This window comes from Durio zibethinus, chromosome 14, assembly GCF_047325235.1.
Source record: "Durio zibethinus cultivar Kanyao isolate XHJ-2024 chromosome 14, ASM4732523v1, whole genome shotgun sequence".
NCBI lineage: Eukaryota > Viridiplantae > Streptophyta > Magnoliopsida > Malvales > Malvaceae > Durio > Durio zibethinus.
Window position 1 is genome coordinate 443,360 of NC_143175.1, and position 259,147 is coordinate 702,506.

At 33.7% G+C, this 259,147-nt stretch overlaps 44 protein-coding genes, 2 non-coding genes and 7 pseudogenes across 85 annotated transcripts; 26 read left to right on the plus strand and 27 right to left on the minus strand.

Moving 5' to 3' along the window:
- Nucleotides 1–10,863: 10,863 nt before the first annotated feature.
- Nucleotides 10,864–13,198, minus strand: LOC111294009 (uncharacterized). 2 transcript variants are annotated; one of them, XM_022887128.2, is made up of 4 exons: nt 12,583–13,198; nt 12,286–12,447; nt 11,511–11,626; nt 10,864–11,294 (listed from the first exon to the last, which is right to left on the minus strand). In XM_022887128.2, exons 2-4 carry the CDS (start codon nt 12,391–12,393, stop codon nt 11,015–11,017), a joined length of 504 nt encoding a protein of 167 aa, XP_022742863.2. In that variant the 5' UTR covers nt 12,394–12,447; nt 12,583–13,198; the 3' UTR covers nt 10,864–11,014. The 2 variants fall into 2 exon arrangements, with proteins under 2 accessions (XP_022742863.2, XP_022742864.2); XM_022887129.2 differs by having other exon boundaries at nt 12,286–12,393; nt 12,583–12,723.
- A 471-nt stretch (nt 13,199–13,669) lies between these two features.
- On the plus strand, nt 13,670–17,893 carry LOC111294008 (pyrophosphate-energized vacuolar membrane proton pump-like). 2 transcript variants are annotated; one of them, XM_089743033.1, is made up of 8 exons: nt 13,670–13,950; nt 14,091–15,122; nt 15,441–15,820; nt 15,907–15,993; nt 16,183–16,513; nt 16,637–17,047; nt 17,368–17,427; nt 17,546–17,893. In XM_089743033.1, exons 2-8 carry the CDS (start codon nt 14,538–14,540, stop codon nt 17,750–17,752), a joined length of 2,061 nt encoding a protein of 686 aa, XP_089599159.1. In that variant the 5' UTR covers nt 13,670–13,950; nt 14,091–14,537; the 3' UTR covers nt 17,753–17,893. The 2 variants fall into 2 exon arrangements, with proteins under 2 accessions (XP_089599159.1, XP_022742862.1); XM_022887127.2 differs by having other exon boundaries at nt 14,548–15,122.
- A 1,183-nt stretch (nt 17,894–19,076) lies between these two features.
- Nucleotides 19,077–22,450, plus strand: LOC111295002 (calreticulin-like). Its single transcript, XM_022888326.2, has 14 exons — nt 19,077–19,214; nt 19,933–20,040; nt 20,138–20,330; nt 20,423–20,681; nt 20,776–20,832; nt 20,940–20,987; nt 21,075–21,161; nt 21,243–21,300; nt 21,394–21,461; nt 21,552–21,647; nt 21,723–21,770; nt 21,857–21,886; nt 21,971–22,084; nt 22,171–22,450. Exons 1-14 carry the CDS (start codon nt 19,115–19,117, stop codon nt 22,180–22,182), a joined length of 1,278 nt encoding a protein of 425 aa, XP_022744061.2. The 5' UTR covers nt 19,077–19,114; the 3' UTR covers nt 22,183–22,450.
- Nucleotides 22,451–23,867: 1,417 nt separating this feature from the next.
- Nucleotides 23,868–25,963, plus strand: LOC111295415 (small COPII coat GTPase SAR1A-like). Its single transcript, XM_022888890.2, has 3 exons — nt 23,868–24,139; nt 24,504–24,635; nt 25,373–25,963. The coding sequence occupies exons 1-3, from the start codon at nt 24,011–24,013 to the stop codon at nt 25,691–25,693; spliced, it is 582 nt and encodes a 193-aa protein (XP_022744625.1). The 5' UTR covers nt 23,868–24,010; the 3' UTR covers nt 25,694–25,963.
- LOC149514915 (small nucleolar RNA snoR83) lies at nt 24,969–25,088 on the plus strand. Its single transcript, XR_016327893.1, has one exon. It is a non-coding gene; the product is annotated as a small nucleolar RNA snoR83 (small nucleolar RNA).
- A 651-nt stretch (nt 25,964–26,614) lies between the features above and the next one.
- On the plus strand, nt 26,615–26,687 carry TRNAA-AGC (transfer RNA alanine (anticodon AGC)). Its single transcript has one exon. It is a non-coding gene; the product is annotated as a tRNA-Ala (tRNA).
- Nucleotides 26,688–28,082: 1,395 nt separating this feature from the next.
- Nucleotides 28,083–29,379, minus strand: LOC149514916 (heavy metal-associated isoprenylated plant protein 22-like). Its single transcript, XM_089743034.1, has 3 exons — nt 28,675–29,379; nt 28,501–28,576; nt 28,083–28,399 (listed from the first exon to the last, which is right to left on the minus strand). The coding sequence occupies exons 1-3, from the start codon at nt 28,840–28,842 to the stop codon at nt 28,170–28,172; spliced, it is 474 nt and encodes a 157-aa protein (XP_089599160.1). The 5' UTR covers nt 28,843–29,379; the 3' UTR covers nt 28,083–28,169.
- Nucleotides 29,380–29,513: 134 nt separating this feature from the next.
- Nucleotides 29,514–32,399, minus strand: LOC111295277 (C2H2 and C2HC zinc fingers superfamily protein). Of its 2 annotated transcripts, none has more exons than XM_022888711.2 (10): nt 32,077–32,394; nt 31,900–31,980; nt 31,782–31,809; nt 31,578–31,660; nt 31,456–31,488; nt 30,833–30,911; nt 30,663–30,715; nt 30,178–30,238; nt 30,004–30,086; nt 29,514–29,786 (listed from the first exon to the last, which is right to left on the minus strand). In XM_022888711.2, the coding sequence occupies exons 1-10, from the start codon at nt 32,092–32,094 to the stop codon at nt 29,697–29,699; spliced, it is 609 nt and encodes a 202-aa protein (XP_022744446.1). In that variant the 5' UTR covers nt 32,095–32,394; the 3' UTR covers nt 29,514–29,696. The 2 variants fall into 2 exon arrangements, with proteins under 2 accessions (XP_022744446.1, XP_022744447.1); XM_022888712.2 differs by having other exon boundaries at nt 29,622–29,846; nt 32,077–32,399.
- Nucleotides 32,400–34,362: 1,963 nt separating this feature from the next.
- LOC111295078 (uncharacterized) lies at nt 34,363–36,011 on the minus strand. The gene has a single exon (XM_022888438.2). The coding sequence runs from the start codon at nt 35,880–35,882 to the stop codon at nt 34,722–34,724; it is 1,161 nt and encodes a 386-aa protein (XP_022744173.1). The 5' UTR covers nt 35,883–36,011; the 3' UTR covers nt 34,363–34,721.
- Nucleotides 36,012–37,363: 1,352 nt separating this feature from the next.
- LOC111293759 (uncharacterized) lies at nt 37,364–42,793 on the minus strand. 2 transcript variants are annotated; one of them, XM_089743036.1, is made up of 6 exons: nt 41,950–42,793; nt 41,403–41,544; nt 41,224–41,276; nt 39,423–41,114; nt 38,529–38,676; nt 37,364–38,165 (listed from the first exon to the last, which is right to left on the minus strand). In XM_089743036.1, exons 2-6 carry the CDS (start codon nt 41,503–41,505, stop codon nt 37,501–37,503), a joined length of 2,661 nt encoding a protein of 886 aa, XP_089599162.1. In that variant the 5' UTR covers nt 41,506–41,544; nt 41,950–42,793; the 3' UTR covers nt 37,364–37,500. The 2 variants fall into 2 exon arrangements, with proteins under 2 accessions (XP_089599162.1, XP_089599161.1); XM_089743035.1 differs by having other exon boundaries at nt 41,224–41,279; nt 41,950–42,792.
- An 852-nt stretch (nt 42,794–43,645) lies between these two features.
- On the minus strand, nt 43,646–48,409 carry RECQI1 (RECQ helicase l1). The gene is made up of 10 exons (XM_022887725.2): nt 47,961–48,409; nt 47,373–47,734; nt 46,982–47,242; nt 46,494–46,657; nt 46,297–46,393; nt 46,166–46,209; nt 45,081–45,195; nt 44,646–44,999; nt 43,962–44,186; nt 43,646–43,883 (listed from the first exon to the last, which is right to left on the minus strand). The coding sequence occupies exons 1-10, from the start codon at nt 48,073–48,075 to the stop codon at nt 43,776–43,778; spliced, it is 1,845 nt and encodes a 614-aa protein (XP_022743460.2). The 5' UTR covers nt 48,076–48,409; the 3' UTR covers nt 43,646–43,775.
- A 981-nt stretch (nt 48,410–49,390) lies between these two features.
- Nucleotides 49,391–53,991, plus strand: LOC111295417 (calmodulin-binding protein 60 B-like). Of its 6 annotated transcripts, none has more exons than XM_089743038.1 (9): nt 49,391–50,137; nt 50,214–50,420; nt 50,522–50,603; nt 50,900–50,952; nt 51,372–51,865; nt 51,968–52,128; nt 52,218–52,424; nt 52,559–52,730; nt 53,076–53,991. In XM_089743038.1, exons 2-9 carry the CDS (start codon nt 50,326–50,328, stop codon nt 53,564–53,566), a joined length of 1,755 nt encoding a protein of 584 aa, XP_089599164.1. In that variant the 5' UTR covers nt 49,391–50,137; nt 50,214–50,325; the 3' UTR covers nt 53,567–53,991. The 6 variants fall into 6 exon arrangements, with proteins under 6 accessions (XP_089599164.1, XP_022744630.2, XP_089599165.1 ...); XM_089743037.1 differs by having other exon boundaries at nt 49,395–50,137; nt 52,215–52,424; XM_022888895.2 differs by having other exon boundaries at nt 49,391–50,420.
- Nucleotides 53,992–55,630: 1,639 nt separating this feature from the next.
- On the plus strand, nt 55,631–57,176 carry LOC111293624 (uncharacterized). Of its 3 annotated transcripts, XM_022886443.2 has the most exons (6): nt 55,634–55,788; nt 55,873–56,024; nt 56,138–56,225; nt 56,316–56,386; nt 56,544–56,600; nt 56,694–57,176. In XM_022886443.2, exons 2-6 carry the CDS (start codon nt 55,914–55,916, stop codon nt 56,742–56,744), a joined length of 378 nt encoding a protein of 125 aa, XP_022742178.1. In that variant the 5' UTR covers nt 55,634–55,788; nt 55,873–55,913; the 3' UTR covers nt 56,745–57,176. The 3 variants fall into 3 exon arrangements, with proteins under 3 accessions (XP_089599168.1, XP_022742182.1, XP_022742178.1); XM_089743042.1 differs by having other exon boundaries at nt 55,631–56,024; XM_022886447.2 differs by having other exon boundaries at nt 55,631–56,024; nt 56,565–56,600.
- A 1,720-nt stretch (nt 57,177–58,896) lies between these two features.
- LOC111293623 (importin subunit alpha-2-like) lies at nt 58,897–62,995 on the plus strand. The gene is made up of 11 exons (XM_022886442.2): nt 58,897–59,292; nt 59,670–59,766; nt 59,839–59,930; nt 60,019–60,150; nt 60,287–60,472; nt 60,830–60,993; nt 61,092–61,170; nt 61,412–61,540; nt 61,668–61,795; nt 61,893–62,267; nt 62,429–62,995. Exons 1-10 carry the CDS (start codon nt 59,083–59,085, stop codon nt 62,263–62,265), a joined length of 1,590 nt encoding a protein of 529 aa, XP_022742177.1. The 5' UTR covers nt 58,897–59,082; the 3' UTR covers nt 62,266–62,267; nt 62,429–62,995.
- A 1,254-nt stretch (nt 62,996–64,249) lies between these two features.
- LOC111295394 (syntaxin-43-like) lies at nt 64,250–67,931 on the minus strand. 2 transcript variants are annotated; one of them, XM_022888862.2, is made up of 8 exons: nt 67,332–67,931; nt 66,479–66,755; nt 65,862–65,951; nt 65,603–65,680; nt 65,258–65,335; nt 65,060–65,125; nt 64,903–64,983; nt 64,250–64,817 (listed from the first exon to the last, which is right to left on the minus strand). In XM_022888862.2, exons 1-8 carry the CDS (start codon nt 67,541–67,543, stop codon nt 64,710–64,712), a joined length of 990 nt encoding a protein of 329 aa, XP_022744597.1. In that variant the 5' UTR covers nt 67,544–67,931; the 3' UTR covers nt 64,250–64,709. The 2 variants fall into 2 exon arrangements, with proteins under 2 accessions (XP_022744597.1, XP_089599167.1); XM_089743041.1 differs by having other exon boundaries at nt 66,479–66,787; nt 67,332–67,470.
- A 623-nt stretch (nt 67,932–68,554) lies between these two features.
- On the plus strand, nt 68,555–71,497 carry LOC111293669 (protein DEHYDRATION-INDUCED 19 homolog 3-like). Its single transcript, XM_022886522.2, has 5 exons — nt 68,555–68,886; nt 69,066–69,208; nt 69,796–69,873; nt 70,244–70,500; nt 71,129–71,497. Exons 1-5 carry the CDS (start codon nt 68,811–68,813, stop codon nt 71,235–71,237), a joined length of 663 nt encoding a protein of 220 aa, XP_022742257.2. The 5' UTR covers nt 68,555–68,810; the 3' UTR covers nt 71,238–71,497.
- A 669-nt stretch (nt 71,498–72,166) lies between these two features.
- Nucleotides 72,167–75,906, minus strand: LOC111293668 (uncharacterized). Of its 2 annotated transcripts, none has more exons than XM_022886521.2 (4): nt 75,828–75,906; nt 73,873–75,258; nt 72,804–73,770; nt 72,167–72,548 (listed from the first exon to the last, which is right to left on the minus strand). In XM_022886521.2, the coding sequence occupies exons 2-4, from the start codon at nt 75,256–75,258 to the stop codon at nt 72,295–72,297; spliced, it is 2,607 nt and encodes an 868-aa protein (XP_022742256.2). In that variant the 5' UTR covers nt 75,828–75,906; the 3' UTR covers nt 72,167–72,294. The 2 variants fall into 2 exon arrangements, with proteins under 2 accessions (XP_022742256.2, XP_022742255.2); XM_022886520.2 differs by having other exon boundaries at nt 73,873–75,305.
- Nucleotides 75,907–82,252: 6,346 nt separating this feature from the next.
- Nucleotides 82,253–88,692, plus strand: LOC111293882 (kinesin-like protein KIN-14G). Its single transcript, XM_089743043.1, has 19 exons — nt 82,253–82,702; nt 83,130–83,296; nt 83,386–83,529; nt 83,601–83,846; nt 83,959–84,030; nt 84,272–84,340; nt 84,571–84,648; nt 84,742–84,903; nt 84,989–85,070; nt 85,156–85,251; nt 85,343–85,519; nt 85,613–85,719; nt 85,810–85,988; nt 86,082–86,243; nt 86,342–86,595; nt 86,697–86,860; nt 87,002–87,175; nt 87,548–88,041; nt 88,213–88,692. Exons 1-19 carry the CDS (start codon nt 82,585–82,587, stop codon nt 88,316–88,318), a joined length of 3,051 nt encoding a protein of 1,016 aa, XP_089599169.1. The 5' UTR covers nt 82,253–82,584; the 3' UTR covers nt 88,319–88,692.
- A 1,275-nt stretch (nt 88,693–89,967) lies between these two features.
- On the plus strand, nt 89,968–93,554 carry LOC111294039 (putative protein phosphatase 2C 5). 3 transcript variants are annotated; one of them, XM_022887186.2, is made up of 8 exons: nt 89,968–90,166; nt 91,005–91,250; nt 91,601–91,772; nt 91,864–92,084; nt 92,224–92,331; nt 92,420–92,545; nt 92,631–92,863; nt 93,086–93,554. In XM_022887186.2, the coding sequence occupies exons 2-8, from the start codon at nt 91,041–91,043 to the stop codon at nt 93,303–93,305; spliced, it is 1,290 nt and encodes a 429-aa protein (XP_022742921.1). In that variant the 5' UTR covers nt 89,968–90,166; nt 91,005–91,040; the 3' UTR covers nt 93,306–93,554. The 3 variants fall into 3 exon arrangements, with proteins under 3 accessions (XP_022742921.1, XP_022742920.1, XP_022742919.1); XM_022887185.2 differs by having other exon boundaries at nt 89,973–90,166; nt 90,932–91,250; XM_022887184.2 differs by having other exon boundaries at nt 89,976–90,191.
- A 394-nt stretch (nt 93,555–93,948) lies between these two features.
- MTSSB (mitochondrially targeted single-stranded DNA binding protein) lies at nt 93,949–96,268 on the minus strand. Its single transcript, XM_022887188.2, has 6 exons — nt 96,102–96,268; nt 95,641–95,831; nt 95,138–95,346; nt 94,938–95,038; nt 94,581–94,640; nt 93,949–94,315 (listed from the first exon to the last, which is right to left on the minus strand). Exons 1-6 carry the CDS (start codon nt 96,172–96,174, stop codon nt 94,299–94,301), a joined length of 651 nt encoding a protein of 216 aa, XP_022742923.1. The 5' UTR covers nt 96,175–96,268; the 3' UTR covers nt 93,949–94,298.
- Nucleotides 96,269–97,393: 1,125 nt separating this feature from the next.
- On the minus strand, nt 97,394–103,794 carry LOC111295407 (eukaryotic translation initiation factor 3 subunit A-like; annotated as a pseudogene). The gene is made up of 14 exons (XR_016327309.1): nt 103,687–103,794; nt 103,206–103,287; nt 102,482–102,963; nt 101,796–102,015; nt 101,319–101,682; nt 101,208–101,237; nt 100,350–100,577; nt 100,079–100,240; nt 99,716–99,937; nt 99,394–99,600; nt 99,112–99,318; nt 98,717–98,797; nt 98,375–98,573; nt 97,394–98,008 (listed from the first exon to the last, which is right to left on the minus strand). The product of XR_016327309.1 is annotated as a eukaryotic translation initiation factor 3 subunit A-like (transcript).
- Nucleotides 103,795–104,391: 597 nt separating this feature from the next.
- Nucleotides 104,392–113,080, minus strand: LOC111295406 (topless-related protein 3-like). Of its 4 annotated transcripts, none has more exons than XM_089743045.1 (25): nt 112,738–113,080; nt 111,654–111,833; nt 111,421–111,534; nt 110,954–111,112; nt 110,673–110,847; nt 110,425–110,554; nt 109,904–110,013; nt 109,626–109,758; nt 109,435–109,544; nt 109,204–109,273; nt 109,057–109,130; nt 108,885–108,980; nt 108,712–108,807; nt 108,113–108,240; nt 107,692–107,926; nt 107,435–107,602; nt 107,259–107,345; nt 106,785–106,937; nt 106,597–106,707; nt 106,314–106,493; nt 106,115–106,243; nt 105,911–106,006; nt 105,303–105,485; nt 105,036–105,211; nt 104,392–104,862 (listed from the first exon to the last, which is right to left on the minus strand). In XM_089743045.1, the coding sequence occupies exons 1-25, from the start codon at nt 112,815–112,817 to the stop codon at nt 104,658–104,660; spliced, it is 3,378 nt and encodes a 1,125-aa protein (XP_089599171.1). In that variant the 5' UTR covers nt 112,818–113,080; the 3' UTR covers nt 104,392–104,657. The 4 variants fall into 4 exon arrangements, with proteins under 4 accessions (XP_089599171.1, XP_089599170.1, XP_022744612.2 ...); XM_089743044.1 differs by having other exon boundaries at nt 109,204–109,285; XM_022888877.2 differs by having other exon boundaries at nt 109,904–110,019.
- Nucleotides 113,081–116,839: 3,759 nt separating this feature from the next.
- MDO1 (telomere-capping, CST complex subunit) lies at nt 116,840–119,870 on the plus strand. 2 transcript variants are annotated; one of them, XM_022887636.2, is made up of 4 exons: nt 116,840–116,927; nt 117,155–117,285; nt 119,301–119,454; nt 119,556–119,870. In XM_022887636.2, the coding sequence occupies exons 2-4, from the start codon at nt 117,182–117,184 to the stop codon at nt 119,673–119,675; spliced, it is 378 nt and encodes a 125-aa protein (XP_022743371.2). In that variant the 5' UTR covers nt 116,840–116,927; nt 117,155–117,181; the 3' UTR covers nt 119,676–119,870. The 2 variants fall into 2 exon arrangements, with proteins under 2 accessions (XP_022743371.2, XP_022743370.2); XM_022887635.2 differs by having other exon boundaries at nt 116,927–117,053.
- A 1,365-nt stretch (nt 119,871–121,235) lies between these two features.
- LOC111294405 (GPI-anchored protein LLG1-like) lies at nt 121,236–122,332 on the plus strand. The gene is made up of 3 exons (XM_022887698.2): nt 121,236–121,450; nt 121,564–121,620; nt 121,839–122,332. Exons 1-3 carry the CDS (start codon nt 121,366–121,368, stop codon nt 122,132–122,134), a joined length of 438 nt encoding a protein of 145 aa, XP_022743433.2. The 5' UTR covers nt 121,236–121,365; the 3' UTR covers nt 122,135–122,332.
- A 2,499-nt stretch (nt 122,333–124,831) lies between these two features.
- On the plus strand, nt 124,832–127,354 carry LOC111294316 (putative pectinesterase/pectinesterase inhibitor 22). The gene is made up of 2 exons (XM_022887586.2): nt 124,832–125,902; nt 126,228–127,354. Exons 1-2 carry the CDS (start codon nt 124,963–124,965, stop codon nt 126,896–126,898), a joined length of 1,611 nt encoding a protein of 536 aa, XP_022743321.2. The 5' UTR covers nt 124,832–124,962; the 3' UTR covers nt 126,899–127,354.
- Nucleotides 127,355–128,231: 877 nt separating this feature from the next.
- On the plus strand, nt 128,232–130,231 carry LOC111294493 (pectinesterase-like; annotated as a pseudogene). Its single transcript, XR_016327207.1, has 2 exons — nt 128,232–129,216; nt 129,314–130,231. The product of XR_016327207.1 is annotated as a pectinesterase-like (transcript).
- A 1,563-nt stretch (nt 130,232–131,794) lies between these two features.
- Nucleotides 131,795–132,599, minus strand: LOC111293764 (uncharacterized). Its single transcript, XM_022886692.2, has one exon. The coding sequence runs from the start codon at nt 132,597–132,599 to the stop codon at nt 131,814–131,816; it is 786 nt and encodes a 261-aa protein (XP_022742427.2). The 3' UTR covers nt 131,795–131,813.
- Nucleotides 132,600–133,855: 1,256 nt separating this feature from the next.
- LOC111293765 (pectinesterase-like) lies at nt 133,856–136,257 on the plus strand. The gene is made up of 2 exons (XM_022886693.2): nt 133,856–135,199; nt 135,307–136,257. The coding sequence occupies exons 1-2, from the start codon at nt 134,089–134,091 to the stop codon at nt 136,050–136,052; spliced, it is 1,857 nt and encodes a 618-aa protein (XP_022742428.2). The 5' UTR covers nt 133,856–134,088; the 3' UTR covers nt 136,053–136,257.
- Nucleotides 136,258–138,108: 1,851 nt separating this feature from the next.
- LOC111293938 (large ribosomal subunit protein eL18y) lies at nt 138,109–139,866 on the minus strand. The gene is made up of 5 exons (XM_022887013.2): nt 139,792–139,866; nt 139,608–139,697; nt 139,394–139,522; nt 139,103–139,285; nt 138,109–138,479 (listed from the first exon to the last, which is right to left on the minus strand). The coding sequence occupies exons 1-5, from the start codon at nt 139,792–139,794 to the stop codon at nt 138,321–138,323; spliced, it is 564 nt and encodes a 187-aa protein (XP_022742748.1). The 5' UTR covers nt 139,795–139,866; the 3' UTR covers nt 138,109–138,320.
- A 598-nt stretch (nt 139,867–140,464) lies between these two features.
- On the minus strand, nt 140,465–143,799 carry LOC111293937 (uncharacterized). Of its 4 annotated transcripts, none has more exons than XM_089743047.1 (8): nt 143,629–143,799; nt 142,560–143,387; nt 142,384–142,451; nt 142,178–142,275; nt 141,716–141,852; nt 141,566–141,633; nt 141,169–141,232; nt 140,465–140,777 (listed from the first exon to the last, which is right to left on the minus strand). In XM_089743047.1, exons 2-8 carry the CDS (start codon nt 142,692–142,694, stop codon nt 140,760–140,762), a joined length of 588 nt encoding a protein of 195 aa, XP_089599173.1. In that variant the 5' UTR covers nt 142,695–143,387; nt 143,629–143,799; the 3' UTR covers nt 140,465–140,759. The 4 variants fall into 4 exon arrangements, with proteins under 4 accessions (XP_089599173.1, XP_022742746.1, XP_022742744.1 ...); XM_022887011.2 differs by having other exon boundaries at nt 142,560–142,641; nt 143,629–143,793; XM_022887009.2 differs by having other exon boundaries at nt 140,465–140,828; nt 142,560–142,641; nt 143,629–143,793.
- A 1,790-nt stretch (nt 143,800–145,589) lies between these two features.
- On the plus strand, nt 145,590–148,105 carry LOC111293768 (bidirectional sugar transporter SWEET16-like). Its single transcript, XM_089743050.1, has 6 exons — nt 145,590–145,747; nt 145,855–145,891; nt 146,288–146,498; nt 146,638–146,799; nt 147,145–147,264; nt 147,360–148,105. The coding sequence occupies exons 1-6, from the start codon at nt 145,714–145,716 to the stop codon at nt 147,690–147,692; spliced, it is 897 nt and encodes a 298-aa protein (XP_089599176.1). The 5' UTR covers nt 145,590–145,713; the 3' UTR covers nt 147,693–148,105.
- Nucleotides 148,106–149,550: 1,445 nt separating this feature from the next.
- Nucleotides 149,551–151,510, plus strand: LOC149514917 (bidirectional sugar transporter SWEET17-like; annotated as a pseudogene).
- A 441-nt stretch (nt 151,511–151,951) lies between these two features.
- Nucleotides 151,952–152,818, plus strand: LOC111293680 (uncharacterized protein At5g01610-like). The gene has a single exon (XM_022886543.2). It carries the CDS (start codon nt 152,108–152,110, stop codon nt 152,633–152,635), a length of 528 nt encoding a protein of 175 aa, XP_022742278.2. The 5' UTR covers nt 151,952–152,107; the 3' UTR covers nt 152,636–152,818.
- Nucleotides 152,819–155,109: 2,291 nt separating this feature from the next.
- LOC111293679 (serine/threonine-protein phosphatase PP1) lies at nt 155,110–158,423 on the plus strand. Of its 3 annotated transcripts, none has more exons than XM_022886540.2 (5): nt 155,110–155,405; nt 155,731–155,932; nt 156,513–157,072; nt 157,557–157,754; nt 158,038–158,423. In XM_022886540.2, exons 2-5 carry the CDS (start codon nt 155,737–155,739, stop codon nt 158,059–158,061), a joined length of 978 nt encoding a protein of 325 aa, XP_022742275.2. In that variant the 5' UTR covers nt 155,110–155,405; nt 155,731–155,736; the 3' UTR covers nt 158,062–158,423. The 3 variants fall into 3 exon arrangements, with proteins under 3 accessions (XP_022742275.2, XP_089599175.1, XP_022742277.1); XM_089743049.1 differs by having other exon boundaries at nt 155,114–155,405; nt 155,590–155,932; XM_022886542.2 differs by lacking the exons at nt 155,110–155,405; nt 158,038–158,423 and having other exon boundaries at nt 155,417–155,932; nt 157,544–157,715.
- Nucleotides 158,424–159,572: 1,149 nt separating this feature from the next.
- Nucleotides 159,573–162,302, minus strand: LOC111293682 (folate-binding protein 1-like; annotated as a pseudogene). The gene is made up of 4 exons (XR_016327310.1): nt 161,705–162,302; nt 160,762–161,117; nt 160,077–160,411; nt 159,573–159,730 (listed from the first exon to the last, which is right to left on the minus strand). The product of XR_016327310.1 is annotated as a folate-binding protein 1-like (transcript).
- Nucleotides 162,303–162,483: 181 nt separating this feature from the next.
- On the minus strand, nt 162,484–164,495 carry LOC111293989 (dormancy-associated protein homolog 3-like). 4 transcript variants are annotated; one of them, XM_089743052.1, is made up of 3 exons: nt 164,291–164,495; nt 163,881–164,023; nt 162,484–162,881 (listed from the first exon to the last, which is right to left on the minus strand). In XM_089743052.1, the coding sequence occupies exons 1-3, from the start codon at nt 164,403–164,405 to the stop codon at nt 162,771–162,773; spliced, it is 369 nt and encodes a 122-aa protein (XP_089599178.1). In that variant the 5' UTR covers nt 164,406–164,495; the 3' UTR covers nt 162,484–162,770. The 4 variants fall into 4 exon arrangements, with proteins under 4 accessions (XP_089599178.1, XP_022742824.1, XP_022742825.1 ...); XM_022887089.2 differs by having other exon boundaries at nt 162,484–162,874; nt 163,865–164,023; XM_022887090.2 differs by having other exon boundaries at nt 162,484–162,878; nt 163,865–164,023.
- Nucleotides 164,496–166,174: 1,679 nt separating this feature from the next.
- On the minus strand, nt 166,175–168,112 carry LOC111293988 (Ribosomal L18p/L5e family protein). 3 transcript variants are annotated; one of them, XM_022887087.2, is made up of 2 exons: nt 168,014–168,112; nt 166,175–166,796 (listed from the first exon to the last, which is right to left on the minus strand). In XM_022887087.2, the coding sequence occupies exon 2, from the start codon at nt 166,792–166,794 to the stop codon at nt 166,450–166,452; it is 345 nt and encodes a 114-aa protein (XP_022742822.1). In that variant the 5' UTR covers nt 166,795–166,796; nt 168,014–168,112; the 3' UTR covers nt 166,175–166,449. The 3 variants fall into 3 exon arrangements, with proteins under 3 accessions (XP_022742822.1, XP_089599174.1, XP_022742821.1); XM_089743048.1 differs by lacking the exon at nt 168,014–168,112 and adding an exon at nt 167,848–167,994; XM_022887086.2 differs by lacking the exon at nt 168,014–168,112 and adding an exon at nt 166,917–166,937.
- A 5,102-nt stretch (nt 168,113–173,214) lies between these two features.
- LOC111294073 (large ribosomal subunit protein eL22y) lies at nt 173,215–175,136 on the minus strand. Its single transcript, XM_022887239.2, has 3 exons — nt 175,004–175,136; nt 174,229–174,470; nt 173,215–173,608 (listed from the first exon to the last, which is right to left on the minus strand). The coding sequence occupies exons 2-3, from the start codon at nt 174,456–174,458 to the stop codon at nt 173,464–173,466; spliced, it is 375 nt and encodes a 124-aa protein (XP_022742974.2). The 5' UTR covers nt 174,459–174,470; nt 175,004–175,136; the 3' UTR covers nt 173,215–173,463.
- A 1,272-nt stretch (nt 175,137–176,408) lies between these two features.
- On the minus strand, nt 176,409–178,336 carry LOC111295488 (uncharacterized). The gene is made up of 3 exons (XM_022888991.2): nt 178,180–178,336; nt 177,967–178,057; nt 176,409–176,767 (listed from the first exon to the last, which is right to left on the minus strand). The coding sequence occupies exons 1-3, from the start codon at nt 178,247–178,249 to the stop codon at nt 176,632–176,634; spliced, it is 297 nt and encodes a 98-aa protein (XP_022744726.1). The 5' UTR covers nt 178,250–178,336; the 3' UTR covers nt 176,409–176,631.
- A 355-nt stretch (nt 178,337–178,691) lies between these two features.
- LOC111295487 (serine/arginine-rich splicing factor SR30-like) lies at nt 178,692–183,321 on the plus strand. Of its 3 annotated transcripts, none has more exons than XR_016327311.1 (15): nt 178,692–178,776; nt 178,876–178,964; nt 179,081–179,146; nt 179,234–179,308; nt 179,413–179,518; nt 179,602–179,648; nt 179,950–180,007; nt 180,360–180,409; nt 180,545–180,601; nt 180,681–180,796; nt 180,884–180,982; nt 182,007–182,212; nt 182,775–182,808; nt 182,936–183,025; nt 183,110–183,321. XR_016327311.1 is itself a non-coding variant. In XM_022888990.2 (14 exons), exons 2-14 carry the CDS (start codon nt 178,881–178,883, stop codon nt 183,122–183,124), a joined length of 897 nt encoding a protein of 298 aa, XP_022744725.1. In that variant the 5' UTR covers nt 178,692–178,776; nt 178,876–178,880; the 3' UTR covers nt 183,125–183,321. The 3 variants fall into 3 exon arrangements, 1 of the variants encoding a protein (XP_022744725.1); XR_002690827.2 differs by having other exon boundaries at nt 182,121–182,212; XM_022888990.2 differs by lacking the exon at nt 182,007–182,212.
- Nucleotides 183,322–184,101: 780 nt separating this feature from the next.
- LOC111295486 (E3 ubiquitin-protein ligase RFI2-like) lies at nt 184,102–188,358 on the minus strand. 3 transcript variants are annotated; one of them, XM_022888989.2, is made up of 7 exons: nt 187,801–188,358; nt 187,005–187,174; nt 186,448–186,506; nt 185,681–185,706; nt 185,193–185,577; nt 184,598–184,820; nt 184,102–184,471 (listed from the first exon to the last, which is right to left on the minus strand). In XM_022888989.2, exons 1-7 carry the CDS (start codon nt 187,988–187,990, stop codon nt 184,346–184,348), a joined length of 1,179 nt encoding a protein of 392 aa, XP_022744724.2. In that variant the 5' UTR covers nt 187,991–188,358; the 3' UTR covers nt 184,102–184,345. The 3 variants fall into 3 exon arrangements, with proteins under 3 accessions (XP_022744724.2, XP_022744723.2, XP_022744722.2); XM_022888988.2 differs by having other exon boundaries at nt 184,570–184,820; XM_022888987.2 differs by having other exon boundaries at nt 184,102–184,820.
- Nucleotides 188,359–195,362: 7,004 nt separating this feature from the next.
- LOC111294232 (translationally-controlled tumor protein homolog) lies at nt 195,363–196,741 on the plus strand. The gene is made up of 5 exons (XM_022887470.2): nt 195,363–195,486; nt 195,721–195,793; nt 195,910–196,051; nt 196,137–196,294; nt 196,389–196,741. Exons 1-5 carry the CDS (start codon nt 195,459–195,461, stop codon nt 196,504–196,506), a joined length of 519 nt encoding a protein of 172 aa, XP_022743205.1. The 5' UTR covers nt 195,363–195,458; the 3' UTR covers nt 196,507–196,741.
- A 412-nt stretch (nt 196,742–197,153) lies between these two features.
- On the minus strand, nt 197,154–200,313 carry LOC111294230 (26S proteasome regulatory subunit 6A homolog). Its single transcript, XM_022887468.2, has 10 exons — nt 200,045–200,313; nt 199,568–199,684; nt 199,232–199,339; nt 198,922–199,113; nt 198,633–198,824; nt 198,291–198,409; nt 198,093–198,180; nt 197,889–198,008; nt 197,670–197,810; nt 197,154–197,462 (listed from the first exon to the last, which is right to left on the minus strand). Exons 1-10 carry the CDS (start codon nt 200,159–200,161, stop codon nt 197,385–197,387), a joined length of 1,272 nt encoding a protein of 423 aa, XP_022743203.2. The 5' UTR covers nt 200,162–200,313; the 3' UTR covers nt 197,154–197,384.
- Nucleotides 200,314–200,793: 480 nt separating this feature from the next.
- LOC111294231 (REF/SRPP-like protein At3g05500) lies at nt 200,794–202,564 on the minus strand. Its single transcript, XM_022887469.2, has 3 exons — nt 202,274–202,564; nt 201,960–202,184; nt 200,794–201,456 (listed from the first exon to the last, which is right to left on the minus strand). The coding sequence occupies exons 1-3, from the start codon at nt 202,307–202,309 to the stop codon at nt 200,989–200,991; spliced, it is 729 nt and encodes a 242-aa protein (XP_022743204.2). The 5' UTR covers nt 202,310–202,564; the 3' UTR covers nt 200,794–200,988.
- Nucleotides 202,565–203,569: 1,005 nt separating this feature from the next.
- On the minus strand, nt 203,570–205,859 carry LOC111294233 (protein RALF-like 33). Its single transcript, XM_022887471.2, has 2 exons — nt 205,113–205,859; nt 203,570–203,744 (listed from the first exon to the last, which is right to left on the minus strand). Exons 1-2 carry the CDS (start codon nt 205,451–205,453, stop codon nt 203,681–203,683), a joined length of 405 nt encoding a protein of 134 aa, XP_022743206.2. The 5' UTR covers nt 205,454–205,859; the 3' UTR covers nt 203,570–203,680.
- A 3,086-nt stretch (nt 205,860–208,945) lies between these two features.
- Nucleotides 208,946–210,527, plus strand: LOC111294235 (small ribosomal subunit protein eS21-like). 2 transcript variants are annotated; one of them, XM_022887476.2, is made up of 4 exons: nt 208,946–209,054; nt 209,380–209,475; nt 209,564–209,696; nt 210,259–210,527. In XM_022887476.2, exons 2-4 carry the CDS (start codon nt 209,426–209,428, stop codon nt 210,322–210,324), a joined length of 249 nt encoding a protein of 82 aa, XP_022743211.1. In that variant the 5' UTR covers nt 208,946–209,054; nt 209,380–209,425; the 3' UTR covers nt 210,325–210,527. The 2 variants fall into 2 exon arrangements, with proteins under 2 accessions (XP_022743211.1, XP_022743212.1); XM_022887477.2 differs by having other exon boundaries at nt 209,011–209,054; nt 209,365–209,475.
- A 5,662-nt stretch (nt 210,528–216,189) lies between these two features.
- Nucleotides 216,190–218,543, minus strand: LOC111294994 (heavy metal-associated isoprenylated plant protein 35-like). 2 transcript variants are annotated; one of them, XM_022888319.2, is made up of 5 exons: nt 218,242–218,543; nt 217,941–218,035; nt 217,753–217,828; nt 217,479–217,534; nt 216,190–217,321 (listed from the first exon to the last, which is right to left on the minus strand). In XM_022888319.2, the coding sequence occupies exons 4-5, from the start codon at nt 217,516–217,518 to the stop codon at nt 216,450–216,452; spliced, it is 912 nt and encodes a 303-aa protein (XP_022744054.1). In that variant the 5' UTR covers nt 217,519–217,534; nt 217,753–217,828; nt 217,941–218,035; nt 218,242–218,543; the 3' UTR covers nt 216,190–216,449. The 2 variants fall into 2 exon arrangements, with proteins under 2 accessions (XP_022744054.1, XP_022744053.1); XM_022888318.2 differs by lacking the exons at nt 217,479–217,534; nt 218,242–218,543 and having other exon boundaries at nt 217,941–218,235.
- Nucleotides 218,544–219,194: 651 nt separating this feature from the next.
- LOC111293776 (respiratory burst oxidase homolog protein B-like) lies at nt 219,195–220,117 on the minus strand (annotated as a pseudogene).
- A 1,104-nt stretch (nt 220,118–221,221) lies between these two features.
- DEG14 (Trypsin family protein with PDZ domain-containing protein) lies at nt 221,222–225,111 on the plus strand. The gene is made up of 11 exons (XM_022886456.2): nt 221,222–221,408; nt 221,491–221,593; nt 221,728–221,823; nt 221,935–222,138; nt 222,266–222,393; nt 222,616–222,827; nt 223,106–223,187; nt 223,668–223,810; nt 224,199–224,319; nt 224,495–224,587; nt 224,746–225,111. The coding sequence occupies exons 1-11, from the start codon at nt 221,394–221,396 to the stop codon at nt 224,860–224,862; spliced, it is 1,314 nt and encodes a 437-aa protein (XP_022742191.2). The 5' UTR covers nt 221,222–221,393; the 3' UTR covers nt 224,863–225,111.
- Nucleotides 225,112–225,887: 776 nt separating this feature from the next.
- On the minus strand, nt 225,888–232,966 carry LOC111293630 (acyl-CoA-binding domain-containing protein 4-like). Its single transcript, XM_022886454.2, has 18 exons — nt 232,649–232,966; nt 232,274–232,344; nt 231,650–231,713; nt 231,473–231,544; nt 230,998–231,192; nt 230,818–230,895; nt 230,435–230,545; nt 230,173–230,239; nt 230,002–230,063; nt 229,419–229,558; nt 228,712–228,838; nt 228,514–228,628; nt 228,202–228,290; nt 227,601–227,684; nt 227,336–227,524; nt 226,913–227,068; nt 226,729–226,788; nt 225,888–226,334 (listed from the first exon to the last, which is right to left on the minus strand). Exons 1-18 carry the CDS (start codon nt 232,811–232,813, stop codon nt 226,149–226,151), a joined length of 2,031 nt encoding a protein of 676 aa, XP_022742189.2. The 5' UTR covers nt 232,814–232,966; the 3' UTR covers nt 225,888–226,148.
- A 482-nt stretch (nt 232,967–233,448) lies between these two features.
- On the minus strand, nt 233,449–239,620 carry LOC111295649 (uncharacterized; annotated as a pseudogene). The gene is made up of 2 exons (XR_016327312.1): nt 237,096–239,620; nt 233,449–236,416 (listed from the first exon to the last, which is right to left on the minus strand). The product of XR_016327312.1 is annotated as an uncharacterized LOC111295649 (transcript).
- Nucleotides 239,621–242,912: 3,292 nt separating this feature from the next.
- Nucleotides 242,913–243,842, plus strand: LOC111295623 (nuclear transcription factor Y subunit B-4 pseudogene; annotated as a pseudogene).
- A 6,715-nt stretch (nt 243,843–250,557) lies between these two features.
- Nucleotides 250,558–252,064, plus strand: LOC111293782 (putative FBD-associated F-box protein At5g53640). The gene has a single exon (XM_089742856.1). It carries the CDS (start codon nt 251,023–251,025, stop codon nt 251,845–251,847), a length of 825 nt encoding a protein of 274 aa, XP_089598982.1. The 5' UTR covers nt 250,558–251,022; the 3' UTR covers nt 251,848–252,064.
- Nucleotides 252,065–259,147: the final 7,083 nt, after the last annotated feature.

Sequence of the window (259,147 nt, forward strand, 5' to 3'; positions counted from 1 at the left end):
GACAGTAATAATATTTCATACGAATTCCTTATAATGCCTGCTTTCCTTTTTAATTTCTCTCTTCATTATTTTTTATTTTTTCTTTCTTTCCTTCCTCTCTCTCTCTCTCTCTCTCTCTCTCTCTCTCTATATATATATATATATACATATATATATATATGGTTCTGTTTAATAGGTTATATCCAATTTGCATCTTCTTCACTCTTTTATTTTTACTCCCTTGTCCCACAGGACCAAGATGATCAAAAGAAAAAAAAAATTTAAAGAACAATATTACTTAATTTCTTGTAGACATCATGAAACAAATTAAAAGCATGGCCAAGCTAGGGCACTCCCTTGCCCCATGATCAGAACTTCTAAAGAAGATGTTCTTTTGATCCAAGTGAGTATCATAATATTACTTGAAAATTTTGCTCTAAGCCCCTCTCACCTTTATCATTTAAGTTGGAGTTCATGTGTAATACATTTTTATTAATATTTTAACATGTCATATTTGATATATTTGTAATTACTATTTCTATCTTTAAAAATCTAATTAATTAATTACTCTAATTACTCATTTTTAATATATCTTAAGATAAATTTAAAATTCGTTTTCATTTTCAATCCTTTATTTTTATTTGATAAGTGACTTATATCTTAATATAAAGATTAATTAAGTACATACTAAAAATTATATATTGAATTAAATCTACTTGAAGAAAAAAAATAACAATTAATAGTGACTTGTATTTATCTTGAACAAAGTATCAAATTGATATCTTATCATTCTAGGTCAAGATGGTCCTACTACTACTCCCACAAGCTTGAGTTTTGAGTGGAAGTTCAAATGTGGTACATCTTTATTAATCTTTGTAACATATGTTGGTTAACATATTTATAATTATTATTTATATCTTTAAAAACTAAATAACTTAGATGATTTTTTGTAAGTGAATGATTATAATAGTTATATTTTATATTATCGTTTTAAAAGCTAAGGAAATAAAGTCTAACCTATCGTAAGTATTAAAATTTTAAAACTTCACTTCATAATAATTTTCTGTGTTACTAAAATATAAGAGAAATAAAAATAACTACTAATTTAGTGATCTTGTTTTCTCTATCAATGTTTGTGTTTTGAGTTGTTCTTATATCTTTAAGATTTCATAACTTAGACAATTATGCACATGTTTATAGACGTTCGTTAACTAAATCTTTATTTTAAATATTATTTGTTAAAAGATGATGCACGTATCTATATGATTTTTTTCTTGAAATATCCAATTTTAAGCGTAGCAAAAAAAAAAAATTATTATATCTATCTTATTTTCTCTATCTCTAATTTTTGGAGAGATTTCCTATAAATTGACAACAGCACGAATCATGCATGTACATGAATAATTATAATAGTTATATTAAATAAATTTTAAAAAAACTATATAAAAAAACTAATAATTATGCATGACAATAACGGAAGGACTACATGGGCAACAATGGGGGACTTCACAAATGGAGAAGCTTGATGACATTGGTATATAAAATTTTATTAACCTGGAAAATCTATAACTATATATAATTTCTATCCCTTTCTTCAATTTATGTGCACACATCTTTAATGTTTTAAAAAATTTGGGGGGGTGCAAATTTGTGAAAAAAATTTCAGAAGCTTCTCTTCTCTTTTCGTTCTTTCTTCTCCTTTCTCTTTTCATCCTTTCTTTTTCCTTCCTTCTTTTCTGTTCTTTTTTTCTTCTCTCTTAGTGAATCTAGGTTTTGCCCAATTGCCGATCGCCACCTCTCTTTTTTTTCTCATTCTCCCTTTTTCTTTCTCTTCTTTTCTCTCTTCTTTTTTCATCAGCCAAATCTTTGCCCGAATTTGTAAGGTTCCTCACAATTTGTAAGGACTGTGTGTTTTTTTTTTTTTTTTGTGAGTCTTGTGTTAGGTTTTTTATAGTATATTGTTTATTCTTTGAACCATTTGTTCTTTACAATTTTATGACAAATGTAAGAAAATGTTTTCTGAGTTTGAATGTGTTTGATTTATTTATCTTATTATTTTTTATCTTTTTGTTTAATGTGGATGGAAGTGTGTTTTGAGTATAAATTTAGTTTGAGTTTGTGCTGTTAGTTATTTCTGTTCTCATGCATGGATTTCTTTGCATATGCTATCAACTGATATAATCCATTAATTTTCAGGTAAAAAAGTAAGCAAAATCAAAATTGAACTAGGTTTTTCACAATGAAATTCTTTGTATATAGGAAATTGTCATTTCCTCTTTTTTCTTTCTTTGCATGTTTATAATTAATTTTTTTTGTTGTACGTTTGATAGAAGATGCAATCTTGAAGTTATTGACAGGTGCAAAGCTAAGCATACAGCTTATCGGAGCCATGGTATGTTTTTCGATAACTAGGTAAAAAAGTAATGATTTTGTTAAATACTATATATGCTAATGCCCTATTACGTGGATCTTGAAAAGACGGTTATCTTTAAGCATAGTTATATGAAGTTTTCTGGAGTTTGTTGTAACAAAAATCAGTAAGGAAATGAATTTTTGCTAAATAAAAAAAGCTTTCAGATGTTTTAAGTATATACAGATGAATTACATAGTTGTTCTATGCTTCTATTTTTAAAAAAATTTTTGCTTTGTTCATCCAGATGCTTTTGAATTTGATGCACCAAACCTTGGAAAATACAAATGCAATTCACAATTGGGCTTTGAAAAGTTCAACCAAATAGTGTCATCTTTGTTGTGGAAGAAAGAGTTTGAACTCACTGGAGCTGGCTCTACAAAGGTTGGAATATTAGTGTCATTATTTAACGATTGATTTGTGCCTATTAGCCAAATTATAATTTGAGATTAATAAGGTAAATAGTGCATTTATACATGCATAGAAGTGAAGCAAAATTGTGGGTTAGAGAGCTATGGCTAGGAAAAAGAGTGCAATTATGTATGTGTACTTCAATTTTGGTAGATGGATGCAAAAAATCAGTCAAGCCATTCTACTTAACTTATAGCGCATTGCCTTTGAATTGAAATGCCAAGGTGATTGTACTTTTAACCTTTTTTTTGTTTTTATTCTCTTTGTTTTTCTTTGGTAAAAAGGGTGATGTGGGCAGTGGAGTTGTTTCTCAGTTTTAGAATTTGCAACTGAAATAATAGGTCATTGATTTAACATATCATACCTATTACATCACTCAATATTCTACATGCTTTTAGATTCTCATAGCAAGTGCAAACAATTGATATAAACAAAATCAATTGGATTGTTTTTCTAAATGAGTTTAAATCTAAAACTTTTCATTAACTTGACACTTTTTCTGAAGGTAGAAGAAATTTTATTATTGCAATTCAATTACAAATTTCCTTCAATTTTCAGTTGGTTATTACTAAATAATAACTAGGTAGATTAAACATTCAATAGGGGTTTAATATTAGACAATGGCATCAATCTAAGAATATTGAATAGATCAGTTGCCAATCGATTAATTTTTTTAATTTTGCATCTCTTCCTGCTTCACCTATTATCTCATTATGTTTAGACATATTGTCTATGTTATTATATTTGTTGTTTTTGTTTAATTATCTAGGTGGAGGATTCTTTTCATAACCTTATTAGAAAAAAATATTGCTACTTTGGTTAGTATGAATGGTTTGTTTCTTACTATATTGAGGTATGCGTGCACTTCATGCCTTTTCCTTAGAATTGAGATGGAATTGTTATTTAATGTCATTTTTATTATTCTCTTTTGATATTTGTTTTGCATTCTCTTTTCAGTTGGATTTTTGCTAGAAAATGGTTGAATATCTTACAAGGACCTCAACTGGGTATGCTATGTTCTTTTGTATCTACATCGGCATGGGTGGTTGTTATATTTCCAGTTGTGGTGCTTATCATATGGGGATGCTAGCTAATCATAATATTAGGTCGAGATATTATTGGTTTGGTTGCAAAAATGGTTGGCGCTGCTCTTTTATTGGCATTATATTCAATCATGCTATGGTGGCAGACTCAATGGCAAAATGCAAGTATGCTTTTTAATGACTTGCATTTTTTTTTTTTTACCCTTCAACTTGAAAGGGTGATGATACTTATTTCCTTTTAGAAAAACAAATATTTTTTCCAAGTTATTTTATTTCCAATTGATTGAAATTTGTTTGAAGCCTTGTGGAGGTTCTTTTATTTGACTTTAGAGTGGACTATGTAATTAATCACATTAATCTAAGTGTCCATTGTCTTTGCAAAAGGAAAAAAAGGAAGTGTCCATTTGTTAAAAAAATAAATAAGAAAAGAGGAATAATAAAAAAGAATTTTGGTTTTAAAGCATGAAAAACATTTTCTTAAAGGCAATTATGCCTTTAAGATATAACAAAACCTTAAACTCTCCAATAGAAGTAGTGAAAATGGTTATACTGAAAAATTTATTTATAATAAATGAACATACATAAACTTCTATTTAGATGGTTATGACATTCTATTAATCATGAATTTTATAAATAATAATTTATTTATATTAAAATAGTTATGGCTATTTGTCATATGATAATTGTTTCTATTCAAACATAATTATTTAAAATATGAATAAAGTTAATACAAAAATTAATTTTATTTATCAATAATTAATTCTTTCTATCCAATGGAGGATGCACTACATTCTAAACTACTAACAATCCCCACTAGTTTGAAATGTTGGTGTTTAATTTTTATCTTTCACATAACTAAATTTATGAATATATGAAGGTATCTCTCGATTTAAACCTTCAATTAGCATATATATATTAGAATTCTAACAAAATTGATGGTATCTATAGATCAAACCTCAGCTCCTAGTATTAGAATTGAAGATATAACATATATAATATTTTTTTATTTTTTTATGAAAGCTTTATAACCTCTTTTAGCACTATTATAGTCATGCTTATCCTATTCATAAACATTTACAAGAGAGACCCTAATTCTTCTTATTGAAGTGGCACAATTTCTATGTTTATATAGGTAGAGTTTCTATTATGTCTCCATTGCTTTAGATATTTAAAACTCCATTAAGAGTATAAAAATTCATCCTCCCCATGCAATGGATCACATTAGTTTTTATAATTTGAATGAATTTTACTAGTGTTTAATAGATACATAACAATAACTTATTTTTACCCATTAAACTTTGTAATTAGAGGTTCCCATTATTAGTGTCTAATAGCAAGGGTTTAGATCTATTCTACTTGTAGTACTACTAACCAAATATTGTGGAATTCAATTTTCTTTTATGGTAATTACCCCTACTTAAGATTGAAGCTTTAAAATAATCACTTCTTGCTAATATGTCTAAATTTTTTATTTTATATATCATTTATATACTTCAGACATTATTGCCTCATTCTTATCATTTTAAGAAGTAGTTAGTTTTGGCTATTACCATAACTCCATACTCATAAATTTCAACTATTCTATTTTCATACTTTTTTACATCTTTAATATAATAATACTTCTAGTACAATTGGATAAATTCAATGAATAAACCAAATCATTTTAGTCATTTTAAGATTTTTAAGAACTTTTTATGATTTTACTTTGATAAGTGTCTAAACTTATTAGCTTATATAATTTGCTCATAGAATTATACTTAAATCTTACAACACTATGGTGAAATTTTTTATTTCTTTTGATTCTTATCACCCACATCATGTGTAAGTATACATTCTTTTATTAAAGAATATCTCATTCAAATGCCAAGATATCATATATACTTAATCAAGTTTTTGGTGATTTTTATTTTTAAGTAAGAGGCCTCAAAATCCACCTTTAATGAAAGATAACTAGCTGATATCTTAATATTTCAATAAAAGCTCCAAACTTTTATATTTTAACTCAATATAAGAGTTTACATCAATAAGCTAATTTGAAATATAATATTGTTTCCATAGTCTCTTTTTAAGATTTTTATGTCAATTCATAAATATTTATATGAATCTATTTCATCATGGACACTATTAATAATTTTTTTATTACCATGAACAAAATCATTTCCATCACCTAAATGAATCAAATAGCATTCTTTTTGCTATTATAAAAGTTTTCAAATTCACAAGATATTTGAATCACTCATGGTTTTCAAAGTAAATATAGTTTGAAATTTTTACTATATAAAACCTTAGATGATAAATTATTTGTACAACCATAAATTAGACCATATACATAACAAAAAATTATCATAATTTGATCAAGATTGTGGCATCGATTTTGGCGTATGGCTATTCTAAACCAACTATAATAATTTATATCATACCTACAAATCATGTATATTTCGCTATTTAAATTATCTCATTTACAGTGATAATTTTAAATGAAAACCAACTATCTCAAATGATATCATGAGTTTTCAATGCATATAGTAATTACCCAATAACCAATTCCAAGTTCATGACTATTGAAACTCTTAAACTTGATTTCAAAAGTTTATGAGAACTTTATTTCCCCACCATTGTGTAGCTTATATATCTCTGTTATTTATCACTTTTAATTAGTCGTAATATTTTTGGATATATAATAAAGTCAAATTTTACTTATAGAACCTATAAGCCTATATACAATAAGAGTCCATAGTACATTTAACTTCAATTTTAAATACTTTCAAAATCATTTTGTGATCAATATGTTCATATCTAGATCACCATATTAACGCAAGTCATGAAACATGAATCCAAAGAATCATTTTCATAAAATAGTATAAACAATAATTATAATATGAGTTCTACTTATATTTCATGCAAAAACTCATGATGAATTTGCATTAATTAAATCATTAATAGGCTAACTTCAAGGCTTAGGGCTTTTACAAATCAATATTATTATCTAAGCCCATATGTTAATTTGGTGTATAACCAACCACATCCTTGCCATTGTCATGAAACTATTGAAAACTTCAAATTTTTGTTCACTTTTCATTTTAACAACCTATAAAAAGTCATTTTTCATGGTAGAAGAAGCAAAAATATCTTCATTATCTTTAACCAATAATATATTAATTTGATAATGGCATTCTATCTCTACAGTCTATATCTTTTTTAACATATAAGAAAGAAAATTCCAACCCATTCCTTGCCATTGTCATGAAACTATTGAAAACTTCAAAATTTTGTTCACTTTTCATTTTAACAACCTATAAAAAGTCATTTTTCATGGTAGAAGAAGAAAAAATATCTTCATTATCTTTAACCAATAATATATTAATTTGATAATGGCATTCTATCTCCACAGTCCATATCTTTTTTAACATATAAGAAAGAAAATTCCAACCCATTCATTTTCATAATATATGGCAAATTGTACTAATGTTCTCAATGCCATCACAAAATGAAATTGTATTGGTGCCTTTCTAACATTGAATTTGTGTGTTCTTTTCTAATTTATAACTACGACTAATTTAGACATTAATGAGCATCATTTAAAATGCTAGTAACCGACAAATGCTTCAATATTTTTTTTTAATGACATGCCTTTTCTTTTAATCAATCATCTAATTAGCCCAAATTGTTGGCCAAATTTAAGTTAGTGATACTAACATAAAATTTACAAAATATAGGAGTGCCATAGATATACATACTTAGTGTATTTTATATTACCACCAACCATAATTTTTCATGAAATTATATATGTATTGCATATAATAAACTTGCATTAACTTATTATATTATAAATTCAAACAATTTATAAATGCCATCATTAACGGAAATAATATTTCAAAACCCAGATCTTTATAAACCTCATAGTTATAATAGTTTGATATTTTCTTTTTAAACAAGCATCTCTTTAATCTCCTACCTTTTGTAAGCCAATTTTTTCAATCATAGTAATACAACAGGAACATTTATATTCCAAAATTTTGAGTTTATTTGTCTTACTTGTTTTGGCCATTAAACACATATTGAATTATACTTTAAAATTTTTCTTTGTAATTGTTCACAATAAAATTTTACTTTGTAAAATTACTTTTAATATAACACACCCAGTAATCAAAATACATATCGCATTGTCGATGTTTTTGATAATAACAATTATTTGGTTTATTATCCACCAATTAATCCATGAAACACTATATCTTAATAATAATTATTCACATACATCATTTTAATTTTAATTGGTTTTCATGAAAGTTGAACACTAGTCAAAATTTGAACCAATAATAAATTTAAAAATTATATATATCAACATTTGATTTATTAACGACCAACAATGATAGAGCTATATAAATAGTTTGACTCAATTTATTATCTTAATTTTAGTGCCATGATTTAAAAATAAAACTAATCTTGTAGCCAAATCTTATTTTCTACATATATTCTCTACTTACATTTAATTTTTTATAGTAAATTCCTTTACCCATTTCCAATTATTTTTCATAGAAACCATGGGACAATTTACCTGTTCTATATATAACAAAAATATGACAATTCAATAATAGGCCACACCATTAGAACCCAATTTAATTATTGATAACAAGTGATAATTATTTTGGTTGTAGAATTTATATCTTTTTCTTTTATGTTTTCAGGCTATTTTTCATCTGTCTTTATAAGCATCGATTTTCCAAATAAATATAATACAATTTATTAAACTCAATTGTGAAGTCAATTTCAGCATATGCATAAACTTATGCAATATAATCAATATTTTGCATATTGTGTTTTGACTTTATACACTAATGAAATAAATTATTAGCGTATTTATCCCATTCAATCGATCTTTTTATCAGTAATTAGGCAAAAAATAAAACACATACCTCTAATGAGGATATTTATGAAAATTAACATTTTAGTCCATAAAACATTAATCTTTTGACACTTTGAGTCTCCTCTAATATTGATATCTAAATTATGCCAATTTCTTTTCCTTGTATCTTCTTTGTGCGAAATATAAATTTTTTATAATTGCTTTTAAATTATTAAAAAAAATAAATAAGAGAAGAGGAATAATAAAAAAGAAATTTGGTTTTGAAGCGTAAAGAATATTTTTCTAAAAGTAATTATGCTTTTAGGATACAATAAAATCTCAAACTCTTTAATCAGAAGTAATGAAAATGGTTATATTGAAAGATTGATTTATAATGAATGAACAGATATAAACTTCTATTCAGATGGTTATGACTTTCTGTATAATCATGAATTTTATAAATAATAATCTATTTATATTCAAATAATTATGATAATTTATCATATGATAATTATTTCTATTCAAACATAATTATTTAAAATATGAATAAAATTAAAATTAATATAAAAATTAATTTTATTTATCAATAATTAAATCTTTGTATCAAATGTAAGATGCATCACATTTTAAACTACCAACATCATATGTCTAGATTTTTAAGAACATATAAAGGTTCATGAACTAACAAGTAGAATGAATTCATTAGGAACAAAATTAGTGTTGGAAAAAGGTGTTGGCTTCAATGAAGAAGTATATTTAAGAATGTTAGTTTTCCAAAGGAATAGTTCGTAGATTAAAGGTTATACAATTTGCCTGGGATATGAACTTTCAATTTTGATTTGTCATAGAGAAAGCTGTTATCTTATCTTGTGTTAAGTGTTTTTGAGATTTAAATCGTTAAACCTACATTGACTGGTATGGTAATTAATTTAGAGGATAAAATTTGAGCAATTGTGAATTGTATTGTCTTTGAGCATATCTGATTAAAAGTACCATGTTGGATGAAGAGTTCATGTTGAAAAGAAAATGGTACCAAAAAAATAATATAAAGATATAATTTTTAGATTATAAATATTATGTTTAAACAATATCGACTTCATTATTACGCAGCACGCAACATAGCGCGGGCATCAAACTAGTTATCTATTAAATTACTCTTTTTTGCATTATTAACTAATGTAAATATCTTGTTGAACAGGCATATGGTGAAATGTGCTCCCGATGCTATAGAACACAATGTCTGAAAGCTTCTGAGCGCCGACCCTCGATTGCCTAGACTATGCAAGAAAATATCAAACGGTCTAGAATTTTACCAACCTATTGAAACCATGGATGGACCAGGTGAGCGTCCGGAGGAAGAAGTGATAAACCGTGCTATGGAAGCTTCTTCATCTCAAGACCCTTCTAATCCTGTTGAACCTCACAGTGAATACGTGGTTTAGCTCATATCCAGACCCTACTGAAGTGTGCTTGACTTACAATTTGGGAGAGGCGGAAGCTCATGCTTTGGCTCCATTTATTCTACCAAAAAGTTACATTTTATTTTCGAATGAATGTATAGTTTTTTTTTTTTTTTCTTTTTTCAATGATTATAAATGTAATTAAAACAGCATGGTAGCTGTTAATAATACCGGGAAAACTTCATTATGCCAGCCTACTACCATTTAAGGATCCAGACAATTAATTATTTGAACATTAATTAATTGTGTTAGTCAATCATCCATTAAAATATTCATCACCTTAAAAAATCTGACAGTAATAATATTTCATACAGCTTCTTTATAATAACTGCTTTTCTTTTTAATTTCTCTCTTCCCTTATTTTTTATTTCTTCTCTCTCTCTCTCTCTCTCTCTCTCTCTCTCTCTCTCTCTTCACCCTTTTATTTTTACTCCAAGATCCCACAGGACCAAGATGTTTGAAAGAAAAATGAAATTAATGAACAATAGTACTTAATTTCTTTTAGACATCATGAAACAAATTAAAGCATGGCTAAGCCAGCAGGGCACTCCCCTTGCCCCATGATCAGAACTTCCAAAGAAGATGTTCTAATTTTAAAGAAATTTGTCCAAGCCATCAACATCTCAATTTTTGTGTCAATGGTAAGGTTACTTACTTTCAATCAAATTCACAAGTTCAGCTGCCATTTTCTAACAAATATGTAAATTAAGTAGGGGATTAGTATCAAAGGCAGTTTAATTTATCATGTACGAGTGAACATGAGAATGTTACACCCAGATATAATTAATATCCATGATTATAAATAAAAAATATTGATCGAAATGCTTAAAGATTGTTGTTCTATTTATACAACTGAAATTAAAACATTTTATTCACTGGCACTTCCCTCAGCATTCATGTCTCTGAAACTTCGTTTCTTTGGTTTGGAGTTTGAATTCACCTTTTCCTTGTCTTCCCCTTTTCTTTTCTCCTCCTCCACTTCCCTTTCAGGCTCACGTTCATCATTTGAATAAGGAAACAATGGAAGCTCCCTGCCACTTAATTTACAGAACACTCTTTCCACTGTTTCACTTATTTCCTTCCCCAGCCCACCACTGTCCAGAATCAACTCCCAAACTGATTTTGAGGCCCTCTCAAGAACTGGGATTCTGCCCAATCATAACAACACAAATTAGTTCCACTCTACATTTACAGCCAGGAGCAAATAGCATTTTGTCCATGATGACCATTGAAAGTTTTTATAAATTCTGAGAACCTAGGCTGGGAGGGTAAAAACATGAAAGAAGTACACGAAACCATCTAAGCATCATTGAACTTTAGCTGTTAAAAAAAATTAAACAACGAAGAACAGCAACAACACTCACTCAAGTTCCTGCCTAAGTGCATCAAACAATTCTCTTTTCGTCTGTTTCTCCGCACCAGCGGTGTTTAGGACCTTACTCTGCTCTGCCATTTTGATTGTCGTATTCTTCAGCTCCTCCTATAACGAAGAAAAAGTACAGATATCATACTGAACTGGAGGGAGCATGATGACTCATTACTCTTCAAATTCAATGAATGTAAGTTTATAAACTAAGTTTAACAATACTAATTAATTATATCAGCGAAACACAAACAACACATATCAGCAACTTCAAAGGATCCATGAAATTCAAATAAGAAGCCTCAGAATTTTAAGTTGATTGATAATCTTCAGCCAAGTTAGAACAATAAATATAATAAACAAGTCACCAGCACTTCAGTACAATTATTCCAGAATCCAAATTCATTTCCTTCATCACGTATAACTTATATCCAGGACTCAATTTATCCATAGATTACTGTTTGGAAAATCAGTGGAGATCTATTCACTAATTTTTCGCAGTGGAGAGGATTCTCTGCCAAAAGATTTCAGTAAGACAAATGTAATCGCATTGAAGGAAAGAACAAAAAATCATATTTAACCTACCAAACAAGCTCAAAGAGCATCACTGAATTTGCAAAATCTTAACGATAAAACACAAATTTAAGTAACATTATTCCAGAAAGTCATTCAAAGAACTATTTTTACATCAAAACAAAAATACCCAGATAAAATATTCAACATATTGCATACTTATCTATTAAGATAGAGACCAAAGAGATAAGAAAGAGACTTACATTGGCTTTAAGCTGATTGATAATCTTCAACCTGAGAGCATCAATGGTTCCATCATTCATCAATGACTCCAACACATCTTCTGGGGTTATTACTGATGATGATCCCATCTTTAATTTGCACCCAAAAAAATATTAACAGATTTAATTCCTCCAATTCTATGCCTGATTAAAAAAAAAAAAGAAAAAAAATCAAATCTTTTAAACTCTTCAAGCTTCGCTATAGCAAAAAGTTGGGTACTTTGAAGAGAAAAGCAAACAGAAGATGAAGGTTAGAAACGGTTTGAGAAATTAGCGTACCTTGTCGTCTCTTTGTCGTCAATCCACAAAATAAACGATGATTTATTTGTTTTTCATCCTAGGTATAAAACAGGTAATATAAAAGACTTTAGTCGGATTCCATCTCAGCAGAAACGGCGCCGTTTGATATATGATAGCCAGCAAACCCACTACTGTAAGCCCATCACCGCTACAAGGTTTAATACCAGCCTGTGTTCCGAATTCTCTCGCCCAAATCCAGCCTTTTAGATTTAAAAGCCATCAATCTCAAAAGACATAGTGCTTTCCAGAGCCATGACAGCTTCTTCAAAATCAAGCCTTTTTGGACTCTCAACCCTCAGCCTCATGGGATTTATTGTGATAGCGTTCTGGCCTCTGTTCCTTGGATGCTTGCTGACTCGCATGAGTCACGTCGGCTCAGTGAAGGTCTGGTTCTTGGTTTATGTCAAGTGGACAAGTCACAACAGACTTTGAATCAATCAAAACCCATTAATCCAACTCTCCTTAAGTGCCTGTCTTAATCCAAGTTTTTGTTCTGGTGTACACATCAAAGTCGAGAAAAAAAAGTGATCATGTTATGCTGTTGATTAAAAGTGCATATAATAAAACATTAAAACTTGTCATTCAAATAGCCATTAAAGAAAATGCTATTGATCCAAAATGTTTTAAGGAGTCCAAAATGAAAAATCTCCAAAGTTAATTTTTGAATATTGAATTAAAAATTTGATTAATTAATTGATTCATTATAGCATATGATCCAGTACATATTAATATTTTGATCTTATCTCCCCACATTGTAAATGCTGGTTTTTATCCAACTTTGTCTATAGCCTGACAAAAACTTCACAACATGAACTTAGTGTGAAGGGAGCACATTGGATAAAGACTCTGACAAAAACTCAAAACTGCTAATCAAAACGACTGGTAAACACAATCCACGGTTTAGAAGAATCTAATAAGTCTTCCATCTGTCGTTCAAAACAACCAGTTTGCATATTTCAATAGCCATGCTGGGCCTCTAAGATCACTTTTGGGTTGCGTGCTCTCGAGAACTGCAGCTTTTTGAATCTGTAATTAAAAAATCAGTTACTAGTTTTTGAGATATTTTGCTAGGACAAGCCAAGAAACAAAGTGAGGTTGTTACTGAATTTGTGGAAATGAGTGCCTTGAGTGAGGCGCATACCCAGCTTCTGATACCTGTAGCTGCCTTGGTAGGCATTGGTTTTGCTTTGCTTCAGTGGTTTTTAGTCTCCAAGGTGAAGGTCTCATCACGTGATTCAAGCAATGGATATAAAGAAAAGTTGATTGAAGCTGATGAAGAAGAGGAGGGTATTGACAATCTTGAGGTTTCTATCAAGTGTGCTGAGATTCAACATGCAATTTCCGTTGGTGAGCTCTTTTTCTCTATTTCTCTCACTTTTATGTTTGTGCTTCAGCTTTTTGGGTTTTTTTCTTTTCTTTTCATGGTTGGTGGGTATGTTTTTAGTTTCTTTTCTTCAACTTATTATTCTTTCTGTTGAATTTTGTAGTCCAAAAATATACATGATCGAATATTATTTCAAGTAGAGGTTGATGATCGTGATTCATTCTGTCAGCCAAAAGGGAGGAAAAATATACGTTGTTTTCATAATAGTGGCTAAGCTAGTTTGTTTTTAGTTTCTATCTTATTGTCGTTTATCATGGTTCTTGATTCTCCTTCAGAGTAACTTGTGAAGAATGGAGATGTTTTATTTTAAATATTGCGCGCAGATATATTTGTTTAACTGAGAAATCCACCTATGTAGATCTGTCTTTTATGAGATCCTTGTGCCTATCTAAGTTAAGTGATCCTACTACAACTTGCATCATGATTATTATAAAAATTTTATGCATCATTATTTACAGTGCTGTTAACATAAATTTTGATGCATATTGTCAGTTATTTTCTACTAACAATTTCAAAGTTCTGTAATTGAATTTTTTTACCAATCTGTATCATGTTCCCAGGTGCAACCTCTTTCCTTTTTACCGAGTACAAGTACCTCGGTGTCTTCATGTGTGTATTTGGTGTCATCATCTTCCTCTTCCTTGGTTCAGTTAGGGGCTTCAGCACCAAAAGTGAACCATGCGCATACAACCAGGGAAATATTTGCAAACCAGCGCTAGCAAATGCCTTCTTTAGCACAATTGCTTTCTTGCTGGGGGCTCTTACTTCTGTCCTCTCAGGTTTTCTAGGGATGAAGATTGCAACTTATGCCAATGCTAGAACAACTCTAGAAGCAAGGAAAGGTGTTGGAAAGGCGTTTATAACAGCTTTTCGCTCAGGCGCTGTCATGGGTTTCCTTCTTGCTGCCAATGGCCTTTTGGTGCTCTATGTATCGATTAATTTGTTTAAACTTTACTATGGTGATGATTGGGGGGGACTTTATGAATCTATTACCGGTTATGGTCTTGGTGGTTCTTCTATGGCCCTATTTGGAAGAGTTGGGGGAGGAATATATACTAAAGCTGCCGATGTTGGTGCTGATCTTGTAGGTAAAGTTGAGCGAAATATCCCTGAAGATGATCCAAGAAATCCAGCGGTAAGTTCCCACAGTTCCTTTTCCACTTTGCTGGACCTATTTGACTAAGTTCTGTTTTGTTATTTAGCTTCTTAGATATCTTCATTTATACCAGAAGTGCTGAAGCTGAGCTTTGTACTATTGTTTTAGTCCAAGAATTTGTTGAAATTTGACTGGATACCAAAGACAAATGCTTCCACACTCCCTCTACGCATCACTTTCTCCCCACTTTAAGTTTCTTTATAAGTACAGTGGTAGATACTTCTCAAGTTCCAATGCCACTTATGTTCTAAACGAATAACATTTTTGCTCGCACCTATCTTTGTGGCACTTGTACAGGTTATTGCCGATAATGTGGGAGATAATGTAGGAGATATTGCTGGGATGGGTTCTGATCTATTTGGATCTTATGCTGAATCATCATGTGCAGCTCTTTTTGTTGCATCCATATCATCCTTTGGTATCAGTCATGACTTTACAGCAATGTCTTATCCCTTGATCATTAGCTCAATGGGAATTGTGGTTTGCTTGATAACTACACTCTTTGCAACTGATCTGTTTGAGATTAAGAATGTAAGTGAAATTGAACCATCCTTGAAACGGCAACTCCTTATCTCTACTGTGCTGATGACTGCTGGGATTGCCATGGTCAGCTTCTTTGCATTGCCATCAGAATTCACTCTATTCAATTTTGGAACTGAAAAGGAAGTGAAGAATTGGTATGCAACCTGTAAACTGTTTTCTCTTCATTTGAAGGTTTCTCTCCTTTTCTTTGTTTAAGTCTTATTGATTATGTATAGTGCAGGCACCTTTTCTTCTGTGTTGCTATTGGCTTGTGGGCTGGACTTGTTATTGGATATACTACAGAATATTATACTAGCAATGCTTACAGGTGAGGATCTTTGTGAGTGTAGAAGAGTTCTTACCTCATTTGGGTTGTAATTATTGGACTAGAATCAACATAAATTATTTGGGGCTGACCTTTAAGATGCTATTCATCAAAGCCTTTGGATATACCTTCCTGCATTGCATTTTTCATTCTCTATCTCTGATGCTCACCACCCTCGTCAAATACTTGTAGTCCGGTGCAGGATGTGGCAGATTCTTGCAGGACAGGTGCTGCAACAAACGTGATTTTTGGGTTGGCTCTGGGATACAAATCCGTCATCATTCCTATATTTGCCATTGCCATTGCTATTTATGTGAGCTTTAGTCTGGCTGCTATGTATGGAATTGCTGTGGCCGCTTTGGGAATGCTAAGTACCATAGCCACCGGTCTTGCAATTGATGCTTATGGTCCAATAAGTGACAACGCTGGTGGTATTGCAGAAATGGCTGGAATGAGTCATAAGATTCGTGAAAGAACAGATGCTTTAGATGCCGCAGGAAACACCACTGCTGCCATTGGCAAGGTGAGGTTTTGGTTGATTCGATGATCTTTTTCTTCAAATTCATTGTTGGTTCCTTAGTTTTCTCCTATCTTTTTCTTCAAAAACTGAAAAGAATTTTTGGCATGTTCTTCCTTATCGTTTCAGGGTTTTGCAATTGGATCAGCAGCCCTTGTTTCTCTTGCTTTATTTGGTGCCTATGTTAGCAGAGCAGGCATCAAGTCAGTCGATGTATTGACACCAAAGGTTTTTATTGGGCTGATAGTTGGAGCCATGCTGCCCTATTGGTTTTCAGCCATGACAATGAAGAGCGTTGGAACTGCAGCTCTCAAAATGGTTGAAGAGGTTCGTTGGCAATTTAATTCAATTTCAGGACTAATGGAAGGCAGAACAAAACCAGACTATGCAAATTGTGTCAAGATTTCAACTGATGCCTCACTCAGGGAGATGATCCCACCTGGTGCACTTGTTATGCTTACCCCACTTATCGTTGGAACCTTATTTGGAGTTGAAACTCTTGCTGGTGTTCTAGCCGGCTCACTTGTTTCTGGTGTCCAGGTATGAGTTACCATTCACTTGTCTTTCCATAACTTTATCATCATTTTTTTAGGTTTTCAATTGCCGATCTTCATTTTTTTTTTTTTTTTGCTATCATCATCTCTCATTTGCACTTTCAACTTCGATAAATTCACAGTATTTGTCAGGACTTTATTGATTTCTAATGCAAAGCATTGTTCTGCCTGGTAAAAATCGTGTTGCAAACTTGTGTCTAAACGTGTCAGGGTCATCAAGATTGTTTTATATGCATCATCCTTTCCCCTTAGTTGATCTAACTTATTTATTTACTCAAAATATTGTCATTACTTTTCTTCCTTTAGGTTGCCATCTCAGCTTCCAACACAGGAGGAGCATGGGATAATGCCAAGAAATACATTGAGGTACAAGTTTTTTTGCTCTTGTAATCTTCGATGTTCTAGTTGGAGGAGCTGTTGTTGCAATGATCGTTTTTTAGTTTTAAATTTAGACATTTTTAGTTGAATATTGTGAGTTGTGCAGGCCGGTGCCAGCGAACATGCCAAGTCTCTGGGTCCTAAGGGTTCAGCTTGTCACAAGGCAGCAGTGATTGGTGACACAATTGGAGATCCACTCAAGGACACTTCTGGTCCATCACTCAACATCCTCATCAAGCTCATGGCAGTGGAGTCATTGGTGTTTGCTCCTTTCTTCGCAGCTCATGGAGGCTTGCTTTTCAAATTGCTCTAAATTTCAAACCCTTTTACGTTGTCTGAGTTCCAACTCCTGTACATAATGTTCAGCAGTAGAGCTGTGAGATAAAATGCTTCTGTAACTAGAACTAGTACCAATATTATGTAAAGGAAAATCAAGCTTGGCTTTGCTACTGTTACGCAATTTTAGTATCAATACATAAGTTATATTTTTTTTGTATTAAAAATTTCTACCGCTTTGTTTCGTTCACATTTAATACTTATATTTTCCTTATAATAATAATAATAATGAGTAATGGCATAAATATTCGAAGAAAATTTAAATTTGAATGGATGTTTTTAAAAGATAATATTGATATATCAATAAGAGATTGATTTAATTGATAAAATCATTTATCACTTGTCACGGGTCGAGACTTAAGCTTCGACTCGTGTGACTCTAAGATCCGGATATGTATTCATTCGACATCTTAGATCAACTTACCTATCACGGTTCACACTTTTGTGAAATATTATTCGCTCTGACCCTTCTGATCTCACGGTTTTATCCTACAAAAGACGCCTCATAAGGAGAAGACAATGTGAACTTTTATATATCGCAGTGACTCTCTTTTTATGTCTGATGTGAGATTCATGATTCCTCTTTAGGTCTGTGACATTTTTTCCTACTAATCTCATGACGTCCTCGTCATAGAAATTAATCACTATGCCTATCTCGAGACACTTGACGTGGATTAAACGATTTTAGATTGGTTCTAATATCACTTGTCACGAGTCGAGATTTAAATTTCGATCCACGTGATTTCAAGATTCGAACATGCACTCATCCAACGTTCTAAATCAATCTATCAATTCATAATATCAATAAAAAATTAATTTAATTGATAAAATTATTTTTTAATATAAATGATTTTGAATTAAAAACTAGTTAATAACCTGATCATTTTGAATTCACGATGTATATTTAATATTTTTTAAACTATAAGATATAATATATCTTATGTCACCGAGCAACTGAATTTTTCTTCAAAAAAAAAAAAAGTTAAAATCCAACACCTAATCAGTAATTAATAATCCGTTGCCTACTGGCCATTGCTTACGCGCCACGTATAGCACAGTTTAACTATAGTGAAACGGCGTAACCCATGAAACTCCGAGAACAACAGAACAAAATTCTCCTACGTGTCACGTGAAATTCCTTGCCTATCATTTTTTGCCACGTCAATCTAATGACACTTTTGTATGACTTGTCATCAAATGATTGGCTCCAACCTTTAATTTCAGTCGACGTCATATTTAACTGACCGTAAGAACCGGTGACATCGACGACTATAAAAGCGCAAGCTCCGTCACACTCTCCCATTCCGCAGCTTTTCTTTTCTCTTCGCTGAGTTCAGCCATGGCGATTAACAAACGAAACCCTAATTTCCTCCCTCTAATTTTTCTCTCTTTCTTTGTCATCGCCTCTGCTAAAGTATTCTTCGAAGAACGCTTCGAAGGTAAACTCTTTCTTACTCATTTCCTTCCGCTTTCTGTTACTAAACCTATGCGTTGTATCTGAACCTTTAGATCGGCTTGTTTTTGACGTTTTAATCTGTTTTTTAGAGGTTTAAGCTTTCAATTAGTTTTAAATTTGAACGGATCGGTGATTTTTATGTGTTAATTTGGCGATGTGGTTTTTTAATTCGTTCCTTTAGTCAAATGCTTAAATTCGAGTAGATCTGCTGAAATCTGATTTCATATTAGGGTTCTAGATTTTTTAAAAAAAAGCAATTAATATTAGAAATTTAGTTCAATTCAAGAAGAAATGGCAGTGAATTAGTGTCTTGTGTTTCAATTGATATGTAACTGTAGATGATTTATATTATTATTCTGCGTTTATTAATATTATTTATTGTTAGGCGAATTTTTTTTTTCCGTAAGAACCTAAGTTAAGGGAATGAAAATATTAGCTTTTAGCAAAAATAATTAAAAGTTATTGTCCTTTTAAGTAGAATAAATATCAGAGTTTAGCAGAAAGTGTACGTACTATTGGTCGTACGATGCTTGGTTACATTCCTAATATGCTGCATTCCTTTTAACAAATGAAAGAGAACTTACGAAAAATAATCTGCTTCTGCTTTTATTGTACTTTTTTTACTTTTACCGTTTTTAAACAACGCAATTTCACCTTTTTTTTTTTGCTGATTTTGCTTGTCTATTGTTCTGAAACTGAAGATGGATGGGAAAGTCGGTGGGTAACATCTGACTGGAAGAAAGATGAGAACATGGCTGGGGAATGGAATTATACTTCTGGAAAATGGAACGGAGATCCTAATGACAAAGGTAACCTTCTGGAATTACTCTTAGATTGGTATTGATGAAGGTAGCTTTTTACTTTTCTGTTTCAAGTTAGTTACTAATGGCTTTACATTTTGCACAGGTATTCAAACTAGTGAAGACTACAGATTCTTTGCTATTTCGGCTGAGTTCCCAGAAGTTAACAACAAGGACAAGACTCTAGTCTTCCAATTTTCTGTCAAACATGAGCAGAAGCTTGATTGTGGTGGTGGCTACATGAAGCTGCTCAGTGGTGACATTGACCAGAAGAAATTTGGTGGTGAAACCCCATACAGGTTTTTCTTCCCCTGTGGTCTAACCTATTCGTATCGCTAAAGATATCATTCTTGTAGATTTACCGTTTTTTTGTTGCATTTGTTGGTTGCAGCATTATGTTTGGGCCTGATATCTGTGGCTACAGCACCAAGAAAGTTCATGCTATTCTTACCTACAATGGGAAAAACCACTTAATCAAAAAGGAAGTTCCCTGTGAGACTGACCAACTCACTCATGTTTATACATTCATTCTTCATCCGGATGCTACATACAGCATCCTTATTGATAATGTTGAGAAACAAACTGGTAGCTTGTACACTGATTGGGATCTTCTCCCACCAAAGAAAATCAAGGACCCAGAGGCTAAGAAGGTAATCAGTCATGCCTATGTCAATTGATTCTTTTTGGTTTATTTTTTGTCATATAAATTTTGGTTACAACCTAAGTACTTTATATGATGGGCAGCCTGAAGATTGGGATGAAAAGGAATACATCCCTGATCCTGAAGATAAGAAGCCAGAGGTAATAGCCTTCTCAGTTTTCCCCTTCCTCCATTCTCTTATGCTACATTATATATGCTGCCTAAAAATGCATAGGCATGCTAACCTCTAGTGTTTTGATTACTATAGGGTTATGATGACATTTCAAAAGAGATCCCTGATCCTGATGCTAAGAAGGTAGTCATTTAATTCCTTTTGCAATGCTTTTATTATGAAATAGTACGCCTTGTCCTAAAGGTTAATGATTAAAATCATTTACACCAGCCTGAAGATTGGGATGATGAAGAAGATGGTGAATGGACACCCTCAACAATTCCCAACCCTGAGTACAAGGGCCCATGGAAGCCAAAGGTTTGTGAAATCCGTTTCTAATTGCAGCATTTAATATGATTTTGAATTAATAATGTGTAACAATTCTTCCTCTATCTGCAGAAAATCAAGAACCCCAACTACAAGGGCAAGTGGAAGGCACCAAGGATTGACAACCCAGGTTTGTTTCTATTTCTTTTGTGTTCTTTTTTCTTTTTATTATCAATAACAAAATTTTAGGTTATTTATTACTGTGTTTTACCATGGCCCATAGATTTCAAGGATGATCCTGATCTCTATGTTTTCCCCAACTTGAAGTATGTTGGTATTGAATTGTGGCAGGTATTATTTTGCCTTTTTTCTCTACTTCTATGCTATTGTCACTCCATGTCATTTTAGAATTATATCAATATAAATGTTTGATTTTGTCAGGTGAAATCTGGAACAATGTTTGATAATATCTTAGTTGCTGATGATATAGAGTATGCAAAGAAACTGGCTGAAGAAACATGGGGCAAGCACAAGGATGTATGTGCATCTCTGGATTTTGAGCTGTTCTTTTTTTTTTTTTTCATATTTGGCTGATGTTATTGGTTTTTGCAGGCTGAGAAGGCAGCATTTGAGGAGGCAGAGAAAAAGAAAGAGGAGGAGGTATATTTTTTCACTAGAAGTATCTTATTTCTTTCTTATTTTCACTTGTTGCATCTCCATTCTAACTAATGAAACATGACCTTCAGGAATCAAAGGATGACCCAGTTGATTCTGACGTAAGCCTACAAAATGCTTTCTTAATAATACGATTGCTGCTTTTGCTGTCGTTCTGGTTTTCATTGTGTTAACTAAATGTCCAGGACGAAGATGATGACAGTGATGATGCTGAAGGAAACAAATCTGATTCTGATACCAAATCAGACGCAAGCGAAGACAGTGCTGAGATAAAGGAAGAGACGGAGGAAGATGTACATGTAAGTAGTTATATTTTTCCTGTCCGACTTTGGTTCAATTTTTATTAGTTGTATGTTTATTGATCAATGATTGTCCTTGCTTGTAGGATGAGCTGTAAGGCGAAGTGCACTGCAATATTTGCTGACAATTTGGTTTGGAGATAAAAGCACCATAAAAGTGCTCTTAAAAAGTTTTCCATTTTTTTTTAATTTGTAGCTGTAGGATTAGGAAAAAAGAATTTGAGGCTGTATTTGCTTGCAAAGGAATTGCGACTGATTGCCTTGTTAATCTGATTTTAACTGCCTTTAAAACAAAGAGGAGGATGTTTTTTTTTTTTTTTTGTTATGGTCAGATTTATGAAATAGTTTGAACAATTCAAGTGCTAATGGTGTGTATTGCATGTTTTGATGGTTCAGTCTTTCCCTCTTTAAGTTCATTCATTTCTAGAAATATGCAAAAACATTACCATTTTACAATGCTTAACAATCTAATATCTACTTTTAAAAATGATTGAATTATTGTCACAAATTAACTTAACATCATTGGAAAAAGAAGAGTAGGCAGAAGCTATATATAAAAACTAAAAAAAAAAAAACTGACCTCCAATTTGTTTAATACTCTCGGATAACTGCCCAATGCAGAGATATATAAACATAAAATTACTTTTCATGAGCTCTCTTGACAATCACATACCACCAAATGCAGAGTTATCGTTCAAATATAAATCAGTTTTCATGAGCTCTCTTGACAAGCTCACAACAAAGTTGGTAGTTAATTATATGGGTTGATTGATATACAGCCAAATACATTTCCAAAAGTAAATAAAAAAAAATGTGGTCATATATTGCAAGTTCGAAATCACATACACAAGTTGTAATGTCATTCAGCCAACTACATTCATGCATCTTATACTAGTATAATTTGGTAAGAATTTTCTTATCCTATTATCAGGTAACCAGGAATTTAAAATCTAAACCAGCTTCTTTCATAATCAAAATTTCACGTGGTCTCAAAATATCAATATATTAATTTAGAATGTATACACAATAAATTAGTTTCATATTTTACTTAGCTGTAAGCTCATTAACTAGTTCAAAAGTCAGATTTTTATTACATGTTTAACGATTGATGACCACTTAACTTCTTTATCCTTCATTGGCCAAAAAAAATAATAATAAAATTAATTGAACATAACTTCTGTTAATAAATTTATTTTAAGACCTAAATAAAATAATAACATTAGGAATAATTATTTATTTTTATATTTAAAAAATTCACACATTTAATATCATCTCTTTGATGTCATTAACCTTTAAATCAATTAATATATCATTAAATTTAATATTTAAGTATTACGAGTTTAAGAGGGTTTATATATACGATATTTATTCGATTAGATAAATAATAGACTATGTGATTTAAATCGTAGATTAAAACTTTAAACAAAAAACACTATCTCTGTGGCCAAAAAAAACATTACCTAACTTTTGTTTGTTCACCCGCTAGTTTTATTTAAACAACAGAATTGCTTTTATATTAAAAACAATTATGAAACAATGGCACATAGTTGGTTACAAAAAAAAAAAATCCATCAGGCGATAACACGTCCGTTTAAAGCAGGCCCAAAAATCACATCCTCTCACCAAAAGAGCAGATCCAAAATCAACAGATCCGATCGATTTCACAACGGAAACGGCCTTGTTTGACCCATTATGTCCAACCTACCACCCCCCAATTCAAACCACTTGATTGGTCCGAGCAACTCACCCATCAAAACTCGCCAACCCACTCCCCTCCTCTTATATACCCATTAATACGCCACTCTTTCACCTTGTCACTCCTTTCTACATGTTTTTTTCCTCTGACCGATTTTTAATAAAAAGATTCAATTTTTTTTGGGGAATTTTTGTTTTAGGGTTAATTATTTTTAGTGAAGGGATTAAATCATGTTTTTCCTAGATTGGTTCTATGGGATCCTTGCTTCCCTTGGTTTATGGCAAAAAGAGGCCAAGATCTTGTTTTTAGGACTTGATAACGCCGGCAAAACGACTCTGCTTCATATGCTTAAAGATGAGGTATTTTCATAATTCAACATTAATTATTACTATCATTATTATCTAAAGTTATTGTGATATGGTTGCTAAATGAATGTTGGTGAAATCCAATAACTTTACAATTTTAGGAATTAGATTTCTGTTAATACTGTTGGTTTTTCTAATAAAGCTCTAATTTTTCTGATTTGACAATGGTCTTTTATGCTAATAAACTTTTAATTAAAGGTAATATTGTATTATTAATGGGATTTGGTAGAGATTAGTTGCTTAACTGGAATGGTTTTTTAATTGTTATTGAAAAGGGGTGGGGGAGTTGATTGCTTTCTTCAATAATAAGGTGATTGAAAGTTGGTTTTTAATGGATGTTGGTAATGGGATTTGGCAGAGATTAGTTCAGCATCAGCCAACACAGCATCCCACATCAGAGGAATTGAGTATTGGGAAAATCAAGTTTAAGGCCTTTGATTTGGGAGGCCATCAGATTGCTCGAAGAGTTTGGAAAGATTACTATGCCAAGGTACATTTCTAATATTCTGTCTTCAGACTCTAACTATGCACTTCTCTTGTGATTTTTAATTGCATTTTGATTTTTCTAATGTGTTTATTCATGATGTGGAGAAGAGATTTCATTAGTTATAAATGCTAGCTCTTTATGAATTGAACATAAGGTGAGAAATTCTAAAGTGCATTAGCTATATTTCAAATATGGTCAATATGGTAAAGTTTGTTGTGCGAATAGGGATCTGAAAATTTGGTTGTAATATGCATCTGGCAGATTACTTTTCTTCTTTCATATTCCTTATGATTGCAAGAGTGTCTTGTTATTGTATTATTTTAATGTGACCCTATAATCCCAGATAATGATTCTTGTGATTATCTGATTCATGAGGCGCAAAGAATAAGGATGGGAGCTCGCCAATAGCACCTTTAATTTTGAAAAGGTGTTTTAATAGTTCCTCACCACACACGATATATCTGCAATCTCTTTTACTGAAGTAACAATATCAAGATTACGTTGCTGGTAGAAATAAATTCTATTTTTCTTTTGTTAAAAAAAAAAAAAGGATTTGTCTCTTTTTGCACTCTGATTCTTCTTTCCTTAGCTTGTTTTGTGTCTGGTAAAAGGATTCCTGCAAGTTTTCGAAGGCTCTGTTATTACTGGTGTCATGTTATGAAGGAGGCAATATTACTGGAACGTTCTATCTTCTCTTTTTCTGCAGAGCATAAATAAACTAATATGAAATTTGTTTGTAGGTGGATGCGGTTGTTTATCTGGTGGATGCTTATGACAAGGAGAGGTTTGCTGAGTCAAAAAAGGAGTTGGATGCTCTTCTCTCTGATGAAGCCTTGACTAACGTTCCATTCCTCATCTTGGGCAACAAGATTGATATACCATATGCTGCCTCAGAAGATGAGTTGCGATATCACCTTGGCCTGACCAATTTCACCACAGGCAAGGGTAAGGTCAACTTGGGAGACTCAAATGTTCGTCCCCTTGAAGTATTTATGTGTAGCATTGTCCGTAAAATGGGTTATGGAGATGGTTTCAAGTGGCTTTCTCAGTACATTAAGTAGGTAGCTAGAGGAAATTTAGATATGCATTTTTTTTAGTGTTATTATTATACAGAATTGAGTTGGATGGAACACTTTCAGAAATCATTGTTGCAGATGTTTCAAACCACCCGATACCCACCCTTCCTCTCTTCTCTTATCCCTTTCTTTTTTTTTCCTTCCATTTTTGTTTGAATTGGTAAACAAGCTCCCTTCTTCGAGACAATGAGACATACAAGTAATTGATGATTTGAGCCCTGAATGTTTATTTAGAGGGTGATACTTTTGCTTTAATCATGCCCTCGTTGTCCATTGTTGCCTTTATCATACTAATAATATATTCATTATTTCATTCTTGTAATTTAACTATACTCATTTAACAGACGTGATGTGACTCACACCCTTTCAGTTCTATTATCTCTATAGTTTATATTTTGGACTGGAGTATCTCTAGTCTATATTTAGGACATGATCCTTTTCAGATGTGATTTAAAACGACATAATATGATTTTTTTTTTTTTTTTTTTGGTCTTTCACACGGTCTAAGAATTATGAAATATAAGATTTAATATTTTTTTGTTGTTCTGCTAGATTTGAGATTGAAACAAACATGTTTCTAATAGCATACATTGCTATTCAAGATCAATCCAACCTGACATTTTCTGACAGAAATCTTAGCTCATTTGTAATTTTATGCTCATGAAATCATAGCAATTACCATCAAATTATGCATGGTTGAACCAATTAATGTCCACAAAAGTGAATTTTGAAGTGCAACTGCTGTAAGGTCGTGCCCTGAAGCCATGAGACCTCAAAGCCACCCAGCCTAATCTACCTGTTAGCCAGTGGAATTATGATTTAGCATATGTGATAGTTAAATATATTGTCAATAATTTTACTAAACTTTATGAACAGTAAAGCTTTTCATAAACACCCCTTACAAATGGGGATGTAGCTCAGATGGTAGAGCGCTCGCTTAGCATGCGAGAGGTACGGGGATCGATACCCCGCATCTCCAATTGTTGCTATCCAATGACAGAGAAATGAAAAGTTACTTTTGTCAGACTTTCTGAGTTTGTGCAAGTGTTCACCACTCAACATACAAGAGATACCATATTTGGATTGAATATCTGACACAACTTGCAAACTAACTCTGTCAACCGCTAAATTCCAAACATTGCAAACGCCAATACGGAGTTGGCTCCTTGTTTACTCTCCATTTAGTTCATTTTTGTCCCTGCGTTTTCTCCTAAGCAGAATTTGCAGGCTGCCAACCAACTTCTTATTCAAATCCAGGTGGTCTAATCTTTTGGTTGTCTTTTTTTCCTTTTAAGTTACCAATCCCTCTAGTATCAAATAAAACCATCCTCTTTATCCAGTTATTTGGTGACAGTTAGCACAATGGGCGTTAGCTACATCAAAGCTCAATTGTTTCACCTGCTTCAACTTAATTTTGGTTGCCATATTCTGCTGCTACGCAAACTCAGGTTTTTGTTTTCCTGCTAATCACCCTGATCATTTCCCTTGTTCCTTCACAATTATTTAATACTCAGCTCTTTTGAACATGATGAAACAGGGAATGCACAAAATTTTCCCACACAATCCCTTGCAAAAGCTTTCTTTTGTTTCAACAACAAATGTGTAAGATTAATATCGAGCGTACCAGTATTCATTGCAATTTTCTTTTGAAAATCCTTTTCATTGGTAGCATTTTTTATGGATATATACGTACAAATTTATACCGGTTGCAATGAGGCTTATATATTGAGAGTGTTAACCTGAACATACCTCGTGAAGCTACTGACATCTTCTGCACTGAACCTTGCTTAGCTGAGACACAATTGGTGCTTAAATGTGTTGACAACATTTTATCAGACATCACATTTTATAGCAAGGCCACTGTTCGTAACATGAGAGATGTGCTCCGAGCTGGATGCAGCTGCACAAGCAGAAGAGGTATGGGAATCTTTTTCTTTTATTCAAATTTCGATTTCATAGCATTGGTCTGCATAACATTCTTTCTTCATTTGTCAAAGCTTTTTTGATCTCTACTAATCTTTCAACCTTAAGTATCACAAAATTGTAATTAGCAGGAGCTACCCTTTTGTCAGGGAATTTCGATGTGGAGGATTATTTCCAGGGTGAAATAAGCGAGGCACCTAGATTGCACAACTTTATCATTAGCTTATCTATATTAACATTGGTTATTGGGTTTTATATTATGATCTTATCTTTAGTTGCTCTATAGCGATAGAAAAAAAACATTATTCTTCTGATCATAGTGCTCGAATTTATATAAACATTAAATTAGATTCATGATTTTGGCAAAGCATGGCTACTTCAATATCTTCAACCAAAATGAAACATGACTTAACTGTTACCCCAAGGCTGAAAGTTGGCAGACATCGGTAAATTACAGAAACACCAGCAAAAGGATCCGATGATTAATAATAATAATTGTTTTTCTTTTTCTTTGCTTACAGCTTAAGAAAGAGCATTATTACATTACTTTTTCAAACTTTTGGAAACCAAATCGAGGAATAATGCACCTGAACCCTTTTGGAAGTCTGGGACTAAAGTAGTCCTCCCTACGAGATGATGCTGATATTGATGGCCATGCCTCTGCTCTTCTCCCTGTCCTATGAATAGCCTTCACCACAGCTTTGCGATTAACATACCCTAACACTGTGATCTTACTTGATATCATGTCTATTTCCACGCATTTTGCACCTATATAACACCAAAGCATTAGTCTTTCTCTAATCCTTTGAAGCAAATATATAATATGTGCTTTCAATCTTCTGGGAGATAAATGCTAGGTAGATATATACCATCGATCTTGAGCAAGGATTTGCGGACAGCTTTCTCACAAGCTTTGCAGTGTAAACGTACCTTGAATTCAAGAACCTGTGACATCAAAATCTGATTAATACTGAAGTGAATTAATTAACTAGTTAGACAATAAAAAAATGAAATATGGGAAATTTAACGGGAAATGGAAAGACCTCCATGGTGTTTATTATCGTCTGACAGAATGAGAGGCTTGGGATGTTTATATACAGGTGATGGCAGGTTGGGTGGTTACTGGTAAAGTACTTGTTTTTAGATAAAAAGGAAGGGCATGCAGTGTCCATGTCAGGCGTGTGAAATGATTGCTCATTTCCTTTCATCATAGCTGATTATTGTACAAGTAGCATGCGCTTGTGGACTGTGGTTAGCACTTGCTTCTACCAAAAATAAGTGATCATTTGATTATAACATCAACTCTGATATACATCATTGGTATCACTTCTTTCATCTACTGTTTTTTGTAGTTTTAAATAATGTTGAAATGATTAAATGACAACTTCTTGAAATGCAGGTGAAAAAAGATAAACAAACGGTAGCTCCTTTTGAGAAGATAAACAATTGAAGTTCTGATTCATAGTTAAGTCAGATGTACTCTCTGAAATAACACAATTGAACAGACCTTATTGTTTGAGGGGTATTACGGAACCTGACTAAAGTATTTTATCATAGTTTCATGTTGGCTGATAGTTTTTTTTTTTTTCCACTTGTCTCACCCATCTCTCTACCAACATGTAAAGGAAGATTTTGCCGGAGTAACTACCTGATGCACACATATTCCATAGGCCTTTACTCAAAGGTCTCATTAGGCATGGGCTATTGGCCGATCATCAAAATTAATTAAGGGAAAGAAAAGGAATGTTTATATACAGCAAATGCCATTATAAACAAGAATTCAACAATAAATGAAAGATATGTAAATGAAATATCAACAGCATCTAGCAAATATGAACGATAAATAGATTTTTTTTTTTTTATGTAAGACAATCCAACGACATTTTATAGTAATAAATATATATTAATAGATGAACTGTAAATAATGAACCATTCAAATTAACATTGGATACAGAACATTGGAAAACCTTACAAGTCAATCTCCTAAGGCTTGAATACCTAAAGTCATGGAGTTGTCTATCATTGAAAAAAAAAAAAAACAGTAATACTACATAAACAAACATGATCATTTTTTAGATGAACGGAAACCGCCAAATCCCATCATAGCTGCCACATCAGGATCAATTTCAGTTTCCTCTTCTGCTGCCTTCTCTTTCTGAACCCATAGAATAATCAACAATCAACTTTTAATTTGAGAAGTATATAGAAGTTCTTACTATAAGGAAACAATAATAAGGAAGTTAAAAATAGGCTCTAGGAAACAGCTTGGAGCTGAAAAAAAGTGCTTACTACATAACATAACATCTCAACACAAAAAGCAATAAACTAATGGCCAAACAACAACTGAGTAATTATCAAATCCAACTATTCACCTTTTTCTCTTTCTTTCTTTCTCGTCGTTGCCGCTTTCGCTCTTCCTCTTCTTCTTGTTGTTTGATGATCCGCTCATCAAGATCTACAAAAAATAAGAAAGAGTTGAGACATCAATCATTTTGAGCTCGGCTATAATCAAATTACAACTACTTAGGCACTGAGACAAGACTCACCTTGCTCTGAGAAGCTGCCAGGAGCTTTTCGCTTTTTTAGTTGTTCAAATCGCTCCTGAACCTGCAACCAGCAAGGAAGGAAATTAATAGGAAGCACACTATGTCCAAGGCGACAGCTCCTTTTGGCCTCTATAATTCATATGCCACAGATTCTAGTTTTTACTATCTTCAAGTAAATATAACCAGTTTCTTGCATGGTAAATTCGTCCTTTTGTTTCAGAAAAGGACATACAGCCTTTTCATCTATTTATACATTTAATAGAAGCTCCAATCCACCCAGCATTTTGCTACTAATATTCGTAAACTCTTACTCCAATCACTCTAAAGGACGTACATGTTTATTAGATTGCATTACCAAATAACTTCTACTATTAAAATCTCAAAATAAATACTACACAGCTTGTGTTAGCTAATGAGGTTCTAAATTCTACAACTTAAACCAGTTAAGCATTTAAAAACACATAAAAAACTTTCCAACTGAGTACCTGTTTAAGGGTTGCCCGTTCTACTCGCATGGACATACCTAAAGCTCTTTGGTCTGAAAAACAGAGCAAAAGGGGGGCCATTATATTAATGAAAAACTAATATGTATGTCTATATATGTCAACACACATCCATAAGATGATAAAACAAGAATATCTAGAATACCACATACGTTTCTTCCCATTGATGTGATCCAAGTAGTTTGCAGAATCTTTTACTACACACTCGCAAACAGAGCAATAGTATCCAGCCTGCCAAGAATCAACTTAATCAACACATGCCTTATCACCATAATAAATAAAAAGTTTGTTACAGAGATCAATAAAAGTGAGAAAACATGGTACTTTTGCCATTAGGCCACTTCTATTTCATGTCCTTTGTTCAAAAAATAATAAATCAAACATTCATTCATGTGGAACTAACACCCTACTAAACAATCAAACGTTCATTCATATAGCAATGCAAACATACTACTGTTTCTTCAGTACCCTCCTAAAGCCTTATTCCATAACTTGGTAAAAGAGTAACAAGTGCAACAGGTTGAAATCAACTTAAGTCTATCGAAAATTGGGTTGATATGGGTTTGCTCCTAAAGTACATGAAGTATTGACAGCTGTACAACCTTAAACTTTGATTCAACAAATTCACAATGCTTCGTAGATCAAAAGCTGTGTATAGGATACCCTATGAGCTAAACGAATCGATGAACATCAACCAGCTAAGCTGTTCTTCGAGAAATGCAATTTGCAATGAACAATGAACATCAGAACAACAAAGAAAATGATAAGAAATTACCTGTTGACTTAAAGGTGCAACTGGAGTAACAACCTGCAAAATATAGATATCAAAACAAGATGGTGTAACATAAACAAGAATTACAAATTATAATTATGTTTAATCCAAGCAATTATACCAACCTGAGTTTTACCCAAACGAGACTCAAGATCAACTTCATAATCCCTATGTTTCAGAGGCTTCCTTTGCACTGGAGGACCTTTTGCTGTACATATATTCAATTTCCACTATGCAAATTCAATTTCTTAAATCCAAAAAAAAAAAAAAAAAAAAAGAAAGCTATCGATTAAGAAGCTAATCAAATAAAAAAAAAAAAAATAGCCCACCTTTGGATTTACTTCGCCCTTCTGCTTCCTGAATCAAAATCAATTTTTTTTCAAAAAATTAGCAGAAATTGATCAAGTATTAAAAAAAAAGAAGAGATTTTGATTAAAAAAAAAAAACCTGTTTCTCACGTTCTCGAGCGCGTTCTAAATATTCCTCTCGATCGAATTTCTTTCTGAAGGTATTATCAACACCAAGAGCCTGCAACAAACATAGTCAAATAAATTCCATAGCTAAAAATATGAAAATTGAAGTAGAAGAAAAAGAATATGTTTTCAAAAGAAAATTTGTTCTTACATTATTGCTGGTAGCCATTGATTTGATTATACAGAAAAATGAAGAATAAATTGGCTTAGATTAATTCGAAATTGCTGGGGAGAGGACTGAAAGTCATCAAATCAAAACCCTAAATCGTTAAAGCGGGATTTAAGTCTAATTGGAGTCCAGAAAGCAGAAAGGGTTGTATCCTTGTAGTGTCTTTCTCCTTAAAACGGTGCCGTTTTCCTTCAAGTTAATATTCTCATCTGTAGCTTCTATTTGATCCATTCAAGCTTTCTTTTGAATTAAAGGAGTCTATAAGGCTTTTTACTATAGCCATGATCAAACTCTTGTTTGCGTTTTGAGCCTATGAGGTTCGGCCAATTTAAACACACCCTAGCTGAGTCTCAATGGGCCTTTTGATAATAGTTTATTCTGGATGATGAGTTGTAACTACTTATTTCAGGCCCAGGCTAGCTGTTTTGGATTAGATTAGTGATGTTCCATTATGGAAAACACTGCATTAGGAACCGGCAATTTGTGTGCTGTGAATCTTAGAACCAGGATTCAAGGAGCATTAGATAAGAGACAGAAGACCGACTCATCCGGAATTTGATAAGCTTGAGTGAAGGTTGTCAGGAGTAATCAAGTTCTAGAGAAAATGAGTTTAGTACGTGAAAAAATCTGGAACTTTTGGCCCACGTCCGTGGCCAGTGGCTCCTAGGCCACCCAATGATGGTAATTCATGTGATCTATTATTATTCTTTGTAGAAACAGACAAATGGCTGGTCCACCATAACCACTTGGTTTTGGGTTAAGCTGTCAAGGGAATTTTCTTTTTTCCATTTTAACTTAAAACATCATCTATTTGGTATCCAAATGCTTAGTTCTTAAGGTATTTGTTAGAAACAAGGAAATGAATTTGCAATTGGTAACTTCAGAGTTGGATATGAGGCCATAGAATTCATGCGAGACGCAAGAAAAAGGCATTTTGGAATCTTGTACAAACCCATAACTTGTGTCATCAAAATTGATTCTTGGGATAACTCAGAAACAGTAAAAAAAGCCCGTCCACAATAATGTAGCTGAGGCAGGCCTAGGTGGACCTTGTTGATGTGATTTTGCCACTATTTTTTCCCAGGGTAAATTTGAGATGCCCCACAGATCGCTGGAGTTGGGACCTGATATGAAATCTACTTATCCGATAACTCTTGGCTCTTCTCATCTGATATTTCCTTACCTAATAATTATGATTTCTTTCCTTCTGTTTCAACAATAGCTTGGGGTTGTGGTCTAAAATTACCGGTTAACAACAAGCTTATCTACAAACAATTATATGAATAATCATACAACAAGCTTATCTACAAACAATTATATGAATAATCATAAGGGACATAATGTTGGATATTAGGAAAGGCAGAGCAAGCTTGTTCATGTGATTTGTTGGAGTTTTCAGTTTCCTTTTCCTAGAAGGAAATGGATTGACATGATGATCACAAGAAAGAAGGAAAAACCCAGATCGAAGAAGCCAAAAAAAGATTAATCAATTGTTTAGAATTGGAAACACTATCAAAATCAAGTCAATGTCGCATAATCTCTAAACTCCTTTAGGCCCATAGCTCATTATCACATTTTATGGTGATCATTTCCATATCTAATAATTTCTTCAAGTAGATCTAACTGCTATGCTTCAATACTGCACATAATAATAATAAAAGCAGTTTTATCTATAAACCCAAAAATTCCCCAAGTTTTCTTGAGGCAAAACAAGTAAACATAGGAGCAATGTTGATGTCAATTCATATCTTTCCAAAATCCCAAGAAACCCATTCCTCATGCAATATAATATAAGCATCATGTGCATGTGCATCACACAGTTGAACCAAGAAGAAACAAACAAAACTTCAAGAGTTTTCTTTTCGATTGTGGGTCAGGTCATATGGGGGGCATCCTCATGTGCTGGTGCTAATGTGTGTTAACCATTGAGCATCTGCCACCAAATTGTAAACAGGGAAGTTGAGACTTGAGAGCCCTGAACTGAACCATGTGTGTGATATTATTGCATCAATAATCTAAAAGGAACAATGTTTCATAATGATGAAACATGGATCATTGCTTAGGTACCCCAAAGAACAAAGATGTAAACATTGATTGCAATAAAACCCTATCACCTTTATAGTCCCACCTTTAAATCATACAAATACATAAAAAATGGCAGGTACTGTTCTAATTATTGATTTTTCATCATTGGCAGAATGTAACCATTCTTTTAATAAGTTCATTATATTTTAGAATCAGTTTAGATTAATGAACAAATCGGAAAACTTGTAGTAAATTTTATTCTCAAATTTTATATCTTGTCAACACATGAATGTCCTTATAGATAAACCTTTATCAGAGGAAGTACAACAAGAGATATAAATGGAAAATAGATATTAGATAGTGTTACATCATCACTGCAAAATACAGGGAAGCATATTGTTTTACATGTTATACAAGGCAACTAGATCTAAATTAATTAAACCTCATAATTTCTAGAGGGACAACTTCTTCTCTTTTAAAACGAAAGAGAAGATCTAACTGATGTAAAATACATTTATGATCATAAAAATTCTTAACGAAAAGCTAAGAAGGTAAAAAAAAATTCTATACAATTTGTTTCAATATTCCCCGAATTGACTGGTTTACCTGGAGGAAACTGGATTCAAAGCTCTAGCTAAGCCATTCATGGCACCATAACCTTTTGAACTAAATCCCAAGCACCCAAGCAAGCCTTGTCTGTAAGGCAAAAAAGTCTTCTTCCTCATTTCTTCAGTTTGTGCTCTATTTGCTGTGTAATGCAACTCATGTGGTGATGGTGGAACCCTCCTCTTCCCTATTCCATTCACAGGCTTATTCTTACTGCTTCTTTGATTCTCTGATCCCCCACTTGATACATTGCCTAGCTTCTTTTTAGACTCCTGAACCACAGCACTGCTTTTGCTCCCAGGTTTCTTTTCTTTTGTTGGAGAGAATGAAATAGTTGACCAAAACTTATTGTTGCTTCTTCCTTCACTTTTGCTCCTTAGAAAATCTTTCAGGAAAACCCATCGCTTTGAGTTTCTTCCAGCTGAAGAAGACCTGGAAGAAGAAGCTGACATCGAAGCACTTGTTTCATTATACATCTCCTCATCGCTCTTGCTGTCAGCTTTCTGGCCTAAATCTTTTTCTAAGCACATGCTTTGGTCATCAATATTGAGACCAAAAGTAGCATTTCTTAAAGGGGACATGGATCTTGTTCTTCTCCGTAAAGACTTATCCCTTAACCTCAGATCTCTGCCTCTTGCTTTGTTATCAACATATTCATTTTCTTCATCTTCATGTTCAAGATCAAGCAAAGGAGCCAAAACCTGAGGCCTTACCAAGTGGGTGGATAGCTTCATAGGTCTGATCTGTCCATTTAAGAAAAGTTCATCAGCTGAGCTCATGGATCCTGTTTGACCTGACCCTGAAGACCCAAATCTTCCAGAGAACTCAAACTCAAAACCAAGAGGCACTGAGTTATCAGGAGAAGATGGTTGGGTTGATGACACCATTGAAGCTACTGAGGTCATTGCAAAGTGCATAGGGCTAGCTGGTGCACTATAAAAGAACCCACCATTGATGGATACTGGTCCAAGTCCAGGTGCCCGGCCAGGGCTTGAAGGAGCGCTAACATAAGGTGTGGAGCAGCAGCTGTCATAGTCTTCAACGAAAACTTGAGGCTCATGTGGATCTTGGGTTTGGCCATTTGGAGTAATTTCTAGTTCTGTTTCTAAGTTTGAGATTTGGTTTGATTCATTGTTGTGTTGAGTTTGGAACTCCATTTTTTTGTGCGTGTGTGACAAAGTTGAGTAGTGATTGGTGAGAGAAGCGAGGAAGATTGTGAAAGTGTTTTATTGTGCATGTAAATAACAAGATAAAAATGAGAAAAGTGGATGTGTTTCAGATTTGTTCATCAATGTGCTTTATAGTTGTCAAATACCCACAATGTCAATGTGGGCTTGTGAATTAAAATAATCTTTTTTCCTAAAATAATTTATATTAATTTCCCGAGTTACATAAGTGATAGTAAACCCTTTTAAATGATTAATTGAATTACAAGTCTAGATCCCATCTAATCTAATCATTCACTTTGAGTGAAACTTGTAATGAATGATGCCTGTCAACTTGATTAGTAAGTTTGCCAAAGAAATTCTTGCCATTGTCACTTTCCTTAAGATAACATTTCTTTCATTTTCAATATGTTGTTTTCATGTCCCACCATAACATGAAAAAGACTGAGATTTAGTTAATATTGGGTCATTTCCATTCTACACTCTTCAATATGCAACAGCCTATCAATCTTAGGTTGTAGACCACTAATATGAAGATTTTTTATAGCATATCTAACAAGAGGTTTTGAGCTCAAACTTGCTATTTATCAAAGATTTATCAAAAAGTAATTTGAAGTGACATCGAATCCCTAACTTCCTATTTAAACTTTAATTTCACCACAATCTCAAAAGTCAATGGCTGCCAAGTGCCAACTCAATTAGTAATGCCCTGCTTATAAGGGTGAATGGAAGCTGAATGTCTCAACTTGTAGCATAAAAAAAAACTTTATGCTACATTAAAAGAATTAAAAAGGGTAAGCGTTGAGAGAAGAGTAGGGATCCATGTGGGGAAATGGGAAAGGAGCCAACAGATGAAAAAACAAATTTGAAAGTACAAAAATATAAGAAAACTTGCCTGTTATGTCACCTTACCATTCTTCCCCTCAAGCCTCATCTGGTGTCACATGTTCTATAAATCATTAATTAATCAGAAGGGTTAAGATTCCCACATGCTAATTTGTAAACATCTCAGAAAACTCAGTCTCTTTTCAGTTGCTACCTCTACCCAAGAAAGAAGAACATTGAATTTTGTAGCCAAGCCAGCCTTTGGAGAAAATAAGGCAGCCAATCAAGGCTTAACATCTGCTTCTCTTTGATGATTATTATACAATGAGGAACAATTTTTTTGCATACCTAAAGTCTACAGACTTTTATTAAATTGTTTTGGATTCAGTTATACCATACTTTTAAGTTTTTGATTTGATAGCTTCTGGAGAAACTAAAAATACAAAATTAAGTTATTAGAAAACCAATTTGTACATGAGAATTTCAGGGTTTGCAGAGAGAGAGAGAAAAAAAGAAAAAAAAGATGGCTTTAATAGATAATCTATTAGTAGAATATTGAAGTCGATCAATTCGTGATCTAATCTAAGAATCAAAAACTGGTTTAAAAGGTTGGTCTTGATCAAGGATGCTAAGTTCACAATTTTGAATTATATATAGTAAGTATGCATCTTCCTTTAGAACAAAGAGGATAATAGAAGATCCATCTGGTTAATAATTTACCTAGCTAGACACACTGATTTAAATGGGGAAAACCAAAAAGCAAAAGGGCTATCTTAAGAGATCCTTAAAGCAATAAATCAAAAACTAATTCATCAACTAAAGAAGTTAATATACTTTTCTCAATCTCTACACCCTCTTCAAATGCTTCCAGGTTAAAATCAAGCCATCTCCCATATTTTCTGCTCATGTCCTTTTCTATAAGGTCATCCACCATTATATCCCCCATGCTTTTCCAATCCAAAATCTCTTTGTACAACTCTTCTGCCAACCACCCCCTTTTTTGGACCAATTTTCCCCACTTAACCCATCCTGTGCAGCTTCCAACAAAAACTTGCCCACACTTCAACTCCAGGCTTTCACTCACACAATCAAGCAAAAGTTTTTGTTCAAGCTTGTTGTAATCTTCTCCATTTCTCTCTGCTCCATTCCGATGCTCAAGCTGATTGAAAGCATTCAGGATCATAACATTTTCAGTTTGACCCAATGCATATTCTACGAACTTTAGGTCAGAGTCTTTTAGCACCATTTCCACATAATCAAGTTCCCAACTGGTTAACTCTTTAAAATCTCTTGAACTTAATGTCCTAGTTAGAAGCTTTTTGCCCATTTCTCCCACAGATTTTGAAGATGCTGAATTAGATAACTCCATACCAAATTCAGTAAGAGACTCACTTCCAGGGGTCCAACTTAACACTTCTTGATCTTGAGCCAACAAGAATTGCTTGGTGCCTGCAAGTGTAGAGTGCATGTGTCGGTCAATGGAATGATAAAAAAAATTCCATTATCTCATTAAACCAGCTTATAGAGTAGTCAATGCAGTAACATGGTTACTGAGTTTACCCATTATGAAGATCTATGCAAATTTTCAGAATCAGGCAAAATCCATAGACTAATATAAATGATTCCAAAATCATGCACTTTACCACAAGTAACAACTGCTTTGCCTCTCAGACAAATAATTAGTTCCTGAATTTAATTGACAATTACACTCATATCATTTCTAACTAAATTTAACACATAAGAAAATGGGTTCAAGTGAAAGCAATGTGGAATTCCAAAGAAGAAAATAAGAATAAGAAGAGCACAGCTTACCATTGGTACCATCTCTGCTATCTGAGCAGCTTCCACTCGTGACAGCAGGTTCAAGAGTTGAAAGTGGGCTAGGATATCGACAATCTAATTCTATGCCAGTCTCGCTGCAGCTGCTACTAGCATTTTGCTCTTCAATTACTTCTGAAAGCTGGCATCATTCAATAAATTTAAAGTCATATATTATCTTTATTAAGATTGAAAAATAAAAATACAATTTCTTTATTGAAATTAGACATGTAATAGACAATTAAGGGAAAAAAATTTAACTTAGATATATCTAATTAACCTTCCAGATCACTCTTGCTTGTGAACAACTTGTTTGTATAAATGATGAAATTAAGAGTACCAATAGGTGAATATCTATACTTTCAAATAGAATCAAAAGGTGTGGGTCCCAGGACATTCGATAATGGAAAAAGGCAGTACAATATATTGCAAGTTATTTGGGCAAACGATCAGGTTTTCACAATTCAACAAATCAAAAAGACTCCAACTTGGTAGAAACTGAAACCATAGAAAATAAAAGGGGAACGTTCTCCATCAGCTACCAACTTCTCTTTGTGATCCCTATTCATAGCTATGTTGGCTCTGTTTTTAACTCATAAAACTGAAGTTTTTATTTATAGTGACTATTCAGTGCAATTATTAAGTTTTTTAGGTTGAGGGAAAGAGCCATCTGAAATCCAAGCACTAGATTCTATACTTAGGAAATTTGCAGTGTGCTATTTGATTATATACGCCAAGAAATAAGCAAAGACCCGCTATTAGAAGTAAATGGTAACTACGAGAAAGTAAAACAAACATGCCACTTCCTTCTCCAATCAAGCCCCAGATTGTCGATTGAAGAGCTGTTAAAATCACTGAACTATATGAGATATCTTTAACCAGACCCACCTGAATCCTTGTGTGATGTCCCGCAGATGTTGTAGTCACTGTACCAGATGAGAGCACTGAATATTGCAAACTAGATGTTGGACTAGACGAAGTCCTCTCTATAATGATATTGCAATTGGATGACTCAACTCTACATGTCAATTCCTGAAGCTTTTTTTGCAAAAGAACGCTTAGAGCATCCCCATCAATTATATTAAGTCCAGGAGAAGAAAATGCTGAGCTTTTCAAAAATAGCAGATCAGTGTCACCAGAAGGATCACTATCAAAGCTGTGAGTCTTTTCCACAACTCGACTTGTGGAAGGTACATCAGGCATGGATCTTGTAATGGGGGATGTAAATGTAAATGAAACAACGTCCATGCTTGTTTTCATTTTCTCTGCTTCCTGATTCAAGTGCCCATCAGTTGTAACATTACATTTTATGGACCTTTCACTGCCATTTATGGATGAATTATCAGAAGCAGTTTCTCCAGATAGAAGATCCTCATTTACAGGCGGTTTCTTTCTAGGCAAATTCTTTCTTCTAGACATGGGAAGCCCCTTTGCAGGATCAGTTGCCACTGAGCCTGTCTTCCTGGACCAAGGTTCAGAGTTTACAGTCACCTTATTTATAGTCCTATTCATCCCAATTGTACCATTTATGGACCTAGCCTTTCTACCTTGCTGGTCCAGGGTCAAAGTCTTCGATGTTGAATAATCTCTATTAGATATGCAGTTCTGTTTCTGATTATTCTGCCTCAGGACATTGTTAATCCTGTTTGTAGAAGTTCCTTTCTCCACAGTCTTTTGCATATCTGACTGGCTCCTAGAAAACTGTTTTCTTTTAGCATCATTCCTTTCCTTCTGATTTGCAGCACTCTCATTACCACTCAAAAATGACCCCTCTTTCTTCTGGACATTAATCCTAGCTTGTTCTGAGAGCGAGATTGATTTCCCCTTAGTCCTCAAACTGTTAGAACTACCTTTTTCTGAATCCCTAGATATCCTGAATGTCAGTGCATAATCTGATTTATTGTGACTCTTGTCCTTATGCTGCCCTTTCAAAGGCTTTGCCACAATTTCACTAGGTTCATCAGGTCTTTGAGGCCTGGATACTTTATGTGCAGCTTCAATTTTCTCTTTCAAATCCCGGATTTTCAAAGGAACTGAAGAGGACCCAAATGATGGCACTTTATGTTTGGAAGTTGTCTGAGGACTAGCCTCAATAATCTTTGAAGCTGCCTCCATTATATAAGCTGCATTTTTGGTCGGGATGAACCCAGGACTCCTGATAGGAGACAAAAGCTTTTGCTGAGTGATTGGAATTGGCTTTGCTGATTTTGGAGGCAATATTTCAGTCTGAAATCTCTCAATTGGTCGGTTCCGCACCTTATGAAACCTTGGTTCAATGGGATTTGAAGACAACCTATCAAGGTTGTTAGAGATGTTGGCATAGTCTGTGAGTTGATAGTCATTCCACAAATTAGGAGTATTTCTTTCATAATGAGATACTCTAAGAGAGCAAGACCCTGAATATGCGGTAGAAGAGGGCTCAGAGACATTCAGTGTTGGCAATGAGTCCAGACCCATAAGCCTAGCAACAACTCCAGGCGCTCTAGATCCATGTCCTTCATCACTAGTCACTGAGGAAGCAGAACTAAAATCAGCACTTTGTCTATTACTTGAAGCGGCATTGTCCTCATCCCCCTCCGTCTGGTAATGCAAAAAAAAAAAAAAACAATATAGTCAGAAGCTAATATTTTACCAGAAAAAACAGTCGAGCAAAAGAAGACTAAAGGAAGAAAGGGGGGAAATTTCCCACTGTATGAGGCAGTAACTTCAGTAGATTTTCCACAGGTTTTCCTCTCTTTGATTCTTCTACATTCAAAATGGAAACGAGTTGTGCATGAATTACTAACATATTCACGAAAAAGAAAAAAGAGACTTAACATAACAAAAGTAACAAAAGCATATCCATACAGATGAAGAACAGAAATGTACCTGATAATTCAGAATTGTTTGAGAACAATTTCTTCCGAGATTTACCATTCCAATCAAACAATTGAAAAAATCCTCCCTTTGAACGTTTCCTTTCCACCTCCATTATCTCATCGATAAATCAATATTACTCAAAGATTTAAACCTAAAAAGAAAAAGTTGAATTATCAAACAAGGCCTAGAACTAGAAGTCAATCTATAACAAGCATTATCACACCTTATCTCAACAATGTAAAAAAGGTTTCACTCCATGGACATAAATAATAGCCAACAAGAAGGAAAGAAACTTTGATTTCAAAAATCATACGTGGTTATGCTTTCATTGCTCATTCAGCTAACAGACAAAGAGAGACAATGCATCATTTTCAAGCAAGCAATTGAGAGAAGAGAGTTTTCTGGCATCAAGTACATGAACATGTGAATCAGATCTCCATAATCCAATATGTAAGAAAAACACCAATTAATGGAGATGCAACAATCCTCCAAAAGGGAAAACAAAGATGTAAATGAGCAAAAAGACAACTTCATTATATGAATATAAAAAACCCACCTTGAATTCTTCAAAAGTAGCAAAACCCCATGATCCAGGCACTAAGCTCCTTGTCACAATGGGGTTACATAAAAACAGGTAAATATAACTGGGTATTCTTTAAATTGAACAAAAAAGTTCAATCTTTCAAATAAACCCAATCAGTCTCCCCTTACACTCACTACAACTAAACTCCAAGCACCATTTTTCTTTCTTCCAAGTATTGCATGGCTCTCTTTTCTTTTTACTGCAACTAGAATAATACTAATGAACATAACAATAAAAAAATGGAATTTGGTTTTAAGAAAGAAGGACCAAAAAAGGACACAAAAAAAGATCCATCTCAGGAAAATATTTTAGTGACATTAGCAGAGATACTGATAGAGAGAGAGATTCGGTAGATACCAGCTAAGAAACACAAGCTCAAATTAAAAAAACAAAAAGAAGTAAAAAAAACCAACTGGAAGAGTAAGAAATGTCTGGTCTGAGCTTGAGCATTAAATCTTGGAGAAGTGACATAACACTACAAAACCCAACTCTGCCGTTGAAAATTCAAGGACCCAAGGCTCTCCCTCATGAAACAAATCAATTAAAAAAATCCTATTTCTGCCTTGGTCTTGGAATTTTCTTCTAGCTCTGTTACCAATGGCATGCCACATGGGGCAGTTTACCATGGGCTTGGGACCTTCACCACTGCTTGGGCTCCACTTGCTCCACCAAATCCACTTCTTTATCTCCCCCATAAACACTTTAAAATTGAATTCAATTCAATTCTAAGTTTCACTTTTTCAAATTATTTGAATGCATAGCCAATCCATGCCATCAAGTTTTATCTTTTTGGGTCAATTGGGTTATTATTTATTGATGACATAATTTCAAAACTGAAGGAATTAAATGAAGGGAATAGGTATATTCAGATTTTTAAAAATATTTATTATAATCAAATTAAACATCTGCACTGTTATAAGATAATTAAAATATTATTTTAAAAAATATTTTGATAAGGAACCAATGCATTAATTATTAAATTTTTAGCCTAAACATTACCTTAATTAATATCACTAAACACCTAATTTAATTAATAAATTGAAGCATGCTATTGTAATGGAAGTCGGTTGGCAGTTGCTTTTTGTTTGTCCTAATAAAGATTCCTGCCATAACTTTTTTTTTTTTTTATCCTTTTGTCTGGTTTCTCCGACATGCAAAGCCAAGTCACCAGTAAAATCCACCCTTAATTTTAGTAATTACACAAACTGATAAACCAAAAAGATGTTTTCAAAAGGTTTGGAATATAGAGAAGTTTTTACAACTTTAAGCAAAGGCCTAATAGTGTTAACTGTTGAGCACATGAACATAATTGGTTAGTTCACATGTCAATGTCAATTATAGCAAAATCTTTCTCTTAATTGGAGGAAAATATTAAATTTAGTCCCAACAATAGCATGGTTGTTGCATGTGCTATTTGTCAAATTATTCCTCAAAAAAATCTTTATTAGTCATATGACTATATGTTGAGATCTTAGATCTTATATTAGGTTTATCTTTTTTGTCAATGTGATTAGCAAATTTATAATTATTACCATGTCTTACATCCATTATGTATTAAAGAATTGACTCAAGTAACAAGAAAGTTTGTTATTTTTTATTTTTTCGGATTTGAATTCGTTGATAGATTATAAAAAAAATAATTTCTCATAAATTTGTTAGATTTGTAAACTTGTTTAAAATGATAATTTCTCATGAATTCATTAAATTCGTAAACTTGTTTGGAATGACCATGTCACATCAAACTCTGATTCAGTATAAAGCTTAGTTGCAACATAGGCAAACATTCTTGCCTATGCTCATTAGGAAGTCTTGAGACAATTATCACATGGATTTGAACCATATTTACAGGCTTTTCTGTCAAAAGACTCTCCAAAGTGTTCAAGTAAGATTTGTCTCCTGCATTCATCCTGGAAAAAGATGACTTTCAGCATAAGAAAAAAGTTGTTACATCAAGATAAAAGAAAAAGAAAATATCACTGACAAACCTTAAGTTCACAGTATTGTTGCATTTTCTTTGCTTGAGCCATGGCTGTTTTAAAGCTTTGGCTCTTGCAACCTTGCCCATTTCGTAGCATGCATACAACCCGACTGAAATCCTTCTTCTGGTATAAAGCAATGCAGACTGCAGTGCAATTATCTCTTCCAGCCCTTCCAGATTCTTGATAATAACTTTCAATTGATTTGGACATTGTGTTATGGACAACAAAACGCTGAAAAGAGTTTAAAAGAAGAAGAATCAATAAGCTCTATAAAAGTAATGGAACAAAAAGAAATATTTTGATATCATCCACTATAAATCAGTACAGTTATTGTGATTACAATGATGGATATATACAAATGTCCAAATAACTGGCAGAATTAATAATTAAACAAAAATTTGCACCCACCATATCAACTATCAGTGGTAGCGAAAATATTATTTACATTTAATGTTAAAGTGTTATTTTTACTTTAAAAAAACACTAAACTGATTGATGAAAGTAGGAACCTTTGTGATTGTACCAAACATGAGTAATTTTTCCATATGAAATCAATCACCGAAAAAAACTTTTTCTATGATGCAGTGTCTATTGGGGTCCTATCACACAACTGGAAATGTGCACTGCCTAGTTTTGAAAATTAATTTATGGACATGATAGAGATAAACTGTAGATCTTATCTGGACTTACGACATCTGGTTTATCGATTCCCATCCCAAAAGCAATAGTTGCACATACAATCTGGACCTCTCCATCATACCATTTCTTCTGAACAGTTACTCTTTGTCGAGCTGCCAAACCAGCATGGTAATATACTGTTCTAATCTTACATTTCTCATTCAGAAACTTTGAAACCTCAGCACATTCATTTTTTGAAAGGCAGTAGACAATTCCACATTGATTCTTAAAACGATTTTGCAGAATCTGACCAAGTTGCTTTAATGAATCCTTAGCCTTCCCAATCACTTCATACTTCAAGTTGGGTCTATCAAAGCTTGTTTTAAGGACTAGAGCATGGGGAATTCTCAAAGCCTTTAGAATATCCTGCAAAGCACCAATTGAGACAAAAAAGACATCGTTTATTCAACAATGAAAAAAAAAAAGTCCAAAGTTAAGACTTATTACCTTGCGAACTGAGTTGGTGGCTGTGGCAGTCAAAGCCATCACTGGAACATTTGGAAAATGCTGCTTAAGACATCCTAGTCCTCTGTAGTCTGGACGAAAATCATGTCCCCACTGGCTGAAAAGAATTTAAGAGCAAGAGTATTCTCATTGATGTCCATTGCTCAATCAAATAATATTTATCTCTCTGGGATATGTTGGCCTAGGATATATTGCTTACTATGGTTAATTTAATGCTACTCTTAGCAACCTCCATAGGGTGTAGGCTGGTTATTCTCAAAAAAAAAAAAAAATCCTGATTTGTGATTCATGCATTCAAAAAAAGAAACCAAATAAAAGAAACAATAAGGTTTCTTTACTTATTGATAGGAAACACCGGTAAACTTGTGTGGCTTATTCACCTCAATGCCTACATAATTCGTTTGTGATGTGTTCTTTGACACAAATACAGAGTTAGGCTTATACAAACAATCAACGGTAAAAAACACAGCTCCTACACAATTCCTTCAACTTAGCTAGGACCATGTTCAATGCCATGAAGGCCTTGGTGTCAAGTTAAAAGAAAAATTATACAAATGCAGTCAAATAGAAGCACTAGGTAATCAGCTTGGAGAATAGAATTATAATTGGCAATACAAAAAAACACCTATACCTTTTTATTTCTCTAACTATGGTAATTAGCAATATATAATTTTCTTTTGTGTTTGGTTCCAATGAGATATTCACTCTTGCAGTTCACAGGCTCTGCCTTTCCTATGACCACAAGTGAACCCATTTGTGTATCAAATCTCCTAGATCTTCCATCAATGTTAGTTATTTGGACCATGCACAGGGACCATGATTGATGCATGTAGAAATCACACTTTAACAATCCGTGAGTTTGAGTTAAGTTTTGAAATAGTTTTACAAGACAAAATATAAGACCTAGAACAGGAGTTAACAAGTTTATTTACCAGTTGCATATCAAACGTGAAGGGATAAGGCTGCTTAAATACCAAATATTCTAAGAATATAAAAATCATATATACCCATCAAAACCATCAATAATGACTCAAATTTCCACAAAATAAATAAAGAAAAGGGCATACCTAACACAATGTGCTTCATCAACAACAAAACCTGCCAATTGTCCCTACATGAGAGCAGAAATTACATTAGCAGCAGAAATTTTCAAAGCTTAACTTGCTTCAAATATATTCAGTGAGAAGGTAAAGCTCACCTTTCTATTCAAACATTTTAATACCTCAAGAAATGATGGGTTTCCAGCAGCCCTTTCTGGGGTCACATATAAAAGTTTGCATGAAGGATTATCTTTTCTACAAGCATGAAAAGAAAATAGATATATCAAGATTTTTTACTGTGATCACTGTATCTAAAAGTCCAAAAAATTATCTTTTCCTGCCAAAATTAACTTGCCTCAGTTCATGCATGACAGCTGCTGCTTGGGAAGCAGTTTGTTGAGAATTCAAAAATGTAGATGGTATTCCAAACTTAAGGTTCAGTGTAATTATTTGATCCTGAATTAAAGATAGTAAAGGAGAGATGACCACTGTAACACCAGGTTTCAAAGTCGCTGGAAGCTGAGCAAAGTATAAGATACATACATCACGATTTTGTAAATAAAATTAAAGAACAAAACAAGTAAACTAGCCAAAACAAATAAGTAAGTAATAAAAATAAAAAGAATGAACCAGGTCTGCCATATCCAAGTATCCAAAAAAAATCCCAACATTATCTCAGTTTGCATCCTTCCATGCTTAGTTTGCACTTGTAAGATTTAAGAGTCAAAATAAGTTCAATGTTCAATTTCAACTGTAAAATTCAGATCTTTTGTATATTCAGTTATGGATTTTTGGCAAATTAGCAGAACCTAGTGGACAAATATCATTAGTAAAGAGTATAACCTGATAACAAAGACTTTTACCACCCCCGGTGGGCATGAGAATGAAGCAATCTAGCTTTACCATAGACGCTTTACAGGCCTGATGCTGCAATGGTCGAAATGATCTGTTACCAAAGATAACAACATTTGCTAATTCAACATCATCCAAAGCCTGTAATTCTTCATAACTTAGAGTCCCATGTTTATCCATTGACATGCTGGAGAACTGCTTTTGACCAGAAATTGATGAAACTGAACCTTGAGTCACACTACTCTTAGAACCCTTCAAAATCAAACCAACTAATTCAGTATCTTTAATTGTCATAACTCTAAATACGCAATGAATGATTGTTCTGCTACAAAGCTATAAGGGTACTTCTAATACTAAAAATTTCGTAGTGAAAATCTCTTACCAAGCGACTTCTTTGATCCTGTTGAGATGTGAGGGTCGAAAAATCACCATTTTTCTTCAAAACTGATAAGCCCAAGTCGTCATCATCACTGGAAGAATCCAACTCCATCAAATTTGTTTGCTTTTCTCGTTCAGGAGAATCATCTGTGATGTTGATGTAGTTTCTCACATTGGTATTACTATTACTTTTACTACTGCGAAGGGTATTTTTGTCAAACAAATTGTTCAAAGCTCCACAAGCTTCTGATTCCACAGCCTGTAAATCATCATCCCAATCCTCACGGTCTTCCATTGTTTCAGCCAACGCCGCCAGAAAATCATCGCCACAATGCTCCACAGTAATAAAATCTTGGCCATCATCACCTTCACAAATTCAATCAATTTTAAACCTTGTACTATACATTTACTTTTTCATCTTTCAATTTGATCCATAATTTTATTTAGCAATTTATTTACGATAATATTACATAAATTTTGGCAATTTTTCCACCGAACATAAAAATCCGAAAAAAGTAAAAATTTTCGAAAAATAGATTAAAAATCAACCCAAAAAGAAAAGGCAAAAATGAAAAGAAATGGTAAGAATTACCGTAGAGAGAGATCAAACGATCTAAGCTCTTCTTTGCTGATTGCTCGTCGAAGCCGAACTCGAGAGCTAAGCTCAGCAGCCGAGCTTTCTCCAGCTCGAAGTCGTGGCCGTCCATTGCTGGTTTGAGGACCGATGAATTTTGGGAGATTTTGGCCTTTTTTTTTTTTTTTAAATCGAAGAAGGTGACTCTCAAGTCTCCCGCGCTTTGGGATTACAAATTGACAATTGGTGTGCCTGAAAACGATGTCGTTTTTCTCTTATACATAGATTTTGTAACGAGAAGCAATAAAGGATTTTGGACTAAAGAATGTTGCCAAACGGCCCAAAAGAACATAAGAAATTTGCTCTTTATCATATTGGGCTTGGATTACATTTTTTTCTTTGCTTATAATTCCATATGTATATATATATATATAGATAGATCATAATTCATAAATCATCCATGTATTTTTGTTTTGATTTTACGATAAAATTTAAAACATTTAAACATTAGACTTCAATTTTATTTTTTTAAACCGCACAACTACATCAAGTGTGAGTTGATAGCATAGACTCTATTTTGGCTTAGGCAATAATTTTATAAAATTGAAATTCATGAAATATGCCAAAACGATTACACTTGTAAAGTCGTATAATTTGGAACACGTTCCAGGAATTTTCATGACCATGAATTTTCAGTGTTCATGGGCATGAATTTTCTCCGAAAATTCCTTAATGGCAGACACGAGATTGTAAATACCAGGAGCTTTCATGGGCATGCATTTTCTCTGAAAATTCCTCTATGGCGGAAATTAGTGAGACTATAAATACCAGGAGTTTTCATTACCATGAATTTTCCCCGAAAATTCCTCCATGGCAGAAATGAGACTGTAAATACCATGAACTTGCAAAGAAAGTGAAAATCAACAAATGCAACACAATTTCAACAGCCATTATTATTTTCTTTTTCCGAAAGAAAGAGAATTCATCTAACTTATACATGCTTAAACTTTATTTGATTATTGAAATAGAAGAAAAAAAAAGGTTAAATTTAGAGCAAACAACATCATATATATAAACATACATATACATATATATTATACAATTTTTCAGAAAACTATGGAGTTTGCATCTGGTTAAGATTAACAACGAAAAATAAAAAAGGGGTGTTATTGAAAATATTGAAGAGTATTTAACTCAGAAGGAAAAGAAAAGAGCAGCCCTACATGTTGGCCGACAGTGAAAGTGACATCGCAACGAAATGGGAGTATTTAATTTTAGCCTATGAGTTTTGAGATTGACGGAATTTTGTTAAGGATAAAAAAGCAAGACATGGCATATACCTTTACATGCTGTTATTCTTTGGACTCTATCAATTATTAGCTGTATTTTGATTGATAATATACTTTTGCTTAAGAAATCACGATAAGGGCTGATGGGATTTTATCAATTAAAATATTTTGATTTTTCCTCAAGGTCAAGTGTGATTAATTAGTAAACGTCTAGGATGGCAAATATATATGCAAAAAGCAAGAACAAGAATCCAAGTCTTGAGAGTCATTGATTTAATTAAAAAACAAAAAACAAAAGGGAGTTTAACTAAGGAAATAATCTTTGACAATATTCCTTTAAAAATAAAAAAAAACTACAATCTTTGTCAGATCGCAAACCCAACGCGGTATTTGTAGAAAAAAAGTTATGTCTTACGTAAATTTCGAGCAGCTTTCTTGATCGATACACTTCTCCCCTTGCACGCGTTAATCCACCGTATTTTTTTCTTGTAATTTTCCCGTCCGAAGAACTACTAAAAGAAAAAAAAAACACATGTGATTAACCCGTTCCGTTTTGCTGGATTACTCTTTTTATTGTACTTTTTTGCCATTTTTTATGTACTTTTCAATGATCATCACGCGTTTGTTCCTGTTCCAGTTCGTTATACCTTTGAAAACCCAATGATTTTATTAGCAGTTTTTCAAGTTTAGTTGTCTGTTTAATGAAGTCCAGTGATTGTGTACAATTTAAGTAGTTGTTGGTACTTTTGAAAGTATCTTCACAGAATTAGCATAATTTAATAATGTTTTTTTAGTTGTTCTTTTCTTTTTGGGTTTTCTTGCTGCTTTAAAGTTCATATTACAATATTTTCTTGACTTTAGTGGCATTACGTGCTTTGAAACACTGATGGTTTAGTGAGTTTCCAGGTATCTTCCATGACTGATTTTATTTTACAAGTCAATGAAAGCAATGCTATTTGCTGACTGCCGAGTATTTATAAAGATGACAGCTGGAGAAGGTTTTGGTTACTGGGGTTTGATGCTGAAAGTGTTTTTGCTTTTCTTTTGAATTTGTTGTTCTCTGAAGAAGTCATTGTCAAGTTCCTTCGACTTTCATGATGTTTCCCAGTAAGAGGCCTGCTCCTGATGGAGGTGATGAGAGGCTGGAAGTTATGGTTCCAGAGCCAAAAAGAAGAGCCACCCTGAAGAAGTGAGTTGGTCTTCTTGGGATGGGATGAGTTTGTTTCTTTTCTGTTCTAAGCTCAGTTTGCATGTTTCCGAAATGGGTTTTCTTCTCTTATTCTTGTGCAGTGCTGTTAGGAACATAATGGGATTGGGAGGGCTTTCCCTGAACAGAATCGTTTTCAACCTGGAACCAACGCTTCGATCATGGGTAAGTAATTTAATCGTCTTTGAGGAGCTATCTACTATATGTATCATTTGGGTCTGCATTTGCAACAAATCTTCTGAGCTCAACTTAGGATGTTTACCTATCATTATGTAAGTCAACATGTAAATAGGATTTTTCATCTTCAAAAACACAGTATGTAAATTTCAATTTTGTGGGTTTTAGCCGATTCAAACAGTTGAACATTAGTTGTTGACTTGAGCTTTTTTAATTCTTAATACACAATTTTTTTACTTATACATCTCTGTTTCTTAATTCTTCTACATATCATTTGTGATTAGGTAAGGGAGGAAGTGGAAAGAGCAATTCTATCCTCCATTCACCCGTCTTCGAGGTAAGCTATGGGGCCTTTTTTCTTGGAAAATATGGTCAAAGATTTTGTTCCTCTGTGATGAAAATGATATGGATTTTGTATTGAGGGTCCATTGAAGCCTATTGTGTTAGATCTTGACTGATATGACAGGATGAACTGTTAAGTTTCATCAGCATCTCCAAGATTAACTTCAGATTGCTTTGCTTGTATTTTGCTGCAAAGGATGCAATACTAGAATTATTTCAACTAGCTATCTTCTAAGATATCTGGGTTCTAAAGCTCCACCTGAAATATAATTTGATATATTAATACATCATTCGTGTCTATATAGATTTTTATGTTATGCTATAAGCTATACAGTCTCCTTGTAAGTTTTTCTGAAATCTTTTTTTTTTCTCGATTAACAGTCAAACATTGGTCTTTTGTTTACTGTTTTTTAGGTCCTCGCTTAATCGGATTGAGGCATCTAGAGAAAGAAACTTGCAGTTGCGTTTTGTCAATAAACTGCCCTCAACCATATTTACAGGTAGCAAGGTTGAAGCTGAGGATGGCGATACCATTAGGATTATCCTAGTTGATGCAACTAGCCAGACAATGGTCTCATCTGGTTCACTGTCTTCTAGTAAGGTTGAGATTGTAGTCCTTAATGGTGATTTTGGTGCTGACGAGAGAGAAGAGTGGACAGAAACTGAATTCAATGCCAGTGTTTTTCGTGAAAGAGAAGGTAAAAGGCCACTGGTGACTGGAGATCTCAATGTTACGTTGGTCGATGGTATGGGTACCTTTGATAATGTGATTTTCACCGACAATTCTAGCTGGATAAGAAGTCGAAAGTTTAGATTAGGAGCTAGAATTGTGCAAAGAATTTCTGGTGAAGTGACAATCAGGGAGGCTAGAAGTGAAGCATTCGTGGTGAAGGAACACCGTGGACAGTGTAAGTTCAAATGCTTTTTCAACTTCAGTTCTGTATTCTCTTTGTAATTGAATTTATGAATAATCGTGAGCATTGACATGGAGATGGAATATATTCATGCAGTGTGCAAGAAACACTACCCTCCCCTCCTGCATGATGAAGTATGGCGTCTGGAAAGGATAGCAAAAGATGGTGCCTTCCATACACGGCTGACCTCTAATAAAATTCTTACTGTAAAGGACTTCCTGCGGTTGCATGTTACTAATCCATCTGCACTACGGGACGTAAGTGAATAATTGTTCATGTCAATCAGAACACTTGAGCATATATGTTATTGCTGAACCTATCTGAATTGTGACATTAATTACAGCAGATTGTCGGTGGCGGGATCTCAAATAGGGTATGGGATTCAATCATAGGTCATGCTTTGTCTTGTCCTGTAAATGATGATAAGTGGTATACCTACGATGGAGCTGCACAAAGGGTTGGACTCCTATTAAATTCCATTTACGACGTTGTGGCAGCAACATTTGATGGCCAAAATTACCAGCTTGTGGAATTTTTTACCTTTTCTCAGAAGGTTTGTGTGTCATATCCATGAAACTCATATAGATACACAAATGTCGAGACCGTAAATCATAATCATTTACTGTATTTCGCATCAGATATGTTCCATATGACTTGAGATTTAATGATTCTCTGATCAATTTGCAGCTTCTGGTGGAAGATGCAAAGAGACAAGCTTACAAGAATGTTCAGGACCTGGTCTTGGCTGATAGTCCAGCAATTATGGGCCCCACATTGCCCTTGACAGATCCGCTGCCTGAGCCACTTAGCATCCCACATCTACTTCTGCAGCAACCTGATTTCTCCGTTGCAAACCAAGGTACAAGATCCATTAGTCATTTTAAATTCATTCTTTATAAATTGAAGTACAAAATCAACTTTGTACCTATCTTTATATGCCTATGGAATCGTTACCTTAAGGAATCTCTTTCAAAATTTACTCAAGATTGTAGAGACTGCCAAAAAGATGATGAATCATATATCGGCAGCCTAGCTATCATCACTGTAGGCATCCTTTCTTAAGATACACTCTGGATGTCACATACAGACATAGTTGTCATTTCAATGTACAAGTTGCTGGCTATATCGTAAACTCTTCTTGCTCTTAACCAGATTGTTTTTACTGCTACATTTCTGATTTCATCGATTCATTGTATGTATGCAGATCAACCGGGTACATCACTGGGTTTCAACCAACCCTCAACATCCTATGCCTGTGAAGTGGTAGATACCAATCAATTACAGGTTTCTCTACCACTGGATGGACATGCAATTCAAGCTTTTAATCCAATGCTAAGAAACGATTTCGGAATGGGAGAAATATTCCCTTACAATGGAGATAACAATTTGTCACTTTTCCCAGATAGCCTTTTTGCTACAGAGGATAATTCTCAGGCTCAAATGCCAATTTGGACTTCAGCTACTCCAGCATGGGGACAAGGCGGTGGATTAATTTTGACGCCAGGCTGCGAATCATCTGTAGGCATCCTGTCTTCTTCCCCAAACTTTGATGTACATTGCCGAAGCATGGGAGAGGCCAGAGATGTGTGGCCCAAAGCTGGGTGGTCGAAACTACGAGCTGTTATCCAGTGGAGGTCAATTAGGCGCGGAGCTGCAAGAAGGCGGCTCTGGCTGTCAGAAGGCATATGTACATAAATGACTAGATTACTTACAGACCAGAAGGCAAGCTTCTCCGGATGTGTTAGGTTATTGTTTTCTGCACTTGTAAATAACTGTAAGTTGATAGCTATGTAGCATCTACCATAATGTCATGCAATCAGGAGCCAAGAATGTCCTAGATGTTAGATTTCTAGATCTTATGTATTGTTTATCTTTTGCAAAGGCTTTGTGTATGTAGTTTGTAAGCAATCTCAGAATAGGAAGCAAGTATTCTCTAGCGTTTATTAATTAGCTGAAGCTAATCTCTTCCTCTGCTAGCTTACATCCTTGTAAGTAGTAACAATAAATGCAACAAAGATGTATTTGTAAATAGTGTTTGTAAGTTAAAATCATTAATGTAATAACCAAATTCTGAGATTTTCAGTAGAATCTGTTTATCTAATACTATAATAGCCATGGAATCATTGTTGCTGCAACTTGTTGTAGACTGCTATCTGTTTTGACATTCTCTTCAGTTTTCTGACGCAGACTGTAACATCCATAGGTGTTTCTGTAGTATAATTTTTTTATTCATGGACTCAGATCAGCAGCAGGGTTACACCAAGGATTCAAATAACGGTCGGATAGCGGTGTCGCGGCCGCTATTTTGCGGTCGCGCTACTATCCGCCACTGCTATTGAAAAAAAAACGGGGGAGAATTTGAATTTCATCTGTAACGGATGAATCGCGACAGTGAATTACGGTATAACGATAAATAGTAGCAATAGCGGTCCGTTATTATCCGCTATTACCGCTATTACCGTTATTCTTATTTTCATTCAAAAATTTAAAAAAAAAATTCATTTGATTTTTTTAAAAAATTTAAAATAAAAACAAGAAGAAAAAAAATAAACATCAATTTACAAATTCAAAAAAAAAAAAAAAACTCACAAAACTTAAACTTTCAAAAAAATCAATTCTCTCAAGTTCAACTTCAATCAAAATCAAGTATATGCAATTTAAAGTAAACAATTAATTCAACACTTAAATTATCTTTTTTTTTTAATTTTCAAATTTGTCATGATTTTGTGTGTTTGAGATTAGATTGGGTTATGTTACATTGATAGAAGGAGGCAAGAGTTGCTGGGACTTAAAATAAGAGATAAGAGATGAGAGTGAAACTTGAGGTTTACAAAAGCAAACAGATAGCACACACCAAATAAAAAGAGAACTGAGAGATGGGGATGAAGATGAAGGTTTGGAGAAAAAAAATTATTGAATGTAAGGTGAAGGGATAAGAAGTTGTGTGAGTCTGTGCAATTTAGTCAAGACACAAGAAAGTAGTAGACTTGAGGTTATTATTGTTGAAAATCGATCATAACATGGAGACTGTCAAGTTTGATTTACTATAAGTTCATAAAAAGCAATTCTTTTGACTCATAAATAATAATGCTCTTACTTAATTTATGAATATCTAATCACTTATTATTTGATTTATGCATAATATAATTCTGTAATAATTTGATGAGTACGATAATTAAATAATTAAATATATTATTCGTTATGATTATTTATTTTTCATATATTTATTTATCTCTTTTTATTTTTTAATTATCATATAAATAATTTTTTAAATATGAATATTTTATTATAAATATTTTTTTTAAAATAAATAAAATATATGATATGATATAAATTACTTTAAAAATTATAAAATAAGAGGTTTTATAATTAATAATTAAAATTATTATATTTTATAATAAATTAAATAAAATTTAAAAAAATTCACAATCATAATAATTAAAATGATCGTAAAAATTTTTATTATATCTATAATCATAATAAATATGATACGACAAAAAATGTGACCGTTACTGCCATTTAAATCCTTGGGTTACACACTTTGTGCCCCATCTGTTAATATTGGCCGCTTGTTGCTACCCTTTTACTGCGGGAAACCGTATACGTAACTTGAAGACCAACGAAAACGTGTCAATGGAATGTAGATTGGCAGGAGAGAAAAAAAAAATCAAAAAGAAGAGGGAAGCCAATGGCAATGCTCGTAATTTCAAATGAACTCCAGCGGCATTTAAAAAACCCGCCAAGAAAATATCTAGCTTGGAGGACTATCAAGCCGAAATCTCTCGCAGTTTCCTTCTTCATATCCCCTCACGTTTCACGAAGTTCGCTTAAGATATTTTCTCTCTCCCCAAAATCCCTCCTCCAAAAACAAAAAATCAACAGCGACAACAAAAGCTAGTATTTAAGATTTTTTTAAAGTACATTTGATTTTTGTTTTTCTGTTGTTCCTGTTTCTAATGTCTCAGAAAGATATGGATTTTTTCTAGTTTTTTTTTTTTCAGAGCGAGAGAGGAGAGAGAGAGGGAGCGTTTTGACAGCTGAGATGGATCGGGAAGGAGGATCCGACTGCGGATCTTGTTATTACTCCGTTCTTGGGATTCACGAGGACGTCTCATTCTCTGATATCCGCACTGCCTATCGTAAGCTCGCTCTGGTAATAAAAAGTCTTCACTTTCATTTTTTTGCTTTTCCATTGGTTTCTAATTTAAGATAAAACGGTCTTTTTAGGAAATCGAACTTAACTTTTTTATGTTTAAATTTTGAAAGAAATGGCATCCTGACAGATACTTCAGAAATCAGGGCGTTGCGGGCGAAGTCAAACGCCGGTTTCAGCAAATCCAAGGAGCTTATTCCGGTAGCATTATCAAATCCCTTCCCTCTTATCTTTTCTCCGTTGAATTCTAGTAGTTTAGTATTCATTTAATTGGCCGTAAACTTTTCACAGTTCTCTCCGACGAGTCCAAGAGATCAATGTGTGACGCCGGTCTCTACGATGCCTTGGAAGAAGAAGACGAAGTGCGTAAAAATATCATTTTTTAAAAATTTTTGCCAAGGTTAAAGTTTTTGCCTTAGAAGGCAAACAAACGGTGTCGGTTTAATCTTTCTTTATTAATTTCGTATTTAAAACGTTTTTACTGTTTTATTTCGATTTTATTTAAAACGGTGTCGGTAGGATTTCTGTGATTTTATGCAGGAGATGATCTCGATGATGAACAATGTGAAAGACGAGGTTTGCCCTTGATTTTCTCTTTTTTAGAAGTTTATATATGTAATTATGATTTAAACTATTGTCCATTGATAATTTGGTGGGGTTTTTTCCTAGGGGTTAGTTTTGACGATTTGCAGAGGATGTTTTCCGATATGGTCGGCGTAGATGGCACCCATTCAACGGAGACGAAGAGGGTACCTGACACTGCATCTAAAGGCAATGCGGCGAAATGGAACGGCTCCCGCTGTTGACGCGTGGTTGTCTTAATACCATCATTAGTAACTTGAATTTTTTTTTAGGTTAATTTTCTTCATTAGTGAAGGGTTTTTTTTTTTTTTTTTGGTTTTTTTAAAGAAAATTTGCTGTGACCACTGACATTTGGCATTGGGATGTTCTGTTATGCGCACAATTTGGCCGTCTCGTGAAACGGAATTGGCATTAAGAGTGCACGTTGAAGGACCATTTGAGGCTTGGTTCTTATGCACCAATTTGGTTATGCAACTAGAAATCAAAACATATTTTCGTGAAAATAGATTTGGTGATTTATAAATTTATGTGATTTTCATATTTTTTTAATTATATGATATAATTTTGGTATTATATTATTGTTTTAAATGGCCAAATTTAAAAATGAAAATAAAATAAAAACTCTAAGCATCGCCGTAGCCTTCAATTTTATGATTATGGTGGGAGTGAAAAGAGATGAAATTGTGGGCCTTGTGATGGTGAAAAATGCTCATACGCCGAGTAAAAGATAAAAGGGCTTTAATAGGAGATGGTCCAGTGGACCATGCTTATGCTGTAATTTTAACTCCTACCGATGAGGTCCCAAAAATTATGTTTTATTTTTTACTAAATACGATGTAATGTATGGTAAAAAAACTCTCCTTGGGTTAAAATTTTGAAATAACTGGTAAAGGATGCTTCACAAAGATAAATTGTGTTTAAATTTATTCACTATGTTTGGGCCTACAAAAAACTTCTATAGGCCTCCCTTGGGCCTCAATTTTTTTTTAATTTTTGTTTTATTTTTTTGTAAAAAGTTGAATTATTATTTAACGTAATATTGAGTAAATTGTTAATTTGGTTAATTCGATTATAAAAATTGAATAATTGACTTAATTAATTTAATTTATTATAAAAATTAAATTGATTAATATATATAAAGAAAATTGAAAAATCAAACAGTGACTGAATTCGGTCAAATCAATTTTAATTTTAATTTTTGACATTAAGTATATTTATATCATATTATTAGATATATCTATATTATATATTTTTTAATTATTTATTTTAAATTAAATTAGATATTTTAATTTATTCGATTTAAGTATTTTAAAATTAAAAACTGATCATTTTAACCATTTAAACTAAAATAATAACAAAAATATTCATATAATTTAAATTATCCAACCTAATTTCCTTTAAAAATTCATTTTTTTTATTTTTTTATCAAATTATGCTCAACCCTAATCCAGCAATCTACAAGTCAAATCATACTCATGACTTATGAGAAAAAAGGTTAAGTGGACTAAAAGACAATCCATTTGTTAAGCAAGAACAATTTTCCTCACCAAAATAATGACTTTTTCTTTTTTGCATATTATTTCTTGCTAATAATTAGTTTGCATTTTTTTTAAAAAGTTATAGGCTCGTAAAGTTCATTATTCATAGGCTTCATTTCCTTTTCTTTTTTTGGCTATTACTACTATTTTTTATCAAAAACATACATATATAATTTTTAACATTGGAAAATTCATTCACACTAAATTTGTTTAAAAAAATAAATAACTTTTAAATCTTCAATTCTTTAACAAAAAATTATTATTTTATTTATATTCAAATTCATTTTTTTGATAAAAAAAAAGTTTAGATTGAGAAAAAAATTTAAATCTAAAGCTAAAACAAATCTTAAATCTCATAAATGATTTATATTAAATTAACAAATTATTCATAAAAAATGAATTCATATTTTTAAAAATATAATTGACAAATAAACAAAATCTATTCTTAAAGTATATTTCCTTTTTTATATATATATTTTGATTTAACAAGTATCCATATCATGTGCTGGCTTGCCCTCTAAACAAAGAAATTAATATGTCATCGTCCAACCACATTTAAATATAAAACGACTACGTTTATCCTCCATCAAAATAACCAAAAAGTTCCTTTAAATAGAATTAATTTCTCTCCCTATTAAAAAAAAAGAAAAAAAATAATGGCAGTAGCGTAATTTGAATCCGATCCACGACCATTTACAGAAATTGATTTCCCAACAATCCTATATACACCCCCCTCACTTTCTCTCCCTCTCAAGTCTTATCAAATCAATCAAAATATCTTCAAAAAGGCCCTTTTTTTTTTTTTATATATATTTTCCATCTAGGGTTTTCGGTCGAAGGAAACAAAAAAGGAAAACAAAAGAGAAATTGTTCTCTAGGGTTCTTGTTCGATCATTTTATTTCTGTCTGAAGAGTTTTATTTTTGGAAATTAGAGAAGATGTCGTTGAGGCCAAGCGCAAGGACAGAGGTTCGGAGGAACAGGTACAAGGTGGCGGTGGACGCGGAGGAAGGGAGGCGAAGGAGGGAGGATAACATGGTGGAGATTAGGAAGAATCGCCGTGAAGAGAGTTTGCAGAAGAAGCGACGTGAAGGACTCCAAGCTCAGCCAATGTCTGCGTCTCTTCACTCCTCTGCTATTGAAAAAAAGGTCGATTTTCATTTTTTTTATATTTTCTCGTTTATTTTTTCAGTGTTTATAAGTGGGTAAAGTTGTTAAAGCTTTTAAATTGTTAAATCAGCTTGTGGATTTGTGTTTCTACTCCCGGTTAGGTGTTGGCAAGAAATTGAGCCAGAATTAATTAAAATAGAATTGTGAAAATGGGGTTCCTCTATTTAGTTTATTTCAAAGCAAAGCTGTCGTGAATAATTGGCATGCTTGTTTCATAATTTTTGTTTTTGCCACAGTTTATGTTGTGATAGCTTTTGTCAATTATTTGCATTATATGCTGATTGGCTGTGTGTGCCTGTGTCTATGACTTGATTGATAATCGGATTGTTCTGTTCATGTTCAATCTTTGACTGCAGTTGGAAAACTTGCCAGCCATGGTTGCTGGTGTCTGGACTGATGATAGTAATTTGCAGCTTGAGGCAACTACTCAGTTTAGGAAATTGCTTTCAGTTGGTGAGAAATTTTGTTTAATAGAGATATAACATTTAAATTATGTACCTCAATATCACTTGTTACTTATCCCAGAACGTAGCCCGCCTATTGAGGAAGTGATACAAGCTGGAGTTGTTCCTCGCTTTGTTGAGTTTCTTATGAGGGAAGATTTTCCACAGCTTCAGGTTGGATTTCCTATCAGCTTCATCATTATCTTATCAATTCATATTTCTAGGTATTTTTAAGTTTCTTACTAATTTAATATTTTTGTAGTTTGAGGCAGCTTGGGCCCTCACAAATATTGCTTCCGGGACATCTGAGAACACGAAGGTGGTAATTGATCATGGGGCTGTTCCAATATTTGTGAAGTTACTTGGATCCCCAAGTGATGATGTTCGTGAACAGGTATGCATATGAAAGGAATTTAGAGTAATTTTGATTATTGAAAGAATCAGGAAGTGAGATAAATTGAATTTTACTTAGCAAAAGCTAGTATGAAATGTTTATAATCTTATTTTCTCTTTTCATTTTGAACATTCAGGCTGTCTGGGCATTGGGAAATGTTGCTGGTGATTCTCCTAGATGTCGTGATCTTGTCCTTGGTAATGGTGCTTTGCTTCCTTTGTTGGCACAGTTGAATGAGCATGCTAAACTTTCTATGCTGAGAAATGCTACATGGACACTCTCAAATTTTTGTAGGGGCAAGCCCCAACCTCCCTTTGATCAGGTTTGACCCTGTTTCCCTTCTTTTGCTGGGGAACAGTTGTTGGTTTAACATGAATCAGCAAGTTTATTCATGTTCAACGTTATTGATTTACAATGCAAAATTCCCTTTGTCCCTCTTTGAGATCTGAGGCAGTGGATTGTTCATTGGATTATGAAATTATACATTGCAATACTTTCTAACATTAAACCAATGAGTGAGATATTGCACATTGCTAAAATTAAACCAGAAAGTGAGATATATTGCTAGGAGGGTTATGAATATTGAGTATTATTATCTAGCTATGAATATTGTATGGCAATTCACTGGTGGGGTTGAATTAATTATTATCTTACTAATTATCCTTTATTTATCATTCAGGTTAAGCCTGCACTTCCTGCTTTGGCACGTCTTATTCATTCAAATGATGAAGAAGTCTTGACTGATGCATGTTGGGCGCTCTCATATCTTTCTGATGGTACAAATGACAAAATCCAAGCAGTTATTGAAGCGGGTGTATGTGGGCGTTTGGTAGAACTTTTGATGTGAGTTATTAGACTATTTGTTGTTCATTGAATCTCAAAGTCTTTCCTTCTCTGATTTATTTGCCTGACCTAAATCTTAAATTCTGTGGCTTTTGCAGGCACCTATCTCCTTCAGTGCTAATTCCTGCTCTTCGCACTGTTGGAAATATTGTAACTGGGGATGATGTGCAAACCCAGGTATTAGCCACTTAGTCATTTTTATTTTAATGATCATTCTAAAATATAGATGTTTTGCCGTATATCTTCTTTGATTGTGTGAATAACTAGTTTTCTCACTCAAACCACATTGATGGGCCCCTTCTTACATTGTAAAATGGATGCAAGGTTTGTGGGTTTAGTTGTTGAAGATTATCTTTTTGCTTACATATAGTATGAACCATTTTGTCTTTTCTCATTATGGGAACTTGTTGCCATGCAGTGTATTATTAATCATCAAGTATTGCTATGCCTTTTGAACCTGTTGACAAATAATTTTAAAAAAAGCATCAAGAAGGAAGCTTGTTGGACAATCTCAAATATCACAGCCGGAAATAAGGAACAAATACAGGTAACAGTTGGATCTGTATCATTTTTTCTTGTTGCCTTGATATTCCCTTGGTTTTATCAATTTTGGGTCCAAGGCTTCTGCATTCCTTTTATACGATGAAACGATGTGTAATTGTACGAGTTTGCAGGCTGTGATTGAAGCTAATATTATTGCTCCGCTTGTTCATCTACTTCAAAATGCTGAATTTGATATTAAGAAAGAAGCTGCGTGGGCCATCTCAAATGCTACATCTGGTGGGACTCATGAGCAGATCAAGTATGAAAATTGTTTCCTCTCGTAGTTGTTTGGAATCACGTCTTGGTAGATTATTAATGATAAACTAGTTCTCATATGGGCATATCGCATTTTTCAGATTCCTTGTAAGTCAAGGTTGTATAAAGCCATTGTGTGATCTTCTTAACTGCCCAGATCCTAGGATAGTTACAGTTTGTTTAGAAGGGCTTGAGAACATTTTGAAGGTAGGAGAAGCTGATAAGAACCTGGGCAATACTGGAGGTGTGAATCTCTATGCACAAATGATTGAAGATGCAGAGGGTCTGGAGAAGATTGAGAATTTACAGTCTCATGATAACACTGAGATTTATGAAAAGGCTGTGAAAGTTCTCGAGACATATTGGCTGGAAGAGGAGGATGAGACAATGCCATCAGGTGATGCCTCGCAAACAGGGTTTGATTTTGGAGGGGGCAAGCTTCCTGTTCCTTCAGGGGGATTCAATTTCAGCTAGAGGTATGTGTTGCTGTTGTTTGCATACATTTGTTTGTTAGTGTTTTACTCGAGTGGGAGCATTTTATGTTTCTAAGGTAGGATAGATGTCTGATTATGCATATCGGACTATTGTTTGTATCTGCTTTTGCGTTTTAAAAAGCTGTTTGCATTTAATATTTCAGGAACTTTCTGGTTCTGTATTGAAGTCCTTATGGAGATGATGGAAGTAACGATAGTTGGGTTCCAGGTCAGGCGTCTTGTCTTCATGTTTGGGTCCTGTCCACGGTCGGGTGTGTGGTGTCGAGGGTGCAATGTCAAGGATACTGGGCTTGCTAGGGTTACCAATACAGTCAGGTTCATATTATGCAGAAAGGGGAAATGGACGGAATATGTTGTTGGTGATCTGCTACAATAAATTGAGGAATCAGAGTCTTTATTTTCAGTGCACGTAAAACAAGTATTTGGTCTGTCTCAATTTGTAGTTGTCATGGTCCTGGTGATGTCTTTGCAATAGCTTTTCATGCCTTGTAGCCGAGTGATTTTGGTATTCCCAAAACAGTTACCTTCTAGTTATGAGTAACATGGGAATATTCTTTTGCTTCTATGTAATCAAAGTGTTGTTAAGTCATTCACCAAAATTTGCCCATTCAGGTAGTCTTATATTTTTTTGTAGGGTATACAATTCCTCATTTGGAGCTGTCAAAAACTACATTTAAGAGGAAATAGAGTTTTTATTTGATGGTTTGATATTTTTATCCCCTCTTTGTTTTCCATTTGATCTTTGAGCATTGGATCTGTCCTGCCTGGTCCCTCCCGTCTCCTTTTTAGTTGTTTAAGAATTTTTTTAGTAACATCACTGAACGTCATTTTTTGGTCATGTGCAATTAGACAATTGCGTCTGTTTCTCGGGGCAAAGACAGAAGATAAAAGCAGAAATGAGAGAATCAGAGAAAAGATGGCGCCTATGTTACGGGCTGAAAGTCAAAACAGTTGTCAAGCTCGCACAGTTTCAAAATCTAGATATAGTTGATATCTTAAATCAGTTTAATTATTACTGTTTATATTTTGAAGAGGTATATTTTTTTGATTTCACGATTTTATTTCACAAAACGAATTTCATAAGTTAAAAGTGATGTGAACTTGTATATTTTAAAATTAATTTTAGTATACTAGTACATATCTGATATGAAATTTATGATTTTTTTATTAAGATCGTAACATTCTCTTTCACTTTAATTAAGGTTCACCACTCCAATTAAGGTTTACCGTCACATTCTCTTTCACTCCAATTAAGGTTCACCGTTATCATGATTTATCCAGATTCAATGTTCTAAATCAATCTAATTATCATAGCTAACACTTTTGTAAGATATTTACTGTTTTGATCTTTTTTTGAGTTTATGATTTTGTTTCATATAAAACGTTTCACAAGTAGAAAGTGATATCAATTTTTATATCCCAAAATAATTTTAATACATAATCAATACGAGATTTATGGTTCTTTCCTAGAACCGTGTCACCTAGACTTACCTGTCCAGTTTGTTGCCCCTAGCTCAGCATTTTGATATGAAAACATGATCGAGATATTATTCCAACCACAAATCAACAGCAACCATCTATTTCAACAAAATACCCTCCCGCATATCCCCATCTATTTCAACAAGAAACTCTCTTTTTCTCTCTTATTGACATGGTTTAGTTGTAAGTAAAAGGTTTGGCATTAAATTTATATCCACAGGATCCAACCGCCCTTAGGGAACATCCTTACAACCATCCAAAATTTCCATAATTTATATCACTCTATGTTTCATGCATCCATAACTTTCCAAAGAAGAATGAAAACATCTTTTAGTATTTCTCTTTTTTGGAAATTAACAACCAGGGTAACAGACTTCCTTGGCTGATAAATAGTTACTTTCAGCCTTTTCCTCTCAATTCTCCTGCAAGCCTTATCATGACAAATTCAAGAAGAAATTTCCAAAGAATGTCAAGAGTCTCATCCGTTATAAGTTTACACCAAAGTGGATTTATTTCATTTTCTTTTCCAAATCAAAAGAATTGGTACAAGTAACATAGGCAAAAGCCTAATCTCCTCGTATGGGAACCAACTAGAAAACTCCCAAGGAGTTTTAAAGAATCAATACAGTTCTACATTATATAAGCTCTATACAAATATTGGGGAGTTCTTTCGCTACTCAAATACTCGAAACCCAGCTCAAACAACCGCCTTTCCCTCCCTTCCCCATCTTTTTCTCCAAAACATTAAAACGACAAGAAAAGAACAGTAGAAGAGAAAGAAAACAAGTAAACGTGATCATATAAACTGGCATGAGTATGTGGGGAAATTCAAAATTCCCACATTCTTGTGCTGGCCAAGGAAATTATTGACTCTCGACATGTCAAATAATGGGCTCACCCGAAGCGTCAAAATGGCAATCATCCAAGAAAAACCACGCTTGCAGATCAAAAGAGTATCTCCTTGAGGGTTAGGAGGACCAACATGACAAAGCACATAATAACAAGCACGGTAGCACACATCACCATGCCTCCTTGTTTCTGTGTTCTCTCCGCCTGCAAAAGTCCAATCCATACAAGAATGAAAGAGAGTCCCAGAAAACATGTAAATGAAGATCAATAATGGACAATGACAAAAGACCTTCTCTAGCTGTTTGAGACCTTCTTCAACTGTGGTTGCAACATTCTGAATGTTGTAGTCTATCCGATCAACAATGGTACCCTGTTTGGAGAGAGAACTGCATTTAATGACTCTGGAAAAGTTTGTAACTTATTATCAATGCTAGATGGATTCCTACCTGATCAATCACAAGAACTGACAGATCTTTCATAATCTGAGCAAGCTCATTTACTGACTCCACAACCTACAAAAAGCATTTTAATATAAGCATTTATAAATATATATATATATATATATTTTGCCACATAAATAATTAGTTTGGGATAGCTCTGAAAGCAGCATCAGATAAGAAAAAGATTAAGAGTACTGCACTTGCCTGTTGAATCTCCCTTTCCCTCTCCACTGTGAATGCCTCACTTTGTTTCAGCTTTGCCATCTGATGCTCATTAAATACCTAAATAACATAATTGTGAAACATTAGTATCTGACACCAAACTGGAATCAGAAAAAGACACAAATCCATCAAACCGTAATACCATTCCACAAAGGAAAGACAAGGAAGTTGAATTAGGCACATTTTGGTGCTTGATTTACACACGATTGAGCTTCAAGATTCAAACATGCTATTTGGAGTTCAGCACCCTAAAACTCATGTTTACAAAAATGTGTTCGGATTGATCATATATAATAAAAGGAAGAGGGTTCAAAGAAACCAGTATACCATATCATCCAAGTCATCATCTTCTGCTTTATATCTATTTCCATTTAGATTCATCTCTAGATCAACTCCATCCTGACCCTACAATTGAAGCCATTAATTTAGTTATACCAAAAACATGCACAAAATGCATTGTAAGAGTGCAAAACACATAAACGAACAGAAAAAGTTTGAAATTGAAATTGTATGACCATTTAGCATGTGAACTGCAACCAAATATGATACAATGTTGCATTGTCAAGAAGGAAGTTTCTTTCTATACCTCTTTTTGCTGCCTGAGACGCTTCAAATAAGTTGATTGTTTCCTCCGGAGCTCTACTGATAGGTTCTGAAGGTCAGTGGCAAGTGACCGCTGCCAAAAAGGAGAAAAACATGACAAGAAAGAAATGTAAACAAAAGAACATTTCAGAATAGCACATCATTTGAGGGAATAACAACTTAAAAAATCTGTCAGAGGGCATGGAATAAAGCACCAGATGTCAGACATTTTATCTTCCCTTCTGCAATGACACAGGTGTATGGGCTAGCAAAACCAATGATGACCTTTTATCTCATCATCACCAAGGAAGACAAAAAAAAGGAAGATGCATGCCAAGAATATATGAATTCTATGAAGAAAAGCCTTTTAGTCTCAACAACAAAAGTTTGAGAGAGAGAGGGAGCATTTGACACTGTTTCAAGTTTGTCTCATCCACTCTGAATCACATCATCTTAATAGTTGGAAAATAAAAGCTGCTACTTCTAAAATTAGGCCAATATACAAATCACTAAGCAACATGACAGAATCAACATACTAAATGAATAAGTGACTGGAAACCATCTTGCCTAAATGATTTACATTTCCTGACCTCAATATAAAGCTGAACAACTAAGCCTTACCTGAACATTTTTCCTGATGTTTGAATCCTCAGAAGGTCCAGTTGCAGAGAGTTTCTGTAATCTCCTTTCTGATTTTTTCAACAGATTAGTTATATCAAGGGTAAGAGCCTCAATATTGCGTTGATCTTCTTTACCATCACCAAATGAAGGCATTAAAGCCTTTGCATGAGCCTTGGCTAACTCGGCCATTTTTGTCCGTGCACGTTGCACATTTGCTGCTATTTCTTCAGACACATCTACCCAAGCCGGCGGTAGACCCACTGTAATTGCACCCTTACTGCAACAGGCAGACAATCCCTTATTTTCCTACTACAGAATTTTATGACCATTCAAACAAAGTTATAGATGAACTCACAACTAGTTGAAAGAGAAAATGAACTTCTGAAGAAAACCCTATTGTAATTTATATCTACATTCCCCCATTGCAAAGCATTGATCTTTCATTGTACTGCATAAACCTCCTCATAATCTCTGTAGCTCTTTCCAAATCATTTAAAACATCTCACAACTAAATCATTCTTACAAGAATTATTCACCCATCACCAAACAAATTCAACCACATTTATTTGTAAGCATCTCTTCGATGCCAATTCCTCGAAAAATAGTCACTCTTTATAAAATTTAACACCTTTGCTTAGCCTAAACTCTGTAATTCAATTTTATAAAAACAAAATTAAAAAAGGAGACACATTCAGCTCAATTAAATTAACTAATTTACATTTAAAGAAATTCATGCATAATTTAAAAAAAAAAAAAAAGCTTTGAACTCGATCTTGAATTCTTGATCTTTTTTTAACAAATTAACAGGAACAATTAATATGATCAATAATAGTAGTTGGAAACGTAATATTACCTTGAATTTCCAGGATCCTCGGTACTTAGAGGAGTATAAGAACGATTTGGATGGAGCAACGAAGTACTAACCATCTCAATCACCGGTCCTCCGACGGAGCTCATCGCCACCGACGACGATGACGCCGACGCCAACGAACTCGCCGGAACTCTAACACTCTTCAACGCATCCCTATATTTCCTGAATATCAGCGTTCGGTTCCTCGTCGCCATAGCTCTAAACCGAAAATTATAAAAATTTAAATTTAAATTTAAATCTAAATCTAAATTTGATTCAGATTCAGAATTTAGAGATCTAAAAATTGAGGTTTTCTCATAGCGGAGCTAGAAAAAGCAAACATGAGGGATGGCCACGTGACCGGAGGCCGCTGGTTGGCCGCTAACGGGGCAGTTGAACAGAAACGAACGGCCGAGTCACGTGCCGGCGAAAACCCGGGGAAATGATACGGTGAGCGTGGAGAAATTTTTTTGAATTTTATTAGGCTCTCTGTTTCCAATTAGAACTGTGATTAGTGTTGTAATCACTTTTTTAATCTTCAATTATGTCGGATTCAGTTAGTAGGGACGGGTCCTATGCTGATCTACAGTGAGACCCTCACCCAGATCCGGTCCATATTATGACGGGTCAAATTGTTTCTTTTTATTAATTTTATAATAATTAGTAGTACAATTTAGAAGAAAAAATCCAAAAATAAACAAAAGTATTCTGAATTATGTAAAATTATTATTTATATTAAATGTTTATACAAATAAGATGCAATTTTGGAATAAAAAATTATAAAAATTGATATTTAATTTTAAATTTATTATTAAATATTATTTTTTTAAAATATTTATATGAATTAAATAAATTAAATTCTCGATATAATTTTTTATACACTAGCTAAATTCGTCAAAACAATTGCTTTGTGGGTGAATAATAAAATTTTTAATTATCCAACAAAATGTTGAATTTTTTATACAAAATAAATGTGTAAAATTTGGATGTAAAAATACTTTAAATTTATTCACTCATGCGATTATTACCTGAATTTAATGAAAAAAAAAATGAGAAATTGGCAATGAGATTAATGCGAAAAAAAATATATTGGAAAACTTTTAAGATGGATAGGCTATATTATTAAAATTTAAAAATGAAAATTAAAAAAGGTTATCGATGTCACATGGAATGAAAAAGGCTTTTATTTATTTATTTATTTATTATTATTATTATTCGCGACAGATGGCACGCAAAAAAAAAACAAAAACAGAAGGATAGAGGTTGAGAATAATATAAAAGGCCACGACTTGATACATAAAAACTTCCTTTCGCCGACTAAATTCATCTCCAAGGAGGAACAAGAACAACCAGCTCTTCTTTCGCTCACTGTCTCATCAAGCCCCAAAGATCTGACTAGCCTCATCTTCTTTAATTTCTTGGATTTTTATTAATTTTTTTGTTTGGGTTGAAAATTAATTAAAGAAAGAGGGTGATTTAGAAATGGATGCTGATTCATGGAGTGCTCGTCTTTCTTCATCTTCTCAGAGATATCAATCAGCTCTTCAATCACGAACTGGTAATCTTTAAATCCCATCTTTTCTTTTTTACGTTGTTTGGGGTTAAATATTTGCTGCTTTTGTGCTTGGTGGTGGAAAATGAAGGGAAAGGAAGTAACTTGACTTATGATTAAAGATCAGATTTTTTTTGAAGACTTTTTTGCTCTTTTTAAAAAAAAAAAATTGATTGAAAATGCAGATACGTTTATGGCGTTTGAAGAGATAGATGGAGAAGATAATATAAGAGAGGAATTTCCATGCCCTTTTTGTTCAGAGTATTTCGATATTGTTGGCTTGTGCTGTCACATTGATGATGAGCATCCTGTGGAGGCTAAAAATGGGGTATTGTTCTATTTTTTTTTTCATTTATTTTCTATGCCCATTTTATTTTTATGTGTTATAAGCAAGTTGGCTATATTGGATTGTTTTTTTTTTAAATGATTGTTCTCTTTGTAATTGAAAATTGGTCGAAGTAGCATAGTTCACTTAACTTATTTAAGCTTTGAATTCTGATCACTGATCAGTCCATTGAAAGGAATTGAAAAGGGGTTTGTTTGTTATGGACCCAAGTTTCAAACTTTAAGCTTTTACCCCAAAAGTTTCTATTTGGCTGTTATTTTACTTAAATGGGTCTTGTGATAGTTAGAATATTGATGTTTTTGGATTAACTAGTTTTGGACCATGAGCTCTATGTCTGCTAACTGAAAAAATTAGCACTAGTGTTGATTTTGCTTAGAAGTTTGGTATTGATACTGGTCTGACCTGAAAAATTGTAGGTTGATCTGTTGTATGTAAGTTTGGAGAAAAGGAGTTTAATAGTTTCTGTTTATTGATTGTTCTGTCACATGGTGTTTGAGAACCTTTTATTCTAATGAGGAAAGGTGTTTATTGAATCTAAACTTTGTTTGCGATGGTGTTTCTATTTGCAGGTATGTCCGGTCTGTTCAGTGAGGGTGGGAGTTGATATGGTTGCACATATAACCCTACAACATGGAAATATATTCAAGATATCCTTCTCTATGAGTTATATTTATGAGGAATTGTCTTTGGAATTCCAGTTTAAACTATATAGATAATTTCTTTCATTTCACATGTCATGTACCTCGAAAATCGTCAATGGAGTTTGCTACATTTGTAGAATTTGATTGTTGGTTCTCTTTCTTACCTGCAAACTTTATCATCTTTGTTCCTTCTCTTGACTGCTGGGCCATTTTAAAAACATTTAAGACAGTATGCAAGATGACTCCCATGTCCCCCACTCCCTCTTCAGTGGAGTAATAGTAGAATTGCTAGCTTTGTTTTCGGGCTTCCTTGTATGACAGTTACATGATTCTAAGGACCTGACTTATTATTTTCATTTCCTTAACAAGTTGTTACATGCAGCGCAAAAGGAAATCACATAAGGGTGCATCTCATTCCATACTTTCTCTTCTGAAGAAAGAGCTGCGAGAAGGAAACCTACAGTCTCTCTTTGGGGGTTCTTCTTATATAGTGTCTTCATCCAATTCAGCACCTGATCCGTTGTTGTCTTCATTTATTTTGCCCATTGTTGATGACTTTGTTAGTGTTCAGCCTCCCTTATCTAGCGAAACAGGCACAACTAAGAGAAGCTCAAACGTGAATAAGTCAGAAAGGTAAGTTTTAGCATATTTAATTGTTCCTTTTGTCCGTTGGTTGCTTGGGGCTGGTGTTTTGAATGCACATGGTCTTTATCTTGTTATTCACTCAGCAATTCTAGATAAACTATGGATCTTGTCATAGCCTTCTTGTTTGGTATGGATTATTTCAGCCCTTGGTGAAAAGGGCGGGCAGATGTGGTTATGTTTGTCTCTTTTGTTACTCAATGAGATGCCATCTTTCAAGCCATTCTTTATGAATATGGGACCAATTCAACATATATTTATTTGAGAAAGGGGATGAGACTTGGTCTTGGTCATTAGGTGGGGAAACAGAAAACCGACAGTAAATAAGTGACCTGGTGCCCACTTGAAGGGGGATTAGACACTTTATGAGGTGTCTTAGTTTTTGTTTATTTATTTAGACAGTTTCTCACCGGGCATCAGTACCGCAAACCTTATTCAAAACAGATCGATGACTAGTATGGAATTTTTCTTCTGGCAATGAACTTCTTCATGGGATTTCATATTTGGTCCTAGATATTCTTTCTATTTCTACAGTTTTGCTACAGTATCTTTGAAATATATAATGTGATCTTTAGGATTCTATCAGCTTTCTCATTCTAATATTTGGTTTTCATGACAGAAATGTCGAGTCATCACCTCTTGCAGTCAAGGATCAGGAAGAGAAGGCAAAAAGATGCGAGTTTGTTCAACGGCTGTTGTTGTCCACAGTTCTTGATGATATTTTATGAAGAGCATCTTGCCTTCATATTGATTGCTGCGTGGCAAGAGCCCTGAATGTATGTTTTGTTACGCTGTTTGTAGTGAATATGTTGATGCATTAAGCAAAATGCTGAATAAGGTATAGTAAATGAGTGTAATTTATGCTGCATTTGAACTTCTAGTTGTTAGGCCTGATCAGATTTCCACTTCACCCTATAATTTCAGGCCATTATAATATTAAAAAGAAGAAAAATAGTAATTTTAAATCCAAGAATGGTGTTGTTTTCAAGCGGCTGAACTCGTACACTCCTTTTCTTTCGAAGTGCACGGATTTTTTGGCCAACAACATTAGAAAGACAATGAACTCCTATATATGAGTGGCAAAACTCTGATGGTAAATCAAAAACAAAGCTGCTATTTGCACATAATCATCTCAATAAATCAAAGGCATGAGTTTCATGGAGAGAAGGACAACATGCCAAAAGCATGATATGGTGCATTTTTGTTAAGAGTTAAGCTCCCTTCGTATTGCCTAAAAAGCACAACCACATTTTCGAAAATTTAAATACCACGTGCATGTATATATTTTTTCATCTAACAAGGTATATCATTATTTTATGTCCAACTAACATTGCAAGTTAAATCAGTGTCTGAAAATTGTCCATCAAAGTTATACTTTTCACATGCCTTTGGACCTTAATTGTTATCCATAAATGGCTCTCTCTGTTGGTTATCGCAGCTGTAGCACCACTGCCATACTTTTGAGCATAAACTAGATGCAATATCAAAAGGACAAATCATTCACACTTTTTTTTTATCAGAGAAGAAACATGAAGGAGAAAGAAAGGAAAGATGATGGGAACAAATGAGGAAGAAAAACTTTAGCAGTAGTAAAAGCAATCAGTATTGAGTAGCAGAAAATTGACTTTGACAAGGAGGAGAAAGAAAGAAAAGACGATGAGCTCAATGTCTGTGCATTGTAAGTATAAATCAACTTAAAAAATGGTTTCCTAAAAATTTGTTTCTAATTCCTAACCAAAAAAAAATAAAGAGTATGCAGAAAGATACATTCACTACATTAAAGATCTAAAGACCTAAACTTAACCACTGCGGGGATCTTGTATCCATGATCCTCTTCACTACATCTTTTACAAAAGAATCAAAACAAGTTAAGCAACAACCTTTCAATAAGCTCACGTGCCCAGCTGCCACTCTTTCAATGTGTGCACAATTTGATGGCGCAGGCACAAGATGAACCTCACTTCTCCTATGCTCAAGCCCACAAGCAGCTAATAAGGTATGCATGGAACTTGTTGCAATGTCCTTGAAAGTACCATTGTCTGCATATATATACATAAAAAGAAGTTTGAAAATTTTCCACAAACACAAAGACAGAACTCAATTAATTAACCACTACTGCAAATCATTCACAAAAAAAAAATGTACTAAAAAACCAAATTGAAAGACAGTGTGAATACAATAATGATTTATGCATAAAAGTTGTGCTCTTTAGAAATGTGAAAACTGCAGACTACAAGGTTTGGAGATGAAAATATCCCCGACATAAAGTTGATTACAGACAGGGCTTCACTTACCTAAATCAATATTATTGGACAAGTCTTTCAAATGGCTTCTAACCATTGCTTGCAATTGTTCCTTGGCCATCGAAAAATTTCCCTCATCTCTAACAGAAAAAGGCAAACCACAACCATCAGGTCCAATGTTTGATCCATTGCTGCACCGTCGGAGTTGCTCATTTGAACTGATACCAGCAAGTTCAGGCCATAACATCAAATTGATAGATGTATTGAACGTTGGGGTAGTTGAATCCCGAACCGCTTGCCTTCTTAAATGGCCCAGCCTTGAAGAAAAGAAGTCCCTACTTCGCAGTGAAGAAGAGGGATCATCCTGTAACCTAAGCTCAAACACTGTTTGATGCTGAGTTCCCATATCTTGTGTCCTAGCTTGTTGAACTGTTGTTTCCCTACTCTGATCAATGTGAGAGTTTACAAAATCAATGTCCATATTGGCAGTTGACATCCCATCAGTCCTACCAGTCATAAGATTCATCCTATTGATCGAACGAAGATTTTGAATCTGGCGGTGCAACCATCGCCTTCCTGTCAGAGTTGGAGCTCCCACACCAGATACTGGAGAAACAGCGGGACTATCTCCAAAAGGAAATCTAGGAGATGAAAGACCCACAAAACCAGGAGTTGAAGGCATACGAGGTGAAGGACCTATGATGGAGTCTAAACTTTCTCCTAAATTTACAATGGGTGACAATCTATTGTACAAATTGTTAATTGTCCTTTGATCAGGCAAAGAATCTTGAACTTGGGAACTAGAGGACCCCAAAGCAACAGGTCTGCAACCGTAGCAGTACCAATTACCTTCAGGTACTTCCCGCCCAAGACCAACGCAATAGGTGTGTGCTGATGAATCACAAAGATCACATAGTAGCATGAGTGCATCATCTCCACCTTGGTGGCATTCAAAACAAATAACATTCTCATACGGATCAAGATAGCTTCTGAGTTCTTCCTCAGATGGTTGGTAGACCTGCACACAATAAATATGCCCCTTTCAAACCAAAAATAAGAAATAAAGTGAGGAAAATGAAAAATATTACACAAAAATATTATAAGGAGAAACATAACATACCTGATCACGCTTAGGCACTTGGATCACTACATCTCTCAAATCAACTCCTGCCATTGATCTTGCCTGCTTACTGATTGTTTCAAACCTTTGCTTGCACAATGGGCAACGAGATTCCACTTTTGACCACTCCATAATGCAGGTGAAACAAAAATAATGACTGCAACAGTTCAGTGTGCCCCTCAATCTTCGCTTATCTTCCTCAGAGAGACAAATGCCACAAACCTGCTTTATTACTTCAGCCTTTGTTTCCTCAACCTTCTCCTTACCCTTTCTTTCTGTAGGTTTCATTTGCTGGCCTAACTCCTCAAACTCCTGACTTCTCTTTGAGGATGATGAACTCCTCAAACTAGTTTTTAAACTTCCACATGATTGGTTGGCTTCTTTCACTTGCTCTCTCTCTTCCTCTGAGATGGTATACTCATAATCAGATGATCCAGATGACACAAAATCTGAATCTGATGCTACAACATATGCCTTCTTTCTTTGTCCTGCATTAGTTCTGCTCTTTTTTCTCACAATTTGAGTGTTATCTATAAAATCACAATCATCATCTTCTTCTTCAGCCCTCTTTTTCCTTTTCAACCCACATTTCTTCCTTCCTCGTTTTCTCAAAGGCTTCTTAGAAACCGCAGACTTCTTCCTCTTTTTATGTTTAGAAGAACCCCGTTTCCACAAACCTCGCTTGCTAACTTTCATATTGTTTTTCTTCTTTTTCATCGTTAATTCCTCTTCCTCATCCAAACTATCTTCCTGATCCGGAGTGAATTCCTCATCATCATCTTCCTCCTCCTCATAATCCTCATCTTCATCTTCTTCATCTGATACACTTTTTCGCTTTCGAGATTTTCTATCTACAATCTTCCTCTCTCTTGCTGAAGACATCTGCCTTGCTTTCAACCTAACAACCTTTTTCAGCTCTTTCTCTTCCTCCTCCTCATCCTCCTCATTACTCCCAAAACCCTCTTCCGATCCCGATTCTTCTAAGGAAGAACAATAATCTTCTGCATCATCATCAGATTGTTCATTTCCCTCCAACTCCTCCTCATAATCTTCATCTTCCTCTTCTTCATCTGATACACTTTTAAGCTTTCGCAATTTTCTATCCAAAATATTCCTCTCCCTTGCCGAAGACATATGTTTTGCTTTCAACATAACAACATTTCTCATCTCTTTCTCTTCCTCCTCCTCATTGGCAAAACTCCCAGAACCCTCTTCTGAGGCACATTCATATAAGGAAGAACAATAATCTTCTGCATCATCATCAGATTCTTCATTTCCTTCCTCTGAAACTACATAATCTTCATCTGAATCATCCGAACCGTCATCTTTCGATCTGATCCTGTTCTTAAAATTGCTTATACCACCAACCTTCCCTCCCCTTACCATCTGTTCTTGCACCAGAAAAGATACAAAAAATACCCAACCATTAATCCCTATTCAACCAAATATATATCAATCTCCTTTCATTTAAAAAAAAATTATGAAATCAAAATGAATTCAAAGATTCTACAATTCCTTTTTTCTTCCTTGAGCTTTACTTAAATGGATTAGGGAAATTAAATATAAATCTTTTTAAGGAAAAAAAACTACAATCTTTACCTATTATTTATCATCATCGATCTGTATTACCATACAAAACTTAAGAAAACAAAGAAAACCCAGACCACAATAACAATCATACTAAAGTTTCCATTGACAAAATTTACCAAATTTCACCAAAAACCAGAACCAAAAAAAATTTACCGTTAGCTTTTCCTAAAGTTTAAATTTTTTCCACAAGACAAAGATTTTTACCATTCAAATCAGGATTCCTGAGCATAAAATCAAAGAAAATATAACGAATTTTTCAAAATGAAAGCATCCATAAATATCTAAATACCTCACTTTTTCATTAAAATTAAACAAAAAAATTCAAATTATACATAAAAACAAAACAAGAGATAAAAAACTATTACCTGGGAGGAAGACAGAGCTCAAAAACAAAGAAAAATATGTTTTTTTTTTTTTGCAATGTCTGATTATCGTTTCGGCTGTAAGCTGCTGCGTTTTCTTTGTTGTTTATATATAATTTTTGTTTTAATGTGCAATTTTTTTTTTTTTTGGTAATAAAATTAAATGGAAATATGAACGTTGCTACATAATTATGGCCTAGGCAACTTCGCGAAGCGGTTTGTATGAAAGCACGGAAATACCCTTGATCTCTTTGATGTAATTTAATTTTAATTTTGACTTGGCTTTGGTTCAGTACCTCAGCGCCCTACCCACATGTGGTTATGGCCATCCGACGGGCTGCGTGGTTACACCTAAACCCGTAGACAATTGCATTGGAAAGATAATGTACAAAAATTAATCCCCCAAATTTAAAGACAAATATGAAAAAATAGTATCTAATTTAAATTCATTTTCCATAAATTATTAATAAAATTAAAAGATAGTCATATATTTTATATTTTTTAATTTCACTAATAAAATTTTATTCTTAACAAATGTAATAATTTTATATAATTTTGACGAAAGAGATTAAGGATTTAATTACTGTAGTATCATAGTAAACAGTAAAAATTAAGTGGTAAATCATAATTTCAGTCTTTTTTTTTTTTTTTTTTAAAGCTTTGTCGGAATTCACAATGGACTGGAAAGACCGTTTAAGATTACCGGAGTAACCTTTTACTCGGCAAAAAGATTAAGGCACGCCGTTGACCGAATCAATGGTATGGTGCGGTGGTGTATAAGTAGAAAATATGACTCGAACGTTGGATTATAAAATGATCAATTATGTGTCAGCACCGTCTGCCGCCCGATTTTGTTTAACACCACCTGATTATTTATGATTTAGTTCCCGTAGATTAGCACGTGATTGGTGATCGCCAGAAGGGCTGTTGCCGATAAATAATTGATAGCTGGGATTTAAACTATACTAAATGTTAGTAAATTTTTTGAGTTCAGATTTAATAAAATTTTTTATTTGATTTAATTATTATAAAATTGAGTTAGAATTCAAATAATTTAATTTTTCAAGATATTTGAGTTTAAATATTATAATATTCGATTTAAATAACTTATAAATTTAATCAAATTTTAATATTTTAATATTTTTTTATTATTTTACTTATATATATATCAATTTGAGTTTAAATTTAAACACATAATTGAATTTAAAATAAAATATGATAATCAAACTCATTTTTATTGAATAAATCTATTAATCGAATTCGAATAATTTAATTTTTTTTCTTAAATCAAAATAAAATTTAAAAAAATTTAAATTGAATTTCAAATTGAATTATAACTTAAGTTGTATTGATTTGACTTAACTAGATTACATCTGATTATAGCTTACAAGGACAATGGTTATTGTTTTAATAATAAAACTTTTGATTTTTTTTATTATTTATGTTGGATTGAGCTTAAATTGCCTAATACAAATTGTTTAATTCTAAACAAAAGTAACAAATGCTAGATGGTAAAAAATGAAGTACACTATTTTCCCTCTTATTTTTGTAAAATTATCTTTTTTATTTTTTTATATTCAAATAAAAATTCATGTATTTAGATAATCTAATGAATAGAAGAGAAATATAAATGCCACGTTTAAGGCAAAATTAAGGAGTTATAAATAATATTTTTTATAAATATATATAACTTGATAATAAAAAAATTATTTTCAATCACTATGAGTGAAATTTTTTAAATTTTATAAAGAAAATTAACATCATAATATATACTTTTAAAAACATATATCAATTCTGTAATTTTGGTTATAAAATGAATACATTGCACAATATATAAAAACGAATTCAATAAAAAATATAAAGGCAAACAAAAGGCGGAATTGGGTAGAGATTTCTATGTTGGTTGGCTACCAACATTTGAATTTTAAAAAGCATAATTTATTCTTATTTTTTGTTTCTTTAACCACAACGTGTCAAGCTGTTTATGGGGTCCCACCAATATGATTATCTTGCCACAGAAAAATACATCTTAGTCACTTTTTGGGGTCATGATTTATCAAATCATTTGGTATATAATTCTTAAATTATCCAGTATTTTTTCTTTCTGTTTTTCCTTTTCAGTAGTTTTCACCCAATATTAAAAGATCTTAGAATTACTGGCAATTTTTTTTTTTTTTTTTAAAAAAGGTAGATGACTTTAGCAAGAAAAGAATGAGATAAATCTTGCAAATAGCAAATCCCCGCATATGCCCTTATAGACATGAAACCAATCTTTTTTTTTTATGCAAAAGATAATAATAAATATATTTTATTAGTTTGTTTTAATTCTTAATTTATTCTCACATTTTTTATTTTATTATTTATATACATTTTCGAACTTGTAATTTTTAGATATTAACTTAAATCACATGCTAACTTATTCAAAAATAATCGATTTTTTTTGTTGGCATCCTTTTTCTTATTTATGTGGATTAAAGGATATTGAAAGTTTAACTTAAAATGATAACCATTGACTCAAATATTGTTGTCTAGCATTCTACAGATATTCCTTCATGGGCATCAGTATCCAGAACACAAAACTGCTTTTCCAAAGGGCAGTGACGTTTATATAGTATGGGGGTAAACTCAATGGGTAGAGATTGTTAAAAGCCTTTGAAATGACACAAATTTGCCCCAAAGGCCCAAGGTTGTGCTATACTAACTAAAGTTGTAAAGTCTGGTTCCCATTTCAGTTAACCATTGACCATGAGACCATCCTAATTTCCAGTTGGGAACTCGGGAACTGGGATACCAAATTCTAAACTTCCCAAGATTGTGACAAAGCCCTTTTAAAGTAATGAGCTATTGTTGAAGTAGGCTGATTTTTTTTCCAAATGCATTAGCATGTTTTTCATAAAATTTCTTTCATGAAGTGACATACAACTGACAGGCGTTAGCCAAGCTTCTCAAGTGACAACCAACCACTTTCTTTAGTATTGTTGACAGGTCTACCAATAGAGTGTGACTGAAGTGCCTTCTGCACCTTTGGTTGCAATATATAATGAATAGTTACAGATAAAAAAGCGCTTCTAAACCAAACCTGGTCCTGAGTGTTAGGCTTGTGGCCTATGATTACCTCAAAACTAAAATAATCTTAGTTATCATATAAACAGCTGAAAGCTCCCTATATCCAGTTTAGGGTTGCAGGCCCTGGTAGCCTTTGACACACATCAAGATTCTTTCTCTCTTTTCCATCTTTTTCTAGTTTAAAATCTACAGATTCATACAAATGCATATATCTTTAGTTGGCTGGAATGATCACCTTTCCTCTAGAAGCAACTCATCACATGTTTTTTTATCCACAAAGGTTTCAAGATAGTTGAGTTGTCCAGTTCAGTGACTTGGAGTGTTAATGACACCCATATAGTCTCTCAGCCTGAACTTTCATAGCACAAAAATTTAGGGACCATTCTAGTTTATGACAATGTGAGGGAGCTGATAATGAGGCTGGGGCAATGTTAGTGATTATCAACTTGATAAAAATATACTCTTTGCCCTAAAAAGAAGAACATTGCCTACTTGACTTTATATTTCCTTCAAGCAGATTCATTGTAATTACTTTTATATATGTTATATATGCATTAAAATTTTTTTCTCATAACTTTTGAAAGGAAAAAAACATTCTATAGTTTGCATGTGCAAGTGTAGCCCTACTCTCTAATCATTGAATTTCAAGTTTTCTCAGGTTAAAAATAAAGTTAATATTCGATATAATATCAAGATATTATTTTAATTTCATAAGTAAAATCTGGAGATTAATACATATTTTAATTTTTAATTTTTTATAATATATCATAAGGGATATGTATCTTATTATTAATTTCTTAAAAGCTATCCCTTTGATTATGGTTTTTTTATTGCTTAAGGAAAGTGGTGTTAAACTTTTTGCTTTGATTTGAGTATGTCATTGCCTCTTTTACGTGGGCCAATGGAGCCCACTTGTTTCAAGGCTTGAGCTTGGACCGAAAGCCTTATGCCCTTAACCAAGGCATGGTGCTTTGGAGCCCACAATAGGGCTCTTGTGGGCCCTTTTAGACCAAATGAAAAGTTAAATTGTTAGACTGAACCTTCAGCTTCGGATCCGAACCATGTGTTTAAATATTATTGAACGTTTGTTGGAGGGAAAGGAGGAAGATGCATTTACAATATTACCCCTTGGCTGCCTCTTTGAGAATAGGATGCTATGTTTTATTTTCCTCATTTTTCTATGCTCCAAGAGCTCATAATAATGAACAATCATTTTTGCTTTTTTTTTTTTATATATATATTAAGCAAGAAACTATTTAAACTCAACTCTTCGATAAAAAGATAACATATCCTAATTATTAAATCAAATACTACGAATGCAACATATATATTTATTTGATCTTTCCAACACCAGCATATTAACTAATAAAAAACTATTAATTCCCGAATAATAACTTAGATTTTGTATTTTGGGATCAAATTATTATAAACTTCATAAATCATAGTTTAGCAAATGGGATGCATGGAATATGGGGGGGGGGGGGGGTTCTTGTTAATGAGTTCTTATTATGTTTCAAAGAATCTATGGAAGAAAAACAATTTAAAGTACAATGGGAGTAATAATGATCTTAGCTTTTCAAGATTTTGTTTATTTGTGTGATTGATGTTTGAGTTTCTCTAATCATGCTCACATGTTAGTCTTTACACATAAGCAAAGGGACAGCCTATCTTTTATGTCATTAAACTTTCATTATTTGTATTATGTTTAATTCTAAATGCAATTTTTATGTACAAATGTTTGTTTTTTTTTTTTTAAACAAGATAGCTATGGATGAATCTCCTACATATTTTCTCTCAAAATTTGAACCTTTTTAATTGATTAGATTGGTGGGTGAATTTGATTGCAGCTGGTAAATCACTTTGATTTTAATTATTCTTATCAAATTTGCTTTGTATTCATATTGAAAGAAAAATTATTCCAATGTTTTTTTTTTTAAATAAGAAAGTTCATGCATAATTTTTTTTTCCTAAAAATCTCCATTTGTCATTCTGTTCTTAAAAATAAGACCAACTCAACATGAAAGCAACATCTTAGCTATTGCAACAAATAAATTGCTTCTACTTTGATGGGTTCATTTGATATACCACTGTTCTTATGTCACCTTCAAATGCTAATGCATAACACATAAAAATTAATACATTGTTCTTTTCTTTTTTGAGTTACCATTGATATTCGAATTTCATATTTTCAACTTTAGAGTGGGATTCCAGTACATTGTCCATTAATCTCTTTCTTTCTATGATTATAAAATTGTTTCTTTAATTATAAGCTTGATTTTTATTTTATTGAAAAGAAACTCTTGGCTTATCTATTTTTCTTTCTTAGGTACTTACTATTAGACTTGATAATTCGTGTTAGCATGTTATGTGAAATATTGTATTTATCATGTTTTACATGAAAATCGTAGCTCACAGTTCGTATCGATATAAAAATATAAAATATAATTTTTAATTTTATTAAATCTATTTATAATTTTTGAAAATTTTTTAAATAATATTATTTTTATATATTTTATTCATATAATGTCACTGTATCTTATTTTAAATTATCAGATCTACTTATTATGTTATAAAAAGGTTTTGCTTATATTTACTCTAAGACTGATAATTACATAAAGTTCAAAGAGAATTGAGAATATCATGATTATTTAATAATAATAATAATAATAATAATTTTATATATTATTATTGGATTTTTTTTGGGGGAATGGTATCTTTCAAATTTTTTTCTCATTACAACAAATAATGTTACTCTACTATTCAATGGCTACTAATATATCTTACAGATCCCTTTCACTTACCTTTATTAAATGATGAACTATTAAATTGATTTAATTTGAAATTATTTAATCGTAAGTATTATTTTTTTGATATTACAAATGAGTTTATTGATATCGATCTCAAATCTTATAACATATCATAACCCTTTTTTTTAATCATTCAATTAACAAATTGTTTGCTTATAAAAACTATTTAATCATAATTATTTATATTTGTACTTATTATTTTTCGTAACACGAAAATATCAAACTTTAGTATATCACAAGTCCCCATATTTTTAATCTAAAAAAAAAATTATTATATGCCCTAGATTTTCCATTATCTTCCATTTATCTTTTGAGTATCTAATTGAAACAAATATATAGAAGAGTAAAAGGAAGAAGAAGCATAATTATATTCATTAGTTTTTAATAAGCTAAAAATAAATACATAAAAAAACACTAAAAAAAAAGGTTTAATATTAGCCCATCATTTTCTCCCTCGGAAAAATATAAACCGTCCTCATAAGCGGGAGGCTCGGAACCAGGTTCGGTGTGTGGCTTTTCTCTTCAATATTAGAGAGAAACCGCGAGAAAAACAGAGAAACAGAGAGAGAAAAAACAGAGAGAAAGTGAGAGAAAATCTTTTAAACCCTCCAAATTTTCTCTCTCTGTATTTCTCAACAGATAGATACAATACCAATATTTAAAAAAATAGAATAGAAAAAATAGAAAGAAAAACAAGAAAAACAGAATTTTTGGTCTATGTTTTGATCCTCTGTTTCTTGGTAGAGCATTTCAACAGAAGAAAAAAGATTTTTTTTTTTTGGTTTTTCACGATTTGGGATTTTAAGATAAATGTAAAGGAATTGGGATTTTGAATTGAACCTGTGTAATCTGTAGTTTTTGTATTCAACGGCTGGTTTTGCTATAAAATGGCAACAGAGTCAATTGTACAAGTCTCTGTGATGTCAGTTTTGGAAGATGTTCTTCAACAGCAAGGAACTCGAATCCATGACATTAATTTGGCTTCGAGAAAATCAGAGGAATCTTGTAATGATCCAACTTTTTGTTCTTTTTTTTATTCTGCCCTGTTTCTGATTTGTTCTTTGATTCTATTGAATGATCAATGGTTTTTTTTTTTTTTTGTCTAATTATTCTATCAATCTAGCATTATTGTAATACTTTCTTGGATTTTCTTGTATGATTCTTAGTCTTTTATGTTTCTTTTTTTTTTAAATCAAATTTGAGCTTCAGATTTTATAAATTTTATGTTAAGAGATTCAAATTGATCTTATTTTACCATAATGCTGAAGATATGTTGTTGTATTTAACAGAAACAATCATAAAAACGGCATATTTAACTTCCATGATTTGTTGAAACTACCTTTTCTTGGTTGATTCCCTAAGCTTGCTTTTTGCTGAAACAATGCAACGAAACAGAAACAATAAAATCAGTTCATATGTTATATTTTTGTAGCTTTGAGAAGATATGAAGCCGCTGGGTGGCTGAGAAAAACAGTTGGTGTTGTTGGGGGTAAAGACTTACCGGCTGAGCCTTCTGAGGAAGAATTCAGGCTAGGATTGCGAAGTGGCAAAATCCTTTGCAATGTTCTTAACAAGGTTCAACCTGGAGCTGTGCCAAAGGTATGTTTCACCAACTATTTTTTCTGATAATATTACATTTGCGTGAATAATTTTCCTACCCAAGTTCAATTTTTTTATTTAAATTGTAGGTAGTAGAAGGAGCTTGTGATTCTGTTAGTGTTCCTGATGGGGCTGCTCTATCAGCATACCAATACTTTGAAAACGTGAGAAACTTCCTTGTAGCCGTAGAGGAAATGGGGATTCCAACTTTTGAAGCCTCTGATTTGGAACAGGTTTGTATTGAAATTTTAGATTAAAAACCATTGTCGCATGAAATGAATGTTTCTTGATATTTTGTTTCTAGGGTGGGAAATCTTCAAGGATTGTGAACTGTGTTCTAGCACTAAAGTCTTACAGTGAATGGAAACAAAGTGGTGGAATTGGTTCATGGAAATACACTGCAAATTCCAAACCCTCAAGTTTCGGGACAGGGAAACCCTTCACACGAAAAAGCAGTGAACCATTCATGAATTCCATTTCAAGGACCGTTTCTTTGGGTGAGAAGTCTGTTGATAGCTTGTGTAGTGAGCAGTCAGACCTCATTGAAGCAGTTAGTGAGCTTTTTTTTTTTTTTTTCTCTTTTCACGTTCATGCTAGTTATTTTATTAGGATTGAAATGGGAAACATCTAATCTAATAGCTCCTTTTCATTCTTTTCCACAGGGTTCCGTACGTTCTGTCGAAATGCTAGTTCGTGCAGCTCTTTCAGATAAGAAGCAAGAAGAAATTCCAATGGTAAAGTCCTTCTGATCTACAAAAATTTCTGAATCAATTACTTTAGTCAGGATAGAATCGAGGTCTAGAGAACTGTTAAGTTAGTCAATAACTTATTTGCTGCCAAATGTGCAAAGCCTCTTCCTGTATAGTATAGGGGATAATGAATCAGGAAATTTCTATTTTTATAAGGGAAATGTGCTGTTTTAACCTATCTTTTCAAAAGGGAAAACCAAAAAAATAACTCTTCTGGTTATAACAGGTTGTGGAATCTATGCTCGATAAAGTCTCAGAGGAGTTCGAACGACGCTTGGCAATCCACAATGAAAAGGTGAGCAGCTTTAATTCTTCACAACTGTCAAATCTTTATCCTCAAATTTTCAATGATTATCAGCAGATAAATTTTCTTGCACCTTTTTTTGTAAGTATTATTATTGTCGAGGGCTGTGTCAAACATGTATTGATGGCATAATCAGTTTTCTAATCTCAGTAAACCATTCATAAACATGGATCCATAATTCTCTTAGTAGCTTTTTTTACTTATTTTTGGTAATCTGACAGATTAAAAGTACTGCAAAAAATATGGAAGAATCTGTCCCTGATAATTCTCTTTCACAAACTGCTTCATGTGATGACAAGGTGGGGCAAATATTTCCAAATAGCTTTCACTTATTACTTCATGATATTATCAACTAAATACTTTAATATCATTTAAATGATATAATTATGAAGGTTGAAGTAGAGGCCCCGGATGAGGAAATGATTGAAGATGAATCATCAACAAAGCCAGAGAAAAAGGAAGTTTACGATGAGAAGTGCAACACTGATGAGGAATCAACAAGACATCTTTTGAAACAGCAGACATTGGTTGAACAACAACAACGAGATATTCTGGTGATTTGCAGTTAGCATTAATTCTAGTTATAAATTGTTGTTTTCTACCATAGGGATGCAGCAATTGATGTGTTTGTTCCCGTAGGAACTGAAACATTGTCTTCATTCCACAAGAGAGGGTATGCAACTTTTGCAAAGGGCGTACCATGAAGAGGTTATCAATCTAGGTACAAACTTAAGTCAATCCTTGATTGCTTTTATGTGTTCTTAAAGTGAAAATGTAATATTTCTCATTCTAGTTTCTTTTAATAGGTAAACACTTGCATAGTCTAGCTTATGCTGCTTCGGGATATCAGAGAGTTCTTGAAGAAAACCGCAAGTTATACAATCAAGTGCAGGACCTGAAAGGTAGCAGTCTAACAGTTCAAAAGTTTGATTTTGTGAATATATCACATTCAAATAAAATCTCAATGGTTTTTGTTGGTAAACTATGTTTTAGGGAATATAAGAGTATACTGCCGGGTGAGGCCATTCTTGGGTGGGCAATTGAACAGTTTGAGTTGTGTAGACCACATGGTTGACAGCACTATCACAATTCTCACTCCTTCAAAATATGGAAAAGAGGGAAGGAAATCATTTACTTTTAACAAAGTATTCAGTCCTTCTGTAACCCAAGGTTAGCTATTCAAATGAAGTTCTTTTCTCTCTGATTCTATCCATGTAATTTTTTCAGTCTATTAGCCTTTCCTGACATGAACTCTTTATGCAGCGGAGGTTTTCTCTGATACCCAAGCTTTGATTCGGTCTGTTCTTGATGGTTATAACGTTTGCATATTTGCTTATGGCCAAACAGGATCAGGGAAAACTTATACCATGGTAAGAAATGCAGCATCTTTTCACTGCCATGAAAATACTAATAAGTTGATTAATAAAGTCTTTTGTTCTTCACCTCATTGATGAATCCAGACTGGGCCTAAGGAGCTCGCTGAGGAAGGTTTAGGTGTAAACTACAGGGCATTGAGTGATCTATTTCTTCTCTCAAACCAGAGGAAAGAAACCATTTCCTATGATATTTCTGTGCAAATGCTTGAAATTTACAATGAGCAAGTCAGGGATCTCCTTTCAACTGATGCTCTAAATAAAAAATATCCTTTAAATCAAACGTATATTTCTCCTTATTGTTATATCTTGTTCATTGTGCCTCGTACACCTTTTTGTTTTCTCTAACTCCTACACACATTAGAAATTCGTAACAGCTCTCAAAATGGGATTAATGTACCCGATGCAAGCCTTGTACAAGTATCATCAACATTTGATGTCATAAATTTGATGAACCTTGGGCAAAAAAATCGAGCAGTTAGTGCCACAGCCATGAATGACCGGAGTAGTCGATCTCACAGGTACTGTCTAATAATTTGTTTTGAGTTTCACAAGATTGATTTCATTTCTGGTTATGCGCCAAAACATGCTAAGTCTCTAATGCGGTCTTGAAATGCAGCTGCTTGACAGTTCATGTTCAAGGAAAGGACCTCACTTCGGGAGTCATTCTTCGAGGCTCTATGCATCTGGTTGACCTGGCAGGAAGTGAAAGGGTAGATAAATCTGAGGTGACAGGGGATAGGCTAAAAGAGGCACAACACATCAACAAATCTCTTTCTGCTTTAGGAGATGTTATCTCTTCTCTTGCTTCAAAAAATTCACACGTTCCCTACAGAAACAGTAAACTTACTCAGTTGCTTCAAGATTCACTTGGTAAGATTACTGAAACCCTCCAACCTAAAGAGGTACTATTTTCTTTTCATTTTTCCACTGTATTCTTCTTTGCTAATCATGCTATTGGTCTCATCTTGCAGGAGGACAAGCCAAGACACTGATGTTTGTTCACATTGCTCCAGAGTATGAAGCTCTTGGAGAAACAATTAGTACACTTAAATTTGCAGAAAGGGTTGCCTCAGTTGAGCTTGGTGCTGCTAAAGTGAACAAAGATAGTGGAGAAGTGAAAGAGCTTAAAGAACAGGTTTCTTCATGTGCCCTTGGTTCTTTCCTTCTGCATTTTAACTTATGGCTGCCTACTGCTGTCAAACCTGTGCTTATATTTTTACTTCATTTACGTTGTAAGCATTGTTTCACTTGCTTACCTCTTTTCAACTGTTGTCAGATAGCTAATCTTAAAGCAGGCTTAGCGAGAAAGGAAGGAAAGCCCGAGCACCTGCAACTTACTCAATCCATATCCAGTAGCCCAGAAGGAAGTGGACCAAAGCTTGGATCATCCCCTTCTCTTCCTAAATGGCAGAGTTTCAGTGATCTATCTAGCGGCCTTGCTACTACTGAGGTATCATTTAAGTGCCAAAATTGCTAAGAATTTGTTTTCAAAAGTGATTTAGTACAATTTATAGGATGTTGATTACAGAGTTAACAAGCTTCAAGAACTTGTTCATCCATCTTATTGAAGTGCTCTGAAGATTATAATATAAATTGCTGTTATCTAAAAAAATTGTTGATTATTAGCTTTTAGAAATTATCATTTATCTAAGTCTAAACTCACGAGAATATTTGAATGACATGGTTCCTTGAAATCCTTGAAACTGTTCTCAATCTATTAATAAAAGAAATCATCTTTCAGAGATGGAAAATCTGTCAATTTTCTGTCTGTGCATCTCCAATGATAAGATTTGCCTAATGATAAACCTGCCCGCTGGTTCAGAATGACTCTTCATCCACATCTAGGAGAGAAAGTTTGGAACTTCAAGAGATGTTATCGAATCCATCTCTTTGGCCACCTCTTTGCAGTCCTGCTTCAAGTGCAAAGGAGGATGATAGAGAACCAGCGTCTGGTGACTGGGTTGATAAAGTCATAGTGAACAAGCAGGACAACTCAAGGAAGGATCCAAATGGCAATGGACAACTGCCTGAGAAGTTCTATCAGAGTTGTATTCGTGGTCCTACAAAGATACACCCAGAACAAAACTTGAATAAAATGACTACAATCAAAAAGGGCAACCAAGACTATGATCAGCAACCGATTCAGTCTGAAGTTGGCTCTACTGATGACTCTGATCATGAAGCTGCAACAAGTGATTGTTCGGAGACAGACTCAGTTTGCCAATCCAATAGTCCTAAAATCACCAATGTTCCAAACGGGTTGGCATCTAAATCAAAGAAACAGCAACTCAGGACAGCAAAGAGCACAGAATTTAGGTTAGATGCCTTATCACTAATATTTATATATGCACATTTCTCTTCCCATGCAATCATAACCCATGCTAGAAATGAACTGCCATTTATGCTACACTTTTTCTTTTACTGCAAAGTTCAGTTTATTTCTACTACCTTAGGCCTTGATTTTCATTTTTCTTGGTTTTCATCAAGGAGTTCAATTCCATCACTAATTCCTTCACCATCAACGCGGAAGCCTTCTGGTGGAGTTAATCCAAATTTGCACAAGGGAAAGAGGAAAACCGGATTTACAAAGTGATTAAACTAAAGTTTTAAAAGAATTGGCTTCCTCATTTGTATCTGTCACATAGTTGTAGTGAGAGGGAGAAGTTTACATATATGAAAGTGGCAACAACTTTGAGTTGCCTGTGTTTAGTGGTGGTAATCATGATCGCCATGATGATCCACCTTCTTGATTTGTTCTTTGGTTTTTCTTTTCTCCCGTTCCCCTTCAAATGCTCTTTCTTGTAGAATCAAGAACAGAAGGGAGGAATTGTATTATATGGAGTATATGTTTTCTGTTCCTTTCTTTCTTTTTTTTTTTTTTTTTGGTTTTGGCATCTTTGGGTTACTTTGCCATCTGAAAAGGGAAAAATTTTCAGAACCAACATTCCAATATACTACTATTCTCTTATGATTTGAGTATGAACAGAAGTACAGAACACTGAACGGCATAAAATCATTTATAATTAAACTTTTTAACATTCAAACATATGAATTAACCCCCTAGGCCAGCCTATATATAAACATTTAGTTCCATTTTTGTGGGTAAACCATTGAAGATAGAAGCAAGGATTAATGAAAGGGAGATGAACTGACCTGAACAAAGATTTGCATACACACCCAGAGGCAGGAGCAGGAATGATTTTAGCCACAATGAAGCACAACAATCATCCACCTGCATGTTGATTTATGTCACCTTGCCTTTCAAATGACTGGCCAACCATATGTAGCTCCCACAAACACATGGCCATGTCAGCAAATGCCTTGAATGCTTTGTTTTGTTTTTCAAGTGTGTGAAAGATATATTCACTAAATTCCATTAAAGAGACAGACCACCACCAGCCACAAAGTTTGTCTAGCATCTGAATTCTTTTATGCTAAATTATCATCCCAAGTATGATTTAGAGAAACAAAGTCAAAGGTATAAAAAAATATGTAGCAATTAGTAAGAGGCAACTTGCAGTTTCCACTTGTTGAACCATGATTACAAGATATAATGGAAAACATTAAGCATAGTGATGAGAAACATGCAAATGCAATCCCACTCCCGTTGTCATCAGCACTGCCACTGCTGACTTTGAATAAATCTACCCTTTATTTCATCATTTAGGTACCTACTATGTCTGAACAAATAAAATGTTGAATTTGGAACTAATTAAGTTTATTAGACAATCCAACAGAGTATTTCTGAAGCAACAAAAGTAAATGTCTTGTTTGGCCTGCTGACATGCTTCATTTCTTTAATCTGGCATCCTCTGCCAATCAATTTCCCCCTAAACAAACAATCCCTGGCTTACTAGCTTTTTCTCCAACCCCACTATTTTTTTCTGACAGCCAAAACACAACAAATTTCCGTTATATTTTTTATTAAAGAAAACAATTCTCTGTGGATGAATGAGCACAGAAGTCAAATCCAATTTCATTTTAAACCAAGAAAATTTGACAGATAGATTTTCTTTACCCTTTTTTATACCTTCTATCTTACATTTTCTGGCATTTTTACATAATAATCAGTTCTAAAAGGATAGGATGAATTGGTAATATGATACTAAACAATATTTAAAAATTATATTAAAAAAATCATAGCAATATTTTTAAATAATTTATTACAAAGGACTGTTTTGTCATTTCAAATGTATTTGGGACAAGGAAAAAGATTAAGATGTAGGACATAAATGTCATTGTAAAAGGCTTTTGTCCAAAAATCACCACCTGAAAACCGCGTTTCTCTCTCTGGATTTCTCTTCCAATCAAATCACTGTGAGCTCGCTCTGGGTTTTTCAGTTTGATTTTTGTAACCCAGAAAAACACAAAAACAATGCCTTTTATTCATGCAGAGCAATGAAGAGACACCCAATGTGTGGCCATATCTGCTTGACCTGAGGTTTCCCTCTCTTCATCTTTCAACTTTGAGTTTTTTGGACTTCTCAAAGTTCACTTTTTTGTTTGGGGTTTTTGGGTGTTCATGAGCTTGATTTCTGTTCAATTTCGGATCTTGAACTGAATTTTGGGCTTGTAAGAAAACGTTTGATAATGGGTTGGTTTAGATATGTCTATTGTTCTTTTTTGTAGATTGATGGTTTAAAAATGATATTTTTAGGTTAATTTTTTAATGGTAAAGAATTTAGCATTGGATAATAAGTTTTGTACACTGTCTTTGTTTGATTCATTATTTCTTTATCAGTCCCATTGATTGCTGTAAGTTTAATAAAAGAGAGTTTATATGTGGAAATTTTCAGATCAGTTTCTGGGGATTTGTGTTTTAGTTTTGTGATTGAAGTGGTGAAATGTGTAAGGGAATTTTTGTTTAATTTGTTTTGTTGGATTGGGTTTTTTCATGGAAGCTTTAAGAAATGTTAAATTGAGACGACTATCATGTATTCATCTTTTTGCTGTTTGATCCTTTTGGCTTTGTATGTCATCTCATATGATGTAAAATGATGAAATAATTTTGGGAAGCTCTAGATCAGTTTGATTCATTTTTAGCCTTTTTTTCACTGATTGAGTGGTAAAAATTTGTTCTAAAGGTTAATTATGAGGTATATACTATATAGCATGTGAATGCTTTTTTATTTAATTCTTCTTCTATTGTTACTATTTACTCATTGCAAGTCTTCAAACAAAACTGATTTTTTAAGAATTTATTTAGGTGCCTTGTGCATTTCCCTTTCCTTTGAATGTGCTGATGCTAAATGGTTTCATTTGGATTGCTATGGCTTCAGCATTGGAGTTTTTGAAATGTTGAGACCTAAACTAACATGAGTCAGGCTGAAGTATCAAGGATGAAACCACCTCTTGTTCCACTTGCGACCTTGATTGGTCGTGAGCTGAGGAATGAGAAAGTTGAGAAGCCTTTTGTGAAGTTTGGACAGGCTGCTTTGGCCAAAAAAGGAGAAGATTACTTTCTGGTTAAATCTGATTGTCAGAGGATTCCTGGGAATCCAGCAACATCTTTTTCAGTGTTTGCGGTATTCTCTTCCTCCTTCCACCCACCCCTTCTCCCTCTCTCTCTCTCTCTGTCACACACACACACATACACATTAAACATGAAGGATATTGGCTTATCAGCTTAAATAGCATTTAATGGATTCCTCTTGTTTGGTTATGAAGAAATGAAGAACGAAAAAGAGAGAATTTGAATTGTGATGTGGGAAAAATATATTCGCAATTTTAGTTCTGGTCAACATATGTTCTTGTTTAATTTTGTCCACATAAAAATGAGAAACAAAGTCTAATGATTATTCTTTTCTCGCCTACTGATCATGTTGACATTACTTTTGATGCTTGTAGAGATTCCTAATATTCATTTTATTGGCAGATTTTTGATGGGCATAATGGTATATCAGCTGCCATTTTTGTGAAGGAGAACTTATTGGGTAACATCTTGAATGCAATTCCACAACGCATCAGTAGGGAGGAGTGGCTTCAAGCCCTTCCTCGGGCTCTGGTTGCAGGTTTTGTGAAAACGGACATTGAATTTCAGCAGAGAGGCATGTATTCATTTCTATTTCATCGCAGTTAATTTCCCTCAGTTAAATTCTGCTGCATGCTTATCTTTGTAGTCATGTATATTGATGACAGGAGAAACTTCTGGGACAACAGTTACATTTGTTGTAATTGATGGATGGACTGTCACTGTTGCATCTGTTGGTGATTCTCGGTGTATATTGGATGACACCCAAGGGGGTGTAGTTTCTCTCCTGACTGTAGATCACAGGCTAGAAGAGAATGTAGAAGAAAGGGAGCGTGTCACTGCCAGTGGGGGTGAAGTAGGAAGACTTAATGTTTTCGGGGGCAATGAGGTATTCTACTCTTACAAGAAGAGGACTTTCTCTTCTTTTTCTTTTTCAGGTGGGGTGAACTAGAGGTGGTGGAATAGGTTGTTTGTGAAGGTTTAAGAATGTTTATAACTCGTTATCTTTATGTATTGAATCTGTGTAGGTTGGTCCCCTCCGTTGCTGGCCTGGTGGATTATGCCTCTCTAGGTCAATTGGTGACACAGATGTTGGAGAGTTTATTGTCCCAATACCGCATGTTAAGCAAGTGAAGGTTATGTCCTTATGTCTTTTTGCTGATGCATTTATGAATTTTCTTCTGAGCATTCAAACCTTGAAACTTCTCTTCTGTTTTCGGTTAGTTGTCAAACGCTGGAGGACGACTTATTATTGCTTCAGATGGTATTTGGGATGCTTTATCTTCAGACATGGCTGCCAAGTCTTGTCGGGGTTTACCAGCGGACCTTGCAGCAAAGCTGGTTGTTAAGGTGATGTCCAGATTGGTTTTTTTCCACTTATCTTATCCACTCAATTTGCCTTGATATTAATTCTTGTTTTTAACACTTCTTTTAGGAAGCTTTGAGGTCAAGGGGTCTGAAGGATGATACAACCTGCCTGGTTGTTGATATTATTCCTTCTGACCAGCCTGTCCTACCTCCTACACCAAGGAAGAAGCAGAATGCGCTGAGTTCTTTTCTTTTCGGTAAGATATCTCAAAATTCTACAAACAAGACTACAAATAAACTTTCTGCCGTTGGAGTTGTCGAGGAACTATTTGAAGAGGGTTCTGCCATGCTTGCTGAAAGGTCATTCATTAGAACTTTCCCTTGTTCTTCTAATTTGTTTTCTATTTTAATTTTTACTTTATAACATGTATGTGGGGTGGAAATGCCTGGGGGAAATAATATGGATGGTCTTAAAATAAACTAGCAGACCGTACCGAAAAAAGTTAGCAGAAGTTGCTAATGAATTTCCACAACCTTTTATAAATATAATTCATAAGTAGATTTTTATAATAAAAATTGCAGGTTGGGTAAGGATTTCCCCATGAGTGCAAACTCGGGAATCTTTAAATGTGCAGTCTGTCAAATTGATCAACCTCCCGCAGAGGGTATAACTGCGAACTCTGGGCCTTTTTTCTCACCTGCTTCCAAGCCCTGGGAAGGACCCTTTCTCTGCAACAAATGTCGGAAAAAGAAAGATGCCATGGAAGGAAAAAGGCCAAGCAGACCCACAGTGGCCACATAACATCTCATTCGATAACAAAGTAAATATGGTGTTTTTTTTTTTTTTTTTTCTGGCTGTGTGAAAATGGATGGTTTCCCATTACCTGTTGATTGCAATAGATGGGTGTAAGAATGGAGGCAGAGATAGATACAGTAGGTGTTTTGCCATTATTGTTTGTTAGTTTACTTCTGTGCTCGGCTGTAATACCGACCAACTCGGAACAAGATGCTATCTAAATCTTATAGAGATTGGTGATAGTTTGATTGCTAACCGCTTGAATTTGTAATTAAAGGTTAAGATTGCATGGTAACATATATATATATATATATGTATTTATCTTATATACATATATATTCCAGCTGCCTTTCAGCAACAGCAATGCTATCTTCTGAACTTACTACCCTCATTGTGATGGATTTTAATTGAAACAACAATACAAAAAGAAAAAAGTGAGATGGGGATCGACCACCAGCTCATCTTTACAACCAGCCAAATCGCTTGAGTTTCTCAAAGACAATGTCATCGGACCAAGTCAGATATTCTCATAATAATTAACAATATAAAGCATACCAAAACAGCAAAGCTAGAGGTTGGAATTAATCAGAGAAGCAAATTAGGTCCTGATATTGATGCAATCATGTTGCTAAAGTAAACGGTCCTAAAATGATATTGAATATCAACCTAATTAATAATATCATAAATCAATTCACATAATTAATTCTTCAAAAGTGCACCTCCCTTCAGTCCATGATGGAGAGATAAAGAAGGTGGGGCAGCAAAGAGAGGGAAAATGATCATCATATTTGTCTGACAATCAGAAAGTTTTAAACAAAAAGTACCATAATGACCAAGTAATGTGTAGTAACTATGATAACTAAGCACTAATTCAATCTTGGAGCAATTAGCCGAAAACCTAAAATAATTGACATTTTCTTCTTTTTATACAGAGTTTGCAGCTTCTGCCGCTCCCATCTTTCGGTGAAACGTTCCTAGAATGTGTCGTTAGACATCAAACTACAGTAATGCCTCTCCTGCCACAAACAGTCAAGTGCACTAATCAAAAGATTGAAGGAGTAGTAGTGCAAGCTAACTGAGACAGTGACCTGTGAAGTCCTCTGATAGTAGTTCCAGGAACTTAGTATAAAAAGACCACCTTGGGGTCACAGGGTTAATGGGATGGATTGGGGTATTCCAGTTGTGCAGAAACTTTCAATCAGAGTTTGAAAGTATGGCAGTAGCACATGGCAGGAATACCACCAGTCAACTCACAAATGTAAGAAAGGGAAGAAAACTTACGCAGATCATCAAAGGATATATTGCTAAGACTGTCACCAGGCTTTATAAGGCGAATTCTTCCTGCAAGAGGTAAATTACAGGGTAAAAATGTTACAACATTGACAATGTGCCGTGTACATGCCTATAAAGGTGATGAAGTCCTTATTATAACAAACACAGAGAAACATAATCATAAGAAAGCTCAGTGCATAATGCTGCGTGCCAGTGTCTAATTTCTTCAAGAACTTAAATCTGTTTCAAATCAAATTCAAAGAGCACAACTCAATTTACGAGGTCACCAAAAACAGACAACAAACACATGCCCCCTAAAACAATAAAATGAATAATACGAAGGGAGATAAATAAAGAGCCACATACCATCGCGACGGATACATATTTCTGGTATATATTTAACTTCACCATTTATGCTGTCATTGTAAACTCTAGTTTCAATATCACCCTCAACATAGACCGAAGAGCTGCATTAAAAATCCATTCCTCAAACACACATAGATATAAACATGGTGCTATTTTCTTAGATAATCCAAATTTTGATTGCATCAAGTACGAATATATACTTTTTAGTGATTTTCTGAACAGCATATGTCCCAAGTATTTCATTATGCACAGCAATTCGATGCCATTGGGCAGGTTTTGGTGAGTTTTGGTCCCTTATGATTCTCTGGTCGAACATGCCACCTGTTCCAACTGTAAATATAGTCACAGTTCGTCCGTTCCTCAATATTTTCTGCACAGGGGCTTGCCCAACTCTTCCACAAATAATTGCCTGTAAAAAATATTTCATACTCGATTTAAATTTCCACTTAAAGGTAAGAGCAGAGATGAACATGCAGACCTGTGCATGCAGATAGAACTTAAATTCAACTAAGCTAGCTGGTTGATTTATAAGTACCATGAGTATCACTTAAGCATCCTATACCACATTTAGTGATTCAAGATAACAATCATATTTATAATCAAAGATTTGCAGTAAGAAATGCTACATAATACACAAAAAGCCCATCAAATTCCCAGCCAAAATTCACAATTCACACTGATTAAAACTAACGAAAGGTTATACCTTGTGCACACCACGGAAATTCCAACCCTTTCCAGGATTGACACCTTGGAGCTGTGGCTCACGCTTGTCAGACTTATCGCCAAGAAAATCATCAATCACATCTTCAATTTCACCGTCTTTCCCTTCATCATTTTCGCTATCAAGCGAACCAGTCGAACACCACATCTTGGAGGCACGTTGCACACCCGCCACTGCAACATTCATTAGCAAATTTATCACATGCAAATATGTCATTCCACTTTTATTAATCAAGCATATCAACTGTTTGTCGAAAGTGCTAAAAGAACCAACATTAATCAGCATAACTAACCATTCATTACACAAAAATTAACCTTTTTATGTAATGGCATCCATACAAATAAAAAACCATCTAGAAAAATTATAAAAATAGTAGCTTATATCAATATGTTTAATCCCACAACCATAAATGTTTAAAAAAAAAAAAAGAGCGAAATAGAGACCTAGAGAAGAGTTGGGTGCTGTAGGAACAGAGATTCTAAGAAGCTTTGCACATCTGCTAGCGAGTGAACTCATTATGTTTAAGTGAGTTAACTCAAACTCGGAAAATCCAAGGGATGATGACAGAGCAAAAGAGTTGAAATGAAAATGGAGCGAGCAAGGGGAAGAGGAAGGGTTTTAGGTTTTTTGTTTTTGTGTTGGGTGCGATTCCTTCTGTTGGGTGGGCCGCGATGTTGGGCCGCAAATATTAATCCAATAAAGAAACAACAGTGGAAAAAGAAAAGAAAAAAAAATTATGTTCCTAAAATAAAACTATATTTCACATTTACTCTCCATTTAATTATAATTTAATTTTCAGGAGGTTTTAAACTAATTATTATTATTGATGAATATTAAAGAAATGGGCATTATTATTATTATTATTATTATTATTGATGGATATTAAAGAAATGGAAAGTTAACGAGCATATGAACAAAATAATTTTTTGCATATATAATTTATTAATAAAATATTAAAATTTTAATTTTAATGATTAAGTTTAAATTCTGACACCTCAAAAATTTTTAAAAAAAATTTGTGTACTTTTAGCGGAGGCGATTTCTAATAATTATAAGCCAAGAAATCAATAGTAATTTTATTAACAAATCATAAAATGTAAACTAGTAATTCTAACGTAATTCTTCCCTTTTTTTATTATGAAAAAAATTATGTTCAACAAAGCACCATAATAACCAGAAACTTTGTCAGGACCTCTTCGAGGGTCAAAGACTATGAATGAGAAATGACAAAAACTTATCCAACGCAAAGCATAACTAAACTATCTCCAGCAAAAGAAACAAAATCCACCATTAACATGTCAGACTGGTTTATATAACTTGATATTCCTCAGCCTGGTAGCCGTACAAAAAGCAGTAATCGACCAAAACAAGGAAAAACAAAAGCATATAATTCATCTCTCCGGAAAGTCCTCACAAATCAAATTTTAATAATTTGATTTATTAATCGAATTGAATTTAAATATTCTTACAATCAATTTGAATAATTTATAAATTTAATTAATTTTTTATATTTAAATATATTTTTATTATTTTAATTAATAAAATATTTAAAACTTGAATTTAAACTTAAACATAAATAATTAAATTTTTATCAAAAATAAAAATCAAATTAATTTTTTTATGTTAATCAAACTTAATCGAACGAATTTGAATAACTCAATTTTTATCTCAAATCAAACTTAAATTAAAAAAATAAAATTCAATCGAATTCGAATTGAATTTCAAATTTTAAATTTCAAATCAAAAACTTGAACTTAATATTATATTTATTCAAACTCAAAAGATTTGACACCGCTAATTTTAAGTAGTTAGTTTGGGACAAAATTTGTATTCCAGGACACCACTTGAAGATCAGAAATCGGATCAAACACGTTGTGGGTTCCTGGCTCTTGATGGCCTCCAGGGTTCTGGCTTGCTGCTGCTGCTACCAGCACCACCCAAATGATCAGAATCCTGAGGTGGAGCCCTACTGCCACTACTCCAGCGATCAGCTTGCGGTGGAGGGGCCCTGCTGCCAGTAGTCCATCGATCAGGTTCTGAGGGTGCAGGCTTGACCCAGCGATCAGGTTCTGAAGGTGGAGCTGGACCAGAGCTTTCGGGTCTTTCTCGCCGGAACCTAGGAACATATTTCCCGGAAGAAGGCGCAGTAGCAGCAACTCCAGGCTCCATTGTGCGGGACCCAGCAGGAAGCTCAGAAGGCCTAGACAGCCCTTCTGTTGACCTCCCCAAGAGAGCTCTCGCCTCAGCCTCTCTTTCTCTTCCAATTCTCGTTCTCTTTGCCTCCGCTTTTCAGCAATCTCATCCATTTTTGCTTTGTGCTCAGCTTCTTCTTTCCTTCGTCTCTCAGCCTCTGCGAGTTTCAGAGTGCCAATAATTATAGTAGATGAAAGCACAAATTTGTAGCTTCATAACCATTAACACACACTAACACAATATCCTATATCAAGAGGAACATTTTAAAAGGAAAGATACCTAAAGAATTTAAATAACAGAAAAGCATAACTGAAATGACTGGACAGACAAAATTCTTAAATTTCCCTGAATTAATTGGAGGTGAGACAGAATTCATTTGACGTGAGAAAAAGGAAATTTATGAAGCAACTAGACCATAATTTTTCTAAAGAAAAAGATCTCTGAGCTAATCCAAAAATGGAATAAAATTTCAAGGTCAAGTAATTATGAAAATATAATCATTTGGAAGTATAAAATTATATACCTTCACGTTTACGAGCTTCCACCTCTTCGCGCAGCTTTCTTATCCTCTCTTCAGATTTCACATAGAATATTTTCTTTCTCTTAATATCTCTTTCCTGCTTCCGGGCCTGAATGATTTGTTTGATTCTCTCCTCTCTCTCTACTCTCCGTTGGTCAAACTCAGCTTGCCGACGACTCATTACTCTTTCCTGGAATACCATCTGTGTAAAAGCAGAAACCAAATTTGTCTATGTTAAATGGCTAACACTGTGGAAGAAAAGATACAGTAAGTTGCAAGAAAATTATCTCTTGCAAGAGAAACTCTCTCAAGAGCACAACAGCCACAAACCCAAAATGTACTGACCTTGTTTTCCAACATGCGTGCCAGCCTATTCTTCTCTTTCAAGTCCCCATCGTGACGCTGTCTGCTCAACTCAACTTCCAGCTACAAGACGGAAAAACAGAATTACATATGATATTATCAAAAGGTTGACAATAGCTAAAACCAAAAAAGAAAAAAAAAAAACCCTCTTAAACAAAAATAGTGTAACATAGAATATCTGTCCATCCCTTTGAGACAGATATGCAAATGAAGGTAGAGCATCTGCCGAGGCAGACTTAAACACATCACAGTATTAGATATGTTTATAGAAAATAAAAGGTCACATGTTTCGGTGCCTTGAAAGGGAAGTATAGAGAACTAGGTATGTTTTCAATTGCAAAAACAGGTGCAACAAAACAGAGAATTAAAAGATTCACCTGTTGCTCACGTTCATGAAGCACCTTCTCTTCTATCAATCGTTGTTGAAAAGCAGCTTCAAGCAAGGGCGCTGCTTCCTCTCTCTTTGCCCTTTCCAGATGGTCCATTGTTTTGGCAACTTTTTGCAGTCTCTTCTCCTGTTCCTGCCTCTCCTTGAGCTGCTCACTCATCGCCCGCTCAATCAAGGTTTGCTTTGTCAATTTCTCCTGTATAAACATCCAAAGTCAAAAAAAGCAACTTCCATATGAATCAGAAACTTAATGAAAAAAATGGCAGCTCACCCCATCTAAAATTGGCTTCTTTTTCCCTCTTTTTAAATGCTTTTCAGTTTCCTGCTGTAGTGCCGGTGCTTCTTCAAGCTCCCGCTCCTCTATTTCCTTACGAATTCTTTCAGCTCGCTGTTGTTCAAACACAGCAGCAAGCCTCTTTTTTTCTGCTTCTTCACTTTTCTTCAGCAACATCTGCCTCTTTGACTCCTCCTCACATTCCTAGTGGATCAAAACAAACAAAAGCAAGGGCATAACTTTATAAATTCATTTTAACCCTTTTGCTAAATGATGAAACCTCACGTTGCTCATGCAACTAGCCATTTAAATGGGTTACCATTTCCAATACTTGACGTTCTTGTTCTTCCTTTCTTTTCTCAATGATTGATTTCCGAGCAAGAAGCCTCTTGTGTTCCTTATCTACGATATCCCCTAAACCCAGTAAAACTTCACCCAGCTTTGATGCTTTCATGGCAGAGAGGTATATCATGGCTCTTGCTTTATTCAAAGATTCAGCAAGAATGGTTAGGTGATCACGAAGCTTGTCAGATTCAAGACCCTCAAAAGGCCAACATAAGGAAAAAGGTAAATAAATAAATGTATCCTATGCTATGTGGACACATTTAAGAAATATGAACAAAGTGCACAAATCCTAGCAATATCAGTGAAGAAGCATAAACAGCCCAAAATTCTAACTTACCATATTACCAAACAGCAAAATACCCTTCATGTGGTCAACTTTCATTGCTATGAAATTATGTTTCACAGCATCAACAGAAATCATTTCCACCACAGAAAAATAAAAAAAGGGGATCATCTGAGACAAACTCTCAATTTTCATTGTCGGGTAAACCTGGGACACCTGGAGAAGCAAGGGACAAGGACATTGGTAAAATCGAGCATAAATAAACAAAGTGGGGTATATAGCAAATAAAAAGAACAATGAAAAGAAAATAAACGCAAGAACACACCTGCTTAAGCAACCTGAGCGTAGCAAGCTTTTCAAGGGCAGGAACATATTGAGAGAGTTGAACTTCAGGTACAGATGAAGGTGAAGCCAGCTTCCCACCAAGTTTTGATATTTTCATCAATAGAGGCTGTATCTTTGACGCAACATCCAGAGGGAAGAATTCATGTTCCAAATGATGGTAAAGATCTTTCACTTCTTGAGTCGCACAACTAAGTACACCTTTGGAGACCTAAATAAAAGGGGAATAAGAACAGACAGTTTAGACAGCAACCTAACGACATCTAAAAAATTTTTAGTTACATAAATATAAAGCCAATACTCCTTCCCATAAGAATCTGAGAGAGAGAAAAAGAGTCACAATCAAGCCTAGCTTGCAAAACTGGGTTGACTTATTTCTTTGTGTTAAAGAACATGGCAAAAAAAGACCAAGTAACTTCATAAATAGAAAGATTATGGACCTCACAGAGATCCAGGTACAGCACATGTTTTTAAGGCTATAATAACCTAGAAATAAAGTTAGACCTATATGGCAATTGATTATTGTACCTTAACAAAGTGGAATAGAGAAATTATATCATGTAACCAAATCCAAGTAGTTTGTGATTAAGGGCTTAGTTGGGTTGAGTTCTGTTATATTAAAATTGACTTGAGAAACATCATCGTTAAGACATATAAGCAACCAGCAATTGACAACGTTGCCATCCATGCCTTTCTTTAAAAAAAAAAAAAAGCCTCTTGAACAATTTTTAAACTTTGAGCATTCATTAGAACAAACTATCAAATCAGTGTAAGTAACACAGACAAAAAAAAAAAAAAGAAGAAGAAACAAGCTAAAAGAGCTTATAAAATTTAAACATACCAGTTCTGTGAGAAGTGACGACCTTGAAAACTGGAAGAAGTGCAGAATGTCAGAATACGTTAACAGCAAGAAAAAGGAAAATGAAAGCAAATGGAATTTAATACAACATACCACTTCTCTGTTCTCAAGTTTAGGTTCAAGATTAAATCCTACAAGACTTGCCATTCGAAGGTTGCACTCTTTCTCACTTTCAAGTTCCAAGTGTGTTGCACCCCGTGTTTGATCGTAAGGGGACACTGACAGTGCAGCCAAAACAACCAATGATGCTATCAACTACAAATCCTTCTGGCTTAAGTTTTTTTAAAGCTTTTTTGAAGTGTGAATAGCTTGAACCATGCATAAGCATGATAAAAATGGCTGCCCGAAATCCAGAATATTTCAGTTAACTTAGCATGATAAACCACCATCAAGGAAGCCTTAGGTGTTTTCTTGACAATGGACATCAATCCATGAATATCTTCAACAGAACGAAAAGCTCCTGCAGGGACCAACATGACAAGTAATGATCAGAAGCATGTAAGATATATCCATCACAAGATAGCAAATTCATCCATTAAGTACACATAGAAGGTGGATGAAGCAAACTACGGACCTGCCAGAGTCCTAGCTCAGTAGCAATCTTTAGGTGCTCAAATCTTGTATTGAGATACAGTTGCAAGCTCTCTGGTGCTGACAGATCAGGTCTGTCCCTCTGGTCTTTATATTTATTTAAATTTGCTAAATGATTCCTTATAATCTTACACAACCTTCGGAACTCTGTTGTCCGTTTATACTGCTTGCCAAACTGGTACGCCCGATGTGCTGTCATCTACAGGATATTTAAAAAATGAACAATTCTTCATTTTAAATCAATACGTACACAAATTACTATTATCACGCAAATGAGACATTCCCATCTGAAGTAAACATAAAACAAGAGACAGTCATTCCATTATTGTCCATCATAAGGGACTGCAGACCAAAATCATATTCTCTCTTTTCCAGCAACCTGGTGAAGTCTTTGCAATTCATCTAATAACAACTTAAGTCCTATATTCCTCAAAATTTATCCTTTTATGTGCAAATTCTGACAAACCATAAATGAACCTTACAGAATAGCAGTGAAGGGTTGTGTACTCAAATCTAAAAAAATGTAAGAAAGAACCTAGCCACCCTTCTTTCATAATGCTTAAAACAAGTTTGTCCGATTTCACATAGTTATCAAAAGTTGAAGACCTAGTTATAGGTGTAAGAAATGCTCAACATTTATGAAAAGTTATTAAGACAGGAAATACCGCATAAAGTGCCTCTAACTAGGAATTGTTCCGCAATATTTCAAGTACTGTTCTATAGGTCTCCCAAAGAAACTTGAACCAAGGAGTAATAAGTTCACGATCAGACCTATCCTTTTCTTTCTTTCCACTGACATAATTTAGCATAAAATCGTCAGGCCTTTTATCAGCTTCATGGTCATCAACATCAAGAGCTTCTTATAGGGCTTGTGCCAGACTACGAACCTGCTAAGCTTTCTCAGTAGAAAGATGCATGAAGTGCTTGATCACCTCCTCCAAAGAACTAACATTGACTTGTTGACATACAATTCAGTATTGAATCAGACCATCTTTGGCAAGCCGACCCTTCCGCATGTCAACACACAGCTCTACATATTTAAACATTATCCTTTCAAGTGGCTTCTGCCAACCTCTGTATCTCTTTGAAGCTATTAGATTGTGAAGCGCCTGCAACGCATCTTGCTTCTGCCCAACATTAATCAACTCTGCATCAACACCATCACACAGTCATCACAAACACGTATATCATAAAAATAAAAGTATCAATCACAACCCAACATACACTTCTAAGCCTAACTATTTAAGGCAATGCCTCCACAATCCAGATGCACATTAACAGCAGACAATGATTTTTAATACAGAACAAGGGCTAGCATACATTCACAAAATGCAATTAACCAAACAACAAACGGAGCCTAATAGATGAAAAATAAAAATAGTTTCTAACCTTCAGCTCGCTTCAAAGCATTCTCTGGTTTTGCAAAATTTGCCATGTTTTCAACCAAATTGGTAACACTGCCCGCGATTGCCTGGAACAAACAACATCAAATCTCAATCAAATAAGTTAAAAAACAATTACTCCAAAGATAAAACCATAATTATGTTCAAGCTTCGAGTGAAATCATATCCAACTACAAGTTCCCAAGTAAAAGAAGACAAAAAAAAAAAAAACTAAAATTACGATCTGAAACAATGAAAAAAATTCCTATTTGTATTCATGAAATTCACCATTGATAGATTGAAATCCTAAATCTACGAAAACAGATCAAAAAATTAGAATTATTTAAGTCGGTTTTACTTTTGATTAATTTTCATGAAGAAATTGCAATAATAAAAACAAATAAAAGTTCGAGTGAAATACAACAAAATAACGATGGAATTTTCGAAAAAAAAAAAAAAACAATGAGATTGAACTTTAACAGACTCGCCTGGAAAGTGTTAGCCGCGAGCAATGAGAAGAAGCAGAAGAGTGACTTCAGAAGTTTCCGCAAGAAAGAGATAATAAATAATAAATATAGGCGTTTTGGGAAATAGGCGTTTGGATCCTAAGCCTAATATGAAACCGCCTCTAAAACAGTTCGGCCCGTTGTTTCTGCAAGAAAGAGAAAATAAATAAAAAAAAAAGGCGTTTTGGGAAATAGCCGTGATGTAAGCCTAATTTGCAACTACCGCTAAAACAATTCGGCCCGTTTTCAGAATCCGCTTCTTCCCATAATACCTTTTATAATGGGCCATTTAACCTGGCCCAACTGGATAAAGATCCCGTATTGAGAACTTCATTTGATTATATTTTTTAAAATAAAAAAAAAATGGTTTTGTTATCAAATTAAAATTTACCAGATTTTACTAACTTTTCATTTTAAATTTTTAAAAAAAATTCACTTTTTTTTAAGGTAATATAGTAGTTACTAGATTTTCCAAAGAAAAAATCACGTGAATTTTTTTTTAACCATCATAATGAATCCGAATCAAGTGAAAAAATAAATGTAACAAATTTATCACATTTACGCCCTTCAAAATTCCAACATTTATGGATTTTAGTTTGTTTATTGGTTTTTGAAGGTTTAAGAGTGAGGATTGGTTGACCGCTAGTATTATTTATTGATACTTTTTATACTCAATATATATATATATATATATAATTACAACTGAGTTTATTAGGGAAAAATAATATGTAAATACATCAACCATTCCCAACAAAGAGAAAAGAAAAACATAGGAAGGGTTAAGTACAAGTAAGACAAGAACAAATATCAATCAAGTAGGAGGATTATACAAGAATTGGCCATTCCTAATCATTTATGCTTTACCTTTTAATATGGAAGACTAAAAGTAAGAACCTAATATTCTACATTTGATAAAATTACAGTGATACATTTTTAATTACTACAAACGCATCTCACCTTTGTAACTGATCAGGTGTGTGATTGCTTGTGGTAGATGACGATGTAGTACTACCGTTATCCATGGGTGGATTTACTCCCCATTTCCCTTCTGATTCAGACGGCTCCATCACTTTCACCGATCCGTCGGTCAATCCGATTGCAAATTGGTTTGCCTCCATCGGATGTGCAGCCACAACAAGCGGGTATACAGCTTGGTTTCTGTAAAACAGTGACACCAGAAAATTGAATGTTTGCTGGAGTCCATGCAGTTTGAAACAATGATTCACAATTAACCATGCACAAAAACTACCAGTATGGAGATGACACTAACATCGATTTGGAAGGCAACTACAGGTTCAATGAATTTGCATGGAATATAGCAGATAACTTACCCTTTTAAGATTGCCTGGGACAAGTACACTGACGAAGCTATACGGCATCGAAGTCTTAGGCTATCAGCATCAAATACCCCAACATTACCATCACAAAAGGTAGCATAAACAGATTGGCTGTTACAGGAGTATGCTGCGTGAGATATGGGTGCAGGCAGTACATCTTGTGGAATCCACTGCGGCAAATGAATGGCATTTGAAAGTGTTCCCCCCATCAAAAGAAAATATTATATCACCAAAATCTATACCACTTTTTGATTTTCCTACCTGTCGAATGCGCTCCATCTTGGAGGCATCATATATTGCTAACTGTGTTTCATGAACTACCAGCATGCGAATTTGATTGAAGTGAAATTGTACTCGTGTGTCACCTGTAGGTGCCTTTCCAGATGGGATTTGGATTGGAACTGATTTCCTTTTCTCCCATGTATCAATGCTCCATACACACAGCTGCAGAGAATAGCAAGATGTTAATAAGTAATAACATCACTCTACATAAGACCTTTCCCTCATCCCTATTCCCTCTCTGTCGATTAGTAACATGCATATCCAGTTGTACGGGCATGACATTACATTCATCAATAAACTAAAATATTGTAGCAAGTCCTTAACCAGATGAAGGAAGAAAGCATGAACATAAACAAACGGAAAAAATTTTAAGCCAAACAGAGTAAATGGAAGAGATAGAACTGTGTAATGTATATCAGAGATGATGGAACCAGAGAAACACCAAGGAAATTAAGTTGAAAAACTAACTAATAAAATCAGTTGTATCTTTTCTATTTTTATGATTACCTGAAGTTTTGTATCATTTAGATCCCATAGAAAAGGTAAGAATAAAATAAGTAAATATGACAAGCCTGGATACCACTTACGTGAGCATCAGCACCTGACGAAACCAAGATATTGAGGCTGGTTGAAAAAGCCAAACCAGTTATTCGTTTTTGGTGACCTTTCAATTTTGATTTCACCTAAAAAAGTTGAAAAACAGATTACTTTGGAACCACTTAAGAAAGCAGGATAATACAACAGGAAGAAGAATAAATAAGCACACGTCAAATGGAGTTGGGAAGTGCCACCTCATCTACCCGAACATTGTAAATATGGATAGTTGAATCCTCCATTCCAATTGCTATGATATTATTATCCTGAGGGTGGAATGCTAGGAAGGTTGAAGCTGGAGGAGGAGACATGAATGTTGTCATTACCTGCAAATCATGTGTTATTAGCATGCCAAACATAAAAGTACATTCAATACACAAGCTCATGAAGGCGTACCTTGAAAGTCATCATGTTAAACAAAGAAACTTTTCCCCCTGTGGCTGACATTACATATGAATCATTCTTTGAGAGTGCTATGCATGGTACCACTTCTTCCAGGTTGACACCTGTGACATCATTAGTCATAAGAAGACCACTATTTGGTTGCCAATGCTGTGGAACGACATTGGTAGTGGCCTTTAAAGTTTAAAGGAATTCAGAGTTCTCATCAACAAAAAGGAAGTTATAGAGAAAATGTCAAAGTAAAAGAAACAATTTTATTCGAGAAAAAGTATTGTACCTTTCCAGATGGATTCTGTTCATTTCGGGGCCACTTCCAAAGTTTCTGAACACCATTTGACCCAAGTGCCAAAATACCAACAGCAGAATTTGTATACAAAAGCCGAACAACCTTCAAAGAGATGCAATGATTCAGTGCTAAATGGTATCACTAGGTTTAAACCTGATTCTTGAAGAAAACTAGTGCACCTCGCTGGAGCTATCTGTGCTGTCGGATAAGGTAACTAACCGACACTGACCAGGATCCACAATTTCAGCTAATTGCCAGGGTTTAGTCTTGTCAGTTGCATCATCTACACCTCTTGGCTTTTCGACACTTATACTCAAGGGATCAACTCCATTCTTGGGGGAAAAACAATCCAAAACAATAAAATCAATTGCAAAAAGAACATAATAACCACAAAAAAACCTTGAAAAACCTAGGGTCTATTTGCATTATAGACAGCCCACTTGTTCTGATGAAAGCACAACATGTTCCTTAATGCATGAAAAGAAAAATGAAAGGGAGCATCCATAAGAATTAAAAGAGTTGGCCCTTAAATCTAATCTCCTAATGTGCTTGTAGCAATATGAACCATATTGTTACTGCTGCAAGCTCCAATTACCATATAAAGTTCAGGGAAAAGTTGAAATGTGAAGCAAGGAACATCCAAGCTAACATACAAGTATAGGAGAATGCCTGACAGGAGAGCTCCTTTCCACTTTACAACTGACAGGACCAACATTTGCTACTGCAGAAGAGCCAGAAGCCTAACCAACAGAGAAAAAAGTGAAAACCTGCAGGTCTCAAGACATGAATATTCTTAAAAAAACATTAAGCAAATCAAAACGATCATAACCTTAATTGCAGCAAAAACAATGGGTGTTCTCAATGGATCAAAAGGTGATGTCTCAACTGCTCTTAAAGATCTAAGACCCACAGAATTTGCAAGTATTTTGAATCCGTTGTCTGCTGTTGTCACAGCAAGGAGATTTCCTTCCTTATTGAATTTCACGCGGGGAAGACTCTGAGGCAATTAATATGATTAATTAAACACCCAACTTAATAGCATACATGTTTCACAAAAGAACTACAAAATTTGAACATTTAACTTACAGGGAGTCCACCCTCAGCATCTGTGAAAGCGAGAAGATTGATATTATCCATGTCCCAAAACTTTACCCCGCTATCTTCTCCTGCAGCCAAATAATGATTTTGTGTCGTGTCAAATGACACAACACCTGCTGATTTCTTTCTAAACCCCACATAAGTCCTCTTTATCGCTCCTTCACTTTCATTCCACTCAACTAGAAAAGATTCTCCATCTTTACTTGTGCCACAAGAGAACAATCTGAATCCAAAAGAAGAAATTAACAAAAGTTCAAAATTAGAATGAAATAAATTACATGTAAAATTCAACAACAAAAATTTAAGGCATTATAAGAAAAAACAATTTTTTTGGGGAATGAATACAGTCCAACTTAAAGTTTTCAAGAGGAAGTTACTAAAATTCCTATTTTAAGATTCATGATCATACCTACTTCCATCAGCACTATAAAGCATTGTAGTACACCAGTGACCTGGAGCATTGTAATCAACTCTGGAACCCATATTATCATACAGCCAGGCCTTAATTTTCCCATCGGCAGCAGTTGAAAATATGAACTGCAATGACATTGATAATTAGCAAATGAAAGTATAAATTCCCATCCAAACATCAATTCTCGACCAAAAAAGAAAATCTAAGCATTCAACTGAACCAACAAAGCTATATACTCCACAAAGACACTGGCCTAAAATGTTAAAGAGAGTGAATCAAATATAGCAGACACTATAGCACCAAAGGGAAGATCATTGGGGGTAAAGTTCTAACTAGGAGTATGGAAATGGTTTTGATAAAGAACACAGCTCTTTCATGGATATTAAACTGGAAAGAGAATCATAAATTACAGGTTGTGCTAGCACATTGCTATACAAAATTTCATGCATTTAATAAGATGGTTGTGACAGCATCTTTAGGCAGCACTGATTGGTTATAGTCACAGTCAAGACAGCGACAGAGGCAACCAGTGCAGCTGTTTAATAATTAAGGCTTTGTATATATAATCAACAAAAAATGACATTTTTGCATTGTACCTGAATGTTCTCTTTATGATGTGGGCAGATGGAATAAACTGGAGCATCATGACCTTCAAAATTGAACAGTTTTTGTCCCGTCATTGAATCCCACACCTGTTCCACTTCTTTCATTAGGATAACAATAGATATCCAGTTTAAACAAAACTATTAGTAAAAATTTACTATCTCACCTTTATGAGCTTGTCATCTCCACAGGTAACAATGCAGAGTTGTTTACTTGGATGAGCAAAAGCTAAGTCATTTATGCCACCAACATGGGCATCAATCTGTTAAGAAAGAAAAAAATGTCAAAAAACAGTTATGTATCCTTTTAGTTGGAGAGTAGAAAAAAAATCAACTAACCTCTAAACGCTGGATTAGATCATTTGGTCCAGGATAAGCATACAAGTGAATTAAGTGTTTGGAAAATGCAACCCCTGCAGCAAGAAATACAATAAGAACAAGTATATGCATACTAAATTGTTCGTAATCTATCAAAAAGGAACACACCTACAAAATTTCCATCAGGACTCCATGTGACACGGCTGACAGATATAGGTGTATCATTGACCATCAAAGCCTGCAAGTAACTCTTCCAACAAAATCAATTGCAATGTTGAAAAGCATAGAAATAGCTAAAACACACGAGTCACATGACAAAAATAGTTTGACAGACATCGGAAAAAGAAGACAAGAAAAAAAGTATAGCATAGAGAGAAATCTCAGAAAGTGATGATAAACCTGAAATGGCATTGAACATTTAGACATTTCCCATATCTTGAATGGCTTTGAAACCAACCTCTCCCGCATTCCAAGTTCCCAGAGTGCAATTTCACCATTAGCAGAACCAACTGCTCCAATTACATTATGTCATGAAAAGAGACAAGTTTCAAGCTAGACTCGGTAAGATGGATAAAAATAAACTTTCATACCAAGTAGAAATGTGTGGTGTGAAGGATGAAAATCCATGCTTGTGACCATGGATCCTTGATGCATGGTCAAAGCCACTGTTCTTGGCAGGTCATCCAATGAACCAGCTTGCTGCCGTGTTGTAGGATATGTAACCTAACAATGCAAAAAGAGAAACATATTAAACCAGTAATTAAACAAAAGCAAATGAATCTAAGATTAGTAAAAATGTAAAGTTAAAGAACAAGTAATGAAGGACACAAAAATGAATAACTAAAAGAAATGTAAAAAGAGAAATTACCTCCTCAACTGATGGAGCAGGCCACAATCTTTTCATTAGCTGTTCATGGTCAGGGTTCTGATAATCAACCATGCTGGGCGCAGATGGAGGTGTTCTTGGACGCTTCAAGACTGAAACTATTCAAATGGGAATGCAGATTAATGGCATATACCTAATAAGACATATTTACGTAATAAAGAGATCCTTTAGGCTATCCTTGCATGGCATTGAAGACAGAGTAAACAGAAAAAGAAATGTCTGATAGCATCTCCAGTACCAATAGATCAAGTAAAAAAAAACTTTCAAGCTAACAAAGATTGGCTTCCTTAGGAATTAACACATCCAGAAATTATAAATGACAAGAATGGCATTCTAATATTAGACCAGCAACTGGAACCACACCCCAAAATCAGAAAAAAAATTAAATGGATGTTTTGACCATCTTATGACTAACAGTCTGATGTGCATTAATAGAGCAATTGTCCAAATTATGCCAGTCTTTAGAATAGAGATTTCCAATGAGTCAGCATTGAAGTTTTGACCTTGATTTTGCGCAAGAGGTATGGACGATGCTGTGACAACAGCAGCTTGGACAGATGAAGAGACAGAAGCATTGGCCATCCATCCTGCTATAGCACCAGCATTAGCTGCTGCTGCTGTTGGTGGGAAGGGCTATAAGCCAAAAGTATGACAAAGTATGTGTCAGTCAATATTCCAAATATTATTATACAAGTAGTAAAATAAATATCCATTCAAGAAAATAACAAAATACAGATGTTGGGCAACATACACTATGAGCTCCAAGTGATGTATAAGCAGCAGGTTTTGCAACTGCAGCAACTGGAAGATTGACAGGTGTAGGTGCAAGAGGACCGTTTGGAGGCATACAATTGTGATCTGTGAATAAAGTCTTGATGTCTGGGTTTGGCCTTGGATTCTTGCAAAGCTGATGCTGCCAGTTCAAGCTGTATGAACCCATATTTTCAAATAAAAAATATATATCTATATATACCAGTATAACAAATTATATTTGCTTCCCTAGTTTTAATAACAAGCATATATCAACTTCACCTTTGGTTGATCAAAGTCCTTAGTCTAGAGGACTTCAAAGTAGGGAAAGCAAGCTTATCACGAAAAAGTGGATTTGCTTCTATGAGTTTCTTTAGTTCTACCAACATTATACAGCGAGCAGTTTTTGTATCTCCATATTTTGACAGCTGATCATTTTCCCTGCATTCAGATGAGAAAAATACAACTATACAATTATGAAGATTTCACGCATTCATTTGGGCTTGGTTTACATGAGATGGACATTTTATCTCAAAAAAAAGTCAAGATTTTGTTACTCAGCTGAACAGAAGTTTCCTTTATAATCAAATTCCTTGGAATAAACTTTTTAAAACTCAACTAATATGTTCCCTTGTTACCAAATTAAATCTCTAGACAGATAACTGATTAATAAATAGAAATCATTCATTAATGTTATACCTCGACAAATACCAACTAACCAATATAGTTTATTTGTGCAACGAAATTACCTGAAATTGTTGAGGGTCAAAAGTTGAGTAATTTCTTTGTACAAGTCCTCATTAAATGTGGAGAACACCTTCAAATCACTCACCAATATTTCAACAGCCTTTGCCTTGTCTTGCCTGCAATATCAATAAAAAATATCAAACTATTTCAACAGGATAAAAAAAAAACTCAAATCATTCATTAATCAATAATTTAAGGATTTCCAATAGTTAAACAACTGAACCATTAACAATACCGATCAAGTGCTTCCAGATACTTCTGCTTCCTTATCTCAAAGAATATCTTCATGGAATATCGGTTATCATCAACTTTAGTAAAACCTGATAAATACTTCTCAACTTCATCCCATTCTCCAGCTTGAACTTTCTCTTCAAAGTATTTCATGTTGAAGAAAAACCCTGATTCTTTCTCAAGCCTATAGAAGATGACATTGTTTAAAACATAAATTCACAATCATATAATTGCTAATGCAAATCAAATCACTCTACTTCCTTAGGCCAAATATAATGCAATAAGGAGCAGAGAAACACTTTGCCCACCTGTAAAATTCTTAGTTACCACTTTACTCACAAAAGAACATGCGATAAAAGTGAGTTATCATTTCTTCTTCTTTCTAATCTTTTTTTCTCTTCTAATAATAATAAGTTAAAACAACAAATTCATTCCATTTGAAATCGCCTCTTTCACATGCAACAAAACATAGTACTTCCTAAAGACAGAAAAATCAATATTAAAATTCCATTGCATATTTTTCATAACTTGCAAGTAACAGCAGACCTGGCAATCTAACATACGACACAGTGACACTAACATGAACGTGATCAGAAAAAAAGACACAAAAGTGACACGGTTTAAATTTTTAGCAACAACTATGTATGAGATTAACAAAATAAAAAAGTATTTCATGTTTTCATGTCGACACAAATTATGACACATAATCTTCACATAAAACATGGCACAATACATGAATTTTAGCATTTTACAAAACACAAATACACGAATCACCAGGTCAACCACGGCCAAATTAAGGCACCAAAAACTTACCTCTACAACCAAAACCCTCTGATTTTCACCATTTACCACCACTAAAACTCAATCAACATAGCTACTTAAATTACTATAACTAATTTCACCATAAAAAGTAATAACACAAAGAAAAACAGTAAAATTTCAGATTCACAAAAATTTCCTTCATTTCCTTCTACTTGTAGACATAAAAAATACCAATACAAGACAAAGATACGAATATGCGGTGCGTGCTCGTGTACAGGGAAATTAATTAAATAAAATAAAAACAAAAATACAAATTAAAGGATTACCTATGAACCGACTCTTTGAATTTCTCTTCCTCCAGAAACTGAAGTATGAGAAACACCAGCTCTCTGCTCAACGACGACATTTTGTATGCTCAAAACCAAAAGAAACTCGATCTACCAAAACCAGCCGAGTCAAGGAACAACTCGAGCTCGAGTTAAGTCAGCTATAACTTCGAATCTGAATAAATTTGTAGAGATTTAGAGATTTTCCCCTAAAGATTCTCTCTCCAAAGTTTACGTGAGCTCGAATTTGGAGGATTTCTAGGGTTTAAAGCCTGAGAAGAAGAAGAAGAAATACAAGAAGATAAAGCAGAGAGAGAGAGAGAGACTGGGTCTCGCTATCTTCGATGCGCTGTACAGGGGTCTTTCATTTTCTACGTACCTATCAGTGAAAAGCTGAGCTACTTATTATGATAAGACATAGTACTTATCGAAGAGTTATCAGCTTATCATTGCGTGAGATGATGGGAAAGCAGAGTGCGGATTCGAAACCACTAATTTAAATCTAGTGAACTTTCAATTCACACGTCCAGTAGGTCCCTCATCTCCTTTCTTTTCGTACTGTATGTAACTGTCGTCATTACTTGAGTTTTTCTCAGGGACCGTTTTCCAAGTCGGTGATCTCTCGTGATAGTGTTCGTTTTTTACTGTTTTTATTTTTTCTCTTGCGATGTATTTGTGATTTCGATTTTTTAGGCTCGCGCGCATTTTACAGTGGCGTAGATTTGTTATTTATTTTTTAAAAAATTCTTAATTTAGTATTTCGTGATACAGGTTTTTTTTTTTTTTAAATCCATCACGTGATTATAGCATGAAACAAAAAAAATTTTATATATTAAAATTCAATTTTATTAAATATTATTTTTAAAAATAAATTATACGAAAATTTTAAATACTATTAATAGTATATTTAGATGTTCGTTGGAGGAAAGTGTTTTGATGACCGTACGAAGGGAAGCTCGAACATGCAGCAATAAATTATCGTAAAAAAAATGTTAAAGTTGATTTGTTGAGACGTCAGATCAAATTAGTAATGTGTTTAAAGCTTTAGTAAGAAATAAAATGTATGATAAACATTAAAGAAACTTCAAGGGGCATTTAATTAATGGAATCATAAGTTAAAAATATATATAATTTTTTTAAACTATACGGTATTTATAAATTTTTTGAATTTTTAAATTATTTCATTTTTAAATTTACTCATTTGACTAAGAAAAATTCATATATATTAAATCATAAATAATTATTATAATCTTTTAGAATAATTACTATAATATTTTTATTTTTATAAAAAAATTATTAAATATGTTTTTGATTAAAAATACTTTTAATAATTTATTTTATAAAATTGAAAGAGATTATTTAAGGTATTTTATGAGTAAAAATACTTTAAATAATTTTCAAATTTTAACTTTTTTTTAGAGATTATTTAAAGTATTTTTTGTTTAAAAAACGTATTAAATAATCATCTCATAAAAATTAAAATAGATTATTGAATGCGTTTTTTGTTATAAATGCCTTAAATAACATTTATTAAATTTTTTATTTTATGAATTATTTAATATGTTTTTGGAAAAAAGGTTTCAAATAATCTAAAAAAAATGATAGGTGATTATTGAAAATATTTTTTGCAAAAATCAACTTGAATAATCTTTTAAAAAAAATTTAACGAAAGTTATTGAAAACGGTTTTAGCAAAAAACATATTTAGTAATTTCTTTATAAAAATTATTAAAGATTATTCAATGCATTTTTTATCATAAAAACTTTAAATAAACCCATTTAATTTGTTTGTAATAGATTATTGGAACCTTTTTCATGCCACATATCATATATAAACTAAATTTTTTACTAACATAAACTTACAATTGATTTGTATTCATTTTTAGATATATTTTTTAAAATGATAATAGTTATTTTACAAATTTTATGTCATATTAAATTTGAAAATAACGTTACTTTTCTTTTGAACAATAAAATTTTGAGAAAAAATGTGTAAATTCTCTCAAAACAAATGCTCCCTAAAAAAAATTATTTATTTTATATTGTATCTAAACTTTTTTTTATTTTATGTATGAATATAAAAATAAAAATGATAACACGAGTGAACAGTTGATTAATTATGAGTTTATATAAAATTTAAGAATAAATTGAGTAAATAATTATAAATTATATTTAATAATAAAAAACATAAATTACATTTAAAATTCTCATGTAAACTAATGATCAATTGATATATACTCTAAAGTAATGTTAGTAAAAATAATTAAATGAATTATTTCATGGAGAGTAAAAAATCTGCTTCGTAACGGGAAATATAAATATCGACCTTCATATGTATTGATGTAGCATTCAACCATGTATTCATTTAACGATAATAAAAATTGATTTTGTTTATAAGGCGAATAAGCACAACAAGTTTTAAAAATTCGAATTTCTCGTCTTATTTTTTTACCTTGATTGAATTTTTCGAACCCTCTTGAAACCTTTTCCGATCCTGTAAAAGTCAGCGTAATCAACGGCAAGACCGCCGTACCTTACCCAGTTATTTGGGACCATCTGACCTTTCTTTCTCAGTATGGTTAGAGTTGCACATTTTTTATTTTTATTTTTTTTTCTCTATTTATAGCACTAAACAAATTGCAAAGTACAAACACAGAAATGAATAGTGGGGCCCTGCTTGTCTGAGTACTCCTTCAGCTACCACGTGGCATTGTCTTTTTGTTTCCACGCTATTCAGGTCGCGCGTCAAGCTTAGGAAAGCGACATGTGGTGCGCAAGCAGTGAATCATAATAAAAACGAAAGAAAGACTTGTTTCTAGAGGAGAGGTTTTGTCGCGATAATTGAGTTTCTCCTCAGGCGATATGATTAACGAGCTTTTTATTTTGTTGTCTGCATTTTCACCCGGTTCTCTTTTGTCTGACCAATGAAAAGTTGCCATGTCAACTTCAATCTGGAAGGGAAGATTGTTTTCCTATTTTGATGTACCTTATTTTAGCAATGTCAACTTCTCATTGTTGGCTCTTGATTTGTAGGATAAAATCAACGAATCAACATTTAATAAAAAAAATTTATTTTTAGTATTAAATTTAATTCAATTTATTTATATAATATTTAATAAATTTAAGATACGAATATTATTTTTTATAATTTTTTATAAAAAAATTTAATTTAATTTAAATTAAAATATCAATATAAATTTTATATTTAAAATTATCAAATTTAAGTTTTAACTACATAAACATATTTTATTTTTTAAGTTAATAAAATGATTTTGGTTAGATTTGATTTGAACGTTGCTATGATATTCTCAATTAGGTGAACAATTATAATAAACAACTTTTTTTTTTAGAAAAAGCAGCCCATACTAATAGTCGTGCCCTTGCTATATGGTAGTGCTTATAGGAACACCTATAGCCTTTGAACTTTAACACATGAGTTTAAGGATACACTGACGAATTTATGGGGTATAGTGACACATTTAAATGCGTCAGTAAATGGCAATTATTTTGTAAGCCCTCGAACTTTACAAGAAAAATAATAAATAGTGAGTATATTGTGATAATAATTTTTATTAAAAATAAAATATTATACTATACTATTTTCTTTTGGAATTGATTTGTGTAGACTTATTTTAAATTTCCATACGTGAAGTGATTTCTTATGATTGCCTTTTATTAACATTGTTAATTTCAAAATTGGGTTGAACCTTGGTCATAAAGAATGGAATTTCAAATGAACTAACTTGTATTTCCGAAAGTCTTCCACATAAGCACTAAAAATAATTAATAATATGAGATAAATTTTTAACTTTAGTGATTAAAATTTAAATTTTGATATCTGTTTACTAATTCAAGCTATTTTCTTAAGGCTTCTAAAATTTATAAATATTAGTATAAGATAATTGTTAATAACATTTTATTTTTAATATATTTTTTGTCGATTTAAAATTTGACTTCTTGTCATTTTTTATATTTTAAAAAATAAATTATCTCATAAATTGGCAGTAAAAAAATTATAATTAAAAAAGAAACAAATGATAATTTTTAATGTTGTTTATGAAATTAAAAATTAAATCAAGCTCTTTAAAAAAAAAACTGTTATTTGGTGGGCTTCAAAGGTCAGTTTCTAGGCCACGCTTGAGCAAACGATACGGGGCCCAAGCTCTTCGGCTCATTAAGCTGGTTGATGAGGTTGGTCAAATTATTTTCCATTCTATTATTGATACAAATTATTCGATAATTTGCCTGAGAGAATTTTAATTTGTTTTTCAATTTTTTGTTCTCTTTACACAAACGCTCCCCCAATTCGTTTACGCGGTAAAAGGAAAAACTCCCGCTTTGTCTTGGGTTCTCATCAACAAGTTCAGTAATATCAGACTAATTTTATCAATCTCAGTGGGTTTATTTCTATATTGCAGGCAGAGGCAGGATTCAAGTTCGTTTTAATGGCGTCTCTTGCAATTAAATCAGGGGCATTGGTTACTTTACCAGAGCTTCAACCGTCTTCTGAGTTTTTTAAGGAAGGAGCTTCACTAAGAGTAACTGGAAGGTTAGCTGCCTTCTTTTCTATGCATTTTCTCTTAGGTGGCAAAATCATACAATAACCCTTCACGTAGCCGTGTTTCATGGTTAATAATAATAATAATAATAATAATAATAATAATAATAATAATAATAATAATATTATTATTATTATTATTATTATTATTATTATTATTATTATTATTATTATTATTATTATTGACTTAGTTTTGTTACTTCTTTGAGAGAATTAAGTTCCAAGGTACCAAAAAGAAGGATCATGGGGGAGGGGTGAGAGTAGATGTTGATGGGTGATAGTAGTAGGCTGCTTGAATCATGTGATAGTGAGATGAAGGTGATTTTGGAGTTGGAGGTGTAAATATGGTGACAGTGGTTGTTTGGTTGTGGTAGTGGTGTAGGTGGCCTGGTTTTTGCTGACTTGCCCAAAAATGAAGAAGAAAATGTCACGGTTGTTTCAGTGATGAGATATTGTTAAAATTTATTGTGGGCATGTGAGAATGGGGATGCAGGAAGGGGAGGATAGAGTGATGGTAGTAAACTTGATGTTATACTGATGGTTTTGGAGGCAGAGGTAATAATGGTTATGGGCGGGTGAAGGTGGTGAAGTATGATGGTGTTAGAGGCAGAGGAGCTCAACAGGAATATGTAAAATAAGGTGGGTGTATGTTCTGGCAGTGGAGGCGTAACAATGGTGTGGTATTTGTTGGGTGGAGATGACAAATGAGCGAGTATGATGTTGGTGGAAATGGTGATCTTGGTTGTGTGGTGTTGGCAATTGAAAGGATGGGTGATGTTAAAGTTCATGATGGATTTTGCTTGAAGAATTGATGCAAGTTTGTGTTTTGTTGTTCACCCCATAGAAGAAATGCAGAACCCAACTGATAGATTAGACTTCTGAATCTTTATATTCTAAGGTTTTCCATGTCTTTTGGAAGTGAGGATGGAGACAAAACATATAAACCAACAACCAAGTATTTGTTTCTCAGACCACAGTCTCTGTTTCCAGAGAAAAGAAAAAGGTCTACCTAGGAAAGGCTGCTAAAAAAAATGAAAAACAAAAAACATGAAATGAACATGCATACAGAATATTAAATAAATGGATTTTCCAGTTGCATGTTGTGTGCTATAGCCCATTCTTTCTTACAAATAATGTTATTCTCTTGTCTGGATTTCTTTTTATGTTGTGATCTCTTATTAGCGTGACAGGGCACAAAACAATAATCTGTTTCTTGATTTTTTCATACCATCTGCCCTCAAAATAATTGTAATCTTGGATGATATACTTTGAGGCAGATGTTTATTTTTAATTTTTTATTATCCAAGCTTTTGGTTTGGAGATTGTTCTTAAAAAGAAAATTCACTGAAGATGACTCTAATTATATTCTATGCTGCATCATGGAAAAGACTGATGCCCCGTGAGCAAGTCTATTCATGACTTATATAGCAAATCAACACTTTCTTCTACACCCAATTAATGCTTAAAACCAAAGTTTGTAAGAGCTGCCATGTATCAATATTAGTCTTGTTGATGTGTCCAAATCATACCAGGTTTTTTCTCTAAATGATTCTTGCTATAAATTATTCTCATTTTTGGAGATCATCTTGTATAGGGATATGAAGGGGCCAAGTGGGGAAAATTAATATGAGGGAGTAATATGGATATTAACTAATTTCTTTTAATCCAATCAGATTGCTCTTTGACCAGGGAAATGTCTATGGCTGGTGCCAACAATTTGAGGAAATTCCATGTCTTTATGCTAATTTTTAGCATTGCAGATGGTTTAGCTGCTAAGTGAGATTTGTTGCAAATATATCAATGATTTTAAAAAATTATTGAATGCCTTACCCAATTATGTATTGTTTTTCTTGATGTGAGTGGCTAGATAATTGCACCATCAGTATATTATTTTTATTTGTTAGTTGGTTGATTTTTATGATGTGATGTCATATCCATATTAAAAAGGAAGAGAGAGAACTTGAAGTTTGTCTCAGGATAACTTAAATATCTCCGTTCATCCCTAGGCTGCAAGAGTATTCTGTGGAGACGGCCATAGCTGTTATTGCTGATCAAAGTGCTGTCCTAAAGATAGATACCAAGCACTTGAGGGAACTTAGTTTCCGAGTCGGCTCCATCTTCCAATTCATTGGTGAACTCCATATTCAACCCAACAATGAAGTATATTCCTTTACAACCAATTTAAACGCCTTTTTCTTTGTTCTCCCTCTCCCTCTCCTCTATCAAAGACTAATGTGTCCTGGTTGTATGATTTATTTCAGGCAATCCTGCAAGCACGTATTGGTAGGAATGTTGATGGTATTGACCTCAATCTCTATCATCAGTCTTTGCAGCTAGTAAGGCAGTTCCAAGCTGAGCGGATGAGCAGTGCAACTACGTAATGAAGTTTTAGATTTAAACAGACTTGGTAATGATGTCAAGGAACTTAAGTAAGCCACTACTAAGCTTATATCTGCCACAAATAGAAAAGGAATTTCTTTTTTTGGTTCTTCTAACTGTTATGTTATGATTGTTATCAAATTAAATAGTGTTTTCATCAGATATCCAACAAAGTATTTCATCCGAATTTAAACTTACCCTTGTTGTAGCTTGTGTTCAATACCTTATATTAAAACTCTCAAGGCACTGTCTTCTTTACTTCATGCCTTCAATGCTATGAAAAAGGTAAGAGGTGGAAAGTTTGTGATATCATTATTTAAACCTACGTACAGCATGGATAATTTGGTTATCCAGTTGAATCTTATAGGTATTCTAGCATCATTCCCATTGTCGTAAATGGAAGCATCTTATTAGGTTAATTTTTCTGGACTAACCCTTTTCAACCTGAAAGTTAAATCTTCTTAGTAGGGTCAAATCCTGTCAAAGGAGCATTTGGGTTACCATTTACCAGGGTAGCTCCAATTCTCTTCAAATTGACCTTAGCTGAAATATTTTCTGGAGGGGCAGCTTGATTCAGTTTTTTATATTTGTTGTGAGTTGGATTGGATTTTGCTTGCATTGCCCAATTCCATTGGCCCTTTGGCACTGCATGTTCGGCTGTGCTTTGTGGCCGGTCGAGATTGTGATGGTCCATCTCCTACAAAATGTCGTGTCCCTGTTGTGGGCCATTGCCATTTATTGGGCTTTTAACAACCACCCGTGAAAGTTTATGGGCTTCCATTTCGGGCTGCTGGTTGTAGTAGATTCCTAACAAAGTAAAATTTGAAAATTTGAAATTATTATATATATATATATATATATATTTTAACCATTAGATTAAAAAATCCGGTTCACACGTACCTAACCGGTGGAAAGAAACAAAGGGATAGTGGGGGCCTGGCTTTGGAGGTAAAGCAAAGGTTTACATGTCTTAAATATGTGAAATCAGACATGGTTAGAAAATTTCATCCTTGAAAACGAAACGGGCCCCAAATCCTGGTTGTCAATTTGTCACCATTTTCAAAACAATTAACAATATTTGTCTTAGTCCCACAGGGGCTACAATCTCAAACGAGAATACTGTGGGGCAACAAAAAATTTAAATGAAGGTTTTGAGTAGAAATTTATAAAACTTTTTATTAAAATTAAAAATTTAAATCAGATAGAGAAAAAGAATTTATTATATAAATTATGAGTATAAAATTTAATAAAATTTAATAATTTTGATATATTTTAAATAAATAATTTTATTAAAATTTTTGATAAAATTTTTATCATTAAATAAACACAGATCAAATTTAAATTATAAATGAGTTAACGAGTCTTCTTTTAATCAGTGGATCGTCAAGCTCAGACAGATGAAAACAAGGACGTGTAAGCTTATGGGGCAAATAACAAATTTCACTCAGCTACGGAAGGTTTAGTTTATAATGGATGAAAGACTTTTCTTCAGTTGACTTCAAGTCTTGATTATCAACCAATTATTTTTTTAATCTTGATTGCTTGACTTCATTAACATTTCACCTTCTCGTACAGGTTGAGATTTTTGACCATTCTGATCCTTTATCAATCCTGTAGAATACAAGAACAGAAGCTACAAAGAAAAAAGAAGCAAGTTTTGAAGTAGCTCTGCCTGATAACAGGAAAAGAAAAATGGAGAGAAATTGGTCCTTCTCCTACTTGGCAATTCTCTTCCTTTTGGTTGCTTCCTCTGCTTCTTTCTCAACTTCCATTTCTGGTATTCATCAGATTTCATCTGCTATCCCACACAATAGATAATGGGATTTTTCCTTGTTACACTATCTATATGATTCCATGTCTTAATATCCTGTCTCCCGTGATTTTATGCAGATGGTGTCTTATCTTCTCTCGGTTCCACAAGCAGGAATCTACTTCAGATGAAGAAAGGTTTTATTTATACTTCAAAAACTTTCACTCTCTGGTGAATTTTGTTCAGAATTTCAATAGATGTTATGTCATTATGTACAAATATACATATATTTATACGAATCATCTACGGACGTGACTCCATCTGTAAATGTTTGTTTACTTGATTAAGATTTGGAGTCTAGAGTTGTTCATAGAATATTTAGCATGATTTATTGTTTTTCTTGCCTTATCTGCAGCTTGTCCTACTAACTTTGAATTCCAGAACTACACTATTATCACGAGCCAATGCAAAGGGCCTCAATACCCAGCTGATCGTTGCTGTGCAGCGTTCAAGCAATTTGCTTGCCCTTTTGCAGACCAGATCAATGATCTGACAACCGATTGTGCTTCAACCATGTTCAGCTACATTAATCTTTATGGGAAGTATCCTCCTGGTCTTTTCGCTACCAAGTGCCGAGAAGGGAAGGCAGGGCTCAAATGCCCTGCATCTGCACCGGTCACGTCTGCAACTTCAAATACAAATGCTAATTAAATAATCATTGTAGTTGCTAAACAGGTCGAGTTATTACCAAAAGGTTGTAATAATGGTGTTTCTCAAATCAAGAACTGAGACTTTATTTGCTTTGTGGCTTTGCGCGATTGTTACCAATTAGAATTATCATTGCTAAAATAATGAGAAGTGTGGATCCTTTTCCTTTGTACTAAAGCAAAAAGGATTGTGTCTTTACCATTGGTATTGTCTTTTAAATGCACGATTTTAGTATAAGACTTGTCTGATCATTACAGGATTCCAAGTGGGGGAAGTTTTTTGGATCCTCAAACAATTATATATTGCCATGGTAGTGGATTGATAACAAGGACAAGGATCGATTTAGCCCATAATTACAACATCCATTGTGGTTTGAACAATGCTGCAAGCCTATGTCCCACTTAAACACCCATGACCAACCTATAAGAATAATCTAAATTAACAAATATAGAACAAACTTAATGAGATGTAAAGAAATTTGGGTTCAAAGATATTCATTCATCTGAGCCTTTTGAGAATGAAGTGGAATCAGATTCCGAAGACTGATCACTGATCAATGAAGATATCTTCAATGAAGTTCAAAAGAAGAAGTTTTTTGTATCCAAAAATTTCAGAACCATACTTGTATGAGTTAGTGTATTTGATAGCAGCTAGACAAAGATACAGAGGATTTCTGTATATGATGCAAAGATTTGGAGATGGGTGCTTTAGATTTGTGCATGCATTGGATAGTAGTTCTTCCAATCAGCTACTAAAATGTAAAATAGTTCATATCTTTCTCTTTTTTTCGTTTTTTCTTTTTTTGTTGTCACATATTTCAATTTTTCTTTTGTTACTTATGAGCAATGAACCAAAGCTACCCAAAAGTGTATGCAGAGGATTTGAAGGACACATGGAATTATATGGGCAAGATAGTGGGGATATGGGAGACTGTAAAAGAAAAAGGGGTTGAAGAAAGCAAGAAGCTATGGGAGAGAACCTTTGATCAACCTTATGAGAAGGCTGGAGGTGGGATAGCAGTGAAATTGGATAACGTTATATTGTGGCCAAGCCACCAATCTACTGGGTGGTTTCAGATGTAGATGTCAACACTAAATACAAATCTATGATCCCCAGGTTCCTACTAGAGGTAATTTTGGCACCCTTACCTTATTTGATGACTTTTTCCCCTTTATCACTATCTGACAATTCTTTGATGCTCAAGGACCATGAGGTCCACAACTGAAAACATAAAAGTTGGTAGAAGCACCAAGAGTTCAAAACACTCTGAAACTTCTTTTGGGTACTTAGATACCAGTTGAAACTTTTGTTTGTGCTACTCATCTAGACAGAGACTTTGAGGATGAATGATCTTTAATTAGGTATTGTCTCTTTGTTAGGTCATGAAAGAATGCCATTATTAGTTATGGTAGATGATTAGTGGTGAAGTAATCACATGGAAACTTCCTTTGCTAATCCTATGAATCAACTAACCAAAGAAGAAAAGGGGCATCGAAGGAAACTAGAGATATAAGGAATAGGAATGACACCTTTTGTTTGGATAATATCATGTTTGATGGTAGAAGTTCAATTTGGAGTTAGCATGTGTCAGGATGTTGGTTTCTTTGTAGTCCCAAACAAAATTATAGGAAAAGTAAAACGAAAAAGAAAGTACAACTCCTAGCAAAGCTTGTGCACCTGAGCAATGTTACAGTTGAAAGGTTTGAACTTGCAGTTAAAGCCTCGTGTGTAGGGATCAAAACGGTCAAACTACTTGCCCCTCTAAGGTCTTGCTTTCATCAGATATTGTTGAAACCCTGCATGCATGCTAGAGGTTGCATAATAAGGTGGGATTAAATGATTTCATTTTGCAAATATATAAGGAGAATAATGAATAAACCCTTGCGCCTTGTCCATTGGTTAGCAAAGAGTTTACCCTATGCTTTCAGGTGCACATAGAAGCAATTATCTCCCTTTCTTTTTAATTCTGCGGTTTATAGCCTGTTCAAAATGTTTTCTTCAAAATAGAAGTCATGTTTGAAGTTTATATTTTGCTTTAGGATAATAGGTTTTAAGTTACTACAACTGGCAGTGACCATGGTTTATTTATTTGTATTTTGACAGGATTATTTTAACTATGTTTTTAAGTAAGCTGGTTTGAGTTCATGGTATCATGGGAAAAAAAAAACCTAATTTGAAGTTTGAATCTCCATTTTGTCAACTTAGCAGTGGAAAACTTGGAATTCTAGTGTTGATAGAACAATAACTTGACTTCTGCCATATATGCGTGGAAAAATACCATCTCTGAATGCTTCAAATGATGAAAATTGCAGTTGCAGATAGACTTGATAAACATTCGCCATGATTATAATTGTGTTTTTAGTGAGTATGGGAACAATAAGCTAGTTTCCTTTAGGCTTACGTCTAGTCATCAATGATTCAATATTACATCCCTTTGTTCTTCCGAGTGAAGAACAATGGCCTGGGGAATCTAAACTGAATTGCTTAATATACCAAGCTGCAGGCCTACTTCCAAAGCCCAAGCCCTGGCTAGATGCTTCATTGTGATGTGTCAATTGTGTGGCGAATGGCTTGAACTTGACTAGTGTGGAAAAAACGGCGGCCATCTTGACCAGCACGCGGCAAATGGTAAAGAATATTATGGTGGGATCTTAAAAGAGAGCATAACTTCGTCAGGGGAAAAGCATAAAGAAGGTGAAGTCATAACTCAAATGACAACTCCTTTCTTTCAATGCAAACAATACCTGAATCCTTTGCATATAAAGTTACATTCTCTGTAAAAACCACAATCATCGATCTCTGCCTTTCTCCTCCAACTCTATCCCCAAGACATGGCCTTTGCCAAGTTTCTTTTTATTCTCTTACTGTTACCTTCGTTCGAAGCTTTACCTGACGTTACCCCCTTAAGAAAACAGAACTTAACTACTCAATCATTAATCATACAGGCTTGCACAGGCATTGATAGCCAGGATTTATGCCTCTCAAATATACAAGCTGAGCTTCAAAACTTAGGGCCTCAAACCCCCTCATCAGTTTTGCATGCTGCTCTCAGGGCGACGCTTAATGAAGCAAGACAAGCCATTGAAACAATAACAAAGTTCACTGCTTTGTCTGTCAGTTATCGTGAACAAATAGCAATTGAAGATTGCAAGGAACTTCTTGATTTCTCCGTCTCGGAGTTGGCCTGGTCTTTGACTGAGATGAAAAAAATTCGTGGTGGTGATAGAAGTGCTGAACATGAAGGGAACCTGAAAGCTTGGTTAAGTGCTGCGTTGAGTAACCCAGACACCTGCCTTGAAGGCTTCGAAGGCACAGACCACCACCTTGAGAGCTTCATCAGAGGAAGCCTGAAACAAGTTACACAACTTATTGGCAATGTTTTAGCTATGTACACTCAATTACATAGCTTGCCCTTTCGACCACCTCGCAAAAGCACTTCCACAAACACAAGCTCAGAATTTCCGGAGTGGATAACCGATGGTGATCAAGAGCTTCTACAAACTAATCCACGCGTTATGCACATAGATGCGGTTGTGTCATTAGATGGGAGCGGGCATTATCGGACCATAACAGATGCTATCAATGAGGCTCCAAGTTATAGTAATAGGAGGTACATCATTTATGTGAAGAAGGGAGTTTACAAGGAGAACATTGACATGAAGAAGAAAAAAACCAATATTATGGTGGTGGGAGATGGAATCGGACAAACAATTGTGACAGGGAACAGGAATTTCTTGCAAGGATGGACTACATTTCGAACTGCTACAGTTGGTAAATACTACTTATCTGCCTTAAAGTCTTTTTACTTAAAGAAAGATTTAATTTTAAGCTTGATTCTTTTTTCATATGATAGAAAAGATTGCTTGACTTAATGGTTCAGAATTTTAAGTCCTGGAATTTAAGCATTGCATTAGCCAAATTAATGTGAATGACAGAATGCATTATTACTTTTGTAAAGTGAAATTCCATTTTGGAATGCACACGCTTCTACATGCTTTTCTGGAATGAAAGTTTCCAAGTTTTGTAATATTCCCTGAGCCTTGATCTTTTCATAACATTCGCATGAAGATTTTACCGTATGACTTGATTCTTGCAGCTGTTTCTGCAAAGGGATTTATAGCGAGAGACATAACATTCCGCAATACAGCCGAACCCCAGAACCACCAGGCTGTGGCTCTTCGAGTGGATTCTGATCAATCCGCTTTCTATCGTTGCAGCATGGAAGGCTACCAGGATACCCTCTACATTCACTCCCTCCGCCAATTTTACCGAGAATGCAATATTTATGGCACCATAGACTTCATTTTCGGCAATGGTGCAGCTGTCCTCCAGAACTGCAAAATATTCACTCGAGTCCCCTTGCCACTTCAGAAGGTTACAATCACTGCTCAGGGAAGGAAAAACCCGAATCAAAGTACCGGCTTTTCGATTCAGAACAGCTATGTTCTTGCCACTCAACCAACTTATTTAGGGAGGCCATGGAAGCGGTATTCCAGGACAGTTTTCATGAACACTTACATGGGTGGTCTGGTGCAGCCTAGAGGGTGGCTTGAGTGGTATGGGGACTTTGCCTTGAGCACACTTTGGTATGGTGAGTACAGGAATTATGGCCCTGGTGCATCATTATCCGGACGAGTGAAATGGCCTGGTTACCACATTATCCAAGATGCTGCCACCGCAAGTTTCTTCACAGTTGGGAGGTTCATTGACGGCCGGTCATGGTTGCCTGCAACCGGCGTCAAGTTCACGGCAGGTTTGAGCAATTAGGTGACTAGCTATATGTATAGTCTTATATACGAATTTTCCAGTGGTTGTACTGATTTACATGTGTGTTTCTGCCTCCACTACTTGAGGATCCGATATCTGGCAGCTTCGTCATGTATGATTGATTAGATTTGATTACTAGTACTGGTTACTTGCTATTGGTTTTAGCCTTGTAAAGAGCTTTGTCTTCAAGGCTTAAAAGTTCAATGGTGGACAACAATAAAAAAATTCCTCGGTTCAAGTTCAACAAGTTTATATGTGACCAACCCATTTGTATCTCTTCATCCAAGCCCACTTGAGAGCCTCATCCGTCGAGTCCAAAACACTTCGACATTAGTCCTCACTTTCATGTTTTCTTGAGTTAAGCCCACTAATCTCTGACAAAAATCGAAGTTGTCTTGCCTGGGTAGCAACCTTAACTATGAAGAACAAGATTCAAGGCTTTTGAGTTGATGCATGGTAAGGCTTTTTTCCTTTTCCACAAAAATTAAACCAAACCTGCCAACATGCAAAAGGATTAATAACTAAGATTGTTGTTGATCAAATCGGATAACCTAAATGTCCAATGTTGGTACAGTCTAATACAAATCTCAGATGTGCTCAAGTGTTTGTGGTAGTTGATATTGGATCCCACAAACTCAAGATTTTGTGTCAGCTGTTCTAACTATTGATTTTATTTTTCTTTTTGTTGATAATGGAAAAAAAAAAGGGCGAGAGAGAGTGGCATATGCAAATCTAAGTTTATTTTCCTTTCGTAATTACAGGCCACATATTGTAATTAATCAATTAATCAGAATTCATGTTTCAACTTTCAAGTCAGGAAAGCCTATCTCCCGCCCCCAGCTTCCTTGGTGTTGACCCCAACATTTGGCTTATGGTTGAAGGCACAAACAAGGAAGACGTGGACAACATTAGTATTGGTGTTCACGTTTATTCTTATTGTATGGATTCTAATGAAATATTGTACTTAGTGCAGAAAACCTTCAAGAATCTTACCTGCTGCCTCATCTCTAATACAAGGATATGTCAACAATTATTATAAATCTTAAATCACAACAGGGACATGTATGTATGTTCTGTTGGTAATGGAGTTTGTTGTCTAAAATAATAATTCGGTTGAAATTTTTGATATGCAATAACCCAAATATCTATTAAATCTGTGTCTACAAAGTTATTGGGGGATTAATTGATGCACTTTAGTCGTCTAATTTATTCTTCACAGTTTGATCAGGATGAATATAAATAAATAAATAAATAAATAAATATATATATATATATATGCCTAAGACACCAGACCTGTTTCACCAATCAAAATTTAGCAATAAGCTTCATGATCATGGCTGCGAAGGCTTCAGCTCTTTGCACCATATCTTTCCTTATAATCCTCTTCTCTCCGTCTCTTGCTAGCATCACTACCCCAGTCTTCAACTCAGAATGCATTTGCAAGTACACCCCACATGCAGATTTCTGCAAATGCGTTTTACCATCCAACAAATTCTCCACCATATTCGACTATGGCAGGATTTCAGTCCATCGATCGTTATCAAATGCTTACAGTTTTCCTGGTTCTGTAAAGTATTTCCTCAGACTCCCCTCAACTTCGTTCATAAGCACGATTCGTGCCCTCCAGGATTGCCAGTCTCTAGCTGAGCTGAACGTAGATTTCTTGTCATACACTTTAGAAAAAATCAATTCTATGGACAGTCTAGACAGCTTCCTGGCTGATGATTAGCATTCCTTGCTTAGTGCTGTTTTAACTAATGTAAATACTTGTTTTGAAGGGCTTGAAGCTACAACATCATCTTCAAGGATCAAGAATAACCTATTGCCATCTATCTTTAATGGAACAAAGTTCTACAGTGTCTCTCTTGCACTTTTCAGGCATGGTTGGATTGATGGCTTTACCAAATCGCTAACAGGAAGAAACTATATATTTTCCAATTTGGTAAATGGAAGAAATTCTCCTTTACCTTTAAGAATTGCAAGCCATGACCAAGCAATTTATGAATCTGCAAGCGGACGAAAGAATATTCAAACAGATGGCAAAGGGGTCTCAGTGAGTCAAGTAGTGGCTGTAAATCCTGATGGAAGTGGCAATTTTACCACCATCAATGATGCAGTGGCTGCAGCACCAAATAATACTGGTGACAGTAACCAGTACTTTTTGATTTATGTGGTTGCTGGTGTCTATGAAGAGTATGTTTCCATACGTAAGATGAAGCAGAATTTGATGATGATCGGTGATGGTATTAACAGGACAGTAATCACTGGAAATCGCAGCGTTGTTGATGGATCAACCGCGTTCAATTCTGCAGCATTTGGTAATTATATAGAATTTAGCTTGGAATCATGCTGCAATATTATAATGTAATCTTTCACACAACCTTACATTTTTATTGACTCATATCTGCCCTGCAGCTGTTGTTGGGAAGGGATTTGTTGCAGTGAACATAACATTTCGTAATACAGCCGGACCTATCAAGCAGCAAGCAGTCGCGGTCCGAAATGGTGCTGATATGTCCACATTTTACAGCTGCAGCTTTGAAGGATACCAGGACACATTATATGCTCATTCTCTCAGGCAATTTTACAAAGAATGTGATATTTATGGCACTATTGATTTCATATTTGGCAATGCAGCCGTTGTTCTACAAAATTGTAACATATATCCTAGACTGCCATTACCAAACCAGTTCAATACCATCACTGCACAAGGAAAAATTGATCCTAACCAAAACACAGGCGTATCAATTCACAATTGCGTCATTAGAGCTGCTGATGATTTGGCCTCAAGTAACGGGACAACGAGAACATACCTGGGAAGTCCTTGGAAGGAGTATTCAAGAACTCTTGGTATGCAAAGTTCCATGGATAGTTTGATTGAACCTTCAGGTTGGAGTGAATGGTCTGGAGATTTTGCCCTTGATACTCTTTACTATGCAGAATATAATAAAAAGGGTCCAGGATCAAATACTGATTCCAGAGTCACATGGCCTGGATATCATAGGAATATATAAACGAGATTGATGCTGCTAACTTCACTGTGTCCAACTTCATCCAAGGTGACAGCTGGTTGCCTGCAACTGGAGTTCCTTATAATGGGGGTTTGCTTTGAATTTCAACCAGATTTCTTTGATTTTCAGCTTTATTTGTTAACCTGTCTCTTTTTTTTTTTTTTTTTTTTTTCTGTCACACAAATTTTGGATTGCACTTTGGTTGTAAAATTAATTCTATTTATTATCAAGTTTATTTTTATTGTTATTACTTAATTGTATGATCATTTCAATATCACAAATCCAGATTTGATAAAATATATCTTAGACAATGAAGTCTTACAATCAAATCACTAATAATTTTAACTTCCACAAAAAAGATAAAAAAAATGGTAATGATATATTCATTTAAGTAGATGCTAAAGATTAGTCCAAGTCAAACCAATATTGTTCCATATGGCCAACCCAACTGCTTTTATTTTTACACAAAAGTTTGAAAGCATTTTGAAAAAAATTGAAATACTAAAAAAACTCATAAACTATTTTATATGTTTTAAATAAATTTTTATATTTTATTGTACCTAAATAAATCATTATTCTTTAATTTATATCTAAATAAGTCATTATTTCAAATAAGATTGATTTATGTTAAAAATTTATTTAAGTACAAATTAAAGGTTAATGATTTATTTGAATACAAATTAAATGTTAAGTATTTATTTGAATACAAATTAAAAGTTAATGACTTATTTTGATGTAATGAAAATACGTATAAAGCCGGATTTATCTAAATAAAATGATAAACTTTAAGATTTTTTAAAAATTATTTTAGCCTTTGAAAAATAAGATCATAGATTGTCATAGTATTGAACTTTTAATTTTAATGATCAATATCCAATTTTTTATAACTTTAAATAAAAAAATAATAATTATAGAGTATCTTAGTTTGAAAAAAAATTTAAAGAGTTGAATTCAAATTGCTAATTTTTAAATGAAAAATAATGGTAATAATTAATAGGGGGAGCCAACTTTAATAAGTATTAAGATTTGTAACTAAAAATGAAATATCATAAAGATTTATAAGTTTCAGATTTAAATGGGGTAAGCCTTGTCTAATTCAAATCGGCATGTAATTAAATTTGAAAATAATATTTAATTTTATATAAATGAGAAACCATGAAAAAGCTAGCTGTATAATAAATCCTGGAAAAATGATGAGATCCCTTTGAACAATAAATACAACATTGAAATATATATATGCAAAATAAGAAACAAATCATCAGTTGAGATTTTTCTTTTTTTCATTTAAAAAAAATTTCATTCCTAAGATCATTTAGGGTCAAAATCTAAATAAAACTACTACATAAGGTATAAAAAACAAAATAAACATAATGAGGATTTAATAGTTGAGTTCAAGTATTTAATATGAATTATATGAATTTTAAAATAAAATGTTGCTGTTATATTTGTTTCTTTTACTTTACATGATTTATCTCTCCTTTTTATTTTTATTTTTGAAAAAAAAGGGATATTTATGAACTATTTAATCAAAGTTAATTAACAAGTATCTCATGCCCTTAAATTGAATTACTTTCAAATATATTTCTTTATGACATATAATTATTAATTAGTTTGGTATGATCTTGTGAATTAAAAAGCTAGCTAATAATTATTTAATGAAAAAAAATACATGGTTGAAAATGAGTTTAATTCAAATTAGATTGTTTATCAATCCCCAATAAACATAATCTTTCATTTTTGGTATAAACATGAACTTTCATATTGAAATGAAAGTTAAATCTAATTATTACAATGATAATTGATAAAAGTAAAAACAAAAAAAAATTGAAGGAAATTAACTCTTAAACCCTATAAGATTAGTCATACTATAAAGTATAAACTAAAAATATAATGGGGATTAAGGTTTAAAGCTTAAGAGACAAATCAAGTCCTGAATCATCATCATGACGATGATCACTTTCTGATACATCCTTTTTGGGGAGAAAATCACTACTACTTGTTGGCTTCTTTGGTGCAATACTTGAAGCTGGTACAGCCATAGATGTTGGAAAAGTGCTGCTCTTCTGAGCCTGGAAATTACTATCCATCACGATTCCTCCATGGCCGAAACGGTAGCCTAGGGAGGTCCAAGGGTAAGTAGAAGCAGGCTTTTGAATCATGGATTCCATTCTTACCCCAAGAGCCCTGTTGAAAGATCCATAGAGAGAGGATTGAGACAGGCTTGAATATGAGTAGTAAGGGTATTGTTGATGCCCCAAAGCCCCTAAATCCAACTCTTTACGTCGTTTAGCTATTGCACGTTCTTGTTTATGCGCATTCTGATGCCCTCCCAGAGCTTGAGAGGTTGAAAATTCTTTCTTGCAAAAGCCGCATGTAAAAGCCCTCGGTTTTGACTGTGCCTGTGGCTGCTGCTGCTGCTGCTTTGCTTGATATGATCCCATACTAGAAAGTTTGAGTTCCACCTCCGAGCCATGGATTGATTCATCCCCAGAAAACTTCTCACCGAGTGAAACATGTAATCCAGATTTAAGCTGGTTGCACTCATGAGATTCTTGAACAACAATTACTTTCTCTTTCAGTTTGGCCATCATATTTTCCCCCATGCCACCTTTGTTCTGAGTTTCTTCTGAGGCTGCTGAGATGCTAGAGGTATCAGAAGAACATGGTAATTTGACAGACAGGGTTTCCATGGCTTTGATGGTTGGCTCTTGAAAAGGGGTTGGTTAGATTGGAAGTGAAGATGTTGTTCTATTTATTGATGGGTTTTATTTGAAAATGTATCTTCGAAATTATGGTAGAATATCTCATAGTAGCAAAAGCATTAAAGGGATGGTTAAGCTCGTTAAGATTTTGAATCAGAAGAGTGTTTACCATAACAATTGTTCCAAATATATTCTTAACTAAATAAGAAGTATGAGAAGAAACTAATCAAATAGTCAAAACTTCCAAATAAAGATTCGATCACACCAGGTAATTTGCTTTTATTTTCAAATATTGGGAATTCAGTGCATTGTATCTTTAACTCCTGATATGGTAACTAGAATTAAGGGGTGAAAGAGGAGCCTATTAAAAGTGACTGGATAAATGTCAAAATATAAGAATGGAAGGGTAACAAAATTTTATGCAAAGTTATAGAATGGCAAGGTTATAAATTAAGTTTGTGTATGCTGTAATATATGTGAGAGTTCATGTAATAAAGTTTCCAACTCTTGAATTGTATTAATTTTTATTATATATTATTTTTAAAAAAATTTACAATTAGATATCTAAATTTTATTTTCATCAAATATTTTGTAATATTAACTAATATCATTAATAAAAAAAAAGCTAACATGACAAATATTAACTTAAAAAATGCATCCCATATTATGATTTTATTAATTATTTTTTGCCACATCAACTTATGACTGAATTAGTGCCTCAGATAAAATATTTGTGGAAAACAAAGTTTGAGTACTAATCAAGAATTTTTTTATAAATATAAAATCATTAAAAGTGATATAATTCAGAGACTAAGTTACACACACGTTAACCCAATTTTTTATATAGTTACAATGATTTTTTTTTTTTTTGGGTGGTGGGTGGTATATATGCTTTCCCCTCTACTATCTATGACTCAAAACATATATTATTGATGGTATTCTAAAGAATGATTTCATGGTTTTGAACTGTCAGTTTCCTTTGAACCATAAACTTTTCTTATTTGCAGTTATCTCAAACCAGCAAGACCAAATTTGTAAATGGTCAATTGACTAAATTGAGAGGGTAAATGTTTTAGATAGCAAATTTGCAACCTCTCATTTTTGGGAAAAACCAACAATATTCTAGGTTGTCATTTGACTCTCCATATATCTCTTGCAAACCTCATGTTTTGTAGCTAAAAATAACCAAATCCTCAACCATTTATGCTTGTTTTTTTCATCTTTCTTATAAACTTATAATTCTTATACTAAGAATCATAAAAAAACCAAGCTCCTAGGGGCTCTTTGGCTTCAAAGGAGTTGGCCATTGAATTTGTTGTCCCTCTTTGCATTAGGAAACTCTTGATGCCTAATAGGGGGACTTTAAGATCAACTAGGAAAAATTAAGAAGTGGGTTTCTCTTTTTTTTTTTTTTTTTTTTAATTTCTCTTTCTTTTCAAGAGAAAACTCCCTGTCTTGAAAGGTATATATACAAAAAATGTCAAGTTCAGATGATGGACAGAGGAAGAATAGAATCGCAATTATTGCGGTTTGTTCTTTCCTCTTGGTGGCCATGGTGGTTGCTGTAACAGTTGGGGTTAGCATCAATGAAACCAATTCCGATGATGAAACCAACAATGGCACTAAAAATTCTCAGGTATCTTCCTCAATGAAGGCAATCAAATCCATTTGCCAACCAACAGATTACAGGAAAACATGTGAAGAGCAACTCCGCGCCGAGGCTGGAAATAGCACAGACATCAAGGAACTTATCCAAGCAGCATTCAAGGCCGCAATGAAGTTTGCGTCTCAAGCAGCCAAGAATTCAACTACGTTGAGAGATTTTGAAAAAGATCCAAGATCAAAGAAAGCTCTAGATGTCTGCAAACAACTAATGACTTATTCAGTAAATGAACTCCAAAAATCATTCAACCAGATTGATAAATTAGATGAAACCAAGTTTGATAAAATTTTGGCTGATTTGAAGATTTGGTTGAGTGCTACGATCACCAACCAACAAACTTGCTTAGATGGATTCAGAAATACAACGACGAACACTGGAGAGAAAATGAAGAAGGCATTGAATATTTCCATGCAACTTAGCAGAAACGGCCTTGCAATTGTCACTGAGATGGCTGAAGTGCTTAAACAATTAGAAATTCAAGGCGTAAGTCGTCGCCTACTCCAAGAAGAGGAACTTCCTGTTGTTGGGCATTACGATTGGACTTCCTTTTTAGAGACTAATCCCTGGACCCGTCGTCTGCTCCAGGATTATGATCCCCCTGTTATTGGCCATGGCGAATTTGAGATTCAGTTTGGAGTTCGGAGAATGATGGCAGCTACTCCATCCAGATTCAAGCCTGATATTGTTGTGGCCAAGGACGGGAGTGGAGACTTCATGACTATTAATGCTGCAATGACCCGTATCCCCTTGAATGCTATCAAGCCTTTCGTCATTTACATCAAGGTAGGAGTTTATGAGGAGAATCTCGAATTCGGTTACAGTATGGTTAATGTGACGCTTATTGGAGATGGTAAAGAGAAAACCCGAATCACCGGTCTCCTCAACAACGCTGATGGTGTTCCCACCTTCAAGACTGCTACAGTTGGTATGAATAATTAAGCCTTGATTTTCTATTTTCAAGTTTTGCTTCCCTTTCTCGAGCAATCTGATACGTTCAGGATTTTACTTAATTGATATGTCCAATGAATGCAGCTGTTAATGGAGACAACTTCTTTGCCAAAAATATTGGGTTCGAGAACTCTGCTGGGGCAGCCAAATACCAAGCTGTGGCCTTGATGGTCTTATCCGATTTCGCAGTCTTCTACAACTGTTCCATGGATGGCTACCAGGATACACTTTACGTTCACAGCAAACGCCAATTCTACCGTGATTGCACGGTCTCTGGAACAATCGATTTCGTATTCGGTGATGCAGCTGTGGTTTTCCAGAACTGCACATTCCTTGTCCGCAAGCCATTAGATAAACAGCAAAACATTGTTACCGCCCAAGGCAGATTCGACGTTCGTCAACCAACAGCTATTGTCATCCAAAACTCCACCTTCACTGCTGCTCCTGAACTGGTTCCTGTCAAGGACAAGTTCCCAACATATCTTGGCCGTCCATGGGGGAATTTCTCGAGGACAATAATTATGGAGTCTTACCTTGATGACTTAATCAAACCAGAAGGGTGGACAATTTGGGATGGCCCATGGGGCCTAAGAACTTGTTTCTACTCTGAATTCAACAACCATGGCCCTGGTTCTAACAATACAGGCCGTGTTACATGGGGTGGAATTAAGAAAATAAGACATTGGGCGGCACTTGGATTCACTCCAGGAAAGTTCATCGATGGTGACTCCTGGATAAAGCCTAGAAGAGTGCCTTACATCTCAGGCTTTTTCCAGAGCAACACAACAAATGGGCACATCAAAGTGCAATCGAAGACGGTAGCTAATTAATAAGCTAGCTTTTCTGATATATCCTTATCCTTGAGTTTTGATTCCAATGTAGCCAAGGTTTCAGCTTGAGGAAACAATCTCACTCTGAGAAAACATCAGTAGATTATGATCAATTGATCACCATTTTTTTATTCTTCACTTAATTCTCTATGTAAGAAATGTTTATAACTATAATTCATTTAATACAGGACTAAAATTTTGTCATTAGCTCTCTTGAGTTCTATTTCCATGAAAAATGTTTCAAAGCGTTATAATTAGAATATTAGTTAAAAAAATTTATATATTATACCCATTATCAAGTTTTTAACAATTCTATCAACAAAGTTAAAGAATTAGCACTTATATATTTAAAAAATAATAATAAATAATATCATTTTTGTTATCAACTTCAACTTGTTACTTTAGTTAAATTAAGTTACAAATGTTAATTTTATTTATAGTTTATAGGTAAATTTGGCATGCATATTGCTTTAAAGTCTTCATAAAATGTAATTAATTACTTACCACAAATTTATGGTGATCTTTATTTAATCGAGTTCTATTTTCAAAATTTATTAATACCAAAGATTAGTACATTATCTTAATGATGCAAAGTAATAGTTTTGAGGGATGCAAATGAAATTCAAGGATATATTTACTTGTGAAGCATGCTTTCATATATATGATTAACGTTAAGCTAGAATTTAATCTGAATTTAATTCAGTTCATATATTCATTTTTCATTTTAAAGGATTTAAAATTACTCTTGATCCCATTAAAAGACAAGAGAAATAAAAAGATCAGAACGAGGGTATTACCGTCATTAAGTGTACTAGCTGTTTCTATATAAACGTGGTCTTGTCCGGAGCAGAACCAGTTCACAAGATTCTTGAGTTAGGGTTTGTATTTTTTAGTATGTTGGAAATCTGTTTAACTGCCGCCTTGATCTCTAGCAACATTTGAAAACATCATCTTTTTCTCTCCAAGTTTTTGATTCTGTTTTGTTCGCACGTAGTTCTTCTTGGGAATCCACTGTTTCAGTGAATGGTTCCTGGGATTTTATCTGTGCGTAAAGCAAAAAACTTTTTCTTCGATCCTCTCTGCTTGAGCCTTCTCCCTTTTTTTTTCATGGAGATGTGCTCCAATGTTATTGGATTACATTTCTCTCTATTGTTTCTTTTTTCTGGGTTTGGTGAACAATAGAAGTTTTCTGGGAAAAAGAGATTTTTTCTGGGGTACCCAACTTAGAAAACGAAGAAATTATAGAACAAGAGAAACAGCAGAGAAAAGAAAGGGGGGATTGATCTTTAAAGAGAAAGCTTATCTGGTCTAACAGGAAGCAAATCAAAGTGGAATAACTGAAATAGTAAATCATAGATTGAACATTTTGTTTCCTTACGTTTGTGACTTGGTAAAAAATTTCTGATCATATGCTCTTTTAATTGTCACTCTGAAGTGTGGTAGCCCCACGAGATAGAATGAACAAAGCGGTAATTCTATAAGCTCAAACCCAATTTGTTTATCTCTTAAGCTCCATTATTGTGATCTTATCAGACGTTTCGTTCTGTCTCACTCATATTTATAGGAAATGAACTGAGTTTGGACTTCAGGAACTGTTAAAATCTTCTGCAGCTTTTCTATATGAAAACCATCCAGTCCCCCTTGACTATGAAGTTTAACCCTTGTCATCTCTATGGTATTTCTAGCCTTATTTCATCATGGTAGAACATCTAAATGTTCTGTTTTTTATTTTATGGATAATTTCTCTTTATTGCAGAAGTTGGTTTCTTGTACACACATTCCAAATCCCCTTTTTAGCATGCAAAGTGCATAACTCCCAATTTCTTGATTCTGATATGGTTAGACTTTGTATCATTTTTAGTCTGACCATAATATATATATATATATATAGGTTTTCCAACCGAAAATACCTACTTATATTGGTTCAGGTCAACCAGTGGCACGCAGGAGAATGACTCTATATAGAAGCCTTAAAAGATAATTATAAACAGGCTCGCATAGCTTGACTATAACCCCAATTACCAGTGCCAATGTCAACCAGAAAATTATTCCATAGTTAAGAGTAAAATATAACTCGATTAAAATTCTTCAACACACTCCAGTTTGTAGCATAGGAAGGATCGACCCTCAAACCAGTAATGAAACAATCCAAGAACATGAAGTGAACATAAACAAGTAAACAACTGCCAGCAAAACCTAAGGTCGAACAAAATTTGATTTGCAATAATAAATGACAGACAGGCCTCACAATCAAATATTAAAGTCATCTTAAACCCTAAATCCCTTGCTGTTTCGTCTTCCTCTAGCCCTCTCAAACTTCCTTCCCTTTGAGCGCACATATGGCTTAGTGTGGCTGTGAGGCACACCAGGAGCTGGACCAAAGTGTTTAACCGCTTCACGGGCATTCTTTGGACCTCTAAGGAGAACCTGCAATTCCATCCAAAGTAACTCTTAAGAAATCCAGACACAACATTTTCTTATTTCAGAAGAAAAAAATTAGCAGAAGAAAAGCAGAAAGATCTTTAAAGCAAGCCAGACTGATGGACTTCACTTTCTATTAAAAATTAAATAAGAAAAAATTTTGATGAGCTAGCAATTACACAGCAGAACACATTTGGTTTCCAGTCAAAAGGTGTGTCACTTTCTCTGTTTGTATAAAGAGAAACATAAAAGAAGGAGAAAGTTCAACTACTTAGGATCACCTTTCAAATGAAGAAGGAATAAAAATATTATAGTATTGAAAATTAACAGAATCATATCATGCAACAAAGCATCAATATCATCACGACTTCACACGCTACATTCCCATTTTAAAGTGACAAGTTTCTGCGTATTATGTTTCCTAGAAACCATTGCCTTTCATGTTTTCAATATAGTGCATGAAAGTAACATCAGCATTTCAATTTGGAGGAGTTTCAACAAATGAAAAAAGCAGAACTGAAAACTTGATAAAACCAGGATAAATCAACATACATAAATTTGAACAAAAGACTACCAAAGAGTAATGTCAAGAAAAACAGCCAGAAGAGTGCAACAGAAGGATCCCATACCGTGTTCTGACCCAAAGGAGCCCTCAAAGCAAGCTGGTCAAAAGTCAAGCATTCTCCACCAGCCTTCTCAACCCTAGCTCTAGCAGTCTCAGTAAATCTAAGAGCTGTAACCTTCAAAGCTGGAACCTCATAAACCCTTATATCATCTGTCACTGTCCCCACTACCACAGCAATCTTATCCTCCTACAATATATTCATACACATACGAAAATAAAGAAACAGAATTGAACCCTTAACCAATAACAACATAAAGATCCAGAAGGAAACCCAGACACAAAAACAAGTAAACACCTTTCCCTTCATGAACTGAATAAGCCTGGAGAGAGATAGTGGAGGCTTGTTAACTTTGCTCATAAACATGCGTTTCAATATCACAGCATTGAATTTGCTCCCAGTTCTTCTTACAAGGAATCGGTAAAGCTATAACCCAAAACAAAAATCAGATCATTTATTCAGAAAAAAGAAGAAGACATTTTTATGAAGAGAGTGAAGATAAAGGTGAGACCTTGACGAGGAGTTTAAGGTAAATATCATCGGATTTGGGAGCTGTCCTCTTGGACTTCTTGCTCTTACCTCCTGCGACTAAATCGATCCCCTGTTAATGCAAGAAAAACAAAAGAAATATTAAAACTTTATGTTGTTTTTAAGACAGAAGGATTTGGGAAATCTGGAAAGACGTGGTAACAGACCATTGCCAAAGCTTTTTTGGTTGTGTGAAGCAGGAGAGGCGCGGCGACTGATTAGAGATGCGATGAACAAAACTCAAAAGAAAGGTTAGGGTTTTGAATGGCTTGTAGTATGTGATGTTGAGGTCTGCTTAGGTGGGGTTGAGTTTATTGTTTGTATGGTGGTCCTCTCTTCCGAACCCTACACGTGTAATAGACCAGTTGACTGATAAGTGGGCTGCCCTTTTTGAGAGAGGTAACTAAAAAAATTTTGGGATCCAACCCAATTCTTGTATAGATTTAGGGCTTCGAATTATTTTGCAAGTTTTTTGGTAGATGACATTTCAAGGGCAACTGTCTTTAAGTGATGATTTTCAATATATTAGATGAAAAATATTTCTTTATATAACAACCTTAAAAAAGCCCTTAAAGTAAAGCCAAATTTATAAAAACAATATATTAAATGTTAAAAATATTTAAAATAATACTTTGATTATATTTAAGATTGCTTATAAATACCCATTAACCTACATGCAAGAGAATGATAAAGGTTGCATTATTAATGGAAAATTCATTCTTCTTGTAGCTATTGATTTTTATGATTTAACCCAACTTTGGCTTGCACCATAAGATAAAAAGATAACATGGAAGGGTTCTAGATAATGAGATAAAGATATGAGCATAGATAAGCATGGCCTTCAGGCAAACAAAGTTTAGCTGCCTTTTTTTTCAATCCAAACTGTTGCAAGTCTTACTGTTTAATTAGCATTCATTCCAAAATTCTGCTTTTATATTTTGCTGAAATGCCCACAGATGGGAAACAAAGATTTCTCTACAGTATTAGATTGATAGATTCATGTAATTCCCTTCAGCTGGATACAAACATCTCAAAATAGAGAAAAACTGCAGTGCAGAGGAAGGAACACAGGTATATAACTTCTTTCTTCAAGTCTCTCTTTAACTTTTACATGGCTGGCTGGCATAGCAGATGCTCATTCTAACCGCTCCATCTGGGAAATAACAAAATGCATAAGATTGATTTGCTTCGACTTCGAGACCTCCTAATGTTTCAGGTTGTGTTAAATTGTTAGCCAGAAAAAGGCAATAACATATACTAACTTATGGCAAGATTACCAGCATGAGATCGAATATGCATGACCATGGGAATATAATCGGTGATATAAACTACGCTAAAAAATGCAAGATGCAGAATCCAAATCTTTAATTTGAACATATTTAAGCAAATTAACATTGAACAAAAGAAAGTTAGGAATAACCAAATGGTTCGACACAAGAATGCTTATCCCAGATACCATACAATAAACATGTTGGTGTTCAAAAGAAGAACATACAATTAAACATGAGACACCATCCAAACACCACATAGTTAAGTATAAATACCTTCCATAGACCATCATTGAGATAATGCATGTTGTCTACCCCAATTCCCTTGTTGATTGCCCTTCTGCCAACGAACAAAAATTGAAACTCGTTAATCAGAGTAAAACATAATGAACACGTACTTATTTTAGTTTAATAACAACATTTAGCTAGCAAGAAAGTGCTTGAGAGTTTGGAAATAAAAAGTATGTAAGAGGATAAAAACTATATAAAAAAAATATATTTATAACTAAGAGGCAAGTGATATAACAACAGATGCAGCCTAGCATGTTAATGCCACGTTCTCTGCTACATTACTCTCCTGTCAGGCAGGAGGCAGAAGCTACTAGGCTTTTCAGGTTCAAATTTGGCCATCCATTTAATTGAAATGCTCAGAAACAACTTAAAAATAACTCACATATCTTTAGCTGACATTTTGGTAAAGCCAATAGCAAGAGCATGTTGTTTTCCTTCAGCCATTATTGCCTGAAAGGATTAGTTGACAGATCAGTTATTGGGAAAATGAAAAAACAAACATATGAACTGTGACAAAGAAGGTGATTCATACCACAGGAGTTTCTGCTTCCACTTCATCATCCAAAGCACCACCAGGGGATGTAAGACCAGGACACATTATGTTTGCACCAGCAAGGACAAATTTTATCGCACCACGATCCACTTGCAACTTTTTCATTATGTCTGGATCTGCAAAACCAAAATACAGAATAGTCATATTTGGATTTCCATAACAATAGGGTGCAGTTAAAAGGCACAAAAGGGTTAACAGATGTCTATACATGACAGTAATGCACAAAGCACTATACAAGAGAATGGAGCTTATCATGGTTAAGAAAACCATCTTTATAGTTGGCAAGAGCTAAGGAAACAAAAAATCAGATAATCATAGGCAAAGTCATCTTATAATCTTGTCTGAATATCACTCAAATAAATTACAATCAAAATAGAACAAAAAACCAATTATGAAGCAGCAGATCTACAATTTAAGAAGATAAAATGATGAAAAACTTACATTGGTGAAGGAGTCGGAGGGTAGGCATGTATGGTCCGTCACGAATATTGAAGAATAATGGAACACTATTCACTAAAACCAGATTTAAATGGTTTTGACTGCAAACAAGTGAAACTGTTAGCATCATGTCTCAGGTATGCATGCTACGAAACAAACATTTGATTAAAGGTCTAATTTGCAGAAGCAATGGTAAAAGAGCAACAAACCATTTGGCAACAATTAATGGTGCCTTCTTTGGCAGCAAATCATCCAATACAGGCTCAAGTCCTGGATACTGCATAAATTCATCAGTGCATTAAACGAAGCAGAAACGTAAGTAATTTCAGAATTCAACTGTTATCACAATTTGTGAAACTAAAATAATCATAAGGTAATTTTAGACCTCCTCTGCAATGCTTTGCCGAATTTTTCGCTGCACAGATGCTTTGACTTGGTTTTGTGAAGACACATCTTCAGATGAAAATCTTAAAAAAAAACACTTATAGAATATAGATAAATTGTCGTTCTTAATAAACATAGCTCAAACATCAAATTGAAACATTGATGGTACCCTAAGCATAAAATATCTATCAAAGCCTAGCAGTAATTGAACGGTTGTATTTCTTGCAGATGGTCAAAAACTTGTTAGATTTTGTATTAACAAACAAAACCTTGCATGAAAAGCATGAGGTCAATCACTTACATACAATCACCAACGGAAAACCATGATTAACCATAAGCAAATTACAGGCAAGGTTTACTTCCCCTAAAATGGAAGATTAACGGCACATAATAACTTCCAAAAAAATATTGTATACCGGCTTACCATAATCTTAAAATTTTTATCCAGCTTAAAATACCTTTATATAAGGACATCCAAAGCATTCTCATTTTAGCAAAGCTCTTCCACTATAGAAAAATGATAGCCAAAAAGCAAAGGTTCAATATGAGGTGCATCCTTGTTCAGTTATCTTCCCCCAGAGCAAATACATACATACATACACACACACACACACACACACACACACACACACACACACATATAGATATATTGTATGTGTGTGTATATATATATATATAGCCAAACTGTACGGCATATCAATTATTTCCCAATGCTCTACCCATCCACTAAAGCATTGAACTGCGTGCACAGATACACCCACAATATTTTTGCCAAAACCCAATTACACCAACCCAAATATTTCCCCCATTGCTTGATAACACCTACAAGCTGCAATTATAAAAACCAATTAGACTAATCCCAGACTTCCCCAATACTTCAACGTGTCTAATCAAACAAATTCCAGATCATCATCATGCAAAGACAAAGATACATAGACATTAACCAAAAAAAAAAAAAAAATCACCAGCAAAAGTGAATCCTTTTATCTTAGCAACCACCCGTATCACATTTAACATACAAAGCAAAACCCAGAACCTTAAAACAAGCATTACCCAAGAAAAAGGCTTACTTTTTGAACATCTTGGAGAGAACTGTAACAGAAAAGGTCCTGAAAGGGATCTGAGTTGGGATCTCAAAACCTCTGCCGCTGTCGTTAGCAAATAATTCACACAGCAGCGCACTTTCGACGTGCCCACGCGTTGGTACTAAGCCAAATTTTGCCCCTATGACTAATGTTCACACTTAAACACACCCAGAACGAGAGAAAAAGAAAGGCACTAGGCTTGAGCTGGGCTTTATTTGTAGTCAGGGCCTTTCATTGGCCTGTAGTAGAACTTATTGGTAGGGTTTATTTATAGTCTTTCTGTAAAATTGGGCTTTAGCTTTTGCCGAGAGTTACCCTAGTGAATCTCTCTTAGGCCTTATTTGTCTGATGAAAAAAAAAAAAAAAGAATAATATTCGATAAACATATTTTATGATTTTCTATCATTCCTAAAAATTACATATATAATTCTAATTATAAAAATGTTCATTTTTTTTAAGATTGAATATATAATATGGTTCTTATTTTTATATTGAATTATATATACATAAACTAATTATAAAAGAACGAAATCTCGTCTTTTTATCATTTTTAAGCATAGCCAACAAGAGTTCTAATTAATCTAAGAATCGCCATTGCTAGCATACCATAGACATCGATCCAAAATGATAGTTTACCATGAGAACAACAAAAACTTTCAATGGCATGCATGGTGATAAGGACAGTCATGGTGAAACCTTGTTAGAGACTTTGGACTCTTACCATCATACCAAAATATAAGTCTAAACAAATTGTTCAACAAAAATTAGCAGCATAAGGATCACATCAACTATTTCCCAGCTTTGCTTTAGCTGTCTTCTTTGATATTGAGCTAATATGAAGAACCAAAAACTATCAATGTCGATGTAGATATACCTTGTGTCACGTCTATTATAAAAAGCAAATGTGAATGTAAAAATATTATGCCTTCCCTTCCATGAAAGTGATAGTGATAATTTCATTAAGGTCTTAGTATATGATCTATTTTCTCAATAATTTTAGGGTAAATTTTACATAAGGTTCCTTAATTTTATTATTTTTTATTATGGTTAGATATAAATTATATATATATATATCTAAGCATACATTTGTTGTTGAGGTTCTAATAATGCATATTTCAACCTAACTTCTTAGGTCTTAACAAAAATTCAAAGGAAGAAGGTTAGATCATGTGAATTATAGAATAATCAACATTTTCTTTTTACAAAAAAGATTGTAATTTGGGCATAAAAATAATGATCGCATGTGTTAAATTTAAATTTTAAATCTATTAAATATTATTTTTTAAAAATAATTATATGAATTATTAAAAAATTTCACTGAGATAAATATATTTTCAAGAAGTCTCGTAAGAGAAGAAAATGTGAATATAAAAGTAATTTTCTTGATTATATATGATTTCGTGTGTCAATCATTTAATTCTTTGTTATTACATAACACATGTTCTTTACAAAACAAAAATGAAATCTCAATTCGATAGTGAGAAAATCCATTGAGATTGTGCATATACTAACAAGTGTCAGATAAGTAAATAAATATACAAAATTTGATTGATGAATGATCAAAATTTTTATCCATTCCCCTAAGATCCAATATTGTTTGAAGTTAGAAACTATCATATTGAACCAACAGTTAGGGCATGCATAACTTCACCAACAAAGAACAAAGCTTAAGACAACATATTTGTGATTGATATCGAATCTTTAGTATGATCCACATCTTTTTTCTTTTTTTTCACCATTAATGTCGGTACTATTCAATATGACAGAACCACCAATTTTGTTTTCTCTTACTGAAAAAGCATGTCACGACAAAAAATCATATTAACTAAAAGATGGTCCACATTTGTCTTATCAACAAAAGTACAAATTAAGACAGGACTTGGGACCAAAACGTGTCAAGCAAATATGGATTAACGGTGAATCCTATGTTGCAAAAATTTGTACCGTCAAACCTTTGATTCACCCACCACACACCACGAATGCCCCAATTCTCTGAACTGATCACCCCATTTAATTGCTTCAACTGATGCCTCTCACTTGCTTCATTCCTTCGACTATACCTCTGCTTCAATGGCTGGTTTGAGCTTCATCATTGGAATTATTGGTTAGCCCTCTTCTCTAACAGCTTTTGTCAGTTGTCAGCTTCTATCTTTATCCAAAATCCAAGATTTTGAGCACTTTTTTTTTCTCTCTTTTTCATCTTTTTTGCAGGTAATGTAATTTCAATATTGGTTTTTGCTTCTCCCATGTAAGTAAAATCATCTAAAACAATAATTTCTAGTCCATGAACAAGTATGGAATATGTCGAGTAAACCAATGGGGATGTGGATCCATCTACTGTGTTTAATTAATTATTTTGGTTAATCAACTTGCAGGAAGTTGCTCTTCTGTTAGGCTTCTATTTAAATTCAAATCAGAAGTTAATTTCGTAAGACTAGATTTTACAGTTTTCTATGTGTCTGGCTTTCTACTTCTATACTGATCTTTGAATGAAAATTCTGGTGGCTAACTCGGTATTTAACTAGTTATGTCTGTCACCACTAACCACTATTGTACAAAAGTTAAAACTTTAGATGGACATGGTATTTGACTAGTAGCCTTATCAGACAAATAAAAATCTTGGGTTTTTTTTTTTCATTTCCAGAAAAACCTTTTGGGGGGTGATAAAGAAGAAATCAACTGAGAATTACAAAGGAGTTCCCTACATAACAACCCTTTTGAGCACTAGCTTGTGGACTTTCTATGGGATTATCAATCCAGACGGATTACTTGTCATGACAGTGAATGGTGCTGGTGCCATCTTTCAGCTCATCTATGTCACCCTCTTCCTCATATACGCTCCTAAAGATAAGAAGGTGATATTACTTATTTTGTTTCATAATCTAATTGACATCAGTAGGGATTATGCATAACATCTGAATTGTTTGGCATATTGGCATATGGCAACTATGTTTCAAGTCATAGAGTTTGGAATTTGTGGATGCTGTTTTTCAGGTTAAGACAGCAAAGTTGGTGGCTGCATTGAATGTTGGTTTCCTTGGAGCGGTAATTGCTGTGACTCTTCTGGCAATTCATGGAAATATGCGGCTCACCTTTGTTGGAATTTTATGTGCTGGTTTAACCATAGGCATGTATGCATCTCCCCTATCAGCCATGGTAAGTTTCTTCAACTGCTTTTATATATATATATATATATATATATATATAAACGAGCTAGACAAAACTTAGCAGCCTAAAAATGCATCACTTTTGTGCATTTGCTACTTAAAATTGTATCATCTGCTTTCAAACAATAACATTGCTGTATCTGGGCTTGCCTAGAATTTTTTTTCAGTTGAATATTAAAGAGTTCAATCTATCTTGTCATATGCTACACTTCTGAAATTCATACAGATATATAGGATGACATTAAAAAAACAAATTCAGTCTGCTAAAAGGGATCCTAGTTTCCTTACTCAACAACATTCCAAGTAATGATGTATCAGTTTTAATGTTTAACAGAGGACAGTGATAAAGACCAAGAGTGTGGAGTACATGCCATTTTTACTCTCATTTTTCTTGTTCCTCAATGCTGGTGTTTGGTCTGCTTATGCAATGCTTGTGAAGGATATCTATATTGGAGTAAGTTCACATTTTTCCTTTTTCTCTTCTCCTAATACATAAAATACAGTTTTAAATGATTTTATAAAGATTCACACTCACCCAAAAAATTTCAGGTGCCAAATGCAATTGGTTTTATCTTGGGGTCAGCTCAGTTGATTCTCTATGTTATATACAAGAACAAGTCTGTTTCAGCAAAATCAACCGAGGCCATGGAAGAAGAAGGTTCAGCTCACCTAGTGAAAGGAGGCATACGGATGCATTCACTTGAAGATGATCTAAAGAATCGCAGTCTAAACAAAGGCAAAAGCCTCCCAAAACCACATGTTAATCGACAATTCAGCTTTCAGAAGATCATCAAGACACTTTCTTTGACTCCCTATGAGTTGCAATCCAGTTGGCCTCATGAGAGTAGTGATGTAGAGGATGGAAACACTGATCACCCCTGATCTTGAAGGAAGTTAATTAAACATGGGAGCTACAAAAATTCAAGCTTCTGCCATTTTTTTCATTAGGCTCACTTTTGTATTGTAAACCTATAACTATATGGATTAACCTGGACTGTCTATGCAGTGCTTTCTGGTGACATGGCTGCTGGCTGTATATCCTAATCACAGTAGCCCCCCCCCCCACCCTCCCTCGACCCCAAATCCTCTTATCCAGCATTCTACCAACAGATCGCTGATATTGGCAATATTTTAGATGTATTGCTGTCAGCATTTCAAGAAAACATGTATGACATATAATCTTGAAAACAGATAAAACCATTGTTGATAATTCGGTTTGAAATGTTGGAAAATATATCAGATTTCCAACTATATTAACAGAATTTTAGTGTTCTTGTTTATTATAGTTCTATAATTGACTGATTTCTTATTGTACCATTGACTTCCAGTTTAGAGAAAAACCAAAACCAAAACAAAATGTATATCAGCTACCCTATGTGCCTTGCACTTTTAGTACTAATTCTGTAATTTATGCTTAAAACTGTTAATTTCTTCAGCAATTTCTTCAGTGGTTCATTTGATGAGGTGATATTAACTTAATAGGAAAATGCATTAATGTAAAACAGCTTAAACCAATCAGTTTTTCCAACGTTGCAAATATTTATTAATTGTTTAAGGCCACTTGTTAAATATAAAATTGCAGACTCGACCTACTGCAATTCAAGCTATTCTATAGTGGGTGCCATTCACTAATTATGGAGTTGACTAAATATAGTAATTTGATTTTTTATAAATAATTATTTGTTTAAAATCATTGACTAATTGATTCTCTAATAATTAGGCTAGCTTGTCGTTTATATCATTTGAAAACCGTTGAAAGATTAAATTCGAATCACTAAAATTAAAATTTTAATATTCTATTAATAGATCACATTGTTGTTAGCAAATTGTTTTCTTAATCAATAAAACATAGTTAATTAAGAATAATATATACACATGATTCATTTCTTGCATTAAATAATTATAAGAATGCCATTAGAAGATAAGCAATCTAGTTTTAAATATAATTAGGATAACTTTGTTAATACATAGTGATTTGAGTCTGGATTTAAATAAAGAAATTACATGGAATTTAAGCAAGAAAATGACTTTATTGGCCGCACTATCAGAAGCAAGACATGGTTATTAAGCTATCATTACTTCAAATGTCATTTATAATTAATTATTAAAAGATTGGTACTGCTCAAATTTGAATTTTCCATAGCTAGATCTCTGACTATTGGATCTAATTAAATCCAAACGAAACTAACTAAAATGTTATATACCAATACTGTACCAATTAATCAAGAGCAAAGTTGCATATTTCAATTCTCAATTAATTTTGGCCAATGATAGTTAATAGAGTGTTGGACTCCAGTAATCAAAATTCTATTACATTCTCGATAATCTCAAGTATATATAAAAAAAGTAGTTTTGGATTTGTTGCCTACCTCCATCTGCAGTTACAAGAGCATGCATTTCCATGGTTCAAATCAAACATAATTCAGAAAACAATTTCATCAAGAAATTAGGACATGGCAGTCATTACATCATCTATAATATATTTAGTGCATTTATTTTTTCAGTACATTAAGCAACATTAAAATAATTGCTCATATCTGTTATCCATTCAAAAGTATATATTGCTTAGAATGACTAAATTTGAATCTGAAGTTAATCTTTGCCATATTAATAGCTTATTGACTCTCTCTCTCTCTTTATATATATATATATATATATATATATATATATATATACTTACCAGCTCTCTACTTTTTCTCAACAAAGCCTTACCAAAAAAGGAAAAAGTCTCCCCTTCAACATGACAAGCCAAAGTTTCTTTGTTGGAGTAATAGGTAAATCATTAGATTCTATGAGTGGTTTCTTGAGGGCTATTATTACAAATTCTAGTTCATGGATTCAAACTCTAACAAGCTTGTTTCTGTTAATTGATCAGGCAACATCATCTCAGTGTTACTCTTTCTTTCTCCAGCGTAAGTATACATAATCTTTCTGGATTCCTCACAGCAACCAGTGCAAGGAGGAAACTATAAGTAGTAGCAGACTCAAAGCTCTTTCTTTCACAGCAATTAGTCAATGCATTTTTTTTTTTTTTTGTATAAGTAATAAATTGATGCTAATGAAGATTTATTGGATTGTCATTTTAATTGTAGGGGCACTTTCTGGAGAATAGTTAGGCACTGATCAACCGAAGAATTTGAGAGCCTTCCTTACATTTGCACACTCATGAATTCAGCCTTGTGGACTTACTACGGTGTTACAAAGCCTGGAAGTTTTCTGGTAGCCACTGTAAACGGATTTGGAGTTGTGGTTGAGATGATTTATGTGACTTTGTTCCTTGTTTTTGCACCTCCAAGAATGAGGGTATAATTTCTCTTAACCACCAGCATCATGAACTCAAGATTTCGAAGTCATCAATCCTGAAATATTAATCATTTGCCATGCTATCCTTGTGTCTTAGGCTAAGACTGGGATACTTTTTGGACTTCTTGATGTGGGATTTGTAGCAGCAACAGTTTTGGCCACTCAAATGATTTTGCATGGAGATATGAGGATTGATGTGATAGGATTTTTGTGTGCAGGCCTTAATATTATCATGTATGGCTCACCTTAGCAGCAATGGTAAGACCTTCTCTTCTAATAAGTTCTAACCAATAAACTCTGAGAAGTAAAAAAGATTAGCTTAAGCACTCTCATCCATTAATTTGATAATTTTGCTACAAGTAACCTTAATTTAATATTGTTTTCTGTTGCTGATGGATCATGGAAGGATTTAATTAAACTTGAAATTAATATTGTATACAGAAAACAGTGGTGACGACTAAAAGCGTGGAGTATATGCCTTTCCTTCTCTCATTTTTTGTTTTCTTGAATGGAGCCATTTGGACTTTCTATGCTGTGCTAGTCAAAGATTACTTCCTTGGAGTAAGTCCTGATTAAACAAAACCATTTTCATTATCATCATAATCATGGCACCATATTATGTTATCGCGTTCTAAATTGTTGATCAATTCGTATGATTGGTATATCCTCTTAAAGATCCTGAGTTTAGGACAAGAATTTAATCATGGAATTGGCATGAAGACGGAAACAATGTTCTTCCATGGAACATATACCATGCTGTTTAATTTCACATAAAAAAACTTGCTGCAAACTTGTAGAGCTGATCAGGTTGGTGAGAAATCGATTTCAAATCAACTGATTGCCAACAAAATCTTAAAAAAAAAAAACTCAAGAAGATGATCTGGAGCAGGCAAGAAAACCTAATGATGATAACAATTATAATTAACAAATTAAAAACATTTAACACGCAGTCATTTGCTTACTTGGTTGAATTCATGGGTTGACAATGTGATACATATGATAAAATTGTATGGTAATGGTGACATGATGGCAGAAGCTAACGTTAGTTTTGTAGAAATCAAAGTTTGTAGTTATGACTGTTCATGGTGATATTCAATGGAAAAACCTGCAACTATGCATATGTGCAAAATCCACATGCACTTGTAGTGAAAGTAAGAAACGAATTGTATGAAATTAAGAATGTCTGACTTTTTGCAGATACCAAATGGGATTGGATTTCTTCTTGGAACAGCTCAGCTACTGTTATACGCAATCTATAGCCGGAAGCACAGGTCAACCAAAACTTCAACACATGATTTGGACGATGAATGGCAGATTAGAGAACGCCTTATATCATCTTCAAGCAACATCGATGAACAGAATGAAGAATAGAGAATCAATCATTTGCATTTGATTTAGCTAGAGCCAACATTATTAATGACCGACGATTTAAAAAAAAACGTCATAACAGCAAAAGAAGACTGGCACTCTGGGAGAATAGAGATGCCTATATGTTTTTGAGGTTGTGTATCAGTTTTTCTTCTTACATGATCAATATGAGTTTTTTTTTTTTGAACTAATTATTAATATGAGTTGAATGTCAGTATTGGAACAAACCAAATGAAAACTAAAAAATAGAATAAAAAACAAGAGGATTGTTTGTCTTCACCAAAAGAAATATGGACGTCTGGCATTGTCTTTATGTATGAGGCCTGTTGGACTGAACTTGCCATATTTTTCAAGCACGAAATAATGAAACCAAACCCAAATCATCAAGAATCCAAAGAACCAAAAAAAATTCCAAATAGATTGGCCCAACCCAGTTTACCTTTGTTGTCTTTTAGTTCATGATTACAGAGATCTTGCTGTCGAAGGAAGCAAACACTTGGACAATTTCCTCGTTGCCTGCTTGCCCTGTCTTCAACCACCATTCCTTGTTACCAAAAACCACCGCTTAGATTGAAATATATCTGTCTAAACACAGAAAAATTGAACAGGAAACAAGAAAGAGAGACATGGGTTCTTTCTTAATCCAAAGATTCATTGGGTCACCAAAAATTTTCTTCCTTTTTCTTCTCGTTTCACAATCTTTTGCCTCAGAAACAATTTCTCTTGAAACCATGAAGTCAACAGCCTATGATGTTCTCAAAGACTTCAACTTTCCAATTGGTCTTCTCCCAAAAGGCGTTCTTGACTATGATCTTGACTTTTCATCGGGAAAGTTCTCAGCTTCTTTCAATGGTAGTTGTAGCTTCTCTATTGAAGGGTCTTACCAATTGAAATACGCGAATGCCATTAAAGGGTACATATCGAAGGGCAAAATTGCAAGCTTGGAAGGTGTTAGTGTGAAGCTTCTCTTCATGTGGGTTAATATTGTTGAGGTCTCAAGGAGAGGAGATGATCTTGAATTTTCTGTAGGGATTGCCGCTGCTGGTTTTTCAATTGATAATTTTGAAGAGTCTCCTCAATGTGGATGTGGGTTTAATTGCGATAATCTGCAAGTAAGAAAGATCAGGAAAAACCCTTTTGTTTCTTCTTATTAGAAGAAGTTTGAATGAGAGAATTTTAGTATTGAAGTCATGAGTTAACTTTGATTCTGATCAATGGAATGGATTGTGGTTATTCTGGTAAATGGATAATTTGTTTGTACTAGAATTATTTGTTGGATACATTTCTTTTATGGTTGCTTATTGCTTGAAATTTGAAAAGTATCAGTCTTTTGATCAGTATGGAATATGGGATGGACAGCTATTTCATTGTATCTTTTAAGTGTGTTTCAACATGTTTGTGCTTGAAGTTCGTTTTCCTGTATGGCTCTGGGAACCACATGTGGATGGTTCTTTTTTTTTTTTTGGCCCGGGGGGGGGGGGGATTTATGTTTGGGATGTATGTAAAGTGCCATTTGCTTCCAATGGAGCTGTTGAACTATAAGCCTAGTTATTTTAAGGCCAGTGAAAATACTTACCATGGTTGGAAACTTGGAATAGAGATAATGGAGGCATTGTGCCAGAATCTGAACTATTTGTTTATAGTCTTAGTTGAGATATCCAATATCTTTTCAGTTTTCCATTAGTTAAGAGCTTGAGATAGACAATTTCTGCACCTTCCTCATCTTAAGCCTTCTCCCCTTGCATTGCTTTCAGCATTAGGATGAATGGATGATTTATTGTATTCTGCAAACTGATTAAGTTATAGAGATCTTGGAAAAGAAAACAGAAAATGTTATGTCTTCGACGGTTGTTACCTTTCGGAGTTGATGAGGCAGTCTTTTGCTCATGTGTGGATCTGTTTGTTGATCCTGTGCAGAGTGACAATGATAGTGTAATTTGGTTTCTTGTTTCTCTTGTTTTCTAGTTTTCTTTTTTATTCTACCCTTTCCACTGAACATGATAACTATCTGAAAGGTATTAACATGAGATATAACTTTCTTTAGGAATGAGAATGATGGAATTCGATTGGCCTTGATTATGAGACGTGACTATGTTAGTTACATCTCGAAAAAATCATGCTAATCGCTTTGTTGATGCAATAATGATTGGTTTCTTTTGGACAATGCAGCTACTATATTGATTGTCATGCTGATTCTTGTGCAACATGTTTGAAGAACACAAAACTCTTGTAGGAACTTTGAAATTTAAAACTAAAGACATGGTAGTCTAATCAATATCAATGGTTTAGTAATCCATTTAGATTGAAATCATAAAACGGAGTTTGAAACAAGTTTTTTGTTGGGTACAAATTTCAAAATTGACCAATCAAAGTCTGGAGACCTTTTTCTTTCTTGGCAATTCAGGATTCAAAGGGTACAAGGGACCCTTCTGGAACTCTGAATCTGATTAGTTATTACGTGATTAGTGATTGGTTGCGGGGATGAGCATCAAAGGTTATCGTTGTCTTTGCCTTTGTTGACTTTGGTATAAAGCAGGGAAAGCAATTCGATTGCTAACCTTACTAGCAAGGCAACTGGCGTGACATGTGGCCACATTAGCCTCTTTCTCACGATGTCAAGTTGTTTACAGTGTTTACAATGTGGAAGGGACCATTTTTTCCAAGATTGAAGAGTGACTTCATTGTTACTTCACTGACTAGACCACAGTTTCAGTCTTGCTGCAATAGTAAGGCCTTCCAGATGAGATGAAAATGACCTTAGTATTAGTTTCGGCGCCGCTTTGACTATATATATGTTGTTGAATTCTATACAAACCACCGTTTCAGTCCTGCTATCTTTCCATCAATTCATCAACATCAAATGTCTATTGGTTTAGATTTTTGTCCTTGAAAGATAAGTTTTTTCAGGGTCCAGATTGCCCAAAACAGTTACCAGAGTGAAGCAAATCTACAGTATTTTGCTCTTCTACTGCCCCTGATACCCTGAAGACCAATGAAACCAGCTTTCCTGTCCAGTAATAAAAGCAGGCTCTAGCGAGGTGAGAGGTCTCCCACCACGGTCTCACACGAAGTCCGAATAACACAACCATCAGTGATTATCAATTGGCTCGCAAAGAACATCTTCTGGCGATGTGTCTTGTTAAAAGGATCAAGCAAAGACTATCATATGGAAAAACAAAAAAGACTTGTATTTACCTCGCTTTATAACAACATTGAATTTTTCATTTTTTGAGAAAAAACCTAACCTGGCAGACTCAGAAAACAAATAATTCCCGACACCTAATATACTAATTTAAAATTATGAACAATTATTATGACAACAGCATAGTTGGAGCCATTTGCATTTTCTGTGGACATGGCAGAATCCTATTGCTTACCAAAAACCGATTTGGGTGCCTTTGGTTGGTCTGCTGTAATAAAAAAAATACTCGAACTAGTATGCAAAATGGACCCCATCTTAAGTATCTCTACACGTATAAAGTATAAAGTACATAAAACCAACTTTTCAAAATACGCGGTTTTGTACCAACTTGTTCACATTCACAAGAGCAGTGCTTGAATTTAGTCCAAGACTTCTCTCCTGATACTAACAGATACAGTATCCAATTTCTTTTCTTTATAACTCCAAAATGTTCTCAGTGTACTTTTTTTTTTCTTTCTTTCTTTGTCTGTTAACTTGGGTTGCTTTGATTTGTGCCATGTAGCAATCTAAAGTGCCTTGTCTTTGAAGGTTTCAACTATGAGCCATGTTGAATCCTTTCTTGGCAGTTGGCATAGATAAAAAGCTTATCTTTAAAAGAGAAAAACTATAAAATTTATAAAAATTATAACTATAAATATAGAGAGAGAAAGAAAATGACAACCAACATCTAAGAGTTACTAAATATCTCTCTTCTTTGATCCACTTCTTTCCATTTGGTAAAGGTTGGTTCTTTTGATCCTTTTTACTCTATTGAACTATAAAAATTTCTACTTTTTTGTTATTTTTGGGTTTTTTTTTACCTTATTTATCTCTCTTTCTTCATCTAACAAGTTTGGTTTGGTTTCTTGATTTTTTTTTTTTCCTCATTTCAAACAATACCCTTTTTTTCTCTCTCTATCTGAATAGTTTCAGTCTTTTTTATTCATGTTTCTCGCTCTAGACCCTTTTTTCTTTTCTCGCTTGTCTCTCTCTCATTAAGAGAAAAAGTTGAACAGAATTGAATTGGATTATATATTTTCCAAAGAATTTTTGGTGGTGAATTTGAAGGACAAAATGATGATGATGACAATGGAGGGAATGATGGATAAGGGAGTATTGGATGATATAATCAGAAGGTTGTTGGAAGGTAGAGGAGGAAAGCAGGTTCAGCTCTCTGAAGGCGAGATCCGCCAGCTTTGTATTAATGCTCGTCAAATCTTCCTTTCACAGCCTAATCTGCTTCAGATTCGTGCTCCCATCAGAATCTGTGGTCAGCCTTCTTTTTCCCTCTCTCTCTGTCTCTTTTTATGTCTCTTTCTCATTGAATTATGAAATTGCAAGCTTGTTATTTCGTATTTGTGGCTGTTGGTAATTAATGTATCGATGGTTTTCCTTGGTAAGATTTTGACGGATTTTTGAAGCGAAATTTGGAATTGTTTGTGTGAAATTACAGAACAAATCGTTTTTGAAGGGAGATAAATTTTAGATAATTTATATGCCAGGTTCATTGGGATATGGCTTGTTTCTAAACAGGTCGTTTTTGTGTTGAAATGACTGTAATTAAGTACATAGGTTGGTCGAACGAGATGATTTTTGTTGCAATTTTGGATTTTCTGTGGTAATTGGGAAACAAATCTCTTTCCAAGTGAGTTGAGCAGCAGATATTTTGGCTCCAATGTTTATGTTGATGTTTTTATAATGTGGGAAACTCTTATTGATCATGCCTGGGAAAAATATATAGTTCCTCCAACTTCATGCCTATTACAAAACAAGCCATAATAATGTGCATTTGAGATCAATTATCCCCTTAACCAGCCTCTGGAAATTCTAATATTGGAGGTCTTTTACAGGTGATATACATGGACAATACCAAGATCTTCTTAGGCTCTTTGAGTATGGTGGCTACCCTCCTGCAGCAAACTACCTGTTCCTTGGGGATTACGTAGATCGGGGCAAGCAAAGTTTGGAGACAATATGTTTGCTTTTGGCCTATAAGATAAGATATCCTGACAGAATTTCTCTCTTAAGGGGAAACCATGAAGATGCAAAGATCAATCGAATTTATGGGTTTTATGATGAGTGTAAGAGGAGATTTAATGTTAGGCTTTGGAAAATATTTACAGACTGCTTTAACTGTTTGCCTGTGGCTGCACTTATTGATGAGAAAATACTTTGTATGCATGGAGGGTTGTCTCCGGAGTTGGAAAATTTGGATCAAATAAAGGAAATTCAAAGGCCAATGGAAGTTCCTGATAATGGTCTTCTCTGCGATCTACTTTGGTCTGATCCTCATCCCAAGGTTGAGGGATGGGCAGATAGTGATCGAGGAATCTCATGTACTTTTGGAGCTGATATAGTTGCTGAATTTTTGGATAAGAATGATCTTGATCTCATTTGTCGAGGTCATCAGGTAAGCCAGCTTCTTTTGAGCAAAAATGAACAGTGATTATGAATGTATGGTTGTAGTTTTGCATATGCAATGGAGCTTTTATTCCCTTTTTCCCTTAGTGAACATCAGTATCATATAGGTTTAAGTTAGGATACAAACCAATTTAGTTTTTAGACCTTGCCGGAAGATTGTTTAACAACACGCATCTAGTTGTTAATGATTAAAGGAAGGAACTAACTATTTTTGTCTCTGTTCAAGGAATCACAATCAACATAACAATGCTTAGGAATGGTATTGCTAGATGATGGCATGCATTTTGATGACCATTAACCACCCCAACCAGCAAATGAGGGTGACAGATTTTTGTCTTTTTTTTTTTTTTTTGCATTTATACTTGGTGGTTGATACCACTGTTCATCTTTTATAATGCATACATCAGGACTGACCTCGACAGTGTCACCAATAGATACATCATAATTATTTTATCCAAAGTTTTTAATTGCAGGTTGTGGAGGATGGCTATGAGTTTTTTGCTAAACGGAGATTGGTAACAATATTTTCAGCTCCAAATTATGGCGGAGAGTTTGACAATGCTGGTGCTCTATTAAGTGTTGACGAAGCTCTTGTGTGCTCCTTTGAGATATTAAAACCAATCGAAAATAAAGCGTCATCAAGCAGTTCTAACAAGTTGCCCATGAAGAAGGTATGTACACCCAAGCAATAGTTTCATATTTTAGTTTCTTAAAAGGTTTTCCATGAAAAAGGTATGTACACTTAAGCAATGGTTTCATATTTTAGTTTCTAGAAATAGTAAACCATATATTTTAGTTTTTTAAAAAGTTGTGCATGAAGAAGGTATGTACACTCAAGCAATAATTTCATATTTTAGTTTCTAGAAGTAATAAACGATTAAGTTCCGAAAACATTCAATTTTAGCTATGCATAATTGAATATGATTTCCACTGTTATATCTTTGTTTTCAACAGCCACCAAAGATTGGGAAGATCTGATGTGCCATGAGATGGGGTTTCTAGGACGTCATTTTGCTCAAATAGGAAGCTCAATCCGAACAAAAATTTTGATCACTCATCATACACGCAAGGCTTTATGGGGAACCTTCTATCAGACTGATACTTGACGTTATCTAATTGTTAGGAAATTATTGAAAAAGTCTGTAAATCAACCAACCATTTTCTCTTATGTGCAGTAACAAAAATGTTTTTGCATTTGAGTCTAATTTGTGCTTTGGTTACTCAATATCAGTTTGCTATCCCTAAGTACCGAGAGTAGGAATAGATCTGCCTTTGTGTTGAATATATTTGTTTATGTTCAACATTTCTATTTTGCTCAGAAAGATTTTTTTACTTGCAAATTCAAATGCTAATTAGTAGTTTAATTATATCCACCAACATGAATGAACTACTAATTGATTGAGCATATAATTATTTTCAAGTAGTAACCATCATTTTTATTTTATCCATATTAGAACAATCATTAGCAAATTGAGTGAAAGAATATTTCAATAGAAGTAAAATTTTGTAAAATTTTTAGGATTTCTCATAGGACAAAAATCTTTGATATATCACCATGACAATACAATACAGGATTAATTTGCACCTATCAGCCTCCTCTCCTACCTCAAACCTGACTTATATATAGTGACTTAGAATCAAACATGACTCATGTATAGTGTTATTTATGAAAACTTACTTAAGCCAGCCTCCCCTCCTATCTCAAAACTGACTCATACATAATCTTATGTATGAAAACCTACCTAAATTTTGTATGTTGATAGAAGCTGAACTTGGACGTTGAAAGCCTTCACTCTTGTCCACAAATTACTCTAAATGTCTCCAGAAATTCCTTCAATATGACAATCATTAATATATTTTTTTTATATTTTGAGCTACAACTAAGGCTTAAACCCGTTGGTATTTAGGCATCATAAAAAGACATTTCTATCTAAATGTATCCACAGACAAAAAATGCATTTATTCAGCGTTTAGTCTTAAACATGATTAACAAAATCATCTGAATAAATATCAAACCAGGATTCCAAACTCTGAAAGACTTCTTTTTGAACTTGTTGAGACCAAAAGGAAAAGGCCAAACTTTTTATTTTTGGCTAAAATTTAACAATGGAAGTAAAGAACTAGGATATGCTAATGCCTAACAAAGAAGAAACTGCTTGTTCTCAGATATCTTGTTTCAAGGTGTGCCAACCAAATCTGCGGAAGCAGAAAATAGCTTTCTTCATCTTCTGTAAATTTCTTTACTAACATATAATTGTGTCAGCCATTGCTTCTTTTGATCTTGTACAACTGGAGGATTCACTTAATTCCTCATTCAACCTAAACAGACTCGTTTAATCTTGATCAGTCTAGCCCCCAGTGGAGAAGTTGTGAACTGCATAGATACCAGATTTAACATCCTGACAAAAAAAAGATTATGTAAGTAATAAGAACTCAATGGTGGAAAATGAAAGACATTGAAGAATTGAAATCCTGAATTCTTACAAACTCCGATAGTTAATTGCAAGAATGGCAGAGATGTTCATCGTCAATTTCCTTTCCTACTTCCCTGAATAGAAGGGGATGTCTGGTTCAACTTGCCATCTATTCTCCTAGCAGTGCGTTGAATTGCGCAAGCTTTTGGCGTTGGATATGGCTCTTCCGTTTGCTGCAAAGTTGGTAATAAAGTATAACTAAAGTACCAAACAATATTAAAATTTTATTAAAAAAATAAACCAAACGACTAGACAATGCCTTATCGCATTTCAAAATTGTATAAACACCTTAAAAACGCTGGCTTGATGAAGTCCACTTACCATATCCATACTCTTACAGACATAGTCATCCTTCCATGAGGAGAGGAGATAGCCCAAAAAGTAATGTAATGTGACTGGTAATGAACCCAATCATCTTTTCATGAGGAGAGGATGTAAATGAAACAAAATAAAACTTTACGAAATAAATAACATGTCAGGAGGAAAATTTAATGATTCACAAGAAGGAAGTAACTAAACCTTATAAACAAGAGGCCTGCTGTAAGAACCAGGCTTCCCACTGCCCAAGAAACTCTTTCATTAGATGGCATATCCTGCAGCCACTCCTGGAAATCTTCTAAGAGCTCAAAGTTGCCAGTTTTGTGGAGTTTCTCAGATTGTGGAGCTGCTCATGAATCAGCAATTGAATCAAGACTGCCCTTGCCACCATAACAAGATGTTTCTTCAACACCACTGTGCATGAAATCAGGCTGTTTGACACCAAAACCTGTAGCAAGGCATAGTTCTGTTCCGTTGGATGCCCATTCAGATGCTCTACCACAAACAATGTCATTTACTCCACATGGTGCCAGAACCTAACAGAAAATTTCTATGTTTGAATTAAATCTAGGAAAGCACCTCATCTAGAAGATACTAAAACAGCATGATAGAAAGCAAAATTAAATAAAGCTCCAGGCGCAAACACACATTAATTCATTGGCACAACTGAAAAGATCATTGACCTCATTAGGTAATGGGAAATACCATGAAGGTAACCATCACCAAATAAGAGCAATTTAAAATGAAAGCTGAAAACAACCTAAGTGCTGATAGATCTGCATAGGATATTTAGAACTGCATCAACATTTAACCCTCCCCCAACCCCGTTAGTACATGATCTTCACATAAACTTCCGATCTACAAAAGATTAGTCACACTTGTGTACCTGCGCCTTCGCATCCTTTGAGAAGTAAGCATTAGAGCAAGCCTGAAATACTCTATCACAGAAGGATGTACATATAAGTGGGGGTCCAGGTTGAACACCAACTCGTGGATCACAGATGGAACATTCCAGCAATTCCCACAAATGCAAGCACTCTTGACTGTCTTCTTCTGTTAAAGCCAGCCTCCTAATAGAAAGCAAAGCAGGATGTGTCTGGGCAGCATCACAGCAAGTTATTTTCCGAAACACCCTTCAAAGGGTCAAATCTTTGTGTCCCTTCCCCACCTTTTTTGGAGATTTCCCTTCAGAGGAGAAGGATGGAAAACAACCACCTTGAGATATGCACACACCACCAGTTTCTCTTGCATAGATACAAAATAAATGAATTTAACATGGTGCAGCTTTGAGGGCAAATTTTACAACTAGAAATTCCTCTATTTAGGTAAGGGGGACCTTACCCTACTTGGGATTCATTCATCAGAAAAATGAGCGTCTTTTCAAAGTAAAATACAAAACCAAGTTAAAAGTAATGTATACATAGATAGTAATCACACATGGGTAAAGCAGCTAACTTTTAAGCTTAAACTCACTAAGATATTAGCTAACCAAAAAAGAAGAGCATATACATTCCATGCTCAACAAAATCTCCCAAAATTTAAAGCAAAACAAACAAACAAATAAATGAACAAAGCCTTGTTAACATCACTTTTCAATTGATTGAAGCCAAAGCAATCTCCTTTCATCAAACAACAACAATTCAAAGCATAAACTTGTGCAACATAAAAAAAAAAAAAAAAACTAATGGCTAAACTCCAATCCTAAGCCATGAATAAATAAAATGAAATAAAATCCACACCAATATCAATGAAAGAGAGAATACCCAAGTGAAAATTTGAAGCTAATGAACCCTACAAAACAAGAAAAAAGAAGCAGATTTGTTGTTTACCAGAGGAAAAAGGAGAAAGAAGGTTGAAGAGGAAAAAACATATTAGAAACCCGAGTTCTATATTCTTCATTGCTTTTGCTTCTTCTCCGATTTTTGAGCTGTGAATCATTGAGAAGACCAAAATCCAATCGGCGAACCTTTTAATACATGACAGTGCTGCACGAGTATAAAACAAGAAGAAGAGCAGTAGAAACAGATGAACAGAGACTGTAACAACGTTAATCATACGAGTGATGCAAACAGTCTGGTGGTCCTGGGTTTACAGGTTTTCGCTTACCCAAATAAACCCGTTTAAGGCTCATTCCAAAGGAACCCAGATCTAGGAAGGTCCATTAATGGGAGTAGATCATATTTGGGCCTTTGAGGCTTAAAAAAAGTTACCCGTGTGGTTCATGAATCAAACAACAACTTCAACATCCTTAACTTTTTATGATTATTCTTAAATTCATGAATTTATTAAATTCTTACTTAATAGTAAATTTAAAATATTTATAAATATTTGTGAATTTGAGATTCCTTGGAGTGAGCAACAAATACAAGCTCAAACAAAACAGCTTTTTTACCAAACTGTAAACAAGAAATTAATCATATGTGATTCATAAGTCAACCGTTCCAATTACCAAACCAAAGTTAAATCTTGCTACTTAAGCAATTATATTTGACCATCTCCCCGATGAATCCTGTGTTATAAATTTGCAGCTTCATCATGAAACAAGATGGAACTTAAGCCATTGGTTCAACCACAGGAAATTTCTGATAACGCAAAGATTTTGTCTTGATTCCTTAAAAACAAGCTAGAGAATGTCGTCCATAGATTCAACAAACTGCAGAGGGAAACGATACAAGCTCTATATACAGGTAGCAAACTACGTATACATATACGCACATGTACGTACGTAGATTACCATCTCTACATATATAATTACAGCTTTTCAACTCCAGTCTAACATTACACATCCAAAAGATCTACGCATGCAAACAGTACCAAACCGAGCTTGACATACACAAACTTAAAGCTGCAAAGACGTAGAAACCAACATTGATTTGTTGCCGAGTGGAAAGAGGCTCATATCTCACACGTCGTTAGGAGGACGAGGGCTCCCGGGTCCAACCTCGTTGGACTTCTCGTACGCATCCGATGTAGACCTTCTCCGAAACCGATACGACTCTCTGCCTCCTAAACAACATCAGCAACATTAACATCTTTACTCAGTTATAACACCTATATATATAATTCCACTAGTACACATACAAAGTTCGATACATTAATTTCATGACCACTAATCATAATTAAGCTTAAACTAGTAATAACCTATGTACAATAATGGGAACCCTAGGGTCATTAATGCAACCTGTACATTCAATCTTAACCGTCCATTAAATAATAATAAGAGAAACTACGTACTTGATAAAGAGGAGAATTCAAGTTCTGACAGTTCACTATATTTAGGGCAAATGCATCCAAAACTTTTGTAATGGTACAAAAACGACATCTAACATCAAATAAGTGTGGCAAAGTTGGGGTTATATTATTTTTTTGTCCAGATAGGGACAAGAGATGGGATTCGAACTCTCCTCTTACATGTTTGTTTAAATTTTTATAATCACTAAATCAAATAGCCGAAGATAGTATCATATATTTGCTACATATAATAAAACCTTAATTTTATCATCAATATATATGAGGATTGTTGTAAGTTGTGACATTATATCCCACAAAGGGAAGACCCCACAACACTAATAGACCTGCATTAAAGACACCATGAATTATTGTTGAATTTAAAAAAGTAACCTAAATGGCCAAAACTAGGGCAGATATATTTCTCTAAGCTTTATTATACCCATGCATGATTTAACGTCAACGAGGACGTTATTGTCATTTCAAAATTCTCCGACAAAATTCACACTTGCATCCACCTAACATTACATTATCATTATCCATTTAGGAAACGTATGAATTTATTAAATGACAAAATACCCTCCTAAAGTCGACTTATCAGAAAACAAAAATTAAGTTGACATATCAACCCTGCTGTATGCCACTTATGAAGATGTTTCTCCTCCTTTTGGGAGAGGACATTTTGGGATTTAAGAAATAAACAGGGACGAATCCGACAACTAAAGAGGGAAAAAAAATAAAGAAATGGGATAATATATTACCAGAAAAAGGAGATACCGGAGGAGTCGACCCCGCTGGCGATACCGGAGGCGATCCGCTCGGGTGACCCGGCGGTTTTACGATCATAATAGTACGTGTCACTCTCGTCGCTTTCTCCGACGTCTCATCACAGTAGGATCTCACACTCCCGCCATCTGATTCTGATCATTAGATCACCAAACCATATTAAAGAAAAAAAAGGAAAAAAAGTGAACCCTTAAATATCTGTAGTAAAGTTTCATTTCTTAACAATCTTTCCTTTATTATCAGCTGATCGCCAGTTCGATTTGACACTTTCAATTACTTTTGGCGACAATTTGATTACATTTAGTTAGATATCGTTATTTTATATGTGTCTATAGTGTGTCGTCGCCACCACCGACGTAAAATAGCGAGGGTTGGGGAGGGAGAGGGGGGTCTAAGCGTACCCTTGGCGGAGTTAGGCCTGAAAGTGAAAGTGGAGTGCTTTCGGAGCTTGCCGAGGCCGTTATCGGGTCGGGGACCTGCAACGGTGTCGTCCCACAACTGGTCAAGCAGCCCCATATGATTGGAAGCAAAGCAGAAGATCAGCGTATCTTAAAATCCTTCTTTGAAAAAAAGAAAACCAGATAGCCAGGATACAGAGGAGCTAAGTAGGAGTGACGAAGATATTTAACGACGAAACGAGGGGGTTAAAGTTCGAACAAGTTAGGATTAATCTGGACCGTTGATTTGGATCTGACAAAAAGTAATATTTGTCAAATGAATCGAGGAGCACGCAATTAGGGATAAGATCAGGGTTGACAGGTGGGACCAAAAAACTCGGAGATCTTAGGTGTCAGGGCATGTCACGTGACAAGGTCATCTTTTACGAACGCTGAAAAATCAAAAATACCCTCAACCTATATCCAGTTGGATTGTAAATGGTTAGACTTTTGAAGAAAATTACGAGGCTGACCTAACTAGACTCTCAGCCGCCTTCTGATATAATGTTATATTTTTGGGTTTAATATAAAGTCTTAATATAAGTAAAGATGAAGAAAAAAATTTGATTCGAAATTAAATTTTTGATTTTATTTTAAATATTTTTAATTATTAGATCAAAAGTTTGGAGATAATATATAATGTTATATTTGAAACTTGAGGGTTGAGACAATAATTAATCCGCTGTTATATTATTAATAATGTTTAATTAATTAATACAGTGATTATCACACTATTCAGCTGCTACTTGACTGCTTCAAAGGAAAGCACGGTCCCAAAATAATTGTTTAAGAAATTTGGATGGGGAAATTATGGTGACTTTTGCTTAAACACATTATTAAAAAATTAGGTTGCCAAGTCGATTTGTTTTAATCTCTTCTTCTCCTTGTCTTCATCCATAAAGATGTCGAGTGAAATTCTTGTCCTAATCACAAAAACCCAAATCATTACTCTAACTTCTAATCCCCCATGAAATTAAATTAAAATGGTTTTAGTGCGTGTTTAGATTCAATTTCATTTTTAACAAGATATAATTGAATTCATCGATTAAATTTAAATATTAATTTTAATAAAATTTATTTAACATAAGTTTTTTACTAAATTTTTTTTAATCATAATTATAATAATAATTTTTAATCATAATTATAATTATTATTATTATTATTTTTAATCTCATCATCTATTCAAATGAAACTTTAGATTAAGTGAGATAAAGTGTTAATTTTTAAGCATTTATTTTAAAAAATTACACAAATGATAAAAATTGAAAAAAATGATAATTTTGATGCATTTTTTTATGTTTTCTATTTTGGTTCAATGAATAGATCTAAAGAACCGTAAATTTAATTAACTCATACAATTTCATTAATAAATCTAAAATTTATATCTCAATCTATGTAATCTATTTATATATTTTCTTCATTATTTTCGAATTACGACTTATTTTTTGTATAAAAAAAAAAAACTCAACAAATAAGTTACTTAACATGAAAAAACCTAACTAATTGTATATTTCACAATCTAAAGTTAAAAGCTCTTTACCACTTTTGTTGCGATAATACCAATTTCATTAGTTTTGTCGCAATAAAGAATAAAAGGTCAAGATCGGCCGAAAAAGAAAAGAATAAAAGGTTAAGACTTGACTAAGTCTTAACCTTGTTGTGGCTGAGGAAACAACTGGACTATAGCTTCGGACATTCAGAAGAACTGGACCTCCAAGGTTACTTCTGTCTTAGCATAAAACTAAACAAATTGCTTTTGAAAATTGACCTGCATATAACACTAGAAGACCTAGTAATAAACTTGATCATGCATCCGAGCCTAGGAAGGTCATCCAAAAGGTCAACAAATGCAAAATCACAACTCTGCTTTAGATCAAGAAGAGTGGATGATTCAATACCTCTGAGTTCAGTTCACCAATGGAAATATCAATAATGCAAAGACAAAAACATAAAAACACAACAATTTAACTACATTTTATGGTTATTCATTTTGGTGCATGTAACACTAACCAACAATGCATTCATCCTTGGATCTAGCCCACTTATCAATTCAGGAACAAAAGATGAATCACCAAGAAGCACGGGTTAAGCGAAGTAAATGCTTTTTTTCCAAATTTTCTAATTCAAAGCAATTTGACACCTGCTTCCCTGAGAGAATCAATGACAGCCTTCACCTTACCATGATACTTCTGTTCTCGCTTTAAGGAAACAGAAACAGCAGGTATCTCTTTGAGCAGCAAGCGTTCCCCAAGTATCTTCCCAATCTTGGCAGCAGCCGCCACGTCCCGAGTAGATTCCATGCTTGACCTGAGGGCCTTCTCCTGTGAGCTAGCCGAGGAAGCTACAGTCGCAGTTGGCGAATGGATTACTTGGGCACTGACATACTTGTTTGTGAAGTGCATCTTCAGGACATAGGGCTTCAGGAATTTTATAATTCTTGGAGGTCTAACGGGTGGAGGGATAACCATCTCTGTCCACAAAGAAAAAAAATTAGATTAACTCCAACAAAAATACAGTCAGCCACTGAAATTTGTTTGTAGAGGATCAAAATCGTAAAGAAGAATATCTCAAATTGCAGAGAAAAGCTTACTAGCCATACGTATGATATCTGATTTAAAAAAGAACAAAAAAAAAAAAAAAAACTTATTAGCAAGATAAATATCATGCCAAAAGTTTTACTAAATTGAAAAGCAAAGCTTCTGGCTTTGGGGAAATGAATTGGGAAACCCATCTAGGGTCTGAACAACATTATTGAAATGACTTAGTAAAAACAAGAAACAGACTTCTGAAAGGACATAGCAATCTAATACGGTGAAGCGATTCGAAAATAATACAAATATAAAATATAAAATAATAAGATTTAAAATTTTAATAAAAATCATATTATTTTAATAAAATAAATAAATATATTTTATATTTTCGTATTAATTATGAATTATGATATATAATTTTCATATAAAATTATAATATTGAATATATAAATTATTAATATTTTACATAATAAAAATACACGAATTGTAATTACAATAAAACTTGATAGACAGCTTCCTATTATCCTATTTTCAGATGCATTGCAATTTGTTCATATTCAATTTAACAGGTTATTGGTAAAATTGACTCCAACTATTCCCACACGCAAGCCCCAGCAAACCAAATCATCCATGTTCCAAGAAAAAGATTAAGAATATGATCACTTTAAATGTATATTACAACTTTGAGGACAAAATGTTTTACAATAAATGGCTTATAAAGATTCCTTAACTTACACTACATCTTAATTGGTTTCTGTTTCTCTCATAAGCATTTTATCGAACATGTTTTGACATGTCAAATGCCAATTACAGAAAACTACTCCCACCAAAAATTAACGTTTTTATGAAATCTAACGATAATCGGAACTCAAACTGAAAATGAAGCAAAATGTTATATACTAAAAACATAAATTTGTGATTATATGAAGCTTTTAGAGATATTGAAGTGAGTTTTAAAAGATTTTGTGAGTGGGTGAAAATATAAGAGACCTTTTAGAGATGAAGTCAGTTTTAGGAAAATTTTGTGTGGGATCTTCGGGTAAAAAAGAGCAAAAGGAAAGGAAGACAAGCCACCGCCGGCAGTAACTGACGGATGTGGCAACGGTGGCTATCGGTGTTGAAGTTGGCGGGAAAAAAAAAAAAGAAGCAGGATTACCTCTGAGAGAGAGAGAGTGAGGAGCGGCCGTGTAGAGAGTCAGGGTCAGGGAGAGTAGATGAGAGATGCTACGGGGTTTTTAGGTATTTTATTGGTGATCCAGAACGTTGCCGTTTTGAAGTTAGCAAAACAAAATAAAACAAAATAAAAAAAGAAGAGAGAAGCGGCCTTTGGGGTGCCCAGGCCCTAAGAAAATTGTGTTTTGGACCGACAAGAAATGCTCAAATCTAATTGATTAAAGTCCAACTTTTTAGGAAGAGATAATTCATTATTTAATTTTTCGCTTTTTTTATTTATTTGATTATTATTTATAATATTTCATTGTTTCTTTTAATTTGAATTCATAACGTTGTTAAATTTATTAAATACAGATAAAATTAATAAACAATTCAATAATAATCAATAATGAAAATTATTTTTAAAATTTTTAGAAATTTGAAGTGGCATTTATTCAAAAAAAAAATTAAATGATGAGTAATATAATGGATTGGAAGAGAAAATAATAAAAAATAAATATAAAAAATAAAAATATTAAATAAGGTGAAAATAAAATAATTCAAAAATTACATCCCTATATATTTACTTGCATTTTTGTCAATATTTATTTCAATAATTAATACATATATAAAAAATTTATCAAATGATGCAAATATGTAAAAAGATTAAATAGAAGCAACTTTTTTTATACCCTCCCCAAGGAAAAAAAAAACAAAACAAAACAAAACAAAAGCAACTTGCATCAGCATTCAAACAAGAAAATTCAGAAATTAATTAAACCTTTGTCTCTCTTCCTTATTTTTCTAAGGTCCTTTTCACCTCCCTTGAGCATCAAAAGTAGAGAAAGTCATAGAATTGGACATCTAATTTTGAGTAAAAAAAAAAAAGAAAATAATCAATTAGATATTAATTTAATTGATAAGAGTCGTTTATTTTACTATATAAATATTTTAAGTTCAAATCTAATTTATTATTAAAATTATTTCAAATATATAATTTTTTATAATTATTCTTAAATTGTCAAATATAATCTATCTATTTTTAAATTTTTGGTAAAAAATAATGAGAGATTGGACTGTTAAAAAGATTTAATCTCCCCATCAATTTGGTAAAAGATTGAAGAAAGATAACTATTCATTCATCCTGTGCAACAAAATTTAACCAAATGTGAAGAATAAACTTTACCAAATCCAAGCCAATCTAAAAAAAAAAAAAAATACTGAATTTGTCTTACATAACAATGGATTCAGAGTTTCGAAGAATTTGGCTGGCATGTTGGACCAACCGGACATCAAGTAGACATAGACATTCGCTAAGCATGTGACAAAATCATTGTCAGAAAGTGGGTTTTTTCACGACCCCAGAAAATGTGCATTGCGTGTCCAAACTTCATCATTTCATAGTCTTCGACTCTCCTCTTTTCTCCCTCACTCTCTCTTTCATTCACTGTCACCATTGCTTGCATTTTAAGGTTCTGCACCCTCTTTGTTCCCTGTCCCTTATCTGTTTCAATTTCCTACACCCGATTGCCCTGTCCAATTATGCTTCTTTTTCCCCATCTCAGTTAAGATCATTAACCAAAATCAAGAACTAAATAAATAGTATAATTATAGTGTTATTACCTTATTATTGATCGATTAATTTTTAATTAAATTATTTAAAATTAAATTAATTAAAGTAAATTAAATTATTTTTATTAATTGAATCGATTAAATTTAATTTCATTAATTTTTTAAATAATTTAATAATATATATTTAAATTAAATTATATTTTAAAATTTAAAATTTTCATATTTTATATAAATTAAAATAAAATTATCTAATAAAATATTTAAATATTAAATCATTATATTAAAAATTATAATAACTTATTAGATAAAATAATTAATTTTATATATTTATCATTTTATATTTAAAATATATTATATTTCAATTAAAATTTTAATTAATTCAATTAAATCGATATTTGAATTGAATTAATTAAAAATCAAATTTTTTAAATTCACTTTCGTTAATTAATTAATTCAATTAAATTAATTCAATTTATTAATTCTATTAAAATCAATTTTCGATTTTTTTAAATGTGAAAGTACAATGAGGAAGCGTCCCCCAGGTTTTAAGGCAAAGTTAAGGGTACTGCAACTTTGCTTATAAACAGGTCTTTTCGACTGCCAAAATAAAGTCCCATTTATTTAAGCTCTTACGCCATCTTTGCTTTCCTTCTGTGACAAATGGGACAGTTCCATCCAACCAAGCGTGTGTTGTTTGCTTCACCCTCGACCTTCAACGATATGCTCCGTACACACATCCAAGTGTCAGAGGGACAGAGAGGGGAGCAACAAGTCAACAATGCAAGTACAATTTGTATGCATCCTGTTGTATTTGGTCAAAAACAGATTCATTTCTTCTCCAAATGAGCATTTGCCTTTTGTTTTTCCTAGAAAGTAAATTCCATTGGTTTTTCTTCCTTCTTGTTACGGTACAGCTTATAAACTAAAAAAAGAAATTTCTACTGCCCTTTCATTGGTGCAGAACAACTGTATGGAGAAAGCCCTCTGAAGTATGAAACAATCCTCATTGAACAATGTATTCATAGGTTAAAAATTGACAAACAGATAAATGGAACTAACTTTCTAGCACATTGGTTTCCATTTCTCATTTTTCTTTTCTGTTATGAACTAACTTTCATAGGTCATGCACATATAATTGCAACAGTTGCATGTTACAGTATGTCTTCCATGCAAATCGATGATGAAATCATAGTGCAAACATCGAAAAACCTAAGAAGTACATACATACATACATACATACATACATATATATGTCTTTGTGCCAACATTGGATTGTTTGCATGTAGTATTATATTATCAGAAAACTGAAAGTGAATCCTCTTGGCAGAGTGTTTTTATGAAACCTTGATTTTTCCTATAAGACTTACAAAAGCAAAAACAAGAATTAATCGTGGCAAGTGAAGAGAGAAACTAAGGTGAAGTAAGGGCAGTGAGAGATAACAAAATTGAGCCATATAATCTTACCTTTCTGATCATCTGTATTTTCACAAGAGAGTTGTACTGCGATCACCAACGAGAGTGAGAGAAAAAGCTGAGGAACTCATGGTGGAAAAGGGGAGCACGTGCAAAGTTCACTTGCGGCATGTAAAAACTTGGAGATGGCTAAACACAGAACTTGCACGTGCCCTGCTTCTCCAACAAGAGCTACTCACCCATCATGACAAAATCCATAGAAGAAAATTTTTTAAGTGATCAGATGAGTGGAAAAAGCAAAGAAACTCTCATGCATTTATATACAAGTTGTTGCAAGAGAGAGAGAAAGAGAAAAAAAAAAAAAAAGGTGAAAAAGAGTTATTGAGATTGAGTCTAGAAGTGGCCATTCTTTAAAGACACCATCCCAGTATCAGTTTTCAGGTGTCTGTTAAGGCCAAAGGCCATGCCCCCCCCTTCCTTCAACACACACACACCATCCTTAATGAATTTCAAGATGAAGATGATACAAAACACACCCCCTTCAATTAATTAACAATGCCGTATCACTTCTCTCCCTGGTCAGAAACATGATCAGCACTTGCCCTATCAATGAGAATCAAAGCTGTGGGTCCTACCCCTCATTGCACGTGACATGCAAGTGCAATATGATGTAAGTGGGATTTTGGAAATGGCCAAGAATTGATGGTATCCCCCTGTAATAGATATGACCTTGAATTTGACACAGCTTCCAGTGAATCTTATCCTTACCGGTTTTGATTTGTGGGTTGATACTTGATATATTGCCTATTAGGTATGAAATGGGTCAGTTTTGTGCCTTTGTTGGGATGCTTTCTGCCGCCAAATAGAGCAAAACCCATTTCTTTTATCCAAAATTTGCTCATCATGTCAACACAAATCTGTATTGAAACTTTAAAATTCTTGATCTCATCACTTTAAATTTTTAGCCTAAACTCGGAGTCTAATTGCTGCTTTTGGCATTGCTGGGGAGTTGCTAGGAGAGACCATGGTCCTTTTTTCTCTACTTGGAATCCTGTTTGCATTAATTCCTTTCAGATACTTGACGTGTTAAGTTAGATAATGTTGAATATGCTCCATTTTCCAACTAACATCAAGGCTACAATTTTATATTATTCTATTTCTTGTGATTCAGTACCTGAGGCATGTTTAGATTTTGTATAAAAGCGATTGCAGAAAAATTTACAGAGATGGAAACAATAACCTGACATGCAAATGAGTAATTTTTTTCATTTACACCTTCCTAAGCTTCATGATTAAGCACTGTTTGTAAGTGGGGAGACATGATTTTATGGGTGGGAGATCGAATTTTGGGTGGTGAAATCTCCAAAGCTAGCTATTTGCCTTGTTACTCAAGTAAAAATATTGGTGTGTGTATCTAATGCCAGCCTGCGCCAATCTTGGATTCTGGAAATTCAAATATGGAATGCTAGTAACTTGACATTTGACCAAAGGATTGATGGCTATGAAAGTTTGAATGGCAGTAAAAGGGGGGAAGAGACCTTGGCTTTTGGCATGGCAAAAGACCGGATGGTGGTGAGCGTGATGTAGCGGCAATAACCAGACACAGACAGCAGAACAGTGAAAGAAATTGCACTTTGGGGTTGCGTGTTGGACCCAAGTTTTTTATTAAAGATTGACAGAGAAGAAAAGGGCTTTTTCTTTTCTTCTTCAAAGAAGTTTCAATGCTGGTTCCGGGAGAGAACAGGAAGAGTCCCTAGGTAGATATGATTCCCCATGTTTGGTAAGGAATTTACTTCCTTGCTTCACCCCCCCATGGTTTATGGTAGTTTTCACATCTGACCAAGTCCAGGATCTCTCCATTGTCTTATAAATGTTTTACCAAGAGAGAAAGAAACCAATTGAAAAATGCATATTATTGAGCAATGCTGCAATGATTTACCATCCCCATATAATTTTTGTTTTGAAATACATATGGAAATCAAATCCTGACCAGGAACAAAATGTTCATTCAATAGGCAGAGTCTGGATAATGTAAGTGTAGATTTCTCTAACTTTGCCCATTGCATTTGGAGTCTAGAACTATGCTGAAGGGAAATAAAAGGTTTAATGCTTGCAATTGCCAAGGTAACCTGGAAACACTGAAACTTTTCCGACGAAATGTAACTACGATCGAGCATCACCATGGAATCAGTACCCAATAAAGGATTCCAAAGACTAATATGTAATAACACATCAGAAGAATGGTCATAGGTGGATTCAATTCTGTTCGAACTCCAAATCATTCTAAGCTTAATAGCAATATCACAACATAAAATACATTCAATTGGTGAAACAGAGGCATTTCTAAATCTCATATTCAATAACTAAAACAAGTTTTGTAAACCTGATTGTTCAAAGCCTCAAACAATCAGATACTGAAAAATAAAAAGATAAAAAACAAGTAGCATTACAACTGATTGTTCCCAGATATCAATCTTCTTCCTCGCCTTCATTCTCGGCAATGTTGAAGTACCTTAGTTCATAAACAGTTCGATCCTTGTTGGATGCAATCACTCGGAGCCAATCCCGTACGTTATGTTTCTTTAAGTATTTTTTGGTCAAGTACTTCAGATACCTGAAAGAAATGGAGACAAATACTAAGGGAACGAACATGAAACCTGAAACCAACCAGTTGAAGATTCTACAAGCAAATGAAACTAATGCGAGAAGTAAAGAGAAATATACCCTATGTTTATAAAAAGCCAAACTCTGACCAAAAGATTCCTCTAACTCCCTACACCTAAAACTAAAATATATTTCATCTGGAAACCACACAGGAAATTTTGGCTCAAGCAGAAAATTGAAGTTCCTTTCAGTCAGTAAAGATTACTAATGGAGGTTCTAGAGCCATAAACCGACAAGAAAGCACGACTAAGCACGACAACACCAAAGTTATTACTCAGAGATCAGAACAAGCAAGGCTAATATGCGAGAAATAAATCAAAATCAACCTCAATTTAAGTAAATGCAAGCCAAATAGGTTAATCAAATATCTTACCTCAATAGTTTTAACTACCCATACTGCAAGAAAGCTCATGCCTTAAACAGTTTGATAAGAATACAAAAATACAATCACATCTTAGTGCAAAAAACACATCCTCTTATTCTTTTTACCTCTTGGAGAAACAGTTTGATAAGAGTGCAAAAAAACAATCCCATCTTAGTGCAAAAAACACATCCTCTTATTCTTTTTACCTCTTGGAGAAGGCCCCATCAGAAGTGACAATGATTTTGCTCTTATCGCGGGTGAGAGTTACAGTTTCACCAAGCGCACCAGCCTTCCCTCCAACCTTTATTCTCTCCTGAAGAAATTTCTCCAGTGAGGCAATGTCCATGATCTTATCCTCCACTGGCTTCGAACAATCAATAGTGAAGGTAACTCCCTTCTTCTTCCCCTTGGGTCCCGCTGCATTACCTCGACTCATTTTCAATTTATCCTATTCCAATCAACCAATACCAAAAAAAAAAAAAAAAAAATCAACACAAATTTATTAAAGTCCTGTCACCACAAAAACAAAAAATAGAACTTTCCTTCATTTTCTCGACAAGCAAACACCAATCAGCCAATACCAAAAAAAAAAATAAAATCAACCAAGTTTATTAAAGTCCTGTCACCACAAAACAAAAAACAGAACTGTCCTTCATTTTCTCGACAAGCAAGCACATACTACAAAGATAAATGTGTACTCTTACAATCAGCTTAAATGAAAACATTAAATCAACGATTCAATGACAATATTTAAGTAGCCTATCTTTGAGTCATACTCTGTTTGGTAGCTGAGATAATGCAGGAACTAAATTACATCAAACAATGAAAGTAGAGGGATTGCTTCATTAGTAAAACGAAAAAAAATAAAATTTTATGAGTAGCCAATGGATTTTACTTTGCAGTTTATTCAGTAAGACATTCCATCAAACTTTCCTTCATTTTCACAGAAAGAAAAAGAAGAGAAAGGGAAAAGAGAGTTACCAATGGAGAAAGCGTTGAAGCTGTAACTGAAGAGAAAGGCGGCGACTAGAACAAGAACGAAAAAAAGGTAGGGTTTTTAAGCCATTCATTCATTCTGCTAATGATCCAGTGTGACAGTGGTCATCGTTTGCCGTGAAAAAGTAATGCTGATCAACGGCCAAAGATTTACTAAGACAGGTACGCACTTAATTTATAGAGATTAATTTAATCAATCACTTCAATTAGTGCATAGTTTGAGGATCAAACTCATAATTTATTTAATACATTAATATTAGTATTTATTTCTATTAAAAGTTTTAATTATCAATTCTGTAATTCTTAAATCGATTCTAAATTGAAAATTTTCAAGTGGACTTTCTTCAAAATTAAAAGTTTTTTAAAGAGTTTAAAAGTCTGACTCTTTAAAATTGAAAATTTTGAATTCCAATCTCAATTGTAATAAAAAAAATAAAAATTTTATAACTTATAAATAGTGAAACTGCCCTTTTGCTTTGACTTGTCAATTGAGAGGCTAAAAATGTAATGAATCAATTGGATCATACATGTGAATGTCTCTGCTGTTGGATGTTCATGCTATGCAAGACAAAGATGGCAACACAACTGACTTCTGTTGGTTTGCTCCTGCCTGCCTCCTGCCAAATGATAAAATTCTTTGATCCATTGGGGCACATGGAACGATGTAAATGAAGATATATATACATCAATACTTTCAAATTATTTAACTTCAATTAAAATAAAACTCAAATTTGATAATTTGATTTTATTATTGTTGAATCGAATTCAAACTCAAATTCAAATAATTGATTTGTCAAACAAGTTATTTAAGTTCAATTAAAATAAAAATTCAAATTCGATTTAATTATTGTTGAATTGAACTCAAATTCAAGTAATTGATTTATCAAACAAGTTAAATTCAAACTTTTTAATATATAATTCGAAGATTTGACAAATTTAATCGAATTTTTATATTTTAATATAGATATTTTTATTTTATATATATATATATATGAATTCAAGCTCAAATTTAAATTCGAATATAAATAATCAAATTTGAAATAAAAAATAAAAATCGAATTTATTTTTTTATTTAATAAATAACCTTAATCGAACGAATTTGAATAAATCATGAATCAAACTTAAACTTAAAATTTAAAACCTGATCGAACTAGAACTGAATTTCAAACAACAAATTTTGAGTCGAGCTTAAGTTTCTTATTGTATCGACTTGACTTGGCTCGATGGCTCAATTACACCTATAAGCACATAACCGCAAGCAACTGAGCACAAGCTATTAGATCCTCAGCGCAAGGCTGCAAAACCTCTCTAAAGTCAATTCAACTACGTTCATGTTTCACAGACAATCGGAATTAATCATCCATCCATTAATGACAAACAAAAATTGATCTATGATGAAAAGAACACCCTTCTTTTCTGTAAATTCTAAGGTTCAAACTTTATCTCAATCCACTTACAAGCCCCACGGGTAAGTCATATGTAAATAACCAAAACAGTTGAAAAGATTATGATGAAAAGGGGCAAAAGTAATGTATCTTTAAAACAAAAATTTTTATTAACTTGGGTAAGTTATAGACCCAAGAAGCAATTATCAGAGTCATATCAAGAATCATTTACTCTTTGTGCGAGTATCTATCAGCCGGAAGCAATTTTGCGTATGGATCAGCTTTGGGTCTGTTCCTATGATCATAGTATTCAATCACTGCAGCACCTGCTAACGCAGCCAATGTAAAAGCTTGCGCATGCAACCTGAATTGAAGGCAGACGACAACGGTTAACAATGAGGCACAATAAGTAAAGCAAGGCGTAAACATCGACAGCTATTACAACTTACAAGGTTAGCAAGACAAAAGGCAAGTCAATCTCAAGAAAGATGGGTTTTTTTGCAATGCATACAAATTCACCCCTAACAAATCTATATATAACACTTAAGCAACATGATAATGCAAAAAGAAGAGTAAAGCACAGTCTAGAAAGGTATCAAACTTGTGCATTTACAGACAGAACGATTACATTTGTAGCTCCTTCACCCCCTCTTCCTTTCAACCGTTTTTTGTCCTTTGTTGGGGTTAAGACTATGCAATAAGCATATAAACTTCAACCAAACTTGCAGAATTAAACTAATAGCATCACATAAATTTCAAGTAAAATCAAATGACAGTATTTTCACCATAGCCTAGGAGAATTCCTTCATATCAAATTCTTTTATGGTTTGGAAAAACTATTTTTTAGTTCTTCTTACCGTCCAATTAATCAGATACCAAAAATCGTCTGGAAAAAATTCCAGACAAAACACATTACCATAGCTGTAACTACAATAAACTAAATCTTATATCTTATAACTCTGGAGTCGGCTACATGAAAGGCCGAAAAACATAATCCTGTAGGGTCATGTTTCTAACTACATTGTCTAAAAATTTTTAAAGGAAGAACCAAGCCTTATATCTTATAACTCTGGAGTCGGCTACATGAAAGGCCAAAAAAGATAATCATGTAGGGCCATATTTCTAACTACATTGTATAAAAATTTTTAAAGGGAGACCTCAAAAAGTTCCCAAAAATTTTCCCTTACAAAAATTCATATCTTGCAAACGTCATACAACAATCAACCAAGGCCCAGACATAGCATAATTGTATCACCTAGCACAGGTGGTGAAGAAATATGCCTCATCTAATCGAAAGCAACAGCTTGAAACATAAACAATCAAACTATTTACGACCCAAAACCAACAGTAATAGAAGGATGCTTTGAATGTTTATAAAATCATCAAACACGCAAAACAAAAGCAAAATTCTAACAAAAAAGAATTAAAAGTTTCAAAACACAGAAGACGAATTTCATTACTTTCTAATACCTTTTTGCATGAATCCAACGACAGATATATAAATGAACCAAAATTTCCATAACCCAACGAAAGAAAATCAAATAAAAAAGATTTAAGATTTACCTAGCGTGAATGATCTTGACGCTGGTTTTCATGTTGGGTTGAGACCAATTGTAAGCAATGGAACCCGCAATACCGCTAAGCCACAAACACCCTTTTGTTCGAAACAACAACCAAAAAAAAATAAAGAAACGAAAAACATTAAGATCCTAGCAAAAGAAACACACAAATTATAAAAAAAAAATCACGTGAAAATTGGAAAAAGAAAATAATTACCAACAGTTCTAAGCTTGTGATCAACGACCCATTCCCTTATGGATTCAATCTTGCTCTTCGATTCCGCCATTTTTTGACAAAAACAGAAACAATAGAGAAAAATATATTTGTTTTTATAAGAGAGAAGGACAAAGCGAAGTCGGCGGCTGGCAAATACTGTGGGCGGAAATCTTGCCACGTAGGAAAATATTGACCTGTTTTCTTAACGAGGTTTGCGTTGTGTCACGTGCAAATTTGGCTTGTTATTAATCATCATTTTCTTTTCTTTTAATTTTTTATTTATTTCATTTTCATATTGTGTTTTTGTTTTTCGGGCTTGCCCATAAACACCTCCATGGGCCAGTACCTAGCCCATGGAGAAGCTGAACTGAAATCCAACGGTTGAGAATCTATGAGTCAGAAAAACAGAAATCAAGCACGAACACGTGACAACATACGATGAAATTGAAATCCTTGTTGTCTTCTCTCTCTCTCTCCTTTTATATGTCTTTTCACTCGTTCAAAGCCCGACCATAGCCGTAGAGAATAATCTAAACTAATCCCCTTTCAAACGAAACGCTCCTCTTCACCATTCTCTCTCAAACTCTTTCTTCCAAGGTGACGCTTTTTTTTTCTCTTATATTTTTATTTTTATTTTTTTTTCTTTTTTCATTTTTTTCATATATATAATATATATTAAATTGAGTTTCGTTTCAGGGCAAATGAGCCGTTCAAGCCGCACCCTCTATGTGGGCAATCTGCCTGGGGATACACGTATGAGAGAAGTCGAAGATTTATTTTACAAGGTTTAAAGAAAAAGAAAGAAAAAAAGATTTCTTTATATTAATTAATTTTAGCTTAAATTTTCAATGCATCGTTTTTTGTTGTTGCTTCCTTAGTGTTATGTGTCACCGTATTGCAGTATGGACCCATTGTTGATATTGACTTGAAGATCCCACCAAGGCCCCCTGGTTATGCTTTTGTTGAGGTGAGTTTTAATATTTTGTCATTATGAGGCAAAGGAAAGGGGAAATCAATTTTCAGGTTTCAGTATTCTAACAATGGCAAATTGCAGTTTGAGGATCCGCGTGATGCTGAAGATGCAATTTGTGGTCGAGACGGGTATAACTTTGATGGGTATCGTTTGCGGGTTAGTCGTTAATCTTGCCTTGTTCGTATATTCGGGTTATAGTCTCTTTTCAGTTTAAGCTTTTTGCTTATTGGACTATGTTTATTCTGTTTTTTTTTTTATAGGTTGAATTTACACATGGTGGGCGAAGGCCTTCATTGTCTGTGGATCGCCATAGCAGTTACAGTGATAGCAGTACCCGTGGACCTTCCAGACGCTCTGACTATCGCGGTATGTATAGCCTTTGACACCATCTTTGTAGTTTGGCAAACTTCTTCTGTCTTAAGTTAAACTTATTATCTCTTTATATGCAGTTTTGGTGACTGGTTTACCATCTTCTGCTTCATGGCAAGACCTAAAGGTGAGTTGTTTAGCTATTGTTTTTTCTTTGGTTGTTACTTGATTAATTCCTTTTTTGTGCTTATAATTTTTCCTTGATTGTTGCCTTTACCTGTGTCTTAATTCCTTTCAAATAACCAAATTATGTATAAGGTGCATAAATTATAATATGATGATGAATGATAATAAAATATTGTAGAATTCTTACATTATATAAGAAAGGAGTAACATGGTCTATATGTAAAGGTTTTTTGAATGTATAAAAGCAAGTTGATTATTTGTGCTGGTTTGTGCCTGATAAATGGTTATTGCTTTATGACCAGGATCACATGCGCAAAGCTGGGGATGTACGTTTCTCTCAAGTGTTTCGTGATCGTGGAGGTAAGTAGAATCATTATCATGCTATATAATTCATCAGCACCTCACTCTATAACTATCAGTTGAAATAGCTTAGATTCCTCTAGGATCACTTCACACTGAAGTGCTCATGTTGAAAATGCTGAGCCTGTACAGCCTGAGAGGAACATCTCTGATTATAATGTGACAATGAATTGGAAGATGTTTTGAAAGCAACCCCTACTGTGGCTTAACAAACAACATTTTACATATATTATGATGTATTGCTAGCTTGTACGTGAACATGATTTGCTTGTGTATTACATTTATTTGACAGTTTTCTTGGAAAGAAATTTCATTTGACATTTATATTAATGTTATTGCAATTTCTTTGCAGGGATGACAGGGATTGTAGATTACACAAACTATGATGATATGAAATATGCCGTAAGCTACTGTGCTTTAATCTTGTGGACTTTTAAGCTCTAAATTGTTTATGTGGAGTTGGGATTTTTGTAGTATTGTAACCTCCTTAACAAAAATGGCAGCACTTCTCTAACAAGTTATATTTTGACTCTGTAGATAAGGAAGCTTGATGACTCTGAGTTTCGAAATGCATTTGGCCGGGCTTACATACGGGTATGTTATAGTGAATATTTAATTCTAGATCCATTCTTGTGCAACACTACTTGATCACATATCTAATTGTTTTATTCAGGTGAAGGAGTATGATTCGAGATATGATTCTAGGCGCAGCTATTCTAAAAGTCCAAGCCGTAGTACGTATAGTCCAAGCCCTAGTCGAAGCCGAAGTTATAGTAGCAGGAGCAGAAGGTTAATCTCCATTGTTTGGTTAAATAACAGTTAGAGTATTTATATTTCATTCTATATTCATTTTACCTTATTTGGCCTATTCTACAGCAAATCTCCTAGGCCCAGGTACTCGCGGCGATCTCAATCTGTTTCTAGGTCTGATTCACTGCATTCCCATTCAGTTTCACCTGCCCGCTCTGATTCAAGGTATTGCATAAGTTTATTTTATTATTCCTTTTATGTTGCCGATGCTTTGATTTTCAAATGGTTTAAATGAATTTCCAAGTGACAGTGACTCATTTAAGTCCCTGTTTGTAATCTTTATAAGTGGACCTAGTGGCATTCTTGTTTTCAAAATTCTTATTTTGTGCCTAGTAATTAAGTCTGATCAATTCAATATCTAAGTGTTTCTCTTCTTCTTAAAAGCAAAAAATAACTTCTGTACTCGGATTTAATGCTATTTAACGGTTCACTTCTTTTTCTTTGGGCCTTTTTTAACTTTAATTGAAATACTTCGTTGATACTGGATTCCTTCCCTTTAAGAATCTTGTGGTACAATTTTCATGCTCGTTGTGCTTGGTGTTAACTTTTTACAATTTACTTCTTGTTTGATTGGATGTTATCTTTTGGCTTGGCATAGAAAAGCTTGTGAACTTTAGTATTGTGTAGACATCGAAGTGCTTAATACCATTCCTTGTGTTTTTACATGAATCTAAGTGTTTGTCAAGCTCTAGTTGAATCTGAGCCTTCCTTACAAGTATCTAAGTGTTTTTAAGCATGGCTCTGCACATCTACACCTGCATTGTCATATTTCATGCTACTGTTTTGAGGGTCTTAGAGTGTGTCCTACAAGGGATGCTTCATCTTCCTATTGTTATCCTGTCTTTGGTTTGTTTATGGTGGTCCGTGGTTTCAGCCTAGTCCATTTGTTAATATTTTCTCATCTTGTCTTTTTCATTTATTATTCTTGTACAATTCTAAATTACATCTTAATTTAATCAAATAATTGGATTATGGGTCTTATAATTTAATCACCATCCTTCTCTCTATCAAGTTGTGACTTGCAAGTGTAGACTCCAATAAAAGCAGAGGTTTTGCAATCTATCTTGTTATGCTGAATGTGAGATAAAAGTACTTACAGATGTTTTCTAATCTGGTATATTCCAGGTTAGAAAGCTTATCATCTTGTCCTATTCTGTTTGTCATTTGAACCCTTAAACTCTTTTATCAGCTTGCAGTAAAAAAAAAGATTTTTCCAAACTGGGGGGAGTAATTGAGAAAAAGGCTTGCTTGGTTCGCCAGTTATCATACCTATTTCATAAGGGTTGCCTTGTTTCCTTGCTAGATCTGTGGCTCATTTCGGCGATCCGGGGATTGGATGTTAGGAACTTGATGGGATGTGGTGCTCAAATGCCTGCAACTCATTTTGTTGTTGAGGTAATTCTATTGTTGTTGTCGAGCACCTCTGGAAACCATTAGAGGTCTAACAATTCTGATATGTGATGTAAAGAGCACAAAGAGAGCTAGACTGGATCGGTATATAATGGATGTGTTGCAATTTTAAAGCTGGACGACTATGAATTAAGTGCTCTTACTTTTGCTACTCAATTCCTGACAATCAGGGAATAGGGCATTCTTGGGACTACTGCAACATTATCTATTTTGTGCTCAGGAATCTCTTTGAATTTAATGATAGATAATTGGAGAATATTCTTCGTCATTTAAGTATCTGTCTTTAAGTTCTCTACTGGTCTTTTGCCTCTTTCCATTTCGGTTCTATTTAGCTGTCATGACCTGCAAAAAAGATCATTACTAAATGGTGAGATCATGAATAGTGCGATAATTCTTCTTCTGCCATTGCTGGTTAAGATGGATGGTATATTCCCTTTCTATGATTATGCTTACCCTGAGGTGGAACTGACACTGAGGCCTTGGGACCAAAAAGGTTGTAGAGGATTATTCTGGATATTAAATTCATTGTTTCTGGAACTTTTTGCAGATCTCGCTCCAGATCCAGATCACTGACTCCATCTGTAAGTTGAAACTAATTCAGATTTTAGTTAGTTTGATTTGTGAGGGAGGTAGAATTTAGTGTCATGCGGGCTTGGTATTTCGCAATTGCTTTTCTGTTAAATTTTTTGTGCTTTACTTGATATGCAGCCTCGCAATAAACATGTGAGCAGAAGCCCACCAAAAAACAGCGCAAGCAGGAGCCAGAGCCGGAGCTGCAGTATATCTCAAGAACCATCGGTATGATACATACATATCAGTTTCTAAACATTTCCTATCATCTCCTTGCTTGCTTGGTTCTGATAACGGCATTGTGGTTGACAGGTGAAATCTGATTGATGCGGATTGAATTCCAAGGATCACAAGATTTATCTCCTCAGCATATTGTAATCTTTTGTTAGCATGAATATCAGGATACTTGCATAAGAACTAGTTTAAATTTGGATTTTGACTATTCAGGCAGTAGTAATTTAAACCTTGATCTTCTCTAGTAATCATCAGTTAAATCATATGAGCATTGTCTTTTTTCTCTCTTATCTGGACCACCGATTTTAATCCTACATTCTCTATATCGGCTGGTTTTTAACTATTTGTTGTAGGAGAAATTGCTCAGTTGATGAATGATTTAAGGTTAAAAGTTTCAATGTGATCACGATATTGATTGATCTTTAGTTTCAATAAATTTTTTGGTTTGTATTTGATAACTTTTCATCCAATAAGCCCTGAGCGTTAACAGGGGATTGTTGATGGTAGATCATCTTTAAAAAATGAGGCATTTCTTTTCTTTTCTTTTCTTTTTTTTTTTTGAAGATGAAGTTTTGATAAATAAGGCTACTATATGAACTATGAAGAACGCTTTAGGTACAATTTTTTCTCTTCTTTTTGTTTGTGGAAGAATAGATTAGTCGAAAAGGCAAGCGAGAAATTAAGAACGATCTTTTTGTCCAAATCTCTTCGAGCCGATTGACGTCATTCGAGCTATCAAAAAAGCTAATATGTCTCGGTTTTGATGAATAATACCTAAAATAAAAGCAGACCAAATGTAGGGCTCTGCCCCTTGAATGACCAAAAAAAAAAAAATCTACTTGAAAAAACTGCCCAGGGTAGTCATTTCATACATGCCCTAGACATCTATTCACAAGGAAACAACTAGCAGATGGCGCATTGTTGCCGGGCATGTGTATTCAATCATGCAGATGACCTATGGCTATATTTCTTTCCATAAACACCATTTTTTTATGTGTCTATAATTGTGGGTACTATGCAGGAGCATCATGCAAAGCTGTAAGCTTGAACACCACTTCTACCAGCCAACATTAAAAAAAAAATTATTTTATGTCCTCAAAGCCAAAGGAACCAGAGGAAGCCAAGTCCAGCACACCGCCATGTGGCTACCAAAAAGATCGTTTTCGGGCCACTTTCACAGTTTTTCACCCTGCCCGGATTGACAGACTCAAGCATCATACATCGTCTCTCAAGCATACATAACTTTTTGGTTTCATTCATAGTAGAGGACAAAGGAAGTTTGTTTCACCCAAACAGGGTATATCAGAAGAAAGACTATGAACGGTTTTGTGATGACGTCCTCTCAGATCCGTGCCTTTGGCGGAAGCTGCTGGATCTTATGCCAGGATCTGAACCACTTGTAACCGGATGGAATGCACCCCAACCTGAATCTCTGTCGACCTGGTTTAGTGAAAATGAAGGCAAATGATCTCTTTCCCAAGCATGGAACTGAGTTGACACAGGATTTTCTGCCTCTTGAAAGTTACGGCCTGAAGTACCTGATGGAATGAAGTAGAAGCCACCCACCTGGTCAGATGATGAGGCCACTGGAACTTGAGTGTGACTTCTATGACTGCCTGATCTTCGGGAGCCAGAAATAATGGGTGTCCGCATGGCCGGTGAAGTGCTAGGGTGCTGTTGTTGATAGTATGCCTGGAGAGCTTGAACTCTATCACGGGCTCGGGCATTGCTACCAGGGTAAGGAGGGATCAACGATGAAGCAACCGAATTAGCTGCCCTAGCACCAGAACTGTAGAAACACAGCACTAGCAAAAATCAGCAGAGGACAAAGAACAAAATAGATTCTGTATGATATTGTCTGTATACTTAGAAAATGAGACCGTCTAACTAAATGCTTTATATTTCTGAATGATATTTTAAAGTCTAAACAATTGAAGCAGCAGACCATAAAAATCAAGCTCTATGTTTTCTCAATGTGTCTCATTTTAGCCCCTTTGAGGGAGGACAAAAGAGTGGGGGAGTTGTTTTCCCGAGGAAAGAGATCATTGCTGTTTTCCAGAAATGGCTGGATTGGTAAAAATATTCTACAGATTTTGTAGTTTCCATAAAAGAACAGTAAAAACTCAATCAAATCACAAATGTCAATCATGTTGAGGCATACCTGTGGCCAACAACAAATGGATGCATAAAAGATCCCGATCTAGGCATATCAGAACTGCTCCTGATTGACCTTTGACTGACAGGTGTAATTGTAGGTTGATCAGAACTACCAATTCGACTATTAGATGTGGAGAATGGAGGGGAATGATGCTCCCAACTATGATAATGGAGATCCATTGCAGGAAAAGCATAAGATCTAGGTATCTCACTAGGCAATGTTGCACCATTCCAGGAACTGTTGAAACTAGAACTATCTGAAACACTGCCACTGGAATTTGAGGATGAGGGATGAATTGTTGGCCCAAAGTAAGCTACATATGGACATGGATGACTAGCAGATGCTGAATGGTCAGCAAAGATAGCATGTTGTCCAAGTAACTCGTGATCTGCATTCAAATACAACTCATATCAGCATATTAGGCCAGGCAACCTCCACCAATAAAACCCATAACAACAAGCATTACTTAAGAAAATGAGGAAAAATCTTACATGTGGTTGATGAAAACTCTCCTTCCCTGAAAACAGAAAAACAAGACATGTTAAGGAAAGAAAACAAATGAAAAGCAAACAAAGCTGTAATGATAGCGTAAAGAAATGAAAGGGGAACTTTTAACTAAGGGAGAATTAATGATAATATACTACATAAAGCTTTTCCAACTTAGAATGATAAGCATATTGTACCTTCCGATGAAATAAACAATATGTATGTCAAGATGCTATGCTCCATTAATTTAAGCTCAGGAAATACTTCCGGCCCAAAGATGAGTCCCAGTGCCTAGTACCTCTTAAAACATTAGCAATTCATCTCACGTATCTCATACAGAATCGATTTGCAAATGACAGAGAAAACCATCAAGATAGGGTTCTTTAATTTGGGGACATAAGTTGCAGACTTTATACAGTCTAAAATAATTATACTACTTGCATATTAATTTTGATATAAAGGTTAATAGGTAGCAAGCACATCCACTATTTGCTTGAAGTCAAACACCATTTCACCACCACAAATAATAAGCAGGGCATAAACCTTTTCTAATTTCTAAATCAGTTTAACTTAGAAGATACCAACTTTCCACCAAACTCTCTCTCTCTCTCTCGCAGTTATTTATCACAAAAATTCATCCGAAAAAACACAAATGCATAAGGTTGCAAACATTTGATGTGAAGAAGAGACAACTGACCACCACATCTCAGCATACAAGATTGAAGCAAAAAACTACTTAGATTTAACTTCAAATATGTGAGGTCATGCTTACTCGAATGATGAAGGAAGTCGTGCTAAGCTTCCAAATGGACACCAGTGAACTCCAAATGACTACAAAAACCATAAAAAACCAAAAGAAGTAAGCAGCAAGTAGATTTCAATTCAACTCATCAGTCAGTCTAAAGTGTATGCATATATAGAGCCAAAGAAGGCAAACAACAAAAACTAACATGGAGAAATGATTGTATAGGTTTGCAATGCAGTGTATCAAGAGTAGTGCAATTTACACTATAATCTGCCAAATTTTCATTTGGGAAGAAATTATTGAACTTTAAGAAACCCAGATAACAGTTCAGATTTAGTAAAGGAAATTTGGTTCATTAACTAAGAGCTTCAAATATCAAATTTAACTCACTAAATAAACCCATAAAATTGATGGTGGTTTAAAGTGACATGGGGTGGAGGGCAAGGGATGAGAAGGTTAAACAACATATCAAGATACCAAAAAAAAGAAACATAAACACAAATAAGGCAAAAAAAACCATTTCACTAAGCCATGAATGTTGAAACTGCATAAAAACAATTCGCATAGAAATGTTGCTTCATTACCATTTCAGAGTAACTCAGGTCATAAAGGTCCTCGTCACGTGTCCAATCATCCACATTAAATTCCGGATATGAACGGCAACCATTGGCATAAAGCCATTGACCTTTTTCAATTTTCCTACAATTAGGGCATTGCATCGCACCCTTTATATTGAATGCTGAACCAATGCAATCTGAAAACAATCATTACAAACCATGTAATAACAACTTTTAAAATGGATTTCAAACAATCATTTCATTACACTGTCTGCCAAACACACCAACAAATATAACATAAAGCCTACTCTAAAATCCTTCACATTCAACTAATGTCCATACTAGTAGCTGTCTCCCAAGCTGCAACTCATCAAAACATATGAATAGAACTAATATAGGCAAATCTAGAAACACAGCAATTCTTTTGATTCCATGTTACTAATAGTCTTGAAAAACTAATTGCAATGCAAAATTCACTCTGACCGTCCAATCAGCCATAGCAATTGATAAAAAAAAAAAAAAGGAGCAATTTATTGAAACAACAAAGATCATTTAGATTGAGCCTGAATGAAATAGTTATCTTTTTTTTATGAAGCTAAATTGTCATTTTCAGCAACAAGAATAGCATAAACAATTAAAAAAAATTTAAAAGGAAAAAGGTTCAATCTTTATGATTTCCTCATTTACATCATCAATTAAGTCAGAATAAACACAACCCAGAAATGAAATGAGCAAACTTGATCCCAGATCCTATCGTCCCAATTTTTTTAGGAAAAAAAATTCCTTGACAAAATCAGTTCCAATCTTGACAATTTTGACTTACCCAAATGAAATTGATGACCACATTGAAGCTTAGCCCATGATCGATCCCCATTATCGGCAACCGTTTCGAGGCAAATCGAGCATGAAACCGAACCGAAAGATTTCCCTCCATTTCCGCAATCAGCACCATCGGCACCTCCATCACTGTCATCCACCACCACATCATCCCCACCATTAATCCCTAATCCCATAATTAAAACAGTTATAAACTTAAACTTAAAACTAATCCACCCCAAAATCTCAAAACCTAAATTTCCTAAAATAAAAAACAACGCCGTTTAAATCACCCCTTCTTCCTCTTCCTGCTCCTCCTCCTCCTCCTCCTGCTTCTGTTCACCAACACGACGTCCGTTTCCAATCGGATAAAATTACAAAAACGAAATAAGAAACAAACAAAAACTCTTAGATTCCTTTTTCGATTGACGAAAGAATAACAGAGATATTAAATCCCTTTTAGGGTTGAAGGGAAAATAAGAAACGAAAGTGAAAAATCTCTCTCTCTCTTATCTTCGTTTTCGTCTTTTTTTTTTTTTTTTTTGGAGTTCTGTCTTTCTCTTTCACTTTCTTTTTCTCTGTCTTAGAAGAAACCTTAATTTCGGACCGTCAGATTTGGACAGGTGCATTGGTACTGTTTAAGTTGACCAAATAGTCTCTGTCCAAATGACATCCATCCGACGGGTCAGATTCTTTCTCAAAGTTCTTTGTACGGGTTGGATTGCTTTTGGTTGACATTGGCTATTGCTCAAACAATAAATATAATATTATTATCTCTTATCTGTGAGCTATACTTTTGTTGTTAAATAAAATGGTGGGCGGAAATTGGGTGGCCAATTTTTGGATTCGGGTAGGGTCGAACATGAGGAAAACTGTTTGGCACGTGGGAAAATGTTCTTTCAAAACTAGCTAGTGTACATGACATTTGAAAAAATTTTGTGAAAAAATATACATTTTGATTTTTATTAAGACTTTATTTAGTGTATGATTCATGTGAAGAATAATGTACAAAATTAAAATAAAAACGTGAATTCATATACTATTTTTATACTATAGATTTGATTACTAAAAAAAAGACAAAAAAATAATAATTTCAAATATATTATCAGTAAAATTTTTTAATTTTACAAATGAAATTAATATGATGATACATATTTTTTATATATTTAAAAATACTAATTTATATATCTTATTATCTTAATTCTATTTATAAAATTAAAAAAAATTACTATTAATGTATTAAATAATTTCTTATAATATAATAATTATACTATATTTCATCAAGTAAAATTGTTTTTTTTTTTTTGTTTTCTTCAAAATTTTTTATTTTATATTTCTTGAGCTTTTGTCCAAATTAAGAGGATCAAACTTTCTAACGAATATTTAGTTACGTTTATTGAAGAATATGCTTTGGGTAGATGGCTAATGAAGAACAATATATCTTTGATTAATGAATTTGCTTTGCATTTAATATTCTCAAAAATCTCAACTAACATGGAATAAAATATCATAGTTAAATACTCATGCTTAAACAAATATTAGATCTTTAATTTTTTTTTTTTTAATTTGAAACTAATTCCTTCTTGGAATGATCTTGAAACACAATCCCACATCGATTTGAGCAAAAAAATCAAGTGTTGAGAGGGGTTCTTACAGATTTTAATGGGATGAAGTTTGAACAAGAAACTATCAATCACAATAAAATTTAACTGAAATGACAAGGTAACCTAGCAACAACTTTCATAATTCTTCCCCTCCCATTTACTTAATTTAATCAGAGCATAAATTGTTAAATTTCAATATTTTAACACTTAAACTATTAGAATTTGAGTTATTTTGATCTGATGAATCAGGATTTACATGGACAAAGATGAAAGAAAAGCTGGCTAATGGCTATGATTTGGATTGCTATCCTTTTACAATGCATGTTTTTGCAACTGGGAATCCAATTGCAATGTACGAAACCCAAGTGGCCATATGAGGGAACGTTCGTATACAACACAAAATGCATTAATTTTTTCTTTTTTTTTAGAGTCCAGTTGGTGCCCAAAGGAAGCCAGCAATGCTTTGCTTTCACGGCTTCGAAGGGATATGTCGGCAGCCATATCCATTTTGGACAGCACAGCGACATTGGCACTGTTAAATTCACCTTCATTATATATATTATCTGTTTGTTAGGGTGATGAGCTGCAATGCAATGAAGGTGGAAAAGCATATGCTTGAACAGAAGGTAAATTTTCCATTAAGTGAAAATGTTGTACTTTCGGGCAAGCTGTTGAGAAGAGCTAATATTAGAGAAACATGGAATGTGCATGTTAAGCTCTTTTGCAGCTTGTTTGGAAGATAATCACTAAGAAAAAAAAATCCCTGACGAGGTTGATATTTGGTCAACTGAACCGAATGCGCCATAAATATCAGATCACCAAGAAAAACAAAAGTTTCACCACAGGTCTGTTTTACTGCATCAGAATAAGTGTTGGAATCTAAAAGGGAACTTCTGTTGAATAGAGCCTCGAATATGTAATCTCAACCCACATCAAACCTAGCAACAGGCATAAGAAAAAGGTTGTTCTCAATGATATACTGTTTGAATCATATTGAAGCAACTAAGAGACAAAGGAAAAACGCTAATTTATGCTTCTGAAGATAAACGTGTACCTGGGAATACGTGCAGCTGATTCCGTTTGTCATTACTGTTCCCCATCCATCACCACATTTTTCAAGCTTGACAATATCCTTTGTATTCAAACAGAGCTCATTTTCTCTTCTTCCAAGATGACCTTCTTTGTCACCCACATCTTCTGACTTTCTCGGATCAAAGCAGTGAATTCTCACAAACGCCATTAGATCATAAGGACAAACAGATTGGTTGCTGGCCAATTGAAACTTCTTGTTGTCTTCCAACTAGGCATTAAGCACACAAAACCCCTTTATGATACCCACTGCACCAAAACCTTTAAAATAATGAGAATCACTTGAATTATGAAGTATCTTTTTATCTAGTAGAGCAGTCATCTCCATCCAATCTCGTGTATCATGGATGCCTGCACCATCCAATGACACTATTGCATCCCAGGAGACAAAAACTCAGATAAAGGCAATGCTGGAGCTACATCCAAAACCCGTACTCAAGACAGGAGAAAGATAAGACAAGTCAAGCGTATCAGCATTCATGTTTTGAATCTAAGCATATAATGAGTAAAATGAAATGAAACAAGTAAATACTTGCGGTGAAGTACCAAAGGGCTCTCAGCATGTATGTAAAACAGAAACAGGATCACAGGCTGCAGGAACAACAACAATCCACAAAGTCCATGGACGACAGAACGCCAAGGGGGGCGGGGGGGCGGAATTAAAAAAGACTGAGTTTGGCATTACAATAAGGTTCTGAAACTCTAATTTGGACCACAATGACAACAATATACGTATACGGATTTAAAATTTCAGCTTTGCACCGTGGTTTGACAAACCAAAGTTTTTTGCAACCCAACTACAATGCTAAACTAAGCCTAAGCCGATCAAGAAATTATCTAAACATGAAAAACTGATTATAAATTTGTGAGATTACCATTGCATTATGCCAAATACCAGCACATGAGATACGCCAAAAGAAGTTAATCGTGGCAATGCGTACATGCAGCCAATCATAATCGAGTCCGGTTAGGCCAAAATCAGAGTTTGAGAATTGCCTACACAATTTACTTACTTCTAAATTCATTAATAAATAATTTCACAAAAACTAATTTAAAGCAAGAAGCTGTTTTAAAAAAAAATTAATTATTATGATTATTACAAAATTATACCCTAATTAGTTCTTGGAACCCTTTCGTCTAACACAGTCTAGAAAAAAAAAAAAAAAAAGAAAAGACATTAATTAACTAATAAAGGGAACCAAGAAGAAGAAAAAAAATTACATAGAACTTAAAAACTTAAATATGAAACTGAGAAGATTGTCTACGATGATTATAACTGAAAGCACCACTATTAGCATGCAAAAATTTTTATTACTAGTCCAAAAGTTACGCTTTCGACGACCGCCATGCTGCTTTTGTTCTTTAACAACTGATCCTTCTGCTTTAGCTTTGGGATTGCTAATTGATCTCTTCTGGTAACTCTCAAGCTCATCAATGATATCCTGTTCAAATTTTTCCTTCTTCAGCTTCTTCTGTTTCTTCTCCAACTTATTCTGAATGTGCTTCGAGGCATCTGATATTGTTGTTGCTTTGTTTTTAGTTCTGTCCGCTTCTTTTTCAGAAAAATCAGTACGGTTGTCATGATCACGCATTGCCTCCTCCGATGTAACTCGATGGTTGATGGCCTTTGACGGATCGTCGCCATGTTCGCCACCCAAACGAGCAAAAGGGTTGGGAGCACGATCAGCCATGAATGATATATAACTGTTGCAGGATGAAAATATACTTTGATTTCAGGGTTGTGTACTTGTATTTGCATGGTATTTATATAGGGTGTTATATCCTAATTCTACTGGTACAAGATTTCTAAATGAATCTTAACTCGTACATCGATTTGGAATTCTTCTTTCCAAATCTGCCTATAACAAAAAAAAAAAATTGATTTTTTTTTAATTTAAGAAAAAATTGTATTTAAGTATATTAGACTCGCAGAAACAAACAAAAAATACTGTGTACATAGATATGGTGGGACCCACTTGAACACCACAATGTCCGGAATTGCAGCAAAAGCAAAGCGAACTCCACAAGTACCAGATGAACATCTGCGGTTAGTTTTTAACTTACTTTTAAGTGTTTGACTAAAATTTTGATCTCTTCAAAATTTTACTTTTTGCTTTGCAAGTTACCGTCGCCGTTAAAGATCAAACGAGGACAAAATGGGAAATTCAAAAAAAATCTATGGCTATTTTTGAACTCACGTTAAGCTGTTGAGAAGAGCTAATGTTTGAGAAACATGGAACGTGAAGTTTTTTCTACACGAGTAATTTAAAATCTTTATTTTTTAATGAGAACACTTTTAATCTTATTTCCCTTAACAAGGTACTTTACAACATGTAAATATCATATTAGCACTCCATCTTCTTTTCTTTTTTTCTTTATTTTAACGCAGATGATAAAGCAATCTTATTCAATCAACACCATTGTCAATTTTATCAGTTCATCATTTTCTTTTCTTCCTCACTTTGTTTTTGTGAAGAAAATAAAAGCAACCTCATTCAATCAACATATTCTTCACTGGTTATAGTATTTTGCTTGGTTTCGTTCGCTATATATCTGTAGATACTCATGCAAGTAACGATTTTTATTTTTATTTTTGGTGAGTTTTATTTATGGGCAGGAAAATTATAGCTAGAAAAATTGTTGGGAGAGGTTCGTTTTCGGTAACCCTTTAGCTAGAAAAATTATGGCTAGACAAATTATTTAAAGGAGATGTTGTCTCCAGTTATATCCATCTACTCCTTATTGCCTTAGGTAGGAGGAGACATTGTCGCTGATGAAGTTTAGTACTCTGATGAGTTTAGCAATACCATTAAGCCTCAGGATATCGGAGAGACATTAGCCAAGCCAGTCATGGGTTTGATTTTAACTGTGATGATATGCGGAGGTCATCTTCTATTTGCCCCGTAAGTTTGATCGACATGAATGGGCGATTGGTTGTGTTCTATTTATCCATTTTTCAGGGTGTCTTCCACCTTCCTTTACATTCTTTCTTCATGAAGATTCAAGAGAGGTGGAATATAGCTCCCTTTCAGCTGCTTGCCAACGGATAATGATTTCGTACTTGATAGACTGTCGTAAGCAAGATCGGTTGCCTTCAATTAATATCTTGAAGGCTTTTTATTATATCAAGCCAAGAGAAGATAGTATTATCTCCAGGCTCGTGATACAGAGTGGTTACCATTGCATTACACCAAATCCCAGCATAATATAGGCCAAGAGAAGTTAATCGTAGCAATAATGCCTGCAGCAAATCATAATCAAAAGCAACTAGAGCACCAGGAAACAGAACCGCAAGAAAAAGCGCAATGTACTTCAATTGTATTCCCTCACTGCTTTTTCATTTATGGTAACAAACACGAGAAAAAACTATTCTTGAAACTCAAGTTTTCAACTTAAAACATTAATTCTCTTTTCAATGCAATCAAATAATTAGAAATGCGATAGCGTGGCCAATTTCATGGACGGAAACGGAGACCAAATTGGCCTCATCCGGCACCCGACAATGAGATTCTTAAAGAAAGGGAATTGAAAAGATTACTTAGCTGGGTGTTGGAGCCAAGGAGTAGTGGCATAGATAAGAACTGATGTGACTCCGACAGTCCGGTTAGGCCAAAACCAGGCCCGATGGAAAACCAGAGTTTGAGAATTGCCTACACAATTTAATCACTTATAAATTCATTAATAAATAATTTCACAAAAACTAATTTAAAGCAAGAAGCTGTTTTAAAAAATTAATTACTATGATTATTACAAAATTATACCCTAAGTTAGAACCCTTTCGTCTAACACAATCTAGAAAAGAAAAAAAAAGACATTAATTAACTAATAAAAGGAACCAAGAAGAAAAAAAAATTTACATAGAACTTAAAAACTTAAATATGAAACTGAGAAGATTGTCTACGATGATTATAACTGAAAGCACCACTATTAGCTTGCAGAAATTTTTATTAATAGTCCAAAAGTTACGCTTTCGACGACCGCCATGCTGCTTTTGTTCTTTAACAACTGATACTTCTGTTTTAGATTTAGGATGGCTAATCGATATCTTCTTGTAATTCTCAAGCTCATCAATGATATCCCATTCAAGTTTTTCCTTCTTCAGCTTCTTCTGTTTCTTCTCCAACTTATTCTGAATCTGCTTCGAGGCTTCTGATATTGTTGTTGCTTTGTTTTTAGTTCTGTCAACTTCTTTTTCAGAAAAATCAGTATGGTTGTCAAGATCACGCATTGCCGCCTCCCATGTAACGCGATGGTTGATGGTCTTTGACGGATCGTCGCCGTCTTCGCCACCCAAAGGAGCAAAAGGGTTGGGAGCACGATCAGCCATGAATGATATGTAACTATTGCTGGATGAAAATGTACTTTGATTTCATGGTTGTGTACTTGTATTTGCATGGTATTTATATAGGTTGTTATATCCTAAGCCTACTGGTACAAGATTTCTAAAAGAATCATAACTCGTACATCGCTTTGGAAATTCTTCTTTCCAAATCTGCCTTGGAATTGGTTTCTATTATAACAAAAAATATTTTTTTAATTTAAGAAAAAAAATTAGAATTTAAGTATATTAAACTGGCAGAAATAAATAAAAAAAAATGCTGCGAACATAAACATGGTGGGACCCAGTAGAACAACACGAATGTCCGGAATTGCAGCGATTGAGTTTCAGTTTTAGTTTTTAACTAACTTTTTGAGTGTTTGACTAAAATTATATCTTATCAAATTTTTACTTTTTACTTTGCAAGTTACCGTCACCGTTAAAGTTCAAACGGGGAAAAAATGGGAAATTCAAAAAAAAAATCCATGGCTATTTTAGTAAATTCAATTCCCTTGATTTTCGCCCTCCCGCTATAAATCCTCGCTGCCGCTTGGCGACCGATTTACTATGCTTTCTTTCTTCAGCAAAGTTTCCAAATTGAAATTTATAAGGCCAAAAGAGAGAGAGGGTGAAATCAATTAATTTTCAGCAAATATGTTAGTTTATCAGGATCTTCTCACAGGTAAAGCTTTTTCTTCTTGTTCATGTTGATATTTTTTCCATATTTTTCCTCTTCAATTTTTTTCTTTTTGCTGCTGTGCTTGTTGGTTCCAAGATCTTTATTTTGCTATGAATTTTGTTTAGATATTTTGATCTGTTAATTTGCCTATTGGCTTTAATTCAAGTAGGTTGGGTCGGTTTTGTTTGTTGTGAGTTGGTCATGATTGTAAACTTGGTTATTGTTGATGACTTTCAGGTGATGAGCTCCTCTCAGACTGTTTCCCATACAAAGAAATCGAGAATGGAATGTTGTGGGAAGTAGAACGAAGGTTGGAATCTTTTTCTTCTTTATTTTCTTGTGTTTCCAACTGGGGGTTAATTGAAACTCTCGGTTTCATGCTGTGTATTCTCTTGTTTCTTTTATTGGGTTTCATGGACACAATAGATCTTTAATGCAGTGGGTTATCCAAGGAGCTGTCAATGTAGATATTGGGGCTAACCGTTCAGCAGAAGGTGGCGATGAAGATGAAGGTGTTGATGACCAGGCTGTAAAGGTTGTCGACATTGTCGACACTTTCAGACTTCAGGCAAATGCAGTGCACTTCTTTTCATAATTTATAGCTGATTTTTTTTTTATACTCGTCTAAGAAATTGCGGTTGTTTGATTTTCAGGAGCAACCTGCATTTGACAAGAAGCAGTTTGTCACCTTCATAAAGAGGTACATCAAGAACTTGACACCCAAATTAGAGCCAGAGAAGCAAGAGTCGTTCAAGAAGAACATAGAGGGGGCAACTAAGTTTTTGCTTTCGAAGATTAAAGATCTCCAATTGTATGCAACTTTTGTATATTTTCTCAGATTATCTATAATTAACTTGATTTAGAACCAATTATTGTTTCTTACCATTTGAGTTATTGTGTTGTAGTTTTGTGGGCGAGAGCATGCATGATGATGGTAGCCTGGTGTTTGCATACTACAAGGAAGGCACCACCGATCCAACCTTCTTGTACTTTGCCTATGGCTTGAAGGAAGTCAAGTGGTAATGGAGTCCTTCGCCTGATAGTGAACTGACTGCGCTTTTGTAATTCTAGATATAAGTTCTATACCATTTAGTGCTACTCTTAGTTCATATATAATATATATGCTTTTTGAGGGTCTTGAACTCGGTGTTACTATTTATCATTTTACATGTTCTTGTGGCAATGAGGATATATTTAAAACTTGATTGAGGAGTAAAATAGTGTTTTTTCCAATATTTTTTTGGGTTCATGATACTTGTACTTGCATGGGTTGTTTTCCCTGTGGTCAAGTTGTAATCCTGTTCTAGGTCTCGTCAACTCGGGCAACCAGAAAAGATGCCCACTCCTTTATTCCCGCGACCGATGGTGTGTACTTAGCTCTTTCCACTTTCCAGATGTATAGCTCTTTCAATTGAAGGCTTTTGCAGTCTCATGCTTCTAAAGACTATAATTTCTAAATTAATATTTTGAAAACAAAACGCCTCTAAAATACAGAGGGAATTTGTCTAGCCTAGAAATATTTTCTTGAAAAATGTTAAAAAGCTTGAAAATGGTGAAACTCATAATCCCCTTATCCTCGACAATCTAAGAGACCTGCAGCTGAAGTTTTCCCAAGTCAACCTTTTTGTTTTTTACTATATCTGCAGCTAAACAACCCGAGAATAGCAGCGTTCGAATAATATGGCAGTCTTTAGATAAAACAATCATTTCTAATGGTTTAAATAATATAAACTAACACAATACAGTTGGCCAGTCAAGCACGTTTTTAAACATATTCTCAACAGGATGAAGCTATCTCCTTGGCATTGTCTTGGAAGGTGCCTTCTCTCTGAGTAAAAAGCTCTGCCACCTCCCCGACGTTGGCTTGAAAAGCACCTTCTCATGGTGACATGCTCTCCCGATTATGCATAGTAATTTAAGCTTGCCTTCTTTTTAGCTTGTACCTGAATGATACCTTCGTTGAAATCTTCATGGTTCACCTGTAAATCAGAAAGAAAGCCAAATTTTATTACTCACTGCTCTCATGGCTCAAATGTTCATAAGTAAATCTGATACAAACAAATGTACATGCAGATACATATTCAAGTGCAAGCACATTCACTACGGAATAACTAATAACCGTTTACATGTTTTCTTGCCAAAAAGAAATTTAAGCAAATAAACTCCTAGAAGTTTAGAAAGTGCACCTCAGTTGCATCACGGCGGAGAGCTAGCATGCCTGCCTCCACACAAACAGCTTTCAGCTGTGCTCCATTGAAATCATCCGTAGATCGAGCAAGTTCTTCAAAATTGACATCTGGATGAACATTCATCTTCCTTGAGTGGATCTACAAAATCAAGGAAAGAATTCAATAAAATTCTGCCCAGGATAGAAGCCATAGAAGTGGCAGCACTGAAAGTCATACCTGAAGGATTCGAGCTCTTGCTTCTTCACTGGGATGTGGGAACTCGATTTTACGATCCAATCGACCAGAACGCATCAAAGCAGGGTCAAGGATATCAGCTCGGTTAGTTGCTGCTATGACCTACAATACATTCACTATGTTAGAATAGATCACTTATATTTTATCAAACAGATAACATAATAATTATGCACCACAAAAGCAAACCTTAATACGTTCATCACTGCTAAATCCATCAAGCTGGTTGAGCAGTTCCAACATTGTTCGCTGAACCTCCCTATCTCCACTCACCTCACTGCATGTGGTAACAGATATCAAGAATCAGTGATTCCTTCCACAAATAAATGCCAGCATTACCAGCCTCAAAACAACTTTGCTTCCCAAGAAATTAAGATATGGCATTACCTATCAAAACGCTTTGTGCCAATTGCATCAATTTCATCTATAAAAATGATGCATGGAGATTTTTCTTTTGCAAGCTGAAAGGCATCACGAACAAGTTTCGCTCCATCACCAATGAACATCTACATGCATTACAATTTTGATTACTTATTATGGGGCCTAAGTAAGCAGATAAAAAATGACAAAACAATAATAAAAACTATTTTATTGCTCACATTTTTTTCTGTCACGTTATAATAATCAAGAAGTAATACGACAAAAAATGATTCCAACACAATTTGAAAGAAGTAGACAGGATCCAAACATCTAGAGAAGTAAGCTGGAAAAAGATACAGGATTTCATACCTGAACCAGTTGTGGGCCCGCTAGCTTCAGAAATGTGGCATTTGTCTGTGCTGCACAAGCACGAGCCATTAAGGTTTTTCCAGTGCCAGGAGGTCCATATAAGAGCACTCCCTTAGGTGGACGAATGCCTAGCTTTTGAAACCGTTCTTTATGAGTCATGGGCAACACAATGGCCTCAACTAGTTCTTGGATCTGTTCCAGGAAAAACCATCAGAAAAAGACATTAAACATTAGCTTAACAGTTATGAAATGATCTTCTCAGAAAGGGCAGTAGAATTAAAAAGTGTGCCTGCTTCTCCAAGCCACCAATATCATTGTAGTCCTCAGTTGGCTTCTCATCAACCTCCATAGCCTTTACTCTGGAATCGTACTCAGATGGCAAAGTATCCAATATCAAGTAGCTGTCTTTATTGACCCCAACCAAATCACCAGGTTTCAGTTTATCAGGATCAACAAGTCCAACCACAGGTAGAAATATGGTCTGTAGTAATTACAAAACAAGTCAAGATCAAAATGAATTGTTCTTTTCACCAATATTAAAAAAATGTTGATTTGATAACTAATTTCACTATGGAAAAACATAACAGACTTGCCCTCACCTGACGAGTAGAGGTTTTCAGCACAACACATTTACCCTTCCTTTGTGAGTCAAGATCAATGTTGGCACCATCCTCCTCTGCCTCATCTTCAGGATTCATCTCCAATATCTGAAAGAAACAGTAATTAAGCATTGGATCTCCCAATAAGATGCTTAACCATGACATAAATGCATCAACAATGGCTCATTATTTAGCTGGTTCTCCCTTTCAATGCTATTTTGAGTTTGCTTAAACACAGAATCATTATACACCAGCACAGAATAAGTCAAAGACTACTAGAGAACAAACATAACACAGAAATTCAAAAGGGATTTGGAAAAAAAAGTTTTAAATTACCTCAACAATGTTACCGACCAAGTAAGGCAATTGCTTGTTAAGCTTAATCTTCTCTTGATTCTCCTTAATCTTTTCCTTGCATGAATCCAATTCCAGATTGGTCCTCTGCATCTCTTCCTTTAATCCCACAAAACCAATTAAACCAAAAACCAGAAAATTCACACAAACTAGGGTTACAAAATTTCCAAAGAAAAAAAATCTGGGAACAAAAGAAAATTACTTAGCTTTAACCATCAAGATTTCCCAATTAAACTAAAACTAGAAAATTAAAAACTAAACTAAAGAACTTTCCTTTATATGTAAAAATTAATTAGCTTTAATCCATATCGAATAATTGAAAGACGAAATTTTATTAAAATGACGAGATCTTAATAGCGGCGGTGGACTTTTTTAGAAAACCCTAAAAAATACAATGCAAATAATGATTAAAGCGCAGATATAAAAGGAAAAGGAGAGAGATCGAGATTCGAGAGGGACCTTGAGAATTCGAATCTCGTTATCAAGAAGACGGGAAGCTCGGATGATGTCCTCGGTGGTCATCGAAGCCAGCTGGTCTTCTTCAAAGCTTGAATCTTCTGCCATGGCAGTTGCCATTGGTGACGGTTTAAATAAAAACGATGACTTTGATCGAAGAAATTAAAAGGTGGAGAGAGAAAATAAAAGAAATCTGTTAAGCAATGGAAGCAGGGGAAAAAAAAAGGCAGAGAGAGAGAGAAAGAGAGAGTAGTGCTTTTATTCTTGTTTTCGAAGAAATTGAGAATTGAGAGCGAGGCGATGAATGTGCTCCTGCACGCTGTCTCGGGCCATCTTGGGCCCATATGTGTTTACTTATTTATTTTTTGAGCCTGATTATGGGCCTAATGTTTCTTATGTTGATTAAATTCGGTGATTTGTGTATATTTTTTTAAATATTAAAATTTATATATTTATTTATATTTTATATAAAAATTACGTATCACAATAAAATAAATATAAAATGTATTTTTTTTAATTTTTTTAAATTATATATAATTATTTTTAAAATTTTAACTTATATCACTATCATATCGTATCTAAATTTTCAATCCAATCATTTTTTTCTCATTTTGGGCCTCTTTGCAGCTCAATTTTCTTAATCTGGGCCTACATTCTGCCCCAACTGTTTGGGCCTATTTCTTTCACATAAACACGAGGCTAACCTAACTAAAGGAGACGAATAACAGTTCAGGGAAACTGGTCATTGAAACTTGAATAAAAAGTCACTCTAGAGAGGTGAAAGTAGTATTAAGTTGCAGACTCAAAGCTTAAAAAGACAAGATCAAGAGGTGAAACTTCACAGCAACCAGACCATTTGAAAATAATGGAGAAAAGAGGTTATGGATAAGTCTAAGGCAATCATATAATCACCAAGTAATTATTATGTAAAACCAGATTCAAGCTAATCAATTTTTAGACAGCAGTGGCTCTGGTTCAGGCTTTTCTTCACTAAACACCTTGGCAATCTTGTCAGTAGGAACCAATGGCAAATATGAAGCAACCTTGTACCCCTTCTCTGCACTGCTAACCACTGTTTGGTTATACTTTTCGGTGTAATAGGCAGCTGTTGGTACAACAATTGAAGCAACTTGTGGGAAGAGAGGGAGCTGGTTCAGTTTACGCCATGCTGAAACAGCAGATTGTTCAGCTTTTGGCTCATACTTGGCATAAAGCTCTTTCGCAGTGGGCTCATACTTGGTGTACACAGATTTTGCATATCCTGAAGCAATGCTCACCACTCCAGCACGCTGGACCTCAGAAGCCACACCTCGAGCCATCCCTGGAGCCTTTTGGGCAGCCGAGATGGCTTCAAAAGAGACCTGCTTGATAAGTAGAGGGACACGACCATCCATCTTACTCAAAGATTCACCAACCTACAATAAACCAAAGAAGAATTTTTTTTTAATCTCCTTTGATCATCAATCTTAGCATGCCCTTTTTTGTCAGTCAAACATATGATCTAAAAGTTATGTAATTTCGATTTTTTTGGTAGATAAAATCTGGATAGATAAATCGTTCAGTCCTCGATATCATGACAGAATAAGATATATTGTACCTAACAGTAACAAAAAATTCATACGTTCAAGATGACCAGGCCAGGACTCGAAAGTGGACATCCTCGTCAATTGAACCAACCTCTTGTTCGTGTAATTTCGATTAAAACCATAGTTTCGCAACCCAACCCCAGATTTTCCCATGATCTAAAAAAGCAATACTTTGATTAAAGAAAGTAATCCTAATCATTTTGAAGTGGCAAAGTTTCAATGGCATTTTCCATATCACAATTATCCCACAACCCCATCAACCCAGAATCACAAATCAAGTACTTACTCTGATTTTACTATCAAAAAAAAATATAATGAAACACAGACATTACCTTGCGATCAACAAATTTGAGAAGCTCAAAGGGGACATCATGGTATTTATCATAAACAGGTCGAACCACGCTCTTAACCGTTCCCTCAACGGTCTCGACGCCATGCTTCAACGGTCCCGACCTTTCCTTGGCGTAAACGTAGAGGTTGATGAAGCACAAAACCGCGTAAACAGCGGCTACTTGCACGAATTCCAAGTATTTCAACCTCTGTTTTTCGTCTTTAGCCTTTCAAATCCCAATCAACAAAAAATAAAAATAAAATTTTGATTACCCGATAAATAAATAAAAAAAAGGGAAATGTTTAATGAAAATACCATGTCTTGTTGGACGTCCGAGTCTCCTTGAGCCATGACAGAAACCACTCTTCTTGAAAATGACGAAAAAATCGATGAACTTTAGGCTTTTTTTTTTTATGAAGAAAAAGGATACGCTGCTTTTGGGTGTGGCGTTGGTTTTATAGGATTGGGAGAGGAATCAAAGAAGCTGTGAAGAAACGTGTCGGTTAATTATTTGTGTCCTTCGGGGCTAATTAAACGTATCATGCGGAGTGGGTGAATAAAAAGGGGAAATTCGTCGAGAAATCAATGAACTTTACAAAAAAGACGTCAACCAACCGAAGACCAAGGATTTTGGGCTTCCCCTTCCCCATTGTTTACGCGCTGGATGGAGCCAATATCATAGAGAATGTTCTGTAACTTAATGTTAGTCTTTTACACATGTATATGTATAATATTTATTTAATATTAAATAATTATAAAATACGAAAATTATCATATTAAAATTTATATTGAAATAGAAAATACAAAACATATTTATTTATTTTTATTAAATTTATATATAATTTTTATTAAAATTTTAAATTATATTATTTTCATATATATTTTTTGTATCATTGTTATTTTTTATATTATATTATCATATTGTATTTAAAATTATCAAATTTATTGAAGATGATATTTTCTTTATTCATATCATTTGGGGTCAATAACCCCTAATGATGGATGATTTTTTTTTTTTTTTTGGATGTTAAATTATTGGGTCTCAATGAGCAAGAAGATAGAATTATTGCACCAATAGGTCCCTTCTTCCGCTTTGTAATGGATGTTGTGGGTGTCATATTTGGTAGAAGTTTACTTGCTGAAGTTCAGGATGGAAGATGGAAAATAACTTGGTGAAAGTCATTTTTCTAGATGATCAAATTGGTTAACTTAATTATCAAAACAGGCAAACACTTGGTCCAACAGAAGCCCAAAGGTTTCGAAAGAGTTTATTTTTTGGAACTGACACAATTGTGCAAGCCTATTGAATTTTGGGCTCAAAGAGGGGAATACAAAACTCTAACCCATTATCATTAGCTTCAACATGGACTTAGAAAATTAGAACTTTGGACCACCCTCCATAGAGGTAGCTGAAAATCCTAAATTTGGTATTGTTTTTTTGGATATAAATGTGTGGGGGACGATGAAATTAATTTTGATAAGATTAAAAACAATAATAAAAACTATCATAGATGCGCTGAAAAAAATATATTATAATTATGATTAAAAAAAAATTTATAAAAAATTTTATTAAAATTAATTTTTAAATTTAATTGATAATAAGTTAAACTCAACTACACCACAGAAAATGCGAGTGAAAACCAAACCCGGCTTAGTCGATGATTATTAAAATTTCTTCAGCTTTTCCATCTGCCTGGTGGTGTATAGACAATCTGGTAGGACTTAAGGCCCACCAAGAGCTATTACATGTCCAATCCAAGCGTCTGCCAGTTTGAAGTTTGATCCACTGTAGAGTAGAGTATAAAAGTACAATCCATTTGCATTTTATTAGCCACCAATCTAAATTAATTTTATCTCTGGCATGGCCAACCACCATTTGTAATATCACACCCATCATTTTATTAAGCCTTTTGGGATACCCAAAAATTAAAATTAGATTTCTCATTTTGTCTTGAATTTATTTTTTTTTTGGTACGAAATAAATCGAAATAAATAAGATATTCAATCCCTCATTAAGACAAAATGTACCGTCTAAGATAGGAGGCAGGTCGGTCTTGAATTCATAGTTTTACACTATCCATCAGAGATTCAGACTTTTAACCAGAGAAGAAATAAGATTGAACACAAACAATGTAAAAAAAAAGGCAATTTATGGGAAAGTTTGGTCCACAGGGGACAATTGAAATGGCTTTTGATTTTATTCATAGGGCACATGTCAGGTTGTGATGGACCCATCAGATTATTGATTTAACTACCCATACTTAAAAACATCCCATTGCCATCTAAAATTTCACAATTTTCAGAATTACCATTTTAATAATCATTAAAACAATTCATAAAATGAGTTATATGATAATTTAAAATTTAATAAGATAGAAAATATAAAAATAATATAATTTAAAATTTTAAAATATTATAAATAAATTTAATAAAATAAAATTTTATATTTTATATTTTTTTATCAACATACATTATTATATATTATTTTGATATAAAACAAAATATAAATAAAATATTATATAATTCGATAACACAAAATATCAAAATTTATGAAATCTTACTTAGATCTAATTATCAGGATGTAACCTCCCAAACCCATACTTAATTCCCATTTTCTTGTAAATTAAAATCTAGCTAAACTCAAAAGAGATCCCTCCAAATCTCCCAACAGAATATCATTTTCAACAAATCCCTTCCAGCTTTATGTCCTCTCAGAAACTTTCATGTCCCTATCGTCCTTTTTCAAACCATGACAATTGACAACTCAGAAGTTTCCACTTTTTCTCTGGGGCCAATTGTAGCAGGATTTTGATTTTCCACCATTAACTAAAGCCTTTAAAACCAAATTATTAATCACCTAAGAATATATAATTAAAAATTATATTTCTTAAACAATGAATAAATCGTAAAATTACCCACAACGCCTAAAGAGAAAAGCTACAGATCTTGTGAGAAACAAAAAAGTATGATAGTAACAATAATCTTTGACAGATACATTAAAAATAAAATAAATTCTAATAATATTTTCTGCAATTACAAGAAAAACCCATCACCACCATGTATAACAAGTTAACAACCAAACCCATTAAAAAAAAAATTACAAAAAAAAGGAAAAAGAAAATTAAAAAAAACAAAAAGAGTTTAGCTCCTGCACCTTGTAATACGGCTGCAGCCACGGTTGTAAGGGTTGGCCTGAGCTCCAGGCTGGCAATTATAATAGGAAGCGCCACGTCGGGAACAAGGAACGGTATTCCTCTGCAGCGCACCGTAGCTGATGTACTTGGTGGTTGCTAAAATACGCCGGCTGATCTCTGAGTCCAGCTCAAACTCTTCCCCGGCCAAGCATTCAGCTATGGAACCCTTGCATGGCGATCCGTTGGTGGGTATCCAACCCAGGATTGGCTGATGGTGGTCCCCACTTGCATCAATGGTCATTAGGCCCATCGCCATAGTCATGGCACAGATCACAACAAGGTTACAATTGCTTACTGCCATAGCAAACTCAAAAACTCTCTACTCTTAGCTCTGATTTCTTGGTTTCCTTTCTTCGGCTTTGATTTTCTTTCCTCGTTTCTGATGTTAGCTGCTTTAGCTGTTCGATGTCTTCGTTTTTATTAAGTAGTCTCTGTTGTTGAGTTTTTTAAAACGAAGGGAAAAGAGCTAGTTGGCAAAAATACGTAATAAAGTTAGATTAAATGACACTGACTTGGATGTTTTTTACAGATATGCCATTATGTGCCGTTCTAAATATTATATTAACTAGTAGCCACTCATTTGGGATTTTTGACCAATGAAAATACGAAGAAATTGTTAATTTATTTTATATTTCCATAAATTTGACTAGTTTTGGGTTTGAAAAGGTGAAAGGGGATGATGAAAAAATGAGAATAATGGCATGTATTTATGAAGGATTTGAGCCAAAGTATAGTTTATATTTGCTCATATCCTATATCTTATTTATATGTATATCAAAAGAAAAATAAGAATCTAATGGTTACTTGTATATCATTACAAGCATGACATATATATCTTATTAAAAAGAATCGTTTGGACTGTATGTAAATTTATATTTGTGCTATTTAAAATGCAAATTTTAATTATATTATTCTAATATTAAATAATATCTAAAACAAATTCAGCTCAAATTTAAAAATAAAAATAACAATTTTAAACACAAATTTAAAAAAATCAATTTAAAATTTTAACAAAAAAATTATTTATAAATTTGATAAAAATTAATATATATTAATATATCAACATAAATTATTATTTAATAATTTTAATATTTTATATAAATTAATATTTAGTACTATTTTATATTAATAATTTTATATTAATATATGAATACACAAATTAATAAATTTACTCAAAAATCATATTAAAAGTTACGTCTAGATCATGTCTTTTGACAAATCACTCAACTCATGAACAAATCTACTCTCCAAATCATGTTTATCATTTATTGATATCTTATTTTAGTTTCATGCACAACATAACCAACTAGATAACAGCTCAAACCACATCTTTTTCAAGAAATTCCTCCAAGCTTGAACGTGACAGTTAACCTGCTTGGGGCCAACTATATTGTTAAAAACTAATGTCATGCAAATCACGTAAAAGCAACATAACATTGACTTCGATAAGTTGGAAAAGGCTGAAACAATGGCAACTTCGATATTAAAGTGAAAGCATTGGGCAAAAGCACAAGCCCAACCCTTTCGTTGACTCCTCTGTCCCTTTTACACCATTCGTTTTGGTATAAACAGAGCGCAAGTTAAAGATTAAAGAAAAAATGGAGAGGAAAGACGGCATCTAGGGTTTAGGTTAGCATCCTTCCACTTCTAAAATTCTTCAAAGAATCTATTAACCGAAACACCGTTATCTTTTCCTAATTCTAAAAACTCCGCCGTCACCGTTTATCCCTTTTTCTACTTATATTTTTACACCGTGAACATGCATGACACTCAAATATAAATTTAATAATTTAAAATACAATACATTAATATGATATAATTAAAATATAAAAATAATATAATTCAAAATTTTAATAATTATTATATATAAATTTAATAATTTTAAAATGATATATTTTATATTTTTATATCGATATAAATTATAATATATAATTTTAATATAAAATATAATATAAAAATAAAATTTTATATTATATATATTATAAATATATAATTCATCAAATTTATTAAAATTTTTAAAAAAATCAAACAATCAACCATCGAAACAATGCTAAGAAAAAATAAAAAAGTAAAAAGGAACAACAATCAAACGTGAAATCCACTTACATATGATAAACTGATAATATCGAATATTCAAATATATGAAATTTCAGGTATAAAAATTTTTTTAAAAAAAGTCATTCCTTTAATAAAAAAATTCAGTAGAAACAAGAAAAATGTCCGGACAAAAAAGTGAACGGTCGTTATCGCCGATGTTATCAGCACGTAGCCGTTAAAAACGTGGGACCCAATACAGATCACTAGGACGGTGTTTGCGCGTCCCAAAACCAAACTCTCTTCAAGCCAGCTGGCTGTTATTAATTTAAAATAAAATCCATTTATTGTTTTTCTTTTTCGAGTAGAATAGAAGTTTTTCATTAAAACCACTCCGTTATTTCTTTTAATAGGGATGTATGCAAATAAAATTTTTGATAACTTATTTGTGAATATATTTAATTTTTATTTGTTTATATTTATTTATTAATTTTATAAAAATTAATTTAATTTATTTATATTGGTAAATAATTTTGTTTATTTATTATTTATTTATTGTTTGTTTATAATAATATTAATAAAATAATATTTATATTTTTGATTTTAAAGTTTATTTATATTTGTTTGAGTTTATTTATATTTTATTTAAGGTTGTTAGTTTAAATTTGTTTTATTATAATTTATTTATTATTCATAAATATATTTGTTTATATATATTTATGAATATATTTGTTTAATATTTACGAATTAATTTATTTAATTTAATTTAATATCAATTAAACGTAAATAATTTATTATTTAAATAAATTAAACACGAACAAACAAAGTAATTTTTTTAACAAACATAAATCAAATATAAATACTTCTATAAAAATAAATAAATCACAAATATACATTCAATTATTCATATTCAATTTTTTTTTCCACCTCAGGAATGAAAAATCATCTCTTAATTGTTGTGATTAACGTTTATGACAGACAACCAATTGACAGAAATACGATAAATTTTCCGGCTTACCAAACAGCCCCATAAACTAACATATTCAAGTTCTACCCATGAAAACATTTAGATTAGCTTTTGCATTTAAAGGTGATAACTAATGAGTATGCAAACTTTGATTCATCACATTATGCAATCAACATTGCATGAATCATGGATATTTTCACACAACTATTTATGTAAATTGTTGCTCTAATTGTTTTGTTTTATATATTTTTTATTTATTAAAGCACTATGTTAAGTGCTAAGCAACTAAGGTTAGCCATGTATATATTTTATGATTTTTTTATTTATAAATTAACAAAAATTTGTTTTTACATGTCTAACTTCATCATGGAACAAATATTATTAGAAAAAAAATCTTTAAAAGTATTTAAACAATAGAATCCTACTCAAACTAAATATTTATTTTTTAGTCTCAAATTCGATAGAAATTTGTTTAAATCTTTTATATTCAAAATTTTAAATTGAATATTTTATCAGCCTTAAAATTTAAAATTTAAATATAAATTTTGTTTAATTTGTTATATTCAAATTTTTTACATTTTTAAGCTGCTAAATATTTAAATTTAAACAATTAAAAAATAATTTCAGACTTTCGCCCTTTCATATTTTGTTGGGCTCTAAACTGAGGCCCAAAGAGGAACCACATCCCAACGAACAAAACGGACTTAAAATCCTACTCAAACAGAAACGGCAGCGTTTGCCTTCATAACAAGTTAAGAATCGGGGCATTTTCGACCTTTGGTAATTCTCATTTAAGATTGAGATAAGAAATTAGGGTTTTTTATCGGATATAAAATCCCGCAAAGAGCCCTAAACCTCACCAAAGCATTTTAGCCGCCGCAGCCCTCTCTTTCTCTTCCGGGTAGGCCTTACTCTGTCCCTGTGGATTTCGTTTTCATGTTTCATGGTTTTAAATTTGTCTCAATTTTATGTTATCTGGATGTTTTGATCGGCATACGTTTGATTTTTGTTCTCTTAAAATGTATATATAAATATGTTTGTTAATATTTTCCTATAATAGTGAATGTCAAATCAGGATTTAGGGTTTATGTAAAATGTTTGTTTGATTATTCTTAGTATTTGAATTAGTAATTTATTAAGGGGTTGAAGTTGAAACCTAGTTAGTTTTTCTATTCTTTTGTTTTTATACATGTTTTTTTTATGAATATTAGCTGGTGTTGAATTAGGTGATTTGAGCTTTGTGTTCCTTGTTCGGTTAAGCAACCCGCAAAGATGCAGAACGAAGAGGGGCAAAACATGGATCTTTATATCCCTAGGAAATGGTATTTAATTTGCTTCGCTCATGTTTATTTCATACCATGTTTATTTTGGAAGCTTATTTGTAGCTTGTTGTTGTTGTTGTTGTTGCAGTTCTGCTACTAACAGGCTCATCACCTCCAAGGATCATGCATCTGTTCAGATTAACATTGGACACTTGGATGAGCTTGGCAGATACACTGGCACATTCTCCACTTTTGCTCTTTGTGGCTTTGTCCGTGCCCAGGTTCGTGTTGGTCCTCTACTGGCCTGCTGCTTGTTTAATTATTATTTTTGTTATGTTTTTTTCATTTGATTGCATTTTCATACTTGCATTCATGCCATGTTCACAATTCACATCCTTTGTAAAAGGCACAATCCTGCAACTTGCTTTGTTAGTGATGTGCTTGTGGCTACATTGTCATGTTAACACTCTAAATATTTGAGATTTGTTTGAAGTTTCAATTGTGATCCATTTACTCTGTAAGTTCATTTAGAGAAAAGCATCAGTTTAATATTTCTAATTAAAGATATTCTGGCTAAAACTGGATGTTGTACTGACAAAACTCATGTCTAAAGACCTGGAAGAGAAAATATATCACTTGGGTTTTCTTAGCTGCCTGTAGATTAGCACAGGGGTCCTCGTAGACACATTTAGAAAGTTGTTCATTTTTTATGTTTTTAGCTGATAGGTTATAGAGAAGTTAGATTGTAGATTAACTTGTCGTAGTTTGTTCCCACAGTTCTTTATCAAGATATTAAGTTGTGTTTGATCTGGCTGCTGATTATTAGTTTGTTTTACTTTGCAGGGTGACGCTGACAGTGCTCTTGACAGGCTCTGGCAGAAGAAGAAAGCTGAAGTCCGACAGCAGTAGTTGGGAAACCTTTTTTTACTAGTCTGTCTCTGAACTTGGGAGGGAAACTGTTTTGGTAATGACTAATAAGTTCTAGTTTCTTTTGGTGGATTATGATGTTTATTACTTAGCTTGCTTGCATTTGAACCTAGTATATGCCTTCAATTTTGTGTTCTCCACATTTTTATTGTCTTTGGTTATGGTAGTTTTGTTAAATATCTGCATATCCAAATGCTCTAGTAGCTGATGCCTGATGGAATTTTTATGGTTCACAATAGCTCGGTTGAGAGCTTCGAATAACTTGTATTTGAATTGGAAAAGTTGCATCTAAGAAAGATTAAACCAACGATTTCTAAGGCTGACCCCTATTGTGATTCAAAATGTCCGGGGTGCTTAACATCATTTCAAGATGAAGTCCTAAATTTATATCTTTTTTTCTTAACTTTTGTTTAGCATTTAACGAGCCAGTAAACCATATGACCCTTATTGAATGCTGGGCCATTCCTTGAAGATAAAAATTACACATCACAAGCAGATTGGATCCATTGGCCAAATATGAGTAAGATCAAGATTTGTTTTTGGGAGTACCAAAAGCAAGCATGACATCATTATGGACATAGAGTCCCAAAGTATGGGACACCAGAGAGAGGCTGGCCTGCTTTGCCTTTGCTCTAAGTAATGGTGAAATTCTAGATTAATCTTCAGAGCTATTAGTTGTAGGCTTCGACTGCAATTCAGAAGTGTTCAAAGTTTTGCTGGAAAAATAATAATCAACATTTGCATTGAAAAATATTTGAACATTAGGCGAGATATAAACAGTAATTTTAGGCCTAAGTGTCACCATCCCAATCAATTTTCGTATTCTGATAGCCTTGGCCCCAATAACAAAAGCTTATCATACTAAAACATCATATCTAGAAAAAGTTGTCTTTTGCTTTATTTGACAAGAAATAGCATTTACTTGGAATAAAGCAAGTTTTGAAAGCAATGGCAATCGATCTTCATTTTGAGATTAATTTCTCTCTTTACAGTATCTGTTATCTGAAAAATGTAGTATATAGATTGTCATTTATCAATACAAGTCTACAACATCATCAGTGTTTTTGGTTCTTCTTAGACAAAAAAAAAAAGAACAAGAAAAACACAATTACTTTATTTGTTTTGAGAAGAGGATTCATTAATTATTAAACCAAATGTTGATGCATCACCTCACTTTTCAGGAAGCAGGTAGGCTTCACCCTAAAGACTTGATCCCTTTCCCATGCTTGACCCACAGAAATGATTCCTTCTGTCACAAGTATCTGGTAATATAGCAGAAGAATGTACTAGTTTTAGCTTTATATCACATAAGAATTCTGATTAGTAGAGTGTTTATTTATTTTATTTTTTTATGAAAACGTTTAGGAGTGGAGGGCGTTGTTTCATCTTTAAGGATATGATAAATTATTAATTCATAAAGAGATTTATGAATTTTTTGAAAATTTTCAGATTTATAAATGATTTGTTAACAGAAAATTATGAAGATTCTAATTTGAATACTTTACGTTTAAATTTTAAACTTTAATCATTTACATCAATCTTATTGACAAAATTACATTAGGAGATTACCCTGTGGTTTTAGTTTCCAATTTTCATATTCAAGGTTTAAAGGTTCAAATGACTACAAAATGAGAGAGGATTAGTTTTGTTTTGTACTTAAAAGATCCAATGACTTTACATGACCGTAGCTTATAAATTTTCACGTTTACTTCAAACCAAGTGCAGCTTGTTTTGATTCTTTAAAAACAGTGCCGAGATTCGAAATCTCTGATTCTTGTCCCTATACCTTCAATGAAATTCATTCTAAGGTGGTTCAATATTTTATATTGTCCCTTCGCAAAACAACAAAGGCAATGGTCTCAGCTTTCATGCCACAAAAGCAGGGTCAATGTTAATTACCCAAATTTCCTTCATTTTGAAATGGTCATCTGGCCCAAAGTTAGTTGTTTTTCTATGGGGACTAGCTTCCTTTTAGTGAGACGTTTATATTTTTCTTCTTTGGCTTTTAGTGAAGCAGACTTTCTTTTAGGTACATAGAGTTTATTTTTATTGTTTGGCTTTTAGTGAAGCAAACTTTCTTTTAGGTACATGGAGTCTTTTCCACAACCAAAAAATTTGGTAGCTCCAAAGCCAATGGGAAATTTTTTGTTTATTCAACAAAGGTGCTACCATCATTGTGTTAGTCATGATTGTCATCATTAAAATCACAATTATAGCATCACCAATCTTAATTTTTGTTAAAGATTTGTTTTGTTAAATCTCATCTTTATCACCAACTTCAGTCTCCAATGAAGAGAACAATGCTGTTTGTTCTTTTTCTAGTTGCCTCTAAACACAACAGGCTAAAAGCCAGGGTAGTGCTTGTAGCAAGAAGTTTCTGAGTGACTAATCAGGGAAATAAATTTGAGATGTGGGAAATGATTTTTTTTTTTAAATTAGAGAAGGGGAGATTCGTAGTCGAGAAGAGGATCATGTAGGAATTAATTGAGTTAAATGCTCGGATGTAGATATTAGAAATGTTAGTTGCTAAAAATTCTGGATTAACATCTGCTACATTGCTTTATATTGGTCTTCTGTTCATCGAGTCCATAACTAGAGCTTAATTATAAGATACAATGAATGTTTTTGTGAGAATTGAGAGGCTTGGGAAGGAAGACAGATTGGATTGAAGGAATCAGATTCCTTATTAATGGAAATTGCTACTAATTTGATAACCAGGAATATGCTGTAAATGCAATGAAAGTCATGCTTGATTGACTGAACACTGACTTGACATACATCTTTGCTTTTGGATTAAGATTCTCACACGAATCATTTTCATCCATGCCAATGGACCAAACAAATCTTACCTTAATTTAAAAGTTTATATCTATCTGATCTTTGCCTGTACCCTTCCCCTCGAAGGCTCAAAACTCAGATTTTTATTGCCAAGAAGTTGTTTTTTCTTCTTTCCCCCCACTTTCTGGCAGGGTGAGATAAGCACCAGAAAAAAAATTAAAAATTGATTTAAAAGTATAATATTAGTTTTAATTTAAATTAATTTTTTTATTTGATTCGAATCAAATTTAAATATTAAATATATATATTAAGTTTAAATCAAATTTCGAGATATTAAAAAAAATTAAATTATATATTTTTATTAATTTTTATATATAATTTAAATTTTTATAAAAAATAATTATTTTATACAAAAATTTATTTACATATATAAAATTTTATTAAAATAATATATAAAAATAAAAAATTTAAAAATCAATAAATAACTAATAAAATTTAATTCGAATTAAATCATTTAAAAAAAATTAATTTAAATAAAAATTTATAATTTTATAATATTATATATTACAAAAAAATTGAATTGAATCCGATCCATTACAAATCTTATCACCCCAATTTTCATAGATAAAGCCAAGTAAAGACAATCATACTAAAGACAAAAGGCAAAAATCCTCCTTTTCTAAAGCTTTAATTCTAAACCATTGTCATTAAATTTGTAACTCCAGGATGTCTCAAACACAGGTAAAAAGAAAAGTTGGGACATGCCATAGTAAGCCATCAAACTCTCTCCTTCTTTTATAAACTTTTTCCTTCAATTTTGCTGCACAAAATTTGATACAGGCTAACAACCATGATCATCTGCTTTGTCTTTGCAGAAGTTGATTGGACCAAATTCTGAAACCCATGATTAATATTTAGCATGAGCAAAGAAAATTGCTCAACAGAAACAAGGGGTCCATAAGAGTAACCCTTTTTATGTTGGTGAACCCTTATAATCAAGTAACCATTTTTTTATAAAAAGAAAATTTGTAGTTATGATTACCTTTTAAAATAATAGATTTGTTCTTTTGTGGATGGTTCAATGAAACAATAAAAATTGCAAACAATGAGATTCTCTTTGGCCATCAAGCTTGGAATGTCAAAATGATCTTCTAGTGGACAAGAGAATAGAACTTCTCAAAGGGAGCTTTCTAGATATTGAAAAAGGATTTGTGAAAGGTTTGGCACCTGGAAGTTTTCAGTTTTTTATTTTTTCTACTTCTGAAGAAAGGTTATATATATATATATATATATATGTGTGTGTGTGTATGTATATAACAAAAATAAATCCACATATTCTCTTGAGGATTTGGAGATGGAATAATAATACCTGAAAAAAGATGAAGAATGCTTATTTCTGGGACCCATCCAATGTCAGTTTCTATGCAAGCTAACCAGAATAACCTTAATGAATCCCTTTGTTTAGATGAAAACCAAGCATTTGATAGGAGATAATGGTAATATGATTGAAGGTGGAGGTTGGGGAGGAATCACATACCCTTTTGAAGATCAAATCTCCAATACTTTTTGTGATTAAGATGATGACATTGTAATAGAATTGTATTGGTCAAAAACAGTTTGATTGAAGTCAAAAGATGTTATTAAAAAGGGGCCTCATGCATGATTTCTTTGATGGACCATTTTTTTTTCCCCATTGAGAGACAGAGAGAGAGCTTCAAAAGGAGGATTGAGTTATGAGTTATCTGCAACAGTACAGACTCGCTTTATATCTAATGAGAGTGAAGCAGGAAAAGAGGGAAATAAAGGTGTAAATGAAAAAAAAGAAAAAGAAAAAGGGGAAAAGCAAAAACTAAGCAATGTCTGTTCAAAAATTTATATTGATTTAATTTCATTAAAATTAATATTGAAATTCAATTAAAGATACAATAAATTTAATTATAACACACTAAAAATACAGTGAAATTCAAACAAGCAGTTAATGGAAGAAAGAAGGGATAGCTTTCCTTATAAAGGAAAACTTGCCAGTGAGGCTCAATGCCCTAGTTACTACTACTTTGACAAATCCATAACCAAGAGAAAAGAGGATTCGATGCCTTTGACTAGAAACCATCACTTCAGCAGTATCGTAAAGCAGGGAAACAACGCAACACAACATTACGCTACGCTACAGTACTGAATCATCAAGCACAAGACAATCGTACTATGAATTATGTCTTAAAAAAAGAAAGAAATGGTTTTTCCAAAGTTGCACAAAAAACCAGGAACTTTGTAGACATTAATCTTTCCACAGTTCAATAAATAAAAATAATGCTTTAAACTTGCAAATTAACCATCAAATTGCACTTTTACGCGTCAAAAAAACATTGAGTTGCAAAAGATTTGACTGGTATTCGATAAAGTAATATAAATGATATATTAATATTCATAAATTATTTAGATTTAAATAAAATTTGAATTCGATTATTATCGAATCAAATTCAAATTCGAGTAATTTGATTCATCGATCGTATTGAATTTAAATATTTTTATACTCAATTTAAATAGTTCGTGAATCTAATCAAATTTTTATATTTAAATATTTTTTTATTATTTTAATTAATAAAATATCTCAAATTTAAGTTCAAACTCGAATACAAATAATTAAATTTTTATCAAATATATAAAGCAAATTTATTTTTATATATTAATCAAATTTAATCGAACAAATTTAAATAGTTCAATTTCGATCACAAATCAAACTTGAATTAAAAAATAAAATTTGATCAAATTCGAATCGAATATCGAATTATGAATTGAAAGTTAAACTCAAACTCAAACTTCTTACCGTATCGTTTTACTCGATTATACCCTAATGTTACTCTTCCACAAGTCGCAACCTAAGAGCAAATCGCCAAAATTTTTAAAGCCTTTTGGAGAAACAATCACCCAATATTGGCAAATTGTCCAAAGAAAAAAATATGAGCCTCCATTTTTCTTGGCCCAAAGTATCCATCTAACCATCTAGGCATTCATTTAATCACCATCTAACAAAACCTACTTTCACACATGTAATAGAGGAAGAAGGAAAGAGAGGACAAGGGGCCTACAAATTAACAACTAGCATATTACAAGGCTAAATGTTAACTTTTAAAACCAGAACTTAAAAGAGTAAAAAGTTCTAAAGAAAGCTAAGCACAAACACCACTAAAGAAAAAGACCTCCAAACCCCATTTTCCCCTGCTCTTATTCTTTTACCCTAACTTAAAACTACATGGTTTCCTTCTATATCTACATAAATTGCAAAATTATTCCCCATTACACATACAAGTAGTATAATGCTGAAGAATACATCACACAATTGAACATGCATTTGGGTTTTCGTCGCTGAACATCTCGAAGGAATCAGACGGCTGTGATGAATGCGTGCCCCCATTAATATACATGTACGAATACGGTGGTGGTGAGGTATAATACGATGCACTATGGCTACTACTAGGATATGCCGTATTGTAGCTAGTAACGTACACTGGTGATGCATGGCAATAGGCCGGATGCTCATACATATTGTGGTGCTGCCGCGGAGGACTATGACTGGCTGGAGATGGCATGGGAACAGGACCATGAGCTCCATAAGCAGTAACATGTGATCCAATGCATGCATGTCCAGCATCACCAGAATGTTCACCCCCATCAAAATTAACATTGGCATTCCCTTTCTCCCCCTTCTTTTTATTCTTTTTACTTCCACTGCCACCACCAGCATTACCCTCACTTTCACCACCACCATTCTTCTCAGCCACCGGTGACTGATTACCGACCACGAAGGTCACAGTTTGCTTGACCTCAGGCTTTGCCTCCTTGACTTGTCCACCGTTTTTACAAGGTGCACCACCTTCATGGACTTTGCCAACATTACAACCCTCAGCATTCTTGCTAGTGCTACCATTTTCACAGCTCTTAGCAGTATCTTGATGAAATGAGACTTCATTTGTCACTGTTTCTTTCTCTTTATTACCTCCTTCACTGTTTGCTTGGCCACCTTGTTTGTCTTTGTTCTTTGATTTTCCTTGCTTTTTCTCTTTTTGTTCAGCTTTTTCAGGCCATAACTCTGCATGTCTCCCTTTCTTTACTAGTTTCTTGATCAAAGTTCCTACATCTACGTGTAAATTTGCTTTTACCGTGACTTTATGTTGTTTCAAATCAGCATAAACCTCATAAACGCCTGCAAATTGTCCAAAGAAATTATATGAAAAAGGAAATTATGAACTAGAAATGAACAAAGACAAATTTTGGTTTTGATGAACTCTAGTAGGTGAGCAGTAATTAAAGTGGTAATGAAAGATGAACAAGGAAAGAAAATGATAGAAAAGAAATTTTACCATAAAAGAATATGTTGAGAAAAAAAGAGAAAACTTTCATGAAGGAATGAGATTAACTGAAAATGAAAACAAAACCCATATGAGAAAAACTGACAAACAACAAGATTTAGCTAATAATCTTTACATAACTATATTAAAAGGCGGTATTGGTCACTGGAAAGAAAGAGTGAAGTTAAGGAAACCAAAAAGGAAACATGGGTGAGATAAAAGTTTAGACAAAATAAAACTAGGAAACAGAAACATGTTAAAGGATTGAGATGGTTTAGGGAAGTACCCTCGATCTTTCTTAGAGTCTTTTCGACTTTCCTCTTGCATCCTTCACAATGAATGGAGACTTTCAACACCCAAGCCTGAGGAAAACAGGAAAACAAGGGTGAAAAACAAGGTCTGAAAATCATGTTTAAATTTAAAAGAGAAGATTTTGTTATTCATAATAAAAAAAAAGTAATAACCATGCTTTACCTTGTACTTGAGACGAGGTTCTTGGTTTTCTTCTACTTCTTTGGATTCTGGTTTGCCTTCTTGCTTAGATTCTTGTTTAGTTTCTGATTTTCCTTCTGTTGTAGCCATTAGGACAAGACAATAAAGAGAAAGCAAGAGAAATAATAATTATCTGAGAATTGAAGTGAAAAAAGAGAGAGAGAAAGGGAGAGAAACAGTGAGGAATTGCTTTAAGAAATGAAGGCTTAAAGAGAGAGACAGGGTGAGGAAAAAATCAAGTAAAGCCTTGGAGTTGGTGCTGAGTGGGGTGGCAAAGGAGTACCTGCCTGCTGAGAAATGAATTTATTACCCTAAATTTTTTTTCCTGAAAGCTTTGCTTTTCCCTACGATGGACGCCAATCAAGTTAATACTTTGATACTTTTTGTTAAATTCTTCTCTTTTTTTTTTTTTTCTTTTCTCTTTTTTTTTTTTGTATTTCCTGCTTAATAATTCAAAACCACTAACAATTTTCTAGCGGCCATGAAGAAGGAATAACTTTTTAATGTGTTAAATCATCCCTGCTTGCCTCATATTCTTTACAGTTATACATGCACAAAGGGTCACAATATTCTGCTGCATATCTCATGGTTTGGAAGAGGTTTGATTTAATTATCAAGACAATCAATTAAAATTTACATTAAAGATTAACAAAGCAAAATATGAAGAGATTCTGGATTAAATGAATCTAACTTATATTTTTGGACATGATAAGTTACAGTACATCTCATAAAAACTAAAGCTAAAGGTTCTGTTGTTGGTGTTGAGAAAAACAGCCATAAAATAAATGTAGATTGAGTATGGAAATTCCAGTTTGGGTTTGTACCAAAAGGTTATTATAAATCTAATATATATTACTATAGGAAGCCACCAAGCAATGAACAGCAAGCTTTATGGAAGATAGTTGCCTGAAAGAGTTATCTAATTAGTATAAGGAAACCATCAACATTGAGCATCAATTTCAATTTTGTAACATGGAATGCTTGGTTCCAATGAGCAGTTCAAAGAACTTGCTCCTTAAGAAGCACTGAGAATAAAGTTGCCCTTTATTAATTGCCAAACTAGTGGTCCAACTTATTTCTCCAATTACCTCACTCTGCCTTGCCAGGGAGTCATAGCTTGATTTACAGCTTTCCTTGTATAGTCTAATCTTTATGGAAATATTTATAGGCCTGTCCCTTTTTCCTTATAGCAACAAATTATAAAAGCAAAACACTATGATTTATTTAATTGAAAATTTCAGATTTCAGAAAAAGAAACTTGAGATTTGATCTCAACTTCACTTCATTGATACTGTTGTGAATCATTGTCAATATATATACTCCATGGCAAAAGTATTTAAAACATGACCACTTTGATATTGCATGTATTTTTTACCAAGCTTGAGTAATATTTCATTGAAATGCAGAATTTTAAAGCTAGAGAGAGAAAATACATATCAACTCTCTTGTCAACGGTATGGTTAACAGCAACACGCTTGAAAACCTTGTGCCAATTTGGCCTGGCAAAATTTGTCTTCATCCTGGTACCTGAAAAATATCAACCCCAAATTTGGCATAATGGAAGCGCTGAAAAATTGTGATCAAAGCTGATCTAGCGTCCCCTTCATACACACTTGTGCAGTAATTGTGAAGTTCAATCGCCCCTATCTCGATATCATCTTACTCAGCCACCTATTTTCATCACTCCCCTGAACCACTCAAACGAACCTTGCTCGTGGGTAACCCGGTAGAAATAGGCTGGTTTAGTGGCAAAAGGCTATTTCTTGTTCTTAACTCCTGCCTCTATCCCTTCATCGATTTCCTTCTGATGCTTGACCTTGTTAAGCACATTTTTTACTATGCTGATTAAGAGGGTGACACCAATGCCAAATCCTACTAGGAAAAGGACATCATATTTTTTGTAGTCCTGTGCTGGAGCTCCATAGGGACCACCAATCAACAGTTTCGGCTACCTGTTTGATAAATAGATTAAATCCCATACTAGAGTTCAGGCGATCATCAAAAAAAGGATGAAAAGAAGAATATGTCACCATAGTGACACACTAGCTAGTTTTTGAGACACTTACCGTCTTTTTGTAAATTTCTTGGAGAGGTAGAGAAAGTATCCATGAACAATGAAGAGGGCATAGACAATAACAAATAGATGATGCAAGTACCATTGAATCCAGTAAGCTTCTTTATGGGTTTAGGGTGGTTTAAACAGTTCCGGCAGAGCCAAGGCTGAGCTAATATATAGGCTATGGCCATAAGCACCAGCATTTCCACACCGGTCTAGCCCTCAATCCCTTTCACGAACCACCAGTAGTTTTTCGGCCTTTCATCCCCAAAGATTGGCTTCATTGGCTCATATTCATTATCAGTAGCATGGAGAAGTCTAAGGCAGTCACAGGTTAGATGAGCACCAACGTGCAAACCAACTCCAATACCTATAGATATTTATTCAAATCAATAAAGTAATTTCTTCTATACTAGAAAATTTTTGTTGATTTTTGATAAAATGAATATAGCAAAATAAATCTGGGTTACTATGATTATTATTGGATAAGTGTAGGAGAATTAGCGTTTCATACCTTGTGAAAATTGATACTGTCATCGAATGGAACAGCCACCCCTAACATTGTCCTGCTTCGTAGCCAAGCAATGGTAATTCTACACACTGGAAGAAGAATCAGGGCCATGTTGAATTTAGTTGTCTCAGGCTCAGCTGTACCCTCGGCTGTGGTAAAACAGCAGCTTATCACATCAACACGCAGCCGGATGCTCGCATTGAATGAACTTCCACACACATTGAGACCAACAGGGCAAGGACCATATTCTTTTACACTTGTCCTCCAAAAAATAGGCACGATCCCTACCCCATCTTTTAACGGGGTTTCTCTATTTCGTAGGCACCAAGTTTTCTCTGCCAAAAACGCGAAATGTTACATGCCCAAAAGAAACTAAGAAATTGGGCCGTTACAGAATAAAAAAAGACGATTTCTTTTTTTTTGGTTTTGAAACAAAATTTAGAAGCCGGTGAAACAAGCCATTCATTCAATTGAAATTTATGAATTTATTAAATTTTTACTTATAATTTTTTTGAATATATAAATCAAGGCCTCACTCCTTACCAATTTTATAGATCAAGACCTCACTCCTTATCAATTTTATCAACCTTGGGTGGCAAGAAAACGATTTTTATATGGATCCTTTTTAACTCTCCACAGCTCTTTTTTTTTTTTCAAAATTTAAAAAAGGTGGGCCTTTCGTCTTACGAAATCTCCGGCCTGTCCAAATCCATATTTTAAGCAAACTGGGCGAGAGAGTGGAAACGAAAGGTAAAACTCTAGAACATTTCTGGGTTTTGGTAGGGTTTAACAAATAACAATCAAACACAATCAAGCTCATAATCAGGGAAAATCCGACTCTGGGCATTTTTGACGTAGGAATCTACTCATGAATCATTTCTTGGTAATTTATTATCAATCTTCAGTTCTTTGTCCGTATCCTACCCCAAATTACTCAGCTTTTGTTTGTCTGTTTCATATGGCAGAGAAAGGCTTCCTTTTTTTCTAGCAGAAACTCCATAATTCGGATCATAGCCATTGGCACTGCTGGTTCGGGTCTTCTTTACTGGAATGCCGACTTAGATTTGAGTAAGCTCTCAATTTTCCTCAAAAATTATTTCTTTTCAATTGTTTCTCAATTTATGTACGGATGCATGTTCTGATAATCCTAATATTGTATGTCTATTGGGAATTCTAATAGCTTACTCTGGGTTGAATTCTAGAAACAACTGTGAAACTGTCAATTCCTGCTCTTTTGCATGAGCACCTCTGGTTTCAAGGGCGCCCTTCGTTTGTTTCCTCTGATAATTGGCAATTCGGTTTGTCCTATTCTTTGGTCGTATATTTAAGTTATCCTCATTTATATTTGTTTTATTAGATTGTCTCTTTGTTTATTGTCTATGTAGTTTATGTTTTGCATGCATTTGTAGGAAATTTTCCATTATTTTTATCAAGAGTTGGTCCTGGTCCTGGTCCTGGTCCTGCTCCTGTTCCAGCTGGGGATGTCACAAAGGAAGCTGCAGTGGCAGTTGGAGGTGGAGCAAAACCATGTTGTGGATGTTTAGGTAGGGATTCTATTGCGAATGCTGCTGCCAAGGTTGCTCCTGCTGTTGTCAATCTGTCTGTTCCACAAGGTATTATCTGCTTTGAGGCATATTTTGAATGGCATTTTTGTTTTTGAGGTTTTTTTTTTTTTTTTTTCTTCTTCTTCTTGAAGTATAATTGCATGGTTTGCGTTGCTGGTAAATTTGTGTTGTACAGATTTCTATGGGCTTTCAACTGGAAAGAGTGTGGGTTCTGGGACTATTATTGATACAGATGGTACTATTTTAACATGTGCTCATGTTGTAGTTGATTATCACAGCAGGCGAGTTACATCCAAGGGGAAGGTCAGCAGTTAAAATTGTCATGTATATGAGAAATTCAAGTCCTAAAATTGCACGCTGATAGATTAATTTACTTTAGAAGATTTTATGTTTCTAATTTATTGTATTATAGGAACTGCATATGTGAGTAAGCATATGAATTTTTATTCGATTTTCTTTTCTGCAAACGGCATTTCATTGATACTATATGTTTGTATGGTTTTGGAATATGATTAACTTTTGCAGGTTGATGTCACTTTGCAAGATGGCCGAACATTTGAGGGTACAGTGGTGAATTCTGATGTGCATTCTGATATTGCAATCGTCAAGATCAAATCTAGGACTCCACTTCCAGCTGCAAAACTTGGTTCTTCAAGCAAGCTTCGCCCTGGGGACTGGGTGATAGCCGTGGGTTGCCCACTTTCCCTTCAGAATACTGTCACAGCGGGTATTGTGAGGTGCTTTTTACACTGATTTTTTTTTAATGGTTTTCATTCAGAAACTCTCAACTTATTTGACCAGTATGGTCTGTTTTGGAAAATTTGAACTAATATAAATTTTGGCTATTTCTGTGGTTAACAGCCAGTGCTTGGTGTTAGATTTTACGTATTTTATATCCCTTACATTTTTTACTTTCTGGCGAAAGAATAAGTTCGTTTGAATGTGTTAGATTGATTGATGATTTTTCTGACTGGCTACTGATGTCTTTTTATGTCTCTTTTATCCCATTTTATAGTTGTGTTGATCGTAAAAGCAGTGATTTGGGTCTAGGAGGGATGCGCAGAGAGTATTTGCAAACCGATTGTGCAATCAATGCGGTACACTCTTTCTCACAGCTTGTGTGCATCAATTAACATGTTGCATTTGTACTCATGAGCATGGTCATTATGTGCACATGCATGCATTGGGGTGATTCTCATGAATGGTGATTGCAGGTTTTAATAGTGCGGTAACAGTTGAACCCCTGTTGGATTGCATAAGACTCAGTGACATTGATTTTATTCATTTAAAAAGATTTGAGCACATGGTTATAGATATGGTAGAATTGTAGCTTAGCATTGTCAAATTGACCCTATATTTGCTCATGTTTTTTTCAGCCACATTTATTTACTCAGTGTTTTTTTCCATGTTTGTGCTGAGCTTCTTCTATATAATACTTGGCATGTATGGCAGATTTTAAGGAATGCAATGATAAGAATGACAAGAGATTTTGCTAAAACCAATTCGTCCTCTCTATATCTGTATGACTCCATACCTCTTGTGTATATACTAATCTATTCTCTACTTTTCCGGTTCAGGGAAATTCTGGTGGCCCCCTTGTTAATGTTGATGGAGAAATTGTTGGAGTTAATATTATGAAAGTGTTAACTGCAGATGGATTGAGTTTTTCTGTACCAATTGACTCAGTTTCCAAAATTATAGAGCATTTCAAGAAGAATGGGTATAATCATATCTCCTTATGGAACTACTTGTTGAAATTTGAAATACTTCCTTTTCTTATAGTAATGGAGCTTATTGATCTTTATTGTTCTTAACATTTGTTGACATTGATAGAACTTACCTCTACCAATGGGTCAGGACATAGTATTTTATTCACATGTATAGAAAAATATATGAATACTTTAATATCGAGAATATTTTATGCATTTGAAAATTTTGCTTCTTACTATAGTCCATCATATATAATTTAATATAGGACATCACAAAATTTACACTTTTTCTTTTATTGAAACCAAATCTACCCCTTTTTATTTGTTTAGGAAGTTAGCTTTCCTCAAAATCTCTTTGTTAAAAGATAGTATGCATTAGTTAATTGATTTCTTGAGCAGGAGAGTTGTGCGGCCTTGGCTTGGATTGAAAATGCTTGATCTTAATGAGATGATCATTGCTCAGCTTAAAGAAAGAGATGCCAAATTTCCTGAAGTTGAGAAAGGCATTCTTGTAGCTATGGTATGTTTATGGTAGTTCCTTTCTTCCTTTTATCATGACATTTCCCCCTCAAAATACTTATAAATTGCAACCAAGTAGAAGAGATCCACATTTGTATATTGCCTTGAAACCATGTTTTAGATTATACAGAAAATTGGATATCTTTCATCTTCCCTATGCTTCAAATTTTGTCCAGGTAACCCCAGGTTCGCCGGCTGATCATGCTGGATTCCATCCTGGTGATGTTGTAATTGAATTCGATGGGAAACCAGTTGAAAGTATCAAAGAGGTATGTAACTTTGCTTCCAATATAATATGTTTTCTTCGGTTTTATTGCATACATAAAATGGTGTTTTGTGATACCAACTATTCTTCTTCCCCGGCTAATGGCATATGTTGTAAATCAAATTTACACCCTGATGTATACGAGTGGCAAAATTTTGGCAGATTATTGAGATGATGGATGATAGAATCGGGAAGCCATTGAAGGCAGTTGTTAAAAGAGCAAAGAATGAAGTGGTGAAGTTGACTGTGATCCCAGAGGAGGCCAATCCTGATTTGTGAGGGAGACTGGTTAAATTTGCTAAGAACTTTGGGAAGGATCATACATACATTCATTCATTCATTCTACTTTCATGTTGATGTATAATCCTCGTTTTCTAAGCCTTCTAAAGTAATTGCTACTATCATACTTGTTACTTGTTAGCATAACTCTTTTCTTTCAATTCCTTCCCATACTTGCATTGCCAAAATTCTTCAAGCAATTTATTTGAGATGCGATAAGAGTAAGATAACCAAAAAAAACTTCCTCCACATCTTTTATTTGTAGTATAATTCTTTAGAATTTGGCTTTTCTTTACTGTTTCTTAAGGAAAATTCACACTTATATCTTACACTTGTTGAAGTAGTTTATATATATCATTTGAATTATGATTGAAGTTTGAATTCCATTTTGTTTACATATTTTTATGCAATTTAAAATTGAAAAAAGTTTTACCTAGTGAATGGTGGACAGATGACTCAAATTGAAGAATATAATTTCTTAAAGCCGGAAGAAGCATTTTCAATGTCAGAAAGGTTCATATTAAGATTACAAATTTTATCTGTAAAGAACACAGATATAGGGTGTATTTTATCTGTAAATGAGAGTTAAGTTGGCATTCAGTCTTGGGCTTAACTGCGCTGCCCCTAAGAAAAACTATCTGTTTTATTTAATGGTGCTGCAAACAGCTTGAAAATTTTCCTAATTGTTCATTCTTTACTACTTTTCATCCTAGTTTACCTGAATAATGAAATGAAAATGTCTGGATATTTGATGAATGAATGCTGGTTGCCCATTGGTGAAATCTTGTTCTTGGATTAATCAGATGTATTTGTATTCAAGGAAATCTTGTTCATGAATTCAAAGATCAGTTAAATTGATTTAATTAATCACTTTTAAAACTTAACATTATAAATTTGAAATTTGAATTCTTTTTTCTACGATCTTATTTATATAAAAAAGTATTTCGTTATATCACATAAAACCATCGTCGTAACATTTGCTGGCAGACAATTGAAACCTACACTGTCATCCACGAAACATACACTTTGAATACAAATTCTGATAAAACTTTGGCAAAATGGAAAATATTGCATAAACAGGCATATGTAACTATAGAAGCTGAAACTATAAACTATCGAGACGATGTATTCATGCAAAAACCCCGCAAAAGGGGTTCACTTAGATATCTTATTCCCATCATAGAAAGAACCCGGCTAAGTTGAACCAAAAAAAATTTGACCCAAAAATTGATAAATTTGAATAAATCTAGAAATTACTATTTCTAATTCGGCTTTTTTCATGAATTTCAGGCATCGTCAGCATTTTGTGGAGGGGTCCCTGCAAACCAACCCCATACACCACCTGAGCCTTGCCTCTGCCTTGCATTCAAGGCAGCTTGTTCAGATGCGGCTTTTTGCCGCTGCAGGAGCTCAAGTTCCTTTCGTAGTGTTTCCATCGTCTGAAGCTTCTGTCGCAGTTCTGCAACATCAACCTGCAGATTCAAGAGTATTGAAAGGCAATTAGAGGCTTTTTGCCCTGCAGTAAGCAGAGTTCAGTACTTTGGAGGCAGACTAGCCTTTGCATAAACAAAATCTCAATTAGTGTTGTAATTAAAACAGTCAGCATAAAAGCATCATTGAAAAGTAAATTATGACACCAGGATCTTCCAAATAAATTCATACTAACAGCAATTTGAGAAATATTTCAATTCACCTGGTAATGCAGCATGATGTTTTTGTGAACCTTACCTGCTTTTAAATTCTCATTTTAAAGCATCAGAGAACGGTTGTATTAAGGAAATCAGAGTTTGAATGCCCATTCAATAAGGAGAAAACAGAAAAAGTTACATGATAAGCAATAGTATTGTTCTCTTGATTTGAATTTACCTCTAATTTGAAACTTCTTGACTGCTCGGCAGCAAGTTGACCACGTACAGATTGGAGCTCCTAAGATGTAAACAGAATATAGTGAGAAAAAAGGCCTAAGCTAATATACTCCAATGTTTCCAAACTTACAACTGAAACATTCAAAGAACTACATGACCTGCCATTGTACACATAAAGCAATTACCTTGTACAAATCTGTGTTTCGAGTCTCAGCTTCTTCTAGTTCTTGCTTTAGCTGGAGAGACAGCAATTTCTCCTTGTTGAGTGATGATTCTAGTTCTTCCTTCTCTGCCTTGAGTGTTGCTATCATGCACTCACTTATCTCCTCACCTTTGGATTTCTGCATACACTCAAAAACTTAAGCAGAAGAAATGAAATGACAATATAGTAAATATGACAATGCAAACACCTTAAAGATTCAATACTTTTTAATTTTGATTTTTAAGTAATTTCACCAAGTTGACATCACTTGACTAGTGACACCAACTCAGTCAGGAGTTTTAAGAATAATATAGATACATAGAGCACGTGTGTGCTTTATATCAGAAGATTTCCAATGAACTTAAATGGGACGGAATGTTGAATGCGCTATCAAAATATTACATACCGTGGGCTCTGTGTCGACATTATCCATACCAATTTCTCGTATTTTTCCTTCTTGACTAACATCAAACTCAGACTCCAAATCTCTGGTAGGATTTGTTGTATTATGCACGGCATAAACACTATCAGGAACAGGATCCTCCAATATCTTAGATTGCAAGGTTGACTTGTGACTTGGCTTAAGAACATTAACCTGGCAGCAAAACATAAAAGATCAAATAGAAACAAAAAGATCAAGAAAGTCATTAAGAGGCTAAAACTGTCTCTACCTCACTGTTATAACGCCCATTATATCCGCCAAAAGATATAAGTATATCTTCACCATTGAAGGAGCCCACAACCAGACTCAAGCCCTACAATAAGAGGAAATCAGATAGTAATTTACTACTTCAATCACTGACAGTTGAAGTTATCTGCTATTTATAAAGATCAATAGACCACAACTATACGAATCGTTCAAAAAAAAATCCTCTTTCCATGAATTAATAAAATATTAACATTCCTCTTGTGGAGAAGCACAGCTTCCAAAGTTTCAACTATTTCCATGGAACAATTTTATGAGTTTAAGTTTAAAAACCACAAAGATGATGAAGTCAATTGATGAGAATGAACATGATAAAAAAGTTATTAAAGACAATCCACTTAAATGATCATAATAATTAAAGAGAAGCACAACCTTCTATGTAGAAAGTCTAATTTATTTACATGCATCTTTCTACTGTTCCTCATTGATCCACAATAAGAAATTTAACCCATTGCAGCATTACTGGCACAATTTAACCACCATATATGTGACAAAGCAATCCAAATAGAGATTTGCCACATGCATAGCATTTTACAGGCAACAAGCATTTGTAAAATGTAGAATACCTCACTGGCAAGAGGAACACGTCCTTCAACTGATGTCACAACTGACCAAACGAGGGTTGACATGTTAAGGACAACAGTTTCTGATGCCCCTGCAAGGTGAGAATATGACAAGCAATGAAGATTAAGGAGCAGCAATAAAAGTAGCTTTTTCAAACAATTAACAGATCCCACCAAGTTTTTTCTTATCTTCATATCAGATGCAGACACATGACAGTTGACAGTATATTAACAATAAACCTAAGCATGTACTGGGAAAATCTAGGACCAAGGAACATTAATAATCTTCTATTGATTTTGAAATGTGACATTTACCGCTTTTATTGTCTCCACCGCCAACAATAAACCAGTTCTCCCCAACAGTCACACCTGCATGACCAGCCCTAGGAGTTGGTATTTCACCTTGTTGTGTAGGTCTTGACCATTCCATCTACAAATCCAAGTACATAAAAGATAGATATACTAATTCCTCACAAAAGCACATGCAAAATCGTGAAAGAGTAATTATCTTACAGCTTGCAAATCAAGGACATGCAAATCATTGAAGCAAGTAGCATGTGAACCCCCACCAAAAATAAGAAGGTAACGCTCTGCATGTACCGCAGCAGCATGATCAGATCGCGGTGATGGAGGCACCCCCCTGCATGACAATGATGATAAAGAAATATTATGAGTTACCAAGGAACATAAATTTCAAATGACACCCTTCCAATCTATAAAATAATTAGGCACAGGGAATTACTCAAAATAAAAGTGCAATATAAGGATTTTATCATGCTGTCTTTTACTTCATAAATGCACACTTCTAAACAGGTAAGATTCCATACTAATCTTGTAGAAACTAAGCTCAAATCTTAGAAATTTAAATATTAAGTTCTTAACTGGAATAAAGTTGACCTAATTATGAATTCAATTTTGATCATGAGCTAATCTTACTTACCAGAATGAAATTCAAACATCAGATTCTTAGCTGGTATTTGTAAGTGAACCTTAATCAGGTCAAAATTAACAATGGATCAGGCCACTTGTGCAGTGCAACACGACCCTAGTTTAAAGCCAGTTCTTGAGATTTGGAAGGCAGCAAATGTGATTTCAATAACAATCTCAATGTTAAAGGCTATAGAAGGACCAGTAGCACATCTTTAACAAAAAGAATTCAGACATCCAATAACATTTGTGGAGGGATAGTGCAGGAATTAAATTGCCAAAAATAATCTTACACAGCATCAATTTCATCCCAGGTCATCGTTTCAAGGTCAAGTATATGTAGATCATTCAAGAGTGTTCGCTTTGCATCCTGTCCACCAAATATCACTAAGGTTGTTCCAACAAGGGTCACAGATTGACCTCCGCGAGAGACCTGCAAGGCACCCAAATTAGGGGAAAAAAACTCATAGCATATTGGGAAAGAAAACTCAAAAAAAATCAAAGAAGCTACCATGGGGAAAATAGGAGTATATAAGCACACATACGCAATTGATCTTTTTTCTTCACAAGTTTTACCTCCAGCCGTTGTTCAGGCATACGGATATGTTTATGAACTTCCAGCTAAACATTGCCCAGCAATCAACATTACTATGCATTCAGCTTTCGGTTTCTTAATTACCATATTCAATTGAGAAAGAAAGGTTAATCCCACCAATGGCCAATATTTCAGAGTAATTAAAAAACCAAAGGCTGGTCTAATTCTTCGTCAAGAACACAATACACCATGAATCCACTGAAATTTCTAAATCTAAAGCTGAAATTTTTTAGTTAATATAGGGGAAAGAGAGGCAGTTATGAGGAAGAACAGATAAATACCGGTGCCTTGCCATAAGTCTTCAACATTGACCACGTACAAGTTTGCAGATCAAACGCCTTCACTGTCATATGAACACAAAACAATAGAATAATACATCGAGACAAAGGAGAAGAAAAATAGAATCCTCAATTTTTTATTTATAAATTGTTGTAAGGGGCAGAAACCAGCACCCTGGATAGTTTCAGAAGGATCCTTTGTATGGCCAGCAATTGAAAGAAGCTTGTTCTCCCAAGGTATCTATGGGGAAAAAATAGAAGGGAGAGAGAGAGAGAGAGAGATAGAGAGAGTTAAATGATATAACAGCAGAGAGACAATCAGCACAAATACAAGAATTTCAGAAAACAGATTCTAAAGAAATGTGCATTTTTTCATTAGAGAACTTTGCTTTTGAGAAGTAGAAGGAAAATAAAAGAAACCCAGTTCTCTACTAACCAATGAATGACCAGCACATGGGGCTATATTTAATGGAGATGGTGATTCCACTGAATTGGATCCAATCGTAGCTTCAACGTTTAACCAAGTCCAACATCTCAAATCTAGAACCTGTATCAATCCTCACATTAAGGGGAAAGCTATCATGTGTTGTTAGACTGATACACGAGTATACAAACAAGAATCCAAAGCTTATCAAGATTTAAGACTACAGAATTAGATTAGAATTTTCCAGCAATGGCCTGGAAAGTGAGAATTAAAATCTATTAATATTTCATTCCAGGTCCAAAACCATAGAGTAAACTGACTTGTATTAGAATATTACACAAAATCTCATGGCATAAAGCATGTGTATTGCATGTTAAGGTAAATGATTTGCTTACATGAAGGTCACTCAGGTAACGGCCATTGTGGTTTCCACCATATATATACATCTTGTCCTGAACAACTGCTGCTCCATGCTGACAAATAAGAGTAAACATTCTTTAGATGAGGAAAAAGGCAAAAGGAAGAAGAAGAAGAAGAATAAAGGACTGGTTTTTAAATGATAGAGATGCCAATACCTCGTATCGGGCTTTGGGACATTGGCCGGTTATTGGAGGTGAAATCCATTGATCATATACGACAACTGAACCAAGGCCTTCCGATACAACATCTTTATCTTGAGTTTCCATCAGGCTTCCATTTTCAGCAGAAATGGTCTTTGTCTCAACAAAATAATTTCCATTCTCAATGATAGGCTCAACATTTGAATTATGCTATGAACATAAAAAATGTTGAAAGGTAAAAGTGAGTACAGAGAACAACAAGCCTATCAAAAACAAGCAACTTCCATTAAGCAACTTGGCTTCGCATTCAAATTTTAAGTACAAAAGAAAAATTATGCGGAAGCCAACTTCAAAAGTTGAGAACAAGCACTGAAACAAAGTAAATCTCCTTGAAATGGTAAAGTCACCCAACCAAAAGCTGTGAAAAGAACAGACCATGGGAAATGGTAAAATCAAACAACCAAAACTGTGAAAATAACAGCTTACTCACATTCATTTGTACATCTATAACAGGCTCCAAAACAGAGTTAGATGCCCTTGAATACCATCCCGGTTCTTCTTCCTGAACAAGAAGTCAAAAAACAAGAAATAAAATAGAAAATAATTATATCAAACTAACTTGATTCATATACATACAAAACATCCAGAAAACCTTATTGGCCTATACCTCCAATATTTTCACAAAGAGACGCATAGCTTCTGTAGAAACCATGTTTCCAAGCTGCTGCCAGCTGTATAAATAATAAATAATAAAAGGTTATCAATAAGGAAAATATTATCAAGAAGAAGAATAATAAGGAAAATATTATGGACAAAATCCATCTGACATATAATAAATAGCTTCAACCATCTAAATCCTTGTGTTACACATACATAAAAAGCATGCTAATATGGCAGATAGAAAATTGGACCAATCTAAATCAGATAATTATAAACCAACACAGAAGTACTTCTCCATTCTTTTTCAACTAGAACTTGAGCAATATAAATTATACAGAACCGTACCGCAATGTCACCAATTATTGAAACAACTAAAAAAATCCAACCCACATATGTAATAGACACTCATATGCGAGTGACCTATCAATTCACATATCTCGAAATCAACATTACTATCATCAACACCACTTTTAAGCAAATGGATCAAAACACTACCACCCTAAGCATAACCATACCAGACTAAAATTGCCAAGTGTAAACATAAACATTTATATGAAATTATCCCATTGTATACAACAACAAGAAGCACCAGAAATTAAAATTAGACACAGCAGCAAATGAGCTTGAAGACCTTTTCCATTTGCCTTGTTCGACAGGACTCCATGAACTCGGTTTCGGAACATTACAAGGACCTACGGTAGCCTGTAAATCACATAATAATGCGGAAAATCAGTAACGTTACAAAACATGAGCTTCCTATTTCAAATAATTAATAAACGCTCATTCGATTGTTCGAGAAATCAACATTCGAATTGTCTACAATTCAGAGTGTAAAACCAGATCTACCAAAATTACACTTAAAATGCTCCAAAAAAAAATTACAGATCACATACAAAAGCAATTTAATATACGAAATCCTTTGCTCAAATCAGATAAACGTAATATTGCTGGAAATGCACTAAAAGTAAAAACAAATCGATATCGCATTGGAGAAGGCTGAAATCACCTGCTGGTGTAAGGCGTAGAGGATCAAAGCGACGTCGTTGGAGAACCTGGAGCCGATGTCTTTGTTGTTGGAATTGGGAGATCCGTCGAAGCCAACGTAAGAAGCTGCCGCGTAGAATCGTTCCGGGTACGCCAGGCCAGAGCTTACCCTCGCTGTCGTCGCCATTTTTTCTTCACTTCTTTATCTTTTCCTCTTTGTTTGTCTCTCAGTTTTAGATTTTGATCTGAGATTTGTATCCGTATCAGACTTGTGTCAACTGTGAAGTTTAAGACTCGAGAAATATTTTTTAGAACGATAAAGAGAAGTCTTTTTCTTAGTGACGAAACCTTAAAAAATTAAAAGAAAAAATAAAGTAGTTGTAAATGGGCGGTTTGGCTGTTGGCCTGTTGGGTTTGGAAGTTTGGATCTAACTCTTCGGTCTTGTCATTTAAAAAAAAAATAGTTTTTGCCCTTTTTTAAAAAAAAAAAGGGGAAAATTATAAAACAAAATAATTAATTAATTGTCAACGTGTCTAAATGAATGTGAAAATTCATTTTTTTTCATAAAATAAAAGAAAAAAAAATACCTAATATACCACGTATATAATAATTTTTATCATTTTTATAAAAAAAATTCTTGGGACAATACAAACATTTGGACAATAAGCAAATGCTGATCATCATCATCATCATCAGTTCTAAATATTTATGTTAATTGCATGTTAACGGCATAGATCTAACTCGTTTGTTGCTTTGGTCTTGCAATAATGTTCTAAATCTACGGAGATTAGATAACATAAAATGACATCTTTCTAGTTAAATAAATCTAAAGAAAAACACAATGATCAAAAGATTTTTCATTGAAGAACAGTTGAAAGTTTTAAAAGTGCAAGTCCAACATGCAAATTCATTGGATGAGCTGTAAAGCAGAAAGCTTTTGTAGAGCCCAAGAAATAAAAAAACCAAGAAGCTTTGAATAACCACAAAGAAATAAAACCCTTAGCAAACATGCAGGAAACCATATTGACCAGTGCTAATATTGGTTGCAGGAACATCATAAACTGAACAAACCAGAAGTTTGATTAAACATGAACCCTGAAGCAGCTATCATAATTCATCAGCGAAGGAGGACAAAAATATCATTAACGGCCACATTGACAAGTTGTTAAAGGAACCTTCTATTATGTAAATGAGCAGTGCAGGAGATAAAAATGAACAAAACTTTCATAAATTATTCTCCTACTTCGAAGACTTGCGCATGCTTTGTACAGGGAAGTACCTCCTAACTGACCGTTATCTGTTTACTGAAGCAATTGCCAATCCTGAAATGGCTTCTAATCCTAACAAACCAAAAACTGATGGATGTTTCATTTTTTCTGAAGGGAAGACAAATAGAAGAATAAAGGCAAATGAATCACTGCTAAAGCCCTCCTATGTGTAGAATGCCGGTCTATACTATCGGCAAAGAAAAAAATTGAAGCAAATTCCTCCCTACCATGGATGTTTGAGGCTTCCATCAGAAAATATTGGACCAGGCAAGATATCAACAAATGGATACATCAGTTGTCCTTGATAAGATCTTCATGATGTTGACCAGCCCTGAAGATCGCAAACAGCTAGTAACCCACTTGAGGAGGATTGTTCATAATATCTTTGTAAGAAATAAATGCATCATCTGTGCTTTTTCCTTCCTTCTCATCCACAGTTTTACTGCTAGTATTCCCATGCTGTGATGTTGCTTTGACTCTACCTTTCGGGAAGGACTTGAAAATTGGATTGCTTGTGCTTGCACATCTCTAACTTTTTGCGTCCTCTTCATGTTGAAAAAACTACTCTCAAGAGCTTCCAACACTCTAGTGGTCAGTGGTCTACTTCTTTTGCTTTGCCTCCGAAGGTTCATTATAGGTGCTGCTCTTCAGCACAAACATTAGTAGTGGTTCTCAACAAATCATCATAATTATTCACAATGATGAACTGGCTGCCATCAGCTTCCACCATTCCTGGTTCACCATTCTGAGTGTCCAGTGGAAGCGGGGGTGGGTTTGAGCCAATTGATGACAGGGATGGAAGCTTCTCACTACTCCCTTGAGGAGTCTCCATGGATTCTGGATTGCTTTCTGGTGAAGAACTAATAGATGATACTTTCTCTTGAAAATGACTCACATGGAGAACATCATTGCTGGGTTCATCTTGAGATTTTAAGGCACAGCATAGCCTTGTTTGTTCACTACGATCAGCGGAAAACTTATCAGTAAGGTAACTTTCCTCTGTCTTAGTACAAGCATTTAATCTCTGGCTCTTCATAGGAGAAACTGAATTAATTGGATTACTAGAGATATTCTCAATAAGATGACTTCTCTTTGTCTTAGCACAAACAGTTAATCTTTGTCGTTTCATAGGAGAAGCTAAATTAATTGACAGAGCAGTGAAATTCTCAGTAACGGGACTTGCCTCTGTTGTAACACAAGCAGTTAATTTCTTCCGTTTTGCCAGAGGAACTAAACTAACAGATTGATTAGATTTAGCTCTTCGACTGAAATGGTGCTTTATTATCCTCTTTGACCTGGAATCTTCAGATGTATTGGTCTTCTCATCCTGTTGAATCAACAAACTATGGTCTGCAATAGATGAATTCCTTGTATTTTGATTTGAACTGTCATTATCATATTTACCCTTACCTTTCAAAAAATTATCGGCAATAACTAGCTCACTACTAGGTTTTGTATCAGTGGCAACTGAACCATCACTTGATAGTCTGTCAGCAATTCTTTGCTCATGCTCATCCAAAGAATCATCACTTGAATTTTCTTCATTTCCTCCTGAACAATTATTAATTTTAGAAGAAATTTCAAACTTAACAGGTAAATATCTGAGTGCTCTCACCCGGGATGATTTGCCTCCGAGGAGCAAACTGGTATCCACAATGGTAAATTTGATGAGGTGTGCGGTAGAGCTATTGGTTATGCCCTCACAATGCTGTGCGTTAGTAACACACTTGTCACTTTTTGACAGCATATGATTAGCATTTACCCGCCATGAATCTCTAGTATCCTTACGCATTGGTTTGGAAGTAATCATCAAATCAATTGGTGAATATCTCAGTTCTCTCATCTTGGATGCTTTTCCTCCATGAACCAAACTGGAATCAACTACTGTGAACTTCATATGGTTTGAAGTGAAAATAGAGACTTGGGGCTTGAGATAACGAGGCTTATGATTGGGAGGATCATCCTGATCTGATGACTTTCCTGGAATGCACCCATTTTCCTTATTACAGCTCCTGATACCATTTCCTTCAGAATCAAGCTCAATAAGTGTTGGTTCAGGTGCAACTTTGCTCAAAACATCACTAACTGAATCAAAGTAGTGGCTTCCTTTAACAAGTTTTCTTCTTGAGAACTTCTTCACTCCAGGCAAAAGAAAAACTAGGTAATGTTTGGAACTGACAGAGCACTGATTCTTAGGTTGCTCAGAGTGCCACCCTCTTGCAAGCAGACGTGGCCAAACGGCTTCCCAAAAAATATCATTACATCGTGCTTTGCTCAATCAAAAGTCTCCAGTTAAAGATCTGATGATGTCACCAGATGTAAAAGATAAGCAAACCTTCAAAGATGGTATTTCAGGGGAAACTTGAGTGGTCCTTGGAGGCTCCATGGCCAGGCCTGTAAGATCTGCCTTCCCCTTACCGATACCTACAGCTTCTACAAGTGCATATATGCCGACACTAGTCTTCAAATGGCAGACATAACTTTCAAGTGAAGTTCTCCCCTCCAAAAATGACTTAGAGACCTGCTACTAAATGATAAATTAGAGGCATGAAGGACACATAAGTTCTAACAAGTGCGCGAAAAACATCTGAGAGTAATGACTGTACAACCTTAGTTTACAACCGTGGTCAAAATAATTCAGTTACTAACTAGAAGATTATACTAATGTTCATAGCCTTATGATTATTTATTGAAGTCAATAGAAGGACCATGCAAGAAAATTCTCAAGCAAACTTATAAGCATTTTTGTTTTCATAACTACCAGCTGAGGAAAAGCAGTAACAAACTATTTTGAAAAACAGCCATGGACATATTACAATGAAAAAACCGGCATTCATGCATGGAAACCATGGAATCCTCCTAATTCATATTCAAAGGACTTAAAGAGTGATAATACTTTTGAAAATGTTTTCTAGAATCCACAGTGGAGTGGAACATATGCAGATTTGCTTAGCCTTTGAGGTTAGTCCTGAAGGAACGGATGTTATATTCCTAGTAAAACATATTGACAAGTTAGCTTCAAAAAACTGATGTCCTACATCAATAAACAGCAAAGCACATGTAGCACCAACTAGGATATATTAAGGTGGCACTTTCTTCTTCAACATGCTGCCAACAAACACTTAGTTGAATCCATGTGAGAAATAAATAAAAACATGTGAGCTTCTTCTAAATATAATCTGAGCATATATCAGGTTTACCTTCAGAAAATTATTTTGTAATTCATCTGGGACATGGGCAAGCAAACGAGATAATAATTCTTGTTGCATCCAGGTAGTAAAGATTTTCCGTCCATGTATTCTTTTTCGACTTCTTCTCTTTTGGCCATCTGATCATCTACGATATCTGTCAGACCTATAAAATGTCCCATAGTAAAATGACAATATATCCCCCATCTCCGTGTTTCCAATGAATCATTTTATCTGCCCAAAATCCTTCCCAAATATATATAAACCAAGAGGAAAACCATCCACATCAGTATTGCTCCAGGAATCACTTGATGAACCAGGAATTGAATGAGAGCTTTTACCTTCACAAGGTCGAAATAAGTTGGTTTTACTTGTCATTCCACATTCAAGTTTCTCTGCACTCGATTCTTTTTCATTGACCAACCTAGCATCTGACTGTTCAGCACTCAGTTCTGAATTTGTCTTCCTCTTAAAATTGTGGCCCTTTCTGCACTTTCTAGATTTGACAGTCTCATCCACCTTAGTTCCATCATCAGGTTTACTTGTACCTCTGTTTCCTTCATCCTCAAAATCAATATCTTGTTCATGTGTCCACATGACAGGGACAGGTAAGCTTAATAGAAAGGAATGGGTTCTGAGTCAAAAGGGTCCATCAAAAGCCGAAGATGCTCAGATCCTGTTATCATGAGAGGAATTTCCACCTGGTATTTGTCACCAACTCTAGGACTTAATTGTGGATCACCAAATATATCACTTATATCAGGAGAATCTGGAGGAACCAACTGCTTGGGAGATGTTTCTTCAGTGAGGTTGCAATTAGGATCCAATTGAACTGTTTCCATCTGTGAAAAGAATATGAGTTAGGAAATAAGAATGCAATAAACTCAATAGCGAACAGCTAAAGATATGACGTACAAGCACAAATCATCCAGAAACATAATATGTGCTCAAGTACAGATCACCAAAACTCATACTCATTAAAAACCACTAAGAACTTTAAAGTCTAAAACATGAGACACAACTTAGTTCAGTACTCAGGTTTAGAAATGAAAGAACATCTCTTGAAGAAGGTCAAATTTAGTGAATTTGATCAAAGCATTAAAGGATGGCTATTTAAAAGTGCCAACAGAGGCACAATATTTGAGAAATAGTTCAAACAAAGGGATGCATAGTAATGAATCATTTTTCACTCCCAGATGAAATACTAAAGCAATCGAAAGCCAACAAAGAAAACAGAGATCCTTAGGGATTCAAGCAGCATAAAGATTCAAACTTGAGGGAAAATAGAAACATGCTTTTTTTAATAAAAAAGAAACTTCTAAAACTGAAAACCTAAATGGCAATTTAGTTATACAGGCCAGTTGGATGAAATTCTCAATCTATTACGCCAAACATCATGTTCAAAGAGCAGAGCAGCAGATGACACCTGGAGAAACTGTTAATTAAAACCCCATCAATTATCTTTTCCAGAAAGAGAAATCCCAGTCTCTTCCTCCATTCATATATTGCTTACGAACTACATTAACTGATTGCCCGACAAATTGCACATATACTGTTAAACATAAACAGAAACCTAAAGAAACCCACTTTAAAGAAGCACATACAAATGCATATAGCATTAAAGAACAGCAGCTGATAACAGGATCACCAACCCCAGTTTCTCTTTTCATACAAAAGAAACAAGTTACCATTCAAAGTAGATTAAAACGATTCTAAAGTCCAAATCCGAAACTGGAAAACATACAAAACAAAATGACAGACAATTCAAAGACACCAACCAAGTGATACAAAAGAATACATTCACATGGTAAAATGAAAATCTAAACTAACACAAAAATCACAGTCAAAACGATAACATCGAAAGTAAGTAGAAGTAACCCAATGATTACAAGTAAAATTCTGATGTGATCCTATCTATAATAAGATTAACTTGTTGTTAAAAGACATAGCTAAAGGAACAAAGAAGAAGAACAATGCAAAAAGAAACGGCATTTTAAAATAAACACGAGTGTAGAAAGAAGAGTAAACAAGAAAAGACTTAACCTTCTCCAGGGAAGAAGAAAAGCTTTGAAACGTTAAAAGTAAACGTGAGAGAAGGAACCTGGGCAGATGGGTTGTTATGTTATGCATTGATTCATAGCTATTTTTAATAATAACAAAAATCCACATCTCTCAAATTGAAACATACAAAAAAAGAAGAACAAATATAAACAAGAAAACCAAAATAAAAACAAAACAAAACCCAAGTGGTTGGTCTTTCAGTTTTGCAACTAAACTCTCCAAAAACAAAAGAGATTGAGGAGTTGGAGATAGTACCTTGAAGAGAGATTGGCCTTGTTTACATGTGTAGAAGAGAAGAAACCGAAGCGTATGTATAGTGTGTAGGAAGGCCAGAACAATGACGTTTGCCTTTACAAAGCATTTATTTTTGAGAAATTAAAAAATATATAGTATATGAGAGAAGATTATTTGTTAGTGATCATTTTATTATTTTATAAAGTTTTAATTTGTTATTGAGATTTAAATTATAAATATAGGTATTAAAATCTTCATATTAATATGTCTTTTGTTATATAACTGTATAAAAAAAAAGGGTAACCTTTGTCAAATAAAAATAGGTTAAAATAATTTTTTATCTATTGTATTTTTATGAAATTGTGATAAAAGATTTTGGATATAATTGAAAGTGCCATAAGGACCATTCACTCTATATGACCTTTTATAAATTTGTTCTTAATATTACTCAAAAGAAAATTATAAATAAATTTTAATTCAGTTAATTCATGAAATTATTTAAAAATCTGATAAATTAAATATTTAAATCTTAATATTATTAAAAAATTTTACTTTTAAATTATGATTTTTTAAAATAAAATTACAAAAATGGACTTCAAGGACAGGAATATAGACTTGGGGTTCTCTCATTCTTGAGAGAAGGGCCTTAATCCTACATTAACTCAGAAACTAAAAGAAGGACAAAAGGCCCATGACTTAGGGTACAGAACTACAAATGAACAATTGCCAAATGGGTCACTGAGTCAGCCTTGACCTTGGTCTCTACTCTCTAGGAATAGCCTTTAGTTTCTAAAGCACCCAACAAACACCTTGGATCTTTCATCTTTGAGGTTGTGGCTAACCTTGGGTACAGGGCAGTACTTGACCCATCCTATTTTTATTTTGGGTTGGTTGATTGGCCATTACTTTTTTGAAAAATCATGATTTTAAGCCTGTAAAATTAAGAAGATGAATGCCAGGCATGGGCCTCAAGGAAAGCACTGGGTCTTAGGTTTTGGCCATAGATTTTCTCATTCTTGCCAATTAGCCTCAAGGGCCTCAACAGTACCCACTCACTTAGTCACAAAAAGAACAGCCACAGCACAGATGAAAGATTGCTTAACCAATGAGACATGAACAATGAGGGCTCCCGTCTGATGGCTGTACTCAGGGAAAATGGGCCATAAATCAACAGAAAATTTCCTACAGCCAAAATTTTCTGCACATGTAAATTAACCAAAAGCTAAACTTGCACTGATGAGTAGTGATTATGATATAAAGCCAGAAATATTGACCTTTGGTCAGTTAAATCAGTCAGAACACAAAAATCTACTCTAACAATAGGAAAAGCATCAAATTCTGAGCTATCCAAAGGCTATAACCTTTGCTCTAGAAAGTTACACACTTCTTTAAACAGGTTATTTTCACACCAAAAACTTGATAAAATCAGGTTCCACCTTGAGTGATTTACGGAAACAATGAAAGGAATCATACCAAAGTTAGGCTATTGCCTAATTAAAAAGAAGCAAACAATGAAAATCTATTATTCTTCTTCTAAGTTAAAGACCTCAAAAAAGTTCCAACCATCTAGGATTTTTACAGGTTCCATATGTACTATATAGATACGTAGTTAGTGCCCATGCCCTTTTATTTAATCCCTCATGGATGGAAGTACCATTTTGAAAACCTTGATGCAAGTGTCTGAGAGAATGTTTGTACAGCTTTACCTTTGTATTATTGTAGGCATCTTTAGTTGTAATATATATATATATATATATATAAATATATTACAACTAAAGATGCTTACAATAATATATATATTTTTATGTATAATATATATATATAGGAGGGATATACTTATGTTAATGTAACTGTTGCATTTTTTTTTAATCTTAGAATCAAAATTAATTTCATGACTCGTTTGCATACAATATTTTATGTTATGCTTCCTGAACAAAGTTGATGTGCCATCCAATTTATCTGATCAGGTGGCTGGAAAGATGTTAGAGCTTTCAAGTTTGAGTAGTCGTAGTATTCTCTTCTTGTAGCATAAAGGAACAAGGATAATCTTAATGTAAAATGGTGTCTTTTCTTGAGTGGTAAAGGTTAAAAGGTATGGAAGGATAACACATTCAAAATCAAACTCTAATTAACGGAAAATGTTTTTTTTTTTGGGCAGACCCCAACTTTTGGTAAGGTTAAGGCATAAGTGACTTATGATGAAAATTATTGAACATCCATGTTAGCTATATATTAGATAAATAATACTTTCCATTGCATTTTGATTTGTTCCCCATGTTGAAAATTTGTCCTTCAGCATACGATCATGTGTTGAATAATTCCTCCATCTCAAACTCTAGAAAACTCTGGTAAGAAATTCATAGGCATAGACCAAAAAATCTACCATATCAATGTGCAGTTTATCAATTATTAAAAGTGGCAAATGATGCAGCAAAAAAACCATTAATTTTAAGATAGCAGACAGTAGTGAAATTATTTGCATCAGCTAGTGCAGCTGGCCATAGCTACAACAACAAGCTTGATGCTATAGATTGTATACCCCCAAGAAGAATTCCCACATCGCATAGTCTTTTATAAATGCAAATATATGCCTAAATGGAACTCTAAATGGAGTATGGCCTCATGTTAACTTCAAGGTTAATATCTTGAGTTGACCAAACCTAATAAAATTGAATTCTTTGCAGCCAAACAAAGTGACAAAACCTAAATTTAACCTATAATATGAGGTAATCAAACACTAAAACATGCAAAGGAGCGTACGTGCGCAAATGTCCTCCACTTGTTTTGAATAGGATGAAGAATATTTTAAGCTAAAGATTAGTATATTTAGAGATCACAAAAATAATTAAACCCAGATTATCTGGGTGGAGTTGAAGAAATTTATGGTGATAGTGGGGGAGGGGGGACCATAGTTAAGTCTTTTTAGGGTTTGAGGTTTGTTTTTGTTGGAGAACCTGCAAATCTGTTGACATATATAGCAAGATTCTATATAGAAAAAGCCATCTCTGTCACTTTCACTTCAACTTAATTTGCTTGGTCAGTATAGCTCAAATAGCTTAAACTTTTGGAACTTTAGTTGCACAATCCAGATTGATATATTGAAGAACAATAGTTCAAATTTAAATAGTCTATAAATTTTCCACCCAAATTCTCAGGTTAAACAGTATTAGGCACTTGTCAAACTTAAACTCTCTCAAAATTAGGATATATAGATTATAAGTATATGCTGATAAGCGTACATATCCATTGATGTCTAAAAACAATAAAGTTTGGAAAATTTAACATCAAAATTGAGACATTTAAGATTACAAAAGTGACTCGTGTTTTGAAATCTCGATTAGCTATTTGAAAATAATCTAATGGATGTAATAAATATGATTATTTATGAAATTCGTATGTCATCAAATGATATTTTGTATCTCATTATATTTATACACACACATATGCATATACACAGAGTTCGATACATTTATATAATATAAGAAAGCTTGTGGATTAGAAAGAAGCTACGTGTCTAAGCTTGAAAACATCGAGTTCATCATCTAATCAGTTCCAAAAATGGCTGATGAACAGGATCGGTTGCTGCCAATTGCCAACGTGGGGCGGATTATGAAACAAATACTGCCACCAGGTGCCAAGATTTCAAAAGAGGCTAAACAAACAATGCAAGAATGTGCAACAGAGTTTGTAAGCTTTGTCACTGGCGAGGCATCTGACAAATGTCACAAAGAGAACCGCAAGACCCTGAACGGAGATGACATGTGTTGGGCTTTGACTGCTCTAGGGTTTGACAACTATGCTGACGCAATAGTAAGGTATTTACATAAATACAGGGAGGCTGAAAGAGAGAAAGCTATCCAAAACAAAGCAACCAGCCCTCAAGACAAAGATGAAGAATCGTCTGAGGATAAAAGTGGCCATCCACCTCAACAAACTGATGAAGCTCCAACTCCAGTACTAGAGTTTAGTGTCAAAAACGGAGACAAGTCTTGAACATATCTATATAGTGTTATTGTCTAGTCTTTGGTGCAGATTTGCCATAATAATTGAGCTATGGTGAATTGGTGAGCTATGGTAAATCAAAGATCAAGGACTGGCTGTAATCAATTGTAAAAGATTTCGATCTCTCTAGCTTTGATTGTGGGAAACTGAGTTGTTACCATACACTCAGGTGACTTTCTTTTGCTCACCAAATTTTTTTTTTCTCCTTTTTGCTCTTTCCTTCCTCCCCATTCTCTCTCTTGTTCCCCACATTTTACCGAAGAAGGAAACTTCTGTAGAGTTCGTTTTGAAATGAATGATATATATATATATATATATATCAGTATTTTCCTTGTCCATTAATATTTATCTAGCTAGAAATGATACTTCAGAGGAGTTTGATGGTATTTTTCTGAACTTAAGTTTGATGCAATTAAAGTTTGAGCTGAGTGCTTAAAGAAGACTGCTGAATACTATAAGTCATTAATGGATTAATTGTACATAAACATGTTACATGCTACAATATTAGATATATAGACAGATACTAAGAAAGATTTCTTTCAATTGCTTGGAATCTTATCTCTTTTTAGAGTTTCCCGAAGGAACAATTTTGGACCAAGTCAGACACATGACGATGAGAAGTTGAGAAGCAGGTTAACAACGTAATTAACATCTCTCTCTCTCTCTCTCTCTCTCTCTCTCTCTCTATATATATATATATATATATGTATGTATGATCTTATGTTCTTGTCACGAGTAGAACAATATTTATCGGATTATTTTTATTTCTTTCAAATTGTAGAACCCGTTCAACTCTACTAAGAATACTGACTTTCCTACTTCCGTTGTGTTTTGAATGGTGCATCACATGATTGATTTAGATTATGTGATCATGAGTATTGTCTAATTATCATTTCTGTAGCAGTTTCCACTCAGGTTTAGGGTTTCCTATTAAAGTACCATTTGAAAGATAACTGTTGATACTGATTTATATGATACCATTTTACACTTGTATTCAGCAGTATGGTTACTCATATACTTCACAAACCTATCCAAGGCTCTTCAAGTGGGAATATGGCTAAACATCAAGCATTGATCTTCACCAAAAGGCTCAACAATCAAACTCAAAACATATATAGTAGTATGATCAGTTCTTTAATTAGTTCAGGGTCAAATATATATTTCATTCTGTATCCTATATACCCTGTATACCCTTTCTTATCCCTTAGAAAGAGGGAACAAGAAAGAAAGGAAAACAAAGAAAAGGAAAAAAGAAAGAAATAAAAGATATCCAAAAGAAAAGCAAGAGAATGAAACCAGATAAACTTTTGAGCACAACCACGACTGCAGCTTCCAAAGTCCCCCTCTAGCGCTCTCTCATCACTCAAACACAGAAAAGAAAGGTGCAAGTCACAGTTCATGTTTGACATCATTTCCCTAGTACTTTCCCCTCTTAGTAAAACCAACCAGCCCTACCACTTATTCCTATTTCCTTTCGCTTCTAAACTTTTCAAAAAAAAAAAATTCAGTATAATAACCTGACTTGAAACACTGAAAGTACCCTTTCTGGATCTCTGTGTTAGCAGCACTCTTTTACCATGTTCCGCATAAATTTCCAGCAAAAGAATAGTCAAACTAGGCTAAACAATACTAGGTTAAGGGTTTCCTAAACCCTAGAAACGGGGACCACTGTAACTGTTGCTTCACATTACATGAGTAATCGTGAAAATGCAATTTAAATGTTCAGGCATGCTTGTTTTTTACTATATTTGCAATGGTTCAAGCTATCTTCCCATTAAAGATGATTGCTGGAACCCTAATCAACAAATTAAACAAGAATATTTGTAAAGAGTATGGCATCAAACCTAGGGCATCTATAAGCTCTTGGGGACCACTTCTCAACTATGGTATGTTTCCCTCTTTTTCCATCCAACAGAATAATGAGGTGACCAAAATTCCAACTCAAAATGTTTCCCCTTCAAAAGAGAAATTAAGAATAATACATAAATGAGGTATAAGTACAAGAGACAAAAGCTGATTAAACATCAAAGTTTTTACACCAACCATAACCATTGCAGCATTGTGTGTAATGGTTTCTTGATATAGTGACTTTGAAAGCCTCAAAATTTTGAGTCTAACTACACTAATGTACCAATCTGCAGTGGTATTCTTGACAGGATGATTTTGAAAACCTCAAAACTCTTGACCCAAATATGTCATCAATGAATCATTATGTGACGTTTTCTTGATAGAATGATAAATGTTGCCGCCACTGGCTCCGACCATGGAATAGCGGTATTGAGCTTCATAACCTGAACCTGCATCTCTTGTCAGCGAGCGCCGACCAGAACGTTGGCAATGGTGAACGTCATAAATTAAAGCACTCTGGCATTTGTAATTGTGTTTGCTGCGTCCATTTTCCAGGACAGAAGGCAAGAAGATCATAAATTGTCCACGTGAGGTTCAGCAACTAAGCATAATTAAGCAGGGGCAACACTCTTGCTAATTGCAATGTGCCTTAAGACACTTATCAAGAGATGCATGATCTTCTTAAAAGTTGAAATAATTTGTGATCAACTAGAAATGCTGATGGTCCAGAACAAAGTTGACGCATGTAATGATCTAAGGTTTGAGAATGTGCATGCATCGATATTGATTTAATCCATTCACAACATGGGCATTTCTAAGGTACTAGGAAACCAATTTCTTCATCTCAATATTTTGAAACTTTTTTGCTTTGAATTTTATAGATATAACTTTCATCTCCCCCCAAATATCTACTAGAGCATTTGAATCAACAAAAAACAATGTGTAACTTACAGTTAAAAACTAAGGACAAGCAGTTATTTACCTTGCTTCTATCTTGGTTAAGACAAAGAACAGTTTGAATCTTTTTTTTACCCTCTATGACATTCTTGTTGAATAATAACTAGTTGCTACCTTAACTAATAAGTAATGATTCCTGAAAGAAGTATTGCTTGGTAACTGAAAGACTATGAAGATAAAGGTCTTTTATATGACCAAATATTCTACCACCATTAAAAAAATTAGTTAATCTTGAAACTTACTCAAAATGATCGTCTAGGCAAATATACATCTAGATTTTGCAATTCTAAATCTTAATATATAAGAAGTATACAAGTAGTAATGATCACCCTTTTCTAAGTATACAAGTTGTATCACAATATCTCATTCATTGTGTTGAACAATGAATACTTCTTTTCTTTTTTCTGAAATATTAATGTTACATATTAGAATAGATTTTCTTTCTTATTTCCTATTAACTATAGTTTTATGCTTTGTTTTGATGTCAGATAAAAATTATGATTATCTGATTTTGTTTGGTGATAATTTAATCAATTTTCCTTATTTATAAGCAAATATGCATAAGCTAAGACCTATGAAGGCCATTAGGCCAACACAGTATCCAAACCCTGAGTGATGCTGGCCCACCGACCTAAACCATTGTACAAAAGAAAGGTGGCCCAACCAAAGCAAACTATTGAACCAGACAACCCAAAACTATTAACTGAAGATTGGGTCAAGCTGGGTGCTGGCTAAACTAAAAAGACAGGAGTCTGAGCTCACTTCTCTTTTAGAAACCCAGGATCATGTTGGCAAATATATTATTGACGATAGGTTAGTAGACCACCGGGCCACCATCTCATACTAATGATACTTGGGGCTAAGCGGCCTAAGTTCCATGTGACTCAGCTGAAAACAGGAAAATGTTCGTAACCAATTTTTTACTAATTCAATCCTACGCCTTTCTGCAACCCAATTCCTTTTAGGCTTCATAGAACACCCTTTGTTATGAAACTCCAGAGAAGGAAATCGAATTGAACTGAGAAGAGAAGGAAACTCCACAGAAGAGAACACATTACTTTGTTTTTTTGGTTTCATAAATCATGCATGAATCCATCCCTTCCACAACAATGTTCCTTACATTAAATGACTATTGGCATAGGGAGGCAGTTGAAAAACAAAACCATGTGTCAAGCATGTCATAAACATTTGCACTAACAATTTCTTCCAAGGCATACAGTTCCTTAAAGAACAATTTGGAATCACCAGAGTCATCTACTAATAACGGACACCTTATATATTTGACCTTTAAAATTCCAACTAGAAAGAAGAGCATGCAAAAATCATTCATGCAATTTTGAAAAGAATCAACAACTCTAATCGATAGAAGCTTCTACAAATCCCCAACCATCATCAATATCTGGTCCTACCCAATAACCCATTATAACCATATGAGTACAAGAACTTACATTCATACTACATGAAACAATTTCATCAAAATGCTTTGACAGGGTAGTCAGATAATGTTGACCACTGACAGAACATATGCCTTTATTTAAGCAGCAGGGGGCCAGAAAATAGGATGCTGCAAGTAGAAATTTGAAATATCAGGTTATGAAAGCACACACTAGCAAGGGAATGACTAAAACAAACAACCAACATATAACAAAATATGGTATGCTCAACATAAACAACAGTCAAAAATCGATTCACAATGTTAATCTTTGGGTTTTACCTATTTTTAATTTGTTCTTAACACAATTATTCTTGCAGCCAAAAAGGTAAAAGGTAAAGCCAGTGACACATTTTCTACTATGACTTCTAATAATGGCATTTAATCACTTGTAAACATTCTCATTTATTTTATGGATTTTGGTTTCATTTTCAACTTCCTATATTAATCTTTATATTCTTTAATCAATATTGTGAAATTTTCTTGGCAAAGCAGCTTGTAATAATGTGGTATGCATTTTGGGCTAATGATGATGTGACAGTGAGTGTAAATTAATGATTGTTGAAAACTGGACTTTAGTTTCTAGTCTGAAAAAATTTCTACCTCATTAATAGTTAATCACTGGTTGAAATTCCAGGATTCTATTCCAATATACAAGAACCTCAGCATTTGGAAATATTATAAGTTAAAGCCAAATCAAATGAGCTCAAGGCTTGAGCCTCAATTTCCATAAACAAGGCAAAGAATAAGCTAAAAGTACACACAAAAATTTAAGTGTTACCAAACAAAGATTTCTACTTCTATGAATTCTAATAGTAAGAAGTTCTCACCCCAGAGCATTCAAAGAAAGACCAAAGTCTCCAAATGTAGTTGCATTTCTACAGTGACTTAATTCTAGCCTAAACCCCATATCTAAATTGACAATTTTACATGAGAAAGATCATGCTTTCAAGGTTCCAGAAAAATGGGGGGTCTGCAAGATAAAATAATAAGTAGAAAAATAACCTGTTTTGGTGGTTCCCGGGCCTGGAAGCCTACCAAAAGCTGATTTCTTTGGATATCTACCCTGAATAAAAGTTTAAACAAAAATCAGACATTTGGCCAAGCAAAGCAATAAAATGTTTTCTTATAGAAAAGATTACTCTTTTGAAGTGAGAATTATTAAGCTGAACTTTGAGATTTTTACTTTTTACAACTTTTTTTTTTTGGGGAGAGAAAGGGGTTTGGGGTTTCGAGGAGGGAGTTACCTTAAGTGGGTTTTGAAGAGAACAGAGAGTAACTGAGAAGCTTAAGGAAACGAAGCACGCCACTGAAGCTACAGTTGAAAAATAATTAGAGAGGCTTCTTGGTTTAAAAACAGTGGAAGAGAAAAACAAATGATGTTCACAAGGGAGAAATTTTGAAACGACACCGTTGCTTTATATTCATGAATTATTGTTTTTTGCATCAAACATTTTTGTTTTTGGATGAGCACTGGAAATTTTGATTAGTGCCTAATTTTTAACTCGGGTTTTGGTTAGATGTCCATTACATCTTGAATTAAGAATTTAAAAAAGAAGAAAAAGATTGGACATCAAAATTTTACCACGGTTTTCTGATTTATCCTGAAAAGTTACAGCAAGAATGATCACAAACTGGCAATGTAAAAATTTTATTTTCTTCAATGTAATAAAGATTAACAAAGCATCTCGATGTTGTGTGGAGATTCTATGATGTCAAAATTTTTTCTTCAAGCCAGAATCCACTTTTAAGTGGCAAAAAACCTTGTTCCATCACAGGAAATCAGGGCCCAATGGTGTCACCAACCTCAACCTCAGATAAAAGGGTTTAGCTCTTTTACAAGAGTCTGGTTACCATACAGAATGAACTGATCTCTGCTGCAGGGACTCTGCCATAATAATCAAAGAAAAGGGGTTCTTGCAATAGCCCTTGTTTACGATGTGATAATGTTACTGCCTACCCTCGTACGAGAAAGTGGTACCAGGATAATCTGGACTCTAGACAAATCAAACTAATGACTTGATCAAACATGGTAACTTCAATGTGGAAGTGAAAACATAAGGTTTAACCAATGGTTGGTCTATTCTGAATTTCATCTGAACTCTTATGGGATTTGTGCCTTTTCTTCTCCCGCTTCTTACTGCTGTTACAAAACCAATGATCAGCATGTATCTACACAGAATGCAGGGTATTAAAACATATAATCTTGTATCATGTATCAGCACAGAACAACTTGTATGGAACATACTCATGATGCGAGCTTTCCTCTCAAAGTCGAGAACTCTATGCATTTCATTTGCACTGCATAAAGTAGCCGATGCCAACTGTAGCATAGCAATAGACGAGCTAAGACATGAGAATCATATTATAGGAAGATGAACAGATCAAACATCAGACTCATGATCCAAAATGTGACCAATTGCAAATTTGAAGATGCTTAGCTCTTAGCACATGAAAAGGGCAAGAAGTTCATAAGTATGGCAAGCTCACATTCATAGCATAGCACAAAAATCGGAGAGAGCTTTGTTACGCGGAAATGTTAACAAATTTATCATTCCATTCTAAAATTTTAACAAATTTAGGCTTTGTTACTGAGTATAGAAAAGCAACATTCAGTCAGTTTTATTATGGTAAACTCGATAAAAAAAAATCCACAAACATAGAAACCAATTTTTTGATGGAAGAACCAACTTAAGCTTCAAGAATAAGGCCTTTTTCCACAAGATATTGGACTATCAGTTGACACACACGATACCTAGAATACATTTTAGGAGGTAAGATATTGCTAGCATTAAGTTGTTTTTGAAAAACTAAAAAACGAAAGGTACAAATTTGGAAAAATAAAAACGAAAAAAAGGTAGAAAACAAAAATAAATAAAAAAAATTTTTGGACAAAAAAAATGAAGAATCGATTCAATTTGATTTTTTGGAAAGACTTTGATTTCAAGGACTTAAGCAAAGGGAAGACTAGTGAGAAAATCAGTGAAAACTGGAAAGTGAATCGGGGATGATTTCATTGCAAAATCTAAAACACAAAGGAAAGAAAATCAAAGAATCAGAATCAGAATCAGAGGTTGTATGAACTATTCTCCTATAAATATATGGTTTTGCTGTGTGCGGCAACTCTTATGTTCTGTCTATAATTAAAGCTAACAGTTACTCTTTAGTTTTTTGGTTCTGCAATATTGTCATGGAGATTATAGAGCTCTACAAGTCCAAGAAGGTCAATTATCAAGAACCAAAATTTTCTCTTTTTTTTTTTTTTAATAATCGAATGATTTGCTTTTCTCTATCTTTTATTATTCATGACTTGTGTGTGTCTCTTTGTTTGAAAATCAGGTAAAATTAGGTGATGGGAATACGACCGATGATATAATAAGTGAATTATGTGATGATATTCTTATCATGATATTGGATTTTCTCACACTCAAAGAAGCAGTCAGAACCAGTGTTCTTTCACGCAGATGGCAACAACTTTGGCAATTTTTTTCAGGTAGTTTCAGTTTTGAAGCTAGTTATAGCAGGGATTTGAACAAGGAGAAGCTGAAAACGGAAAGGAGTAGGTTTGTGGGAAGGATCAACAAAGTTCTAAACTCACATCAAGTTTCAACCATACTTGAGTTGAGAGTTTCTTTCGACTTAGGCAAGCATTCGAAAAGTTATGTGGATGAGTGGATTGGCATCGCATTGAAGAAGAAGGTTAAAAAGCTTGAACTGGCATTCAAACCATATTTCACAAGTTATCATAAGCTTCTTTATACGTGTTATCGCATCTCAAAAGAAAGCTTTTCATGCTTCACAACCTCTTCTGGTTCACCAGGAACTCTGTTCCTTACTTGTCTTTCTTTACAATATGTTGGGGTAAGTGATGAGATTGTGGAGTATATTCTTTCCAGTTGTCCCATGCTTGAGAGCTTGCATGTGAGAATGTCACCACTGCTTAGAGATCCTAAAGTTACAGGTTCATCATTGCGGTTGAAACACTTGAACATACAAAGCTGCGAATTTGTCCAAAGTATTGAGGTTTGTGCACCAAATCTTGCTTCATTTGAATATCATGGAAAGGAAATACCATTGCATGTAAGGTATGCGCCCAAACTCCATGAAGTATATTACTTTGATCCACTAAACTACAGCATTCCACATGCCTTTTCCCAGCTAGCAAATTATCTTCCTCAGTTAGTGAGTCTGACGCTAAACATGTCCTTTGATTGGGTAAAAATCGAATGAATCCTTTCCCTTCCATTCCCGGCCCTTTTTGTTTTCTTTTACTTGATAATTATTTTTAAAAAAAAAGACTAATAAGTTGTCTGGTCTGCAAATTTTCCGATCACAGCCGAGTCTCTTATTGCAAGCCCACGACTTTCCCAAGTTGACGAGTCTTCGGCACTTGAGCTGTATTGATTTTTTCTTTAGAGGAAAAGGCGTCCCATGTATAACACCTGTGATAGAGGCTGCCCCTTCGTTGCACAAATTCAAACTAGAGGTAAGTATTCTTATTCCATTGCATGTGAATGTAGTTTTTTTTTTTTTTTTTAATTGAGATTATCGAAATTTAAATCATAACTACTGAAAATTAAAGTTAAAATTCAATATGAATTCAGGTTATTTTGTTAATAATTACTATTCATTCATTTAGGTTAGTTTATATATACTTTTAACTTATCATGACTCTTTGTTGAAATTTTAACAGTATGATAATCTAAATAAGATTGAGAAATATAAATTGCGGGAGGTGATGAGGAGGGTGAGAGGGCATCCCAATCAGTACCTGAAGGAGGTGGAAGTAGTTGGATTCTACGGGAAGGAGGCAGATGCTGAAATTGTTACCTATTTACTTAAAAGTGCATTTATGCTTGAAAAGATTGTAATTGATACTCGTCCTATTAAGATTGGTCATCCCGAGGAGTTCGAGACTGTGCAAAAAATGGCCAAAAATGTGGCCCGTCAGCTCATGCAAAAACAAAATCGAGCTGGAGCTGAATTTGTTATACTCTAATTAATTAGCTTTTGCTAGAACTGTAGTCTAATTATTATATTAAATTTCTCCTACTGCATACTATATTTTTGGACTTCTTTTAATAAGTGATAATGCATTAAAAAAATCACAGTTACTTTGAATGACACTTTTGTTGTAATGGCATGCTTGCTTTGATGTCCTTTTTTATTTTTGACGGCCCAAATCGCAAGCACAGTGGGCACAAAACCCATTAACGATTAGATTTAGTCCCAATTTATAATCATGGAGTTTTTAAAATCTTTGCTTACAGTCACAAAATTTTACATATAAATTCAACGATTCAACACAAGAAGAAGCTGCTAAAGGGAGACCCATCTGTGAGAGAGCGAGAGAGCCCAGAAAACAAGATTTGTCTGGGTCATTCATTTATCTTGTACGACGAGTCTGGCATATTTGATAAAATAGTGCTATTCTATTTGTAACAATATCAAGTTAAATAGTACATAGTATTTGTCTTTTTTAAAAATAATAAAAAATTAATCATGCATCATCATCATCATTTATACTTTAAACATAGAAATTCATTTTATAAAATAATGAATCTTAAGAGTTGATTTTTTTTTTGGCAAAGACATGAGTTATGGTTGGAAAAAAAAAAAACAAAAGAGAGAAAACTAACAATGAATATTTGTTTTATGTTCGTAAAGATAGGGTGAGTAATCAATCGATTCGATTGGTTCAATTTAAAAAAATTAATAATTGATTTAATTGATTTTTATTTAACAAAATAATTAAATCGATCGAATATTATTAAATAACTGATCATAACCGAATCGATCAAAATCAGTTCGGTTTAATTAAATAATTAATTTTTTAATCATTTTTCTTTCTATTATTAATAATTATTTAACCATAAATTCAATTCAATAAAATTCAAACTCAAGTGTCATTCAAACTAAATAACTAAAGAATTTAATAATTTTAATAATATTTTATAAGAAATAAATAAATAAGTATATTTATTTCAATTTTTTTTTTACTTTTACTTATTAGAAAGTCGGTTACTTCGATCAGTTCGGTTATCTATTTTAAAAATTAAAAATCGATCAAATTAACCAATTTAATCGATTTAAAAAATTGATTATAACTAAAACTGAATAAATCGAACTGATTCAACCGAATTCACTCGATTTCGATCAATCTAATCAGTTCAAATCGACTTTTGCTCACCCCTATGTAGAAAAGAGTAAAAATTGATTAAAATTAAAAATATCAAATTTTTTGAGTATATCGAGTTGGTAAATTTGGGTTATATGAGTATTTCGGTTATACTTTCAGTTTAAATATTTAAAGCGATCGATTTTCAGGTTTAAAACTTGAAACTGAATGAACCAAAATAATCGATTTAATATAAGATAAATAATTAAATAAAATTTTATAATCACCCATTTTTTAGAATTTTCTTTTAGTTGCTAAACCCTAGCCACTCATTTACACTATCCACATTTGCTGAACCTAAAAATTTTTATAAGATAATTATTAAATGTATTTTTTTATCAGAAACACATTAAATAACCTCAATTCAATTTTTTGTAAAGAATCATTTAAGGCATTTTTGGTTTGAGATTTTTCAAAATGTTTTTGGCTAGAAACATCTAGAATAATCCTTTACAAAAAATTTAATGAAGTTATTTAAGATGTTTATGGCAAAAAACGTCTTTAATAATCTATTTCAATTTTTAAAACGCTTTGAATAATCTCTAATTTTTAGGATTTAGAGTTTAGGGTATAAGAAATTATTCAAGACGTTTTATGAGCAAAAATGCATTGAATAATCTCTTAGTAAAAAAATTAAAGGGAATTATTCAAAGCATTTTTTGTCAAAAACATATTAAATAATCCCTTATAAAAAATTTAATGGAGTTATTCAAAGCGTTTATGACAAAAACGCTTTCAATAATCCACTTTAATTTTTATAAGGTGATTATTCAAGGTGTTTATGGCAAAAACACCTTGAATAATCTTTAAACTTTAGATTTAGAGTTTAGGGTTTAAAGGATTATTCAAGGCATTTTATGGCCAAAAACATCATAAATAATCCAAAAAAAATGAGATGAGATTATTCAAGGCGCTTTTAGCTAAAAATATCTTGAATAATCCTCTAGTAAAAAAATAAAGGAGATTATTCAAGACATTTTTTGTCATAAATACCTTAAATAATCACATTTAACTTTTTATAAGAGATTATTCAAAGTATTTTCTGACAAAAAAATGTATTGAATAATCCTCTTTAATTAAAAATTAAATTATTTAATTTACTATTATATATGCCAAGAATATTATAGTAATTATTCATGATTCAATATGTATGGATTCTCCCTAACCAAATAAATAAATCTAAACATGAGATGTCCTAAAAATGGAAGAAAACCCTAGGTATCTCATTTTTCCAGAATTCACATTTTCTTCCGGAATCTATAATTTTACGAACCAAACGCCGTCTTAAGGTTTAATGTAGGAAACAAAAACTAGAAACAACTAACCCAAGAAAATTGACCGAAATCGATCATTTTAATTCAGTTCAATTTTTTTGATTTTTCCTATATACATCGATTAATTCGATTTTTATAATAGACTAAATCGATTAAGTCAATTATTCAGTTTTTACAACAAAATTAATCAAATTGACTATTTGCACAACCCTACATGCTTGTAACATAATAAAATAAGTCGATTGAAAAGTACATAAAAGGTTGATAAATTTTTGTTTCATTTTTACGTGCACTTGAATAAACTTAAATATGCTTAATTATAGTCTTCTATACTAAAGAGAGAGGATTGAAGGAGGCTTGCCCAAAACCAAAAAAACAGAGGCCAATGCATATTTCATGGAGAAAAAAAACATTATATTCCATATAGAAAACAAATTACTAAACATTCATATTAGATAAAAGAAAAAAAAATCAAATTTCATAAATAAAATAAAATATATAAAATTCTCCATATATAATAAAACTACTAAATTAGAGAAAATAAAATATATTCCATAGAGAAAAGACATCATATTCCATAAATAAAATAAAATATATAAAAGTCTCCATATAATAAAATTACTAAATTAGAGAAAATAAAATAGATAGTATTCTAAACCGAATTAACCTCATGAAGATTCGTCATAGTGGAAAAATGATCAACCAAATTTGTAGATAGCTCAGAGCCAAACTCGCCACTACAACGCCATTATATTTTGTGACATACTCGATATACGCCTCGTCGTTATATTTTGTAATATACTCGATATATACCTCAATGTCATCGAAGTTGTATATCAGTATAATTCTCGTTATTTTTTTGAGGAGGATTATAGACATTTTTACAGCATAGGTAGACAAGTTAGACCCCTGACTAGAATTGTTCAACAAAATACGAGCTAGCATGAACCACTTTAGAGCTAACAATAAAGGTCCAGGGCTGTGCGTGGGCATGGCAACGAGCCATTATGAAAAATACCAGAGAAAGAGACAAGACTAAAAAATGAGAAATTAAAATAAAGAAAGTGTGGCTTTAAGCATGAAAATTACGAGTGAGAAAAATTTTGAAAAATTGAAAAAGTTAATTTGAAATTATAGGTTTTTTGTTCGATTTAGATCAATTTTTTTATTCAGTTCGGATCAAATTCAGATATTAAATATATATATATATTAGGTTTGGATCAAATTTCAAATCTAGAGATGAAAAATAAAAAAAAAACTGAACCGAATCGAATTATATATTTTTCTTAATTTTTATATATTTTTAAATTTTTATAAAATAAAAATAACAATTACATATCAAAATCTACTTAAATATATTAAAAATTTAAATTAAAACAATATATAAAAATTAAAAATTAAAAATCAATAAATCAAATTAAATTATTATGATAAAATTTAATTAAATTTAATTCGAATCAAATAAAAATTTAATTCGAATTCAAATCAAAATTTAAAATTTTATAACATTATATAATATTTAAAAAATTGAATAAAATTCGAATTGAATCAAATCTTACCCGTATAATTTCATGTTTTCTTACATTTTTTCATTTATTAAAAAAAAAGCGATAACTTTTAAAATAATGAAAGCTAATTGTTCAAAAGCATTTTGATGTTATTAGATATTGACTAATAAATTAAAAAAAAAAAAAAAGGCTTGAATCACGCATAACGCATCAACGGTGACATTAGCGTTCCCACCTTTTCACGCTTTGATTACTCATGATGTGGCAACCAATTCATGCTCTTCATATTTGTCAAAAATGCATACCTTATTGAACAGGTCAGGTAGTGACCGAAACATTAGGAGGACAGTACCAGAATGAGAGGTAAATATTTTTTACATTGCCAAGTTATTATTTCAGCATATACAATAAGCTTTCTCCCAAAAAAGCTGTTGGGAGGCCCACTGCAAAATTGGTAATCTTTGCATGCAGAATGTGTAATGACAAGTTGTTCATCCCATTATTTCACAAGCAACTCAGCCAGATTGAAAATTTGCATATTATTGTTCCACGGTCACTAGTTTTTGAATCCAGAATGCAATTGCATGTCCATAGGAAATTCCAACCTATATATGACAACTACTTAGATTATTTTTGGTTTTGATGTTTTGTGTATGCTTGATTTTGAATTATTTTAGATTCAAATTGTTATAAATTTGAGTTATTTCGAATTTAAAATATTTTTATTGTTTTGAATTTATATTATTGTTTGATTCATTTTAGGTTCATTTCAACTTAATTATAATTTGAATTTTTGTGTTTTTTATTTTAAATGATCTCGAATTTGAATCATTATAAATTTAAATTATTTTAAATTTTGATTATTTTATATTAGTGTTGATTCAATTTTGAATAACTTTCGATTTAAATTACTTTAAATTCAAATTAAATTTGAGTTTTTGATATTTTTAATAAATATGAATTGAATTGGGCTTAATCTAAAACCGATCTTGATAATTTTTAAAATTTTGTTAGATTTTATCATATTTAATCAAATATCAACAATAAATAATTTTTCATAAAGAAAAAGCAAATTAGTGAAATAAAATTTTGTTTTTTATAATGAAATTTATTCATGTTTATTAAAGTGACGACCTAATTTTTTGCTTACAATGTAACAAAAAAATTTAAAGATAGATCATTATTAGTTATAAGAAAAACACCATTAAATGAGCTAAATACTAATCATTAAATCAGCCAATGCTTTTTCATAAGTGCAACTAAACTTAATAATTTGGTTTTTTAAGTCAAATTTGATAATATTCCAACTTTGTCTCCATTTGTGTTATAAAGAAAGTTAGAAACTAGGTTTAGTTTAGTCAATATTCAATCATTAATTTCATAATAATTTTTTTAAAAAATTTGAATTTACCGTTAAATTCTTATTATGATATTTACATGGTTGAAGAGTATATTATGCTTATAAACACTTTCAAATTCACAACTTTTAAACGTTAATTCGAAAAACATGTCAATTAATTTAAAAATTAATAATTCGTGATAAAAACTGTTTTGTGCTCCATTTTTTTACTCCTTCAAAACTTTTATTTTTGAAATGGTACTCCTTCAAAATTTTAATTAATCTCAATTTGTATATATGTTTAATTTTTTGTCACGTTATTAAATAAAATTTTTTTTTATGCAAAATAAAATATTTTAATATGTTTGATGTACAAAATTATGAATCGCATAAGATAAAATAATATTATAAATAAATTATATTAAATAATAAAATTTTGTCATATATAAAGATTAGGAATGAATAATTTTTTTATTGGTTAAACCTATTCTTATTTAAAGTTTGTATGATTTAAATTGTTAATATAATTTTTAAAAATAGAACAAGACATGTAAATTAATTTTATAAATTAAAAATAATCATTTTTATTTAAAAAGGAATGAATTATTTTATGTAAAAAAAATTAATCTTTTTTATAATCATTTTTTTATATAAAAATTAAATATGATATAAAATTATTATCTTTCTATTTTATCAATTATTTTATACATCAATCATGACTTAAATCTATATTATTAGAGAAATTTAATCTTTTAAATCATAGAAATTTACATGACTAAATCCTAAAAAAATAAAAAATAAAAAGGAAGAAATAGTAATAGAAGTTCTTACACGTAAACTCATGTAAGTCCAAAAATTTCACCATCATAAATTTTTTTTTACTGCAATTAAAATTGTATTTATATAAAAAAAAAAACGTTTGTTACTTTATTTTTTTCACTTTATTCATCATCAGATTCTTCTCTGAGAGGCCACAAAATCGGTTGAAGATCCAACCAATGCCAACGTCTCTTTAATCTTTTGAAGTGAGAATTATTAAGCTGAACTTTGAGACTTTTACCTTTCACAACTTTTTTTTTTTTAAGGGAGAGAAAGGGGTTTGGGGTTTCGAGGAGGGAGTTATCTTAAGTGGGTTTTGAAGAGAACAGAGAGGAACTGAGAAGCTTAAGGAACCGAAGCACGCCATTGAAGCTTCAGTTGAAGAATCATTAGGGAGGCTTCTTGGTTTAAA

Bases quoted from the DNA above. Each gene is read 5' to 3' on its own strand.
- LOC111294009 (XM_022887128.2), bottom strand. From the start codon at position 12,393: ATGGGATCATCATCAGTAATAACCCCAGAAGATGTGTTGGAGTCATTG. The intron at 11,627-12,285 runs GTAAGTCTCTTT...TCTTCGTTATAG, and splicing joins TCAATCAGCTTAAAGCCAAT to GAGGAGCTGAAGAATACGAC. The intron at 11,295-11,510 runs GTGAGTGTTGTT...ATGATTGGGCAG, and splicing joins GCACTTAGGCAGGAACTTGA to AATCCCAGTTCTTGAGAGGG.
- LOC111294008 (XM_022887127.2), top strand. From the start codon at position 13,719: ATGAGTGCCTTGAGTGAGGCGCATACCCAGCTTCTGATACCTGTAGCT. The intron at 13,951-14,547 runs GTGAGCTCTTTT...TCATGTTCCCAG, and splicing joins TCAACATGCAATTTCCGTTG to GTGCAACCTCTTTCCTTTTT. The intron at 17,428-17,545 runs GTACAAGTTTTT...TGAGTTGTGCAG, and splicing joins ATGCCAAGAAATACATTGAG to GCCGGTGCCAGCGAACATGC.
- LOC111295002 (XM_022888326.2), top strand. From the start codon at position 19,115: ATGGCGATTAACAAACGAAACCCTAATTTCCTCCCTCTAATTTTTCTC. The intron at 21,162-21,242 runs GTTTGTGAAATC...CTCTATCTGCAG, and splicing joins AGGGCCCATGGAAGCCAAAG to AAAATCAAGAACCCCAACTA. The intron at 21,462-21,551 runs GTATTATTTTGC...TGATTTTGTCAG, and splicing joins TTGGTATTGAATTGTGGCAG to GTGAAATCTGGAACAATGTT.
- LOC111295415 (XM_022888890.2), top strand. From the start codon at position 24,011: ATGTTTTTCCTAGATTGGTTCTATGGGATCCTTGCTTCCCTTGGTTTA. The intron at 24,140-24,503 runs GTATTTTCATAA...GGGATTTGGCAG, and splicing joins TTCATATGCTTAAAGATGAG to AGATTAGTTCAGCATCAGCC. The intron at 24,636-25,372 runs GTACATTTCTAA...ATTTGTTTGTAG, and splicing joins GGAAAGATTACTATGCCAAG to GTGGATGCGGTTGTTTATCT.
- LOC149514916 (XM_089743034.1), bottom strand. From the start codon at position 28,842: ATGATGAAAGGAAATGAGCAATCATTTCACACGCCTGACATGGACACT. The intron at 28,577-28,674 runs GTCTTTCCATTT...TTGATGTCACAG, and splicing joins CGATAATAAACACCATGGAG to GTTCTTGAATTCAAGGTACG. The intron at 28,400-28,500 runs GTATATATCTAC...GGTGTTATATAG, and splicing joins ATCCTTGCTCAAGATCGATG to GTGCAAAATGCGTGGAAATA.
- LOC111295277 (XM_022888711.2), bottom strand. The intron at 31,810-31,899 runs GTTTTTTTTTTT...ATTTTGATTCAG, and splicing joins CTCGAGAACGTGAGAAACAG to GAAGCAGAAGGGCGAAGTAA. The intron at 31,661-31,781 runs GTGGGCTATTTT...ATATATGTACAG, and splicing joins AGGGCGAAGTAAATCCAAAG to CAAAAGGTCCTCCAGTGCAA.
- LOC111295078 (XM_022888438.2), bottom strand. From the start codon at position 35,882: ATGGAGTTCCAAACTCAACACAACAATGAATCAAACCAAATCTCAAAC.
- LOC111293759 (XM_089743035.1), bottom strand. From the start codon at position 41,505: ATGGAGGTGGAAAGGAAACGTTCAAAGGGAGGATTTTTTCAATTGTTT. The intron at 41,280-41,402 runs GTACATTTCTGT...TTTTGAATGTAG, and splicing joins AAACAATTCTGAATTATCAG to AAGAATCAAAGAGAGGAAAA. The intron at 38,166-38,528 runs GTAAGCTGTGCT...CTACACTTGCAG, and splicing joins TAGCAGAGATGGTACCAATG to GCACCAAGCAATTCTTGTTG.
- RECQI1 (XM_022887725.2), bottom strand. From the start codon at position 48,075: ATGGACGGCCACGACTTCGAGCTGGAGAAAGCTCGGCTGCTGAGCTTA. The intron at 47,735-47,960 runs GTAATTCTTACC...GAATTTGTGAAG, and splicing joins TCGTTTGATCTCTCTCTACG to GTGATGATGGCCAAGATTTT. The intron at 46,394-46,493 runs GCAAGTTAATTT...TCATGCTTGTAG, and splicing joins GCTGTCATGCATGAACTGAG to AAAAGATAATCCTTCATGCA.
- LOC111295417 (XM_022888894.2), top strand. From the start codon at position 50,326: ATGATGTTTCCCAGTAAGAGGCCTGCTCCTGATGGAGGTGATGAGAGG. The intron at 50,604-50,899 runs GTAAGTAATTTA...ATTTGTGATTAG, and splicing joins AACCAACGCTTCGATCATGG to GTAAGGGAGGAAGTGGAAAG. The intron at 52,731-53,075 runs GTACAAGATCCA...GTATGTATGCAG, and splicing joins TTTCTCCGTTGCAAACCAAG to ATCAACCGGGTACATCACTG.
- LOC111293624 (XM_089743042.1), top strand. From the start codon at position 55,914: ATGGATCGGGAAGGAGGATCCGACTGCGGATCTTGTTATTACTCCGTT. The intron at 56,226-56,315 runs GTAGCATTATCA...AACTTTTCACAG, and splicing joins AATCCAAGGAGCTTATTCCG to TTCTCTCCGACGAGTCCAAG. The intron at 56,387-56,543 runs GTGCGTAAAAAT...CGGTGTCGGTAG, and splicing joins CCTTGGAAGAAGAAGACGAA to GATTTCTGTGATTTTATGCA.
- LOC111293623 (XM_022886442.2), top strand. From the start codon at position 59,083: ATGTCGTTGAGGCCAAGCGCAAGGACAGAGGTTCGGAGGAACAGGTAC. The intron at 60,473-60,829 runs GTTTGACCCTGT...TTTATCATTCAG, and splicing joins CCCAACCTCCCTTTGATCAG to GTTAAGCCTGCACTTCCTGC. The intron at 60,994-61,091 runs GTGAGTTATTAG...TGGCTTTTGCAG, and splicing joins CGTTTGGTAGAACTTTTGAT to GCACCTATCTCCTTCAGTGC.
- LOC111295394 (XM_022888862.2), bottom strand. From the start codon at position 67,543: ATGGCGACGAGGAACCGAACGCTGATATTCAGGAAATATAGGGATGCG. The intron at 66,756-67,331 runs GTAATATTACGT...TGCCTGTTGCAG, and splicing joins GAGGATCCTGGAAATTCAAG to TAAGGGTGCAATTACAGTGG. The intron at 65,681-65,861 runs GTATAGAAAGAA...CTTCAATTGTAG, and splicing joins GTCTCAGGCAGCAAAAAGAG to GGTCAGGATGGAGTTGATCT.
- LOC111293669 (XM_022886522.2), top strand. From the start codon at position 68,811: ATGGATGCTGATTCATGGAGTGCTCGTCTTTCTTCATCTTCTCAGAGA. The intron at 68,887-69,065 runs GTAATCTTTAAA...TTGAAAATGCAG, and splicing joins AGCTCTTCAATCACGAACTG to ATACGTTTATGGCGTTTGAA. The intron at 69,209-69,795 runs GTATTGTTCTAT...TTCTATTTGCAG, and splicing joins CTGTGGAGGCTAAAAATGGG to GTATGTCCGGTCTGTTCAGT.
- LOC111293668 (XM_022886521.2), bottom strand. From the start codon at position 75,258: ATGGTAAGGGGAGGGAAGGTTGGTGGTATAAGCAATTTTAAGAACAGG. The intron at 73,771-73,872 runs GTATGTTATGTT...TATTGTGTGCAG, and splicing joins AAGTGCCTAAGCGTGATCAG to GTCTACCAACCATCTGAGGA. The intron at 72,549-72,803 runs GTAAGTGAAGCC...ATATATATGCAG, and splicing joins GTCCAATAATATTGATTTAG to ACAATGGTACTTTCAAGGAC.
- LOC111293882 (XM_089743043.1), top strand. From the start codon at position 82,585: ATGGCAACAGAGTCAATTGTACAAGTCTCTGTGATGTCAGTTTTGGAA. The intron at 85,520-85,612 runs GTTAGCTATTCA...CTCTTTATGCAG, and splicing joins CAGTCCTTCTGTAACCCAAG to CGGAGGTTTTCTCTGATACC. The intron at 87,176-87,547 runs GTATCATTTAAG...CCGCTGGTTCAG, and splicing joins GCGGCCTTGCTACTACTGAG to AATGACTCTTCATCCACATC.
- LOC111294039 (XM_022887186.2), top strand. From the start codon at position 91,041: ATGAGTCAGGCTGAAGTATCAAGGATGAAACCACCTCTTGTTCCACTT. The intron at 92,085-92,223 runs GTATTCTACTCT...GAATCTGTGTAG, and splicing joins ATGTTTTCGGGGGCAATGAG to GTTGGTCCCCTCCGTTGCTG. The intron at 92,546-92,630 runs GTGATGTCCAGA...CACTTCTTTTAG, and splicing joins CAGCAAAGCTGGTTGTTAAG to GAAGCTTTGAGGTCAAGGGG.
- MTSSB (XM_022887188.2), bottom strand. From the start codon at position 96,174: ATGAGTTCACTCGCTAGCAGATGTGCAAAGCTTCTTAGAATCTCTGTT. The intron at 95,347-95,640 runs GTATAACCTTTC...TATTTTTTACAG, and splicing joins ATTTCCGTGGTGTGCACAAG to GCAATTATTTGTGGAAGAGT. The intron at 94,641-94,937 runs GTATGTGGCTCT...TACCTCTTGCAG, and splicing joins AATATGTATCCGTCGCGATG to GAAGAATTCGCCTTATAAAG.
- LOC111295406 (XM_022888876.2), bottom strand. From the start codon at position 112,817: ATGTCGTCGTTGAGCAGAGAGCTGGTGTTTCTCATACTTCAGTTTCTG. The intron at 107,346-107,434 runs GTTATGATCGTT...TCTGTTGGTTAG, and splicing joins TTGTTTTTGCTGCAATTAAG to GCTTCTGGCTCTTCTGCAGT. The intron at 105,486-105,910 runs GTAAGTGGTATC...TATTCTCTGCAG, and splicing joins CGTCAGGTGCTGATGCTCAC to CTGTGTGTATGGAGCATTGA.
- MDO1 (XM_022887636.2), top strand. From the start codon at position 117,182: ATGGCGTCTCTTGCAATTAAATCAGGGGCATTGGTTACTTTACCAGAG. The intron at 117,286-119,300 runs GTTAGCTGCCTT...GTTCATCCCTAG, and splicing joins TCACTAAGAGTAACTGGAAG to GCTGCAAGAGTATTCTGTGG. The intron at 119,455-119,555 runs GTATATTCCTTT...GATTTATTTCAG, and splicing joins ATATTCAACCCAACAATGAA to GCAATCCTGCAAGCACGTAT.
- LOC111294405 (XM_022887698.2), top strand. From the start codon at position 121,366: ATGGAGAGAAATTGGTCCTTCTCCTACTTGGCAATTCTCTTCCTTTTG. The intron at 121,451-121,563 runs GTATTCATCAGA...GATTTTATGCAG, and splicing joins TTTCTCAACTTCCATTTCTG to ATGGTGTCTTATCTTCTCTC. The intron at 121,621-121,838 runs GTTTTATTTATA...CCTTATCTGCAG, and splicing joins TCTACTTCAGATGAAGAAAG to CTTGTCCTACTAACTTTGAA.
- LOC111294316 (XM_022887586.2), top strand. From the start codon at position 124,963: ATGGCCTTTGCCAAGTTTCTTTTTATTCTCTTACTGTTACCTTCGTTC. The intron at 125,903-126,227 runs GTAAATACTACT...TGATTCTTGCAG, and splicing joins ATTTCGAACTGCTACAGTTG to CTGTTTCTGCAAAGGGATTT.
- LOC111293764 (XM_022886692.2), bottom strand. From the start codon at position 132,599: ATGGAAACCCTGTCTGTCAAATTACCATGTTCTTCTGATACCTCTAGC.
- LOC111293765 (XM_022886693.2), top strand. From the start codon at position 134,089: ATGTCAAGTTCAGATGATGGACAGAGGAAGAATAGAATCGCAATTATT. The intron at 135,200-135,306 runs GTATGAATAATT...CAATGAATGCAG, and splicing joins CTTCAAGACTGCTACAGTTG to CTGTTAATGGAGACAACTTC.
- LOC111293938 (XM_022887013.2), bottom strand. The intron at 139,523-139,607 runs GTCTCACCTTTA...TTTGGGTTATAG, and splicing joins ACCTTAAACTCCTCGTCAAG to CTTTACCGATTCCTTGTAAG. The intron at 139,286-139,393 runs GTGTTTACTTGT...AATATATTGTAG, and splicing joins TTCAGTTCATGAAGGGAAAG to GAGGATAAGATTGCTGTGGT.
- LOC111293937 (XM_089743046.1), bottom strand. From the start codon at position 142,694: ATGTTTATTAAGAACGACAATTTATCTATATTCTATAAGTGTTTTTTT. The intron at 141,853-142,177 runs GTAAGTTTTTCA...TTGGTTTTGCAG, and splicing joins CCTCCGACTCCTTCACCAAT to ATCCAGACATAATGAAAAAG. The intron at 140,829-141,168 runs GTATTTATACTT...CTGAAACATTAG, and splicing joins TCAATGATGGTCTATGGAAG to GAGGTCTCGAAGTCGAAGCA.
- LOC111293768 (XM_089743050.1), top strand. From the start codon at position 145,714: ATGGCTGGTTTGAGCTTCATCATTGGAATTATTG. The intron at 145,748-145,854 runs GTTAGCCCTCTT...TCTTTTTTGCAG, and splicing joins CTTCATCATTGGAATTATTG to GTAATGTAATTTCAATATTG. The intron at 147,265-147,359 runs GTAAGTTCACAT...AAAAAATTTCAG, and splicing joins TGAAGGATATCTATATTGGA to GTGCCAAATGCAATTGGTTT.
- LOC111293680 (XM_022886543.2), top strand. From the start codon at position 152,108: ATGGGTTCTTTCTTAATCCAAAGATTCATTGGGTCACCAAAAATTTTC.
- LOC111293679 (XM_022886540.2), top strand. From the start codon at position 155,737: ATGATGATGATGACAATGGAGGGAATGATGGATAAGGGAGTATTGGAT. The intron at 155,933-156,512 runs GTCAGCCTTCTT...GGTCTTTTACAG, and splicing joins TGCTCCCATCAGAATCTGTG to GTGATATACATGGACAATAC. The intron at 157,755-158,037 runs GTATGTACACCC...TGTTTTCAACAG, and splicing joins ACAAGTTGCCCATGAAGAAG to CCACCAAAGATTGGGAAGAT.
- LOC111293989 (XM_022887089.2), bottom strand. From the start codon at position 164,405: ATGGGGCTGCTTGACCAGTTGTGGGACGACACCGTTGCAGGTCCCCGA. The intron at 164,024-164,290 runs GTACGCTTAGAC...TCTAATGATCAG, and splicing joins CAGGCCTAACTCCGCCAAGG to AATCAGATGGCGGGAGTGTG. The intron at 162,875-163,864 runs GTAATATATTAT...TTTAGGAGGCAG, and splicing joins TCCGGTATCTCCTTTTTCTG to AGAGTCGTATCGGTTTCGGA.
- LOC111294073 (XM_022887239.2), bottom strand. From the start codon at position 174,458: ATGAGTCGAGGTAATGCAGCGGGACCCAAGGGGAAGAAGAAGGGAGTT. The intron at 173,609-174,228 runs GTAAAAAGAATA...CATTTCTTTCAG, and splicing joins GATGGGGCCTTCTCCAAGAG to GTATCTGAAGTACTTGACCA.
- LOC111295488 (XM_022888991.2), bottom strand. From the start codon at position 178,249: ATGGCGGAATCGAAGAGCAAGATTGAATCCATAAGGGAATGGGTCGTT. The intron at 178,058-178,179 runs GTAATTATTTTC...TTCGAACAAAAG, and splicing joins TCACAAGCTTAGAACTGTTG to GGTGTTTGTGGCTTAGCGGT. The intron at 176,768-177,966 runs GTAAATCTTAAA...CCTTCAATTCAG, and splicing joins GTCAAGATCATTCACGCTAG to GTTGCATGCGCAAGCTTTTA.
- LOC111295487 (XM_022888990.2), top strand. From the start codon at position 178,881: ATGAGCCGTTCAAGCCGCACCCTCTATGTGGGCAATCTGCCTGGGGAT. The intron at 179,519-179,601 runs GTATGTATAGCC...CTTTATATGCAG, and splicing joins CAGACGCTCTGACTATCGCG to TTTTGGTGACTGGTTTACCA. The intron at 180,983-182,774 runs GTATTGCATAAG...AACTTTTTGCAG, and splicing joins CCTGCCCGCTCTGATTCAAG to ATCTCGCTCCAGATCCAGAT.
- LOC111295486 (XM_022888987.2), bottom strand. From the start codon at position 187,990: ATGGGATTAGGGATTAATGGTGGGGATGATGTGGTGGTGGATGACAGT. The intron at 187,175-187,800 runs GTAAGTCAAAAT...GATTGTTTTCAG, and splicing joins TGGTCATCAATTTCATTTGG to ATTGCATTGGTTCAGCATTC. The intron at 184,821-185,192 runs GTATGCCTCAAC...GTGTTTCTACAG, and splicing joins CCATTTGTTGTTGGCCACAG to TTCTGGTGCTAGGGCAGCTA.
- LOC111294232 (XM_022887470.2), top strand. From the start codon at position 195,459: ATGTTAGTTTATCAGGATCTTCTCACAG. The intron at 195,794-195,909 runs GTTGGAATCTTT...TGGACACAATAG, and splicing joins TTGTGGGAAGTAGAACGAAG to ATCTTTAATGCAGTGGGTTA. The intron at 196,052-196,136 runs GCAAATGCAGTG...TTTGATTTTCAG, and splicing joins TCGACACTTTCAGACTTCAG to GAGCAACCTGCATTTGACAA.
- LOC111294230 (XM_022887468.2), bottom strand. From the start codon at position 200,161: ATGGCAACTGCCATGGCAGAAGATTCAAGCTTTGAAGAAGACCAGCTG. The intron at 198,181-198,290 runs GTAATGCCATAT...TACCACATGCAG, and splicing joins GGCACAAAGCGTTTTGATAG to TGAGGTGAGTGGAGATAGGG. The intron at 198,009-198,092 runs GTTTGCTTTTGT...AATGTATTGTAG, and splicing joins GCAGTGATGAACGTATTAAG to GTCATAGCAGCAACTAACCG.
- LOC111294231 (XM_022887469.2), bottom strand. From the start codon at position 202,309: ATGGCTCAAGGAGACTCGGACGTCCAACAAGACATG. The intron at 202,185-202,273 runs GTATTTTCATTA...GGGATTTGAAAG, and splicing joins CGGACGTCCAACAAGACATG to GCTAAAGACGAAAAACAGAG. The intron at 201,457-201,959 runs GTAATGTCTGTG...GGTTTATTGTAG, and splicing joins TCAAATTTGTTGATCGCAAG to GTTGGTGAATCTTTGAGTAA.
- LOC111294233 (XM_022887471.2), bottom strand. From the start codon at position 205,453: ATGGCAGTAAGCAATTGTAACCTTGTTGTGATCTGTGCCATGACTATG. The intron at 203,745-205,112 runs GTGCAGGAGCTA...TCTACTCTACAG, and splicing joins GGCTGCAGCCGTATTACAAG to TGGATCAAACTTCAAACTGG.
- LOC111294235 (XM_022887476.2), top strand. From the start codon at position 209,426: ATGCAGAACGAAGAGGGGCAAAACATGGATCTTTATATCCCTAGGAAA. The intron at 209,476-209,563 runs GTATTTAATTTG...TTGTTGTTGCAG, and splicing joins CTTTATATCCCTAGGAAATG to TTCTGCTACTAACAGGCTCA. The intron at 209,697-210,258 runs GTTCGTGTTGGT...TTTACTTTGCAG, and splicing joins GTGGCTTTGTCCGTGCCCAG to GGTGACGCTGACAGTGCTCT.
- LOC111294994 (XM_022888318.2), bottom strand. From the start codon at position 218,048: ATGGCTACAACAGAAGGAAAATCAGAAACTAAACAAGAATCTAAGCAA. The intron at 217,829-217,940 runs GTAAAGCATGGT...TGTTTTCCTCAG, and splicing joins AACCTCGTCTCAAGTACAAG to GCTTGGGTGTTGAAAGTCTC. The intron at 217,322-217,752 runs GTACTTCCCTAA...GACAATTTGCAG, and splicing joins GACTCTAAGAAAGATCGAGG to GCGTTTATGAGGTTTATGCT.
- DEG14 (XM_022886456.2), top strand. The intron at 221,594-221,727 runs GTAAGCTCTCAA...GTTGAATTCTAG, and splicing joins GAATGCCGACTTAGATTTGA to AAACAACTGTGAAACTGTCA. The intron at 224,320-224,494 runs GTATGTTTATGG...AATTTTGTCCAG, and splicing joins AAGGCATTCTTGTAGCTATG to GTAACCCCAGGTTCGCCGGC.
- LOC111293630 (XM_022886454.2), bottom strand. From the start codon at position 232,813: ATGGCGACGACAGCGAGGGTAAGCTCTGGCCTGGCGTACCCGGAACGA. The intron at 228,839-229,418 runs GTAAGATTATTT...ATTGTCATGCAG, and splicing joins TGGGATGAAATTGATGCTGT to GGGGGTGCCTCCATCACCGC. The intron at 228,629-228,711 runs GTAAGATAATTA...TTGGATTTGTAG, and splicing joins ATGTCCTTGATTTGCAAGCT to ATGGAATGGTCAAGACCTAC.
- LOC111293782 (XM_089742856.1), top strand. From the start codon at position 251,023: ATGATATTGGATTTTCTCACACTCAAAGAAGCAGTCAGAACCAGTGTT.